General features: G+C 41.6%; 1 protein-coding gene, 2 long non-coding RNA genes and 2 other non-coding genes across 5 annotated transcripts in view; 4 read left to right on the top strand and 1 right to left on the bottom strand.

The window, feature by feature from the left end:
- The window catches only part of LOC120603679 (uncharacterized), a 314,182-nt gene extending 244,824 nt beyond the window's left edge, over nucleotides 1-69,358 (bottom strand). The window contains exons 1-2 of the long non-coding RNA XR_005653080.1: nucleotides 68,145-69,358; nucleotides 66,503-66,661 (exon numbers count right to left, since the gene is read on the bottom strand). This is a non-coding gene — a long non-coding RNA (uncharacterized LOC120603679). The remainder of the gene's footprint in view (nucleotides 1-66,502; nucleotides 66,662-68,144) is intronic.
- On the top strand, nucleotides 51,012-51,131 carry LOC120604242 (5S ribosomal RNA). Its single transcript, XR_005653277.1, has one exon. It is a non-coding gene; the product is annotated as a 5S ribosomal RNA (ribosomal RNA).
- Nucleotides 69,359-144,191: 74,833 nt separating the features above from the next.
- CHD6 (chromodomain helicase DNA binding protein 6) lies at nucleotides 144,192-287,637 on the top strand. Its single transcript, XM_039863719.1, has 39 exons — nucleotides 144,192-144,270; nucleotides 148,338-148,413; nucleotides 160,444-160,499; nucleotides 165,791-165,850; nucleotides 170,915-171,417; nucleotides 184,648-184,795; nucleotides 186,552-186,701; nucleotides 198,523-198,585; nucleotides 199,413-199,471; nucleotides 200,137-200,254; nucleotides 203,139-203,225; nucleotides 203,420-203,554; nucleotides 207,196-207,317; nucleotides 208,233-208,476; nucleotides 209,639-209,815; nucleotides 210,423-210,566; nucleotides 213,452-213,707; nucleotides 214,523-214,733; nucleotides 223,516-223,711; nucleotides 232,879-233,043; nucleotides 234,363-234,542; nucleotides 235,550-235,660; nucleotides 237,361-237,563; nucleotides 238,271-238,470; nucleotides 239,188-239,347; nucleotides 243,580-243,669; nucleotides 245,543-245,646; nucleotides 251,294-251,423; nucleotides 253,102-253,162; nucleotides 265,049-265,109; nucleotides 265,754-265,970; nucleotides 267,394-267,602; nucleotides 268,695-270,275; nucleotides 272,614-272,777; nucleotides 273,396-273,460; nucleotides 274,333-274,906; nucleotides 276,557-276,751; nucleotides 277,690-277,809; nucleotides 284,312-287,637. The coding sequence occupies exons 3-39, from the start codon at nucleotides 160,467-160,469 to the stop codon at nucleotides 285,206-285,208; spliced, it is 8,193 nt and encodes a 2,730-aa protein (XP_039719653.1). The 5' UTR covers nucleotides 144,192-144,270; nucleotides 148,338-148,413; nucleotides 160,444-160,466; the 3' UTR covers nucleotides 285,209-287,637.
- LOC120603676 (uncharacterized) lies at nucleotides 186,727-189,162 on the top strand. The gene is made up of 2 exons (XR_005653079.1): nucleotides 186,727-188,180; nucleotides 188,211-189,162. It is a non-coding gene; the product is annotated as an uncharacterized LOC120603676 (long non-coding RNA).
- On the top strand, nucleotides 283,829-283,933 carry LOC120604251 (U6 spliceosomal RNA). The gene has a single exon (XR_005653283.1). It is a non-coding gene; the product is annotated as a U6 spliceosomal RNA (small nuclear RNA).
- Nucleotides 287,638-288,358: the final 721 nt, after the last annotated feature.

Below are 288,358 nucleotides of genomic sequence, written 5' to 3'. Positions count from 1 at the left end.
TACTGACCAGGAATGGAGCCCAGCAAAAGACTGGAGGTACAGACACAAAGACTCTCCCCAAGAAGGGGCACTAACGAGGGCTAAGCGTCTGACCCCAACCATGTAGCTGAAGTTGAGAGAGACACTCAGATCCAGCAAAAAATTACAACACAGAAAACTGAGGCAGGTGCCCAGAGCGACACGTGAGGGAAGACTGCGCTGCGGAGATAACGGCAGTGTCTGGCTCGAAGTAAGTGACAATGTTGCCCCAGTCAGACTTTGCCACGTGTCACATTTTTAAAAATATTTTTATTAATATGTATATACAAAGGGCACAAATCTTAAGGGTCAATGAATTTTTGCCTAGTGCACACCCACGTAATCACCACTTAGTTCGAAATACGGCATCTGTCTAGATAGAGTACTCTACCCTAGGTTTCTCTTGCCCATTCCCAGCCACTATACTGACTTCCACACCACAGATTAATTTTCCCTCCTTGTTTTCAAACTTCAGTATGAGCTCTTTGGTACTAGCTTTTTTCATTCACTGTAACATGTGAAATCTATCCATGTCATTACATGTAGTGGTGGTTCACTCTTTTCCATTGCTCTGTAGTATTCCAATGCATGAGTACTCTACAGTCTTGATAGACATTTGGGTTGTTCTTTAGTTGCTGGCTATTGGGAATAACGCTGCTGTGAACATACTCAGTCGTCTTTGCCATTGGTGTATGGTGGACATCTGCATCCACTTCTCTCAGACATGTACCCAGGACTGGAATTGTTGCTCACAGGATAGGCATGTTTAGCCTTATTGAATAGTTTTGCTGTTGTACTTTATATCTTTATAGCCATGTGTATATAACGTGACTGTTCCCTATGTATTCCCAATGGATTCTTTTATTATTCTTTAATGTCCCTCTCTGTCTCTGGTAATTTTCTTTATTCTGAAGTCTACTTTATCTAATATTTATATAGCATTTCTCAAACTGGCAAAAAAAAAATCAAATTGTCATTGGTGACAATTATCAGGAAAAGGCACTCTCACACACTGTGGTGGAGACACATGATAATAAAGCTGTTTAGATAACAATTTGGCAAAATCTACTGAAAAAATGTGCATACATACCCATTGACCCAGTGATTTTAATTACAGGAATCTATCCCTCAAAAAAAAAAAAATAATTACACACATACAAAAAAAAAAGCTGAATGTACAAGGATGCTGATTGCAACATTGTTCACAACAGTGAAAAAAATAGAAACAACCTAAATGGCCATCAATAGGGAAATGACTCAATAGTCTATGTTTATTCATATTATGGAGAAGCAATAAAGCAAGTAAAAGAATGAGGCCAATCCTTGTTCATGACCATGATCAATGTCCAAGACCTTTTGAGAGGGGGGAAAAAAAAACCTGAAGAATGATAAGCATGGTACGATACTATTTATATTTTTAAACCACAAAACAGTATTGTGCTTTTGATGCTACCTGTGTTTGTGTATGTAGCGACTACATATAGAAAAGCCTTAAGGGATGGATACCAGAGCGAGAGAAGGAAATGTGGTCTGGACCCTGAGACTAGAATAGAAGGTCAAAGAGAACTTTAACCTCTACTGTTTTATCCTTATAAGAAGGTTTTTTATGCATCACTGGTATGATTAAAAATGAATAAACAGTACCAGTGTTGATTTCTTAGTTTGACAAATATACCACGGTAAGGTAAGCTATTAACGTTAGGGGAAACTGGTAACAAGTATATAGGAACTCCCTGTACTGTCTTTGTAACTTTTCTGTAAACATAAAATTTATGCCAAGATAAAAGTTTCTTTAGAAAAACTAGTGAAGGGAATTGACTGAAATGCAAAAAAAAAGGCATAAATAGATCACAAAGTATTTTTATTATAGATTATTATGTAGCCACAAAATATAAATAAAATGATATTCTGTCATGAAATAGTCCTCAAGACATATTTGAAAGAAAAAAAGTCAAGTCTCAGAACAATGCACATAGTACAATCTCAATTATGTGCAAAAATTAAATAAAGTTTATAAACATGCCTGGTATATAGATGAATAGAAAAAGGTATGAAAGTCCATATTTTAAAAGAGGGATCAGCAAAATTCTTCTGTAAGGGCCAGAGAGCAACTATTTTCAGCTTCATGAGCCATCTGGTCTTTGCACAACTATTCAACTCTGCCACTGTAGCACAAAAGCTGCTTTAGACAATATGTAACTGAAAGGATATGGCTTGTTTCAATAAAACTTTATTTGCAAAAACAATCTACAGGATAGATTTGTCCTATGGGTCACAGTTTGCCAACCCTTGTCCTAAATTAGTAGCAGAGTAGTGACTTGTTTATTGTTAATAGTTTACAAAATAGCTGATTAATATTATTTGTTTTAAAAATTAGTATTCTTTGTATTAAAGATAATATTAATAAACATGTCCTACTCCAGCATCTAGCATAAAGCAGTGTTCTCTGTCCACCACCATCTGCAGCTGAAATCACAGAATGTCTTCGAGGTTATTCTGCCAAACTGTTACAGTGATTCAATCCACACAATTCGAGATGTCATTCTATTTTGAGATTATGAACTACCACCCATTGAGGGAAACAAGAATACAGCAGGTGTCACAGCTCAGCACTGAAATGAGCTCTGACTCCCTTATCTGCTTCCCCTCCCACAGAAGATTCATGGGATGCCCAACCAAGTACAAGAATCTTCCAGAAATTTCCAGTCCCTCTTAGGGAGAAAGGCTGAGGAGTATGGTAATTGAAAACGAGGCTGAGTGACAGTTATGTTCAGGAATGATTTGCAAATCGCATTCTCCTGGAGATTATTAGGGGACTCATTAACAGTACAACAGTACATTACTTTCTGAAATTCTGATCTAAGCAGAAAATTAAAATTATTTGCTAAATGACCTCATAAAGTTGAATAAAATGTGCTGAGAAAATGAAAACCGCAATCGATCATACTGCAGAATTTGGCTAAAAATAATATCTATTTCCTTCCACTAAGAGTTAATGTTGGGCCCTTTGTGCAGACTTGGCTAGACCTGTTGCGTGAGCCTCACTAGGCAAAGAGGACTGGATGACGGCAGGGTGCTGAAGACACGGAGCTTGTATTCCAGGCTGAAAAAGCCCAGCACCACTTGCTACTTTTCACATGCCCACCCCTTAAACCCACCTAGTTCAGGCTTCACCCATAATCTGTTGCTTCAACTACGTCAGCTACCATCTTTCTCATCTCCTTGTTCCCTGACTACCCACTCCAACACAGTCTCCACAACTTGTCAGAATTCTCCTTCCAACATGCAAGTCTGACTCTGCCACACTCCTTAGAAATCTGCAGAAGTACCCGGATTGCTCTAAGATCCAAACTCCCTAGCAGTGATTCTCAAAGTGCGGCCCACCGACCAGCAGCATCCCCTGGGCACTTGTTAGAAATGTAAGTTTCCAGGCCCTACCCAGACCTACTAAATCAGAAACTCTCAGAGAGGGGCCCAGCAATCTGAGTTTCATAGCCTTCTAAGTGATTCTAATGCACACTCAAGTTTGAGAACCACTGTTCTATAACAAGAGAAATTTTGCAGTCTGGCCTTGATCTTCCTGATTTTCTACCCCACTCCCACTCATTCTGCCCTTCATTTGTACCCAACCATAGAGAATGCATGTTTGCTCGTACCACTCCCTCGACTGGAAAAAAAAAAAGCCTCCTCCTTCTGCTTGGTGAGCACCACATCCCTCAAAGATCCAGCAATAAAACGTCAATTTATTTTCCCATTTGAGGAGCTTACATCTGACTTTGCTCATTCTCCAAGTTAGCCATGCAGCTGGTCTCAAGAACAATCTTGCCCAAGAGCCCCAAAGAGGTCATTTTATTCATCTGCCCCCCCACTTAGGTTTCTGTTTCAATTAATGTCTGTCTAGAGACTGGCTGCCCTGCAAACTGGGGAAATAGGTGAGGTGGGGGTGGGGTACGTAAAACAGGATCTTCTCAGGACCTCGTATGGAGTCTGGGAGAAAGTTAGTGCTTAGAAAGCACTTGCATAGGAAAGAACTTATCAACTTGAGCATATGGGGAAAGCCTCTAAACATCAGTCCAATTCACAAACACATTTGGTTTTACCTGCCCCCAAAGAGACAAAGATATTCAAAACACCAAGCCCCCCTACTTCCAAGGAAAGGGTAGTAGGTCTGCTCCATGCATTGTATGCAGATGATCGAGTTTCACATGTGTTTCTTAGCATAAGTTAACAGTTCACTTAGCTGGAAAAGATGTGAGTACAGAGGTGCTGCTAAGCAGTGGGGGCAGGGTGTTAGCAGCACCAGCAGAGACCCAAACGTTCAGCAATCATCCCTTCCGGGTGTGTGAGGCACAGGTGACAGACTTATCAACATAAGACACATCTGCACCCGATCAGCGTAATGAACATCAAAATCAACTCCAAGCAGAAACATCTAAGCCCATTTAATTCATTAATCTCTTGAAAACTAACAGCTGTACTAGAACATGCCTGGGCCATGAACCTTAAAACCTAGGGATCAGCACCAGCCCCAACCTCTGAACTATGGGGCCCCATGAAGAGACCTGTGAGAGGCCATGGGACCTCAAACCTCAGTCTGAGAACTGAGGAAGAGGCTTTTGAAGCCACCCACCCAAACTTTCCGTTGATGCCTGAAAGCTCCCTGGCCACATCTTCAACAAGCCATGGGCCAGCAGAAGGAGCCAAGACTTACCACCTTCCCAAAAGGTAACTTGAGGTTTGGCACTATGTCCCAAATGTCCTAGAATGTCACATCTTTGAGCTATGAGGAAAACCTTGAATATCACTTAACTCAGCACCGATGGACCCAGAGATCCCTGAACTCCTGTCCAAAACCTACAATCCTTGATCAAAAAGACCAAAGAAAATCAGATATTTGCCAAAAATAAGGCTAACTAGGCTGTTATTTAATTGCACACTATATTTCTGGGGGGAAAATAATCTCTCAAAACATGGTGCCCACAAAAAAAGAAAAGTTGATTGAAGGAGGCCTATTGTATTGAAAATATGGACACCCATGATCTAATTTAACTTGTCTCCTTTTAGAGATGAGGAAAGTGAGGCCCAGAGAAAGTAGGTTACAAAGTAGGTTACAAAGACTCACAGCTGGGTGGAGTAGCAAGTAACAAGAAATCGGGGCTCCTATCTCCCAGCCTGGTGCTTTTTCAACAATACACCAGTTACCATTCATAAAATCAGGGAACCCATAAAACAGCAGTTCTCCAAGTGTGGTCTCTGGAAAAGCAGCATCAGCATCCCCTGGGAACTTGTTAGAAACTCAAGTTTTAAGACCCATCCCAGACTTGCTGAATCAGGAGCTCTGTGGATGTGACCCAGCAATCTGTGTTTTTAGTAAGTTCTCCAGGTGATTCTGATGCATGAAGACTTTGAGAACCACTGCCATAAGGAAACAATACCTTTACCCACCTGATGTTTTTCTCAGTCCTGCTTGAAGGAAGCACCTTGACCCAGCATTAGCTGAACAAATTATAGATCACAGCCTGCAAGCCGGAAGCCATCTTGGAAGATTAGTCCAAACTGCCCCCTGCACATAAGTCCCCTCTATTGCACCCCTGATAGATGGCTATCCATCCATCTTTGGCTGGATGCCTGCGGGATTGGAAACACACCACCCTCTGAGATGTCGTTGCCTGTATTGTAAAGCTCTTATGCTCAAAGATTCTTCCTTACGGTCGATAGAGATCAGCTCCCAACCTCCACTGTCCACCTACTATCTCAGCCACGCCACTTCTGGGTGGCCACGCCAGGCCTTCAAACATCACCTTCACTGAGGCCTCCACGATGACTGCTCTATGCCTGCCTCAGTCTCATGCAAGAGCAGTCACTGATAAAAGTTGTTGAGTCTGTACCCAAAGAATCTCCCTTTCTGGGGATTTATTTAAAAAAAAAAAAAAAGCGAGGTCACAGAAAAGAAAGGGAGAGAAGGGAGAAAGGAAAAAAGAAGTAAGGATAGAAGGAAAGAAAAAAGGAAGGAAGGTAGGAAGGGAAAGGAAAGGAAGATAGAAATGCTTTTCAAATACTCACGTAGTATTGGCATTTAATCCAGAGGACAACACTGTGAGATAGATATTATTCTCCACAACTTTACAGATTAATGAAGCCCAAGTTTCACGACATAAAGTAAACTGACGGTGGCCATCCTCAGTGCTGCCTCCCCTCGCAGGAGGTCCTTCCCTCGCCATGGCAAGACCACCAGCAGCCATTTCCCATTAACAACCTGGGGGTTTAACCGCCCCCTCAGAGGAAGAATACCACTTAATCAGTCTGTTCACCAAAGACCTAGGAATGGTTCTCATTGGTCTAGCTTAGGTCACATGCTCATCCCTGAACCAACCACTGTGGCCAGGCAAGTGTAATGTTTCGACTAGCGAGACCAGAACCATGTGCCTATTGCCTGTTCCAGAGGGTAGGAGCAGCCTCAGTTAAGGAAATCAGGATGCTGTTAGCAGTGGAGTAGAGAAACAGATCTGGAAAAACAGAAAAAAAAAAAAAAAAGATTTCCACTCCCCTTGGGTTGTGGAATAATGACCTGAACAGAAGGGATTCCCATAAACACAATGAATGTCTCCTTCTGCCTGGTTAAGCTATGTCTGTTTAAAAAGCCGTATCTATGAACACACTGAATTATGAGAGTATAATAATAACAGTTAAGAATGAGCCAGGAATGGAAGGTCTTGAATAGTGGGAAGTTCCAAACAGCATAAATTTATTCTTAGTACCCACGACCTGATCTCAGGTGCCAGGACCGCTCTGTTCTGTTCACGCAGGTGGGTTAGGACACATCTCCTTTCCCAGGAGAAAAGTCAGCCTTTGACGCTCTCTTATTTATTCTTCCCATGCACAGAATCACTCTTTGAAACTCTTTTTTTTTTTTAATTTCTCAAGTATTTCCAAGATGTTTCATTGGTTAAAGCTCAGTGATATCACGTGTTCCCAGTATGCTCAACATTGGCTCAGCTATGGCCTCCAGCCCAGCAATTATTTCACAGGAGGTGCTAGTACTGCACCTTTACAGATCAAATGCACAACCTAAAATCCATTTTGCTGAAACTGCCAATCCAAGTCCAATAACAATTAACCATATCTAGTTACTACATATTTAAAAAATAAACTAGAACATTTAAAACCACACAATTCTTATTATAATGAACATAGTTTTACTACCTTTCAACTATGAACAATGATGCTTAATCTGATCTTAAATTTCCTTCTGGGCTTAAATAAAAAACAACTTTATAATTCTGGATTCATTCTTAGATTTTTTTTAAAAAATTGCCATATTTGAACTCTAGGTCTAGCATTTTATAGTTTTATAAGAAATCGACAACTTAAACTCTTATAGGAGATTTCTATTTAATCTTTCCTTTCACTGAAATCAGAAGCTTTTTAAATTACTACTTAAAACGTAGAAAAGAGAAAGCACTGAATACCTCTGATTACTCCCTCTCCACTTTCTTGCCTCATATTTTCTTTGGATGAATTCAGAGAACAGAAAACAAAGGAGAATGAACCACGTTCATTCATTCAACAGATTTTATTTTGACTGGCCACTGTATCAGGCACTGTGCTGAGCGCTGACCGTATGCAGTGAGAAAACAGACTCCCTCTGCCCTCATGAGGTCTACGGTCTAGTCCAGGGGTCAGCACACAACAGCCTACAGACCGAAGCTGGCCTGCCACCCGTTTTTGAATAGCCTGCAAGCTAAGAATGGTTTTAACACTTTTAAATTGTCGGAAAAAATCTAAACGAGACTATTTTGTGACACGTGAAAATTATATGGAATCCAAATTTCCGTGTCCTTAACGTTTTGCTGGAACGCAGCCATGCCCATTTATTTATGTACTGACCATGTCTGCTTTCACACTGGGGCAGAATTGAAGAGTTACAGCAGAGACAATGTGGATGGCAAAGACTTAAACATCTACTGCCTGGCCCTTAACAGAAAACGTTTGCTGACCCCTGGTCTAGTGGCAAAAGAGAGAGGGGACGAGAAGGGCGTGGCTACCTCCTCACTGTGCAGTGGAATCCATCTCCCAACAGGTGGAGATGCCATCCTCTCCACTTGTTTTTGCAGTAAAAGGTCCCATAACACTCATTTTTCAGTCGAGGCTTTTTTACTGGCTGCTACTTCTCAGCTTTAACCTGACTTCACCATTTGATCAGATGTTTTGTTTTTGTTTGTTTTTTTGCTATTGACCTATATGATATTAACCCCTCATCAGATATATGATTTGAAAATATTTTCTCCCATTCCACAATCTGCCCTTTTATTTCATTGATTGTTTCTTTTGCTGTGCAGATGCTTTTAGTTTGATGTAGTCTCACTTATTAATTTTTACTTTTATTGCTTATGTTTTTGGTGTCATACCCAAAAAAAATTGTTGCCAAGACCAGTGTCAAGGAGCTTTTCCCCTGTGTTTTCTTCTAGGAGTTTTACAGTTTCTAGACTTATATTTAAGTCTTTAATCCATTTCAAGTTGATTTTTGCCTGACTTCACTATGTGAAAGCCATTCTCTTTTAGTCCAGTTGCTAATCCACAATCGACCTCCTTCTCTACCCACACATATCCCCGTTGTCCTTCCAGGCCTAACTAAGGGCCACCTATTTCTGGAGATATTTGATCAGGGTTTTAGTATTCTGCGGCACTTTGAACAACTCCAGAGAGCACAATTCATATACAGTCCAGGACACACTGATTCTTTCATCTCTGAAATCCTATGACATTGGTAATGATGACATTTAGCATTTAACTGCTATGTGTTTCCTGCCTTATCTTCTTATGAGAGTAAGTTCTGACAACTTATCTTACTTATTGGTATATCTTCCACAAAAATACAGAGTAGATGCAGTTTCTTGATTCATTAGTCGTATGAATGAGCCAGAATGAATTCTGGGGTAAATACTCATCCTCAGGATAGAATAATTCAGTCCATGCTCCAATCTTGCTACTGAATAGCTGTGCATCATTCTCTCAGCCTATTTCCATAGCTCTCAAATGCAAACAATGGCTCCAATTTTACTGGTTTATGTAAGAATTACTTAAGAGCAATGGTTCTCATTCTGGAGGGTGGGTCAAAACACAGATTGCTGGGCTCCAAGCCAAGAATTTCTGATTCAGTTATTCTGGGGTAAGGCCTGAGAATCTGTATTTGCTGATGCTGCAAGGGTCTCACTTTTAAAAAGCACTGTTTAGGACAATCTAGCGAGAACATGTAGGGGACACATTACGATCCCTCATAAAGAAATGATGGTGATAACAATGATGATGATGATGATGATGATAGTGATACGTGTTCCTAGAACTTAAATTTTACACCATATGCAAGTTTTCTATCAAAAGCTTCAAATTCATTCGGAAGACATTGGGAAGATGGTATGCTCTCTATATAACCACATGAAAAAAAAAATTTATGTACTTAATTCTGTCACATGTGTCAGGAACAATTTTACTAGCAGAAAATACGACTATATTAGATGTATGCATGTTTCTGCATCTCAAAAAATAGCAATACATAAAATGCTCCTTTAAAATATCACATTTTTAAATTTCTTATCAATATTTATTGTTCATTTTGAGCTCAGTTTAGAGAAAATTTATGAGAGGAAAAAACTTAAAACTGAGAAGGTTCTATCTTGAGACCTTGACGTTATTGATGAGTTTGGAAAAGGCCACTGTGATGTGATTTTTGTGGTGAAAGAATCTGGATAGCTCAGGGAGCTCGGGGTTCCCTGCGGCCATAGTTTGAGAACCACAAACACACTGCAGCTAGGCCAGGCCAGTACTGCAGATTAAACTCTGTGGAATATAGCACCTTGGCAGAGCCCTCCACGCAGAGAGCAGAAGCTGACTGTATTGCTTGGCCGAAGTTCATATCTATCTGCTCCCAATCCTGTCCCCATCTCTCTATACAGGTTGTGGTAACCAATCCCTCTCTCCCTTCTCCTCCAAACTCCCCAATGCATCTCCCCATTACTAACCCCAGAATTTTGCCTATTCCATGTCATTTCTCTACACCCTGCCCATGCCTTTGGAAAGAATTCTTTTCCTAAACTCTCTTCAAAACTCTTAACTCTCCAACGCTCTGCAAAACAACACTGTGAGATAGAGATTATTCTCTGCCACTTTACAGATTCCAGCAGCAAAAGTTCCACAAGTTAAAGCAAATTGACAGTGGCCAACCTCAGTGCTGCCTCCCTCCCCATCAAGAGGGCCTTCCCTCATCATCGCAAGGCCACCAGGTATGGTCATTGAGTGTGTCACTGGTTTTCCACTAGGACCTCACTGGCACATAACACAGACAATCCCAAACTTTTGTCTACAGAATCCTTAGTCACTCCATAATTTTTCCATGGAAGCAGCAAGCCAACAAAAATACCTAACAATTATATTTACTGAGTAGTTGGAGCCAAAGAATAAGATTCTATGCCCTAATATAACTAAGTTAGCAGCTGTGTTTTTTAAAATAATGCACATAAGTTGAAAGAAAAAGATAACATTTTATTTCATTCTCAGATAACTATAGTTACTTAGTGATGGATGCATGTACCTGTTGAGCACTGCACAACTTCTCAAACATGGAGTCAGACTGGATACCACCATCCTCACTGCCTGCTCCACGCTGAGTGATACACCCTATTTGATTATTATCACAGCAACGACTGAAAACCCAGCAAAGACATGATATCATCGGAAGGAATGTAGCACAATCCAATGTTGAAACCATGAATTATCATGAACTAGTAGTTAGCACGATGTCCAGAGGAAGTCAAGTTCCCTCAAAACATTTAAAATATCCCAGGGTGCCCCCTGGGTTTGCTGTAGTGCTCTGTGGCACCTTGACACACAGTTTGGGAACAACAGATATAGCATTGTTCTCACTCTCTTGGATTCTGGTATGTGTCTTTTAGTAGTAAAGAAAGAGGAAGAGTTGTGGCCAGCTTGACAAGAATCAAATTTGGGGATGGATGTGGCGTGGTGAGGGGGGAAAGAGTTGCAAAGGGTCATCAGTATAAAGGAGCTACTACTCCATGGCTGGCTGACCTCTTCCACTGAATCCTGCTTCTCATGATCCTCCTGCATCTGACCTTGGCCCCCAAACCTGGAAGGAAGTCTTTGCTCACATCTGGAGCCAGTAAGGCTCTCTTCTCTATCTGCAGAGAAGTCTGAAACGGCTGCTGCCATGTCCTTCCTCTATACGTCTTCTGTCTATGAGAGAAGCCAAGCAACGATTTGGCTCTCCTATTCACGGCTCTGAACCTTATTTTTCTCTTGGCCTCTTACCTCCTCTGTTCAAAGCCAATGTCTATTACCACTTTGCAGCCAACATGGCCAGAGATGAAAGATTCTGTCATTATTTTCCCTATACGACAAATCACGAAGCTGCTTTATCCCATTCCTTGATTGCCTCCGTTTCAAGACTCATTGTTTCTAACTATCAGAGGCACATATGAATTTTCTTGTTATGCCTTTTCTCTTCCATTCCCTGCAAACATTTAGCCATTTATTCATTTTTATCAACACAAACATCGGTAACGCTTCAGAATAATCGGTTCCGCTATGATAGCTCATTTATTATTCACTGCAATAACTTTCAACTCACTCCACATCAATAAAGTGGAGAGGGAACCAGCTCAGCCCTCCCATGTGTGGGCTAGGTGCATGCTCTCAGGGCTGCCATGGGAAGCCCTCTGCCCACAGCACAGGCCAGGATGCCTGGACCCTGCCTTGGATTTGCATACCACCAAGTTACTTTAAAAAGTGGCTGAAATCAATTGGGCCTATCATGCCAAACCTCCCCACAGATTCCCTGCTGTTTCTACTAACATGAGTCCAAAAAAAGAGGGGGCTTTTATGTCAGAGAGCCTGAGTTTGAAGCCCAGCTGTGCTGTTCACCAGCAGACGACTATGAACAAATGACAACCTCTCTGAGACTTAGTTTCTTCATCCGCAAAGTAAGGCTATTATTACCTACTTCCAAGCCTTGTAATAATGATTAAACAAACTATGTGAACTGCATGATGCTGGCACACAGTAGGTGCATGACTCTCATTAGAGCCCATGAGCCCATCACACACTGAATTTGGCTCTCAGGCTTCACAGTAATGCATAGATGCAGCATGGCAGTTGCACACGTGGATTTTCAAGCTAGACACTGGGTTTATTCAGACATTTCCTCACTTCTTGAGTCAGTGACCTTGTGCAAGCTACTTAAACCTCTCTAAGCCTCTATAAGAGGAGGCTGATAATAACCCTCCCCATAGAGCTGTTACGAGGATTAAACGTCTTAGAGCATAGGAAACAGTAACACATTGCCTGGGGCATGCTAAGTACGTAGCAAATGTTCGATGAGCTATTTTTACAACCATTATTAATATTTGCCAAACTTCCAGACCACACCAGTCTGGGAGTTAAACCTGGTAGCAATCCTACCATCTGGGATATTTCCCTTGCTCTGACTCTATGCACTACCGAAGGATATTCAGACCCTCAAAGTCTCCTCCGAGGTGTCCCTGGAAATCACACCCAGTCATCTCAGCTACCTCCTCCCTCAGCTCTGTCCCTAGGTGCAGGGTGGGGTCCACTGTAGGGACATCCAACGCTGGCAAAGCCACTGACACTGACTTCTGCCTCTGGCTTAGAAGCCATATTGTATTAGAGCCAGGGGCTGTGAAAGGTGTTGCGCAAGGCTAAAGCTACTTTCCACAGATGGAGAAGACTCCTGTACCCTGACCACTGGGCCGCACACCAACACACAGGCCCCTGAGGCTTCACCTCTTGCTCCCAGGGTTCAGAAGAGGCTTCCCCTTCAGACAGCTTGCCATGCTCTGTTTACTCCTCCACCCCTGCCTCTCTCAAGTCCTACTGACTCCCTGCCAATGTGCCACCAAAATAAAATGGGTAACAATGAGACAAGCCCAGCCAGCCAGGGTGAGGCATTGCAGAATGTGGAGGGAAATGAGAACTTGAGGCCAGGACTAGCACGGATCACCACAGAGAGTCAAGTGTTGACTCCCTTCCCAGGAGACCTCGACCCCTGCTCTGGCCAGCCAAGGTGGGCAAGGCAGAGGACACCCTGGAAGCCTCAGAGGCCACTCCCGTGATAAAGTTATTCAAGTCTAGAAGGTGTTTAGAAAAAAGGAAACTGCATTTTTCTCAATCCCATTAGGAAATTCGAAGGAAGGGGTGGGTATTGGTTATCTATTGCTGCATAATGAATTACCGAAGTGCTGGGGGTCAGGACTTCAACATAGGAACTTGAGGGAGACATTGTCCAGCCCATAACACTAGGCGAAGCTCTTCAATGTGTCCCTGGAGATCACAGCACTTCTTGCTGAACCCTGTGAAACGCTGCTGTGCCTGATTCTGTCACATGAGCGCAGAACATGTTCACCCTGCCACAGGGGTCTCGCCTCTCCCCTGCCGCCGAGGGAGGCCTGCCCTGTCGACAGCCCTGTCCTGTCTCTCACTTACACAGTCGGCACTCACATCACAACAGTGGGAGGAACGCCTGAAGAGCGTCACAGAGGGTTTCAAGAAAAACTGTCATCCCCTGACTGATGTGACACCTTGTCTACATTCCTCAGCACAGGCCCACCCAGGGGCAGAGAGCACTCTGGGGAGCAGCAGTTTTAGGACAGAGGTGGTATGAACAAAGGAGGCGCCTCTGAGGGTGCAGGTCGAGTCCCCAAGGCCACCGCCATCCCTGTGGGGGTGGCCTTGCTGCTCCCAGGGTGGAGGTGGGACGGACAGGCCTCACAGAACTGGGCCTCTCAGGCCAGTGACAGTGCTCGCACACTCCTCAGTGGGGGGCTAAGAAGTTGGACATGATTGCGGAGTGATTATAATTATGATGACCTTTGGAGAGAGAACTGGAAAAGAATGCCGTAATAAAGCACTGATGAGCCTGAATAAGGAGAGAGCCCTGGAGAGGGTGGGCAGGAGCGTGTGTGCCTGGGAGGTGGCATTAGCAGACCTGCTCCTTGCTCAAGGACGTTTCTCCTGCAGAGCCGGCCCTTCACAGAATAGGGGCGGGAGCTCACTGGGAGATGTAGTAGCCTGGAGCCACACAGCACTCCCTGACAAGAAACCGGATGCTGAGCATGGCTGGATGTGCTGGGAATGCCAGCCTCACATCAGGGCCTCCAGCCAGCTGAACTGAAAGGAAAGAAAAACACCAGCATCGTACTTACCGGGTAGTAGGCTCTACTGTGTTTTAACACACTCAAGCTCAGCTTGATCCTTATAACAACCTATGGTGTAGGTATGAGCCCATGAAGCACAGAGAGGATGCATTACTTGCCTGAAGCTATGCCACTAGTAAGAGGCAGTCCTGGGATCTGAACCCAAGCAGTGTGGCTTCGAAGGTCCACAGCACTTCTCAAGAATGAGTTAGGAAGCATGGTGTGTGGAGGTCAGGAAACCAGGTATCAAGACCCATGCTCGGTAAGGGGCCCACAATACCTCCAGCGCCACAAGGAGGGGCCTGGGGCAGAATTTCAAATTGCCAGAGGTTGCAGCTGCTGGAGGAGAGGGGCTGAGAAGGCTTGGAGGGTGAGCTAGAGTGAGGACTCCAGAGAGGCTCCCCAAGACCCGCTGTGGCCCATTCATAGTGTTTCCGTCTTCAGGTACATCCCCCTCCTCCACAATGCCCTGGCCCTGGCCTAGGCAGACTTACTTCCTCTACTCTCTGGGCGGTGCTGCTGGTTATAGCTCCATATTGTGCCAGTCAACTGTGCTCAGAAGAAGAAAGTAAAGCTCTTTATGAAGCATGGGGATGGAGAGGACCCCAGGAGAGGCCCACTGGCTTTTGCATCAGGGATTCATTTTACCTGTTACACCACTGGATAAAAATCAGAGAAATCAGGGGCTTGGTTGGCACCCTCCAATGTTGTATAAAGACAACATTCATTCACATATTCATTCACCCAACACATTTATCAAGCACCCACTATGTGCCGAGATACAATAGAGAACTAAACATCGCAATTCTTCCCCCCTAGAGTTTACTGTCTAACAGGTAAGACTGACATCAGGCAATCACATAAATAAATGCAGAATCATAACTGTAGTTGGGGGCAAATAAAGGAGGTTACACGATAGAATGAGAGCCTGGGAGAGGGAGCTCTGACCTAGTCAGGGGAGTAAGGGAAGACCTCTCTAAAGCAGTGACACATCAAGGCCCAAAGAAAAAAGAGTGGCCAAGGGAGAAAGATTTCACCAGGCAGAGGCAAAGTATACTCAAAGGTTCTATGGCCACAGGGATTGTATTAGTTAGCCACTACTGTGCAACAAACCACCCCAAAACACAGAAGTTGAAAAGCATAAACATTGATATTGCTCACAGGTCAATGGGTCAATTGGGCTTGCTTGCTCAAGTGTCTGATGTCAGCTGTGGGTCATGTAGGTGGCTCTTCTGATCTTGATTGGACTCTCTGACAAGTATGGAGTCAACTGTCTATAGACTGGTCTAGGATAACCTCAGACAGACAGCTGGGCTCTCTTCCACATGGTCTTGCATCCTGCAGCAAGCCGGCCCAGGATCCAGCAGGATCAGGATCAAAGGCAAGTTGAATGAGTCTTTCAAGAGCAGAGTTAGATTCCATTTTTATTTTTAAGTTTTGATATTTTGTTCAATATAGATTTATAGCATTCATTTTGATTTTTTCAAATATTCAAATATTCTCTATCTTGACTATTGAGTTTTTTTTGACACCTTTTAAATTTTGTCCTTGAAGCAAGCGCCTCACTCTCCTCACCCTAGCACCAGCCCTACAACAGGAGCACTGCCTACTCACTACAAGGAGGAAGGCAGTTATCTCTACCGGAATAGAACTGGGAACTTTAATTTCTAGGGAAGGTAAAGCTTGAGGTAGTTCCTGAAAGGTCGGTAGGACAGCATACCAAGCAATAGGAACAGCAAACGCTGAGACTCAGAGATATGGAATAGCCGAGTCATGAAATGTGGGGTGCAAAGGCACCGAGGGGTTGATTTTTAAAAGGGGGAGTGGAACCCTATTACCCAAGGTCTCAAGCACCAGACTGGCCAGCTCAGACACTTCCCTATGGGTGACTGGGAGGAATGGAGGCTTTGGAGCAAGGAGAAGATATCATCATCAGACCCAATTTACTTAACAAATTCATTAAGCACTCTGTGTCAGGTGATGTTCTAAGCACATTATAGACGTCGACTCATTTAATCATTGCACCGACCCTATGAGGTGGGTTCAGCCAGCAGATGAGGAAACTGAGGCACAGAGATGATAAGTGGCTCACCCAAGTTCCCATAGTTAATAAGTGGCTGATGCAGATTCTAAACCCTAACACCCTGTCTTTGGAGTCCCCGTCCTTAACCATTACACTCTGCTACTTCTCTACCCACTCATATTTTAGAGACATTTCTTTGGCCAAAGTACAGATGAGCAGGAAGGCAGAAATCGAGGTAAGGGAGGGAAGTGCAGGAGGAGGTGGTTACAGAGGCCGTTTGGGTTTCCTGGAGAGAGATGTCCGTGTGCTGAACTAGACAGGGACGTCAGTGCAAGAGCTCTGGGTGTGGAATTCATGAACTTCATACGCAAAGGAGAGGACAGCGTTATGTTTCTGCAAGGGAAGGTAGGCAGGGAGCCAGTTGTAGGTGGACGGAGCCTGGTGGGGGCTGAGGGGAGAGGACTGGTTAATGGAGTATGAGAACAAAGGCGGTGGCAGCGTGCCATGGATAGGGCTTCAAAGCAACAAGAGCATTTTACATAGAGTGGGAGAGCCTGGTTTGCAGGTGGCAGTGGAAAACAAATACATCATTGATGCTGTCTCCTTGTGACCCTGGGAAGCATGGTCTATGGGAGAAAGAGCAGCGTCCACTCAAGCAGACAGGAAGAGCTGCAGCACCCTGGGGAAGAGCCAGCGTTGAAAAGGACAAGAGACAGACAGAGCACCCTGCAAAGCAAAGAGGGTAGAGGTGGGTCATGATGTTTCACAAGAGGATGCGGGGGGAAATGCAAAAGCCTGTTATTCCCACCCTCAACCAGATTACTGACAAGCTTCCCTGTGCCAGGCAGTGCTGTGGGCATGGGTGACAAAAAGCAGAAGAACCCTTAAAGCTTTTCTAGTCAACACTGCTCACTGGAAAGATGGAAACTTTAGCTCATCCCTGCACGCCGAGGATGCTTCCTGCAAACATATAACTCCACCCAAAAGCTTTTCCCTGGCTGCAGGAGAGTCACTGCCCCTAGAAACACCCTCATCCTATGATGGTCTGGGAGTTGGGGAATAAATACCTCAGCTTCCTTGTCCCTCAGGTAACTCAAGTGTGTACCCCCCAAAGTTTCTCAGCAGGATAGTGCCCCAGTTTCTCTGAGCGTGACCTGCTTAAGAACACACTTCATTGCCTTCCTTTTTCTGTCTTACTTGCCCCTTCCTTACAGGAGGGGCTTCCTGGGATATCGCCTCTCAAATAACCTACTTGCACTCAAATATCTGTCTCTGGGTCTACTTCCAGGGGTATCTAACTAAGACGAGGACACTGGGGCCCAGAGAAGAGAAGAAAGTCACCTGCAAGTCGCACAGCTTCTCAGTGCAAAGCCACAACCCAGACTCAGGTCTCACAGCTCCAAATCCATGAAGGCAGAGATTAAAAGCACAAAATAAATAATCACAAAGTTCTGAGTTCAATCACTTGTGTAGATGATACAGCTGATCCTTCAACAACACAGGTTTGAACTGTGCAGGTCTACTTACATACAGATATTTTTCAATAAATACTGTAAATGTGTTTTTTCTTTCTTACGATTTTCTTAATAACATTTCTTTTCTCTAGCTTATTTTATTGTAAGAATACAGTGTATAATGCACAACATATGTGTTAAAAAGTATATAACATACAATATAAGTGTTCATTGGCAGTTTACGTTATCGGTAAGGTTTCTGGTCAACAGTAGACTATTAGTAGTTACGTTTTGGGGGAATCATGAATTTTTGACTACACGTTGCTCAAGGGTCAGCTATTATTCTCTACTTTCTGCCCTCCTCTTCCCATTATCATTAGTTATAGTAATTCCTCATGGGATGAATGAATTTCCTCGTCCCATTGAAAGAAGGCTTGGCCATGGACCTCCTTCAGCCACTGAAATGTGAGCAGAAGTGACATATGCCAATTCTGGGCAGAAATCTTAACAGCCATGGCCGGCTTTACCAGTTTTCTTGCTTTTCTTTTGCCATGACAATAGCATGTTCCAAATAAGGGCTACCCCTTCAGCCTGGATGCTGGACTGAAGACGGACGGAGTAGGACAGCTGGCTCATGAGTAGCATAAGACAGGAGTGAAACAAACCTTAATTACTTTAAACCACGGAAATTTCAGGCTCATTTGTTACCATAACATAACAAAAGATAACTAATACACTCCCCACGTATTGGCTATATTACTTAAAGCAAGTGACTAAGCCTCTGTGAGCCTTGGTTTCTTTCTCTATAAAAATAGGGCAAACAATAATAGCAGCTACTTAATGGGATTTTTGTGGGAATTACCTGAGATAATGCATGAGAAGACTTAGTACAGTGTCTGACACAGAGTAAGCACCCAATAATTGTTAGCTGTTATTGTTATTATGTTTTTCTCTACCCCACAAAGAGACTTCCTCAGAAAGCTAGTTCACCAGGGAAAATGTATTGTTCCTGCAGGGCTCACCCCCAGCTTGTTTGCTAGAGGTACTTACTTTCCCCTCCTAATGGCCCTGCTCAGAAGTGCGTTGTCCTCTCCCCACTGCCAAGAGAAGTGCCAAGCGAGGTACCCACGTCCCAGCAGGCCTGCATGCGGGAAACCCATAGCAGCTAATGAATCCCCACAGAGAGGTCCGGATTAGCCCTGGTTTAATACCCCAAAATGGCAGGGAGTCATTTATCCATGAGCTATGGCCTCTCCCCGGTGCCTGTGCATTACGAGTTATTTATGAGGCAATTTGCACAGTTTCACACTGGCTGGCCATTATGCTGCTGTTTGCTAACCACTGCTGAACCCGGAGACAGAGCGATCCTCCGCCTGCCTCCGCTTTGCCAGTGACAATGAGCCAGCGGTGCTCCCTCAGTGCAGCATGTTTGCTCTTTGGGAAAGAGAGCAGGGCCCAACACTGGAGGAAGAGAACACTCCATCTCCGGCTCAGCAACTCAGAATGTACCTCGGGGCTTGCGGTAAAAGGCCAGACTCTAGAAAAGACTGTTGGGGAAGCCACTGGTTGCAAAGAGAGGTTATTTGAATACGCACTAAGGAAGGAAAGGATGCAAGCTGTCACGGCAGAGACACCTCCTTCAATTCTTGGGATGGGGAAATGGCGTGATCTTGCAAAGTGTTTCGCAAATGGCTTGGTACACAGGAAATTCTTAATAAATGTTATCTGTTAATATCATGGTTCTGACCTACCTATATCCTAACCAGTCCCCGCCATCTTGGACGTCGTGCTCTAGTCCACTGGTCAGTTTGCTCCTTCTACAAGTTCATCCCATAGGTACAGACGCTTTTGATTTGAGCTACACGGGCATCAGCAACTGTACAGAAGATTTTTCTACAAACAAGCTAGGATCTGACAGACAGCTCAAGAGTCCGCATGTTTATACCAGCCCGAAGCAACGCTATACAGACAATGCTATCTGCTGCTGACAAATCATTATCTTTGAAGTTCAGCTTTATGTATTTGAAGTTCTTGAGTAGAATGGCTTCTGTGTTCCAATCGCTACTGAAAATTCTGTCCCTAATTACCACTGTAGCAACACAGGAGATTTAGGAGGGGGCCTTCTGCAATGGGACCTCACACTCCCTGTCAGCAGAAGAAGGTTTCTACATCTCCATTTTACACAGGAAAAAGAATATATTCAAGCTGAATGTGGCCTAACTCCAATGCCCTTTCTGCCATGGCTACTTTCTGTCTGCCATTCTCAAAACATCTCACTTTCTGCAATGAACGGCCCCCTAAGGCTTTATTTATTAATTATTTCGTCCTACATCACATCACAATCTTGGGTCGCTTTTTCTTGTCCCTTTTCTCCCATATCATCCTCTATGTCTAAATGTTCCCCATTCAATTTCCATAGAGTAAATAATATTAGTTATTAATAAAAATAGCTAAAATCTATTGAATGTTTGCCTCGTGCCAGGTAGCCTGTCAGTGTCTTGCATGCCTTATCTCTTTTAATCTTCACAATCACCTAGTAAGTTCTGTACCATCATATTTCTTATCCAGAGGATAAGACTGGAGAGGTTAAGTAACTTGCCCAAGGTCACACAGTAAATAGGAAGGAGAATCTGAGGTCTGCATCCAATTAGGTCTTTCAGAGCTGGAGCTTGTAGCAGATTCTGTAGGTGCCCCACCCATGTCTCGTCAAGCCTCACCCTGTCAGGGCACGTCAACTAACTTCTATCTGGGTGGACTTCCAGCAAAGCAAACTGAAAATGCCAGGCTTCAACTAGTGAGTACTGGGGGTTGGTATATAAACGCCCGACTCCCTCATCCATTGAGGGACAAAACTCTGCAGTGTGTGTTCTGTTCTGACTCCCCGAGTTTCCCAGTGGAATGAATCTTCGTTTGCCCACCCTGGCACTCTGCTTGCACACGCATCTTGTACTGACTGCCTTCCATTCCCTGTCCAGCTTTCCAGTGCTGCCCACCAGTGTTTCCTGGCCTGAGGTCCCCACAGAGCACTCGCTTTCCAGTCCGTGACTCTGCGTCTGCAACCAGGGAAACCCACGCTCAGACAACAATCTCTCCTTCAATCAACTCAACTCATTTCCCTTTTCCTAGAACCAAAGTTTTGTCCTCATTGAAGCTACAAAATTCCTGAGCAGTTTTTGGGAATTCTATTTGTTCTATCTATTATCGTCCTCATCATTAAGGGGGAGCTAGTGGGTAGAGGTGGCTTTATCTGCCCGGTGCAGGCAGAGTGGCCATTCAACATCTTCCTGCATAACCAAAATTAGCAGTGCCACAACTAGAAAAGTTTTCAAACATGCTGTCTGGTTCACATGTGGCTCAAACTCACTCAAATGGACCCAAACTACAAGTGATTCCCATAATTATGACTCCTATGTGTTCGCTTTTCTGAGGCAGCTAATCTTTGTTTTTCTTATGCACATCACCAAGATGATGGGTTTGCTGACAATTCCAGTCACTAGATAACGCAGGGGGAATTGAAAAGGATAGAATAGAGTCTGATTGAATTGTGGGATTTCCACCAAAGAGGAGAGGCTGAGAGGAAGCAATCTTCGCTACCTTCAGCGGAAGGTAACGAAAACCACCCCAAAGACCACAGGTCTTCCCGGGAGGAGACAAACCCTACCCCCGGCAGGGGAACACTGCCCTCCACAACCCTTCCCCATCATGCCTGTCCTGAACCCAGCACCGTCTACCGTCATAAACAGCCAAGCCCTCCGTTACTTCATTTCTCCGAGTCTCTATCTCCTCAACAGAGAAATGGGAATCACGATACCTACTTCATTCATTTGGCAACTTCTTACCGAATGTCTAGCATGTGCTAAACACTTGTAAGGATCAAAAGAAATAACGTCTGTCCACACACACTTGGCTCATAGTAAGCACTCAACAACCTTTAACTAAAGTCATTAATTATCATTGTTACTTTATTCGATCCTCAAAACAAAACTATATTGTGGCTGTTCTTGTCTCCATTTTATAGATCAATAAACTAAGGCTAAGAGAAGATTGATGACTTGACTAGGGTTGCACAGCCAGAATCTGTACTCAGATCTACTGATTTTAAGACCAGGAATCCTTCCACTCTCAGTGTCTTGGGGTCCCTGGACTATAAAAAAACACACGCACTCTAAGGGAGTAGAGTATAGACCAGGGCTCAGAAAATGTTTGTTGTAAAAGTACAGATAGCAAATTTTTTAGGCTTTGTGAGCCATATGGTCTCTGCTGTTCCTACTCACTTCTGCTACTATAGCACACAAGCAGCCATAATGTAACATAAACGGTGAGCATGGCTGCGTTCTAATAAAACTTTATTGACAAAAAGAGGCAGTGAGCAGGATTTTATCTGTAGTTTGCCAACCTCTGGTATGGATGAAAAAGCCTGAACTTTGGAACCAGACGATCCAATGTTTAAATCCCAGCTCAGACATCACTGTGTCCTCATGTCATCTACAATTCCTAAGCCTCAGTTCCCTCATTAGTCAAATGAGAATCTTATCTACTTTGTAGGGTTTGCCAGGGGTTCAGGGTAAGGCTGCGGTGCTTAGACCCTACCACTCATTCCTCTTCCCTCTCTGGATTTCTGCTGAGGAACCAATCACTTGAGGATCCACAGACAGATTAGAAACAGAGTCCTGGCTTTATTAATGGCTGGCACATAGACAATGTCCAAATGCAAAGAACTCTAGGAAAAGAGAGAGCAGAGATCACACACAAGTCCGAGGTCTGAGTGAGGCCTCTTACCTCCCCCCTTCCCCCGCCGAATCTAAATCTTGAGATGGGCATGCTCACTTACAGGAAGAAAGCTATGTGACCAGGTCTTCAGAGCACATGCGGACCCCATAGACCCCACAAATCCCACAGACTCCACAGGATACCCAGTCCCTGCTTCCCAGTGGCAGGCAGAGCAGAGACATGGCTCATTGACAAGCAGTGACCTCACTCACTAACAAGATGTGGCCCAGTTAACATTAAGCTCTGGCCAGTTGGGTTGCCAACCACTGAAGGGGTTCGGATGGGCCTGGAAGCCACCTCTGTGGCCAGGGGGCTAGTGTGGGCATTCCCTCCTCGGGGCTTGGTTGTGAGGACCTGACATGGCACCTGGCAAAGAGGAAGTGTCTTGGTGTGAGTCCCCTGGAAGCAGAGCCTAAGATAGGAATTCAGATATACGTGAAGCATTGAGGGAGAAACCTGTAAGGGAGGAAGGAAGGAGAAGAGGGAAGGAAAAGAGCCCAGGAAAGATGGGGTTTAGGGGGAAATCTAACCTAGTCCTGATCCATGGGGAGGCTCTGGAGTACAAATTACACTCACGCTGACCTGCCTTGGAGCAAGGGTCTGACATTTCCTACACCTGGGACATTTTATCAACAAAAGTTCTTACACCAGACGGGAGCTCTCCTCTCTTCCTCCCCACCTTCCTGCAACAGGTTTCAGGGAAGGATGACTGGATGACCTTTGTCATAAATAGAAGAGAAGATTTCTCAGATATGGTCTTGTCTTCACCCATGCATCACTGGTTGCCAGTCTGACAAGACTTTGAAGAAGGGAGATCAAAGTCTAGACTCACAGAGACAGAAACTCATCTCATCCTACCCTTACTCCAAACCCTCACATCCCCCTTGTAGAGGACCTGGTGAGCTGTTCTGTCAGCCTGAGGAAGTGCTGTCAGGCTCACCAGAGCTGGAGATGTTATGTTTCATAACCAGGTTTTAAAAGAAGGAAAGAAAGAAAAGGAAGAAAAGGAAGGAAGGAAGGAAGGAAGGAAGGAAGGAAGGAAGGAGAGAGAGAGAGAGAGAGAGAGAGAGAGAGAGAGAGAGAGAGAGAGAGAGAGAGAGAGAGAAAGAAAGAAAGAAGAAAGAAAGAAAGAAAGAAAGAAAGAAAGAAAGAAAGAAAGAAAGAAAGAAAGAAAGAAAGAAAAAGAAAGAAAACAGATTCTGCCTTTAACTGAGAAACATGAGTATTTATGAACAGACTAATTGAGATTGGCTCGATCCTCATATGCACACAGTTAAAGGGGCTGGTGTTCTAGACACCGAGACTAAGCACAAGCCACTTTCAAAATATGATGCATTATGCAGGCTCCTCACAGAATCAAATAATCATTTCTGGTGGTTTTATATTGAAATCAACTCCACAAACATTCTACGTGCCTAGCACTGTGCAATAGTCTACAATACAAAGACAGATGAGTGAGAAGTCGCAGGCTGCTGGAGGAAATCGATGCATAAAAAAGCAAACAGAATACAGCACGGCTGTATTCTCAGTGGCAGAGGCGGGGCGCAGGTAGAAGGGAACTGTTGTTTCTGGCAGCAGAGTCCATCTCCCTGGGGGATGCCGATCAGGAGCTTGGTCTAGAAACAGAAGCAGTTCACAGAAAGAGAAAGGTGCTCCAGAAGCATGGAGGCAGGAAGGTGTGTAGGATCGAGAGGGAAAGTAATCTGAGGTGGCCAAAGCATCCTCAAGGTGGGGACAGGGGAAGTAGATGTCAATCAGCCAAGCCCCAGCTCCAATGTCCCCTCCTCAAAGAGGCCCTTCCTGACCATCCCAACAGAACACTGTCATTTCCTATCATTTCACTCTGTTTTGTTTTCTTTGTAGCACTTAACATTGTCTAAAGTTATCTTAATTATCAGTTTGTTTGTTTGCGTTCTCCTCAACCAAAACACAAATTCCTTATAAGAGCAGGGCCCTCGTCTTGTTCACTGTCGTATCTCTAGCTCTTAGAACAAGGCTTCATAGGTACTCAGTAGATATTTGTCTTTAAAAATGAACGGATGGATAAATCAATGAATGGAAGATTTGCAACCTGGGTTTGTGGAGCATTTCAAATCAGTATACCATTTTACACATTACGGTTTTGTCCGTTAGACTAACATTAGCTGCTGTAACGAATAAACTCAATATTTTCACTATCTTTACTCAGGAGAAATTTCTCACTCACTTAAAAGACCAACGCAAGAGTTCCTGGTTGGCAAATGGCTTTCCTCCGCGTGTTGACTAGGGGCCCAGACACCTTCCATTCTGTGGCCCCACCATCCCCCTAGGCCTTGAAGTCCTTTGTTTTCAGCCAGTAGAAGCAGAAAGAGAGCCTTAGCTCAGAAGTGACACACATTACTTTTTCTCACATCCCTTTGGGAAGAACGAGTCATATGGCCACACTGCAATGCAAGTACAGCTGGGATAAGGAATTTCTGGCCAGACAGGCACCACCTCTCAGTAACAACACCACACTGTGGAAGGGGTAGGATGATTTTGTAGTGGACAAACAGCTGTCTCAGTCACAGCAGCCCTGGACTCAGAAAAGTTAAGCCATTTACCCAAGAACAAGCCACTCAGAAGTAGTGCAACTGTCCCTTCAATTTAAAAAGTGGCCAAGTCCTTCCTCTCCCCAGCTCTCATTTGTGCTAATTTTCCAAGCATTGAGGTAAAAAGGTAACATTTCCTGATCTTGCCCCAGATTCTGAAGAACTTTCCTATCAGAATCCTATAGTCCCTATAAGCAGAGGTTCTCTTCTTGTGGGAGAATAAAGCCAAGTTTTTGAACTGAAGGACCAAGAGAGGAATGTGCTAGAATTTTGACATGAATAAAGAGAGGGAGCCAACAGGCGCAGAGGACAATATCCCCAACGTATCCCCTTCTCCCAGAGGAGAAGGGGGAAGGGGACAGAAACACAACCAGGGAGGACCTAACAGATTTGCTTCCTCCCACAGCAACCCTCCAATAAGAGTAATGACAACTAATACTGATACAGCGTTTAGTGTAGGCCAGGCACTGAGCCAAGTGCTTTGTAATCATTCTCTCACTTAATCTTCAGAAAACCTGATAAAAGAGCTACTGTTATGCCCATTTTGCAGATAAAGGAACTGAGGCTCAGAGAGGCTAAACAACCAGCCTAGGGTGACCCAGTCAAGTCTACGAGAGAGATGGGATTTGAGGAGTTTGGTGCCAGAGCCAAAACTTTTCAGAATCACAGACCCAGCCCCACTAGGTCTCTGCACCTAGTGGGGCTGATGGCCAAGGCTTGAAAGTAGACAGTGTAAGAGGTGTGGTCTAGCAAAGGTCGTCATCTGATGGCCTAGCATCTTGTCTCTTGAAGGCCTTTACCTAGGGGAGGTGGAACTCTGTGGGCTCCTAGGAGTCGGTGCCCTCCTCTTTGTTCTACTTCTTTAAGCCTTGGGGTGCCTTCTGGATCACAACAGGGTTTGCCCCCACCTGCTGTAATATGCTATTCCTGCTTTGCATCTGATACATGAACATTTTTTTCTTTGCCCTCTTGCAACAAAATGTGCTGTACTTCTAAACCAAACAGTGTAACACACATTCAAATTGCAGTCCTCACTTATGATTATTCAAGCCTCTTGAGTAACCAATCACCGTGACTTCGAATGAGTTTAATTATCAGGGTACTTCAGTGCATAAATAACCATGTGCACTCTGTTAGCCAGGCTGACAGCTCGAATAGAATCTGGCGGTCTGGTCTCATCTAGTAGAAACCATTGGAATTTGGTCCTGACACTTTACACTGTGTTATCAGGATGACTAGAAGGGTCAGCCCACTGGAGCTACAAACCCCCAAAGCTATATCCTTTTGGAAAAACTCAAGTCTCTTCTCTTCAGAAAGCAACATGAGATTCAGGAATATAAAGGGATGGATAATTTAAAGGAAAAAAAAAGTTTCTTCAAGGAGAGCATCTATGTTCAGAGTGCTTTCAAACACAGTACCTCATTTAATTCATTCAATCACTATAGCAGGATCATCCTCCTCAGTGCTTGGAGTTTAATCAACAACATTAGTTGAATGAATGGTGATTCATAGATGAGGAAACTGAGTCTCAGAAGTTCCATGGCTGGTCCAAGCTCACGCAGTCAGTCTAGGGCAAAGCTTGTCTCTTGATCTCAGATCTGCCAACTCCACCAACTGTCAGATGGAGAATCTGGAACCAATGAGGCAGCCAGCATCCCCACCCCAGCTCATCCTCCCAGACCCATGTCTACCAGCCTTGCACTATAGCTCCTGCGATCCAAGTCCCCACATCCTTCCAGCTCCATCTTCTGCCATGGGGGCCAGGGCAGACCTGAAGACCACCCAGGAACAGACAGTAGCAGCAATGGGTGCTCAAATGTCTAGACACATGGGTCCTCGAAGCTCCCAGAGCATCCTCTCACTTTTCTCTTTGATCAGACCCTTCCTGTAGGCTCAGAGGGTAAGAGTCTCCCCAGCTACCTGCCTGCTTCCACCCTACCTCACCCAGAGTTTCTTCACTTTTTTGTCCAAGGACTACTTTGGCAATCTGTGGAAGCCTATGAATTGCTTCTCAGAATATTTTTAAATGCATAAAATAAAACACAATGGATTACAAAGAAAAGCAAAGATAATGAAATAGCTATCAAAGTAAGTGTTATTTAAAATGTGATATACATACATGTGCTTCTTTATTAATGCATTAAACAACGAGATCTATCGTAGGGTCTAACAACTTCCATAATTTCAAAGTCGTGGTGAGCATGAGTGATGTTTGGGAAAACTGCAATACTACAATGGGAAATAAAATAAAAATAATGGTAATTTCTATTGGTAACAAAGTCACTACTATGGCTTGTTGCCTACATTAAATAAGTGAAGGAAATGGTAAATTTCAATTAGATATTAGTGAAAATAAAAATATGGTAGCTTCCCATCTAAGTTCACAGACTCCCAGAAGTCTATCCAAGACCCTTCAGTGGACCCCAAGTTAAGAACCTGCTCTAATCCCAACCCGAATCAGTACTCATTCCTTCTGGCCTTGGGCAAGGAAGCAGATGAGAGCTTTCTAAGTCAGCATCCTTAACCCAGGCTGCCCCTGAACCCATGTCCACACAAGGTCCCTGGGCCTCATCATCCCAGTACCTTGCTCACGCTTGTCCACCCTAGGCTATTTTCTAGAACCTTGGCTTCCTACTTGCCATTAATTTTATTCTTTCTTCTATCATTTCCCTTTTTATCAACTTTTCTATTTGTTTGTGCACAAACCACATCCCACATTTCTTTCCAGCCTCTAGCTCACATCATACCTCTTTACAGTATCTTCACTTAGGGACTCACAGTGCATGTTACACTTTACGCAATTACAAAACACATTGGCAAGAGATCGTCAGTCCCCACTCATCATTTACAACAGACACCTCCAGTCCCAGGCTGCGGCAGCCTCTACTGCACGATCCATCCCTGCCCCAACTGAGGGATAACCAGTTTCTGCCTTTGAATTACACTGTAACATACTCCAAAGACCAGTGCCTTCTTCCTGAGATAGCCTTACACTGTGGTAAAAGCAGGACTCTGTCTTAACATCAACGTGATATTAATATGGACAGCGACAGATTCAGCTCTTTTAGGTACAAAGTATGTGTTCATGCACTGATTCAGGGACACTTTGAAATAAAAGGAAGCTGATGTGTTGGAGAATTAATTATTAAACAATCAACAGGCCAAGTGTACAGAAGAGGAAACAGAGACATTTCTAATCCCTAAAGACACACCTTCTCCACCACCCGCACCTGTAAAAAGGTACTTGCTCTCTGCAAACCTCTGTCACCTAGAATCTAGACTGAAAACAAACTTTAGAAATGATCTGAGCATATGCTTAAGGGTGTTCCAACTCAGCTTTTCAATTATCATTTGGGACTGACGAGGAGTGATATTGACTGGATCTGTCCATGAGTTCTCCTGACTTTCCCAATCTGTAGTCAAAGAAACAGCATCGATCCATCCATATCTCACTCCCAATCTTTCCAGATGGGCATGCGAAATAGCCAGTGTCTGTTGTTTGTTTTGAGGGTGTTTGAAGTTGTACAGTTGTTGATTTTTAATTAAGGAACTTCATAGAAATGGGCAAGAGGAATATAGGATCTCATGCTGCTGTTGTGCACTGTATCCAAAACCACATAATAAAAATAGCTAACACTTACATCATGTACGGGCAATGTCCTAAGTGCCTTACATGCAGCTTCTGCTCTAATTCTCACAACAACACTATGAGGTAAGTGTTATTTTGTCCTTATTGGACAGACAAGGAAATGGGGCTCAGGAAAAGGAAGTAACTTTAGTTCACACAGCTAGCAGGCAGCAGTTCTGGGATATGAACCCAGTCAGTCTTGTTCTCAGATGTGTGCTCATTACCACAAACATGTATAACATGGTAAAAGAAACCTCTGATTTAGGAGATGCCTCTGATTTAAGGCACCCAAGCCTTTTCCCTAGCCCTTCCAGGAGTTTAAGCATCTAAGCTGTATCTCTGGCTCTGCTGCACGCTTCCTGTGCGGCCATGGGTAAGTCACTTCCCCTCTCTGGGTGTCACAGTGGGACTCACAGTGCATGTTACACTTAGGGACTATTTTGAAGAATATAACAGTCCCCCAACGCCCCGCTATAGTCTGAGACAGGGAGATGGTGTTGTCGGGCTGCGTGAGCCTTGCTGGAGGTCAGGAAGAATGTGGGGAAAGAAGGGGATGCTGAGATCTACAGCATTATGAGAGGCAGAAAAAAATATTGGTCTGAAAATGAAACAAAAAAACAAGGTACTGACAAACCTCTCTGAAACTTACCCAATGAAAAACAAGTGACCCGAACCGCACCTCATCTTGATGCAAATGGAAAAGCAGGATGCTGATGGCTCCATTGCTACTTGTCCGCTGAAACCCAAGTGTCCTAGAGCAGTGGTCCCCAACCTTTTTGGTACCTGGGACCGATGCTCCTATGAGAATCTAATGCCTGATGATCTGAGGTGGAGCTGAGGCGGTGATGTTAGCGCTGGGGAGTGGCTACAAATACAGATGAAGCATCGCTCGCTCACCGGGCGCTCACCTCCTACTGTGCGGCCCAGTTCCTAACAGGCCACAGACTGCTACCTGTTCACAGCCCAAGGGTTGGGGACCCTGCCCTCATTGGAAAATGATACTGATTACCCAAGCAGAGAGCTAAGGGAGTGTGAAATTCTGATGCACATCAGTCTGCTAATACACGGTTCCTTAGGTCCCAGGAGGCAAGAAAGAGCACTCGGAAATGAGCTGAAGCAGCTACTATCATATGATCAAGATGCAAGAAAAGATGAAAAAAAAAAACAGCCTTGCTATATCTCTCCAACTGATGAGTCCTTCGGGGAAAAAATTAAACGGAATGCCTAGCTCACGCCTTATACCAAAATAGAACCCAGATGAATCACAGATGTTAACATAAAAAGGGTATGCAGAAGAATACCATAGGACACTTAGGTAAATAGTTTTATAATTCCAGGGTGGCGAGGTTTTTTTTTTAACATCAAGTCAAGAAGAGAAACCAAATAGGAAAGACAGAGAGACTATACTACCTAAAAATCTAAACCTTCTGTTTGACCAATAAATAAACATGGAAAAACACTTTCAACATATGTTACAGACAAAAGGTTACCATTATTCACAAAGACAGAAAACTCTTACCAAAAAGAAGCGGAAAAAAATGAACTTCACCCAAAGAAAAAGGAGTTACCATACGACCTAGCAATTCTATTTCTAGCTATATATCCAAGAGAAAAGAAAATATATGTCCATACAAAAACTTATACATGAATGCTCTAGCAGGATTATTTATAAAAGCCAGAAAGCAGAAACAAACCAAATGTCTATAAATAAAATGTGAAATATGCATACAACGGAATATTGTTCAACAGTTAAATGGAACGCATTATTGTTCCTTCATGGATATAACATAAGTGAACCTTGAAAACATCTTAAGTAAAAGAAGCTGGCCACAAAAGACCACATCTTACATCATTCCGTTTATATGAAATGTCCAGAACAAACAAATTTATAGAGACAGAAAGTAGATTAGTGATGGTGTAAGGCTCAGGGGATTTGAGAAAATGGAGAGCGACCGCTAACTAGGGTACAAGGTTTGTTGTTGGGGTGATAAAAATATTCTAAAATTGATTGTGGTGTTGGTTACACAACTCTGAATGTACCAAACCCCGTCAAAGTGCATGCTTTAAATGAGTGAATTATATGGTATGTGAATTATATCATGATAAAGCTATTATATAAAAAGACATGTTCCTCATAATGACATCAAAATTTAGTTCAAAGTAAAAGAATAGTAAACTGGAATGGGACCAATTATAATGAAAATTTTATTCCACAATGAAAATGGAGATACCTTGAACCTTTAAGTACTAAGCAGCATGTGTTGTCAAAATATGTAATATGAAAACTGTTGTAAATACAAGGAGAACTTTAAAAAAAACAAAACAAACACAAAAGGACTCACAGTTCTTATCCCATGACAAATCAAGGAAACTGAAAATAAGTAGGGCTATAAAGAACTTGATTAATAAAATTGATAAGATAGACAAAACTAGATAAATTTCTAATTCTACACTGTCAAAAAAAAAAAACATATTCTTTTTAAGTAACCATGGAGCATTTAGAGGTTAATGCTAAAGAAAACCTAAGTAAATTCACAAAACTAGAAACAGACAGCACATTTTTCAAATACAATACATAAAATCTAATAATAAAAACCTAACACAAAAGTTGACACAAACAAACGAAAAAGCCAAATTACTAAGAAACAGACTATCTCTTAAAGAAATCAAAACTGAAATTGTGCTAGACTATATGATTCACAAATTCTAAGAGAGACGTGGTTGCTCTTTTCAAGTGTTTTGCAAAAAGAACAATTGTTTTACAGAAGCATAACTAGGTAGAGGCCAGATTTCCTTCCTATGATATATCGCTGGCTCCACTTGGTGTTAAAACTAACCTGTGTCCTTTTATTTGTCCTTGTACATTTAATTGAGCTTTTTTGTTACTTTTTACTTATGTCCATTTATTCCTAAATCGCTGTGAAACCTATTTTTATATTTTATGTATTTATCCAGAAGGTCTTTTTTCTCTTTTCCTGTTTAGGAATTCTAGTCTTAAAGATAATGAATCTTCCACTGATAATAGTTTTGGTTGCATCCCACAAGACAAGTATTTAAAGCTTTTTCTCCTAATGATAAAAAGTACATATTATTTTTGTAAAAAAAAAAAAAAAAAAAAAGTAAGCATTTGGTATGACTTAGATAAGAAAGTTCTCTGTTTTCTGTAATTCTAGCCCCTACCACACCCCCAGATCTCTTTAACTAATGCTGCAGTTTGAATATTCCTTCAAATTTTTTCCAGGCTATTAACAAGAATGTATATGTATATATATATATGTGTGTATATATACATATATACATATATTCTCTTTTTAACTGAAATAGAATCATATTTTCATACTTTACATAAAATTAGTTCTTTTCACATAACTAAATAATGGCAACTTTCCATATTAGGACATATACTTTCCCGATGGTGACATGATATTTGGTTGTGTGGGTATAATCACATGTATTTAATAAGTCCACCCCTGACTGATGTTTTAGTCGTTTCCAATTTCGGACATTACACATACTGCTGCAATGAACCTTCTTACTCATGCGTCTCTGCACTTTGTACGTGCATTACTGCTACGGGATTGGTCATTTTCTCATTACTATTCCACAGGTACCAAACAAGGTTGTCTAGGACCACAAAGCCCATTTTAAAATAGCATGATAAAAGAAACCAGAAGTGCCTGCTTAATACAATTTCAGGATAGCTGGCAACAGAAACAAGCCCACTCCCCACTCCCGCCCCAAAAGAGATACAAACAGGAAACTCAGTGGAGAAAAAGTAAATAAATATGAGGATTTCAGGCTTTGCGAATGTTTGAAACCAAAGTGTAGGTTTCAAAAGTTTGGGGGCATTACAGACTGACTTCGTCTGCTGATTCTCAGCAGTCAATGCAGGTAAAAACTCACATACGCACGGCTCTGACCGTTCTACTGGTCGCTGTGGTAGATGTAGCCACGCACCAGAGAGGCAAATTCTAAGATCAAAACAAGCAAGGAAGACTTCTGCTCAGAGGCTCTTCCCACTCTCACTGTGGCTGAGAGAGACCTAGCCCACCTGGACCGGGGAGCAGAACGGCAAGCCAACGCAGACAGAAAGTTCCAACTGGAGTGGACAGGGGCAATAACTAAAGAGAACAGGGATTAATTCATTTGGAAACAGAAAAGGAGCTGAATGGGTTTTTTTTAAACCCATATTTCAAAAAAAAAAAATTAATAGTAAAATAGATCAACCAGGATACTATCAGGCTGAGCAGAGTCCACCCCCGCAGAGAAGAGGAAATACGGGCCAGGCACAAGGCAAGGTGTGATGAGAGGTAATGCTGAAAAGGGAGACGGGGGCCGGATCCCGGGGAGCCTTGTGTGTCACAGAAGAATGCGGACTCCACCCGGGGGGCATTTGGAACTGGTTTGCAACTTTTTAAATAGAGGAGTAGCATGACCGCTTTTTACTCTTAGAGCAATTGCTGATGGAGGGAAGGAAATCTGAGACAAAACAGAAGCTAAATCAGTGCTCCAAGTGAGAGGCACGGAGAACTACACAGACGACGTTGCTGGGAGTGGAGAATCTGGTTCTCAGTGAGAGAAGCAAAGAGGGGGAGAAATATATGGTCATTCCCAGTTTTACGGCTAGGTAAACGTTTCTGATGTACAAAATGAAGATAATATCGAATCAGGTTATTGTCAAGATTCTATAAGTGGGTTTGCTTTAAAGTTAACTTGCTCTCATCTTTGTTCCAGAGAAGATTTAATGCTGCTTAAATTAAGGCAACAGCTGTGGAAACACTGTAAAAGCACCCATGGGTGTGAAACATTACCATTTATTACTGGCACCGACACCTCCACGAACACCTGTGTGTTTAGAGGCTGAGTTTGCAGTGCTGTGCAGGACAGGCATAGGGGCAGCTGGGTGGACTCGGCACAGCAGGTGGTGACAAGTGTGACCTTGGGACCTGGAGGAAAGGCCAAGGTTTATGAAATAAATCTGGGCGTTGTGAGCTCATCTGGAATTGGGGCGCTTACTGCGAGCCAGACACTGCACCAGACGTGCTGTACCTGTTTGTCTCATTTAATCCTCAGAGCAAACTTGCAAGGAAATAGTTATTTAAAAAAAAAAAAAAAACTTTATAGATGAGAAAATTTGAGGCTTTCGGAGGTTAATTAGCCACCCCGGTGGGCATCGGACGGACCCCCGCTGACTCTGTCCTTTCTTGGTGATGCATAACACTCCGTGTCTGAAAGGGCAGAGCTGGGTTCAACAGAAATATGTCCACAGCAGCTCTGCCGGGCTGTGGCCCATGCAGGGGTGGAAGGCCACCTGCTGGGGGTGGGCTGGCTAGCAGGTGGCACTTCTAGGAAAAAAAGCAAGTCCTGTCTCCTCTCTGTCTCCTCTCCTCTGCAACAGGAAGCCCCTGTGTCCCTCCCTGCCCCTGGCAGCACCCTGACGGCAACTCTCATGCTGTCCTTGGTGGTCACCCCTGGTCTCACCTCAGTGTGATGCTGACCCCACTGCGTCTCCCCAGGCCTCACTCAGCTGCCGCATCACAGCTCAGTCTTGCAGCTGCCGTGGGACCTCTCTCCACTGAGGCTACAGCTCATCCTTAGACCGCAAAGCAGGGTTTTGAATCGTTATTTCCCTGCAGGCGCATTAGGAAGTCTTCGGTCAGCCCCATCCACGGTCCCTCCAGCAGCATCTCCAAAGAAATAGATGCTGTTGAACCAATGAAACAGGTGACAAAATTCTCTAGCGTCACTTTTAACAAGTCTCCACTCTCACCATTGACAGCCAATCCGCTCTCTGGTTCCCAACTTGGCTTTGCCCTAAACTTGGGGTTTCTGGCTGCCCCTGGAGTATGTCCTGTGAGGATCCCCCAGCTCCCAGCTCACCCCTGAGCTGACTCTCAGAGGTCAGAGACTGCTTGTTTCAAAGCCAGGACCCCTCATACTAACCCAACCTAACCTTGATTCCACTTCTACCAAGTGCTATGGTGCCCACGTACACACGCACACGCACGCGTGCACACACACACACACACACACACACACCTCGCATGAGGCTGGCTGTTCTGGGTGACCACTAGTCACCAGGAATGGGGATCTTTAGGGATAGATCTTGGGCAGCAAGTTCTACCCAAGACAGCAGGAGGAAAAAAGTCAGAATCTGTGAGTGTAACAGCTGGGGGTAGCAAGTGCAAACCCCTAGTCTGCACTGAAATCAGGGTCATGGAAACAAAGAGGAAGGAGAGGGGACAGAGCCAGGTCAGTGCAGGGAGGGACGCAGGGGAGGCTGAGCACAGGCCATGATACTTGCCAAAGCTTCAGGAACCAGCGGGTACAAGGTGCACAGGAGAGTCCTGCCAGCCTAAAGGGCAGAGCTGGGGTTTGGTACCAACAGCCAGGGGGCTCCAGGGACAAGGTACAAGCCCCTCGACCCTATCTGGAGTATTATGGTGTCTGAATGTACCCGTGCCCCTTCCCAGGGATGGGACTACCCTCCTCCCACCTCAGTCCCCAGGCCTGACCCCAGGAGCAATTCCTGGAGCATGGATCAGCATCAAGAACCTGGAAGAGCAGGACTAAGAAGCGAGCAGGGCTCTAGGGTCTCAGGAGCAAAGCTCAACAAGGCGCATGCTCAGAGCTCACCTGATGCAGAGAAACCCGAGTTCAGGGAGGCAAAGGAACCTGGCAATAATCTAGGTCACTCACTCAGCCTCCATCAGCCCTGCCCACGTGGTCCGATCTGCAGGCAGCCTCGGAGACCCACAGGACTAAGCCAGCATCTTACAGACCCACCTTGGACTGGCTCCATCAGAGATGAGGGCAACCTAGTCGCCCTGCCAGGGCTTTCAAACCCACCCCTAGACCTAAATGAGAATGTGCTCATAAATATCTGTTGAATAAATAAATGAGGTGAAGAGACAGAAGCTCTAAAGGAAAAAACTGCAACAATCCTAAGGAAAAGGAACATTTCTGAGTAGCTACTGTGTGACTGCCATATATTCACACAGCAGCTGGGGGTGAGTGGGGGGAGGGGAGTCTTTTTAAAACCCACACCTGATCAGGTCATGTCCCTGCTTAAAATTCTTCAATGTCTCACCTCTTGCCAGAGCCAGCCGTACAGCCCACCATCCCACCCCACCTGCCCTCTGCTCTGCCCTCTGCATTTCGGTCTATTGGGCATCAGACTTCCTTTCCCATATTATTCTGCATTCGCTTTTTCCACCTTTGACCTCACTGATATCTCACTATGCCCACATGTTTAGGTTCATTCATACCTGACACGTTACATGCACAGTCTCACTTAATCCTCTCAACAAATCTGTGAGACATGGATAACTATACCCATTTTATAACCAAAGAAACTGAAGATGAGGTTGAGTGACTTGTCCAAGGTGATTGCTCATTCTAAGCCGTGCTCCCCCCCACCAATCGGCTCCAAAGGTGACAGTGAGCAAGGACAGGCAGGGTCTATAACTAGCTCCTCGCCGTCTAGTAGCTGAGACCTCAGAAACGCTCAGTGATAGGAGGAAAAGGATATGTCAGGGATATGACTGGGGAGACTGGCCTGGGGTGACCGACTTGTCATGGTTTGCTCAGGACTTCTCAAGCTTTAGCACTGGAAGTCTCACATCCCAAGAAACCTGTCGATCCTTGTTGTATAACTGAAAAGGTCTACATCCTGGAAATACTACTCCTTCGGTGCCAAGCGAGTGGAGTCAGGTAGTCTCTCTAACTCAGGTCAGTTTCCTTGTTTATCAGACGAGGTGCCCAAGGATAGGCAGGCTCCTGGTGACTTGCTCAGAGGCAGCATTAAAGCTACAATTCTGATAAACTATGGAAGCCATCCTTTTGGGCCCAGCAAGACCTCAGCTAGAAGCTGGGACAGAAGGAGCCCCCACTATGGTCAAGGGCTGGCCAGATTTGGGCTGGATCAGGGCAGGGCAGAGGCCGCAGGGGGCACTTTAGTCCAAATCCCCGGCCGACTTACTTGCAGTTGTAACTCCCGTCGCTAGCACAGTACCTGGCACAGAGCAAGAGCTCGGTGCGTGTTGAATGAGTGGGCACGTGCACACCTGGGCCGTCACAATGACATTGCAGACTTCAGGCAGCTAGAACAGATCCTCGCACCGCCAACGGTACCTAGCTCACTGGTACAATTGCTAGGCCGCAGGCTGGATCCGTGGGAGAGGATTCAAGGGGCCAGGATGAACACACCCATCTGAGACAGGTGTGAGCTGGTGACAACAGCCAATGGGAGCCCCGCTGCTTGAGGGCTCATTGCTGCTGATGGTTCTAGGGAAAGAAGCTGTCCTTTTAGGATCCAGCCATTTATCCTTCTCCAAGGGGAGACCCAGGCAAACATAGCCAAGGAGACGAGCCTTTCGCTGAGGCCTTCTCCACGTCTTCACTGTGAAGAAGTCTCCACCATTAGCCAAAACTCAAGGCCAGTCGAGCGGGGTTTTCATTAAGCAACCACTTCTAAGTTGTAAGCGCTTTTTACAGTAATTATTGCGGTGGCTACTTGCCGGTCCCGATGCTCAGGCCTGGGAAGCAGCAGCAGCGCCATCTTGTGGCTCTCTTGAGAACATCACAGAGCTGTTTTCAGCTTTCACCTGTCTGGGTGTGTATAGCACACACTTTCTGAGAATTCACAACTTGGATATGTTAATAAGGACATCTGACCTACTATTTAACAACCCAATATACTGATCACCCTTTATAAAGATCAAAAAAACATACAGTCAATCCCCAAATCAGTGTGGATTCCATGATACGTAACCTTTGTGTTTTCAGAAAACTCAGCTTCCCACAGTCGCTGAGCTAACTGGTATGCAACACCCCAGTGCAAATCAGAGAAAGATTACACTTCCCAAGTCCTCCGTTCTCTACCTATGGAGGCACACCTTGCTTGCTCATAAAAGGAAATACAGTAGTTGTCCACCACATTCTGCCTGCACTTAGAGTCTAATGAAGATGTCAGACATAAGTCAATCATTACTGAAACAATACTGCCCTGAGGACCCTGTTATAAAGGAGGACGCGGGTGCTGCAAGCCGCTGTGACGAGGCAGAGAGTGGGATGTAGTCCAGGGGGTCAGATGAGGCTTCCCCTATGATGCCAACAAGTAAAACTCTGAATCGCCTTCCAGGAAATTCAGAGGGGACATGAGCTTTTAGCGCATTATATCCACAAACCTGGTGGGAGATGACTGCTGGGGACAATGAGATTTGAACTGGCCCCCAGCATTGGGGATGTTTTACCTGGTTCTAATTCCCTCCTCCTACCACCATCACACAATACACACACACACACACACACACACACACACACACACACACACACAAATGCACCTGCATGTGAACACACACATTCACACACATACACGCACACACAATTGATTTCTCATCTCTTTGTGTTGAAGAGGAATTAAATTAACGTGCCTACGAGAACTGCAGTCAGGTGGAGTCATGATCAAGTGGGGAAGAGCTGAAAAGCTCTTTAAAAGAAAACTTTATCTCTGAGGTACAAACAAGGTGAGTCTGTAGAACAGCCAGGGCAGTGAGTCTCCAGACTGAGTCCCCCATGGGGTTCCAACTAAATACAGCTTGAAAACTTCACAGGTGCAAAAATCCAGGGACCTCTAAGCTCACCTTCTTCTGATATTTGAAGGAGGATGGTGGAATGCACATGAGTTTTGGAATCAGACAGACACGGGTTCTAACCCAGCTCCAGCATGATTTGCCGAATTAAAGTCTCTGAGCCATTTCCTGTCCATCAAGTCCATCACCTGTAAAGTGAAATTTAGGATCTCTATGCTGCAAGGAGACTCAGGTTCTTTTCTGGTCCCCAAAGCTGAACTCTTACTCCCAAAAGCCCCTGCTCTCTCCTGCCCTACATGTTAGGGAATTGTTTTACTAAATATTATTGGTCCTTTCTTTCTGGGGGAAAAAAAAAACCCTTAAAATTCAAGATTTGTAATTTGTATTAATGTTGTAAAGAATCGATTTTTTAAACATTTTTATTCTCCATACTGGTATAAATAAATCGCTGAATAAATAAATAGACTAGGGGAAAGAGATTGCTCTCCCTTACAGACGAATACCAGTTAATAAATGGAGAAGGAATGATGTAAATAGAAAATCACCAACAGACAAACTCCATGGCAATAACTGTCACAAGCAAGTACCAGTGGAAGTACAATGAGAAATAAGATACTTGCACAACCTCGAAGTATCTCCTCTACCAGATACTTATTAAATGTAAGAGGAAAGGAGTAACTTTACAGTGAAGAAACCTAGCAGACACATGTTTATATAACAAGTGATAAGACGAATCAACATCGGTGACACGACACGCTGCCCAGAGAAGAGCAGCACATCATTTCTGCGGTATTCTTGCCACAAATGCGTAACCTCAATCGAAACCTGAGAAAACACCAGACGAACTCAAATTAAGGGTCTTTCTACAAAATAATTGGCCAGCACTCTTCAAGAGGATCAAGATTATGAAAGACAAAAAAAAAAATCGCTGAGAAACTGTCATAGATAAGAGTAAGAAAACTTGACAACTAAATGCAATGTGGAGTCCTAGATTGGGTCCCCTGGACCCGAAAAAGGACATTAGTGGAAAAACTGGCGACATTCAAATAAGGTCTGTAGAATAGTTAATATTTTATCAATGTTACTTCTATTGAGTTATTTAGTTCGGAAAGGAACTGATGGAAACAATTTAAATACAGAAGAGTGTATCTAGTTTGTGCCCTAACGTAACAATGCAAACATAAGTTAAGCCGAGGATGTGCTTCTGGGCCCATTATCTTCACTAAAATTGAAAATTTTTAAATAGAACTTTTTGACCTTGGGAAATATTTTTGTTTACTAAGATGAGGTTTCCTTTATTTCATTATTTCATCCTCATCAATGTATAAGCGGGCATTTTTTGAGAGTGGTGAATTTATTCACTGCAGCAAAACAAATATATTGCCCATGATACAAAATCTAAATAACTCCAGCCCTGCTTGTGACTACGGCATCTGTCATAGAGGGTGTAGCCTACTTTAGGCTAGCCTCTGCTTGCTTAGGCCTCTCGTTTGACATACTCAGTAATAGAATATTTTGATTTATTTGAAGTTCTTAATGCCAACAATTTTTGAAAAATCAAAACATTTAATGAACTGTAAAATAAAACAAGATCTTGGACATGCAAATATAAACCTATGGAGCATTCCCAACACATTTTATTTGTCATGGCTCGGCTGATTACAATTCCTTGTACAGCTTGTATTTTGATTTAGCTTATATTCTGCTTATTATCTATTCTGTGTTCTTATAGATGAGAAAGCACAAGTGGGAAAGAGGTCATATATATTCCAAACCTGTCACAGAAAGTAGCCTGCAGTGGTGTGAGTTACAGCATTTTGCTTAATGAAGGTCTCAGTTCCGAATATTGATATTAGTAGTTAAATGGAAACTGGGGCCATTTATGTGTTTATGTGTATTAAGTTTTTCTGATAATAAGAAACACTTAACTTAGACATATGTTAATCCTGTGAAAGCTTCTAGATATAGAAAAGAAAGACACTTTACCTTCAACAAATGTTATTTTTGGAAGCACAATTTTTCTCATTAATGTTATATTATTTTACATATATAAAGCCGATGTTATATAAGAATGTATATATCCATTTAGAGAGATTATCTAGATTCATTAATTTTTGTAGTGCCCTTTTCACATGAGTCAGCTGAAAAATCTGTAGTAATCAGTATTTGCTGTATGTTAAAAAAATAAAAAATAAACAATACAGATGAGTGTAAGATAGAAATGTGTCTCCCAAAGTCCTGCCTCCCACAGGCAACCACTATTAAAAGTTTGGTGTTTTTTCGATTTGTAGAATGCAATAAAAACAAATACGTAAATTTACATGTTTTATGTAAGTAAAATGGAATCCTAATATATATAATGTTCTATGACACGATATATTCACACAACAATATATCTTGGACTACATATCTGTCTTGTTTTCATGGCTGTATAATATTCCGTTATAATGATAAGTATTTATTTAGCCGTTCTCAGATTTTCTCTGATTTTTCCCTATTATAAATTATTATAAAAGCTTGTGTATGTGTTATATGTTTTTGGATGTGTGTGAATATACAGAGAATATAGATAATAAAATATATTTAAGAGTCTTAGAAGGAGGGTGGTTGAGTCAAAGTGTAAGAAAACTTTACATTTTGATCAGACTTCCAGCAACAGCAAATGAAAGTGACCATTTCCCCATATCCTGAAAAATAATAATTATCAGCATTTTTTTTTCAATAGAGTGGGGAAAACATAAATTATTGAATCATTAGCCTATCTGAATGCCACTCCCAGGCCTATGGCCTTACTGCAAATGAGCTGTGGGTACCTTGAATGAAGTTCAGTCCCTCTGTTTGATGGCCAAGTTACATAAGCTCCCTATGACAGCCAGTCTCCAGGATGGCCTCCAGTGATCCCTGTCTACTGGCATGTGTGTCTTTGTGGAGTCCCCTCCCTTGTTATATCATGGTCTGTGTGACTATGACCGACAGAATGAGACGGAAGTGATGGCATGTAGTTTCTGAGGCTAGTTCATGTAAAGGCACGTGGCTCTCCCTCTTTCTCCTGGCAGAAACTAACTGCCGTGTTAAACTGACCCTCAGGCGCCTGTGGAGGCCTCATCGGTGTTGCACAGCCGGGATCTGAGGCCTCCTGACAGTGGCCATGCGAGTGAGCCCTTTTTAAAGCAGATTATCCAGCCCTGGTCGAGCACCCAGATGACAGCAGCCCTAGCCAACATCTCAACTGCAGTCGTATGAGAGATCCTAAGTTAGGACCATCCAACTAAGCCAGTCCAGATTCCTGATGCTCAGAAGCTATACGGGATAACAAATGTTTGTTGTTTTAAGGCACTACGTTCTAATTAGTCGTGCAGCAATAGATAACTAATACACTCTCTGAGCCTTACTTTCCTCATCTGAAAGATGAGAATGATCATAATCGCAACACCCACTACACACAGAGAAAGTAGATGAAAACACCTGCCACCTACCTGGCCCATAAGCACTAGTGTCTGTTCCCTTCTCTCTTTGGGAAGCCCCTGTGACAGGCTGTCAGGCCTGATTAAACAGAAAGGAATGTTTTGAGTTGCAATGCCTTTGACCTTTTCATTTAAAATCCATGTCAAATCAGTTTCTAATTCATTTCCAGACACATTGTTCTGAGAACAAAACAGGGAGTGAACTTTGCTGCAATGTATTCCCTACCCTTTTATTTGATGAAATTCCAAAAACAAACAGTCCAGTTGCTCTGGCCTTCGGATTGCTGCCAAACCTTTTTCTGAGTGATCAGGGAGTGGCTGCTTGGGCCCCTGGCCAGTGACAAGCTAGTGTGGAGGGCTGAAGAGGGAGAGCCTGACCTGAGTGTGTCTGCACACCTTTGTTTCCAAGCAACATGGACACACATATACAAAAAATATATTGTTCCTCCATCCTCATCTGATGGAGGTTCTCAGTGGATGGAGCAAGCCCATTGGTGGTGGGGTGGGCAGAGGGAAGCCAAGAACCATGATATCCCCAGGCATGCTGGTTGCCCAGCATCCGCCCCAGTAAACTCTGAAGCCAGTCCAAGAGCTACAGGCATAGCAACAACTGACTGATCCTCGCCCCTTGAGCAGCTAACGCTCTTCCAGGACAGGCCAGCTTGGAGCCTCACTGGAGCATTCCTGGAAGCCCAAGGACCTCCTGCATCCCTGCCACAGTTCAAGTTCCACCCAAACTGTAACTAACGTTGCTCTTCACTCTGCCATCTGGTGGCCACAGTCAGCAATTGCAGCTTTCCCACAAGACAGCCACCTTCAGGGGAGTGGGGATGTCTCCCTCCATTTGTGTTAGCAACTATTTTTCCTCACCCAAAGGAGCGAGCAGGCTCTTTTCGGCTAAAGAACTTGAGTGGATTGCCAGGGAAGGAGTCAGAAGAAGGTTTTAAATAGACATCATTTTGAGTCCTTCTCAAAAGTATTCCTCAGTCCAGCAGCTAGCCGGAACCCAGGCTAAAAACTTTGTCTTGTCTCCGGTCGAGCTCCCTACTCCCTCAAAACTGTTTTCCTGGAGGATGGAGTGGTCTCTGTCCCTGTCTTTGTTAAACCAGTGTCCAAAGCCATTAATCTCAATAGTTTCTCCATCCCCAGGAGGCTCCTGGCTAAAATTCTCCAGGTGAGCATGAAGACTCAGCTGACCACATATCTTACCAATCAGGTGGCCAGATAGGGCCTGGTGGTAGAATCATGGTCCCCCAAAAGATGTCCAAGCCTAATCTCCAGGATCTGTGAATGTTATCTTATATGGCACAAGGTGAGTCCCACTATATTCCTCATTTTACAAAAGATGAAACTGAGACACAAAGAGTTAAGTGACTTGCCCAAGGTCTTGCAGCTAGGAACTTTATCATTTGCTGAGAGCCAGCCCTGGAAATGGCCCACCCTTATCTGAAGAAGGAGGAAGAGAAAGCAGGGGCTGAAATGGCAGGGTACGGGGGCAGAGGAGAAGAAAGACATTCCAATTTGAGATGGAAGAAACATTCTCATCAAGGAACCGTTGGCTTTAGGGTCTGAGGTCTGGGATTCTGGCTCTCACTCAACCCAGCTTCTTTCACCGAAGGTCAGAAAAACAAAGTAACACACCTAAGAGTGTGTAAATAGTAAATGCTGGGATCAGGCCCTAAATCCAGATCAACTAGCTCCCCTTGCTAGAGAAGACCTGACCCCTGAATCCTGGGAAGGAGCTGCAGTGGGGGTGGGGGCGGGCGAGCCACTGTGGAAGTGGTGTATGTGGCCAGCGCAGAAACTCGAAGTCACGTCCTAGAGAAAAGCTGGGTGAGCTCAAGCCAAGCATCAGGTAACTGGCCAAAGTTTGGGATGGGAACTGGGTGTGGAGCTAAAATGAGACCGCGGGGGGCTGAGGGCCTCTAAAACGGAGGACCAGAGCATGAGGCAAAGGCTGCAGCCTGGAGGAGGCTGGAGGCGCGCGATTGAGAGCAGCGGCGGATTACTTTACACAGGCTGGCTGAGAGGAGCCGCCCTCTCCACCCCACACAGAACACGTCGACCCTCAGCACACCCTGCCGGTCCCCGTGCACAGGAAGCCATAGGACCGGAATCGTTCTGGAAAGTGAGGAAACTCTTCTGTGGCTCCAAGACCTGGGAAGCACTCATTCCTTCCTTCATTCCTTGGCCCAATATTTTTTAGGTCAGCTATGCAGAGGCCTTTTGTTGGACACTGGGGCACCGAAAAGGTTGCGGAAAGCTTAGATGCCACGCCCCGAGGAAGGCGAGGAGGAAAGCGGTTGGGGCCCAGGGAGGTGTAGCGATGCCCAGCTGGGGTTTTCCTGAGCGCCTCGTTCACTATTGTCCCAGGAAGAGCCCAGCAGATGCAGATTTGCGATGTGGAATGGAACAGTACGCACCGCGCTCACCCTGCTGGGGGTTTTGGAACCATACGACATGCTTGATTGAAAGGCTCTTTTAGAAGCTTAATTTTTTAACATTAAAGAATTAAATCAATAATGTCCCCATTTCGGCTTCTCTGTGATTATGTCCTTTGTGTCCTATTTGCTATTTAGTAACAAGCTTTCTGAAAATTACAATCTATGTCATGCGTACCAAAGGAAATCAAGGGAAGCAGGAAGGAGGAAGAGAAATAAATTAGCATAAGATGAACCCCTACTAGGTGACAGGCAGTGTTCTAGGGGGGCTACATCCATTATCTTAGGTCACCCTCAACACGACCTCAAAATGAATTTGTGGCTGTAATCCTCATTCTGTGAATTAGGAATCTGAAGCTCAGAGATATAAAAGAGACTTGTCCAGGGTCGCACAAAAGAGACGAGGCTGTATAGGAACTCTCTGGGCTGCTAGATTCCAAACGCATCGTCTCCCACTGCCTGCTCTGTTCATTTCCTCCACGCAGAGCCCCCGCCCAATAAAAGGACCACGCGGTGCCCAGGATCTTCCTGCGGCAAACAGCTCCCATTTTCAGGCATGGTTCATGGAGCCAATGGAAAGGCTTTTCCTGTCTGCCTGGCTGAGCCCCTCAGGTGGTGCTGAGCCTCCTCACTGGCCCCCAAGATGGGAGGGGGAGCCCCAGATCTCCTATCTACAGAAGTCAGAGCATTAGCCTAAGCAGCAGGATTTTAATGTACAGGGTCCCCAGTTGGAGACCATGAGTGGGGTGGCTGTGACAGAGTTTAATCCTAGAAAAATTAAGTGGTGTCCCGGGACTGGCTAACTGGCCGTACCACTGGAGGCAGGAATCCTGGCTTCCAGATACACCTTTGCTGCCCTCTAGACGGGAGACTTCAGCGAGCCACCTTCTTTTTCTGAGCCAGTTTCCTCATCAATAAAATGAGACCAGTGTGCTCTTCCATGGGGGTTGGAGGAATTAAATTAGAGGATGTACAGAAAAGTTTCTGGAGCTTTTCCTGCACAGTGTCCACGGAAGGAAACGCTCTGTGAGGGGGGAGCAGAAGAGCAGCTCAAGGTCAGTGTCCTGGGAGAGCTTTCCCTGTGTCCTGTATGAAAATGTGTCCTTGAATCATAGCTCAATCAGAGTGGGGCTCAGAACCATCAAGCACCCTCACCCTCCATCCGGTCAGGATCAGGGGTCTGTTCCATCGTCTTTGGATGAACTATTCACCAAGTGTCAACCTGTGAGGGTCAGCCTCAAGGCTGTCTTGAATGGCAGGCCCCACCCCACCTCTCATCACACCCTAGGCAACCGCAGACATGGTGTCTGTGGCTCCCGTTCTCAGGAGACGTTACAGGACAATGCTGTCCTTTACAGGCTTAATACAAGGTCTATACGCAGAGGGAGATGTGATCAGGCTTGTAGACCCGACTGGTCCACCTCAAGCAAATCCTTCACTCCTCATTTATTCAGTCATTCTTTCGAGGGAGAAACATCTATTGAGACCACTATGTCTGGCTCCTGGAGACATGCAGTAGACAGGTAGACCCCTTTCCTTCCTACATTGTGTGACAGCCTCATCTCACTTCGGTTCACCCATCAGAAATCTGAGAATCAGGTTGCCTGCTTTGCAGTATTGTGGTGAGAATTTGGAGATGATGTGTGTGCTTCATAAACTTCAAATGTTCGTGGCAGGTTTATTCACAAGAGCCAAAAACTAGAAACAACCCAATGTCCACCAACAGGTAAATGGACAAAAGAACTGCCACACATCCTACAACGGAATACTACTCAGCAACAAAAAGAAACAAATGATCAACACCCACAGCAGGAATGAACCTTATAATAATTACCCTGAGTGGAAAAAGTCAGAAAAAACATGTTGTGTGACTTCATTTATATAAAATTCTACAACAAATGCAAACTGATCTATTGCGACAGAAAATAAATCAGGGCCTGCCTGGGGATAGGAGTGGTATGGGCAGGGGAGGAGAGATTATAGCATCAACAGGAAAATTTTGGAAGTGATAGATGGGTATAGGCTGAATTGTGTTCCCCCCCCCAGAATTCGTACGCTGAATTTCGTACCTAACTCCCAGTACTCAGCATGTAGCTGTATTTGGAGAAAGAGCCTTTAAAGATGTAATTAAGGTAAAATGAGGTCACATGGATGGGCCCTAATCTAATATGACTGGTGTCCGTGTAAGAGGAGATTAAGACAGACGTGCACGGAGAGAAAACCAGGGAGAAGATGGCCATATGCGAGCCAAAGAGAGGCCTCAGAGGAAACTACCCCTGCTAACACCTTGATCTTGGACTTCTGGCCTCCAGAACTGTGAGATAGTAAATCCTTGTGGTTTAGGCCACCCAGTCTGTGGTACTTTGTTGTGACAGCCCCAGGACACTAACACGTAGACGAGCTCATGGAGTTGGTTTTATGGGTACATACATGTCAAAACGCATCAAGTTGTACATTTTAAATACATAGTTTATTGTATGTCAATTATACCTCAATAAAGCTGTTTTTAAAACCCACTGATAAAATATTGTTTTAGTTTAATTAAGCATCCACACAGGTCCCAGGCCAAGTGATTGTTCCCCAGCAGGGAGGACCCAAGGCTGGAAGCCCAAAGAGAGGAAGAGACTTGCCCGACCCCATACAGAGAGCCACTGGCAGAGCCAGGGCAATACAGAGGCCTCCTGCCTCCAGCCCAAGCCAGGCCTCTCAACCTTGCCTGCACCTTCAAACCACGTGGGAAAGTTTTTAAACTCCCCATGCCCATACTGCCCTTTAGATCAATTAAATCAGAATACTTAAGGGTGGGACCCAGGCATGAGTATTTTGTAAAGCTCCCCAGGTGGTTGCAATGTGCGTCCAAGGCTAAGCAGCTGCTTTGCACCCTCCCTCCCGCCCCGGCCCCAGGCCTGCCTACCTTAGAGAAGCAGGCTCCTTCCAGCACCTAGCTGAGTCCAGCCAGGCACAATGATGCACTCACCTGCATTGACTGGGAAACCTAATTGCCTTAAGGTTCTGTGCAGAGCCAGCCCGGACCTAATCATTCCACTCACATCAAAATATTTACTCCAAATAGTCATTACCACCAGGAAGGGGCTTGCAGGTAGCTGGGGAGGAGGTGGGGGAGGCTCAGAGTTCAGCACACCCTGTAATGGACGCAAGCTGTTTGCAGAGGCTGCTGCCCAGTCATCCAATGCTCAACGATTCCCTCCACCCCCGACCCCTGAGAGATTTCTTAAGTGTTTGTACTTTTATACCCCAAGGCCCGAGAATCATCTGATTCCACCTGGTGCAGGTGCTGGGCTTGGGAACAGACAGTAAATGATTTGCATAAAGTGAGTGATTTGCATAGTATGGAAAATTTGCATGTGGTAAATAGCTAAGGGGAGGATAAAACTATGGCCCAGAAATGGCCTAAAATAACGTGTTCATCTGTAACCCCAGGGTAATCTGAATGAGCATCTGCCTTCAAAGAGAGATGTACCCAGTCCCTGACCATCACAGCTCATGTCCTGAAAGCCTGATGGGACTAAGAATGAAGGATACAGGATGCATGAGACCAGAGTGTCCCACAGGCTAGGCGCCTGACCATTCCGCACCTCCACTCCCTCCTGTCAATGCACTTTGTTATGACCAGATGCAGCTCCCAAGAGGTGCTCCTCCACTGCACCGTGAGCTCGCTGAGGGCAGGAACCATACCGATTCAGTTACACACCCCAGCATCCGGCTCAGGAACAGCACTGTGCCACTGGGGAATGTCTGCGGCTGCAGGGAGCAAAAACCTCAGCTAACAATGGCTTAAACCATAAGAGCATTTACCATTTACTTCCTAAGAAGTTCAGAAGTACTGGGGGAGAGGTGGCTCAACAACGTCATCAAGAGCTAGTTCCAGGAGTCCCTCCACACTACCATCCTCAATTCTGCTCTCGTGATGTTAAGATGGCTGCCTCAGCAACATGCCATCACATCCTCATCATCCTCATGGGACAATGCACAAAGCAGGAAGCAAAAGGACTTGCAGCTCATTGGCCGCTCTATCTTATCAGAGAGGTTGTTTCCCAGAAGCCGCAGCAGATATCCCAGAGCTGAGTCACATGTCCACTTCTAGACCAATCACTATCAAAAGGTAAGATGACTGGAGCTGGGCACATTGCTGCCTGAACTAAATCAAGATTCTGATAAGCAAAGAGGAATCAGAGAAAGGCTAATGGATAGAAAACAAATGATACCAACCAGCGACAATAAATGTCTGTTAATGAAGAGATCAAGCAGCTACTTATGAGACCTAAGTGGGGTCTTCTCTCTCTCTCCCCCTTGGCCCAAGTCCAAATACTGGGATCTTATCACTACGTGACACAGGTACACAACACAGTAAGAAGCAAGATGAAGCAAGCGTGAGGAAGGAAAGCTCATGGGGCTGAGTTCCATTGCTTACCCATCGGCAGCATGGGAGTCAGGAAATGGAAAGGCAGCTGCAGGAATTCAATCAGGAGACAGTGAGAGTCTGCTCTAGCATGAGGAGTGTTACCATTAACCAAGACAATCACGGTAATGCTGAAATCAGCATTTAGAGAGCACTTACTATGTGGCAAGCACTTCTTTCGGACCATCACTTTTCTTCTTTAATTTTCCTAGTTATCTTTAGTAGATTTCCTTTCAAACTACAAAAGCAATTCTGGTCATGATGACAAGCCAATTAATACAGAGGTGTACAAATAAATAGCCAACGATATTCCTCTCCCCATCAAAACAACCAATGTGAACAATTTAGCAGATCACTACGTTTTCACATATGTGAAAACACCCTGTCGACTCTGAGGGTCATGTCTTTACAGCTGGGTTATCTGTAGCCATCTGCCAGAATCTCGAGAAAACTCGACATTCTTGCAGAAGACTCACCGAACCCTCCAGGTTCTCCTTGATTTCAACATCTGCCCGTGTTCCTCTTTCTCACTCCACTCCTTTCTCCCGTGACACCTCCTCGGTTGTGACCTCACTGAGACTCCTTGGCTCCTGGGTCCTTCCTACCTTTCTCCAAGTTGGTACTACCGACTCACCACTTCGCCTTCTCCCCTCTTCATCCTGGACCGGATGGAGCATTCCTTCCTCCACTCTTGTCAGTGCTATAACATCTACCTCTTTGTTCTTCTACCCAGCGTATCCCCAACTTTTGATCAGTTCAACTACCATCTTTCTTCACTCATCGCTCAGACAGCCAAGTGCAACGGAAGGAAATTATACGTTCCACAGCTTGATGCCCCTGAGAACCAGATTCCCAGCATCCCTGGGGCCCTTGGCATTGCCTTTGCTGCCAGGACACATAAGACTGGAGACACTGCCAACACACTCCCAAGGTCGGGCCCTGACTTAAATAACAGCAAACAATTTTCAGATAACTAAAACATTAAAATAATTGGTAATTTCCATAGCTATGATTAAGAGCCATCAGTAACTCCTCATTCATGAGGATCGCAGCAAAAGGAAGATGGAAGCGAACTGTGCACAAAGCAAGCCAGAATTCCTGTAGTAACGTCACCTTTTCTCTCTCCCTCTTATAAAAGCATAGCGAGATCAAGTGAATGAGACATTATAGGAATAATCCTGAGTCTGATCTAATTTAAGTAAATAATTTAATATATTGACACTATAAACATGATTACTCAAACTCAAATGTTTCTGGGCCATTTTTCTAGTCTCAGGCCAGTGTCACATCAGAAAAAAATATGGTTCTGATTCCCAAAGCACTGAAAGACAAAAGAATCTTTCCTAAAGTTTTCTTGGAGAAGTACAAGTGGGAGTTTTACCCACATTACACAGAAAAGTTTCTTTAAATTCCCTATTTCCCCATTCAAGGTGGATGGAATATTTGCATATGTGACGGATTTATTCCTCACGATACCATTTCCTCTGCCTGGACACAAGGCAAGACTATTTCTCGATCTCCCTCCTATGCAGTTAGATTAAGGCCATATAACTGGTTTTGGTCAGTGTGATGTGAGCAATTGTGACCTGTGTCATTTCCGAGCCCACATAAGAGCCCGTGTGCCTCCTACACACTTTCTAGTTTTTTTCCCTGCTGCAGGGACCTTGAAAATCTTATGTGTTGAGATGGGATTATCGCAGAGAGCCTGGATCCCTGAATCTCCAGATGGAGGTTCCATCAGACTCTGTGAGAACAAGAAATAAAAAACTTTTGTCTTATTAAAACACTCAGATTTGAGGATTGATCTTACAGCAGCAAAACCTCTCTTATCCTGATTAACGCAGCTGTAAATGCATCTTATGTGATTCTGAGCAAAGAAGCTAGAACCCTTTCTAATATCTAGAAGTCTAGACTCCCTAGAATACTCAGGTTCTCAATACCATTTGCATCTCCACAGTGCTCAGCAGAGCTAGTTTTAATCCAATCCCACCAATAATTTATTGAACAAGTTACTTAGCCTATCTATATGTCTGTTTTTCTATATAGTAAATGGAAAAATAATAGTGCCTGCTTTCATAGGATTGCTGTGGGGACTAAAGAGATAAGAGTGAGCACTTTTAGGAATCTGTTCTACAGATAAATTCATGCCTGTATTCAAAGAAATACATAGAAGGATTTTCACTGCCCTGTTGGCTAAAAGAAGACTGGGAACAACCTAAATATCCCTCAATGAAAAAAAGTGGCTAAATATGTTATGACACATCTGTAAAATGGAATAGAATACCATGTAGCTGTAAAAATAAATAAATAAAATAAATCTACTTATGCTAAAATGGAAAAACTGCCGAGATGTATTGCTACATGTAAAAAGCAAGGAGCAGTATGAAATATATAAAATGCAACCATTCGTCTACGGCCATGCCACCCTGAACACGCCCGATGTCATCTGATCTCGGAAGCTAAGCAGGGTCGGGCCTGGTTTAGTACTTGGATGGGAGACCACCTAGGAAGACCAGGTGCTGTAGGCGTAAAAAGATATATAAATAAATAAAAATAAAATAAAATAAATAAAATGCAACCATTTGTTTTTTAAACGATCTGCCCAAATATGGTAATTCGTGGATTTAAGAAATTTTAGGACATGCAAAAAACAACGTTTGCTTCTAACGAAAGGAAACTAGGAGCCTGGGTTCAGAAGGGGATTTATATTTTACTGTCTATCTTCTTGTACTATTTTCATTTTACACTTATTACTTTTAATAAAATAATAATGTAAATAAAGTACTTAGCAGTCCATGCCAATGAGTGTTAAATATTACTGTTGTTGACGATGTTGTTATAATGAATTAATACTGATTTCTTTTGGTTAACATTACATTCCAAGGGCTCCTGCCCCTGGCTCCCTGCAAAGGCCTGTCTCCTGCCTCCTTGTTTTCTTCCCTTTTTTCTAAGGAAAATGAGAAACAGGAAACTGTGGAGACTAAATTCCTATTCTGGGTCTTCTCTGGAAGAAACAATTGCCACCTGGACATGTCTGCACGCCAGCCAACACAGCCCCGCTGCCTCTCGGAAAAGGTGTGAGGTTTCGCGCGAGGTGCTGGGCTGGTGGGGAGACCACTGCAGCAGATGGGATCCTGCCGCTGCGCCCCAGGAGGTGGCTCTCAGAGAAATGCCTGTCCTTGAACAGTCACCCTGACTTCAGAGTTTGTAGCGGAAGGTGACTGCCATCGCTGCTGCTGTGTGCCACCTGGGACTGGCATGTGGAGAGGAAGCTGGGTAAGAACATTTGCTCCAGAGTGGGGCTGCCCTGCCAGGCTGTCAGTGTGGCAGGCGGAATAACAGCCCCCTAAATATGTCCACATCTTAATCCCTGGAACCTATGAACGTTACCTTATAAGGCAAAAGGGATCTTTCTGATGTGATTAAGTGAAGTCTCAATGAGATGGGGAGATTATCCCGAGTTATCCGGGTGAGTCTGATACAATCACAGCAGCCTTTATAAAAGGGACATAGGAGGCTCAGAGTCAGAGGAGAAGGCCATGTGAGGATGAAAACAGAGAGATTTGAAGATGCTACACTGAGGCTTTGAAGACGGAAGAGAGAGCCGTGAACCAAGGAATGGAATCCTAGAAGCTAAAAAAGGCAAGGAAACGCATTCTCTCCGGGGCCTCATGAGGGAATATAATCCTTCCCATACCTCAATTTCAGCCCAGTGAAATCCATTTTGGACTTCTGACTTCCACAACTGTAAGATAATAAATCTGTGTTGTTTAAGGCTACTAAGCTTATGGTTAATTTGTTACAGCAGCCATCCAAAACTATACAGTCACAACCCGCTTCTCACTGTCTCTTTGCTCACCTCCGTTCACCTTCCCCTTTCAGCTGCCTTCCCAGGCAAATCTGACCCTCAAGATTCCAAATGGCTGCTGCACCTCCAAACCTCACATCCTCTCAGCTTCAAGTCCCCTGGAGAATTCTTCTTAGCTCATTTACATGGCCTGCCCACTCTCTGGCTCTATTGGGATGTGAGAGGAAGGATATGGCTGGAGGCACTATAAGAACTCTTCGATTTTATGGCAGGAAGAGCAACACAAGTCTGTATACCGTAGCAGTAAAGTAGTCATAAGGAGTGTGGATTCTGAAGCCATACTGCTGGTCACTACTATGTGAACCTGGGCAAGTTACTTGACCTACTGGTGCCTCTGTTGCTACACTTTAAGAGAGAGATAATAATAGCACTCGGCTCCAGGATTGTTATAAGAATTAAATGAGTTAATAAACATAAAGCACCTAGAAGCATAGCCTGGGATACAGAAAGAGTTATAAAAGAATTTTGCCATGATCTTCCCAGATTTTTTGAAGGAAAGGGAATAGATGCTGAAGTGGCTAAAAATCGATGACCTTCCACCATGGGGTGGGAGATTCTGGGTTAGGACGATGCGTATTTGTCTATTTCTAAAGCTTGAATGTAGGCTTTCTTAAGCCCAAAGCTTAGTACTAGGGGTGCAGTGAGAGGTTAGAGCTCCTGGCCCAGTATGGCTGCAAGTAACACAGGTGTGAGATAGAGGAGGGAGGAGGAGATGGTAAGAAAGACTGAGGCTGGAGAGGGGCAGTCCTGAGTTCTCAGTCAGAACCTTTGCACATTTATACGGCGCATATGACTAGATGCTGGGGACAGAGAGAGGAGGCACACACTGGCCCTGCCTCAAAGAGCACAGTGAGATGAAGGAGACGCAGAAATAAAACATGATAGTATAGCTGATCAGTGTGAGCACAAGTGTATTTACAAAGGGCTGGAACAGTTCAGAAGAGGGGCTGGTTCACTGCCCAGATAATCCTGGAAGGCTTTGGAGAAGAGGTGCTATGTGCTGGATGTTAAAAGGTGCCAGAACAATCTTTGGACAAAGAAGGTGAGGAGGGCAACCCAGGCAGAAAAAAACAGCTGTGCAAAGGTACGGTGGTATGTTACCACGAGAAAACAGACACTTTTAGATCCTGATCTCCCAGTGGGCTTGATATCAGAGCATCCTCGCCAGGGGCTGGAGTGAGTCAGCAGGCTGAACGAATAACATAGAGTTCTTCCCCCAGCCTGAAAGGTTTTGCAGGATCTCGCCTCCGCCTTCTCTGATCCCCGCTGGAAACACTTTCCTCTCGGGCCTTCTGCTCCTCCGGCTCACTGAGTTCAGACCTGCCTGATCAGACGATATCTTCTTGTGGCTGGTTCCTTCTCACCATTTAGATCCCCAGTCAGGTGTCACTGCCTGAGAAAAGCCTTCCCTGATTACTCGATAAAATAGCCACTCTCTGTCATAACGCTCGCCCCTTGTTAAAGTCTTGTTTGTTGAGTCAACTTTAGATCCATCCCGCCCTCCAAAATGTAAACTCCACAAGAGCAGGGCCTCTGCATGTTTTTTCACCACAGCGTCCTCGGCACCTTGAGATGTGCCTAGCACACGGTTGGTACCTGTGATGGCCGACTGTATGTGTCAGGTTGACTGAGGTGCCAGGCCATTTGGTCAAACATTATTGTGGCTGTGTCTGTGAGGGAGTTTCTGGATGAGATTAACACTTCAGTCAGTAGACTGGGCAAAGCAGATTGCCCTCCCCGGGGTGGGTGGGCCTCATCCAAGCAGTCGAAGGCCGGACTAGAACAAAAAGGCTGACCCTCCCCTGAGTAAGAAAGAATTTTTCCTGCTGACTGCCTTTGAATTGAGATTTTTTTTTTCCTGTCTTCAGATGCAAACTGAAACATCAGCTCTTCCTGGGTCTCAAGCCAGCGGCCTTCTGACTGGAACTGCACACTCGGCTCTCCTGGGTCTCTCTTACCAACTCACCCTGCAGATCTTGGGACTTCTCAGCCCCCTTAATCATGTAAGCCAGTTCCTTATAATTAATTGATTAATTAGTTAATTAATCAATCAACCTCCCCTATTGGTTCCATTTCTCTGGAGAAATCAGACTAATATAGTGCTCAATAAATGTTAGTAGAATGAATGAATGAACACCCCACTTACAAATCCTCTTTCTGAGGCAAAGTCTGTGTTAGACAGCCAAGCTCAAAATCAACAGTGTGGACCCCGGATGGGGGTGGGGTAGGGTTCCTGGAGTCACTGCCAGGAACCTATATGGGATCTTCCAGCTCTGGACAAAGGACAAAGGATGGTCCTCCCTGTAAAAGGAAGACTAGCTTCTAGTCATAGCTTGTGCCCAAATCCTTCATCAGACCTTCCCTCCTCTCCACCGAGGATGGCTTCCCTCAGCTGCCCAGCACTTGCCACCATGACTGGATGGCGCGCTGGACTATGGTGGGTCTTCCTTGATTCATCCTTCTGTGACATGGCAATTGCTCGCCGGCCCTGGGGTCAGCCAAACTTGGATCTGAGAACCAGCTCAGCCAGGATGTCGATAAACCTTTAAAAGCTGTCCTGTGAAGTCTGTGCCTTTCATATTTTTCCTTAAACACTGTTCTCAAGGTTGCAAAAGCACAAGTCTGACCCGCCTTCTTGAGCTGCATCTCCCATGAAGCTGTTTGTTATAACATACCCCTGAGCAGCATCCCCCACACAGCCTGTACTGTCCCCAGCAATGTCATATATTGTCCCTATGCAGTATCCCCATGCAGTGTCCTCCCAGTGACATGCGGTGACTTGGGCAGCATCCCCACACAATGTCCCTATGCAATATCGCCACTCAGTGTTCCTACAGTCTTTTTTCTAACTTACTTAAAAATTAATAATAACTACTTTTTCTTGCTATTGTTACAGGCCAGTGACAAAGATTCTGTTCTTGACCAAGCTCTAAGCCAAGCCCCAGGAGCTTGGCCTATAAAGACTTGAACAAATGCGTGATTTCTAACAGGTCAAGGCCACATCCCTAGGATGACCCTAGCCCCCCTTAAAGTGCCTGCCTGAGAAACTCAAGGCCAAAAGAACTGACTGTTCTACCTGAGGAGTGTCCCTGTCCCCCAACCTCTGTGGGAAGGGAGGAGCTACGCTTCGATAGGTGCCACTTAACAAACCCTAATGGGTTTGACATGGACCAGCCCCCACTTCCTGCTTTTGTAATTTTTCACTTCCCTGACTCTACTGAGTACCCCCTCCCTCCCCTCCCTATCCCCTCAGTCTCCCTTTAAAACACTCAGTCACTGCTGTACAAATCAAAGTTGAGTTCGCTCACTCTGGACTCTTTTCCCTATTGTGAGAAGATGCTACTGATTAAAATCTGTCCTTACCACCTCAACCAGTGCCCAGCTTTGTTTATCTGGGACACCAGGCACTGAGGAATGTGTTTCCCATTACGGTATCTCATTTGATCCTCAGAAGAACTCTACAATGTGGGGAAACTGAGGGTCTGAGAAGTCCCTTGCTGAAGACCATGGAGCTGGAGTGCAGTGGACCCTGCAGTCCTACCCACTACATACTTCCTACCACAGCCTTATTACAGAGAAGAAAGGGATCATTTGAATCAGAGAACAACATTCTAATCCCAAAGCCTACATGGCCACAGGTTCAAAGCAGACATCAATACTGTCCACCAGTGTGGCAGCTACAGGCCCACCCTCATGAGCAGTGGCAGATGGCTTTGGTGACTAAGGCTGAGGTTTGCAGGGAGCCAGGCTCTGGGCTTCAGCAATCACATCCCATTTTCCTGAGATCATCACAGAAGCTTTGCTCCTCTGCCTCTCAAGGAATCAATTCTGACCCTGGAGTCCAACTACCCAAATGAGTTTACAGCACGCTGGAGCTTTTGCATGGGACCTGGGGTAGAAGCAGGACAGACGAAGGGTTCCCCACCCTCTTGCAGGAAGGAATTTGCTTTGCTCCTTTTCCGTGAGATTAGAAATACATTCCAAAGCTCCTGTGAAATCTGGTGGGCAAAAGGTGAGTGTGAGCAGCGTTGGAGGTTCTGGTCTCTACTCTAAAGGGAATCACAGTCCCTTTGGAGGATCTGACTGTTTAAAACTAGTGTTGAGAAAGGAGTCCCACACTTAATATCTGAAGACTCAAGTTTGAGGCTTCAATATATCACATGATCCCTCTGGGATTCTGTTTCTGTAACTCAAAAACGGTAGCAATATCTCCAGCAGCACCTACCTTAACTGCTTGGTGTGTCCATGCCACAGGGAGACCAAAGTGATCAGTCCAAGGTCAAGAGTGTCTATCCTTAACAACCTAGTAGACCTTTCACAAGTCAAACAACCTAATTGCTGAAGGACAGCTAGCTCTCCACCAAAAAAAGCAGTAATGTGTTGTATTGAAAGCTCTCTTTTCTTTTTTTCTTTTTTTTTTTTTTTTAGTAGTTTGGTATCTATGCATTTTAGCTTTGGAGAATAAATTTCAAGTTGGGGAGATTCATTTTTTTTTTAATGCAAATTGGCTTTGATTTGGAAAGAGCTGTGACGGAGTTCTGGGGTGGGGCCTCTGATCTTAATGGCTACATTTGCATATCAATGGCCTCTCACTTCATTCGCTGCCTCGGCCACCCTCTGAGTTTAGATGGCTCAAGACATAATGGAAAGATGGGAGAAATGCTGGTTGTTCTTTTTTAAAACATTTAAATATAGAAACTGCTTTGAAATAAAAATTTCCCCAGGACTTTTGAAGTTGGACTGAGCAGATAAAATAGATAATCTCTTATCACGCTTACCAAGACTGTAAAATCTCTGAGGTACCTTTCAGATGAAAATGAGGACTTGGTTTGGGGAGGCTGTCTGGGCTGGAGATGGACATGTGAGAGCCCTCTAAGCCTTGCGTGGGGCTTGGATGAGATGATGTCAAGAGGAGGTGCAGGCGACTCCAGCATCCTGCTCTGTAAAACTGTCTCCACCAAATGCTTTGGGTCCTTGGCCGAAGCAGTTCTTCTACACGCCGTGTGTGGCATCTGGGTACCTCACTGCTGATGTGCTTTTCGCCCTTTCGTTAATACAATGGCTAGTTTGTATTCTTGCCAAGGATATAGGAGCTGAATCTAATCATGAGGAAACAATCAGACAAATTCAGATCACGGGTCAATATACAGAACCAGTAGCCTGGTTCTTTCAAAGGTGCCCATGTCGTGAAAGACAAGAAAATAAAATAAATCAAGGGGGCAATCCTAGAATCTAAATTAAAGGAGATGAGGAAAACATGACATTCAAACGCAGTGATTTATCCTTGATCAGAGCATAAATCTAAAAGAAAAAATATAAAGGATACTTTAAGGGGAAGAGGGAAAACTCAAATACGGTTAGAGAATATTTTTTATATCAATGCTAAATGTCTTGGCTGTGATCAGGATATTAGGGTTATGTAGGAGAATTTCCTGGATTTCAGGAAGTATATGCTGACATGTTTAAGGATATATGTCTGCCATTTTCAATAGGCTCAGGAAAAAAATTTTAAATACATAGAAAGAGAGAGAAATAAAGCAAATACTGGAATATGTTAACAAACCGGAGACTCTAAGTGAAGGTTATATGTGTATTCATTATACTACTCTAGGAAATTTTCTTTAAACTTTAAATTTCTCAAAATAAATGGGGAAATTGCAATGAAATCAACTTTTTTTTTTTTTTTTTGAGCTCAAACTTCTGAAACCAACTACTCAGAATCAGATCAAAGTTCACAAGTTAAGGGTACAGCCCTCCATAAGAATGCCTTTACTATAGACACCAGCCATAACTTTGGGGGTCGTCAGGCCACCCACACATCTGACCAGATGGCTATGAATTCAGGAGTTTCCATCACCCCTTCAGATTCTGTAATTCACTAGAATAAGTCAGAGAATTCAGGAAAGTGCTGTACTTACAATTACTGTTTTATATTGCAAAAGAATGCAAATCAGAACCAGCCACAGAGAGAAACACTCAGAGAAAAGTCTGAAAAGGTCCCAAATGCAAAACTTTCATTGTTCTCTCCACTTCAAATCATCATGTGTTACCGTCTAGTCATACCAATGTGTGATGATACAGAGTATTAAAACCAGGGAAGCTCACCCAAGCTTTGGTGTCCATAGTTTTTACTGGGGTCTCATTAATAAGCATGATTGATTGAATCATTGGCTACACTCCTCCTCTTCTCCCCAGAGGTCAAGTTGGTATCACATGGCTCAAAGCCCCAACCCTCTCATCACAAAATTGGTCTTTCTTTAAGTGGCCAGTCCCCATCCTGAGTCACCTAATTAGCATAAACATTCAGGGTCCACCATGAATAACAACAACATTCCTATCACTCATTATTTCAAGAATTTACAGGGTATCTTCCAAGAACCAGGGACCAAGGCCGCTCACATTCTTTATTACACAGAAATAAGACAAAATATTTTTTCGAACAAAATTTAAAAAAAACTTTCATCAAGAACCACAATAGGTAAGGCTACGGCATTTGAATGAAAAACTATCAGACTCCAGAGACACTGTCTCAGCTCCATGCAGCCTCCAACAGCACCATCTGTTTGCATCTTGAGTTTAAAGAGGCCACTTAGATCTCGCAACAGTTCCCATTTCAAAGGCATTAGGATAAGTCATTTCTCTTTTCTGCAGCAAGTCAGCTGCAAACAGTAAGTACACAGTTGTGTAGGAGTGACGAATGGAAGAAAATAATTTACATTTGTTGTTCAATACTTCTCAATTCAATTTAATATGCCAAATTCTTATGATAATCACAGCCTATACTACTTGAGTCAAATCAGATCCTTCTAACTCTCCAACTCAAACAGAAAAGAAGTCAGGATTCCACAAGCAATGCGAAAAAAATCACTGTATAATTATAAATTAGAACCGTAATCAGCCCTCTGGCCCCTGGGGCTTCTTCAACACTCGGCTGTGAACCAAAATGACTTACTGTGAATGTATCTGCAGGAGAAGAGCTCCAGGCACAGGACAGAGCTGAAAAACTGGAAAGAAGAAATATTCATGAAAAATTAAAAGAGGAGGCTTGTTATCTGGCAAATAGAGAATCTAGAAGCATCAGTATTCTCTCTGCAACTAGTTTGTTTTTAAATATGAGAGTGATACATACACATAGGAAAAAAGTATTGAACAGTGAAAGAGTATAATACCAGTTATATCTAAAATGTAACAACTCTGTCAAGAAGGGCACAGACCAATCGCAACAGATTCTAGCAACTGTATTAGAGAGGACCCGCTGAACAACAGTTTGGATACACAACGAAAAAGAGTTTTCTCACCCCAGACATCCTGCTGCACTCCCCACAGGTAACCTCTGTTAATTTCTTAGGACTTGGTCTAGAAATGTTTTATACATATATCAGCATATCTGTGTATTTATAGATCCCTTTCGTATAGATTTGTTTTTGAAAATACCACTGTTCTATTGCATACCTGTTTCTTTTAACAATATATCTTGGACATCTTTCTACATCTTCACACATAGAAGCTACTTCATTTTTGTGAAGCTCAAGCAATGCTACTCAAAAATATGATCTGTACACCAGTGTTAGTCCAGGAACTGACTCAAGTAAGACCAGTAAGAAACAGCAGACTATCTACTTCGAGCAGCACCACAATAGAATATGTTCACCATAAATTATTTAACCAATCTCCTCTTGATGGGCACTTAGGTTCCTACAGGTGAACATTCTTATATGCATACATTTTTATGTACTTGGGAGAGTACTTCTATGGGATAGATCCTCAGGAAAAGAATCAAAGATTGTATAATTGATGACAAAGCTGATCATGATGGCACCAGTGGTTAGAAGTCACCTCAGAGAGAACTAGTCCAACTCTTGCATTTCACTGATGAGAAACGTAAAACCAGAAAGGTACGAGCAAGGTCCAAAGCCAAGCAAGCCCATAGCCCATAGCAGAAGTAGGAATGGCCCTAAGTCCTCTGAAAGGCACTGGATGTCAATGAAGCAAAGGCCTTAGAGTCCACACCAAGAAGATGGATGGATACACTCACCCCACACAGTGACTCCATCTCTGATATCATGATAACTTGGAACAATTAAGGGCATCTAAGGTCGCCCTGGGCCTGATCTGCAGGTAATCCAGTCCTGTTTTCATAGGCTTTGCTAGGCCTCCTAGGAATACCAGTGAAGGGGACTATAGAACACAATGCTTGGACTGATTTAAGCCATCCCTTGGAGGAAGGAAGGAAAAGGTTGCATTAGACCAGGATATCCTAAGAAGGCAGATAATTCACCTGGAACTTAGAAGAGTTAAATGATAGTGGGCTTCGATCAGAGTAAGAAAAAGAAAGTGAAAAGGAATTAAGGCAAATGAAGGATTAAAAGGACAGAGAACAGAGCTGCATAAAACAAGGACAAACACAGAGGTTTAACAGAGGCTAGAAGAATTGTTCACAGAATTAGGAGAAACACAGCACTGGAATCTTGGAAGCCAAGAGAAGAAAGTTCTGAGAAGGAATAAGTGGACAGCAGTGTCAAATGCTGCAGAGGGCTCAAATGAGGTGAAGACTTTAAAATATCCATTGTATGTGGCAACATGGAAGCCACTGGTGAACTTACTGAGTCACTTCAGTAAGGCACTGCCAGCAGAATCCTGGTTGCAGTGACTTGAGGAGAGAATGAGAGAAAATGGAGCCATCAAGTGTAGATCATTACTGGGCAAACTGGTTGAGAAGGAGAGCGAGGGGGACGATGGCCGCTGGGGGTATACAGGAGCATGTCCTAGACCTTTACTCAAATTCAGCACACACAGGCAGGTCCCTCATTCTCAAGGCCAGAAGGGAAAAGGGAGTCTCAGCTTTCTGTACCAGCCTCTGCTGTACAGAATCATGGTTCCTGGGGAACCATGGATAATTTGTATAAATTATCCACAGTAACAGAACTCTGTGCCCATACTGTTTGCAAGATGTATGCATGGGGTATGATAATTGCAATAGCCACCATTTACTGAGAGCTTATTTAAGCAAAGCTAAGAGCTTTACATAAATTATCTCATTTAATCCTCACAACAACTCTGTGAGGTGGGCCTTATTATTTTCTTCAATTTGAAAATGATGAAACCTGAGACACAGAGAGTTTAATTAGCCTGCTCCAGGTTCTCCAGCCAACAAATGGCAGCATTGGGATTCAAACCCAGCCTCAGTCTACTCCAATGCTAGTTCTTCTAACTGTGAAGCCAGCCAGGGTCCCTCAAGCTGGACTCCAAATCACAGGCCTTGGGATCACCTGGGCAGCATTTGAAAAATGCAAATTCCCGGGTTCCACAAAAGATCTGACTCCAAATCTATAAAAGTGGAGCCCAGAATCTGTACTTCTATCAAGCGCCACAAACGATTCTTATGCTCACAAAGTCTTTTGTGAAATATTTACTTCCTTATTGTTTGAGCTGCCTGAAGTTGGTCTTCGCCCACATTGGGAGTCACAGTCTTCCCTGATGATAAGGATGGCCTGGACTGCTTGTCTGAGATAAAGCCACTTCTCAGGCCTTAACTTAGACCTGTTAAATAAGGATTTCCAGAGACAGGCCTAACAATCTGTACATTTAGCAAGTCCGCCCAGGCAATTCTTGTCTTCAGAGAAGGCCTAAAAACACTGTTCTGTGATTCGCAGTTGAAAGCATCCTTAGCACCACTCTGGGCTCTAATGTCGGTTCTAACACCTAATCATTCCAAGCTTCTTCATCTGTAAAATGTGTATAAATATGTCTGCCTGGTAGAGCCATTGTGAAGATCAGCACTGTGCCAATTAGAATTAGATTTACCTGCTTATAACAAAACTAAAGCAACAGTGGCTTAAACAAAAGGGTTTGTTTTTCTTCTAAAGTATGGAGCTAGGCAATACAGAGCTGGTATGAGGTCCCTAATCTTTACAGATGAAGACTCTTGCTATCTGTCTGCTCTTTCCTTATTAACATATTGCCTCTTGGCACAAAACAGCTGCTAAGGCTGCAGTCATTTTGTCTATAATCCTGCCAAATGGAAGGGAAAAGGTATGCACCTTCTAGCCAAATCAGATCCCCTTGAGGAACACTTCTGGAAGGTTCTTATAACACTTCTTTTTACATCGCATGACCAGAACCACATGATCGGTCATAGAACCACACCTAGTTGCAAGGAAGGCTGGGAACTGAAATCTTTCAGTTCAGCAACAGGCTTTTGCCATTCCAAATAAATGAGGCTTCTGTTACTTAAAAAGAAAAGCAAATAAATATTGGTGTAGCCGTCACAAAAATGTGCTCCCACGCCTTCCTGTTGCAGGGAGCTGAGACCCGCTACTGTCGTGCTTTGAAATCCATTGGCCATGCCTCCCATGGGCTGCACCTCACCAATGGCTGAGTGTGGTGGGGTACAAAGTCAGACCCAGTCCTGAGAGACAAGGGACTCCTTTGTTGGTTAACTCTGGCTCAAGAACTGCCTGACAGCTTTGCCAAACCTCCGTTAGACTGGATTTTCCCTAAACCGTTCGATCATCTGGGACACTTGCACCCATCCTTCTTTCCCTCTCTCCTTCAGTTGGGTTCTGATGGCCCTCCTGGCATTCTCTACCTCCCTCCCTATTCCCTTTCACAAGCGTACTTCCCCCGGTAAAATCCTTGCACTTTTAATCCCATCTTCTCGAAGGATATGGACTAACAAAATTGGCAAAGCAATTCACAGTCTCTAGCACAGATTCAATAATGCATGCAACGCTTGCATAACTCAGGGATGGATATGTAGTAGATACTCAACAAACAGCAGCTGTGTGGTGATAATGGCGGGGGGGAGGGGAAGTAGCGCAGAGCCAGCCACAGAGAAAGGCGTGTTCACAGATGGGGAGGGACGTCGGGTCTGAAGCAAATCACTCTGACTCTCCTTCACCTCCAGAATATTTCTATTAGAGTAAATCTGGTTAAAATTGGCACCAAAGTCAGTATGAAAGGGGGAAAATAGACTCTAGTTGTCATCAGAGGAAAATTGAACTGTTATTACTTACCATCAGCCATTTCAAGTCATTTTTCAACAAAAAGAAAGGAAAAAGATAAATAGGGCAGAGCTGAGACAAAATTGCACAAAATAAACCCAATGTCCTGGGCAACGCTGCTTCTCATGTTGGAAAAACGGTGACCAGAAATGACTTCTCACAATGACCTAAGAACACTATTACCATGAGAAAGTTTTCAGTACGGAAATTAAAGCGCATGCCAATATCTAGAAAAATAATAAAAGAATTCCAACGAGAAAACATAGCATGAGGGAAGGCACGATGGGGGTAAAAGGTGGATGTAACCTATATATGAAACAAAAGTTTCATGGAATTTAACCAACATCACATACTTCGCACATGGTAGGGGCTTAACGAATGATGGTCGCCCAGATAACTGAATCTCTCTCTCTCAAGGTTGTACTTCACCCTTCATTCATTCATTAAAGAAAACTTTGTAGAAAGTCTATTATGTGCCAGGCCCTGTGCTAGGCACTGAAGGTGCCACAGTGAACAAGACAGTTGATGTCCCTGCCCTCATCATCATTCTGCGGAGAAACCTCCTTTACAGACATTTTATGGGCCCCTCTTCCTCTGTGTTTCCATGGACACAGCCTGAATTAGCACTCTCATCTATCAGATTTAAAGCCCATACATTGCTTCTGAAATACCTTCTCAGTCTCCAAAACCAAGTTGATGCACCCATGTAAATTTATCCCTGATGCACTTTTGGATTTCCATTGGACTCTGTATTAGTTATCTATTGCTGCATAACAAATCACCCCTTCTCCAAACTTAGCAGCTTAACAAACATTGATGATCTCACAGAGCTAAGGAACGACTTGGCTGGATGGTCTAGGTCAGGGTCTCTCATAAGGTTTCAGCCAGGGTGTCAGTCGGGGCTACGGTTATCTGAAGGCTTGATGGGGGCTGGAGGATCTGCTTCTAAGGTGGCTCACACACTTGACTAGCAAGTTGATGCTGCCTGTTGCCAGGAGGCCTCCGTTCTTTGCCACATGGGTCTCTCCAGAGGGCTCCTCATGACATGGCAGCTCACTTTTCCCAGAGCACGCGATCTGATAGAAAGACCGAGAAACCAAGCGAGAAACTGCGATGTCTCTTATAACCTGATCTCAGCAGCGACACATCACCACGTCTCCTGTATTCTGTAGGTCACACAGACCTCCTCTTGACACAATGTGAGAGAGGCTCCACAAGGGTGTGAAAACCAGAAAGCGGGGTTCATTGGGGTCATCCTGGGGACTGGCCGGCACCAACTCCACCCAAAGCCTTGCAGGGAGACGGGGCGTGCGCAAATTTCTCTGTGTGAAAATACAGTAGTCGCCTCTTATCCACGGTTTCACTTTCTCCAGTTTCAGTTACCCACGGTCAACTGTAGCCCAACAATAGTAAATGGAAAATTCCAGAAATCAACAATTTATAAGTTTTAAATTGCATGCTATTCCGAGTAGCATGATGAAATCTCGTGGGGCCCCGCCCAGGGCATAAATCATCCCTTTGTCCAGTGTATCCACGCTGTACGTACAGTACAATAAAATCTTTTGAGAGCAAGAAGCACATTCACATAACTTTTATTACAGTATATTGTTATAATTGTTCCACTTCATTATTGTTGCTGATCTCTTGCAGTGCCTAATTTATAAATTAAACTTTATGACAGTTATGCAGGTATAGGGAGAAACATGGTATATATAGGGTTTGGTACTATCTGCAGTGTCAGGCATCCACTGGGGGTCTTGGAACATATCCTCCACAGATAAGCAGGGACGACTGTATACAAAGGCACACGGTAGTGAATTTACTGTCCTGGAACCCCAGTGTTTGAGCCCCATAAACCCACTTTTCCTCAGTTGCAGTTTAGCATCATGCCACAGGCCTGCATCGAAGGACTTCATAGAAACAGCTCCAATTAAGTCACTGGTATTTGTTTCACTGCTCAGTCAGTGTCCTCTCTGAAGACCCACAGGAAAAACATCTCTCTGGTCTCAGGATCAGGAAAAGTTGTGTTTCTCCTGAATAACGACTTTGTTTTCCTCCTATAAAACCTGGAATTTTATTGCCATTCATGTTTCCCTCTTTCCTCTGGCTGTTTAGAAGCTCAGAACCAACTGTGTGCTCGCATCCATCTGCTTGATATAACGTCATCCTGGAGTTATTTTTTCCACTTGTTCTCTATTCTGTCCAACTATCTCAACTTTCCATTTTATCCTTTTGTATATTTGTGCTTCTATCACTCATCTGAAAGCTTTTGTGGACTGGAGTACAAAAGCATAATAAAATTAAAGTTTTTGTGCAAAGACTGATGACTTGCACACATGTGCCATCTAGTGGTGAGAGTGATAACTACCAGAATAGAACCCTCTGATTTTTCAGGTTTGTCTTTGCAGGGAAGAAGAGTAGGAGGGATGGAAGGGGAAGGAGACTAAGACTTCTGTGTTTTGTCAAGGAAAAGAGACTGCTGGGGGTTAAAAAGACTCCACGCAGGGCAAAAAAAAGTAGGTGATTCGATGGCTGAAATCTAACATGACTTAGTGGAATGTGAAGCAGCAGCCAAAAAACAGTAAAGACCTTGCAAATGAGGAAGGCACTAGCGATGCAAGGGTTAAGTGAAAGGTGTTAGAAAAACTAAACAATGAAAATAGGCCAGATTCAAGCATATGATCACTTGAAAGGTACTTAATGTGGTTTGATTGCAGATGTGACCAGCCATTTTTTAAGCATTCACATTACCTTAGGAAGAAGCTTAGAGTCTAATGTTTTTGTTTTACTTATGAGAAAACTGGGGCCCAGAGGCACTGAGCACCTTGTCCAAGGTCTTATAGCCTGTTAGTCACAGGTCCAGGGTGACCCTGAGACCAGTCCTCTTTCCCCAGAACCACACTGCCTCTAATCATATGTAGCAGATGCTCATTTGGGTTTTCATTTTGCACACAGGATTTCAAAATAAAAATCCGATTATCACATAAAAGTGCTGGATACAGCATGTTTCCAAGGAATTATTACTCACTGGTTTTGCAGCTGTCCCTTGGCATACCCCAAAGGGTCAGGATGGAGGAGGAGGTTATGAAGCACTGGTTTCATTAATCTTCACTGGATGACAGAAGCCATTAGTCCATAATAAGGAGGGATTCTAGAAGCCAAACGCAGTAGCTGAGGAAGCCCTAGCCTAGGGAAGAGAAAGTAAATTCATTCATCCGCAGTGTTAACCTAGCACTTGCTCTTGGCCAGGATCCAGGGAGGATGCTGGGGTGGTAAGACAACAACACATTGGCCATATCCAGGAACCATATATGTTCCATCTGTCTGTGCTCTGATGTGTTCTCGGGCATAGCGTGAGCTACAGTTTAAGGTATAGCCTGGATCTGCAGGACCTTTGCAGACCTAACCCAGGGGTCTGTACTCTCAGGGAGAGCTGTCTTGGAAACAGCCTGGAGTCAGGGACCACTGGTGGGGGCAGAAGTGAGGGTGGGGGTGCTAGAGCTATTGCTTAAGTGGAACTTGAGACATTACCATATGGAACAGCGCAAATATAGAACTGTTTAATCACCTCAGAGTTCTGTTGGACAGCATTAGCCAAGAGTGCCCTTTCTTAAATTTTCTGCTTCTCTGAGTATTACCGGTTCTTCTAGGCCCTTCAAATTACTGATATAAGCAGAGACATAAAGAATCACTGGTTTCTGGAAGAGGCGGAGCCCCAGTATAATGGCTTTTCTGGATCAGATGTACAGAAATACAAATGACCTACCTAAGATAGAGGGGATTTGAAGTTCAGTTTAAAATTTTCAGGATTCTGTGCCAGGTCTAGGTCCCTATCCCAGGTTCCCCATTACCGGTTGGGTGATCTTTGGGGTAGCTTTTGGGCAGCAGCTTTCTTGCCAGCAAAAAAAAAGCTGAGATTCACAATGGTTATGAGGATTAGATGAGACAGTGGAAGAGACAGTGTCTGGCTCATGGTAAGTGTAGATTTCTTAATCAGCTCTTCTTGACCTTTTGGATGTTAATCTCTACTCTGCTGCGGGTAGAAGCCACAGGTCACCTTCACATCAGATAGCAGGTAGAGGCCAGTGATGGCTAGCTGTTCTACTCATTCTCTCATATTTGTTATGAACACACCAACTGCCTGGCCTCGTGTTCTGCAGTTCTGGATCATATGGAGCTAGAAAACAAATCTCTGAGAGGAGAAACTCACCGTCTCATGGGAGAGATCAGTAAGCAAATGAATAATTATACAGCCAGGAAACCAGAAGTTAACTGAGAGAGCACTGAGGGAAAATCACAGAGGAGGTGATATTGAGGCCAAGACAGGACAGGTGATAGACATTTGCCTGCTCAGCAAGAATATGGGAGAGGGCATACCAAGCAGAAGTAACAGCACGTCCGAAAAAAAAAAAAAGGAGACTGTAACTATAAAGCAAGATAAATCCAATTACGAAGGTCCTTAAGCACTAGGCCAAGGAATTTGCCTTGTAGGGGGCACAAAGCCTCTACAAGAGAGTAAAGTCATCATATTTGAGTTTTGAAAAGATTTCTATGTTGTCAGTGTGGATCAGTTTAGATGAGTTAAGACTGGAGAAAGGGAGGCCAGCCTCAATTTGCTCTACCTTCTCCCAACCTCACTCCAGCCCTTGAATAACAATAGAAGTTCTTACCTATCCCAGGGCCTTTGCACTTGATGTTCCCTCCTCCTAGATCACTCCACTTTGGCGGTTACAAAGCTTCATTTTTCTCAGCTTTCAGGTCTCAAATCAAGCATTCCTTCCTTTCCTTAATTTCCCAATCTAATTTATAGTTCCCTCCATTCTCTTTTGTAGCACCCTATTTTTTCTATTTACTACAGTTTTAAATTTTATTCTCATTTGTGTTATGTAATTAGTATGTCTTCTCTATTAGATTATAAACTCCGTAAGGGTAGGGTTGTGTCTGCCCCCATTCAATACCGTGCCCCAGCATGCAGCACAATGCCTGGCACTTAGCACACCCTCAATAAATACTGAATGGATGACACTGTTAGTGTAATGTCACCCTTAAACTAAGGCAGTAGCAGAAAAACTGAGAAAAGGAGACTAACACCACACGAAGTGGACATGACAGGTTAGAGACAGGAATCAGAATTAGTTCCGATTGTACTGAGTTCTGACTACACAACTAGCTGAAGACCTTTAGCAGGTCAACCCCTTTATCCACCACACCTTCAGTTTTCCTCTCCGTGAAATGAGAACGACACCACTGCAGCTGGACAGAACAAATGTCCTCCAAGGCAGAAATAAGGCTTGGGCTGGGACCGAGGGTCCTGGTGGCCCACTTCAGGGGAGTGAGCACCAGCGAGAACTCGACACTCTCTGCAGGCGGAAGTAACTGCCCGATAGAAGTCCTGACTTAAAATAGATCCCTCCCACCCCAACAGGCGCGGCGCCACGGTTCTTTGTACCCTCATAAAGCATCCGACGAGCAGCAGAAGGGTGGGGGGTAATTTAGGGCTGTTGTCATTTGTTTCTTTTAAAATATTTTCCCCATTTCTCAGATCTCTCTAAAAATTGCTTAATCGAAATCTAAACTTAAAGAAATCTCAAGACAATAGGGTAGAAGAGAGATTCCAGCATGGGATAAGCAAGAGGTAGATGGGTAGATGCTCGTGCGCAGCGCCACCCGATGGTCGGGGAGAAGCTAGTAGCCTCCTCTTCCCCATTGGTCCCGCCCCACGCGCGACCTTCACAGCCTGGGGAAACGCGAGAACCAGGAGGACTCGGAGACCTCGATGTTACTACATTTCCCAGAGGCCTCTGCGCAAAGGAAGGGACAGTGCCGCGGCTCGCTTCCTCCGCCTCCAGAGTGCAGATGTTTTAATCTTCACCAGCCAGTCAAGTTCTCCATGGACTTGGGGCAAACCCGACACCACCCTAGATATATAAACAGCCAGGAAGAATAAGCACTGCAAGGTCCTCTGGGAAATGTAGTTTCCAGGAAGGCTTCTGGGAAACAGAAAGGCAGCGAGCTTTTGCAGCCAATTAGAGCCTGGCTCGGTCACAGGATCTGAGCAATGTGGTCTTCTAGGGCTTTGCTTTTGCTTTTGCTGCTGCGAGAAGGGTTTCCCAGATATGGGCGGCAGTTCCCGCCACTGTGTGGACTCGACCTCTGGACTGGCTTCCTCAGTCTCTGAGCCGTTCCTGTTGACCAGCGCTGACCGTATATTGCATGTACTTAAACTTGCCATGACTTCTGTGACCTCGAGTTAACTTGCAGGCTTTTATAGGACCTGACCATGCTCTATTACCTTGGCCTGGGCAGCAGCCAAACAACCGGCCACTCGAGTTGCTTCAGAGCTTTACTGAAAAAGCTACTAATTAGTTCTTGGGTCGCCTCATCTTTGGGGACGTTTCCCGCTACTGTTCTCACTCCGCCACCTTGTCCTCACCCATGACTGTCTCCTCAGAAGCTTAAGTCACGGGACCCCTCTTTTTTCTCGCTATCAACCCCTTCCTAGTTACATTTCTTCCTCTACCTGTCTTGCTTCACTTCCTTCAGTAGCAACCCCAAACCGTAGATAAATATAATTACCTGCTTTGGTTTTGCTAGGTGCTCCTGGAGAGGGAAAACTATTATCACCTAACTTCACAGGTTGGTGCCGTTGGAATCAAGGTCTCAGACTTCAGCTAACCCAAAGCTCAGTGGATTAGGGCAGCGTTGGGGAAGATAAAAATTAGAGGCAGGGAGTCTGCTGCAGAGACCTCTGGAAGAAAGACAAGGCTTTAGAGGCTATCGTTGTTGCCCTACACCTCATGTTTGTCTTTTAGGAGGGTGAGAATGAAATACAGAGCAAGGCAAAATACTAGTTATGAGAATATTCTAGAATGGCACGTTAGTAAGAAAGAATTCTGTAAAGTCGCAAACAAGTGTTAAGTAACATAAACGATAAAATTAGAAAACTTATCAGAGACTAAACTGCTGTAAATTAAAAGCTAAATGAGGCCAGAGACAAAGTCCTTTAGACTTTTTGAATTGAAAGAGATTGGGTGTTTCTGATGGAAAGCCAGGCCGAGGCAATGTTTTATTACTTTTCAGAAAGATTAAGATTATAAAAAAATCTCTCGAGAAGTGGCAGGTGTAAGAGGACCGTGGAAATCAGTAACTAATCTGGCTTAAAAAAATAATTTTAAAAAACAAGTCTATCCTTGAGGAGAAAAGGAGATCTACAACAGATATGTTTGGACATTTCAGAGGCCCCTACTGTGTAGCCTGGGCTCCTGCTGTCACACAGGCCATTAAGCAAGCTTTAGAGTCCTCTGATGGAGACCACACACAGCCTGAAACTTCACAGGAGTGCTGCCAAGCACTGGAGAAGAGGTTGGGTTTTATTTTGTTCTCTTACAATAATAATGTTTTATTAATTTATATCTTTCATTCTATAGCATGAGGTCTATTTTTCATGCAAAAAGTCCATGAAGTAAATACTTTAAATCCTATCTATGGTGTTTTCACATATCAGGTGATATTAGGTATAATTAAGAAAAGCAACAAACTGGTAAGTTAACAGTTAACTTGAAAAGGTATTGCTTTGAAAGCAATCCAATTTATTACACTTCTACATACCAACCTTACCACCTGATTCTAAATTTAAAGGCTTGCTGTTTACCAACAGGAAATTACAGCTACATTTACATGTGTCTGAAGGAAATGCATGCAAAGAATAGCCACATCTTTATATGCAAGGCAAATATCTGGAATTAGATAAAACAATTCTGGAATCCCACACTGGACATTAATATTTTAGGAGCAGAACACAAGATCCCTAAGGAACAAGAAAACCTAAACATTGCAGGGGGGGAAATCATGAAGATAGCAGTTTTCATTAAGGTAGAGCAATGCATCTCAAATTATTTATGCAGGAGCAGTTTATTTGTTTTCAATTCATTGCACACCAATACTTATGTAAAATAAGAGTTTATTTCTAGGAAAAAAATAAAATAATGAATTATAAAATATAAAATACAAGACCGTATTTTTCTATTAGATTCAACATACATAAAATCACTCTAAAATTGCTATAAAAGTTCCCAAACACTTAGGCTCAATTCTTACATTTAGTCCATGCAGACCAAATCACCAACTCACACTTGTCTAAGGACCATATTTTGAATAGCACTGAGATAAAGCATCTAAAAGTAGAGATCTGCCAGAAGCACATCACATATTACTCCCTGGATCAAACTTCCATTATTTTTATAATAATTGACTTTTATTGAAGTTGTAATTCTGTATAGTTTAAAGGTCAGCCAGAAGTACAATTTTTTAAAAAACAAGAAATACAATTTTTTAAAAAACAAGAGTCCTCTGCACCTTCCTTCACCTCCCTACTCCCTTTCCTTTTCCTATTTCCTTCCATATTTCTGAGCAATAAATATATAATGCTGTCTAAGTGGCATAGTTCATTCTAAGATACAAATAATGAATATCCATCACCTATTAAGAAATAAAGCTTTACATTTATAGCTGAAGCTCTGTATTACTCTCCCTGATTTCATTCCCCCTGCCAAAAGTAAACCACATTTGGTTTCTATTCGTGTTTATTATTCCCATACACGACTTTTTATACTTTTACTAGATATGTCTATATTTCCAAACCAAATATATATTGTTTTTTGTGTTTTTAACTTTTAGAAAAATAGTATAATACTTTCTGAAAACTTTTCCCCTTACTGTTTTTGAGAATCATCCACAATGATATATATAATTTATCATTAATTTCCTCTGTTGTACAGTATCTCATCTCATTATATGAATATACCACAGTTTATTTACCCATTCTCTGTTGATGGACATTTGGATAGTTTCCCATTTTTTATTATTACAAACAATGTTGCAATGAACATTCTTGTAAATGCCTCCTCATGTACAAGTTCAAGAACCTAGGGTATATACCCATGCAATTCTATGTGATTTGTATACCCATGAGTGAAATAGGTTGAAGGATATATGCCTCTTCATACGTCTTCACCTTTAGATACTGCCTACTTGGTCTCTTAAATGCTTAAACCAATTTGCAGTTACTTTAGCATGTAAAGGAGTTCTCATTTCTCCCTGTGACCACAAACATTTGAAATTGTCAGACTTTTTAATTTTCCCAGGCTGATGGGTGTGAAATGGTACCTCACTGTGATTTAGTTTGCATTTCTCTGATAGAGCATATTTTCATGCATTTATTAGTGATTCTTACTCTGTAATTTATCTTTTACTCATTTTTCTGTTGAGTTTTTTTAAATTATTGATTTATGAGTTATTTATATATTCTGGATTTGAATCCTTTGTCAATTATGAATATTGCAAATTTTTTCCCAGTCTGTAGTTTGTCTTATCATCTTTTTAATGATGTCTTTTGATACTCAGGCATTTTTTTATTTTAATGATGTTGGCTTTATCAGCTTTTTTCTTTATAGGCTGTGCGTTTTATATTTTATTATATCTTTGCTCTAACCAAAGATCATATACATGCTCTCATATTTTCTTCTAGAAGTTGTCTTTTCTTACTAGGTTCTTGAATTCCACTTGGATTTTTGTATTTGGTCCGAATACGAGTCTCAATTTTATTTTATTATTTTTCCTATATGAATAACCAATTACTCATCATCATTTTCTCCGGCGATCTGCAGTGCCACTCTGTCATATATATTAAATGTCCATCTATGGGTGCGTTTCTGGGCTCTGTTTTCTGTTCTGGTAATCTAGTTATCTATCTCTGTTGCAACACCGCACTGTCTTAATTGTCATACTTTATAATAAGTCTTGTTGTGTGCTAGTGCGAGACCACCATTCTATCTTACCTGTTCTTGTACATTTCTGTTTACATTTTAGAATCAGCTTATCGAGTTCCTAAAGAAACATGTCAGGGTTTTGATTGAAATTACAATAAAATCTATATATTCCTGTGAAGAATTGACACCTTTATCATATTAAGTTTACTGTCCATGTTCATAATATGTTTTTCTATTTATGTCATCTTTAAGATTTTTCTATCATTTTTAAAATAATTTTTTCATAAAGGTTTTAAATATCTTTTGTTAAATTTATTGTGAAGCACTTCATAATTTCTTAATGTGGTGACATCTTTTTTTAAATTTTATTTTCCAACTCTTTCGTATCTGAATTATAGGAAAGTAATTGAATCACCTTGTTAAACTCTATTAATTCTAATCTATTTGTAAATTATCTTGGCTTTTTCTACATAAACAGTCATATAACCTGTGAGTGATTGATTGCATGGAAATGATTTATTGTAGACTAAATAATGGCCCCCCTCAAAGATGTCCATATCCCAATCCCCAAAACCTGTGAATATGTTACCTTACATAACAAAATGGACTTTGTAGATGTGACTAGATTAAGGGTTTTGAGATGGGGAGATTTTCGGGATTATCCAGATGGTCCCAGTACAATCACAAGAGGCTCCTTTTAAAAGAGAGACAGAAGGGTCAGAGACAGTGAAGGCTATATGATAATAGCAGAGAGAGACGATGTGACAATGGAAGCAGAGTTTGGAGTGATGTGCTTTGATTATGCAGGACAGGGCCACAAGCCAAGGACTGGGGGTGGCCTCCAGAAGCTAGAAAAGACAAGAAAACATTCTCCCCTAGATCCTCCAGAAGGAACACAGCCCTGCTAACACCTTGATTTTAGACTAGATTACTTTCAGATCTCCAGAACTATAAGAGAATAAATTTGTGTTGTTTTAAGCCACTGAATTTGTGGTAATTTTTATAGCAGCAATAAGAACCTAGTACAGGATGCATATAAGATAAACTTTTTGAGAACTATCTCGTCTGAACTTGTCTTAATTCTGTGCTCTCATTTCCAAGTGTCATAGCTCCAGAATTCTAGGCTGGAATATTATAAACAAGATAGACATTTTTTTCTCCTTTTACAATTTTTATATCATTTATTTATTATTCTTGTCTAACTATGCTGCCCAGACTCTCCAAGTACAACGTTGAGTAGAAAGATTTTAAAGGATACCCTTGACATCTTCCTGGTTTTAAAAGGAGTTTTTCTAATACTTCACCATTTAAGTATTCTATTTGCTATAAGTTATTGGTAGAGAGTTTTCATGAAGTTATTGAAGAAATTCCCTTATTCTCCTAGTTGGCTAAGATTATTTTTAACGTAAATGAGTGCTAATTTTTATCAAATGCTTTTTCTGTGCCTATCAAGATAATCATGTAGATTTTCTCCATTAATCTATAGTTGTGATGATTTATATTAATACTTTTTTAAAAGTTAGACCAACCTTATATTCTGCAATAAGACCAGCTTGGTTCTGCTGCATTCAGCTAGCTAACATTTTAATTAAAACTTTCACATCTATGCTTATGAGGGAAACTGGCTGTAACTTCTTTTCTGCTTTCCTCATCTAGTTTTGGTTCAGGGTTATATAGCCTCACAAATTGAGTTGGGGAGTGCGCCCTATCCTGCGGTTTTGCTTCTTTTCATTTTAGAACTTAAACATTTTCTTAAAGCTACAGCAAATACAGATTCAGTTCTCTTACATTTTACATACTCTGACCCACAAACACACCACTATAACTATATATTCTCCCTATATAGTTATACTTTTTGGTTCAGTCAATATTCAGCATTATCAGGATTAAGTAAATATTACATGCCAGTGAGCCACATAGTATATTACATTTACACATCCTTTTCAGTACAACTTTTCCCTGGAGTAAATAAATGGCCTCATTTTGTTTGTTTGTTCATTTGTTTGTTTGTTTTGGCGTAGTTTTCTATGTGTCAATGAGTAATTTTTCCTGAAACTGTTGCACACAACTGTAATTCAATTCACTTCAATATCAGACAGCTGATATTATTGTTTTTCATGGGGAATTCTCTCCTGGAGTTTTCTTGTTCTCTTGCTGCCAACTGAGTTGTGCTGTGCCTGCTTCCTGCTCTAACTGACAGCTGTTATATTCCTTTTGTCTCTTTTCTGTATTGAAATCCGTCTGTCCTTGTTTCCAGGGGTTCCTCTTTGTTGATTTGCTGGCTCATTTTGATGGAGCACATTCTCCCATTTTGAGAAGGGGCTGCATGGAAGATAACATTTGTGAGGCCTAATTTCTCTGAGTTTACCTTAATTCTGCTCTTTCATTTGCTGCTTCGATGGGTCTAAATAGGAATCTTGCTCTTTCAGAATATCAGCATATGTTATCTTCTACTTCCTATCGGACCAACACAGTTCTGATTCGCAGTTTTTATATGTGAGGTATTTTTATTGCTCTTTCATTGCTTCAATGATATATTTTTTTTAACCTCTGTTGTTCTGAAATTTCTTCAAGATATGTTCTGGTGTAGATTTTTTTCTTCTCATTGCATCAGACTGTTAAGCCCTTTTCATTTGGAAACTCACCTCCCCAATTTGGAGAAGTTTTCTTATATTATTCGTGTGTACGTGTCTGTGTATCTCTGTGTGTGTGTATGTGTGTGTGAGAAACATCTCACATATATAAAAGAATATGAGTAATATAAGTTAAGAAATGTAGTAAAACAAGCATAGTAAAAACACCTATGAACTTTCTACCCAATTTGGGAAACAGGGTGTTATCAATACCTTATGCTGTTTTCTGATCCCATTCTCTGCTCACCATGCACTCACCCTCCAGCAGCCACATAACCACTCTCATGCCTTTTTTTCTGAATTCTCTTGCTTTTCTTTATTGTCTTATTACGTATGCGTGTGTTGCTAAACTCTACTTTGTTTACTTGGGCTTGCTTTGAACATCATAAAAATGGCATCACACACAGAAATGGCATTCTTCTGTGGCATGCATTTCATTCAACGTTGTTCCTAGGAGTCGTCTATGCACATAGCTATAGTTCATCAACTTTTCATCACAGTAGAGCATTCTGTTGTGTGATGATACTACAATTTCTTTGAATTTGCCCAATGACAGGTATTAAGTTATTCCTTCTTTTTTTAATCATGTCTACTAGTGTGACCATTTCTTTCCCCCATTGTCTCTCATTTCTCTGAAACTTGTATTAGTCGGTTGTTGGATCTATGGGCTGAGCTTGAATTTTCTTACCTCTTCTCTCTTGTTTTCTGTTTCTTTGTATTTTTATTCTACTGTCTCAAAGAATTTCTCAAATTATACTCAATTCATCTATCGAACTTTTATTTCTGCTACATTTTGAAATTTTAAAAGCTCTTAGTCTCTACATGTTCCTTTTTTTAGCTTACTGTTCTGTTTTCATAGATACAAACAAGGTTGAGAATTTTCTTGCAATTTTCTTTGCTTTCTGCATTCTCTGCCTCCCCCTAGGATGGTTGGTGGGGTAGTTGGTGGATTTATGTCTGTCTTTATGTTTGTCTTTCATGTTAGAAGCTCCCTCTGATATCAAGGGATGTTCAGCTCTCTGCTCAGACTGATTTTGAGTCCTGGGTGCATAGGAGGGGGTCATCTGCCAGTGGGCTTCACAGTAACGTGATCAGGTGGGGACACAGCTCTTTCTTTGAGGGAACACCAAATGCCTGTAGGTCTTTTCTCTTGGCCTAGTCAGTTTCCCCAGAGAGGAATCTTCCATTCTTCCTCTCAGAAGATGTAAGCTTGTCTCCATCATTCTGCATCTGTCTCCATCATTCTTGCTGCTGCAAAGAAAAATTGAGTAGGGGGAGGAGGTTGCCATCCACAGGTAGACTTTCACTGAATGCCCCTTTCAGTACTGTTCCCTGTTTTTGTCTGATTGTGTAGGATGGGAGTAGAGATCTGGGTGTCTCACTGCTTCTCAAACAGACAGCCAAGATGCATCTCCTATTTTCAGCCCCACCTCTCTCCCCATCTCTAGTGGATATTTATTTCAATTAAAGTCCTACAGCAAGGAATCCACTTCTTATTATATACTACCTCCCTTTTCAGATCTAAATTTCGGCTTTCTCTGTTCTTCTAAATCAGTTATCACCAGCTTCCAAAATTTTCTGGACTTCTGTCATCTGTCCTGCATCCTCTCCAATTTGCTTTGTCCTTGTACTCATACCTTTTTGTTGTTCTTTGTAATTACTCTCATTTCGAGGCTTTGTGGAGGAAGTGGAAATAAATGCACATGTTTTTGATGTCATTACCCCACAGTGCAGAGGTGTTATAATGCGGAGAAGTATCTGAGGGAAGGAGCATTAGAAACTGCAGGAAGTCTGCAGAGCCTCCCTTGGATGTCTACAGCCACCTCTGGTTTTCAGAGGCCTCCATGTGCTGGCCCACTGCCTGGCACAGTATTCATTTATGTGGCGAGTAGAGAGGAATTTGTGTGTGTGTGTGTGTGTGTGTGTGTGTGTGTGTATTATTATTGTGCCTTGTATGATGTGCGTGTGCAGACCATTGACGCTTTTGCAAAGAGCAGCCAAAGAAAGTGCTATTTGAACTAAGGAAAGAGAGTCAAGCTCATTTGGAGCAAACAAAGTCAACCAGAAAAGCATTGACAGCCAACATCCAGATGGATCTCACCCACTCCATTCTCTCTGTCCAGGATACTGCAAAAACAGCAGTTTACTCTCTCCCAGTCAGAGGCCTCCCCCATAGACCAGGACTTGGTTAACAACACCGGCAACCTTGTTTCCAAGCATGGGCCAGATAGCCACAAACAGGAGAGCCACCTGTCTGGAACAGAATGCTGTCTTGCCTCTAGCATCTAGCAAACCAAAGTCTGATGGGGCAGGTTCTGCAAGAGCAGAGTGCAGTCACCACCTGTGCATCCAGGGCTCTGTAACCTGGAGTAGGGCATTGTCTCAGAAATAGCCTGAGGCACGCCCTGTGGCAGGGGGGGCTGTGGCGTTTCACCTGCAGTTGCTGAGGGGCAGATGTGAGTACTGTTGATGCGAGAAACATACAAACCTGTAGGTAATCTTTATGAGTTTATCTGTGCCCAAACTGATGATGGTTGCTGGGAAGCAAGATCTAAAATGTTCTGGAGAATAACAATGTGCAGTTTCTTTTATGCATTTGAAATTGAAGGAAGTAAAGAAGATTGTGCGACAGTAGGAGAAAGCAAGGTAAGGATTGGATTACAAAATTATGTGCTTTCTTAAGGGCGGTTATGCCTTTGAGGGGTATCACTCCTGGCATTTCAAAGGTATGTTAACCTAGATGTACAAAAACAATGGTCAAAGTTTGCTTACAAACTTTTCACTAAAGAAGTTATAGGCCTGGGGCATGACTACTCACCATGACCTGCCCTGGTAGGCATTTGTGATTTATTACAGCACCTGTTTTTCTTCCACTGTACTCACCCTTTTCTTCTGATTGCAAGTGCCCTGCAGTCATCCTAAGAAGCTAAGACAGGCCTGAGAGGGATGGGAAAATGGGAGAAGAGCCTGGAAGAACAGCTTCTGCGCTGGTGAGTAAGCATACTCTGGAGAGTTTTCAACAGTACAAAGCCATCCTCAGAGGATACTGACTGATATCTGATCTGATACAATTGAACTCAATTCTGATACTACCTACCCAGAGACAGTATCGGATCTCACAGGTTACTGGTTCAGTCCCACAATACTGCCCCCATTTCACAATACTGTCCCTTGTGCTTCTGATCCATAGGCTATAAATCGGAGGTTCCCATGACTTACCCCCAAGTTTTATCACTTGTTAGAACAGCTCGCAAAGCTCAGAGAAACATTTACCGGTTTATTATAATGGATATTATAAAGGATGCAGAGGGACAGCCAGATAGAAGTACATAGGGCGAGCTCAGGAAGGATCCTGAGCTCAGGAGCATTTGTTCCCATGAGTCTGGGGTGCACTACCCCTCCTGGCATATAGATGTGTTCACCAACTCGGCAGCTCCTCAAAACTCCTTGTTCAAGAGTTTTTGTAGAACATAAGCTGCAGCGCACTCACACCCTTTCTTTAGATCAGTGGGTGGGGCTGAAAATTCTAGTCTTGCAATCACTTGGAGTGACCAGTCCCGTCCATTGTGAGGCTTTGTAGAGGCCCCACCCTGAGTCACCTCATTAGCATAAACTCTGGTGTGACGGAAAGGGCTTGTTATAAATAACAAAAGATATTCCTATCATTTAGGAAATTACAGGGTTTTAGGAGCTCCCGTGCCAGGAACCAAAGATGGAATTCTTATACCACACGTGCCAGTACCACATCCTCAGTGATAGCTGCTTCTGCTTTTTCCAGGGTGGCGTTACTCACGTCAGTGAGGAAATTACTCTGCACGCAGCTCCCTTTCTCTCACGAGAGTGAGGTGGGATGGGGGAAGAGAAGACTGCAGCAGATGCTGTTGGTACTCTGCCCGTAGCCCCTAGGATCCCTGGACTGGTTTTGTGCGCGCTTGCTCTCGGCGTGATTTCACTCCCGGCAGCCTGCACCTGCATCTCTTGGTAGAGAGCCTGGGAATTTATGTCCCCCTAGGGCCAGCCCTTTAATAATGACTGACAAATACGGGGGTACAGCCCTCCAGCTCTCTTGCTTCCTTTGAAGGGCAGTTGTAAGGTATCTCCAGAGTTCGCATGAGTGACTGAGCCAGAGCCACCCTCTTTGGGACTCTACTTGGTGTCATATCTTTTGCTTGTCCTCTTTTTTATCCAGGTCCCACTTCCCCACCCACCCCACCCCACCTCCAACCAGTTTTTTCTGGGAACACTTCTGGAATAAGTAATTTTTACATGAATCCTCTTCTCCAAATGCTCCTGGAAACTCCGTCGAAGGCAGCCTCATATTTCAGAGTCTTTGCTGGTTCTTTGCTACTAAAAATGGAAAGACCGAATAGCCCTTTGTTTATAAAGCACAATAAGGGTGCTGCAGGGGTGAAAAGGGTAGACCCTGAGATGAGGAAAAGAGTGGAGACTTAATTGTTCTTTAAATCAAAGGGAGAGAATTGGGCTTCTGAAGGAAACCTGGAGTTTAGGTAAGAAGGAGAGAAGGCTGGGAGTTTGGGATGCAGAAGGGGCTGAGCGGCATAGCAGAATGAAGCTGCTCTATGGTGCCAAGCCTTCAGTAAAGACTGCTGTGTACACAAAGACTGCACGGGCGTGATGTTTGGGACAAGGGGAATCCAGTGAAAAGGTTGCTTGGGATGAGATGCTGCAGTGCAGACCAAATGAGCAGGATGGGAAGGCCAGGCGATCCTGGCACTGAACTCTTTCAGTGGAAGCAGGAAGTCCAAACCAGTTGTTCTTGTAAGAGTAAGGAAAACATAATCCAGCATGCATATGGGCACCACACACACACACGATATCGAAAGGGATAAAATAACTCCTCTGAGATCTGAGTTATACATGAAATGGCAAACTTCACATACTTGAAGGATAAATTCTAAAATCGGCCCAAGAATATCCAAAGGCATCTACAACATCAGAAACAGCATTTCTCAGTTAAAACCTAAATCGACTCCCACAGCAAACAGGACTTCACGGACGGTGGGGATACAATAAGAAAGGACAAGCTAAGGCAACGTCATCCAAACCCACACATGACCTGAGCCCTTTCCATGCTCCTCCCAGCCTGTGGCAGAGCCGGGAGAGCCCTGGCACTTCCTCCCTCTGCCCTGCTCCTCCAGGGGCTCAGCGGCCTGTGCTGATAGCGCTGCCCCTTCCCTGCCCTTCCTCTCCGCAGCCCTGCCGCCGGCCGCCTCCCTGTGTGCCAGCGTCCTCACGACGGTTTCTCCAGGGTGAATGAAGTCTAATTCTGTCAGGGGACTGGGGACCGGCCTCTCATTCCGTTCCTGTCTCTGCTCTCCTCTTTCATGTCTTTCTTCCACAAACATTTATTCAGCGTATGTGACTCACCGGGAACAGATATCTGTGTTCTGTCTCCATCCGTTTCTGTTTCTTTTTCGCTCTGCCCCTGACTCCATTCCTGCCTCCTTCCTCCTCCTTTCCCCTCTTTCCCTCTCAACCCTTCACCCTCTCCCTCTATCCCTTCTCCTGGTCTCCTTGAATTAAATTGGCCTATATTTCTGAAAACATGACACAGCAAATTTGACAGTGCCCACAGTAACTGATGTGTCACAAAGCGGTTTGTGCTAACAAGTCCTTTTTTTTTTTTGGTTATCAATAAGGGTGTAAACAACATGATTTTAGATCTTTTTCTACTTCTCTGATTAATTACTTCAGAAGAACTCTCTGGGTATGGTATTTTTAAGTCGAAGGGTATAGACATTTTTAAGACTTGCGATATATTTGGAAAATTATTTTTATAGCAATGTTGTGCATGTAACCAGACTTCTTTAAGTTCATACCAACCTCAGATTTAAGATGGGATCACACATGTTTCTCAGGAACATGGGTTCCTGAAAACACTCAGGTTATGGAATATCTCTGCAGATTGGTTGTTTTGTAGGGACATGCCAAGTCTCCTTTCTGCACATTTGTTTATTGATTCGTTTAACACACATCGATATCAAGCATGTGCCAAGTGCTAGTAATGACCCTGGACTAGACTCTGGTGATTGAGAGCCTTGCCAAAATCACAGGTGACTCCTTCCTTTAAATTAGGCTCGATTTTGGCATTTGGTATTTTAAAAATCAACAGGAAGATGAGAGTTTTCTTACAACATGAGACAGTATAATCAGAGATTATTCTACCACCCATTTATCTCTACCCAGATAATAGTAAACAACGTGCAGCTCTCACCCACACTGCCTTCAGTCTCTGTTGATCGAGACGCTTTTTCAAACATCTAAACAGCTTTGAATGTCCTATAATTTTTAATTACTGTTTGCTATAGATTAAATATTTGTGTTCCCCCCAAATTTGTATATTGAAACCTAATCCCCAATGTGATAGTATTTGGAGACGGAGCCTTTGGCAGGTGATTAGGTCATGAAGGTTAGAGCCCTCATAAGTGTGTGATTAGTGACTTTATAAAAGACCCCAGAGTCCTTTCACTTCTTTCACCCCTTTTTACTGTGAGGATACATTAAAAAGAAGCTTGTCTATGAACCAGGAAGCAGGCCGTACCCAGACACCAAATCAGCCAGCACCTTGATCTTGGACTTCCCCAAATCTAGAACTAGGAGAAATAAATTTATGTTGTTTATAAACCACCTAGTCTGTGGTAATTTGTTATGGCAGCCCAAACAGACTAAGACACTGCTTCAAAGGTAGAAGGTGTTTTGACCCCTTTTATTTCCTCGTATACCTCAGAATTTCTGGGCCATTGTGCCTGCGCATGTTCTGTTCCCTCATTTGAGATAGGTCCAATGGGCTGGTCTTTCTCTCTGTTCCCCAACAGGTACATGAAAATACCAAGCATTATATTTTCTACTTGTCACAATATATGCTCGCAGATCTTGGTATAACTTGCTTACTAATCAAAACTTTTAGCTATTAGGTGAATGTCACGAGGTGTTTTTAGGTCTCCAAAGAGGAATTTGACTAAAGGTCACCCAGAACATTTAGATACACTCAGAAGCTCACAACGCATGTTAATCAGATAATCACACACAATACAGCATGATAAAGTCTTCTCTGAAGTTGTACTGTATGGGAGGTAGGATTTGAGGGGGAACCCAGAGGGGAAGTCCATAACACAACAAGCAAGGGCAAGAGACCTTATTAATTGTGTATCAGTCAGCTACTACTGCATAACAAACACTGTAATAATCTCGGTGTCCAACAACAATGGATATTTTTAAATTTCTCATTCAGTTAATGGAGGTTTGCTGGGCATTGATCTTGATTTTGCACCAGCACCTACAAAAGACAGGCATGCAAGAGACCAAGCCTAACATGTAAGCACATTGTAAGCCTCTGTCACATCATGTGTATTACTATCCCACTGGTCAAAGTAGTCATATGAAAAAGCCCAAGGCCTAGATGCAAGGAAGTATATCCCTCCCATGGAAGTATAGTGAGAAGCAGTGAATATTTGTATTGAATAAGCATCTAATCTACCACAAGCTGGACCTCGAAGGACCAAGGAATGTTGTTCTAGGAAGCTGTGAGAGAAATGAGAGTTCTGTAGAAAGGAACCACATCAGGAAAGGCTGGGAGATTCAAGGATGTATGGCACATTTAGGGAATCGTGCATAGTTTGAGAAACAGAAGCCCAGGGCACTTCTGAGAGATGTAAAGTGCATGTAGGAAGCTGAATCAGAAGAGGGAGACAGGAGCCAGTGTCCTCCTCAGGGTTGGAGGATACCTAAGAGATCTGGACAGATTGGACCAAGTCAGAGGCCTGCTCTCCCTGTTGGATTTTCAGGGGCCTCCTGCTCTGTTTCTTGAAGTCTCTACTTCCTGGGGGAGAAAATAACCTTCCATCAACCTTTTGTGCTCTCTAGGCAACCAATCTTAACCTCTTCACTATCCAAGGAATAAACTATACTAATTCTCCTTTTCCTCAACACTGACCATGCCCAGCATTGTGTCTAGGAAATGTTTCTTGTGTATGACCCAGAATGTATAAACAACTTGGAATTCTTTATTCAAAATTATTTTTTTTCTGGTCAGGCATACTTATTGAAAAAATAACACAAAATAGTGAATATTAATAATGAACCAACTATCGCCAGAAATAACCACCCTTCACACTTTGATCAATAGCCTTTCAGAGTGCATGCAAGGTAATTATATAACTAGAATCATATATTCTGTTGTAGTTAACCAGCTTTTTTAATATCCACTCAAAACATAAACCTATCACATCCTTTTTAATGGCTGTATTCTAGTTTATTGTATGGCTATGCCATCATTTATTCACTAGTGAATAAGTAGTAAATCAAATGCATACATACTTAAATTTTTCATACATATTACCAAATTGCCTGCCAGAATGGTTGTATTCCTACAAATGGTGTCAGAAAGTGGCTTTTCCTCACACACTTGATATCAGTAGGTATTTTATATGTTGCTAACACAAACAATTTAACCTCTGTTATTATAATGGAACAATTATATTTTTATTTCTTTGTGAAAAAGATATTTTTTGAACTAGAATTGTCACAGCAGAGCTATCAATCAATGTGAAGGTAGAACACAGATATTTTAGGAGAGAGAAATTCTTAAAGACAGAAACAGAAATTAATAAATTAGAAAGCAAAAAAATAAATAACCCGATAAATCAAACTAAGACCTGGTTCTTTCATAAAGAATGTGGTAGGGGAATGGGGGTGAGTAGAAAAGAAAAAACTACTCTCAAGCACAAGCAAAAAATAGGTTAAACACACACACACATATCCCACAATATCAGGTATAAGGAGTAGGGTTTTTACTCCACATATAAAAAACTAAAAATTATTAGAAAAATTCTATGTTAAAGTTTATTAATATGCCTGAAATTGTCTTTGAAATGACTAGTTTTCCCGAAAATATGAGTTCTTAAAATTGATTTTACAGAACCTATATACCAGAATATACTAAAATTCATTGATAAAATGGAAAAGGTTGTAAATAATTTATGCCCCCAAGCGACAGCAGCCCAGATGGCTTTATGAATGAGTTCTAGGAAATATTTTAAATACCATTTCTATGTTATTTAAGCTAGATATTTAAACTAGCATGGGAAAAGATGTAATTTATAATAGAAAAATGCAATACATTTTATAATACAAAAGTCTAACTAGGCACTTACACATATGAAAGTCTTAAATAAAATATTAATAAGTTATGCCCAGCAGTGTATTAAAAGAATTGTGCACCCTGATCAAGTAGTGTTTATTCCAGGAAGAATAACTGGTTCAACATTAAGAAATTTGTGTCAAGCCAAGCATCCTGTAACACATTAGATGGTGAAAGAAAAAAGCATATGATCAGCTCAATATATGGTAAAAAGTGCATTAATTAAAGTATAGCATATATTTCAGATAATAACGATAACGACAGTGGTGACAACAGTGGTGATAAATACATTAGTAAGCAAATAACAGAAGGGCCAGGGATGCATTTTTTTTAAAAATCGGAAGCCACAAGCAGCAAACTTAATGATAAAACATTAAACATTGGAAGTGTTTCCATTAAATGAGACATTCGCTATTATTGCTGTTAATCAAAATGTCTCTGAAGTCTCAGAACAATGCCATTCATTTTTTAAAAAGAAATAAAAGGGATAGATATTAAAAAGAAACAGCAAGTTATCTTCATTTTCAGACTATATTATTTTCTTCCTAGAAAACCCATGAAAATCAACTGAAAATATTATCAAAACTATTAAGTGAGGTCAAAGAAGTGGTTCAATATGAGAAATACATAAATCTGTATGTATGACTTATTGCTTACACCACCAATGACCAGTTAGTAAATGTAATGAAAAAAGGGAGATTCTATTCACAATTGCAACAGTAACTGTAAAATACGTGTATGTGAATATGACCAAAAGTATATGACCTATATGAAGAAAACTGTAAAATATTCCTAAAGAAAAAAAAATTTTAAAGTTGGAGAGAGATACTATGTGTAATGATATAAAGATATTTGTTTTCCCTGACTTATTTTATGAATTTAATACAGAACTTGAAAGATTGATTCTAAAATTGTCTGGAAGGAGGTATGCATGAAGCCAAGAAATTTTGAATCAGCTCATAGCCACACAATATAAAGACTGTATTTCCCATTCTCCCTTGTAGCTAGCTATATGTGTTCATGTGACTAAGTTTTGACCAATGAAAGTGTTTTGTTGCTCCATCCAGAAACTTTTTTAAAAAAATGACTTACATGCATCATTTCCCTTCTCTAACACATTTTTCTATTTTGTTGCTTGGAATATGAAGTCTGAGCATGAGGATGTGTAGGCTGGACTCTAAGAAGGAAGGTCACGTTCTAGTAATGGCAGAGCAGAAAGCTGAAAGGAGCCTGGTTTCCAATCAATAAATATCTGGTGTCATGAAAGAGAGAAACTACATCAGCTCCAGATTGCCTATCTCTGGGCCTTAATATTTAAGCCACTAATATTTTAGGTTTTCTTCATTCACAGGTGAATCTAATCCTGTTATAATAACCTTTCATATGGTCCCCATGCTTATATAATTATATTCAGACCTATTTAACACACACAAGTTTTATATAGATTTTTGAACTTGAGGGAGGAAAAAAATTTTTCTTCACTTTGTTTTCCTCAGTCCATACAACCTTGTGAAAAATGTTATCCATATCAATTAGTAGAGCTCTAATTCATGTTTTTTGATGGCTTTTAAAAAGTCCCAAAATTTATTCCCTCATCATCCCATTATTAGGCATTTGCTTCATTTCCAATTTTTTTTCTCACTACTAACAATGAAGTAATAAACATATATTCTTGTATATATACTGGTGCCCTTGTTTCTAAGGGACAGAATCCTAGGAATAAGCTAGCTGGATGAAGGGCGTATGTATTTTAAATTTAATAGATGTTGCTAGATTGCTTTCCAGAAAGCCTGCAACACTTACATTTCTATCAGCAATGTCTGAGAGCACCATTTCTCCACATCCCCACCAGCAATAGCTCCTTGTTATTTTTTAGCAGTCTAGTGGATGTAAAATGTTCCCTTAGTTTGCTTTTCTGGGACTGTTAATCAATTTCTGCTAATATAAGACTCCTATCTCTTCACAGTTTTAAGGCATTTTTCATACTATGAGATCACTTTATTCAATTCAAAAAAACCCCTATATAATTGTAAATGGAATTATAATAAATCGATATATAAATGTTGAGAAAATCAAAATTTTTGTATTAAGCCCTCTCACCCAAGAACTTGGTAAACTTTATATTGGTTTAGTTCTTTTATGCCTTTCAATAAACCTTATAGTTTTTATATAGCTTTCCCTAAGCCTTTCCTGTTACATTTATTCTTAAACATTTTGTAGTTTTTTAATCTATTATAAATAGAATATTTTCTCATTTTTATTTCTAGGTATTTATTGACAAAATAGAGAAATGTTATGGATTCTTTGTGTATTTATCTTATAACAAGACACCTTATCAAATTATCTTATTCATAAACCAATGCCTATGTTAGTTATTTCATTTTCTTTTTTTTTTTTTTGGAATTTTCTAGAACCTCCAAGACCATGATAAATAATAACAGGCCCAGTTTCTTGGTTTCTAAATTCCTCTCCTTCAATTGCTGGTGTTCATCCACTTCTAATTTTGATTTAACCCCTTCACTTACTGAGGGCAAGAATAAAGTCTGATTTTTCCAACAATCTATCCCTAGCAACCTAGAATAGGGCTGAGCACATACTATGAAAATGAAAGTAAAAAAATCTATATACGTATGTGTGTGTATAAATATATATATATTTATATATTTATACTTCACGGAGGAGGAAGTGGCCCAATATTGAGTTCACTAAAATCAAATAAGAATTCAAAATGTATTTTAGATTTAACAACAGGAATGTTATTGATGAATTTGGTGATAGTATTTTAGTGGTGGGAGCAGAAGCTACAGAACAGAAATTTTGGACGTAAGGCGTACTAGGCATGACGGAACATTTGGGGGCCAGGGCTCCCCTAGTGCTAATGGGACACTGAAAAGACTTCAGGATAGTGGAGCTTGTGAACGTTGAGAGCTAAGAGATGAGCAAGAACCATGCTAAGGACTGAGGGTCATGCTTCAGCTTGGGAGCTGTGGGTAGCTATGGAAGAACTTTAAAGGGTCATACCTATAGAGTTGTTTTTTAGAAAGATCGCTCTAAAGAAAATGGAGTACCATTTTGTAAATTCGCCCATTTCTCTCCTCATTTGCATTGCCTTTCCTTGGATCACCCTACTCACCCCTCCCCACACGTGGATTGCTGCAATCACTTTCTGGTCTGTTTCTATCCATTCTTGCCCCTCATCAATTCATTCTTCACGCCAGCTTCCAAGGTAGTTCCTTTGTTTTATTTTTTTTCAGTGTAATCTTTTCTAGATTACAAGTCTAATTATGGAATTCTTCTGCTTGAAATAAATTATTGGGAGTTGAAAAGCACCACCCTGGTTTCTATAGGATCCAGCCTTCCCAGGTGAGATTCCCAGGGCAAGAACATTCATTTTGGGGTTGGTAGAATCTTTATCTGGGAAATGGCCTATTCTTGGAGTTCCTGCGGAGAAAATCAGTTCCCTCTCTAGGGAAACAGAACTCAGTGAGGATCTAGTGACCATCCTTTGAGGTGTCGGGGCACAAATTTCCTCAAAACTGTTTACTCTCCCTCCATAAAGTCAGTTAAAATTGTGCCGAAAACTGGTTATGGTTCTTATCCCATTTTTCTGCCGAATGTTGCCTATACAAGGTCCTGATGCTCTTATGTCTGCTGGGGTAGGAGGATGAGTTCCCTGAGAACAATCTTGTCTGTAGATATGCACCTGAGGAGGGAACCAGAGAGATTTGGGTTGGGTTTAGAGAAGAGTTCTTGGAAGACATTACATTCAAAACAGTTCAAGGCTAAGATGCAGTAATAATAATAGTGATGATCATGTGGCAGGATGGCTTATCTACTATACCTTCCCCACTTCTCCTCAAAGCCTAGCACCTCCTGAGGCCAGGATAGTAGAGGCAGTAACACTTGGCCAGATTCTGACTATAGAGCCTGTGGGATTTGCTGACAAGTGTAGTGTGAGAGGAAAAAGAAGAGGTGGATCAAGGATGACTCCAAGATTTTTCGCCTAGTCAATTGGAAGCATAGAGTTGCTACTTACTGACATGACGGAAGCCATAAGAAAGTTTTGAAGAGGTCTGGTTTTCATTTTGTACAGATTTATATAAGAGATGCTATTAAATACCTAAAGGAGGATATCAAGCAGGTAATTGAATATAGTTATGGAGAAGCCTAGCTTGGAGATATAAATTTGGGAGTGTTTAAAGCCATGAGACTGGATGAGGTCACCAGGAAGTAAGTGGAGATCAAGAAGAGGATCAAGGACTGAGCCTGGGGAAATCCAACATTTAGATGGAGTGATGAGGAAGAACCAACAGAGAAGACTAAGAAAAAGCAGTCACTGAAGTAGAAGGAAACTAGAAGAATGCAATGTCATGGAAGCTCAACACAGAAAGTATTTCCATGAGCAGAGATGTTTCCATCATCAACTATGCCAAATGCTGCAGACAGGTTGCATTGCCCAGTAGAACTAGCTGCTGTAATAGAGACATCCCCATGTCTCAGTGGCATAGACAATATAAGTTTATTTCTCACTCATTTGAAGTATATTCAGCGGCAGAGGGGAGGGATAAATGGAGGGGAGAAGCAGTTCTCTGTTTCATGATGATAATCAGGGTCCCATATTGACAGAGGCTGAGTCCTTTTCAATTCGTGGCTTCAAAAGTCACTCAAGGTGTCACTGTTCCCTGGAGGTGGGAGATGGGGATAGTGCATGAGAAATGTATTGGTAAGAGTCTAGCAGGAAATACACACTCAAATTGAATAATTTGAGAAAGGTTTAATGAAAAGACTATAAAGATGTGAGCAAGGGCAGGAAAACGATTGAAGGATTTCCATAATCTTGACATGGTTGATAGTAGGAGCCGTTACCACCCCTGATTTGTATAGACAAGAGGAAGTAATGGCCAGCGGAACTGAGAGAGAGAAAGAACCGTGTGGAGAAAGATGCCTGACTGAAGCTTTGGTAAGGGAAAACAGCCAACTCAAAGCAACCCCACAGGAGGGAGCCAGGGGAACAAATACCCGTCCCTCACTCTCTTCCCTCCCTCCAGTCTCCAGCAGGTACCTCCCACTGACTTAACCCAACCAGAATCCAGAGTCTCATTGAAAAAGTCTCAGTAGTTAGGCTGCTGAGGCACAGAGCAGGATGGAAAAAGGTGAAGAGTGGATCTGCAGGAGCAGATATCCGGCACAGGACATTTCTGTGAGTCAGCCTTGAAAGTTGCAAACATCCTTTCCACTCAATTCCACTGGCCAGGCCTCAGTTATACAGCCACATCAAACTACAGATAAATTTGGGAAATATGGTCCTGCCAGTGCCCAGGAGGAAGAAGGGAGAGATTGGGTGAACAACTAACCCCTCTCTACCTCATGGTCAAGCAAGATGATAACTGAGAATCGACCACTGGATTTAGCAATATGGAGGCAATTGATGATCATGATAATCCAGTCTTGGTAGTGGATGTGAAAGCCTTATTGGAGTGGACTCGAGAGATTGGGAGGAGGATAACTGGAAACAGCGGTTGTTAACAACTTCTTTCAGTAAGTTTGCTGTAAATGAAGGCCAAGCAATAAGACAGCAGTTGGAAGGGTTGTGAGACCTAGGGTTTTGCTTTGTTTTTTTTTTTTACAGTGAGGAAATAAAAGCATGTTTTTATGCTGATGGGAATGTTCCAGTAGAGGGAAAAAATTGATGATGCAGGAAAGGGAGAAAATTGCTGGAGCGATGTCCTTGAGTAAGCAAGAAAGGATGGAATCTAGAGATAAGCAAAAGATTGGCCTTGGAAAAGAGTGCAGGCAGTTCATCTATAGTAAGAGTGAAGAAAGCAGAATATATGGACAGAGCCCTGGTAGGCAGTAAATGCAGCGGGGGGAGCCTGTTAAAGGTCTTTTCCATTCACTTGTATTTCTTTAGTGACACAAGAAACAAAATTATCAGCTGCGAACGAGACTGGAGAAAATTGCTGGGGGTTTCAGCAGAAATGAGACAGTATGACATAGCTACCAAAGAGACTGTGAGAAATGACATCTTCCTGATGGAGATGGTCCAGTTGTCTCTGAGACAGTCTACTCTGAGTTCACACCCAGGTGGAAGCCTCTGGCCCTGCCTTTCTCCACTCTACCTGTAGACTTCTTGTCCTAATCCAGTATCGGGCCTGGATAATCTGAATAGGTAGCACTTTTCGAGCATTTACAAGGTCCAAGCACTGCTCTAAACACAGTGCATTTAGTCATGATAACTCTATGAAGTAGGTACTGCTATTATCAACCCCTTTTTATAATAAGGAAACTGAGGCACAAGGTAAGTGATATAGTAGATGCTCAAGCTGAATTCAAACTCAGGCAGTCTGGCTCCAACACCCTTGCTCTTGACTTCTCCGTGTCTGTCTATACATACTAGAAGTGTCGGAGTGATAAACACTGGAGGGTGCTGGGCTTGGGAAGAGTAAGTGAACATTTAAAAGGTTAAAAGCCTGCAGCTGGTTAGGCGGGGATGAGATGCTGTGCTTAGGAGAGGGTTGGTGGGGACTTGCTGCTGAGAGAGGGGTGGCCACATGCCAACCCAGAAAGCCTATGACCGAAAGGCAGAGCCAATGTCAGGATCCCAGGGACAAGTCGAGTAGACCGGAAGAGACCCTCATATCTTCTGCATCATGTGTAGGCTTTGCATCAATCACCATAAAATGCTTGGCTTAATCTTGATTTAACATGCTCCTGGCTTCTGGGCATGTTTCACTAGCTGATGGAAGCTGTTCTGTTTCCACGATAGGGATACATGGTGCTGTGATGGTAGCAATAATGAAGACGATATGGTAAAATGAACATTTCATAAGTGAACGATGAACTTCATGAAGAACTTTATCAATGGGAAAATGTATCCATAAGTGAATTTACATTATATCATTCAATGCTTATAATACTCCTGTGATGTATACACCATTATTCTCATTTGAAGATGAGGAAAGTGAGAAGTAAGACTCAAAGAGGTTGTATCACATGTCCAAGGTCAGTGGGTAATAGGTGGTGGAGCTAGGGCTCGAGCTTCAGCCTGTGAGCGTCATAAGCCTGTGCCGGCTGCACTGTACCAGCTGCCTCTCTATCTTGTGATGAAGCACCAGGAGCGCTAAGGAACCCTACATGGCCCTGAGGGCCTCTGGAGCAGGGCCCCTGGGTGAGAGGGACTCCCTTTAATGAAGGCAATTGAAAAACAATCCTCCTCTTTATTTGCCTGTAACAGGGGCTCAGAAAAGCTAATTATCTTCCTGTGAACCAGTTAACTATTCAATTTTCTCCATTTGGGTAATTAATTATCAGAGTCAAATGCAGGATCCAGCTAATTTTAGAAAGATGCAGCTGTAGGGTCATCTGGGGAACAAGCTCAGCTGAGAAAAGAGGAAGGGCAGGCACCAAGCTCTGCGGGGGCTTGGAGGGAGAGGGGGAGAGTTGAGGGACCTTGGGCTGGCTGGAGTGGAGGGCAGGGAGAAGCGTGCCCAAAGCAGGCTGGCTGGGATTCCCTCAGCACCAGAGCACGGCAGAGTCAGAGTCTTTGGCCCAGGAGGGCAAAGCTGCCATTGAAACTGCCAGCACCATTTCAGGGTAGAGACAAGGACACTTCAATTACCAGCTGCTTTAATTGCCTTTAACTCCTCTTTCCCTTTGAGGGATCGGTGAGACTCTGCCATCCCCTTGGTCATTACATTCTCACTGAGAGCCAGCTCATAAAAGTGTTAAGTCACAGAGAGAGAAAAATCTTAGGTCCTGTCTGGCTATCAACCCGTTAATGTTGTTAGCACTTACCAAGAGCCAGGCGTAGCTCACACCAGAGAGGTTAGGTACTATCTCTCCTGTATTGCAGAGGGGAAAACTGAGGCTCAGGGAGGTGATGTCACTTATTCAAGATCTCATGATTAAGACATGACAGAAGCTGGGATTTGAACTCGATTCCTGAACCCATGCTCTCACTACCTCTTGAAGAGGCATGCTGTGTGTACAATTTTCTGAGCAGCACCAAGGTGAAGAATTGGAATATTTGAGGCTGCAAGGATTGGAGGAGAACTTGGTTCACTAAACAGAGTCGACTGGTCCATGGTATTCAAATTTTTCAGCAAGCTTATCAGGGGGAGGAGGCATGCTCCTTCTATCTGCAAAGCAGAAAGGCTAGGATTTTTGCCGCTATCTACTCCCATGTGCTCTGGTGGCATCAAGAGAGACTGGAGAGAAGACCTGGCCATAGAGTCTATATCCTGGGCTAGATACTGGGAGTAAGGGTTCAGTGAGAATAACAATGACAGTAGTTTTGCTGAGCACTTACTATATGCCAGGAAGTGTGATAGTCACTTTTACGTTAACTCATTTAATACTTACAATGACCCATGAGGTGGTCATTCTTATCATTCTCATTGTACAGACAGAGAAACAAACACCAAGTTTAGTCTCCTGCCTTTGGGCCAGGAAGCTGAATTCAAATCTGAGCAGTTTAATTCCACAGCCTACCTCCCAATCAACAGGGCCCTGATAAAGGGTCAGAGAGAGAGAGAGCTGGTGTCCAAAACCATGGACAGCTCCTCGTGGCCCTTCCTTGGGCTACTCAGGGTCCTGAGGCTGGTTTGTTGTACCTCCTGACCACCACCAGTGTCCACCTATTGTGAAGAGCTCTGCTTTCTTGCAGAGAGGAATTCTCCTTGGACTGACTCCCAGGGACCAGATGCTCTGACTTGATTTAAATCCCTGAGAAGCCCTGCGGAGTTGGGTCCTGAGCCAGGACCCTCCTCTGGAGACCCATCTCTCTAGACTCTGGACTCTGACATGTAAGAGTTTTCTCTGGGGTGGTCAGAGAGAGAACTGCTATCCCCAACAGTCATTTCTCATGTCCAGCCCTGCTCTTCCTACATCTGCCATTACTTCCCACATCCTACTACTATGGGAAAACCAGTCCCCTCAGCCTCAGCTTCTCTATCTGTACTTTAACCATCCCTGCAAAAGGTCTTCGTCCTTTTGCTATCCCAGGTGGGAGTTTCCAAGTTCAAAGCCAGGCTCCCTAGCCCAAGCTGCCAGCCCCGAGCCCCAGCAGGTACAGCATAGTTGCTAAGCAACATCCCCAGATCTCTGTGTTTTCCTGTCACATGATTATTGTTGCTAAGGAAACAAGTCCTCTGGCATCCCAGGACACAGCAAGGCCTAGGTAGCAGTGTGTTACCTGAGGCCTAACAAAAATCTTCCTGTCCCATGTTCCTGACAGGTTGTGATAAGGGACTATCAGGCTGATCCTTCTCTTTGACCCAGGCGCTAGCTCTTAGAAAGTTGTGCCTGAAGACTTGGTCACTCACTGGGCTCTCATGGAGTCTAGTTCTCTGGGGGCAATCAGTAGTAAAAGTGGCTTAGGGGGATGTATTAATATGCCAGACTTCAGAGGATGATCCCTCCATTCTTTATCCATAGATTCATAGATTGGAGGATGGGGAAGCTGAAGAGGGGCTTTGGCAGGAGGGTCATAGCAAGGTCCCAGTACTACAGCAGCAAGAGAGCCAAAAAGAGATTTGCCCCCAATGTCACCTTCTACACCCTCAGCTCTAACACTGTCGGGGTGTCGGTTTCCCTGAAGGGCTGGCCTCCCTGGATTCTCCAATCCAGACTCCTTGGGGTTCCCTACTCAGGACTGGCCCAGAAATTATGTGGAAATCTCTCTGAAGGACGTTGAGAGAAGGGCGTATGAGGGAATTTGAGCACCAGGGAGGAGATACAATAACTGAATAATAGGAATTGCAAAAATAAAGAATGGAGAGAACTGATGGAAATAAATTATCAAAGAAGTAATAGAAATATATTGAAACAACTAAAGTATCCCAGAAAAGATTGGCGTGAGTTTCCCGATTCAAAGATTCCAAAGAACAAACACTGACAATAATTCTACCTGGGTCACACCTTTGGGAAGTATCAGATCGCTGAGGACAAAGAGAAAATCCTAAAACCTTCCAGAGAGAAAAACAATTTTCATGGAAAACATTAAAAGAATCTTAATGGCGTTAGACTTCCCAAGTAGAAGATGGAAAACCACATGGCAACATCTTCTTAATATCCAAGGAAAATGATTTTATTCTTTCTATTATTGCTGTTTTTATTTCCAAGATTTCTATTTTTATCTGATTGATGCTCTTTTTATAACGCTTTTTTTTTTTCTGGGAGCACTGTCTAATCTTTCTATGTCGTCTCAAATTCCTTCAAATCACACCCATTAGTTTGCATCTGTCTATCTTTCATATCGGAAGCTTTCTTGAAGATGTTTAGTGGTTGTTTGGATGATTAGATTAGATTTAGGTTTAGAAGTTTAGGTTGCCTGGTCATACTTAAGAGTAAAGTACCAAAAACTAATTAGAAGCTTTTTGCATTTGGCTTGGGCATGTGGTCTGAGAATTTCATGGCAAGACGATCCCCTAAGATCCATGTTAGATCCTTCTTCTTGGGCTGCTTAGATTTCCCAGAGAGAAGTGTTGCCTTCTCTCCTGCCTAGAGGGTATGATCCTGGCTACCAGCATCTTAACAGCGGTGAGGGAAGAAAAGGGTGGGAATTTCAACAGTCGGTATGCAGACTTACACCCAATTCCCCTATTTTTATTAAGGAACACCCCTGCCCTCAGTTGTACCCTGCATCCTCAAATCCAGAGATTTTCTTTTATCTTCCCCGGAGAATAAACCTGCAGTCATCTGCTGGGATTGTGGAGAACTGGGAGTCTACATCTTAGACTCTAAACCAGTCTTCCTATTTTAGCCCTATCTGGGGTGCTGACAATCCAAGAGCTTTGGGTGTTTCAGCTTTTTCCACAGTCAGTCTAGGATTCAGTGTTCTGGGTCTCCTAAGTCAGCTGCCATATTTATTCATCTAATATTCTTCTAATATTTTATTGCTACTTAGGGATATCGTCTCCTCTCCCACTGTCTTTGTCTTTGTAAATTAAACTTTTAAAAATTTCCTGAAGTATTCTTTTATTAAGATTTTGGGAAAGAAAATTAGTAATCAGTTGCACTTATCAGTCTTCCATCTTGAACTAGAAGTCCTCACGTTGAATAACAACCAGGACTGAAACATGTGCATCTTGACTGCCTGGGTTTGAATGCTGGCTTTAGCATCCTGGCCCTAGCATGTACTACCTGCTTAACCATGGGTAAGTTACAGAAACTCTCTATGCCTCAGTTTTCTCATCTATAAAATGGGGGTGATAGTACATACTTCACTTGACTGTTCTGAGCTCTTAGAATAGTGCCTAGGACATAGTAAACCATTCTATCACAGATTATTATTATTGTTATTGTTGTTGTTGTTGTTGTTGTTGTTATTTCATAGTGTTTACTATGTGCCAGCACCTATGGCAAGAACAGTGGGTGTCTGGGGAAACCAAGATGAACATTCCACTTGCACGTCCACTCTTCCCAGCCCCAAACTGGTAGGACCAGTTTTCCCACTCTAGTCTATACCATGTAAATACAATATGTACCCTACGTAAATTACGAGCAGGTGGAAGTTCTAGTTGTGCAAATATATCTGGTAACAATGTAAATAGAGTATTCAAATGACTGGAGGCTAATAACACAGGGCAGTTGTTTTCAAATATGGTTGAATTTCTTCTGTTTAAGTGTAATGTCGCAGGCATCATTTTCCAAATGACTGACTCACGCATTTATTTCTGAACATCCAAATCGTGTTGTCTGTTACTTGTTTTGCAGGGCAAATGACACCATCTGGACAATGGAAACAGCACATGCTTAGGGCAGTGTCCCTCTCCCACTCCAACGGCTTAAGCAAAGTCTCCTCCCCCTTTTAATAAGCTTCTCTCCCGTTTTCTTTCTTCTGGTCGGCTTGGCTTTTCATCTTTCTCCCTCTGTTCTCTGTCCCCGCTGAGCAGGCAGCAAACCTGCAGGTTCTGTGATCCTGCTGCTCAGCTTTAAAACAAAACAAAACAAACAAAAAAGAACTGTTACAATTTGTGAACTTTCCCTCCTGGAAGGCATAAGCCATCAGTTTTTGAAAAGTAGCTGCTGCAAGGTCTTGAAATTGTGGAAGAAAAGATCGAAGAGGGAAAGAAAGAAAGAGAGAGAGAAACAGAGGGAAGGAGAGAAGCCAGGAGAGAGGGTGGAAAGGAGGGGGAGAGGGAGGGAAGAAGGGAGGGAGGAAGGGAAAGAGGCTGGGAAGCCAGCCAGCACCCAGGTAGAACTGGGGGCTTCTCTAACATGAATGCACACACCAGCCCAGGCATTTCCACTGCAGATTCAGTTCCAAGCTGAAGATGACTAGACATTTTTCAAATGATAGCAACTGGGCCAGCCCTGGGAGATGCAGTGATTAAAGTTATTATTGTCTCCACGCCTCCAACTCCCTCTGCTTGGAACGGTCTTCATTCAGTAACCTGCGTTTCGGTGGTTCTCGCCCCCAGCTTCAAACACAAAACTTACACTTCCAGACAAGAATCTCACACCAGGTCATTCAGTGGCCCAGGACTGTCTTACGTGAATTTATGAGCCTGGGAGGTTATCCCGAGACATCTGCAGGTATATTCCTCTTTGACTCCTGCCACCCTCCAGAGCATCGCCAGACAGTGCTCTCCTCCTCCAGACATTGCCACTGATGCTGAGATGCTCTGGGGTGGCAAGACGTCACACATTGGGAACCTACAGAAGGCCAACAGCTGTACTGTGCTTGAGGATGGACAGGGATTTACAAAGTCTAGTGTAGCAGCCCTTCCAGTTTTCCCATTTACAGCCTGTTTTCACTGTGCAGTTTTCAGTTTTTCTCTCTGTTCCTCCCCTGCCCTATCTTAGGATTCAGATGTGCACCTATTGAATGCAAATCTAAGTGGAAACCGCCTCTCTGAACTCAGATTTGCCTGGGATGAGGGCCTCGTTCACTAGATCATCTGGTTCTCTGGTTCCTCTTTGTTCAGGATGAGTTTTCTCCCAGGAAGCCCCCCTCATACCCTCCTGCCAAGAGAGGTCTGGTTGGCAAGCTCAACAATTTTATGGAGACAACTTAGACCAAGCCAAGCTGGCTTCCCTGCTTCCCTGTTAATGCCAGTAAAATCTCCTTCAGGCGTTTTCATGAGCCTCTGCCTTCACCTACCAATAGCTCCTTAAAGAGTGAAGATATGATGATTCTTCTATTAACCAGGGCCCTTGGATGCTTATTTGGGCCTTGGCTTCCAGGGACAATGATGCCACATGTTAAATGACTCTGTGCTAAGCTCCGAGGACAGGCAATAGCTGTTCTAACATATCCTAGGAACAAAGTAAGTAGGCCCTATCCCTGCCCTACGCTGTGGCCTTCTGTCTGGGAATCTGCCTCTACCACATCTCATCCACCCCCAGGACTGATGGGATTGAGGATTACCCTTTCAGGCCCCGAGTTACACGGAAGTTGGCAGCTCTCTTTGGCTCAAAGGTGGAAGCAAATCCATATGGATCATCTGGTTCTGAATCAGTGTCTCCAGCTACAGCCACTTTATCCTCAGATTGGCCTCCATTTTGGTTCTTGGTCAGATTCTTGGCTGGTGAAGGAGATCCTGCTCTTGCCTTTTTGAGGCCACTTCTTCATGCTTTACTCTTTATTTTCACTGTGGGCCCAAGGTGCAAATAACACAGCTCTCCACCTGCTCTCTGTCTGCAGAGAAAACTTCTCTGTCTAAATTGCATCTGTCCTTGGGGTCCTGCTCTCATGCTGAGCCAATTGGACTCTTTTCCTCCCTTCCTAGATTTTGAATCATGAGCAGAATAATCCAAGGATGAAAGTGATTACTATGTAGTAGAGCTACTCCAACCAAACTTTCTAAAAAGATAACTAATTTCTGCTCCCTGGATCCCAGAACTGCCCTTGTTTTTTTTTTTTTTTTTTTTTTTTAATCTTTCCAAAAGCCAATTATTCTGTGACTTTTCGCATAGTCTTCCAATAAATTCCTGTTATCCTTAAGTTAGCCCAAATCTGGATCTGTTGCCTGATTCCATAGGGATGGTTCTCTTTCCCCATCGCCCACTGTTGCCTTGGTGCCCTTGCCCTGAACTCATTCATTTCAGGGCCAGAAAACCCCAAGCTCAGCCTCCTACCACATACCCACAACCCCCAGGCAAACTTCAGCTTCTGTTTCTTTGTTACCTTTTTTCAGAAAATGGCCATCCTCAGTTTAAAAAACAAAAATGTTCCCTCCATGGTCCCTCTCCATTAATATTACATTTGTCAGGCAGAATTCGACCAGGAAAACAGAAACATGCTAAGTATTAAAAAGAGAGGGAATCCAACTCAGAGAACTGGTTACATAAATGGAAGAACTGATAAACCAAACAGAGGATGAAGCCGCACCACAGAGCTTAGCAACAACAGGAAGGCATTGCCATGCCTAGGCTGGAGGAACAAAAGAAGGAGGTGGTGATACTGGAGTACAGGGTTCAAGGTCACTGCGGGAAGCTGGGACTGTGACAGGCATGTCCGATGAGAGCTGGGGCACAGAGGAGGCAAAGCTACTGCTGAAGATGCTGCTCATGGCAGAGAAGGAAAGAAACGCCTTGGAATGTCCTTTCCTGCTGCTCTCCAGTCTCCTGGCAGAGCTCTCCCTGCTCAACCTCTTGTAGCCCAGCTGACAGAGGAGCCGGAGAAAGGAGCCTGCGGGGTCAGCCCCACTGTGACACAGAGCAGAGCAGAGGAAGGACCGGGAAAGACTGAGAGCAAATAGACCTCAGATAGTAGTACATGATTCAATATTTAAATTACATTTGTTAGAGTGTTATTTAATTTTTAGAAGTAAATGAAATTAACATTTAAATAGCACTTAATAAGTATATATCAATGTTCAAAATGTATGCACTATTTTAATTCCTTATTAAATACAGTTATTATCCCACAAAACAAAATAGGAAAGTCTTCTTTACTAGAAAAAGCTCAGTATCTTGGCCGAGTTCTTGCCATAATCAATGGACCCTTTCCTTTCTTCTGTTCATATTGACAACACTTTCTTTAACTCATAAATTGGTAGGGTGAAGGGGTACACAGTAACCTCTCAACATCAGGTTCACTGGCAGAAGCAGTGCCCCAGTATCCCCACACCTCCAGGCTCTGGAGAAGCCAGAGAACAGAGCAGTCACCATTTGATGACTTAGTAACACCAATCACTCAATTCCTACCCCACCCCCCTCCTCCAGGCTGATTTCAGGCTGCTGATGACTGCAAGACAGGCCGGTCTCCCATCAGAGCCCGGAGAGATGGCAGTGGCACGACGACGTGACACCATCACAGCGACACACCAGAGTCATTTTTCTTATACACGTAAGGAATTGTTAGAATACGTATAAACATTTTATTAGGTGATTTGTTGTTAAGTTTACAGTTTTAGCTGTAAAAGCAATACAAGCACTATGTGATTTGAGCGCTCAAGTTTTATCAGTCTGTGCTGTATGCAGTCGATGCTCCAGCATTCTGTAGTAGCTTACGTAATTCTGAGACAGAGGTTCTGGTGCAGTGTTTAGGCTCAGTGTCCCTCAGAGCAGTGCTGAACATCCTCCCCGCACTTGTAACAAAACAGTGAGCCCAGAAATGGGAGAGGGAAGACATTAGGACAGGGCACACAGTAGGCCCTCAGTGTTTATTACATAAATGTCCAATAGCAGAGACAGGGCCAGAGTCTGGGCTGCGGGACTTCCCAGAGTCCCAGCGTCTTGGGCTCAGGTGTCCCAGCTGGCACAGACCCTAGAGAGGCTCTCCAGAGGAATTGCCAAATCTCCACCTGTAATCCATCTGGGTGTAGGTGTGTTCTCTTGTCATAAACTTCCCGGTGTGTTCTCTTGTCATAAACTTCCCGGTGGAAGTGTCCACCTGAATGGTCCATAGACACATAAAACAATGTGTCAGCACATGAATTTGTTCATCTACCCCAGACCTGTTCCTCCAGTGTTTCCTTTCACAGGTAATGGTACCCCTAGCCATTCATTTGTCTATGTAACCAACCAAGATGTTATCCTTGATACTTTGCACCCCCTACCATCTTCACTGCACCCTAAGCAGCATCTAATTTATTCTATCATAATTTATTCTATCTCCTAAACATCCCATGAATCTGGCCACTTCTGTCCATCCCCACAGCCATCACTATAATTCACTATAATTATTTAATATTTGGACTACATAGATATCTCTTAACTGATGATTTCCCAAAGAGTGGTCATTGATTTCACCATTGTGTACCAAGCACCTACTGTCTGTTAGGTGCTGGTGATACAGTGGTAAGCAAAACAAAATCCTTGTTCTCATGAAACTAACATTCTTACAGAAGTCAATTATCCTTCATAAAGCACAAATATCATCATGTCTGTCCCCAACTTCAGATCAGTGACATCCCTTTGCCCTCAGCATAAAATCCTCTCTAGCTCATCTCACCCCACCATCTCCTTTGCTTATCATCCCAGCCACATGGAATCAATTTCAGTTATTTAAATGCACCAAACCGTTGCATATCCTGGAACAAGCCTTTGCATATCCCTCCCCTCATCTTCTACTCACCCTTAGGGTCTCAGCTTAGAGCTGTCTTGGCCAGGATTGCCTACTGTGATGAGTTAAGTCACGTTGCGGATAACAGAATTCGGAGGATGCCCAGGATTAGGCGAGATCTGAGACCCATCTTCCCACAACGACCACTGCCCATTCCTTCTCCCCAGGTCTTTCGAAAGAAATAGGTGCCCAGAGAACAGGCCAGAAATCCCTTCTCTGAGGTTGTGGCCCCTCATTGTGTTGGACTGAACGATGTGAGGATTTCTTTGATCTGGGTTGGAGGGAGACTGAACTGACCTCAGAAGAGGACGTTCACCATTTTTGGCCGCTCAGCATCTGAGCGCTCCTTCTCTTTGTAGGAAACTAGAGCCCAGCACAATGGAGGCATTTTTCCAGGGGCAGCACAAGTGGCAGAAATGACCTCACTGGATGGTCCCTGTATTAATATCTTCGCTGGCTTTTCTGAAGCCAGTCTTCCAGCCTTCCTATCAGTTCAATGAGCTGCTTAAGATTCTTCCAGTAAATCTCTTTTCTCTTTAAGATGACTGGATATGGTCTCTGGTTAGAAACTAGAACCCCTGAATGGTTCAACATCATTTTTATCCTATCCCCACCCATGAGGCCCATCCTCACTATACTCACTCCACTGGTGCAAAAGGACACATACACTGAACAGGATAGAGTTTCTAACTTCCACAGCAGATTCTGACTTATCCACCCACCCTAAGCTTTCCCTGATGGGCTAGAAACACAGATCCTATGTGGGAACAGATCTAGGCCATTTCCCTTCTCAGCCACATAAGAGGAAGAAAGAGAGAATTAAAAAAAAAAAACAAAAAACAACTCATTGTAAAAAGGGGAGATTCACCCTTAGTCCTGTGGCCCCATTAGTACCCTGGCCCTTTGTCCATCCATATCAGCAGGCCTCCTGCTTGGAGGCAGAGCCAGGGAGAGAGGACCTGCACCTCTCCCTGGGGTCCAGTAGCTGTGGATGAACAGAAAATGTTTGTTGTCTTTCCAGGCATCCCGGGGTTCCCTGAGAAATGGGCACTATTGCTCCCCGCCTTTGTCACTTCACCATGCTCATGATTTAATGCCTTCCTGTCTCCACTTCTATCTCATGGCTTCTCTCTCTGGTGTGTGTCTTGATTTCTCTTACCTCTCCCAACTCTCTACTCTCACAGGGTCATAGCTGTTTGCCAGATTCCTGTGGTCTCTTCTGCCTGGTGACTTTGCTGCCTCACTCCTTCTGTTCGCTGCCTTTTCTCTATGTTTCTCAAAACTCGCAGACCACTCTGCTGTTTATCTCTTAGATCCCAACTTCCCCAAAGATGGTGTGATTAGATCTGTCGACCACCACTCAGACAGTCCTACACAAGGCCTACAATCTATGGCCACTTTGCTCTGAAAGGCTAATGATATGGCAAGCACACAGAGTTAGTGGATTTCATTCTAATCCAGCATTTCAGACTCAACTTAAACCTAGCATGTCATCTTCACTCCCAGGTCTGCTCCTTCTCCTGTGCTCCTAGACTCAGTGAATATTCTGCTGTTTTGCTATAGAGGTCTGGTCTTCAAAATGAAGTCCTCTTCTGTAATTTAACAATCCAGCGTCATCTCCCTTCATTCCCTCTGTACCACAGTCATCTGAACGTCTCAGTAAGTGATTCTTGAAGTGAAATTAACTCTCTCCATCTTCTGGACAAGGTCCCCTCCTTTCGACCACACTCTGCACAAGGGAGCTTTGTCTGGATTTCTTTGTCTCTGCTTATATTTTCTTTGTCTCTGCTTATATTTTCTTTTTCTTTTCCAGAGCCCAATCTGGAATGCTTTAACACCCTCATCTGCTGGACCATGAACCCTCTAGGGCAGGAATGACAACTTAGTAATCTTCAGGGCTGGTCCAAAGTGAGTATCAGTGAGTATTTAAAGACCAACTCAGCCTTGACTCTCAAACATCCTTTCTCTAGAGCTCAGAACACACATCCTCTGGTCTAGCAGCTTATCCTGGGGGGTGTGCAAAAATGAGGGTTCTGGAGACAGCGTGGTGAGGTCCAATGATCCGTCCCCCGGATCAGAGACTGCTGGAGCCTTGACCCTGAGAGCACTCTTCTCTAAAGAGTGGCAGTAGCTGAGAGGACGCAATTGTGATCTAGGTGGTCCTTTGCCTGATCCGCCTGGGGCTTTAAGCTGACTAGCTGGCTGCTCTAAGTGCCCTTCTATGGAATGAGCTAATTTCTTCTTGCTCTGTTGATGTCTCTTGTGATGGTGGTGCTGCAGGACTCCTGGCCCAGGAGCGGCCCACCTGATTTGCTTTGTGACATGCTCAAAGTGGTGTAGGAAGGGAACAGGATGGTAGGGGGTTGAGTTAGAATCAAAGTTTGAGTCTTATGTTCATGAGGATGCCTGGCCTCATGTCCATAAGACCACTGGGAGGGCCAGAAGGTTTAGGACCTGGTCCTGAACTTATCCAGGGAGTATGGCTCAGGTTGGGGAAATACTATTAGCTCAGGTAGGATTTAAGAAGTTGCAGGATTCTCAGTAAAGCTCAGACTCTGAGATTCTCCTACCAAACAGCCAGAATTAGTGGTGAGAATATAGCCTTACAGAAAGTTAGGAGGGGAAGCAATTTACTCCAGCGAATCAGAGTGAGATCTAACGCAGAAATCAGCCCTGTGAACATGGGCACAAACTGGGTGGGGAGGACAGACCTCAGGTTCAGAAGTACTGTCATCTGTTCATTAATTCATGCTGGGTACTGGAGATGCAGAGATATGACTGAGCGTGGTTTCCACCCTGGAAGAAACCTCTTTTTGAGTTTGGTGGGGAGCCCAGACATACAGTTTAAGCGGTTAGAGTCATCAGCGAATGTTTTTCTTTTTAGTTTGACAAAGAGGATAAAGTTTCACAATATACAGCATGGGAAGGCTTGGGGTAGCATGGACTGAAACCACCTTACATGTCTATCTTCTAAGTCTCACTGCTCTAAGTTTCTTATTATGTATCTTCCTATGAAGACTTAGCTTCCCACATAGGTGTGAGCCCAGGGGGAAAATGCACTGATCACATAGACCTGAGTATTCTAGTCCTTTCAAAAGCTGTATTTCTCATTGAAAATTAATTGACTGTGATCTGGTTTATACACTGGCCTAATGAGTTTGGTTAGTGTGAGTCTGCCCTAGAGGTGACTCTGTTCTCAATGCTGACAAAATTAGGTTCCTGAGTATAAGACTGAGAGGCAGACTCTGCGTTAAGTCATTCAGACTTTTTTTGGGAAATGTCAATCTTATCGCCTTTTCTGGGAGATAATCCTCAACATTTCCATGGCTATGCAAGAATCTTTCTCAATAATGAACGGTGGAGGTAAATGTACGAGAAACCCCATAACTAATAATAATTAATAATAATCATGCCTAACCCCTAAAGCAGCAATCTTTGGGAGCCTAGCACTGTTCTTGGCACATTTAATGGGCAATTAAATAGCCAAAACATTTCTATGTGAACAATATTAGTTTCTAATTTCAGATGGAGTAAAGGGGGCCCAGAGAGATGGAGTAACTTGACCAAAGTTATGAAGTCGGAAAGTGGTGCTGCCAGTATTTAAACCCTAGATCATCTGCTTTCCTCTGTACTTGTGTTTCTAATAGTTGATTATGACCCCATCTTGAAATCTCCCTGCAGCTTAGAGATCTTCATTTTTTTTTTTTTTTAGTTTTTCCACTAACTATTCCAAAAATAAGTTGATAACCCCTTTCCCATTAATTTCTTCATTTCTTTCTCAATGTTCAGGTCTTCATCATTTAATCATGCATGTGAGAACCCTGTGGGTATTTTGCAAGGACCTCTTGCTAAATTTCTCTTCCTAGAGAATGTAGCCCTCCATTCTACAACTAGAAACCCAATATAAAGGGTTTCTTATGCATTGTCGTCTAGCCAGAAGTGGCAGCAACAGGCTGATACACTCCATATGAGAGGCCTTAGACCTCGAAGAAAATATCTTTCTCTTATCACTTTCCAAAATATTGATTTAGCTCTTTATTTTCTGAATGTGAATATAGAACTTTATATACCAGTTTCAGGTGGTTTAGTAATGCTCAAATAACTAACACTGACCAGTCTATAATTGAATTGAGTTATCTGGAGGATATAAAAATGCCGTGCAATTTTGTTTTATGTAGTGCTATTTTTATGATGAGATCTAGAAAATGTTCTGTAGACAGAAAAGTGAAAAATAGAAAAGGAGACTGCATTGTGCTACAGGAAGAAACAAAAGAGAGAAACCTGGGGGGGAAAAAGGGGAAATTAATCATCGATTGTCACTTGCTATTGCCAGTCACCATGCTAGATGCTTCATTTATATCATCATGATTAATCGCCACAACCACCCTGGGACATATATTTATTGCATCCATTTCGTAGATTAGGAAACAGGCTCAGAAAGGTTAAATAACTTGCTCAAGGGCACACAGCTATTCATATAGAGCTGAGATTCGAGGGCAGTTCTCTCAGGTACGAAAAGGAAGAATAGATCACAAAACTCAAACTGAAGCCTAGTAGATGACTGAAAAGGTCAACGTGAAACTAACTGGAGATGAGAGAAGAGAAAGATGATCAGAGTGTCAGAAGAGGCTGTGCTAGGTATTGGTCAGAAGTGTGGTCTCTGAATCTGTCAACCTGGAGCAAGGCAGGGTCAGGTGGACATGCACTGATGGAGGTCAGGGTGGGAGATGGCTAGAGGGCCTCATCAAGTCGGAGAGGCTACTGGTTCCAGGATCACTGAGGGAGGAGGATCTGAGTTAAAACAAAGAGCTAGTTGACCTGGCCCAGAGACAAGGGCTCTGTTCCTGTCTAAGACAGAGAGGACTCTGAGCAGAGGGAGACTTGAACTCAGTGGATGGCTCTTCCCTTTTAGCAGAGCACTCTCCTTGTCAAAGTCTGCCATCAGTAAAGCCGGACTTAGTCACCAGGGTATCATCATGCCCCAGAAACTCATCAAGATCTTTCCTGATTATTTGAGTGGGTATGCCACAAGAAGGTTTCAATCCATTCAAAAAATACTTACCAAAAAAAAAAAAAAGAAATCACACTTCCTATGTGCCAGGCATGACTTAAGGGATGGGGATAAGATGGTATGCAAAAATACTTGGATCCCTGTCCTTGTGGAGCTACAGTCCAGTGGAAGAGACACATACTAATAACATGATTATACAAAAAAAAAAAAGTGATATTGAAATTTTAACAAGTCCTCCAAAGGAAAATTACACAATACTGTAAGCACATATTAAGGAAGGCTTCCCTGGGAAAGCAGTGCTTGTGCTGTGATGCAGGGAATGAGTAGAAATTAATTATTGAAAGAAAGAGTATTACATTCCAGATGGAGAAACTATCAAGTGCAGAGGTCTCTTGTTTTAAATGGTTCATCCTGGAGAATGGAGGCTTAGTGCAGGATCAGGGCTTTGTACTCATTTTACAGTCGCTCTGGATGTCTCCTTCCCTAACTAAAATGTCTCTACTGGCCAACAGTCCACATTTCAGGTCAAAGATAGTGCCTCTGTCTTTAAGCATAAGACATTTTTCATTTATGTATGCATACGTACATGCAAGTTACCCATCTATCCAATCAGATCTCCAACTAAGTATTCATTTATCTAGTCATTCATTACCCATTCATATATCCATTTAATCATCCATCATACCAATCATCTACCCATTAACCAGACAACCATTCATTTATCCATGTATCTATATACCCATTTTCTATCTCTCCATATGTTTATATATCCATTTATTTGTTCATTCACCTATTTATCCATTCATTTACTCATGTGTCCATCTATTCAGTTATCCATTCATGTATCATTTATTCATTTATCCCTCTGTGACATAATAAAAAATATATGTTTGGTCTCTACCCCCAGTTCCTGACACAATTCTTGGTCATCACTAAGACGTGCAAATTATATATAACGGGTTTATACTTTGATGTCCTGTGTATAAAATAGTAACACCTGAAATTCTCAACAATAATTCTCGGGTTTAGGCCAAAGCTCTTTCACATGCTGCATCTCATTTGACCCTTACAACAACCCTGAGACGTTGCCTAGACAGGGCATTATTCTATTTTACAACTGAAATGACTATATCTAGAAAGTCAATGTCCAGAGATGGCAAATAGGATTTCACACTGAAAGCCATTTCTAGTTGGCCCTTTTCAGTATAGGAGGGGACAATATAAGGGTTTGAATCTCAGTACATGGAGATCAGCGAGGACCACCTTGGAGGATGGCTACCATGCTTAACCTCAGGAAACACATGAAAACTAACTCATTTTTAAAACCGTAGTGCTTTATTCCTAGAATGTAAGACAGCATTGCTGCTTTTATTATCAATTTGCAAATGACGCCTCTAAATTGGTCAGTAATGCTGATGGTAGAATTATGTACGTAAGGGAAAAGGATTCCACAAAAACCTGAGGATTTGTAAAGGGCCTCAGCTTAAGCAAGTTTTTATGGCTAAAATTGTCTGACTATCGCTGCAGGAAAGTACACCGATGAGTGAGAGTGAAAGATTTATTGAGCTCTTTCAGAGTAGGGTGACCAGTGTTTTTTAAAAAATCCTGCCCGAGAACATTTGAGGTCTGAGTTTCCATAAATCATAGTTACTGAATGTAACTCTCATTTTAAAAAAAATCAAAATAGTAGTAATTCTATACATGGCGATAGAGCTCTGCAGGACATTAAGAGTTAAATCAATCAGATTAATATATGAGGGATGGATGGGGCTATACATCAGCAGAAAGCACTCTAAAAGACAGAAGGTCCCTCAGACCAAGGAAAGAAGAACAGAGATTAACTTCAGTCAAATCAGTGGACTTAATAGGCTTTAAAAAGAACAAATCAACAGAAGACAGAAGGGTCTACACAGAATACAAGAAAGTGGGGTCCAGGGGAAAGACCGTGATAATAATGTAGTAATTAACAATTTGTTGAGCAGTTACCATGTGCTAAGGAGTTTGTTTGACTCATTTGATCCACACAACAACCCTAATATCAGAATCAAAAAACTATAAGTTAAACGACTTTCTTAAGGTCACTCGTGGTAAAGCTGGGATTTGAACCAGAACGCTCAGGTTCCAAAGCCTGTGGGTTTAACCATTCTTATCCAGGTTTGTCTCAGGGGACGCTGCTTTTTGATAGGCCAGGACACTGCCACTGGCTCTACACATTCTTTTATTTCTTCTTTGGGAGTCACCTCCACATGCCAAAGGTCACTGTTTGGAATCTTCTCAGTGGCAGATCAAACACACATGACTTTTGAGCTGTAAGGAAGAATAGAGCTGATATTGTCTGCTCTCCTTCTTTTACATCTGTAAGTTTATTTTTGCAAACTGCCATGAACCCCTCTCCATCAGCTCTAGGGAATAAGGTCTGTGATCTAGCAGGGGAATTCCCTTTTTGGCAATAAGTGATATGTGATTCTAGAGGGATGCAGTTGATTTTCTTATGTGGCTTGTTATATGAGTCATGCTCTAATCAGAAAACAAAACACTCTGAGAGGTTAAAACACAAGGACTTTAACTGAGGTAAAACAGGTCCAGGACCAGCACCCCAATAAACTGGTTCAGAATTGTTTGCCAGGGCAGCATTATTGGAAATAAGTGTATGGCCTCGTAAGTTGTTACTTTAAAGGACAAAAGTCATTGGGGTGATATGAATTCATGTCACACTTCGGATCACAGCTCATGGTCAGCCTTCCTGTTCTCCTTGACTAAGGCAGATCCTTCCAGTGTAGGCTCTCACCACATAGCAGTCTATGGAGGAGACAGGCATTAGTTAAATACTCTTTAACTAATGCCTGTCTCCTCCATAGACTGCTAGCTCCACGAGGGCTGAGTTTGTGCTGAGTTTTATTTATCTTTGTATCCCTGATACCTAGTATAGTGCTTGTCAGTCCTAGGCATTCAATAAAAATCCTTTCCATGAATGCGTTTAATTTTAAACATCAATTTCTTTAGCTTTTTACCCAAGAGAAATGAAAACACATTGTCCACACAAAGACTTGTACGTGAAGGTTCACAGCAGCCTAATTCAAAATAGCGCCAAAGTGGAAACAATCCAATGTCCATCAGTTAGTGAGTGGATAGCCAAAAGGTGGCATAGCCATACCTGTGTGTAGGTGACTCCCAAAGAAGAAATAAAAGGGTGTACAGAGCCAATGGATATCCATACAATTCAGCAATAAAAAAAGAATAAACTGATAATATATTCTACAACATAGTTGAACCACAAAGATATGTTGAGTGAAATAAGCCAGACACAAATGACATATCGTACTGTTCTGTATATATGAAATTTCTAGAAAAGGCAAAACTATAGAGAAGAAAGCAGATCAATGGTTGCCTGAGCCTGGGGTGGAAGTGGGGATTGACTACAAATAGGAAGAGAACTTTTGGGGGTGATGGAAATGTTCTAAAGCTAAAACGTGATGACTATACAACTATATAAATTTACTAAAAATCATCAAACTGTACACTTGCAGTAGGCAAATTGTATGGCATGTGAATTATTCCTCAGTAAAGCTGATAAAACGTTTTTAAAAAAATCAGTCTCCTTACTTATCTCGACTTATGTTCTGTAGAACATTTTTTCTGTAGGACATTGTGCAAGAGACTGCTGGTTGAATCTCTAACTCTTTAGTGACCCAAACCTCAATTTTTAACTTGGCATGTAGCCAAGCAAAATAAAATAGCATATTTACCAGCTTCCTTCGCAGCTTGGTATGGTCATATAACCAATTTCTGGCCAATGAGACATAGGCAAAAGTGATGTATAGTAAAATGTAGGCTAATCTAACCCTAATACCAGTTTTAATTGGTATTAATGAAAACGGGGTTTTGTGGTCAAATAATTTTGAGAACTATTATGTTAATGTTTAACGGATTTCATTGAGAACTATTATGTTAAAGTTAACAGATTTTATTAATTCTCAGAGTTCTTAATATGCTACTGAGCAATGGGAAGGGACTAGAGTATATACAACTTGCCAAACCACTTGACCCCCAAACCTCTTTGTAATGGAGCATCTCATCAGATAAATGTTTTGGGGCAAAGGAAAATGTTGCTTTAAAAAATCCGCATTTTTGCTTCTTTCTAATCCATCCTCTTTCTAGGCTGCTAGAGAAATCTTTGTTAAACATGAACTTGATGATATCACATTCCTGTTTAAAATCCTTGACCGATTCCTTTTGGATGAAGGTCCACGCCTTTCACGTAATGAATAAGACCTTTTGTGATCTGGCCCTTGCCTTCCTGCTAGCCTCAGTCTAGCCATCTCCCTCTCACATCATCAACCATTTGCACCCAGTCTCCACTCTTCATATGCCGTACCTTGAGTACACCACTTTCTACCTACCACCTTGTCTGACATTCTGTCTCTGATCCTTTAAGACCAGGCTCATGTATCAGCTCATTCACACCCATTCATACTTTGAGCTAGTCCTACTCTGTGTCAGGCATCACACAAGTACTTGGATTACAAAGCCACATAAACATGATCCCTGCCCCAAGGACAAGTACTGTATTAGTCAGAGTGTGCTAACAGCTGTAGCAAACAACCTTCCTATTTCAGTGACTCGACACTGTAACACTTTATTTCTCCCTCACGGCACAGTCCACTGCAGGTAAGCACAGGGGTTCTGCGCTGTGCAGTGAGTCAGGGACCCAGGTTTACTCCATTGCCAGTTTCTGGGGCCTCTAGGTCCTCCCTGAATACTTTTGCATCTGGTCAGCAGATAAGAAATGAAGGAGAGTTTGGAGGATTGTACAGAAGGTTTTAGGGGATGCCCAGGAATGGGATATATCTATCACTCTGTCCAAATTTCATTACCCAGAGCTTAGTCACATGGGCCTACTGGACTACTGAGAAATGTAGTCTTGCTATGAGCCTAGAAAGAAAATGAAATGGGCTGATGAAAATAGCCTTTTCTCTGCCACAGATAAATACAAGAATAATAAAGAAGCTAACAGTCTAATGGAGGAAACAGACAACTGAGCAGAGGCAGGAAGGCAAGAGAGAAATGGTCAGAGAGGATGCAACTTGTGTTTATGGAGTTACAATCAGAAAGTTCTAGAACTGCTGGAAGCCCTTCTGTGGCTGCCCTTCAGAGCTCCTAAGGATTGCTCTTCTAGGGCCCTTCATAAACATGGACATGGTATATGGTACAGAAAGTCATATATCACTGGTATCACCTGCACAGCAGACTTTCAGAGCCTCTCAGGAGTCAACCATCTCTTGTTCCAGCAGCTATTGTGACATCTAGCTCTGCTTAGGCTCCATCTGACATTATACAGCTGCACCCTGATAATGCTTTACCTCATGGCCCTGCTACATGCCTCTCGACACTGGGTTCTGGGACAGCACAGAACCCCACTTGGCACCTATGCGTAAACAACTGGAATGAATCTTTAGCCAATGGAAAATGAGCTGGCGGATTAATTTCCTTCCCTTTCCTCTCCTGCAGGATATTCTGAGACTCATTTTATGTGGCTTCTCAGAGGATAATCCCTTGAGCAGAAGCAATCAGCCACAATTAGTGGAGGTCAGATGAATAACCATCCTGGCATCGACTCTCCCTCTTCTCTGCCTTACTCCTTTTGCCTCTCATGCCTGCCCTATAAGAATCAGGCTCTGCATTTCGGAGAAGCCAGGCTAAGACAACTCCATGAATGAGTAAGGCTAAAAGCCACTTAGCTGTCTCCATTTCCTTTCCAGTGTCTACCCACAAGTCCCTGGTAGCTGTGGAAGTATTTTAAAGGTCAGGTTCCACTAACCCCTCCTCAGTCCTGCAGACCTGACACTTTGAAGGTCAAGCCTACTGCTTCTCCTGAGTGCAACTTCCAGACCTTTCTTTTGCCTGTACCAGTACCACTCATTTGTGAATCAATTATGTACTCCTATTGATTTCTCGGTTACATAACATTTGTGTCTCTGTATTTAATTTCTTCCATGCTACTGACTTTTTTCAAGTCCAAAAGCAGAAATACTGACGAGTCTACCTTCCTTCTCCCTCCCGCACCCACACCTCCCAATGCTGTCTCTTGCTTCTGTGTCTTGGCATGTACATGCTGCTCCCAATCCTTCCCCACCTCCGTTATGTTATTTTATCTTTTGTGGGCAAGGGACTCGATTGTGCAAAGGGAGGGCCACTTGACTCCCATGTAGGACTCACCAAGTCTGCCTCTGACATAACTCTGTGCCCAGCCCCTTTCCAGAAATCAAAGTGCAAAGACCTGAGCCCTATGAGTACTCTTGAGAATTTTAGATCCCTTGATCCTGGTGTCAAACTGGAGAGGCTGCCTTAACCTCTGTAGCAGCTGGTTCAGGAGAGCACATTCATTGTCCCTGAGGAAGGGGTGGACAGGCAGCTCTCTGCATATTCATTCACCAATAACTTGGCAGAATTGGAGGTCGCCAGAATCCCTGTATAAATTTCCATCTTGTTTTCAACTAGACTGTGAGTTCCCTGAGGACAGGAATGTTTATCCTTGTGTCTAGAACAATGCTTGGAACGTGGCTGGTGCTTAATCAATATTTGTTGAAGGAAGAAAGAAGAAGAAGGACCATGGGGTTTCTTGGCCAGCCTTGAGTCAAATGAGAGACATGTGCACAGGTGAGGTAGACAGGTGGCAGGGGGCTGCTATCTCTGTATTTTCAAACTGGTGATATCTCTGGTGTCTGCCACATAAGTGGGCCTCAGAAGAGAGTTAGGGCCACAGGCTGAAAAACCACAGGAACCTTGGGGTTTCAAAGACATTAAAAATATCCTCTCTGAGGGTGCAGTAAGGCTCTGCTAAAGCATTACAACTGCCCCCAACAAAGGCGAACCATGTTCATTTTAAATGTATCTGACAAACTGCTCTTGGAATCATCAGGACTCTGATCATTCCTACTTTAATTAAGGTAAAATGAGCCTCTACATTCAGAATCCAACAGTTTTTTCAGTGGGTGCTAAGGAAACACTCATGATGGGGACAGGTAGGGAGTAAGGTGACCACCAAGGTCCCAGCAAGAGGGCGGTAATGGAGTGCCAGACACAGCATTCAGCAAGGCAGAGCAAACTCCCCATCCCCCCTGCCTCCATCTATTTTCTTTATAGCATGTATCACTGCCTGTCCTTTGTATTTACTGTGTTTCTTTCCCATTAGTTCGAGTATTCCATGAGGGCCAGGTCTTTGTCCTATTGACCGCTGGATCCCCTGTCTTAGATCAATGTCTAGCATTTAGTGGGCGCTCGAAAATTAGCTAACAAACGAATTAAAACATTTTAAACAATTACTTGAATCTCTGCCATATGCTGGGCCCTGTCCTTGAAGATGCTACAAGGATGATGCGAGAGAAAGGCCTGAAAATATATACACCACGGCTAAACACTTTCTTTAACAGAGGTATATCCAAGGCGCTGCAGGATCTTCGGGACTGGAAAACTCCCGGAGTGTGCAAGGGCCTTGGGATGAAGCCGGTTGTGTGATCGGAGTGCTAGAGAGCCAGGCGGAGCGGCAGGAGATGCGGCTGGAGACAGAATATAGGACTCCTTGGCTCTTCCTTTGGCTTCTCGGCACCTTCTTTTCCTGCTTTGCGCAATCCTCGCCTCTCTTCGATTCTGTCGGCGGGACCTCAGCCCCAGCGGAATCTTTCTGTCACGGGACCCCTGCTAAATCCTTTCTCATCCCCAGAGACAGCAGCCCCCGGTTTTCCAGATGGCTAGCTCGCTACCTGTGAGACCTCCACCTGCGGGCTGAAACCCTGCCCAGTTCACAGGCGCTCCAGGTCCCCGCCCCCTGCCTGCGGTCTGTAGCGTGCGGGACCCCGCCCCGCCCCCTCGGGCCGCAGGACCCCGGCCCCGCCCCGCCCCCGTGGCCCCGCCGCTTGGTCCCGGGGGGCGGGGCCGCGCGCAGCGGCGTCTCCAAGGCGGGGGGCGCGAGGCAGGGGGCGGGGCTGCCCCTGCGCCGGCCAATCAGCGCCGCGATCACATCCATGCAAATACGAGCACAATGGAGCGAGCCCATCACTCGCCCCTGCAAGCAAGCTTGAAATGGGTTTCTGCCTGAGCGGCAGCCAGGCTGACCAATGACTCTATGTTTTGGGCTGGCGAAGCCCAATGGCATGGCAAGAAAGGCGGGCCCGAGCCGTGTTAGGGTGTCCTTGCAGGGTGTCTGAGCTAAACTTCACCAAATAATAGCTGTTTGTATTTTGGCTGCTGCAGGAGCCATTTTAGGTAAGTTCTTCTCTTAACTTTTTATTTTCCTCCCCGGCCTTGGCGGGCCGGCCTTGTCCGGCGGCCCCCGGTCCCGCCCTGCCGGCCGGGCTGGGGTGCCCCTATGAATGGAGCCGGGATGAGGGGCTGCGGTGGCGCCGAGGCCCGGCCGGGCCGGGGTCCGAGCAGGGCCGGCGGCGGGCGGCCTGGTGCAGGGCAGGCGGCAGCCTGAGGCCTGAGGAGAAAGGCCGGCCTCCGCCGCGCCCCGCTCGCGCTCAGGCCGCGCTCGGGCCGGGCGGCCGTCCTTGGGAGTGCGCCTCTGCGGGCCGCGCGGAGGGGCGGGGGTCTGGGCAGCCCCCGACCCTAGGCCTGGCGGGCGGGGGCGGGGCGTGTGGAGGCACCCCACCCCCCTCCCCGGGCCGGGTCGAGGAGGGACCCTCGGTTCAGTCGCGCCGCGCCGTAACGGGGGTGACCGCTATTCCGCCTCCGCCCCCGCGGAGAAGTTGCTCTATTGGCGTCCTGCGTCTGTTTGCAGGGGTGGAGGAGGGTGGGCTGGTGCCAGGCTGCTGCTCCGGGAGGGGGCGGGGGCCCCGGCGCGTCCTCGGAGCGCGCACCCCTCCGCCCCCTTCTTACGCACTAGCGCGCACTCGCCCCGAAAATTGGAACCCTGGAGGTGCCCAGCAACCCCGCAGCCAAGTTTTGTGCATTATTAGATTGCATGTTTAAGCTGAAAAAAAAAAAGAAAAAGGAATGTGTCCCCTTCAGGGTTTTTATCCACTTGGCTGTTGAGAGGTAACGGAGTCTGTTGCTTCCAAATTTCCAGGGATCTGTCAGAGGTGCAGAGGGTTGGCAGCTACTTGGTTTTTAAAAAGACGCTATTAGGAAATCCCCTCACTAGTGAGATAATTGAAATTTGAGTTTGTTTGCAGCTTCAGTTTTATGTGATCCAATTAAAAATACATAAGCAGGCACTTATATTTGTGTACATAAAGTATTCCTAGTTCCAGTTATGACTGATGGGACTGTGGTTTCGGTAGTGTGGGATCTAATAAAGCAGCATAATTCAATTTTGAACTTGTAGGCCCGTGTTCTGCAAATTAGGGTTTATGGACCATTGGTAATCTGGCCAAGGTTTTTAGAGAATCCTTGACATCTCCACGCATCTTTGGGGGCTGCGTGCGTGCATTATTCCTCACCCCCTCAAAACTGCTCATTTTTGGTGTAGCAGATCTGTGAACAGAGAAAGAACACATTTAAAAATTTTTAGTTTTCAGAATATCTGCAGTATCGCCTGAGATTTGATTGTTTCTCAAATATCACATAGGAATAACATCCCAGTAGGTCCCAAATTTTGACATTTTCAGGGATACACTATGGCCCTTAGAAAAATTGGATCAGAGACCACTCTGCTGTAGTCCGAAGACTAATTGTGAGTTGTCTTTCTTGAGACAACTGTACTTACTGACGGTGTATGGCACAGTATAGTTTGTTGGTAAGCCAAATTGGAAGATCAGATTGGCAACCTCAGGGAGATAGTTTCTGTGAATTTTGTGGCTCTCTGGCAATAGAACGGCTTGAGATCCACGTACGATAAAATGATTAGGCATGAATCGTCAAGTAACATGGTTTATGCCAACCAGAACAGGTGGTTTCATATAAGCGATGCATGACTGTAACCAAAGGCCTGGGAAAATGTGGAGTGGTAAAATGATTAGTTTTGAACTTCTTTCTGTCCCAGGGCAGATTTCTTAGATGAATTATGATGAATTATTTAAACATTTTTCTTGATTAATGGACTATTAAAAGCTATCTTTTACAGATTTTTTTCCTCCCTTTTTGCTAACTTTAGACTTTCATAGTAACCAGACTATGATACTGTTCTGGCTGTCGTCTGGCCATGGGCAAAGTAAATCTAGATCTTTTGTGAAATTAGTTCTGTCTCATCATGGTTTCGCAGTCTGCCTGGAGTCTCATCTTTTATACTATAGTTATTTCTTTTTACATTTAACTCTTTTGTTGTTATAGCACTGCAAACTCTTTCAATATGATCACGTTGACCACAACTTTTTGATATTCTATATCTTTATAGTTATTTTTATAGTTTATTGTCAGTATAGTTGGAAGTTCTCTGAATTCATCAGTATGTTATTTCATGAGAACGACACAAGAAGTTAAAAGGCCAACAGCAGGTTAGGGAAGCCACAACTAACACGGCTGCATTCCTGGAAGATCCTGTGGCATTTAGTCTTTCATATTTATTGACGTACCTTTCTTACAACTATTTCGAATACCAAAGAAAATCTTAAGCAGAATTGTATCTTTTTAGAAACCAGATGCATTTGTGACTGTTGCCATCGTATTACAGGAAACCTATGGAAACAACAGGCCCTTAGGCTACAGTGTCTTGGCAATCTCTGATTTACAGAAGTTTCAAAGAAGTTTTTATGGTTTTCTTGGAAGTATGGCTTTGCCGCCAGTTTGTGGTTATGTCTTCCTGTGTTAAACCATGAGGGAAAGGGTTCCACATTCTCAGGCTTGATTCTCACTGTAGGTTCCTGTTTTCACCTTTCATGGAAAGACTTTGTATTGGTTATGACCAAATAGAGCCACACATGGACCACTCATACTCTAAACCCTTTCGAACAGGTTTTAGGATTTAAGGATTCTACCTGCAGAAATATCTTTAATCTGTGACATTGGTGGTATCTAAATCAACTGAGAAGATGATATTTTCACTCTCTTCCTTTTCCTCTTGTCCCCCCAGTATTGCAAGGTTTGAGATAGTTTTAGTTTTAGTAAATATTTAGTAGTTTAATTTGTGTTTCCATCCCTTATGCAAAGCTTTGGTTTAATTTAGGTGAATAGTTGCAGTGAATTCCGGGGGCCTGCCTGAACCCTCCTGTATCCCGGGGTATTACGAGAGTCCTCCCTTATCCACAGGGGTACATTTCAAGACCCCCAGTTGATGGGATACCTGAAACCACGGATAGTACCCAACCCTCTGTATATGGTTGACCTTTATACAACATGGGGGTTATGGGTGCTGACCCCCTATGCAGTTAAAAATCCACATTTAACTTGGCTCCCCAGAAACTTCTAATAGCCCTTTGTTGACTGGAAGCCTTACTGAGAACATAAACAGTTGATTAACACACATTTTGTATGTTATATATATTATCTATTGAATTCTTACAATACAGTAAGCTAGAGAAAGAAAATGTTATCAAGGGAATCATGAGGAAGAGAAAATACACTTACAGTATTTATTGAAAAAGATCCATGTATAAGTGGACCTGTATAGTTCAAACTCATGTTGTTCATTGGTCATCTGTGCTATTTTTCCCTATACATATATACCTATGATAAAATTTAATTTATAATTAGGCACAGTAAGAGATTAACAATAATAATAGGACAGTTATAACCATATAATAAAAAGTTATGTGAATGTGGTCTCTCAAAATATCTTATTGTACTGTACTCACCATTCTTATGATGATGTGAAATGATACAGTGCCTGTGTGATGAGATGAAATGAGGTGCCTGACATAGGCATTGTGACATAGTATTAGGCTACTATAAGGGTTACTAGAACACAAGCACTTGAGCGACAGTTGCAGACGGCTACTAAGTGACTAACAGGCAGGTAACATATGCAGTGTGGATACACTGGACAAAAGGATGATTCATGTCTTGGGTGGGACGGAGTGGGATGGCGCAAAATTATATCATGCTATTCAGAACGGTGCGCAATTTAAACTTATGAATTGTTTATTTCTGGAATTTTCCATTTGCTGTTTCGGATCGTGATTGACTGCAAGTAACTTGAAACTGTGGATAAGTGGGAACTGACTGCTATATACTGAAAACTCTTTGATATAATAAAATAATAGCTCGGGCTTAGATTAGCTGCTCTCTAGAGAACAGTTTTGTTTGCAATAGAATTTGACATACTTGTGAGAGAAACAAAAAGAACTAGCATAGAATGAATACTTGGTGCTACAGAAATGAAAAAATATTCCTGTTTTCATGGCCACTCTGTGAGGCTGGACTGCAGTTTGGAGAAATGAAGTCACTTATGCAAGGCCATAGAGCTAGTAAATGTTAAGTCAAAATTTGAACCCAGATCATCAGGATTCAAAGCAAGTATTCTTTTTACCAAAAGCTGTCTCTAAAGATTTCTTCCAAAGCTGAAGTGTGCTGCCATGTTTTAGTGGTATGGTGCTAGGTTAACTAATACACCCTGTCTAAGTGCTTCTACATATGCATCCATTTTTACTTCTCCGTTTCAAGAATTTATCACCGAAGAGGCATATTGGAGTACAGTGAGGGCACCCTTCTCCCTTGTCTCTGCGGTGTAGGAATAATCTTTAGGCACTTAAGAGTTTAGGTGTAGCTTGGTACAGTAATAACCATGAAGTGCGGAGGGAGCATGCAGTCACTTTTTCCTTGCCAGAGTGTTCTTTTCTTTAGTTCATTTTGTGGAGGCGTTGATGCCCTCATGAGAAGTTCTCTTACTTCCATAAAAGTCCTGAAGGTAGTAAAACAGTTATTTTAAAATATCCCTCCCTCCCTGTTCTCATTTCTAAACTAAATAATTGTCATAAAATCCAGAGGAATATATTTAGTTTTGCTCATAGTACCTGTATTAGTTGGGTTTTATAGTTTGTAATAGTCATTCTTTACATCCTCCTAAATTTCTTATGCCATTTGCCATCGAGACCTTTAGAATCTTTGATAATGTATATATATGACATAAATGACTCCTGTTTTGAGGAATTTGGGGGGGCTTTTAAAAATTTTTTTTTATCTTTTTTTAAACTTTTTAAGTTTATTGGGGGAACATTGGTTAATAAAATTATATAATTTTCAGGTGTACATTATCATATGACATCTGTATATTCTATTGTGTTTACTTCAGCTACCATATATATTTGATCCCGTTTACTCACTTCACCCTCCCCTAAACCCCTATATTTGACTCCTTTACCCAGTCTCCCTCTCCCCTCCTCCCCCCACCCCACTAGTAATCACTAATCTATAGTCTTCTGGTAACCACTAGCCTATAGTCCATGTCCATGAGTCTCTGTTTGTCCTGCTCATTTGTTGCTTTTAGGTTTATAGCCCACATGTAAGTGTTATCATGTGATTTCCAACTTTTTCTGTCTTGCTTATTTCGCTTAGCATGATTATCTTGAGGTCCATCCATGTTGTTGCAAGTGGCAGTATTTCATCTCTTATGGCTGAGTAATATTCCATTGTGTATATGTACCACAGCTTCTTTAGCCAGTCATCTATTGTAGGACACTTTGGATGCTTCCATGTCCTGGCCACTGTGAATAATGCTGCTATGAACATCAGTGAGGAATTTTTTTTAATTGATGAACCTTTTTTCTTTATAGTCATAATGAAGGTCAAAAATTTTTAGCAAGGAAAAAAACTGGTTTTTCAATAGATTTCTGTGGTGCTTTTATCTGCTAGGTATTTCAGAAGAACATACTAAGATAGAATTTGAAAGTTTCAAAAAAACTCAAAAGTAGAATTTTAAGATAACTTGACATGAATCCAAACATAAGTACAAAGTGATGGATATATATTTAAATTTTCTAAAAAAGATTTTTTTTTTTACTCTTAAAGATACTTCTAGGACATATTCCCTGGTCTAATTTTATGGGTCAAATATATTATTTTATCAGTAAATTTTTAGTATGTTAGGATTATCTTGCATACTATGTGACCAAGGTATTTTATTTTTTTGAATCTATAATTTTTGATTCTAAGATTCTTTATGTAAAAGGTCTGGCTTCAAGTTAAAAGAAGGTCTAACTGTCGTGGTGACATTGATCTTTAGTTCCTACCTATTTAGGTTGAGACTTTTTATCCTGGGATTCATGGATCCATAGGGAGTCTTTGGCTGGTCTGCGATCTCCCCAAAAATAGTATGCAAAGTTTTGTTTGTGCCGCCTTGCTTTTATGATTCTCAGAGGAATCTGTGACTCCCGCCCTCCCTTTTTCTCCCCGCCCCCATCTCTTCCCACCTGCATACAAAAACAATATTAAGGATCATTGATTCCCAAACAGTTGTTTTGTATGAGCAGAATCTTATGCCTGGAGGCTGACTTCTTTGGGCTTTTTTTTTCCCTCCCTTTTTAGGAGGTCCTGCAGTCTCAGTTCGGATCAGTTGGCCTGGGCTTGGGGAGGTACTTAGAAACCTCCTAGGCAGGATCCAGGCAAGGGTCATCCCCAGAATTCTTCTTGGCCTTGTTATTCTTGGGAAGCTTTTCCCCTGCCCTTGCCTATGCAGCCTGGTGAGTAAAGGTTGGAACAGGAGGCATGAGGGTAATTGCAAGACAGTCTTAAAGGGTCCTGGGCCTCAGTCTCAGCCATCTGCCTCTGCAGATGGGACTGAAGAGGTGGCCATGGCAAAAGCTCCTGACATTTTCTTGCTTTGAATACTACTACTTATTCATTCTGTTACTGCTTCATTCAATATGTTAGGAGGAAAAGGGTTTTCTTTCTTACATTGTAGGAGGAACAATTGAAAAGAATCCCTCCATTTTTATATTCTCTAGACTTTGTATGAAATACTTTCAACTTTTTGTTAATGTTGTGCATTTTAAGTAGAATTTTTCTTAGAATAATGTCTAGTTGAGTGTGTAACCTTATTTTTACAGAGATCATGCATATATATCAAGTTCTGTTAAAGCAGATGGTATAGGAAAAAGGATCACATATTACAATTCAAGAGTCTTATAAAGTACTTAAGTGTAAGTCAAGCAACTTGGTGGAACAAAATTCTAGAGTGACAAGAAAACTCTAAGTGTAGTCTCTAGAAGTGGCTGAATGAACTTGAAGTTATCCTGGAGATTTTCATAGAAGTCTCTTTGTTGGACCAGATCCGAAGTCGAATAGAAAAAAAAAATCTGTTTGGTTTGATATGTAATTTGGGGAAAATAACTAAGCTTTAGGCGGTTTGGTGCAGGGCATTGACTTTTATAGGAGGATTCTGTTTTATTTGTTCCTTCCCTAAGTGTACATAGTAAGGAAGTGTACCTAGACTGTTTACTTTGGGTTCATGGAAACCATCAGTATTCTGAGAAATCCTTTGCAAAATTATGTCTGGTAAGCTAGGTCCAGATCATAGATTTTATTTACTGAAAACAGTTTTATAATTTAACGCAGAGACTTTACCAATGATGTTCATCGTGTATTTTGGCATAACAACTCTGGCAATGTTAGCAGTCTAAATTCAACTGTGAGTTAGCGTGAAAAAGTCAAAGTGCCATCCTTATTGACCATGTGACAGTTGGATCACATTATAAATTACATCATCAAATTGCTTCTTTAAGCAAACCCTGTGTAGTGTCGTTTTAAGGGACTCAGGGATATTCTGCCTAATAGAATTAACAGTTTTGCCTTGAGTTGTAAAAATAACACTGAGGAAATGATAGAGGATATGAAAGAAAGACATCATTAATGACCAGCTCCAAAAAGATAATTATAAAAATGTAAAATAAGCTCCTCTTATCAGTGCTATTCACAGTGTGCGGATCTCTGCGAGTCTGGACTGTTGCCTATGTGATGAGTTAAGTCTAGAAGTTGAAGCATTCAGATGCTTTTTTAGAAAGATTGTCTGTTGAATTTAACAATTAAAAGTAAATATATAGCGTACTCTTTATTTTTTTTTTTAATTTATTCCTGGTAATTAATTTTTCTAGTATTTTTTTTCTAATTTTTTTTTTTTAAGTATTGATCTATGATGGATTGGGGAAAAACTAAAAGTAGTCCTTTGTCATAGAGGGCACTGTTCAGGATAATAGGCAACACCAGCATTATCTTGGAGCTTGTTAGAAATGCAAATTTTTGGGCCCCATTTTAGACTGATTGAGATGAACTACCTTGGGTGGGAGGCTCAGTAGTAATCTGTGTTATGTATAACAAGCTATCCTGTTGATTTTTTTGCACGTTTAAATTTGAGAAACAATGTTCTAGATCAGCACCGTCCAGCAGAGCTTTCTTTGTGCTATGATGGAAAATGTCCTATATGTGTGCAGGACCCACATGTGGCTTCTGAGCCCTTAACCCATTTCCCATTTAGGAAAAAAAAAAAGTGCAGCTCTCTGCCAGCATTAATTTAATTTTACATAAACATGTTCTCTTTGAGGCTGAAGCAAATGTGACTGGTTTTCAAGGTGAAAATAAAATATAAAAACTGTCCTTGGAGTTATTTCTAAACAGAACTTGTCGCTAATCCCAATGTAACAGGAATGTGTACATAAATCAGATTCCTCAGATGAATCCTTGGCTAACAACTGTTCGAGAACGATGTTAACATCACATGCAGGAGTGCTACGTTTTCTAGGATTTGACATTTTCAGTGATCTAGAATTACGATATTTTGTAATTGGAAATACCACCACTAAAAACAGAATGCTATAAATAGAATGATGTCATTTGTTTCCAAAGACTATTGATATACTAGAGTGATGCGAAAATAATAATAAAAGTGAAATATTTCGTGGCAGACTTTGAGGATAAAGTTAGGACTGTAATCCGTGAGTCTCGGGTAAATGCAGCCACAAGCGCTGCGGGCGAGTATTCTCAGGGCAAACGGGAAATGGGTTAAAAGGTGGCTAGTTGAGTGAGGAACAGAATTTCAAATTTTCTTTAATGTTAGCTAATTTAAATTTAAATAGCCACATTGGGCTTGTGGCTGCTGGTGTTTGACAGCAAAGTTCTAGACCTTTTAGGCTCCCCCTCACCTTTTTAGGGGAGGGGAGTTGATTTTTTTCTTTGTTTAGAAAGGAAAATAGAATATGAGACAAGACTACCATTTAGCCTGAAATGAGACTAAGCAATTCATATAATAAAATTTGGCACTATTTGCCCATTTATATTTACCTAATTTTATCTAAAAGTTAGTTTGATGTTAAGAAAATAGTAGGATCAGAAACAAATTTAGATGTGTGTTTAGTAAGGTTTTGCAAACAGCAAAGTAGCTGTTCCAGTGAGGCCTTGTGACTAACATGGATGTCTTTCAACATGACTTCTGAAGCTTTTTTAAAATTTTCATATAGATTTAAGACAGGCAACTTTTAAAAGTACAATACTGTAGTTTTCCAGTTCTCAATAAAATACTGGTTTTTGAGGATTCTCATTACTTTAGACTAGTTAATGGGGATTTTTCTGTGTAAAGTATTTCTGGTTTATCAGTTTACTTAGAAGATGGTTTTTCTATTTATAAAGATATCTTTGTTTTTAAATAATATTCACAAAGGTTCCCTCGAGAGATTGAGACTTATCCTCTGTCTTCAATATATTTAAAAATTAATTTGTCAAAAGAAAGGATTTCTTTTATTTATTCAGGGTTGTATATGCTTCCCTGCCTCCAGCCCCACATATTTGTACTTCAAATTTAAGCTCCTTAAAAAAAAAATAAAATAAAATCAAGCATGGCATTGATCAATATGTTGATCAATAGCCATTGCAGAATTGGAAATTATTTTCTGATTGACAAGTGTAAGGAACCATGGCTATAGAAGTAAATGAAGATCCACCTGTAGAATCATAGCTTTTCAAACTGCTGTCCAGACATAATAAAATGAATCTTTCTAACCATACTATCGTTTTGTTAAATATACTTGCCAGGTTTTAGGTTTTCAAGCAGGAGATTATTAGTCATTTAGGCAGTGATTCTTGAAGCATGAGTCAGTAAGGGGGTCCCGTGTGCTTTATATTTTCATGGAATTTTAGAATTGGAAGGCTTCTTAAAGATCACGGACAGGACTGCAAGAATAGCAAAGTTATTAATGTACCAGTGCCTGTTGCTTTGTTTATGGCGTGAATTAATGCTGTATTGTCTTCCATTGGTGTTCATTAAAACAGCAGTGTTTTTAATTCTGTTGTAGAAGCTGTCATATACTCTCAGACAGAGTGAATGAAGATGTCATGGTAGGTTGTTTGACCAGGGGCTTCTGTTCAGCTGAAAGTGTCCCAAATATCACTGATTGGGGATAATGGGAAGGCTTAACATTTTGTGACATGCTTTGGGTTCCAGAGGGTTTTAAATTCTTGATTTCTAGGCATTTTTATATTTAGATTACCGCTTTGGGTTCTTAAGGAATTGGAAAACCCAGTCTGTTGGAATCAAGTTCTGTTTGTTGACAGATCCCAAGTTTAAAAGGTTTGGAGGTTCCTTGCTTCAAATTTGTACCCATCACTGCCACTGGTTCCCAGAGCTGTAATTGGAATGTTGTATGAGATGTTACTAAAAGGCTGATTTCATAAGTTATGCCCCAATACCAGTCTCCTCTTATTTACACATAATAGTCATACTCTGTCTGCCCCGATCCCCCTCTTACTGCAGCATTTCCTGCCGTCAGGCTCTCCCTGGGTTCTCCTGACATTCTTTCATGTTCACTCTTGAACTAAGCTTTGTTGCCGTTATAGCTGTGGTCATGGCAGTTATTTCTAGTTTAAGATTTAAGCATTATCAGGTTTCACACAATGAGCGTCTTAACTAGGTTCTTCTAAACCAAAGCCTCTTTTTTTGGGTTCTCAGACTGCAGAAGAATAGAATTGGAAGGGACTTCAGAGGCCATTTAGTCCAATTTCGTCATTTATGGATGATGGAATAATCCTGGTCACGTAAATATTTTTCGAGATTGTCTATGATCAAGTAGGAATAGAATTAAGTTCTCATTTTACTAAATGGGACTCTTTCCCTAACTCCAATGGTTGGGGTCCCGAAAACCCACTTAGTGGAATTTCGCTTAAGAACTTTTGGGAGAAATATGGAGGAGGTGTGCTTTGAGATTAGAAATGAATTCCTGAAAGGCTGCATAATCTTTTTTATGTTCTCCAAAATAAAGATATTATCAGTGAAATTTCATGTGTCATAAATGAGTGGGAATGAGTGGTATTATTTTGGTAACTCTTGTTTACTATGTCTTATTTACTAGAAACATTTTGGCATGTCCTTTATATCATGGTAGAAGGCTTGTGGTACTATTTTGGTAACTCTTGTTTACTACTTTTTGCTTACTAGAAACTTTTTGGCATGTCCCTCTTACATCATGGCGAAATGCTTGTAAATTCACCTTTGCTTTATTTCAAATAACATGCATAATAGATTTTTTTCACATCTGCATGTTCATTTAGCTTTATGACTTGGTTATTAGAATAGGTTTTTCCCAGACCCCTAATAATCATGAAAACAGTAATAGCAGCAACCCAATCATTGAGTGCTTACTATGTGCCAAATATGGTGCTAGACTCTTTCATGCCGTGGTGGTCGTTAGGGCTGTTTACCAGTATCTGGTTCTCAAGTCTCTTAACAGATACATGGTAGGATTGCCCTTCTCCATCACCTTGTAGCTGTATGACTTGCTTTGGATATTGGAATTTGAGTGAAAGTGATAGGAGACACTTCTAGGCAGATAACCTTTGTCTCTGAAAGAAATCTCTGATGGTTGTGTAGTGTAAACAAGTAAGGCTATGCTTTAAACCAGAGTTTTTAAAAATGCAGTTTTAACTGTAGAATACCCAAGCCTACCCTGATAAATATACATTATTATTGTTGATCCTCATGGTTAAATGCTGACATTAAGCCCATGTTACAGTTGAGGAAATGGAGACAAAGGAATTAAGTAACTTGTCTATAGTTGCAGAACTAGTAACCCAGGCAGTTTGAGCCCTACACTCTTAAGCACTACAATTGGCCGCCATTCTCTGTGCTGTGTGATCTCAGTGTCCACTATTAGAGATAGACTCCGGGCTCTGAAGTTCATGCCAAAGCTTATGTTTACCTCTCTGTTCCATCCCTTCTTACAGATGCTCCTGAAGTTCTAGGTCCAAGGATGATTGTCTGTTACCAGCATTTGTCCTTCCCAATGTATTGTAAAAACCTCTATTCCTTTTCTGTCACTTATCGACTTTCATTGCCCTCTGGAATTCCATCTTTCATGTAACAAGGATAGTTTCTTGCCTTAAATATCTTCACAACTCTTAAATATGTTTGAGGTCAGTTTCTCAGAAAGCCACATTGAGTTTTATGACTAGGAGGCTGCCCAGCAATCTTAAAGGTTAAGTGCATGGATTCTGCAGCCAGACCATACCTGGGTTTGAGTCCTAGCTCTGCTACTTACTACTGGCTGTGTAAGCTCTCTATGCCTCAGTTTCCTCATCTGTAAAATGGGGATAAGTAATGATACCCATCTCATACAGTGGTTTTGAGGCTTAAATGAGTTAATTTATGTAAAGCCTTGGGGTCATACCTGGCACATTATAAGCATTGTATAAGTTGGATATTTTAAAGAATCATGTACCATAGAGCCAAGATGACTGGAGATGGGTCATTACTCATCTTGATTTTTCTGATGTTAATGTTAAAATATTTATAGTTTGATGCCACCTTTAATTTTTTCTTTATTCAGTGGGGAATACTGAGCAACTCTACGTGGCACTGTGCTCTGAAAGTGGGAGGTTGACCTAGAGCTTGCCTTCAAAAAATTTACAGTATAAAGGGGGGATAAGATAGACACAAATATTATACCTAGATAATCGTACTATTATAACATAGCCTGTAAAAAATGTCATAAGACAAGAAGGATAAAGGCCTTTAAGAGTTCAGAAAAGAGAGAGCTAGGGAGTCAGAAGGCTTTGAGTTTAGACAGGACATTTTTTTAGAGCTTGGAAGGATAGGCAGGATTTGGATGTGTGGAGATGGGGTGAAGTTGGGAGGATACCTCTAGGTGAGAGGAAGCTCATAATAAATGTTCATTTACCCATTCAGCAAATAATATATTGGACATTTACTATGTGCTTGGCACTGATATAAGCCCCGGAGATGCAGCAGTAAACAAAAGGAAGTTCCTGCTCTTGTGGAGCTTAGGTTCCAGTGAGTATTTGACTGTGTAGAACCATAGTATATCAAGCGGTGATAAAGACTTAGGAGAAAAATAAAGCAGAATAACGGGACAGAGAATAGGTTTATATAACTAAGATAAGCACGATTAATTTCTAAAGTGTTATTTTAGGGTACCTTTTGAGGTAACCCAAGGCAGAGCTAAAGGACTTTTTTCCTGAGCAAGGGGTTACACTTGTGCTGCTAGCTAAGCTCATGCATATAGTTCTCTGCCCCTAACTCTTGGCCTATGTAGATCTTTTCCTTTCATTGAAACTTGAGAACAAGTTCGAGTGTCTTCATGGGGTTTTCCTCTGTTTATCTGCCAGAAGCACTCTCTTCCCCCTCTGTACTTCTGGAGTCAGATTTTGCCTATATAATTAATTTGGCATTTCATATTGAACTGCTTTGCGGTCTTTTCTCATGTTTATTCCACAGTATATGATAGCCACTTATTTAATATATAATTGTTGAACTTTCATTTTGTTTCAGCCATTACTGGGCACTGGGAACTTGAAGATAAATGCACATGGTCTCTGTCCTTGAGGAATGCACAGTTTATTAGAAGAGATAGAAATGTAAACTGCTACTACAAACATCATGATAAATGTCACTTTAGAGCTATGTCCAAAGTCGTGTTCGAATGCAAGAAGAGAGAACAACCACCTACCCAGGGGAGTTGGTTAAGGCTTTTGAAAGGAAGAAACGTAAATAGTTTCTTGAAAGTTGATTTAGAGTTTAATAACTAGAGACTGGGATTGGTGTCTGTGAGTTTGGAGAGCCTTTTATGCATAGAAAGTATCCTGCAAGGAGACGGGGGCAGATGGTAAATTCCTTGTGGCTGGAGTGTGATGGAGAGAGAGCTGTGTAGTCATGGTGGGCAGTGTGGCTGGAGGAGCAGGGTGGAGATGGTGGAAGGCTTTGAAGATCAAGGTAAGGATTTTAGATTTGCGTTGGCAGTGAGGAATCATCAGGCGTTTTAATGCAGGATAGTAGATTGTACTCTACCCTTGGCCAGCAGAGGTGGTTGTTGAACTGGTGCTCAAACTTTGCTGTGTATTAGAACCACCTGGAGAGCTTTGAAAAATGCCAGTGTCCAGGCTGCACATAATAAAAATCGGATTCTCTGGAGGAGAGACCCAGGTACTGGAATTTTGCTAACTTCCTAGATGATTCCCGTATGTACTCAAGTTTGAGAACTAGTGCTTTAGAGAGGCCGGATGATAGATTAATGAATTCAAAGGTTACTGCAGTGGCCTGGCTCAGAACTGAGTCTTTGAATTGAGGCATTGGGAGTGGGAACAAGGGAAGAGGGAGCCAACCATTATTTTTTTTTTCTTTAATTTTCTGTATGTTTGTCTTCTCCAACAAAGTTGTGACCCCCCATGGCTGTAAGGCCCAGTCTTTGTATTTTGAATGCCACATAGAGATTTGTACATAGTACATTTTCAATAAATATCTGCCTTGATTAAAGTCAGTTTTCTTTTGTTCAAGTACTCATAGTTGCAAACTTAGGGCATTTTTATTTCATTTACTTTTTACTATTAAATCGAAATTCCTTTAGGGATGAATGTGGATAGAGGTGAAACTTTTTGGTCAGTTTTACTTCATAATTCTGATTAAAGATTTAGGAAAGTAAAATTCAGTAATTAAAACAGTCTGCATATGAACTTGGTTTATCCATACTGTCACTGTCCTTGCTGGCAAAAATAAGTTTACCCTTACTGTTTGCGTAAAACCCATTAATGCTAATATACTCTTTAGAGAATCCAGATAAAGTATCTAGATTCTTAAAGTATTTTTAAGGTTTATCTTCCACAACAACATGTGGAAAGTAAACCTTAAAAATAACACCTTGTCTAACTACTGTGCTGTACATTTGAAACTAATATTGTATTGAATGTCAACTGTAATTGAAAAATAAAACCTTTATTCTGTTAATCTATGTAATAACTCGGAAATTTGCCATCATGGTGTAGAGACTGACTTGGTTTGTGCGCTTGAAATAATTTCTCTTTGCCAAATAAATTTATTTATTTGTGAGTAGGGATAGTATTTAAAAATGCTGTGAAGGTATTTTTGTGTCAGCTTTTCATATTCTGTCCTAATAAAGGAGAGAAGTTGGAACATAGAGAAATTAAAAACTTTTTTTATACTTGAAGGCATTTATATTCCCACAGCCATTTTATGTTTTAAAAAACGTCAAGCCTATAGAAAAATAGTACCATAATACCCATCTCCCCTTTACCTAGATTCACCAATTATTAACATTTTGCCAGATTTGCTTTATATCTTTTTCTCTGTCTATATACATACACTCTTGTTTTTAGCCATATCCTTTGAGCGTTACTTTCAGATATTGCTACACTTCGCCCCTAAATACCTTCATAGTTTTATCCTGAGAGAAAAGGTACATAACTGTAACATAGTTTATACGCTAAGGAAACCTGACATGAAACGAGGTGAAATAATGTATTCCATATTTAAATCTTCACATTTACATCTTCTGTAACTTTTTTATTTTTCCTGATCTAGAACACAGTCAAGCATCATGCAGTTTTATGTTGTCATGTGTCCTTACCTTTCAATATTTAAATTAAAAAAAAATTTTTTTGAATTACAATTGACATTCAGTATTATATTAATTTCAAGTGTACAGCATAGTGGTTAGACATTTATATAACTTACAAAGTGATCCCCCCAGTAAGTCTAGTACCCACCTGGCACCATACATAGCTATTACAATATTATTGACCATATTCCCTATGCTGTACTTGACATCCTCGTGACTATTTTGTAACTACCAATTTGTATTTCTTAACCCCTTCACATTTTTCACTCAGCCCTTCAAACCCTTACCTTTCAATGCTTATTAGTGTGACCTGGTAGTCACAGGATTTCAGGAATGGAAATGAAAACCCTCCTCTAACAGGCAGTGTGGCCCAGCTTCTCATTTTTACCTGCCTGCCTCCTTCCGTGCCTCACACCATTCCTGGGAGTTGTCCTTAGTCTGACGGCAAAGCTTCGAAGTGGAACCTAGCACCCTGTGCAGACCTGCTCATGAACATCTTCCTGAGGCTGGAGAGGTTTTGTCTCGGACAAAGCGTTCTTTCCTATTTTAGGATTAAAGCCATGCAGGTCACCCAAGTGCTTAAGAAAATGTCAGTGTCAGTGAAACTTTGAGAAAAGATTTTCATAGTTGACTCTAAATCATCTGTTAAGAATCATCTGCTATTTCTTGAAGACCACGGGTTATCATTACCATGTCTTTAAATAGTTCATAGGGTTTTACACACACACACACACACACACACACACACACACACACACACACACACACACACACACACACACACACACACAGGACCTCCATACCCCTACCCCTCTTTAAATATTCCAGTGGTTTTTTGGCCCTTTGGCCCTTCTTGCTTTACACTCCTTCCTGGGTAGACTTCTTTCCTATTATTTCACCTCTTAATGAAGCTAAAATCTGTTTCTATTCGCACCGTCTTCTGTGCTCCAAACCCATTTTCCAACTACGTGCTTAGCAGCTTCACTTGCCTGTCCCACATGCAAAACTGAACTCAGATCTTTTCATGTAAACCTGAGCATTGGTTTTAACATTGGGCGGGGTGAGAATGAGATGGTTTTTGAGTAGGAACGTGGGGCACCTGTCTCTTATCAGCCCCTGCCCTCCTTAACGCAGCCCCACCCCCTTTTCAGGGAAAAAAGGTGAACCAAAGGCTGTAAGGCCTTGCTGACACCACCATTTCTGGCTGAATGTGGAGTTTTGGAAGTTAGGCTTCATGAAATGAGTTATTTTTAACCCAGTGTTTCTCAACTTCTTTTTTTTCATAATTGGTCCCCTAAGGAGCTTTTTTAGACCTTTTTTTTTTTTTTTTAGCCTTATTGCTCTTCTACCTGTGAAACTTATTTACTACCACAAATATACTGTATCTGTTTATGGGTGTATGCTTCATACATAAATAAGTAAAATATTTTAACCCCCAAGAACCAATTTTTGTCTCCTTGGGGTGATAATGCCTCATTGAGAATGCATGTTTTAACCTAAGCGGGAAGGCAGTCTAATGCCTGGAGAGAAAGCGGGCCAATATCTGCTTGCTATCTCTCCTACCCACAAAGAATTTACCTTAGGCTCGCATCCGACTGCTGAAACTGGAGTTCTGTAATCTTGTTGTGACCATAACTCATAGCAATAACAACACTATATTGTGCCCACGATACACACACATGTAATTCAAAGGTTTTAATACTCAATATTTATTCTACTTGTAATGCACTCTTTTTATTCTGTATTTTTTAAAAAATAGCTGTTGAGATAATTTATACCATAAAATTCACCCGTTTTATTGTAAGTACTTTTTAATTGAAAAAGAAATGCTGGTTGTGAATAACTGACTTGCAGAAGCATGTCTGCCAGCAAGAAGAGCAATGCCTAGGCATAGGTGGGAATACCCACCGTCCACCAGAGAGGCGAGAACAAAGAGGCAGGCAGAATCTCAACCTTAAACCACTGTGCTCACTGTAATCATTGGACTTTGTTTCAATAAATGCCCTTGAACTTGAGCACTTTTACTCCTTGGTATGGGATGAAGGCTGGGGAGCTCATGGCAGAGAAGGTCTACAGTGAGCTTTTTAAGCCCACAGGTAAAACTGCTCTGGTGGCAGCAAAAGGGCTTGGCTGTCAGGAAGATGGAATGGGTATCTTCCTTCTGTGATTTATGGTGCCAGTACCACCTCTCCCTTTTGAAAGAAGAAAGAGATTTGGGGCAGGGTTGGGGGGAGATGAAGGGAGGGAAGATTGATCTAATGTTACATAGTAGAGCCTTACATCGTTGAAATACACGATATTAAACTGGGTTTATCCATAAGAATATTTGAGAGAGTGACTATAGAGATCTGTGTATTTGATTTACTGTAATCTGTTGAAAGGGGTAGAGCACTGAGGAAATGAAATAGGAATCTACTAAGTTTTCATTAGGAAAATGGAAAGGGAGAGGGTCTAAAAAAATGAGGCGTGGCTTTGCTTTGTTGGGTTGTATTCATGGTGAGAGGGAGACCCTGTATTACATAGCTAGGGAGAATCAGCCTTGTAAAAATGGGAGCGAGTGGTGGAAAGGCCCGGATAGTACATCAGGCCCCAGTGCCAGGCAGGGCAGGAATATGATTGGACCAAATAAAACCCAGGGATCCCTATTCTGTCGCAGAGCAGCAGAGTAGTTAGAGCCAACATTAACTGAGTGCTTACTGTGAGCTGGGTACCAAGCATTTTATATTTAAACTGACGAGGAAACAAACTGAGGCACAGAGAGGTAAAGAAACTTGTTCAGGGTCCCACAGTTACTTGTCCCTACATGTAATATAAATGCAGGACCTTGGGGACCCTGCCTGGAAGTGAATGAACCTCTGCTTCTGGGAGCATGTCGGCTGCACTGTACCTCTCTGTTCAGGAGCGTAGCCTACCTGGCAGATCCCATGTTCTTCGTTTAAGTCATTTAGACTCCAGGTTGCTCTCTGAACTTCACTCTGAGAGACCGGTGACCACAATACTAAAAATAACAGTGTCCTAGAGAATATTTATAGTTTTTTTTCACTCCCTCTTCTTGAGTACAGACTGTGCCTTATCTGGGAAATACCACTTATTTTAGGACTCTAGGGTTGGACATTTAGATGTTAGGGCTTGTCCAGTGGTAGTCATATTTCAAGTCAATTCAACAGACACTTGTATGTCTCTGAAGTGCCCTGCCATGCGCTTGGTGCCAGGGCGACAAATGTGAGTACGTCTAGTAGGGGAAACGGACATGACCATTATTTAAATTGCAATGAAACAAGTAAGTAGAATAGTAAAAGGAGCATAGAGGAGGGTAGGAAGGTTAGGAAGAACTTCCCGGAAGAGTTACTATCTGAGTTGGGTTTTGAAGGATGAATAGGAGTTACCCAGGCAGAGAGTTGCAGAATAATTCAGCGAAAATTGCTAGAGAAATGGACAGATCTCATTGCCAGTGTGTCTAGATTTTTATTATATATAGTATAATATATAATAAAAATTCTGATCTCATTGCCAGTGTGTCTAGATTTTTATTATATATAGTAGAAAGAGTTTGCAGTTGTAAAATTCTTTTTTCTCTTAGTGTCTTGAAATGCTGCTAGGATTCTGTGCCTCAACAGTAGGGCTGGTCACCTGGGGATTATGCTTTAGGCCAGTTGTAGGAGGGGAAAATTGTTCCCAAGTAGCTCCTGCAGGCACACTGCATCTCAGGGCAGAAGCGAATTTCTCCTGCTTGTGTGAGAGGGTAATGGTGCTGTTCCCTGTAGCCTAGCTCCAACTTAAGAGTTTGACTGCAGTTTTTTGGTGAGATTTTTCTTCTCTTATATGAAAATTGTTAATTGATTAAGTATTTAGGCATTCAGCCACAAACATTAATGAGCACTGACTATTTTGGACGGAGGGTAGATAAGGACCATACATAGAAATTGGGTTTTTGAAGTATAACGTGCATTCGGTGAAGTGTACAGGTTTCAAGTATACTGCTCGATGGATTTTTACATGTTGTATGTACCTGTGTAACGACCTCTTGAGATCAAGATGGAACGTTGCCGGCACCCTAGAAGGTTCTCTCGTGCCTCTTCTCTGACAATACCTGTAACCCACACCTCCTTTAGCACCGTTCTGATTTCTGTCACCAAAGATTAGTTTTACCTGTTTTTGAACTTAATTTCAGTGGAATTATATCAATGTATGTTTTTTATGTGGCTTCATCAATGTATGTTTTGTATCTGGCTTCTTTTACTCGATTTTATAATTGTGAGATTCATCTAATTTGCTGGGGAGCTCTAATTACCAGTCACATTGTTAGGAAGAGACCCAGAATGATCATATATGATTGATGACAGTGAAAGTGGGTATGAATTTATGGGTGGCATTCATTTATTCTACACACATTTCAGAGTGGCACACACTGGGTGCTTTGCAAGGGCCTGGGTCAAAGATGAGCATGGTGCCGCCATGAGGAAGCTTTCCGGCTACTGAAGGAGACAGACCCTTAACACCCATTGTTATGACAGCGGAGACTTGGTCAACTTTTAGGGGTGAAAATGGTTTTTGACACATTTTATAGAGGAGGTGAAATTTCTTCTGATCGTCAAAGGACTATTAGAAGTTTTCTGATGGTCAGAGTTGACGGGTGGTATAGGTATGGAAGTAGGCAGCGTGGTGTCTTCAGAGACCTGCGGTAGTGATGTTTTGATTTTAAATTAAGAAATGGAAGAATACCAAAAATACCACGTTAGGAAGAACTTTTGAGGAAAACATTGACATATAAATTTGACTTCCATTTTGGGCTGGAGCCATGGGAGATGACAGCTTTAGCGAAGGGTTGTGAGAAGGCAAGGAATGGAAGTGAATTTTGGTGGCTGTATAGCTTAGGAAAAAGTACCCGGCAGTGCTTTGCTGTCGATGTTGTGTAAGACTTTTATAAGGTTAGATAAAACTACAGATATGCTTGTTACGAAAGTGGTGTTTTTTCAATAATTGAGATGACTTGAGAGGTTTCATTGAGTGGGCAAAAATTCCCTAAGGCTGGTTTTAGGTGCAGCATCTCTTTCTCAGTCAAGGGATATCGTAGCAAAATGTGTTCCCTGTCTCATCGGTGTGCTGAGGCTACTATAACAGATACCAGGCTCTGGGTGGCTTACACAGAAATCTATTTTCTCACAGCACAGGAGGCTAGAAGACCGAGATCAAGGTGGCAAGTTTGGTTTCTTCTGAAGCCTTTCTCCTTGGCTTGCAGTACTTCTCACCGCATCCTCACCTGGCCCTTCTACGTGTTGTCTGTGTCATCAACTCTTCTTTTAAGGACACCAGCCATGTTGGATTAGGGCCCACCTCCAGTGACCCCATTTTAACTTAATTACCCTCTTTAAATGCCCTATCCCCAAATACAGTCACATTCTGAATTACTGGGGTTTGAGGCTTTGCTTCAGCATATGAATTTTGAGTTCAGTTCATAACCCCTATGTTTCAGTACCTGCCATAACATTGTTGGCTGTCTGAGGGTTGTCACATGAGAGAAACGGCCCAGAACAGGGCTAGCACAAGCAGGTAGCAGTGTTGTAGACCAAAGTCTGGTGTGACCCTTGCGGGGGGCAGGGGGCTGGGCTTGCTCTTAAAATGCCATCTCTGAGTTCTTAATGGCTCCGTCTGTCTACGCACAAACCCCTGAGCCTTGAGTAAGATGTCTAACACTGTTAAGACTATGGTGTTTAACAGTTAATAAAGACTGAAAATAGGGACTAAGAAGAAAAGAATAAAGCATAAAGGCCAGGTGGAGGTCAAAAAGAAAAATAATTGTATAACGTTCATAACTCTTAGTAATCTGTTCCAGTGCTGAACAAACCATCTCCCTCGAGGTCTCTTGCCATTTAGCCCTTTTCTTTGGGCCAGAGTTAAACAGCCTTGGCATTTTCCTTATCAAAACATTTGGATACCAAAGATCTGTTTCTAAATCAGATCACCTCAACCTTCCTCCATGATCACAGGAAACAGTTTTCTGTAGAAGGATTTTATTTTGAATTTTCTTTTGCAATGGCCACCAAGAAGTTAGAGGGTGGGATTTTTCTTTTTAAGGAAGGGATTTTAGATAGTCACATCTTAAACTTGTTTCACGGGAGACAGAGAAATCTTGTTATGATGAATTTTGGAGCGACTGCCTCTGTTTCAATCTGCATTGGAATTCTCTGGTCACAGATGAGGCCTGTTTTAGGTACCTGGGAATGGGAAATCTTTAGTTTTCAGTGTATTGGTGCTTATATAATGGTGTGTGTCCTAGAGTTACTGTACGACCCTTTTCCAGAATTGATCTTGAAAGCTCCTAGGCTGTTATGAGAACTCAGGCAGAGTTGGACGAGGTGCCTTAGTACACACCCACTCGTACTAGACCCAGCCCGGGGTGAACTGGGAGATCTTGGGAAGTCTCGACATGCCCACGTGTTTTCATGGTGCATCTGTACGTTGATGCCGATGCAGTTCTGTTGCCTTTTTGTTTCTTCTCTTAGTTGTGGCCTGGTTGACCATGAATTGATTTTGCCAAGATAGTCCGAGTCAGAAGTAAGCACTTAAAAATCTTTGAACAGCAGTCAAAGGTAGTGTGTGTTGTGGCTCTAATTTCTGTTTATATTAATATAATACTTGTGTTATCTTTGACTTGCTTGGTTGTTTACTGAGGAATGAGGTTCTTTTAACAGATATTACTGAGACATTGTTAATTCTTTTAATAAGTAAGTTCATTGTTTGAAGTGGGTCAGTTCAAAAGTGTACCCAGAATTTTACTTAATTTTTGAAGAAAGTAAACTGTCTTTTTCAAAACTTTAAGACGAAGAACAATATTTCTTATATCTCCAGCAAATTAAATGTTTAACTTCTCAAATATTTCTATTTTATTTCCATTCTGTTTTCTACCATTTTGTTCCACTCTACTTTTTCTTTTTTACAAACTGGGTAGATAGTACCATTTTAGGTAAGTGTTTTTTAACCGTAAAGGTGCTGACAGAGTTCAAAAGCATTGGATATAGGAACCTGTGACCTTTGCACCCACAGCACACTGGTTTGAAAGTCTGCCTTGGTTGAGTGGTCTGCCTGTTTTATTGGCACCTTCTGTCTGTGGAAATCTTTGAGTAGTTACTGCTACATTTTCTAGACATGTCTGCTGACTTTAAAGTTTTTCATTAGTTTCAACAAACTAATTTAGATGGTTCTACTTCTTAAGGGGAGAAGGGAGACATGCGGTTCATAAGTAACACTGCATTGGAGAGTGTTTTAGTTAGATTCTTCTAGTTGAAAGGAACAGAAATTTAAGCCAAGTTAGTTTAGGAAAGCAGTGTAGAGAGGTATAGACGGAATCATTGGCCCTAATTTTTCACTCTCCTATAGTAGCGTTTTACATTCATACCCCTGCCATAACCTCATGGTAGATGGAATTATGTCCCTACCCCTTAATTTTGGGCTCGGCTGTATGACTTGCTTTGGCCCAATGGGAGATTAGTGGACACGAAGAAAGCAGAGGTTTGCATACGCTTGTGCTGATGGGCTTGTCCTCTTGTTCCTTTGCCATCGCCATGAGAAGAAGAACTCTTGAGTAGTTGCTGCCTCTTCAGCAGGGAGCAGAGCCAGTCCAACTAGATGCTTGAGGGGAAATTAAATACTCACTGTCGTATGCCCCTGAGACTTCCTGGCCTGTTGTGTAGTGTCATTGTGGTAATAGGTGACCAACACAGTCAGCCTGCTGGGTCCAGGACAGCTCCAGGGCCTTTAGGAGTAGGCTTTCTTGGCTTTCTTGGATGGTCTCTCACCATACTTTGCCATTACATGATGCCCAGTGGGTCTGCCCACCTTTCTCTTACCCACTGGCTTCCTCATCCTAGCGTATGGCTCTCTACTTTATAGCTTCTGCCTACTTGTATACTATGTTCTGTCTTAACTTTTCCATGTCCAAGCCACTTACAGCTCCTCCAGACTCTCAGCTTATGACTTCTCAGCTTCTACGCCTGTGGCTTAATGCTGCTTATTGTTTTGGTACTTTTCATTTCAGATTTCTGAGAGAAAATCATTTTCGTCCAGCAGGTTTATTTATTTTTTTTCACCCCAGAAATGTCATACCCTCTGTGTTTGGCCTGTTTAGGCATTGGTTGCCCTTGGATTAGGAGCCATCCTCTGTTCCAATTAGATGTGTCTGGGGATGTGTTGGGAGGAGGGACATCTCTTGAAATACATGGTGCCTCGTATTGCCTTATTAATAGAGGCCACGAATGAAATAAGACAAGTTTTTTGCACAGTGTTGTGTTTCATCTGGGGTTTTTACTATTAAGGCTTGTCAGTTTCTGGGGTAATCAATTCACCAGAGGGGAAGCTTTTAACTTTGCTTTTGCAAACTTTTAATTTTCTGGGGCTGCATTCAATTCTTTTGTTTCTTGGTTCCAAGATACCAGCCTCATAGTACGAACTCTCAGGATGACTCTGTTATAAGGGAAAATGTGAGAGAAAGGACCATCTACGGGGAAGAAAGCTTACTCATGCAAAACCATCCAAGAGTCGAAAAGACAATAAGTCAAACTTTGAAGTTTTAGGCTAGGTAGATTTTCTTATAGCTTTTCTGTACAGGGAAGAGACTGCTCACATTAAAGCTGGTTTGTAATAATTAGAAGGTTGTGTTTAATTTAGATTTACTTCTAAGTATTTCATGTTTTGGGGTGCTGTTGTAAGTGGTACTTTAAATGTTAATTTACAGTTGTTCCTTGCTAGAATATAGAAATATTATTAACTTTTGTATATTGATTTTACATCCTATGACCTCATTAAACTAAGTCACTGGTTCTAGAAGCTTTTTTGGTAGATTCTTTGGGGTTTTCTACATGGATAGTTATGTCAAGTGCAAATAAAGACAGTTTTATTTCTTCCTGTTTAATCTGTATGTCTTCTATTTTTCTTGTCTTACTGCATTAAGACCCCCGCATGATGTTGAATAGATGTGATGAGATTAGACATGCTTGCCTTGTTTCTGAGTTTAGGGGAAAATAATGCAGTCCCATTAACTGTAATTTTTTTCATCAGTGCTTTTTATCAGGTTGAGAAAATTCTCTTTTATTCTTAGTTTGCTGAAAGTTTTTATCATAACTGGATATTGGCTTTTGTCAGATACTTTTTGTGTATCTATTGAAATGATTATGTGGGGTTTTTTTTCCCCTTAGTCTGTTGAATTACATTAATTGATTTTTGAATGTTGAATCCCTTTTGCGTACCCAGGATAAATCCCACTTGGTCTTGATGTATTATCCTTTCTGTATGTTGCTGGATTCAATGTGATAGTACAGTTGATCCTTGAACAACACAGGTTTGAACTGCCCGGTTCCACTTACAGGCACGTTTTTTTTTTTCCTCCAACAAATACATTAGCCCTTTGTGTCTGAGTTTTGCATCTACAGATTCAACCAGCCACAGATCAGAAACAGCATTCTCGATCTGCAGTTGGGAATCCACAGATGTCCAGGGGCGACAGTATCCACGTAAGGGACTTGAGCATCTGCAGCTTTTGGTATCCATGGGGGTCCTGGAGCCAATTCCCCACAGATGCTGAGGGCCAACTGTAGTTAAGTTTTGGGGGAGTCAAAAGTTATATGCAGATTTTTGACTGTGTGAGGTTGGCACCACTAATCCCTGCGTTGTTCAAGGGTCAGCAGTATTTTGTTCAGGATTTTAGTGTCTTTGCTTTGATCTTTGTCTTTAAACTATGGTTTCTTGTGTTGCCGTTGCTGTTGCTGGATTTGGTGTTAGGGTAATAGTGGCCTCATAAAATATGACGGGAAGAGTTTCTCCCTCTTCTGTTTAATGGAAGAATATATGTGAGATTGGTATGATTTTTGTTTCCATAAAAATTTGGTAAAATTTGCCACTGAAACTGTCTTGACCTGAAGTTTTCTTCGTTGAAGGATTCTTAACTATATATCTACCATCTTTAATAGATGAAGGGCTGTTGAGATTCTTTTTCTTCTTAAGTAAGCTTTGCTACTTTGTGTCCTTTGAGGAACTTACCCAATTTATTTAAGTTGTCCAAATTTACAGGCATAAAGTTAGTGTTATTATCCTTTTAATGTGTGTAGGATCTCTAGAAATGTCTCTTTTTTTTGAGTCTCAGTATTTGTAATTTGTGTCTTCTTTTTTTCTTGATCATTCTGGCTAGAGGTTTGTCAGTTTTATTGATCTTCTCAAACAACTGGTTTTTAGTTTTATTTTTGTCATTTTTCTGTTTTCAATTTCATTGATTTTTGTTCTTTATGATTTCTTTCCTTCTTGCTTTGGGTTTAATTTGGTCTCTCATTTTAGTGTCTTAAGGTAGAAGCTTAATTCATCTGAAGACTTTTTCTTATTTTCTAAAAATAAGCTTTTAATACTATAAACATTTCTCTAAGCACTGCTTAAGCTGCATTCCATAAATTTTCATATGTTGTTATTTTGATGTTCATTCAGTTAAAAATATTTTCTAATTTTTCTTGTTACTTCCTTTTTGCCTCAAGGTTGTTAAGTGTATTTTATTTTCAAATATTTGTGACTTTCTATATACTTGTTAATGATTTCAGTTTTACTTTATGGTCAGAGAATATACTTTGGGATAATTTCAGTTCTTTTAAATTTGCTGAGATTTGTTTTATGGCCAAGGATATAGGCTATATTGGTCAATGCCCCATGTGCCCTTGAAAATAATTTATATTCTGCTCTTGCAGGGTGGAATGTTGTATAAATGTTAATTAGGTCAAGGTGATTGATAGTTATTCATATCTTTTCTATCTAATAGGTTTTTATCTACTCTTTTATTGATTACTGAAAAAGAAGTGTTGAATCTCCAACTATAATATATATAATTATATATTTTGTTATATATATGCAAAAGTATACATATTCTTTGACTTCTATAAGATTTTGGTTCATTTACTTTGAAGCTCTGTTGTCAGATATATACATATTAAGGATTATTATATCTTCTTGGTGAATTAACCCCTTTATCATTTATATGAATGGCTATCTTTATCTCTTTTACTATTCCTTCTACTGACATCTACCTTGTCTGATATTAACGTAGCCTCTCTGGCTTTCTTTTGATTGATATTTGTATGGTATATCTTTCCCATCATTTTACTTTTAATCTGTATCTTTAAAGTGGATTTCTTATGGAATATATAACTGAGTCTTGTGATAATCTCTGCCTTTTAATTGGGATATTTAGGCCATTTTCACTTAATGGATATGGTTGGATTTAAATCTTTTATCTTGCTAGTCGATTTCTATTTGTATCATTTGGTGTGTTCTCCCTTTACTCTTTTTATTCTTTCTTTTATATTGAGGGTTTTTAAAATTCCATTTTATCTTTACTATTGGTATATTAGTTATACCTCTTTAACAAAATTTAGTGGTAGCCTTAGGATTTACAATGTACATTACAGTCAACCTTCACATATTATATTGCTTCATATTTCACATACAGTATAAGATTCTAACATAGTATATATACGTCTAGTTTTTTCCCTTTCATCTTGTGTGATATCATTGTCATACATTTTACTTTTACATATTTTATAATCTTCACAATACACTGTTAGTATTTTTGCTTTTGACAGTTATCTTTTAGAATATAGAAATATAAAAATATAGAAAAAAGCTCTTGTACATTTACTTTCTTTTTTATTTTGGAGCTATTCTTTGTGTAGATCTTCATTTTTGTCATGTCATAAGAACTTGCTTTACCATTTCTCGTAGGATAGGTGTGCTGACATTGAAGTACCTCAACTTTTGTTTGAAAAGGCATTATTTTGCCTTTTACCTTCATTTTTTGAAGAATATTTTTGCTAGCTATAGAATTTTGGATTGCCAGTCGGCCTCCTCACCCTTTCAATTAAAAGATATTACTCTATTATCTTTTGTATTGCATAAATTCTGCAGACATTTTTATTTTTTGCCTCAGAAGGTAATGTCTTTTTCCTCCAACTGTATTTAGGATTTTTTTTTTCTTTAAGTTTTAGCAATTTACTATGAAGTATGTAGGTATATGTTCTCTTGTATTTATTTGTTTATATTCTGTAGCATTCTCTGAGCTGCTTATATCTGTAGTTTGAAGACTTTATTTTTGAAAAGTTCTCAGCCATTTTTTCCCCAAGTACTGTTTCTGCCTTGTTCTCTTCCTTTCTTTTCTGGGACTCCAGTTACATATATATGATATCATTTGATCATATCCCACAGCTTTCAAGGTTCTTTCTGTTGTGTGTCTCCCTGCTAACCCCCCCTCCCCCTTTATGTTTCAGTGATCTCTCTTCAAGTTCATTGATTCTTTCCTTGATTATGTTGAGTGTTCTGGTGAGCCCATCAAAGGATTTTTTTTTTTTAATCTCTAATACTGTAAAAAAAGATAGCATTTCTGTTTGACTCTTACATTTTCTTTCTGTTGAAATTTACCATCTGTTCATGCATATTGCCTATACATTCTTTAACCTATTAATCACTGTTATTTTTAATTCCCTATCTGATAGTTACAGCATCTGTATCATCTCTCAGTCTGGTTCTCTTGATTGCTTTGTCTCCTTCTACGCCTTTACTTTTTTGTATGTCTTGTAATTTTTGATGGACTGTTGGACATTATTGTAGGGCAGTAGAGTCTGAGGTGGACATTAAATATTGATGTCGAGACTTACATTAAGGGTAGGTTTTGGGGGCAGGCACGTTGTCACATTTGTGCATATAGAGTATTCAGAACCTATTATAGGACTAGGAGCATAATTTCATTATATTCAGTTATTATAAAATTCCACATTTTTATATCTTTTCTTTTTATACCATCCCTGGGACTCACCTTATTAGGACTTCCTCTCGTAGTTGCTTCCTCCTTTGTTTCTGTTGTATCCGAAACTCTTCCTTAGTTCTGTTGTCACACCAAGTGACATTTGTTAGCAGGTTTGTCTTTTCTCACTAGGCTGTGATTTCTTATAAGTAGGTAGAGTGTCTTGTGGATCTCTATGGTCTTTTAACTACATTTTAGATATGTCTTTTTCTGGCTAGAATTGAATTGAGATTATTGAATGATTCTCTTTTCTTAGCCAGAAATCTACAGTGCCTCTTTACCTGCTTCACCAGTTAGTGGGAAGATTGTCTGTTTGAAATTCCACCGTGAAGTATCTAAAAAAAAGGCACTAAAAAAAAAAAAAAAGGTTGAGAAGTGAGGGCAGGCCATGGATGAATTTATGAAGACACTACACAGGGAAGACACTCATTTTCTTTACCAGTTTTACGTGTACGTTTTGTCTCCCTACCTTGACATTAATGTTTTGAGAAGGAATAACTTTTTCCTGCTTCTCCAGTGTCCTTTAGTAATTATTAGTAGTGTTGAGCACACAGTAGATGCTCAGCAGATATTTCTTCATGAGATTTAAAGATACTTAATGGATTTTGGAATAAGTTACTGATAGCTTTACTTTTTCTGTTTATCTTTAAAAAACTTTGCGTACTTATCATGGTGATAGTATTCCAGTACTTACTAGCTCCATTTTCTTTGGTAAGTTACTTAACACCTTTGTGCTTTGGTTGCTTCATCTATACAATGGGAATAATAATAGTATGTCTCACATGAGTTGATTACGATGATTAAGGAAAATAGTGCAATAAATGTTAGTCGCTGCATTTCAGTTTCCTAATTATTTAACAGCGCATGTTAGAAAGGTAAATCCAATTATAAGTTTTTAGAAGCTAAGTTCTTTCAGTAGAAAAACATTTAATGTCCAAAAACCATCTATCTCAGTATTGATAAATATGACTATTTCTGTATTAATTAAGGAAGTAATCTTTGCTCGGAATATGAACAACAGAAAGAGAGCAGAGCTAATTAATTTCTACCTTGCTAGCAATAACGTAATGTACCTTCTCTCCTACCCTAGGAACAATGTGCCCTATTCCCAGGGGACTAAGATCAATACAGAAATAGAGTTCCCAGATCAGCTTTCTCTAGGACCAAAGGTACTTAATCTTACAGTTCATTTTCAATTATATGTTAAAACTATATTCATCCTTCCTTTTAGGCATCATTTATTGTTGTGTGTTTTTATAGCTTCTCTTCCTTTTTACCACCATTATTGACCAAATCATGTTCAAAAGAATATAAAGCCCAGAGGGGGTTATAAAGGAAGGTGACGATAGTCTGGTGAGAGTTATTCAAAACATTTGGCAGACAGCTGTCGGGAAAATACTGGTAAGGCTGGTAAGGTGCAATATTTGGGACTCACTGTTTTCCTTACCTAACAAGGAGGAGAGGTACAAAACAGTTGAAGATCAGAGAGAATTATTCCTTGCATAACTGTGGTTGCCTGTATTCCTGAACCCATTTATTAGATTAGCAAATATAGCATTTGAAAAGTACCCTCTTCTGTAAGTGCAGACAAGTAAGTGTAAGTCCATTACTATTATATGTGGGACAACGAATATTATTCATATGTTTTTTAAGTTTGGAAAGGAACGGGTGATGTAGTTGACCTGTAAATCTGGCATAGTCAGTTAATGTTTTATCTACTCTGATACCAAATATGAGATGATAACATAGCTTGAATTATGTTTAGGAGCAGTGAGAATGTAGAAGGAAAGGATTAGAAGAAGGGGAGTTTAAATAAACTTTTTTAATTACAGCATTTTTTTTTTAACTGCTAAAGATTATTTCTTGAACTTGTACAAAAATATTTATTTATATGAATGCTGGAGACACAAAAAAAGTATAAAGAGCCACATTGCCAAAGACTTAGAAATATATACAACCCGTTAAAAAAAATAGATGTTTTGGTAGTTAAGTTTCCTTGAATAACTTTTCTCAGGGTAAAGAAGCTGGAAGAGTTCAGTTTTGTATCAAGACATCTCGTTTACACCTCGGTAACAGAACAGTGGCTAGTGGAAGACACATTTCCACAGGAATGTTGTAGAGAGAATTTCTGCTGACAAAAGAAATCTGCTCAAAGTATCTCACATGCAGCCTTTAGGGGCCACTGTTGTCGTGTGTGTGTGTGTGTGTGTGTGTGTGTGTGTGTGTGTGTGTGTGTGTGTGTGTGTGTGTGTGTGTGTGTGTGTGTGTGTTTTACATAGAGGTTTTCTGCAGTTTTTGATGAATGTTGGCCAAACTTAGATTTGGCTATGAATTTCTGTCTCTCCCTTAACATAAAAAAAAATTTCTGTTATAGAAAATTTCAAACATACATAGAGTAGATAGAATAATATGAGTCCTCATGCCATTCTTGTTTTATATATCCTTTTCCACTTTCTTTTTGACCTGGAGTATTTTAAAGAAAACCCCAACAACCTATCATTTCACTTATAAATATTTTAATGTACATATCTGTCAGATATGGACTTTATAGGAAAGCACATCATACCCTATAAATTTCTTATTACCTCATTTTTTGATTTTATTTAATATTGACTCTCTTGATTTTCTCAAAAAATGACTTTTTACAGTTAACTCTTTGAATCAGGTCCAAATAAGGTCCATCTAATGCATTTGGATTTATATATCTCTTTAATCTCTTTTAATCTGTAATAAATCACCCTCTTTCTTTTTGGTCATGTCACCTGTTTCTTGATGAAACTAGGTCAATCCCCGTCCTCACTTTATTAATTTTGATGGTTGTATCCTTGTATAATGTTATTTTTTCATATACTTGTAAACAGGTAGTTAGAGCTTAACTATTTTTGTAATCATTCATATTTTTAATTACTCATTGGCGGTATATTGTACTTCCTGTTCATATTAGAAGACCAGAAGGCTTGATTATCTCACTCTGTATACTGAGATTGATTGGTAGGTTAATTTTGGCATAGCCCTTTGTTGTCAAGGTTTTGACCAACAAAATCCATGGGTTGACATTCTGGCAACCTGCAGATTTTCAGGTCATATTTTCATTTAATGGTCTTAATTTAACATTCACTGATGATTGTTACCTGAATCATTTATTTCACTATTGTTGCATTTTAAGAAGACTGTAGAAAATGAAATGAAAATTTTTTATTACGAACTTTGAAAACTGCATGTAAACTCTGAGGTGTCTGGAAAATTTATGCGAAGTATTTTTTTTCTCATTACGTCTAGTAAAAGAAGTGTTGTATAGAAAAGAATGTTTAAAAGTTGTGTGTTTAGCTAAATTAAATGCCTCTCTATTGACTTTGAACGAGTTGTCTTTAAAAGGTTTTATGGGAACAGATTTGGAGCTAGACTCCTGCTTTGTGATTATTATGCATTCATGAAATATTTTTACCTACATTGGGGCTTGCTATAAGCATAGTAAAGTTCTAAATTTACTTTGATTGGGGATTATGGATCATGAATTCATATAGGTCACTCAAATCCATGTAGGTTATTTATTTGCACTGCTGTGGTCACATTTTTCCTATAATCCTGTCTAGGCGGGATTATATAATTGTATAAATATCACTACTAATATTTGATATATAGTAGTTCCTATATGCCAGACACTGTACTTTATAATTTGCTTGTATTAATTTATTTAATCCTCACATGATTATCATTCCTGTTTTACATATGAGGAAACTGAGGCAGAGAGATGAAGTGATTTGCCTTGGTCACACAGCTAATAAATGGCAGGGGCTTGGATTTGGACCCAGTTTGCTGAATTTGTGCTCTAGCAGGACAGAGTGGATTATGTAGTCTTTGTACTACTAGAAAAATACAAGAATACTGTCTTAGTCCTGGAGGATAATCTATTTATATTCATATGTAAATAGTCTGTGCATATATGTATTTTGTTTGCTTGTGCAGGTGTATATATAGAGAGAGACACACACATACAAACATAACATGCCCACATGGAGGGGCAAATATGTAGGGTTTTCCCTTTAGGAGGGTCCTTCTTACTCTAAAACCTTTTAAAAAATCTGTTAACTTGACTTTAGATGGAGGCAGAAACAGCCCTCAAGCTCTGGTAATATCATCTGGTGTAGAGGGACTTACGAGGTCAGAATAGATGGAAAGGTCACAAGGGAAGCATAGCAGACAGCTTGAGGTCACAGTCAAATTCACACAGGGTACGACTCTGGCCTGTGGACCCTTTTTGCCTTGAAGTTCAGGCTGCTTGCTCTCTAAACAGCCACTCAGATCTTAGCTATACAATTGCAGGTTATTTGTGGGGGCAGAAAGCCATATAGCTAGTGTCTAATACCATAAAAACAATTTTTTCAGATTTGTCAGATTATAATAAATAGCAGCCATAGGTCTTGATTATAGAACCAAGAGTCAGGAGGCACTATAGATGACCTTGTCCTGTTTATCTCTGCTGTCTTGCTAAGTGATTTTTTTTTTTTAAAGTTGAGGTAATGTGTCTCATTTTAACAAACTGTTAAATTCCCTTCCTCTTTTTTTCCCATCATTCTGTTTTTACTTTAGCAAGTGAATGTATTACTTACACCAAATGTCAGTTCAGGTGGGAATAATTTGAGCAGTCATGTTCTTTCATTAAAAAGTCTCTATGTTTTTCTATGTTTTTATATTTGAATTGTGACTGTTTTATACTGGTCTAATAAGAGGTTAATCTGTGTGGATAAGAAAATGACTCGAGGCCTTTTGAGCCATGCTTCTCTTGCCCAGGCCCGCTTCCACGTCTGAAAGTGTGCTTTCCCTTCTAATAAAACTTTTCTACTGTAAAAAAAAAAAGAAGAATAAAAGAAAATGACTCGATCCTCCTGAATGTCGTAACAATCCCAGGGTTGAACAATAGAATATCATTGGTAGGGATAAGAGGAAGCTTCCTTGGGTCAGGGGTGAATGAGATGGACTTATTTAGTTGTCTTTTAGTCTGTGAGGCTTCAAGCAATTGTGCACCAGTGGTAAAATTTCACAGGAAGCTCTTTAGGTTATAAGAGTGAGGATGGATTTAAAGATAGCATGTTGCTTAATTTTATTTATTCTACTTACAGATTCAAATATTGATACTATATAATTTTGATAATCATTGCATGGTTAATTTTCTCCCAAATTTAGAGAATTTCTTGAAGTATTTAACAAGTTTTTTTGTTTGTGTTTGTTTTTTTAGTAAAGATGTTCATGCCTTCTAACAGAAACAGATTTCCTGAATCATCTTCCTGACTTCTGTACAGCCTTTCCTTTTAGTAAGTTTTTTGAAGACAAAAATGAATTTATTAACACTATATATATATATATATATATTTTTTTTTTTCCCCCCAAAAAACCCAGTGAGAGAATGGAGATCTTCAGTAAAGCAGGGAACATATTAATGTTGCAGGATTTGTTTCTCAGTCTTTTTCTCTTGGTATGTAGTTATGTAGTTACTTTATGTACCGGGGTCCTAGAATTACAGGATTTTAGGGCATAGAATCCTTAGGAAAGGAGTTTTAAAATCTTATGTCAAACATCCTAATTTTGTACTTGAAGAAACAGTTGGTTCTTTTAGTTTCATTGGTGACTGTGCTGCATATCTTCTCTTGTTGATTGCTGAGTGAGGTGCCCAGCTCCTTAGAGATAGGATAAACCATAAAATGAGAGGGAGAAATTTGAGAAATGCATGAATTTGGTGTAATAGAAATTCAAGATGAATATTATGTTGGGCATATATTAACACAATTCTAAAATTGTGTTAATAAAGAAAGCTAAACGTGAGTTGCGTTTTTGTGGGCTTTTGGCTGATTGGGTCAGTTTTACTATACAGCGGGTTGACCTCTCATGTCTGGCCTAGATAAGTGTGGGCCTTTGCCTCGGCACCAGGCCCTTGAGTAGGTAGTCATAGCCAGAGTGGTAGAGTTGGTTTCACTTGGTACACATGATGTGAACAGCAGCAACTGTGTACTTGAAGAAAGCTTGAGATTTTTTTTCAACAGTTATTGATGTTTACATAAATATATTTTTTTTACTGACCATCTTATAAACTCTTTTTCTTGGTTCTCATAGTTTCTTAAGCATTTAGAAGAGTAACAGTCACATCATATATAAATAATTTTTTGTCTTTCCGGGTTATACATGTCATAATTTTCCCCATATTTTCTAGAATGTCCAGAGCAGTGCTTGATAGATGGTGTCTTTGTCTTTCCCAACTTCTTTAATAGGAGTGCAGTCAGCATCTCACCCTAAAATTTATCTTGGTTTCAGTTCATATTTATAAGAGTTGATAGTACTTTAACCAGATAAAGTATTTTAGTTCGGCTTTTGACTTTGCGAATTAATAAGGATACAGAACATAGAAGGTTCAGAAGAGAGCATAAAATATGTGAGGTGTTTAATAATAATATTAACTGTCTGAAAATATTTATCCTAGAGAAGAATAAACTATGGGATGATTTCATTATACTCAAGTATAGGTAGGACCTATGCTGGCAAATTAAAGCTTCTAGATTGTCTTTGAGAATGAGAAAACAGTTTGATGTTCTGGGCATGCAGTTGAGCCAGAGCACCCCCAGATAGATGTCCCTACATGCTTTCACTGGTGACCATGGAGCAGGAGCAAGAACAAAAAGCCTTGAACCCTTGAACCTGGGAGATAAGCTCCCTTCCTCTTGCAGTATCCCTCCAGTGCCCTCTACTGGCCAAGCTTAACATTATGGTCTCTGTGAAGGAGAAATGCTTAGAGTCCAGTGCTTATCACGGAGCAGGTACTGAAGGGTGAATTTGAAGTCAAGAGGCAATAAATTGATAACTGGCACAGAAGCCAGACACAAGAAAGAGTACATACTATATAATTTCACTTTTATGAGATACAGAAACAAGCAAAATGAATCTCTGTACTCTTAGAAGTCAGGCTAGTGGTCACCTTTGGAGAAATGTGGTAGTGACCAAAAAGGAACATGGATAGGGCTCCTGTCACACTAGTAACGTTCTGTTTCTGGATGTGGTTGCTGGTCATACATGGGTGTATTCAGGTTTGAAGAGCTATACTATACTCTTTTTAAAATGCACATTATACTTCAATAAAAGTTAAAATGTGGTACAGTTTGATTCTAAAAGTAAAACAAAACCAAAATTTAGGCTAGAATAGGCTAAAAAATCTGTTTGAGGGTTGTCCAACTTAATGTTAACAAACAAATATCTAATTCATTCAGCAAAATATTAATTGCCAGACTACCTTGCTTCTCATTTGGGATAAAATCGTCACTACTGAAGCAACTTACTAGGCACATTTACTTCCGTAGAGCAGTTTATTCCTTTTATTGCCATTCTTCTTACCACATCTTTGAATGGCAGCTTAGAAGTTTGTTTTTATGGCCTTCCAGATGCCACTGTTCTTAGTCTAAATAAAATAGCACAGCTGTTCTCTGTAAGCATTATCTTTGCTTTTATCTTTGTCATGATATACTCTTCTTGTAGCAGCTGATAAATCACCAGATCCTTTTTTTACTGGCTCAGAGATTTGGGATCCCACAATGCAGGGGTTAATCGTAATGGGAACCATGGCTTTGTTTCAGGAATTGGTGGTGTTAAGAGAGACTCAGTGTGTGGCTTTAAAAAGCTGCAGGCAGAAACAGCTCAGTGCTGTCGTTTGTTCAGGGGTAGGTAACTCTGGGTGCAGAATCTAAGGAATCTACCAAGTTGAGAGTTGAACCTGTATCTGGGAGATGGATATGGAATCTAGATAGGAGTTACATTCCCAGAAAGCAAAGATTGCTAAGAAACTGGCATTACACTGTGGATAGAAGTTAAGGTGAATTTTAAAGTGGAGCCAGCTTTTTAAAGTCCAGTCGTTGTTAAATCTGAGTAAAGTGAATAACAGTAATAGACTTGGAATTCCCTACTTTTGTCTACAGAGCTTGATATCTCCACATATATAGGATATGAGATTGCTCTTGCTCTTCGAGTGTCTAGTGGCACTCTTGTGTCTAGAGTAGAGAGAAGACAACAGTGAGTAGTAAAACTAGCAGGGGAATCTTTTCATTTATAAATTCAGCCGATGTACTCACTCAACCAATGTACAGGTATTTACTATTTTGTAGACCCTGTCCTATGATATAGGGGGCCCAGAGGTGAATCTGATGCAGTCTTTTGGTCTTCCAGAAGGTTATTATTTTGCATTCTTCTGTTTGAAGGCTGCCTTTATTTTACTTTTCTATGACATTGCAGCTCTGTCACCACCTCCTTTATGATTCTATTGAGCCTTTAAGAACTGATACTTGGATTCATATCCAGGCTAAGGAGAGTTTCCTGACTTTTATTTATTTCATATTATTACCAACCTGGGCTTATACCGTGCCACCAATAAAAAGCTTCATTTGTAAATTAGCACGGGGAAGCGTGCCTGTGATTGAAGGTATGACTCTCCTTCTGCGTATGTATTCCAGAGTGGCAGTTTGGAAATTTGCTGTCCTCCACACTGGTCATCTTTATCTAGAACAATCTTAAACCACATCACTACGGCTGGTTCTTAGTGCTTGTGGTGATGATGGAAGGGACCGTTGGAACAGGTAATATAAATATAATGTGATAGAAGTGGGAGATTATGACTGTTAAGAAGTTAAGTTTATATTTCAAAATGGTTGTCTTTTGATCTGGGAGTTGATACTACTTACCAGGGAAACTAGCAGGTTCTGTGATTCTCTTGCTCCTTCTGGGCATGAGTTGTATCAGCTGTCACGTCACCCCAGTTCTTCTAAAATAGCACCACATGCCAATCTGAAAACTTGCTGAGTTCTACTTGTAGTTAAGTAATCATTTAGATGTTAGAAGTCAATAGTTTTAACAATACGTCGTTTGCTAATAATCTAAAATAGGTGACATCTATACCAATTTGTAGGCACATTTGACTGTATAGAATGTAGATGATATTAACAGATTTCAGTCACTTGGCTCAAATTTGCCTAAGGGTGGTCTCTTGAGTATTTTGCTTATTGCCTACAGTTTCTACTCTTAGTGTAGTAAACCAGTTTTGGAGAACCAGGGCATTTTAGTGGCAAGAGGTTCCTGTTGCCAGCCACCCACCTCACCATTCAGCCAGTGCGGTCTGGACTTGCTTTTGCCGGGAGGACGTCTTACATACGTCTCATTCACAGCCTACAGCATCTTGCTTTATTTCCCCCACAGACTTGTTCTGCATTTTTCACAGTACTTCCTTTTAGGTTTTGGGGAAGGGGAATTGAGTGTGGGAGAGGATTAAGAACTATTTCATCTTTTAAAAACCTAGAGCTTATAAAGCTCTTCTCAACTTCTATTAAACAAAAATTCCTGGGCCCAGGGAAGGCGCAGGATTGAACAGCTTTTAGAACAGTGAGATGACTGTGGTCTCCATCAGGCCGCAGCATCCGCCCGGATTTGAGCCCGCGATTCCATGTAAGATGTGGAAGTTAGGATCCGGATTTCACCTTAAAACGTGAATGGAAGGAAGTTTGTGTCAGATTCAGAATCCATTATTTGTCTTGTCTTTAAACAATAGAGAAAAAACACTTTGGAAAAATATTGGGTTTTCTTTTACTTTAAGAATACCGAGTTGTAGAAATAGGGGGAAATCCCATCTTTTTTGTGCTAGGAATTCCACAAATTTAATTGATAAGATGTTTTCAAATTGCACTTGGGCTGGCTCTTCTGTTTCCTGTAGAATAAAGAGTGTGGAGCCTGGATAACCATAAATATGTGTTTTTTCTTTTATTATCCCAAAGTAAAAACTCTGCTGAGTATTGTCTGTATTATGATTCTGGTAATGTGTTTACTTTGTTCCTGCTGTCTTGGATAGCTAACAGATAGACTTCGTTCCTTACTATAAATTGCTCCAAAATAATTTTGTTTAACAATTCAGCATGCAAATGGAAGGCTTTATGAAAGTAATAAAGAATTTAGATTTACTTGCAGTTATATTCTTATATTTATGATATGAATAATATGTATATTTTGTTCTCTTATTTGTAATATTTTCTGAAGGGTCCATCCATTGTGTCTAAAATGTGCTTAAAAGGTCCATATGAATGATAGTTTTATCAAGCTGTTTTAGTTGCTTTCTGTTCACCCCATGGATAGACGAAAACCATCCTTTGCTCCAGCCTACTTTCTTTGGACCCTCTCCTTTTTTTTGGCCTCATGGGCTTTCTTTTTCTTTTTTTAGACTGTTGTAATTTATCTACAGAATATCTTTCTAACCTCTGCCCACTCCCTGAGTGTCCCAAATAGAACATGTCTAAATCCTGAGCTCTCACTTGTGCTATTTTCGTTTGCCTACGCGGCAGCTTCATGTAGTACTAAGGGGGCTGAACTGGAACCCAGTTCTTGAACTTCTGAACGATTGTGAGCCTTTGAGAATCGGGGCAGCTCGGACTCTTAGTTTCGCTATCTCAGGATAAAAGGATTGCATTGCCTGAGCTTCACATTCCCTCCCTTCACTATATTTGTCTTGACTGTTCCTTCAAACAGCCTGTCTGAAATAGAACTCATCCATTTCCTCTCCCTAAAGATGGTTTCTGTCCCTACTCTACAAAGGAAACTGAGACCCAAGGAGATTGAATAAATTGTACAAATCATACTACCATGTGTATTCGGCACCTAGATATGTTCACTCCCAAGTCCACAGGTATTACTCTTCTTCACAAAAGGCATTAAAGTGTTAACAAGTCAGAAGGTCTTGCATTACTGGTGCAACTTCTTGAGACTGAATATGGAATGTCATTTGTAAAACCCTTTGTCTTCCCATATAAGGGCATAGCTTGAATTTTCAAGGCTCTGAACCTCAGGTGGGCTTGGCTCTCAGGAGATTGGTTTCTTTAGTCCTGTGTTCACAAATGCGATCATTCCTTATCTGGGTCAGTTGACATTATGGTGTAGGGTCTAATGACAATACAAAACAGTATAGTCACGTTTTACAGTGTGATATTTGATAGCTATGGTAGTGTCTGGCCACTTGCTTCTACTACTATCCTAATAGTGATTCTTATCAAGCAACTTGATTTTTATCACCAAATTAGGAGTTTAATTGATTTTCGCAGATCAAAAAGATGAACTGGGATTTGGAGTTGACCTTTCTCCTCCTGTATTATGCAGATGTGTCACATTCATTGTTAAAATCAAAGTGTTTGGCTAGGTTATCTCAAAGATCCCATTCAGTCCTGATTCTGTGTCCTGAATGCAGCTCTGTTGAAATGTTTCTAGTCAAAAAGAGAGAGCTTCCTTCCTTTACACCTTGACAACCATCACGGGCACAACAGATTATAGTAAGGAATTACAGCAACATGACACTGGTTGAAGTCAGTAGTAATTAGTTTATTTAACTAGAGGAGATTCATTCAGTTAGTAAAAGCCCTGTTATTATGCAGTCGACCAATAGGAAGCCTCTCGGAATGGACTTTTCCGAAACTCTGGATCAAGTAACAACAGTTTACTAGAAGGCTATTGTTACTCTTACTGCTAATTATGTCTTTTCACTGACAAAGATCAAAATCACTATTCTTGGTTTGCCTTTTGGCCTGCACTACTTATGTACAGGGTAACCAGCTTTTACTATAACATATTAAATGTTTAAAACACTTTTTTTTTAGAAACAAAAGTATCTTAAGTTAATGTTAGCAGTGGTAGTGTATGTTCCAACCAGCAAAACAAAAAGCCGCCTCAGTTTGGAAGTTGATGGTACTGTGCCTTTTCTATAATAATGTTTGGCAGTTATTTCAGTTTAGGCATCTATATTTTTGAAGAGAAAGGTTTTTAGTCCACGCCTGATAAATTTCCCTTACACTTAGTATGATCCTTCTCTTTTGTCCTCCTATCAATAAAATCATGTGTAATCTTAATATGTTGAATTCATTCATTCATCAGATACTTGCTAAGAATTAGATATATAGTAGAGATCAAAATCCCTGTCTTCATGGCCCTCTTTTAGTCTTACAGATGTGAATGCTTCCAACACGTAGTCATGACATTAAGGTGATATGTTTTCTCTAGCCTGTAGTAAAGAACATCATAGATGAACCTATGCAGATTTTGCTCTAGCCTAAAAACTATACACAAAAGTTATAGAAGTAGATCTTATTTACAAATGTTCTGCGTTCCAAAGAAAACTTGCAGGCACCGAGAAGAATCGATTCGCGTGAGCGCATGCATGTCTGTCCTCAGTGTATTTTGGTACTGTGCTACCTTTAATGGAAAGTAAAACTTCTCATCTAGAGCCTTGAAAATATAAGAAGCCCTTAAAATTATTGCAGAAGCATTTTATCACCCAGTTTGAATATTTTAGTTGTGTAGATGTGTCCACTAGATTATAGGGTCTTTAAAAGGAAAGAGTGACCATTTGTCACTTGAATGCCCTTCCATTGTTGGTTAGTTGGTATGAGCATGGACTGAAAAATTAAAACATTAGAGTACAAAAAAAAATTATTGAATGTTCAAAGTATTAGTCATAAAAATAAAGAAGAGCTTGAAGATAAAGTTTGGGAAGCCTCCCAGAAAATAGAACAGGAAGAGATATAAACATTTTTTAAAATGAGTGCAAATTAGAGGTACAGCCCAGAAGGTCCATCATTTAAATTTAATAATAAGAGTTCCATTGAAAGAATACAATAGGGAGGGAATTATGAAGAAATAATACAGGATTTCTGAGTACTGGAACAAGAGTTTCCAGATTGTAAAAGAAGCCACAACATTTCCAGTCTCATGGATGAAAACAGCCTCAAGGTATATCATTGCGAAAATATGATCCTAAAAGCTTTCTGAGAAGGAAGAGAGGTTATATACAAATGATGAGAGATCAGAATGGTCAGTTTCCTGAACAGAGGTGGTAGAAGGAACTGGACAGTGGTGCAGTGCTCTCAAAATTCTGATGAGAAAATGATCTCCAACCTGTGATTTGGTACGCACCAAACCATCAAGGTGAATGGAAACAGTGAGTTCTCAAAACTTTACCCCTCATTCATAAATTTCTTAGAGAGTTTATTGACATTGTGATTGACCTAGAGAGAAGCAGCATAGGAGTCTACTCTCGAGAGGGACAAAGGGAACAAATCCTCAAGAGGATGGTGGTAAGAAGCCCCAGGAAGGTAGCTTTGAATTAGGTTGGAGAGAATGGTAAGACTCCAGGTTCACTGACCCAAGGAAGACAACTGAACTTAGATTGAGAGGAGTTTTAAGGTTTGGCGGGGAACATTTTGAGATAAGTTCGTGGTTCACAGAAAACAAAGCAAATTTTAAAATGAGGTCCTTAGTCTTTTTAGGGGAACAATTAAAAAAAAATTTAGCTTAGCTGTGAATTGAATATTGATTTAATAAATAATGGTGATAATAACTGTATTGGGATGATAACACTTATCCTGCATAGCAGAGGCTACCTGTTTTGTAAAAAAAGACTTATTGGGATGCAGCCAGGCTCATTCATTTGTATATTGTCTGTGGCTGTTTTCATACTGCAATGACAGAATTAAATAGTTGCAACAGAGACCATGTGACCTGCAAAGCCTAAAACGTTTATTATCTGGCTTTTAATAAAAATATTTGCCAACTCCTGTTTCATAGGAAGAAACCAATCGATTAATGTTTAAAATGGGAAAAAAATTTAATAGTAGCATTAAGATGTTTTCTTTAGAAATATTCTGGAAACTAGCAGAAGGAACAGCTAAAGATCAGGTTATTACCTTGGAGAAGAGTGAAATCAGGAATGGGGATGAGTACAGTAAGGGAAATACTATTTTTTGTTTTAAGCTTTACGTTATTGAATTTCAGGTATTACTTTCAAAAAGTATGAATGAAGAATGCTGAGAAATGTCATTGGACTGAGAGAACAGAATGAACAGGAAAGTAAAAAAAGAAACCACCAATTATGACCAAGAAAGCAGGAACTCAAAGCCTTTTCTATAAACATAGCTTTCTCACTTACTCACTTGCTCATTCCACAGCTAATCATGTAAGAGTCCAAATGGGAGGCATTGAGCGCCATACTGCAGAACAGAGTTCCTTCCCAGAGGATGCTTAGGTACATAACAGCAGATGGCATACACAGGACAAAGATGGTGTGTCATAGTGGTATAGCTACTGTAGTGCTTTTCAAGATGCTTTCACGGTTTAGGGAAGTCGAGTAAGGCATTCTGGAGAACATGACACCAGAGCTGAGTGTCAAAGGATGAGAGACCAGAGAGGAAGGGCAGTAGGATTTCCCAGGTGGAGGCATAGCCTGAGTGAACAGAGCTGGTTTCAGTGCTTGTCAGTGTTCGGTATAGTTGAATGAATAGTGGAAGGTAATGTCAGAGCTGTAGACGAGGACCAGAGACCAGACCACTTATGCAGGACTCTGTACTATGAGGCATTTGTATTTTTTTCTGAAGACTGTAGATAGTCTCTGTGAATGAATGGCGGAATGAATGGTGTGTACCTGATGTTTTATTTTTAAGTGTTCGTAACAGCACTGAGGAACTTAGAAATGACACAGGCACTATTGTAGAAATTTTGAACCAGAGGGAGAGATAGTAATAAAATAAGTTTAAAAATGTTCTTATTGAATTCTGCCACCCTGTTTCTGTAACAGAAGCATCATTAGGTGGGTGAGTGTCAGAAGGAATGGGAATTTTTGTATTGTTTGCTCTTTAAATTATTAAAGAGCAACTTATCTTCTTGTAAAAGATAATTAAATGCTGCATTCATACATAAGCACTGAAATACAGTGAAGAGAGCAGGAGTCCTACCAGTTTTCATATAATTCCGAAGTTATACACATTTTTTCCCCTGCTGACAAATTTCCTGATTTGCCCACACAGTTAGGAGTTTCAGAATATGTCTATATTATGTTTCTAATTCAGTTGTGGGATGCTGAAATTACTGTTTAATTTGTTCTTTATTGAACCAAAAAGATTTAATCACAACTTTTGAGCGCAGCATCAGAGGCTGTAAAACGATTTGCAGTATTGTACAGAGGAGTACATGCTTTAGGGTGTATCTATTCATCCATTTCTGCTACATAAAATTTAGCCTTACAAAAAGATTATGTGGTTTTTTGTTTAAAAAAACAAAAGTTGTCATAAAAGGCTAAAAAAAAAGTAGAGGTAATGTAAGAGAGAGTGCTTTGTAGATTATTTGGTACTATTTGGAGAAATAGAAGTCAGTGATTGCTTATAGAACACCTCTTTGATGACATCCGTTATCCTGTGGGGTGGCAGCATACTGGTGTGTGACAATTCATCGGAGTGCTGTAAATGATTTCACAATAACATGAGGTTTGCCAGAGATTGCTTTTAGTGAACTAGAACAGTTTATTCTTATAGCAGCATCACTCCCACTGACTCAGAATACACACCGTCCCCCCTCCCCCACCTCAGAGAATGGGATGAGGTTACCTGTGCAGCATGAGTATTGCAGAAAGTACAGGTGGCATATCTTGCATGAGAACCAATTGCAAGGGAAGGATTTGGTTTCACATATCTCTCTTCCTCCAGACAGAGCTCTCTGCAAAGTAATCAAATTCAAGCCATACTTGAGTCAGCCCCACCTCTTCCACAGCCTTCCCAGCCTGTGTTCAGCCGCCTTCTCTGATTTTCTTGGGCCCTGTGATGACACAGGCCCAAGGAGTGGTGGGCCTGTGTGAGCTCCATGGCTGGCTCCAGTGGCCATGCTCTGCAGTAATAGGCATTTTCACACTTCATCTTCACCCTCCCTCATCCCTGAGCTTCCTCTAAGGCCCAGGTTTATTTCCTCCTGGCTCGTTTCTGTGAGATATATTCTTTAAAGTAGAATTGGCAGATAAAAAGACTGTAACAGTTTACAGATCTAGTGGCACATTTCCTGAGTGCTCTTCAGAAAGCTCAAAACAATTAAAAGTGCTATTAGCAGTGATAAGTTGGCCTTGTTTTTCTTACATTCCTGGTAGTGTTGTGGCCTTGCTTATTTTGTGATACTTAATTGGGAATCGTTTGTGATATTTAATTGGAAAGTGTATTTTTCGATGTCTCTACTGCATTATGCATGTTCTTTATATATTAAAAAGTAATTTTTATTGGCACCGGTGGAATTTTTCTGTATTTTTTAAATTATTTCATTTTCTTGGGGAGAATTTTATTTGAGTACTTAATAATATCCCTTAGTACTTAATAATATTTGAGTACTTAATAATATCCCTTAGTACATTGTAATATTCCTTTTTATTAGCTGGATTTATTTTCCAAACTTTTCAGAATTTGTGACAGTTTGGAATGGCTGAGAATGTTGATTCTCTGGGGTCTGATCATTTAAAGTTGAGAGATAAAGGAGATAGACTTATACTAACATAATTCATCTAGAACTGACTCTACTCTAATGAAGACGGGAGGTAAAATTATTTTAACTGCCCTGATTCAGAGCACTTATTATTTCTCTGGAATTTAGAGTTTTCCTGAGGTGAATAATTGTTCTAACTAGTTGGTGATTCACATGGCCCCCAGTTCCAGGTTTCTTGGACCAGCGTTCCTTCTGTTCCCCAGGTTCCCCAGTGCTCTTCTGAGACCTCTAAAGCCAGTTGTTGGGCTTTTATCGCTATGGTGCTCCACAGTCATTTATGAAGAAAAGTTCAGTGTCATCAAGGGCATTGTGGTTGGGTTGGAAATGGGCTTAAGTCCCGGGTACCATAAAATCAACGATTTAAAAAGTCATGAAATATGAGAATGAATTTGTTATGTCAAGTAATATATGCACATGGTTGAAAACATTACACAATATAGGAGAGCATATGATGAAATATAAGAGTGACCTGTCCTACCTCACACCAACTCCTCTCTCTTTTTCAAGAGAACTACTTTTAACTCCTTTAGCTCTCTTTTTTGTGTATGTTTCTTTTTCTTGATTTATCAATTACAGATATTATTTATTGGTTTTCTTCCAAAAGAAATGAGGGCTTAGCTTATTTCTACCCCCTTTCCTCCACTTCTCTTAATATAGTCACATCTATTATTTTTGGTTCCTCTTGTAGTTGGCTTTGTAATTTATATGCCAGCATCTTTTATAACTTATCTACAAAGACAGTATCTTTTTGATTCTACCCCATCTGGAGCAATGAATTAGGGTTTGGGATAGGGTTAGGTAGGGTCCAGGCTATATATATTTAGGGCTCCAGCAGGTCCGTGGATTAGAACACTACTGTTTTTAAATGTTCTGTAGAAGTCATCCTGTATTGTGTTTTCTTCATGTGTCACAGTTAATGCCAAGATAATGTAAAATATTTTATTTTGGATGTTACCATAATCTTTGCCTTTTTTTTTTTTCCTGCTTTACAGAAATAAATATCCTCCTTCAATAAATGATAATGAAAATACAGAAGAAAGAGAAGCAGGTAAGTGATCACCTATCTTTTAAGTGAATGCACCCAGCATATACTGGTGCTTTTTTAACAAGAGGAGACGCTGGCAGTTTTTGCTCATCTCTTAGCCTCTGCTAATTACTGTGCTGCCTCTGTTTTCCATTCTTCAAGTGGTAACTGAGAGCTCTGTTCTAAATGACTTTAACGTATGGATTTTTACTTATGCTCACGATAGCCCATTAGCCCCATGTAGAAATTACATATGGGAATAATGTAATTAAAACTGTAAGTCAGACTATTACTAAACATGAGCTGGACAGAGGAGAAATTTTTCCTCCCCTGGAACAGCTTTCTAAGTTTTTATGAAGAGAGGTATGATCAGCTTTTTATAGTTTATATATTTAGCATTTTGGATATTTGGTTAAATGAAAAGCATTCTCATTTATAAAATTCTTGTTTATATGAACTTCAGAAGTTTCTTCCTAGAGAAAATAGTGAACTCATTGGAAGCATGTTTGGCATTTGGTTTCTTGAAGGAGAGGAGAGTTGGTAAAAATCTTTTGGCTTGTGTGGCCCATTCTGCCAAGATCTTTTTTCTTCGTTGGTACTTCTGTGGTCCAGGTGGTTACATATTCAAAGGAACCCAGAGACCCCAATCAGCGTGGCTCAGGGAGGTGAGATGAGACCCGCCTCTTTCTCTTGGAAATAAGCTATCTCCGATGGGCTGGTTTTCCTTTTACAGAATTGAATGATAACCTGGTAACCAAGGAGATCTGAATCCTTGCCTTTCACTGGGCCCCTCTGTAAATAGGTTAGGTGGGACCAGCCACTTCTCCAGAATGCTCCTAGGGAGCACTGACCAGTCAGATAAAGGGCAACTTACAGATTTAGCTACAAAGACTACTCTCTGGTCTGTCCCAAATGGATGTGTTCTTTTGAAACCCAAACAAAACAACCTGTTTGGGGAAATTAATTGACTTATCTGCTGCCAGTTCTTAACAGAAAGAGCAGTGATTGCGTACTTTCTACACACTGATTTATTCCTGTCCTGGCTCTGTAGAGTCATTAGCTGGTAGACAAACACTGTGGAGAATGCAGTTCCATCTGTCAGGAATTTATCCTGTGGATATACCTAGAAAGATGTGCAAAACTGCATGTAAAGAACTTTCGTTACTGCTTTATTTATAATAGCAAAAATAGAAAAAAATCAATATATCCCATCAAAAAGGGGACAATTTAAATCAGCACTTCCACCCAGTGGAATATTATGCTGCTGTTAAGAAGAACACATTACTAAAGAGAACCCCAAACTCTCAAAACTATTGTCATTTACGATAATGGAGCAGGTTTATGTTTCTTAAAACAATCTGCATATTTATTTTTAAGATATTCTTCAAAGTAAGCATTTATTTCAATAAAAACATTCTTTACCAAAAGTAACCCAAAATGCATTCAAGTTCCTTCTGAGATTTTACTGGTATGTCAGCTAGCTATTATGTAGCCTCAGTGTGAGGGGTTTTCATTTTACCCCTCACGATATATTGATGAACAGAGCAGGATTTTTACTTAAAAGTTAATATTTGCTTTGGTAGAGGAACAAGTTAAGTGGAGACATTTTCAGGAGTTGATCTTGCTCCTCTTATAGTGCTGGCGATAGACCATGCTGATGACTGGACCACAAGAAGTTCCAGCGCATGTAAGCAGATAATTGCGGTCATGCTAAAGCAGGCCCCAGGCTTCAGGGCTGAGCATGTGGGTGAAGAGTTCAGTGTCTGACAGAGAAGAGCCCATGTTCTGGAATGAACTTGGGCTTTGATTTGCAGAAGAATTGGATTAAAACTCTTAACTCTGCCACTTAGCTTTGTAACTTTGGACAAGTTTAGCCTTATTTTTTATCACTTAAATGGGAGCAGTCATACATGCCAGTAAGGCATTGACAAAGATTAAATAAGGTAATTCAGCAAATACTTGGCATTTCGTTTGTCAGTGGCAAGGAAACCTTTTAGTATAACAATAAAATTAACTGTCAAACTTACCATGATTCTAAGATTAACCATCTTACCACGATCTTAGGTGTTAAAAATAGCAGCATACAAAATGTCCACTCTTAAAAAACCCTCATTCCTATTAATTCATTTTTTCTTTTCTTTGGAGAAAATGACATGTAAATGCATTCTGATCTTGAAAATTCATTCTTTCCTCGTCCAGAATTTTACCAAGGTAAATTAAACTAAGATGACAGATTTTGCAAGTTAATCAAAACTCAGCAATAAATAATCATGCGTCTTATCCACCAGAAAGAGCACAATAGGAGTAAGTGTGCCAAGAACAAAGAATTCAGAGTTGTCTTTGTATTGTCTAAAGAAATGTTGCAAGAAAAATAGACTTTAACAAAACTTTTCAAAATGAATCACCAGCAGGCTGGGGTGGGGAGGTGCTATAGTCTTTTATCTATATTAAAAAATAAACTGCTTCTAAGAAATATATATATTTTAATCTCTAAGATGACCAAGCAGTATTAGGCAGAAAACAATTAACTAGAGAAATAAAATGTGAACTGTAATCATCGGAAACCCATGTAGCACTACCGATGAATAGAGCAGCTGAACATGCTTCTTTGTAACGGGACACATCAGATGTTAGCGATGACAAACCTATGACATGGAAATATTAATTTTTGTTCATCTTAGCTCCTTGCTTGGTAGTGAGAGAAGTACAAAATATGATAACTTTTGTGTGATGTATGATAGGTGCTATGATCTTCAGGCACTTGCCATCGTAAGGGGTAAGAGAGTTTCAGGTGCACAGTTCCAGTGTCAAGAACAGTTAATTAGCATGAATGCAATGGAAGTAGGTCATGTAAATAGAATTAGAACTTGGAGCTATGAGCAGGAGGTCAACCTAGACTTGCAGTAATTAGAGAAAGACCGAATAGCACTGCCTCCTCCGTCCTGACCAGCGGAGTCTGGGAAGCTCTGATGACTAGGCCTTTGGAGCAGCATCAAAGTGACAATGAAAGACCTAGGATCTGCGACATGTTTAGCTCACATACAAGCGTCAATGTGACTGTGGAGAATTGTCTTCTTTTACCTTTGATTCACCCTTGGGAAAACTAGCCCAAATCTAGTATTGGGAGTTCTATGAAAAAAGCGGAAGTGCAACAGGGACCTTGTTTCCCATTTTAATATGATTTATAGTTTTCTCATTAACTCACTGGCACCTCAGCCCATTCCTTTACTAATAGTATGGTTTTGAATATATTTTGCAAGTTTTTGGAAATTATGTAATACTTAGTGATCAAGGATCAAAAGTTCTCATTTCATAAAGATAAATGAAATATAGTGTCCACTGCTAACAAAATAGGTTCTTAGGGTGGTGGTTGAAGGTTGTCTGGTAGTTGCCAAGTTCACGTTCAGTTTTCATTAATCCTTGGGACTCTTCTGGGTGAAGTTGAAAAGTCTTAGAAATTACTTATTTAATCTGATATGTTCTGCTAAATTGTTTATGCTTTGTAAATTCTCTCATTCTGATCTGGGTAACAAACGGATAGAAGAGGAATAGTTAATGATTGAAAGTTGTCTGGGGAATGGTCAGAGAGAGACAACGGTTTTGGGGAATGGATGATGGAAATACAGTAGAGGTGATTGTAAATAAAGTAGAGGTGATTAGAGAGTCTTGCTAATTCTTATATCTACGTTTGATATATCTAGAAACACAAGGTAGTATCATGAAGTGGTCAAGAGCAGAGGCTCTTGAACCAGGAGTCAAACCTGAGTTAACATCTTAGCTCTATTGCTTACTAGCTGTGTGACTTTGGATGAGTTATTTAACATCTCTGAGCTTCTACTCTATAACATGGAGTCTTAATTGGAAACATAATATACCTACCTTCTCTTATAGTTGTTTTGATGATATAATTCATTTAAAAAACTCAGTACACTGCCTAATACTTAGTCCTTAATAAAATCATCTATTATTATTATTATTATTACTGACATCTATTTTGTCTTTAAAAATATCAAAACAATTTTGAGTACTTAGAGTAGTTGTGACTGAAAGGTTGAGATCCATAAAGAAAACCATTCCATATCCATGTATATAGTATTTCTAACTCCAGGCCAGGGTCTTGATGGGCCTTTATATGTGGCAGTGGCATGGGCTAGGGCTGGCATAAGTTCTGGGCTCAGGGGCTCTGGTGTCTCAAGAATACAGTAAAATTACAGGTGGGCCAGGAATGAAGAGGTAGGAAAATAGTATTATCTAGTATATAAGTACTATGAGTGTTGAATATCTACTTGTCCTAGAAGATGTCACAAAAAATTGTGGACGCGGTCTCTCCTGGCCTTGGTTGGTGGAACAAACATTATTCCACTTAGGCAGGTTAAGAAATTAAATCACTTTGAAGTTTGGGTTTGTCCAAAGCCATAGTTGTTTGGAAATAAAACTCATAGTTTCTAAAAACAACACAGGCACTTATTAAATATTATTTTTCCTCTGTCCTCCTAACTCTTCCGTGTCTGCATCTAAATTATATAATCTGCCTTCCTCGAGTTTTTGTTACTGCCTAGAATTAACAAAACTTTGCTTACAGATTTAGAAGTCAAATTTCTAAGACTTATCTTAGGAGAAAAATACAACCAGTACTCTACCCCCAACCCACCCTTACCCCACAACCCCATTTTCAATGAGAGAATAGAGGTGGACACTAGAAACAACAGATTCAAGGACTTTGGAGTGGATGGGTTTTTCAAAAATTACATTGCCAAATCTGCGGATTACTCTTCAGTCCCTAACTTGCCTGCTTCTCAGTGGCCTTGACACCTGTGATCATTCTGTCTGAAAATGCTCAGGCTTCTGTGACACCACACTTTCTTAAATTTTTTCCCACCTGTATCACTGGCGTGACTGCTCCTTCTCACTCTCTCTAGGTTCTTCTTTGTCTTAGGGACCCTTAAATGATTAGTGTTCCTCAGGTTTTGGTCCCGTTTTCTCTTCTCTCTTTATCCGTTCTTCCTGGGCAGTTTAATTCATTCTTGGAGAAACTTCTCTTAGAAAGTATATCCAAGAACCTACTGGACACCTCTACTTGACTTGACTTTAGGGACTTGAAACTGAACTTCTCCTTCCCCTGGTTCTAACCTGCTATAACTCAGTAAGGATCCACATCAGGATCAAAATACCTGCTTTATCACCCAAAACCCAAAGCATGGGACTCCTTGGTGAAGAAGGATTAGATATACTAAATGCAGAGAAAGGAAAAACCAGGGAGGGGGACACCCAGAGAGTTGTACGATATTCATTGTTTCTGCCCTTCTCCCACTCAGCACAAGTCTCTTTGCCAGTTGAACCTGCCTCCGTCCAGCTGTAGCGTGATCAAGGCAAGGGTATGTGGGGTTTTCTGCCTTCAGTCTGTTCCTCAGTCAGGTGACTATAAGAAACATTCTTTCAGAAGGAAGCGAAGGTGAAAAAATAAGACAGTCCTATATTTAGTTGGAAAATAACTTTCGCCACCTGAAATATTGTCCACAAACTGACTTCTTAATAGTAGCAATTAAGTTCTTATTTTGTATTTTCATTTAAAAAAAAAGACTGAGGGTCTCAAATTTGGATTAACTTTTCTTCTCATTTTTGTGTTTAGCTAATACCTTGATTTCAAGTAAGGCCAAACGTTTACTGTTTTCATATCCCTGCGGGAGGAGGTAGAAGACAAGCAGATCCATGGTAGGAGTTGGCTGGGCCCACTTACTCTTTGGCTGAAGGTGCCAGGAGGCACTTAGATGAGGAGTGTGTGGGTGGGGGTGGGCCTTTCCAGCCCAAGTGCAAAGTATACTCTTTGTCCTTCGCTCAGTCAAATGGGATTGCACTGCTGGTGCCTCACATATTCTGCCTTGATTGCGAATCGTGATGATTTGGAGGAACATGAATTTTCTGGCAAAACCGTTTTTGCTGCTTGTTATAATCTTAGAATTTTTTTCTATGACATACATGTGAAATTTATTACAAATACATGAAAGTAGTATGTTTCCATCATTAAAAATGTTGATGTCTCTTTTAAAAAAATCCAGCCACCAAATCTGCACAGCCTCAAATGATTACTATTAATGTTTTGTTCATTTTCTTCCGTTCCATTTTCTATGCACAAATATTTGTCATTTTTGTTTGCATGTACAATTTTATAGACTTTTTTCTTTTTCAAATAGAATATACTCATTTCATACAACAACCAGATGACTGAGTTTTACCATAACCCACAGAGACATTGGGGAATACCACGAAGTCACTGCCTCATGAAGCTTACGGTCTAGTCATGGGACACAGGTGAAAACAAGTAAATGATAACTTTCAGAAAGTTACAAAAAAAGTGACATTTACTTACAGTCCTTTCACTCAGACATAATGACGATTACTATCTGGAATGTGTCCTGAATTTATTTTAAAAAACTAGTATTGATAAACATTTTTAAAAAATGGAATTACATCATAGGTTTTCTCTTTTTACTTTCCAACATGTTGTAGACATTTTTTTTTAATGTCAGCTAAAACTTTGTATAATAATGGCTGCATTGTATTATTCTGTAGGATGGATATGCTATTTAAGCATTTTCCTAAATAGGTTTATAGTATTTTTTTCTATTAAAAATCCTGTATTGGATATGTTTATGCATAAACCTTTGGAGTACCTAAATGTTTTCTTAATTTATATTCTGAAAGAGAAATTGTTCCATCTAAAAAGCATATTGACAGTTAAAATCTCAGTATTACTGCTACACGCCTCTGCAAAAAGGCTTTTCGTAGTTGACTCTTCTGCCAGCAACATAGGAGAGGACCATTTTTAGTATATCCTTATATTGGATTTTTAAAAGTTGAGACATAATTCACAGACCATAAAATCCACACTTTTAAAGTGAGCAATTCAGTAGTTTTAGTATATTCACAAGATTGTGTAAAGACCTCCACTGTCTGAGTGCAGGACATTTTCATCACCCCCAAAAGAAACCTGACTCCCGTTAGCAGACACGCTCCTTTTCTTCCTCCCTCAGCCCCTGACAACCACTATTCTCCTTCTCGTCTCTTCGGATTTGATTATTCTGGACGGTTCATATAAATAGAATTATACAGTATGTGGTCTTTTGTGCCTGGCTTCCTTCACTTAGCATAATGTTTTCAGGGTCTATCCATGTTTTAGCATTTCTTAATTAGAGTAGATTTTCTTAATTAGAGTCTATTTTGACTTTCAAGTAAATGAGTGATTCTTAGGGAAATGACCCAGGTTTGTCCTTGGACCTCTGTTTGAAAACCATTGACCCTAGGACATAATCTTTCCATTTGTTCTTAAATCCTTTACAACTGACCTGAATCCAGTTTCTCTAGATTCCAATCTTTAAGAGTCTTTTTCAGGAATATTGTAGGTGGAAAATTTTGAATCGAAGAAACGGGTTTTCTTACTAACAGTACAGTTTATGATCTAAACATTGTTGTATGTTTATCAATCAGCCTCTCTGTTTCATCCTTGTATTCCTAGATAATCATCTCTATTTAAATTGTCAACGTAAAGGAAAATCTTGTTGGGCCATCATCTCCAATCTATTCCTTTTAGGGCCATTTTCAAAGTGGTGATTTAATGTCCTTGGTAGAAATTTAAACAGACTTTATCTAGGCTCTTTGCTTCTTCTACCACTGACTTTGAGATATATGGAAGAAATATTTTTTGTCTTAGAGTTTTTAATCCTCAGCAGCTTTCTTTTCCAAGCTCCCAGTGAGGTGCCTTAAAAAACATTTCTCCTGGATTATTGACATTCAAGATTATAATTTAACATTTTTTACTAGCTAATATCTGCCCTTGGGGATACTTCTCCCTTTTCAACATTGATTAATTTTGCCACATTTCTTGTGTTTCCCTTCTGCCTCTAGGATGTCCCAGCTCTGCCACTCCCTAGGAATCTAACTGACAAGTTGCTTCATCTCTCTGAACCGATGACCCTATCTGTACGACGAGGGGGTAGACCACACGACTGACTCCTGGGAGTGGGATTGCTGGGACATAAGGTAGCTTATATGTTTAGTTTTAGAAAGAACTACCTGACCTTTTCCCACAATGGCTGTATGTGCCATCACATTCAGCATTTCTACCAGGTCTATTTATGCTGGTCTTTTAGTGGCCTAATCGTTATGGTTCCCTGGTTCGTCATAAAATGTTCAATGAAAAGAGCATTAGCTTTTGGCCAGAGGGTTCAGGCCCAGGCCTCACTCACTGGCTGTTTGGCCTTGGGTGTGTTACTTAACATCAGTAATCTTCCATTTCTCTTTATACAAAATAGGCATCTGTCTTTACACTAATCTTGCAGGATTGTTGTAAAGATTGGAGAAACTATGAAACATGCTTCGAATAATTCTGAGTATATTTCTATGATATGTGTCCAATAAATATTAGCTGCTGCTATTGTTATTGCCTAATGATTGGATATCCAGTTACCTCCACCTGCCTTAGCTTCTTTGGTGAGCCCCTCTCCTTCAGACACAAGAGAGACCTTGACGTGAGGAATGAGTTGAAGAGAGGGTCCCACTTCACCTACATTTCACCTCGTTGGAATTAAGTCTTTAATGTGTTGTCTTTGAAAGCCTCTTTAACAAACACACCTGCATCTCTTGCTTTTTTATTGTGTTCACCCTTATATGCTAAGCAGATCTTCTTCCCTGAGGGCCAAGAGTCCCTGACACAGAATTTAGTAATACACCAGGGACAGTAATACACCAGGGACGGCTATGCACTCACAGGATCCGAGCTGTAAGTGGTTACATAACTTTTGGGTTTCTTGTTGCCTTGTATTTTCTCTTTATTGTGGTAAAAAACACATAACATGAAATTTACCATCTTAAGCATTTTCTTGTATTCGATTTTAAATTCCTTTCAGGTTTACTTAAGCTCTTTCTTTTCCTAAGCCATCTCAAGTACTGAATCAGCAATGAGGCAGTGAAACTGAATTGTTTTCCTCTTTTTTTAAGTAGTTAGTCCTGCCTGAATGACTAGCTTCCTCTGGATTTAGACTTGTTTTTTGAGGCTGGACTTTAGTTATAAGAAAGATCCAAAAAAATTTCTTTTCTTTCATCTTTTTCTCCTGGGATTCTCAGTATTATGTTTGAGAGTATCATACAAGGGAGGGGAACTGGAAGAAACAGAAGGGGAAATATGCAGCTGAATTGGTCCTCTCCCTCACTCTCAGGGTGGGCCAGGAAGGCTGAGCACAGCCTGGGTAACCAGAAACTGGAGGCAGACCACACCACCTGGGCGAGTGTCTGTGCCCTTTTGCACAAGCCAGGCTCTTGTTAGGAGAGCAGGCTACTCACAAATGGTGCTCTTCCTAAGCCATCACCCAAAGATGATTGTAACCATCTTCCCGGAAAGCCTGTTTCTTCTTAAGTTATTTCTTTGTTCTCGACCCAAAATAAGTGACTTATTTTGGTTATTACAGAAGAGTGTGCTGTTCCCTGAAATTAGCATCCACATTATTATCAGATTATTGCCAACCTTAACTTCGTTATGAAATGACAAATGTACTTTTTCACACCAGACCTGAAAGTATGAGGTGTGACTTATGCTGTTTCCTTAAGGGTGGTGACTTTAGGAGGCTGTATCTTTATTGAAAGGTGCTCAAAAACAGCTTGGGAGCTCCCCTGTTTGGGTTGCCTTTAGCACCTGTGACAATCTTTCTAATGACTTCAATCACAATAAAGCTTCCTCCTATACCAGGAGTTAACTGATTTTTGCAAGCAGCCAAAGGTGGTTTGGTGCTGAGTCTGGTGAATAAGTTAATTAATCATATAGAAGAACACTATTATTAGTTAAAAATCAAAGGCATAGTTTTGAATTGTCCAGATTTTCTTGTTGAAAATCAAATCAGCTGAATGTTGATGCTGCTTGATGATATGTGAGAGCAAAGATTTGGAGAAATAAAGAAACATACGGGGTTTGTTTGACCCTGCATCCTTATCACCCCAGTGATATTACTTTTATTCATGAACACATTTGAACGGGACTTTTGTGAGCTAACATGATAAATGCTATTCTAGGCCAGAACTGTGCTTAGAAGTTTGTGTCAGCTAGTGGCATCTAAAGGTATTTTGTGGGAGATAGTTGTTTTACGTGTTTTAGACATGGAGCTTAGAAGGTACTTCAGATTCCTGCACATAAAATGGAAAATTCTTCAGGTCATTACATGCAGATTTCCTACATAATATGCTAACAGCAACTTGATATAGCTCTACCTGAGCCAAGGCAAACAGTATGTGTCCTATTTGCCACCATTTTCCCAAGGCCTAGCCCAGCAGGAACTAACACATAGTAGGAACTCAGTAAATGTTGAACCAATCTATGTATTCAAACTTAATAATGCTCTTTGTATGAAGCATGCAGGGGAAGAGTAATATTCTTGTTTCTCTCTTTTTTACAGTTGTCGCACTTAAAAGTTTTGAATCACTCCCCAATGTCTGATGCCTCTGTCAATTTTGACTACAAATCCCCTTCCCCGTTTGACCGCAGCACCGATCAGGAAGAGAAAATTGATGATGTTGCCAGTCACTGTCTGCCCCAGAAGGACCTGTATGCTGCTGAAGAGGAAGCTGAGACACTTTTTCCTAGGAAAATGACATCCCATAATGGGATGGAGGACAGTGGAGGAGGAGGCACTGGAGTGAAGAAGAAACGGAAGAAAAAGGATCCAGGAGAGCAGGAGGGGGCAGCAAAGGGAAACAAGGACAGGGAACCCAAGCCAAAGAGGAAGCGAGAACCTAGGGAGCCAAAGCCACCCAGGGAGCCCAGGAGGGCCAAGGAGCCCAAGCAGAAGGACGGAGCAAAGAAGGCGCGGAAGCCCCGCGAGGCCTCGGGCACCAAGGAGGCCAAGGAGAAGAGGGGCGGCGCTGAGTCCGCCTCCAGGACGAAGTCCAAGAAGGCCAGGTGCGTCCCTTTCTTCCTGCTCTGAGGGCTTGGCTCTGTCTCCACCCAGCGGTTTGCCTTCGGCTTACTCCAGCCCCTGGACACAACTTTGCTACTTTCAGCCAAAGTGAACGACTTTCTCACCTCCTAACGAGAGAAAGATAACCTTAGTGCTAGTCTTGCAATTTCTTCCCATTCCTTTTGGATTAAAAATTAAGATGTGTTAGCATGCTTGGGGTGTAAGGGAAGGGGCATCGCAAGCGTGATACAGGGAGGGCAGTGGTGTTTGGAACAGCAGCCGTGTGGGGTGGCAGAGGAGGGTGCACACTCAGGAATCCGTGGAGGTGGGGTCTGGGAGAGCCGGGGGTGTGCGCAGAGTCCAGACAGGAGGAGGACTGCCTAGCTCCCCTGGGCTGTGAGCACAGTGCGGACCATTCCTGGCCTTGTCTTTCTCAGTAATTAACCCAGTGCCCAACACATCAGCAGGTGCTCAGGAAATGCTGAGCAGATGAGACCAGGGGAGACCACAGTGCTCGTAGAGGGAGATTAGAGGACACGGGTACAGAGTCCGTGTGGAGTGGGCAGTGCCAAAAGTTCTGGCTGTAGGTCCGGTCAGGATCCAAGCGCACTCTCGGTGAATTCAGCATTTGTCATTTGTACACAAATGGAATGTTTTACATTTTGTTTCTTTCTGAATTCTTTGTACAGAACATATTTAAGCTTTTCGAGGACATACAAACCAAAAACTATATAACTTCTATGTATCTAAGAGGAATTTAAGTTTCTAAAATCTGAGCGCAGAGGCAGAATGTAGACCAAGGCCAGCCATACAAATGCAGAGGCTGATGTGAATGTAGCAACATAAAGCAATGAAGCCGTCAGATCTGCGTGGGGTCAGGATGGTTGAAGTAGGTTTTGAAGAGAGAAAGCACTTTGGGTGGTGTCTGCTGTGACTTGGAATTTAGTATATGGTTCAGTTAATTTTCAGGATGGTTGGGAGCAGATGGATAATTTCATAATCCAAGTTAAAACTCCTTTATAATATTTACTCCTTTTTGCCTGGCAGGAGATTTTATCTTTTGTCTATCTTAGAGGCTTGGGTGGGATCCTAGGAATGTGGGACCTAAAATACCTTACAGAAGGTCAAGAGAGAGAGGTAAAATCAAGATTCTGAGAAACTTATGGGCTTTGTTTCTCAGCGAGTACACTGATCTCCGATTGTATAGGGGTGTGGCAGAGTGATTGTCTTCTACCAATAACTTTGATCTTCAAATTACTTTGGAGAAGCTGAAATGGTTCTTCAGGGTGATAGCATATGCGAGGAGGGAGAATCAGACATGAGAATGAGACAAAACAAAGGGGAATCCTTGAGAATAATGTTTTAGGGTAGAGGAGAGTTTCACAGCTCTTAGGTGTTTGGTTTGTGTGTAGAAGGCAGTAGAAAGCCATAGATATCTGAGCTCACTTTATTTTATTTATTAATTTATTTATAATTCTTTAATATCACCACATATTTGACCCTTTTACCCTACCTACCCTCTTCCCCACCCCCTACCCTCTGGTAACCACTAGTCTGTTGTCCATGTTCATGAGTCTCTGTTTGTTTGTCCTGTTCATTTGTTGCTTATAGGTTTATATCTCACATGTAAGTGATATTGTGGTTTTCAATTTTTTTTTTCTGGCTTATTTCACTTAGCATGATTATCTTGAGGTCCATCTATGCTGTCGCAAATGGCAGTATTTCAGGCTGAGTAATATTCCATTGTATATATGTACCACAGCTTCATTATCGTAGGGACACTTCAGTTGCTCCTATGTCCTGGCCACTGTGAATAATGCTGCTATGAACATCGGTGTGCAAATATCTTTTTGGATATGAGTTTTCAATTCTTTGGGGTAAATACCCAGTAGAGGGACTGCTGGATCATATGGTAGATCCATTCTTAGTTTTTTGAGAAACCTCCATACTGTTTTCTGAGCTCACTTTAGCCACTGGTCTCTGGTGCTTGCAGTTGTCTTCTCTTTCTTAAAGGAATTCACATTTGCTTTGTGTGGGATATGAAACAAGGTGATGAGTATACAGACATTGCCATAAAGTCACATTTGGGGGCAGTGAAGAAGCATTTCGCAAAACAAGGTTGGGTGCCAAATGTATGCGTAGCAATACTGAGGGAACCTGATTTTGATCGAATTAGTCTGTACACAATATAAGTGAGTTGAGAAGTGCTTGGTAGTGTTTTCTAGGGCTGCTAACTTAGAAAACAGTAGAATCTCTTGAGGTTTAGAAATCCGGAAGACACTCTTTGAGGGGATGCTGACAGATAGGGCTGGTTATCTCTTCAGATATGTAAGCAAGTTACAAAAGGCTTTCTCTCTCTCTCTCAATCTTAGGGCTATGAAAGGTTGACTTGTAATGTAATAGATTTCTTCAATGTAGCCCAGGTAGTGTTAGGAACTGGCAAGCTTTCCATTTCTTGTCCTTTATATATTTATAAAATTTATTTGGTTCCTTTAATTAATACCCCACTGGTCAACAGAAGCAATTTTAGTTATGACAGGATGACCTTAATTGATAGAAAAATATATGTTGGTAACTAAGTCTCAGTTTTTGGTGTTCTTTGATTTACTCTCTTGCAGATTGGCTCAAGTACATGTTTTGATGGGAGCAGTTTATTGATTAGCCCCTGGATAATACTGGATGATTACAGATGATTTACTGAATGCTCGAGTTATTCTAGGAGCTCCACAAATGATTTAAGGGCTTCCATTCTTTTCCTCCTTCAGTCCATCTTGCCAGCTGCCACCTGGCTAATCTTCCTGAAACACGGCTGTTACTGATGTTTGTAGTTGGTGGTGGTGGTAAATCAAACCCTTTCTTCCTCTCTCTTCATTCAGATCAATTGGGGATTAGTCAGCAGAGATGGAGATGCAGTTATCAGCTTTATTATTGATAAACTGGATGGAAGAACTTCCATTGGCTTGTAGCCAGAATCAGGCTTCTTGTTCGTTACTCCCTCAGTCGAGTTTTTCCACTAGAACTGCAGGCATGTCCCTGAGCAAAGGGAGGACACTGGGCCATGTATGATCTGTTCCTTTTCCCAGTCTCACCAGTCCTGTAGGTCCCTAGTCAGAGAAATGAAAGGAGTTTGAAGAAGTAAGTGCAAAAAATATCTTTCCAGTATCGTTCCCTCCTTGGGAGTAAAACACGACTTTCCTCATGAAAACGTGGGTATGGGGAAATGTGATTCTCTCTTATAGCGTATACTTGCTTAGAAGCTTCTGATTGTTCCCACTGCCTCCAGGACAAAATCTAGACTTCTTTCTCTGTTATTTAATCCCTTTGGGGTCTGACCTCTCCCTGCCTTCTTGCCTCTGACAACAGGCCTCGCCCCCTAGATGATCCCAGTCATTCTTACAGGTACTTGACTTATTTCTCCTTTGGATGCTCTTGCTCTTTCTCTCAGCGTTGAGTCCTTTGTCCTTCTCCCAGTATCCCAGGTCTTATCCATTCTTCAGGTCCAGTTCCTCCACAGAGCTTCCCCAAACCAGTGTGCTAGCATCGTGGTCTCCAGCCTTTTTGGCACCAGACACCAGTGCTCCTATGAGAATCTAATGCCTGATGGTCTGAGGTGGAGCTGAGGCGGTGATGTTGGCGTTGGGGAGCGGCTGCAAATACAGACGAAGCTTTGCTCACTCACCAGCCAGCCACTTAGCTCCTGCTGTGCGGCCCAGTTCCTAACCAGCCACAGACCAGTACCGGTCTGCGGCCCAGGTGTTTGGGACTCCTGTGTTAGCGCATCCCCTCTGATCTCCCATGGCACTTGGAGCCTCACATGTATCATAAATCTGATACTTCTGCACCTGGGAAGACTAAAGGAGATTTAGTCCAGTTCTAGAGAAGTGGAGACCCCCTTTGCAGTGGCTTATTTACAGGTCATAAACTCAGACCTCCCGATTCTCAGTCTTGCACACTTCCCTCTGCAGTAGGCTGACTCTCAAACACATACCGTTGTTTTCATGTATGTATGACATGTCTCCTCAGCAAAAAGTACAAGTGCCTGAGATCAGAAACTGCATGCTTTTGTCTGTTATGTCCCTGGGGGTCGGTTGCCAGAGGTTTGTTAGGTTATTGGATACATAGGAGGCACATATATATCTGTAATATATATTAACATATATAATTTATCTTATATAAATAATATGTAATTCATATGCAACATAAAATTTAATTTATATGTATAAAAAAGTATTTATATATTATATGATTTGTGTATTATTAAAATACATATTATATATATATCTATAATTTATTTTCCTAGAACAGATGGATAGAGCTCTTCTTGAAAATAAGACCCATATAACGTACTATATAATAACTCCCATCGTTAAGTAACAGTAGGTGGTTTCTACATTTCGTAATTAAAGAAGGGAAAATCTTAAAAGTAACTTGTCCAGGGCACAAAGCTTAATGAGCTGCACTGTCAAGATTTGACTCCAGACTCACCTGACTGTAGAACCCACTTTTTTCTCCCACAACTTTGTGCTGTTTTGTACCAGGCTAGGGAAGGTCAGGAATGGAAGATGGGCAGGGGGTGGGGTGGGGGGGCGAGGCAGGGGGTGCAGATTCCGGTGTAAGAGAATTTGGGTTTTTATTGGTCCGGAATGGCCTCTCTTCTAGTGCACACTCCACAGCATCCTCTTAAGAACTGAGGTGGCTCCAACTTTTTCCCGTGCTGTTTCTCTTTGCGTTTGAGGCAGCAGATGAACATGTCTCCTCTCCTAAATAGATAAGAGTCTAGCACATTGTCCTTCTCAAGGATGATATTAATAGTTCGTTTACTACTTAGGGGATAAAAGTCCAAAATGCCCGAGTGGGAGAAGGCTTTATTTGAAAACGACCCTCTCTTCCTTTTCTTTCAGATTATCTTGGAATATGAACTTTGTTCACTCTTTTGTTGTATTAAACTTAAGTAAGGAATCTCCAAGAAGCCAAGTTGGATTCTCATTTCCCTGTCTCTGAAATTTAAAGTCCACTTAGCATAGTTTATTTGCTTTTACTGTTTTTTACCTTTTCTCAAAGAGGATGGGGCCACTGACATAAGAAGACATACACAGGTGTATATACATATACACTGACCAACACATATGTAGACACACATGCCTGTATAGCTTCAGCAAAGGGATCAGAATGGTAGGCAGGTGTCAAATTGTGTGGGGTCGTGTGATGTTGATAAGGGCTTTGGGAAAATGCTTTGATATTAGACACTGTGCCAGTTCCTCAGGGAAGCCAAATTTTTACCAGTAGAGAAAAAAATTTCTCGCTGGGGAGCATTAAGTGATCTAATAAATATTGTCCTCAGCAACAGTTTTTGGATAAGTGCCTATGAATTTCTTATTTCTCTCCTGAAATAGCCTTTAGTAGAAATGAACTTCATAGAATTACAGTGTGGCTCGGTGAGCAGGCAGGACGACCCCCACCCCCCCGCCCGCCCAGTGTGTGTGAGGCCTCCCGGTGCTCGCCCAGTACTGGGGTGTAGACAGAGGGATAGGTTCAAAGCTCCTTAGATTGCACTCCCTTAAATTGGGAGCTGAGCATTTGACGGAGCTGGAAGTTGCTTTTGTGAGCTAAGGTCTTGAGTATTGGTGTTCGTGTTGTTGGTTGAGGGCAGAGCGTAAGCTTTGGAATTTGCACATGTGTCAGAATGGTTTATATTCTCTCTCGAAAGTCAAGAAATTAATCAGTGTGCTGGCCCAAGTAGAGGCCTGTATACCTGGATCTCTGGTTCTCGGACTTGGCTGTGACTAAGGAATCACCTGGACAGCTTGTTAGAAAAATAGATTCCCTGACCACATGCCCAGAGAAAATGATTTAGTAAGTCTGGGGTAGAGCCCAGGAATCTGCCCTTCAGAGGTCTGCCAGCTATTTAGAGTGTAGCTGGTTCTCGGGCCATCCTTTGAGAAACAGATGAAAGACCACTGGGAAAATGGGGCATATTTACGTTTTTATATTTAACATCTGCTAGGAATGAAAAACCAAAAAGAAAAATGAATGGTGTGATTAGCCCTCTGAAATAATTAGAAATATATGACTTGGTCTCAGCCCCGTGTTACTGGCACAAAACTCCTGAAACCTTGTAAATGCCTAAGTGATAAGGATAGTAGGAGAATCTCTTATTCAGATGTTTGGTCTTTGACACAAGGCTCCTAATACCCTTGTAATTTCCAAGTGATAAGAGCACTAGGAGCATCTTCTGTTCTAATGAAGCGACTCTGGATGGGCTCCTGGCTGGGGGCTGGTCACAGAATAAACCAAGCCATAGCTAGAAGCTTGGCATTCCCACCCCTTATCCTGCAGAGAAAGGCTAGAAACAGCGTTCATAATCGATCATGCCTGCATGAGGAAGGCTCTGCGAAAACCCAGTAGTAGGGGGTTTGGAGAGCTTGCAAGTTGGTGAACGTGTCCACATGCCGGGAGGGTGACGTGCCCCAGCTCCACAGGGGCAGAGGCTCCTGTGCTCGGGACCCTCTCAGACGTTCCCCTATGTATCTCTTCATCTGGCTGTTCATCTGTATCCTTTATCATATCCTTTAACAAACTGTTGAATGGAAGTAAATGATTCCCTGAGTTGTGTGAGCTGCTTTAGCAAATTAATTAATTGAACTCAAGGAGGGGATGGTTGGAACCTCCGATTGATGGCTAGTAGGTCAGAAGCATGGATGACAACCTAGGCTGGTGACTAGCATTTGAAATGGGGTTTGGCAAGCAGTCTTGTGGGACTGAGCCCCTAACCTGTGGAATCTGATGCTATCTCTGAATAGATAGTGTCAGAATGGAGTTAAATGCTGGTGTCCAAGAATTGCTTGTTGGTGTGGGGAAGAACCTCCACACATTTGGTGACCAGAGTGTCAGAAGTCAGGTATTTTGTGCAAATAGCAAAAAGAGTCACAAGAGAGAACGATATAGGAGGGGAAAAACTCTAGGTTTTTTCCCCTACACAGGAAGATGTGGGACACGTTGTTGTTGTTTTTTTTTTTAGTACAAGCCCCAGTTTCTGTGCCTCAGAATTTTGCCCCCGTTTGTTTTTGTTTGTCAACCCAGAGCAAACTTTTCTCCTAAATTCAATAAGTTTAGTAACATCTTAGAAAAACGGTTTTACCTTTTCTTATTTTCTTTGATGGTTGTTTCTGGAAAGTTAAGCCAAGCCCCAAAGCTTCTGATTGTATAACCATATGAGCTGTGATGACTGTGATGCAGGCAGAGTAAAAGTCAGTCCACTAGCTCTGCCTCCCTATTTGAAGGTCAACACCCGTCTTTGTTTAGAGTGCAGCTCTTTACCGAGACTGGGCTGAGGCTCTAGAGGGTCCATTGACCAGATTCTGTTGGGGGACTTATTTTTATATTTGGATTTTTTTATTAGAAGAAAGAAGACAATGAGTAGAGACCTTGTGCTTTGAACCCATTGGGCTTTATGTTAGTAGAGAAGGAATCGAAATGATCATGGCAGAGACCCACCTCTGAAGCTTTGGGCTAGGTCTCCATTCCCATTTTTCTAAGAGCACCTGGAGTGCTTACTCTGTGACCCCTAGGGCTTTCTAAGTTAGAGTCTGGTGCGTAGTGGACCTTTACTTAATCTGTAAGGAACAGTTACTAAGCCATAATGCTTCATTTATTTATCTAGTGTATTTTCAGTGCCTCCTGTATCTTGCTTTGTTTGTGAATAGTTTTGTTAGGAATAGGATAATCGAGGAAGGAAGGTGTCACAGAAGTATCCTTTATGAGGAACTTTAATGAGTTAGAGAAACAGCCTTGCAATCATTCAAAAAACAGGCAAAAATGCAAATAAGTGAAAGAACCTAGTATAACTGTATACAGAATAGCTGAAAAGATTTAGAGGATTAAGAATGCTTCAGTTCTAATCTAGGGAATCCTTTAGAAGAAGTAAGTATTGAGCCAGGTATTAAAGGAATTAATAGATAAGGAATGACTAAAAGCAGAAAGACCCAAAGGCAGTTAAATAAATGTCCTTTGAGGGGCATTTTTTGTTTTACGGTGGTAGACTGAACATATTTTTATTTTCCTTTCTTCACCAAATCTTAGTGAAATGACTGGAAGAACAGAGGGGAATACATTCTTCAGAGATAAGCGATGTTAAGAATTTCTGGATGTGGAAAGCCGGTGGTATCGTACTGATGGGTAACTGCTGTGGAGGGAGTCCCAACTCAGAGCACATACGGGAGCTAAGTTGGTAGCAGAGGTAGAAGTGTTTCCTCCACACAGTGGACCTGGCAGCCCTGGAGAAGGGATGGGAGGCATGTCAGAAGTGGAGATGGCTGATTAATGGACTGTCTGCAGAGTGGATTCATAGTTTGTCAGCGCCAGGCTGAAGTCAGGCAGTTACTCTCGAGATACTGAGCAGTTTGTTCTGGGGGAGGGCCTAGGGCTCCAAATGGAGACTTGACATCCCCAAGAAGGAGCCTAGGGGCACTAGCTTCTCTGCCTTTCCCTGCCCATACCCTAAAAGGGGGAAAGAGGGGCAGCCGCCCATGTATGCAGAGTCCCAGGCCAGGCCTCTCATTTATGAGTGAGGCTTCTTGGAGAATGTGACTTATTCGGCAGTATATCGCCTAGGTAGCCACCTGCGTTATCAGCCTCGTTCATTTTAAATAGAAACACTCCACCAAAGATCACGAGACTGTGGAGGAAAACAAACAGCAAAGAAGAGGAAAAAGGAATGAACAGAACAACTGTCCTCAGAAGAAACAAGCCAAGGAAAAGAACTTGTAAAAGATTTTAAGTTTAACATCCTCAGATTCTGGTCAGAAAACGAGAAAAATTAATGCAAATTTAAAACATGGTTTGCTTAGACTGAAAATTCGACAAAAACATTGAGTAGAGGAAGGAGCGGGGAGATATGTAAGATCTAAAAAAGTTATCAGTTTTCATAACAGGATGTCAGTAGCTATTGCTTAATGTGGATAAAGAACTAGAGATATGAACATATTTAGAGTCGGAGGTATTAGTCAAACGCGATTCTGGAAAGTGGGATTTGGTACAAGCAGGGATGACGTACATTGCATTTGAAATCTTTCTACATTTAAAAAATTTCTATTTTCATTTGCTTTTATCACTGTTAATAAGGTTTGTTAAAACTCTGTTTTTCATCCTATAAGTCCATAATGTTTTTGTTTCATTTTTTACTAGGATAATATCACAAACTTATATAATCTTTTTTTTTGATGGTGCTAACAATACAGTTAAAGGGGCTAAGGACAGGGTAGATTTAGTTCTTATTTTGTCTGTAGCTGACTCCATAAACACCAAAACAATTAGGTGTTCTGCATTTTTTTCTTTTAACTAGTCTTTAAAAGCTATGCCCAGCTCAGTTCTCTAGATATAGGCTGAACTAATATGGGCATTAAGTAAAAGTTGAATTAAGTGTGCAAATGATCTCTTTGGGGCCAATACCATATTTTCGGTATTAGACTACTGGGAGGAGGGTCAGTAGTCTAATACCGAAAATATGGTAAGGCCCGGACTGGAAGCTTCTCTGAAAGGGCTGTTCCCTGGAGTGTGGTAGTGGTTCCTGGGCTGGACACCCCGCACGCCTGCACGTCTGGGAAGGCAGGAATTGGCATCATGAGCTGTTTTTAGTCATTCTGAATTTGGAGATTATGGCAACTCACTGTGGCAGTAACTGATTCTGTTCTGCTAAGGCTTGGATGGACATTTTATAAGATTTAATTTTAAAGTGGAAAGATGAGCCATTTTGAAGGATGCTTTTTTTTTTTTTTTTTTTGGGTAGATAAAAAATGTCAATACCTGGGGTCCATGGAGGGATAGTAATAAAAAAAAAGTCATTGTCATCCAGTGTTGTATCACATACCTGGACCTTTTTCCTCGTATTCAGGTCTGGCACTCAGTTTCTAACTCTCAGTTCTAGCAGAGAAACCTGGAGGTGGGAACTGGAGATAAGGCTGGGAGGAGAGTTGGAGAGTGTCTGTCTGGTGCTTTAATACTATAATGTAATTTCCTATTTGGAGTTAAAAAAAAATAATAAAAACAAAATAACCCCTTATTTTCCTAATACAAACTGCAGAAAGTAAAGATGCGTAGAATCTTCCTGGCTGGTGAAGCTGTGTGGAAGACGGAGAGAGATTTGGGGGGAGGCCTACTTATAAACCATCGTTCGTCTTTCTCGACAGTCGTCCTGCATGGGTAGTATACGTTATATATCAGAAGTTTCTTGCTTTCATGAATAAATGTGTGGTAGATGCTTGTTTTAGAAAAGTGGATATATGTTTTATTTTAAAATCAAGTTTGATTTTGTTACTAAAAATAGGTACTTCAAGCCTAAAAAGTCATGTCTGCTACATTTTTCTGTCTTGTAAGTTGGTTCTAACTCTGAAAGCTAGAAAAGAGGATTATAAAAATAAGATTGCTTTGATCCAGCCTCAAGTACCATTAAATGGTGAGGGTATTAGGTCTTTGAATTATTTAGAACTCTCTCGGTTACAAGTGACATAAACCCAGCTTGAGTTAACCTAAGTTAAAAAAAAATAAATAAAAAAGTGTTCATTGGCTTAGGGACTCAGAACCAGGAGGTAGAGTGGAGGATCCCACAGGGCTTTGTGTGCAGCCCTTCTCTGCACCTCCCTGGTCGTCAGCTCCTTCCTTTGCAGTTGCTTTTATTCTCAAGCTTGAATTGTGGCTATCTCCAACAGTGGGCTCATAGCTTAACAGCCTTACGACCTAAGAGGTACGACATGTATTTCCCTACCCACTCCGGCCCAAAATTAATATTTTTGTTTTTGTTGTTTAAAGGACGGACTCCCAAATTATCCTGGCTGAGTCATTTGTCCATCCCCGGACCAGTCACTGTAGTAAAGGAATAGGATACCATAGTCCAGCCTGACCCCCTGCCCACCCCTGGAGTCTGGGGGATCAGGATCGGTACACGGTGTGAAAAGCAGCAGGCTGTGAGTCAGGTGAACTGAGTGCGGCCTCTGCTCTGCTGCTGACTTTGGGGCCTATGGTTTCTTCATCTGGAATCTGAGGCTCATCTGCCCTGGCTCCCTCATGGAATTGTGATTTTAACAGTTAAATGAGACTCAGAACGCACAAGTACTTTGTAGAATATAAATAGCTATACAGTTTTCTTAGTGAGAAGCCATATAACAGATAAATATCCCTATGAAAATTTTCCATCTTTTTAAACTGTTTCACCAAAGTCTCCTGTCCTGACCTGATAAGAAATAGAAGAATTTTTGCTTTTTTCCCCCCTGCTTGAGAGTACAGGCCTCTTGTTAAAATGTATAATCCTCTAAAATGGCAGGACCCCTTGAGTTTCATTTCCTCAGGTTAGAACAAAATAATTTCCATAGAGAACTTTCCTGATAGGTAGCCAGCCAGTCTTCATCCTCAGGAATCGGGGATGGGTTAAGTTTGTGCTGACATGATTTGGGGATCCGTGAGTGGTCAAGGTGTTCAAGAGAGAGGCAGTCTGAATCAGCAGTCAACTCTGGTTGGTCTTTCTACCACAGGTTCATCGTGCTGGGTGTCCGTCCCTTCTCTAAACAAGGCGCTCGGTTCCCATCTCTTCCTTCACACCTTTCAGTAACTCACCTGATGGAAAATATCAATAATTTTATCTCTTTTCTCATCTTTCATATCTGTAATTTGCCAAGACTTAATGGCTCTACTTTTGCTGGATCTTTCGAATCATTTTCACCTTTGAGTTTTCATTGATTATGTCTGGCCTAGGTCTTTATTCCCTCTTGCCTGGGCTTGCTTGCCACCATGGCCCTTTCACACAGAATGAAGTGCAAACTCTCGAGGCTGGTGTATCACTGACTTTTTCCAGCTCTGTCACTTAGTACTTGTTCACTTGCCCTGGCTGTTCATCCAGCCACACAGACTATCTTTTACAAAATATGCCCTTAAGACCTTCCATTTCCCAAGAATGCTGTGGTGGTTAAAAGCATGCCGGAGTTCAGATCCTTTCTCTGCCATTTACTAGCCATGTTACCCTGGACATCAAACTGAACTTCACTGTGCCTCTTGAAAAAATGAGGATAATACACTCAGCCTTGTAAGGTTCTTATGAAGAATAAAGGAGATAATCCATGTAAAGGATTTAGAGAACCGTGCCTACATGTAATGTTACTTATTAGCTATAATAAATTATTATTATTATTATTCCTATTTTCCGTCTGTCAAAATTCTGTGTATATCCTCACTCAGATGCATTTTCACAAATCACCTCAACGATAAGTCATCTAATCCATCCATCGATGCATCCATCTATCCATCTATATCTTCAGTATATATTTATTGAATACTTACTATGTATAAGGCGTAAGCCTACTCATTGTGAGGAATATAAAACTTAAAATCAAGTACATATTGTCCTCTAGGAACTTAGAGTCTGGTGGGAGATCAGAGAAGTATAAAATATTCATCCATTCAGCAAACGTTTATCAAGATACGGCAGAGGGTCCACGCACTGTATGGTTCTGAGCCTGGTATCATGGTTAAAGATGACCTTTGGTAGAAGATGAGAGTTTGTGTATCTTAAGCAAAGAACAGTTTGAAGAGTTTGGGGAGTATAAGGAAGAGATTCTATCAGCCAGAGGCTTTTTAGAGGAGATGTGGCCATCTTAGCAGGGCCTGGCAGGATAGATGGACTCCGCCCATCTCTGCCTCTCTCAGGGAGCATTCATCTGCTGCTTTGGATTGTGGCTCCAGGTGGTCTATAGAGTTTTTATCATTGTAACCTCTTCAAGAACAAGGACAGTGCTGTCTTCATTTTTGAGTTTCTAGAACTTTAGGTCTTACACATAGAAAGAACATTCTCAATAGAGGGTGATGACAGATTAGGAAAATGTCTCTTCCCATATAACTAAAAGAGAGATTGAAATTTGGTGGTTCTCAATATCTGCAAAGCAATTAGACTTCCTAGAGAAGACATTTATATAAACCGAAAGTGAGGTTTTTGGAGATGTTTATATTATTTTATTATCACATTGATCATCGCTATAGTAGTCGTGAGGGGTGTACAAAAGTGAATGAATTCTGTATCAATTCATGTCGATATTTCTTCTCATATTTATATGGGAAGAAACTCATAGATTCTCCATTAAAGCCTACCCTGGTTCAAGATTCCCAAAATATGATATTATAACTTCGATCACATGAGAAATCTTAGTTTTAAAAGCTGCCCCACAGTTTTAATTCTGAATTTCTCCTTGTAGCAAGGAGCAAGGACCAACCCCAGTAGAGAAGAAGAAGAAAGGAAAAAGGAAAAGCGAAACCACAGTGGAGAGTTTAGAGCTGGATCAGGGCCTGCCGAACCCATCCCTGCGGAGTCCGGAGGAGTCCACCGAGTCTGCAGACAGCCAGGTACAGCCGTGCCCGGGCGCCCTGGTGGAGGCTGCAGCTGCCAGGTGGGGTCTCGCTGATGCTGATCCGGTTGCTCCTCTCTCCCCCTCTCAGGTCGACATCCCCTGTGCACAGACCTGGACTGGGCTTTCACGGTTTTGGTGGGTGAGCACCAAAAGACCACAGGCCTTTTCCTTAGCATCCTGATCTTTCATACTAATAATCTCCCAGTTTTTTAGTGGTGTTTGCTTCCGTCTTGGAAAGTAGCATATTCGGAGGCACAGAGCGAATGTGGAAAATGGAGTTGCGAGCCAAGCTAGGTACAGCTCGGGCCTGTTTTTGCATGTAGGTGATGCATTTAGGGCCCAGGGAGCTGGGGCAGTCTGCACCAGGATGTTTTTATCATCCCAGTGCTGGAAAAGTTAGGAATGTAGTCATTATGCAAAATAGTAAGGAACGTTTGGTCAAACATAAAAACAAGCAGTTTCCCACCTAAATGGGATTCCTGAAAATACGCCCGTGTTCTCATGATATTGGCAAGAATTTTCTCCCTGAGTTGAGGCAACCTCTCTTGGACCTGAGTTCTAATGTTTAAAAGTACTCTTTCCTCTGATATCCACAGCCGGTTATGTGTGTCGCAAGGGGACGTTTAGAATAAGACCGGCTTACTTCACCTTCAGGTATCATCTGGACCCTCAAGATTTTTAGGGTGATCTTCATTGTAGGAAGGTGTCAGCTCCTAAAGTCACAGTAGTAGTGAGTAGTAGTGTCTGGAGTGTCAGAGCTGAAACTCTGCCTCCCCCCGCGCCCCCGCCCCCACACACACACTGCTTATAAACTCAGGAACAAGCACGTCAGGTTGATGGGAGTTGGTTGAGGGTGTTTCCAGGACGGTGATCTGTATGTGAGATTGAAGGGGGAGGTTTTTATGTGGAATTCCTCACATAAAATTAAATGTCACAGAGGTGACATAGTGAAGAAATGATGGGAACACACAGAGAGAGAGACCCAGGAGATATCTTTTAGAAAATAAGGGAGGCGGGGTTTCACTTTTGTTTTTTAAGGTGTAAGTTTTTGAGAAAGAGCTAGCAGGTGAATGGTTCCCAGAAGTGTTTCTCTTGCTTGGTTGTGATGTGTACATAGAGATGAGCCGTGTGTTTTTCTGTTGGAGCAAGGCCACTCGGCTGCTTTGTTGCAGAATGCTGTCTGTCTAAAAGGTCACAAGCTACTTAATTATAGACGAGTCCTCAGATGGTGACTCACGAGTCTTGTTTTGTCACACTTAAGATGTGTCCCTGCATTTCGTGAGGTATTAACGAGATTCTAATAAAGTCGATATTATTTAGTTTTTTAGAAGTCCCATGGTAAGTATGGTGAATTCAAACAAAAACAATTATATCATTGTCATAAAATCAGAGTTTCCAGCCACACTGGAAAAGACCTCAAAAATGATGGAGTTTACCTCCCTCCTCTGTTTTGCTGGAATAGAAGCCAATTCCAGAAAGGAGGGAAAAGTCACTGCCATTGATGAAGAAAATACATCCCACTGGATTCTGAGACTACACCTTCTCAGTGGTCCTGGCATTTTGGGTCCCCTCCCTCAGTTAGATCCTTTTCTGAGTGAATTCAGTTTTTAAAAGTTGTGTTTAAAGAAGATCCCTTTCGTATAGTCAGAGAGCTCTCCTTTGCACATCCACGAGTATAGTTGGAGGTATTCTTGTGCAAGCTTTAGCCTTTGACTCACAGTCTGTCTCTGACGGGTGTGTTTGCCCTGCAGAAACGACGCTCAGGACGACAAGTGAAGCGCAGAAAATACAACGAGGACCTGGACTTCAAAGTGGTGGATGATGACGGAGAAACGATCGCTGTTCTCGGCGCCGGCAGAACGTCCGCCCTCTCAGCCTCTACCCTGGCGTGGCAGGCAGAGGTACGGCCTTTGGATCGGGTGCTGACCTTGGTGAAACAGTCATTTTGTCCTTCTTGACTGAGTTGTCCCGTGGTTCTTTGCTCAAGCTAAGTTAGATCATTTTAACTGCTGTTTTTAACCTGGCTTCCTGTTGCAGTTAGAATAAAATTCAGACCCCTGACAGTGCCAAGCAGGACCCCCTACCATTACGCTCTCTCTTTCACCAAATTTTTCAAATAAATGACTTCCTGTCTCTTTCATTACTCTTCAGCCAAAAGACTTGCCATCTTTTAATGCCCGAACTAGCAGTTCTTTCCCACCTATTGGCCTTTGCCTATGTTGTCCCTTCTGCCTGGACTGCTCGTCACCGCATGCTTTACATGGCTGGTTCGCTGTCTTTTAAGTTAAAGCAGGTCCCTGCCCCTCACCCTAATCATTCTCTATTTCACTCTGTTTCCTTCATAGAACTTACCACAGCTTCAGCTTGTGATCGTGTTCGGATTTCTGCTTTCATTTTAATTTTTGTCTCATTAGAATATAAAAGTCTGATACAGAGTAAATACTTGCCCAGTGAATAAAATCACATGAACTAGTAATTACAGTGGATTCAGCAAATATGTATTGAGAGTCCACGGCAAGGCCAAGTCCTGGAATACAAGGATGAGTATCAGGGATGGCCCCTGCCTCCAAGGAGCGTCATCTAAGAGAAGGAGCGTGTGGCTATACTGTCACCATGATAAGTGCAGCACTGGGAGTCTCTGCTGGATGTAATGGCTACACAGGCAGGGTGGACAGAAACGGGAGGTGGTCAGGGTTTTAGGAGGGATAATTTCCGGCATGAACTAAAGCCTCAGAGCCTGAATGGTCCTGCAGGTTGCAGTATGATGGGGACGAGCTTGGCTGGACTTCAGGGTCTGACTTGAGGAGTGGTAGGTAGGACATGAGCCCTGAGTGGTCAGTAAAGTCACATAATACAGGTCCTTGGAAGTCAGCTAAGGCGTTTGGCCTTTATACTGTAGAGCAGAGAGAGGCGGGAGGCATTGTTGGGCTCAAGCAGGGAAGCAGGATGGCCGGCCATATTTGCATTTTAGGACTTTTCCACTGGCAGCCGAATCAAGGAAGAAGAGGACAGCATTAGGACCCAACACCCAGATGCTCAAAAGAAAGAGGGATATATGTTGAAAAGGAGGAGGTCTATGCCAAGGAGCTTACGGAAAAGAAATTAGAAGCAAAACGAGGAGCAGACTGAGCATGTGGGAGGAGCATCGTTGCCAGCAGCACATTCAGGGACACAGGCCGTCTGTTGTTTCGGAGTCGTCGTCGCTGACTTGGCAGAATCACATTCTGTGTGTGCAGCAGCAGCGTGAATACCTGTCCTTTCTCCTGGGTGCCAGTGTGGTTTACTGAAGCGATAATACTTTTATCTAGTTAAACCACCTGGCCTCCAACTTGAAACATTTTTACATAATTCCTGCATTTCATTCTGTGTTGGCATGGAAGGTAGCGTTTCATTCTGTGTTGGCATGGAAGGTAGCTAGGAGCAGGGGTCATTGTCCCTCTTTTAAGTCAAGAAACAGTCTGAGAATGATCCAGGTCATAGAGTTATATAGTAGCGGTTGATCAGTGACTAGCACATTAAGAGTTGATTTCATGTCTCTCTGCTGAGGATTATCCAGCTAATACCTATAAAACACTTAATAGGAATAATAATTGATGTATCGTCATTGCAGTATTTTTCAAGCAAATAGTTAAAAGTAGCCCAGACTGCCTGGAGATGATAGGATTATGTTGCTTTATGATGGGTTTTCCTGCCTTGGAGATTTTATGGTTGGTTTGGTATTTAAAACCCTGTAAGGGATTTTATTTTCTCTTAGTAGCCATTTAGCCTAAGTCATTAACCATATTTCAGTTGTCATTATGACTTCTGCCCTGGTACCTGAAGGGTAGAATTAGCCGATCTGACAGAAACAATTAAGGAAATTTTATTTTTTTAAGGCTATTTTTATCCTCTTAAGGATACAGCAAAGAGAGGGTTTTTATATATGGTGAAATATAAGATAGAAATCTGAATTTTTGAGGCATTAATCGTGTCTCAAAAATTGTTATAAATTTAAGCAAGGAGGAGGCCTGATAATGTGGTTTTGTTGCCGACATTCATGAAGGCAGCCGTGTGGATCCGGCCTCAGCGCCCCAGGCCTGGCCCGGCACGGAGGGCAGACTGGAGAGCCTGTGAGGGGACGGAGGGGGTCTCCAACCCAGAGCTCCACAGAGCCCCAGCTGCTGCAGAACCGAAGCAGCTTCGCTTCCATCTGTTCTACATGTTGGGCTTCCTGGGGAGGCATGAACAAAGACTTGCAAAGCTTGAAAGCCAGGATCTTCATCTTGAATTCCAGGCAATCCTCAAAGCATCCATGGCACAGAAAATCAGTCGAAGATGAGGCTATTTTTTCATCTTTCTCTTTCTCTCCAGGCCCTTTGGATGGGTGGCTGCCTGCTTGCTAGCTTTAGCTTGGGGCAGAGAAGGGTGTGGAATCGGCATAAAAAAGGCTCCCCTGGCACTTCTTTGCATTTCTGTGCAGTGTCTTATCAGCATGCTCAGCCCATTTCTGTGGCTTTTGGACCCGGTCCCAGCCCCAAATTGCAACCTCAGCATTGGTTACCTAGTGGTGAGTTGCTGAAAACATCTTTACACATGATTCATTCTAACTCAGGACAGCCCTGCTTCAGAGTCCAGAGCACAGTCCCCTGACTGGGATCCAGGATTTGGGAGGCTGGAGATAAAGGTCCATCCTGACTCTGACACCTTGCTTCCTTATTCTTTGTCAAACTGCTTTGGTGCCTGGAACGAGGCTACTTCCACAGTCGTGGTACATTTACAATGTATAGATTTTTACAAGGTTGTCTCAGTTTTTGCCTCCTACAACTTGTGTGGTTTATATGATTTTGCCTTTTGGAACAAAAAGACTTAATGAGGCTTCAACTCATAGTGCTCTCCTGTGCCTCATCAGCTGTGTCTTTGCAGGCAGGACCCTCCGCTTTGTCCAGCTTTGTCCAACCTTTTCCCGTGCCTGGCGAGCTGAGCTCAGTTTTTCCTCCCCCAGGAAGCTCCCTACTCCCCCTGAGCTGGGGATTAGTGCCCCTCCTGGGCTCCCACAGCACTTAATATGATCAACTCTGTCACTGTCCCTTAAACACCTGCCAGATTTTTGTTTCCTTCTTTTTGTATTTTTTTCCCCTGTGTATCTCTCAGGTCTGAAAGAGTTTCAATAAAGAAAGATTTCCATGAACTCCCAGGAACTTTTCAGATAAAAACTCACTATGGCACTTGCTATCCTCTGTTTTGCTGTGTTCTAACTGTTGTATTTATTATTCCCAAAGTCAAGAGTCAGCCGGAACCTTTGCCCCACTGGTTCTGTGACTATTCTGATTTGTCGGTGCCTCTGTCATGCTGTTCTGAATATCACTCCCCATTGTTCCCTCGATCAGATTGTAAACTTTTGTAAAGTGGTGTCACTTTTTAGTTTATTATAATGTTCACCCAACTTAGGTAGTACTTTATGTAGGTCATAGCTAACATAAAGACTTGCAATCAGTTGTATTTATAGATTTATTTAATAGGTGAATAATGAATAAATATGCTTAAAACGCATCATGTAAATGAGTATGATTTTTAACTCCTCCATTAGAAAGATAAGAATGCAATAGTTTTTCTTTTCTCTCAGGCTCTTGTTTTCTCCATTTTTTGATACTGGCATTTTTTCCCCACTGTTCAATTCATTTACTTCTCACTGCTTACAGGCACTTCAGCCTGCACACAGACTCCCTTGGCCAGAGTTACTTGGTGGTGTTTGGCATATGGCATCGCTCCAGCTTTGTGCCAGTTCATTGATACAGTGTTAAGTTCTCATCTACTTGGCCTGGGTGGATGTGTTCTTCCCATTTCTTCATTGGCTACAATGTATCTTGCTTCAGACTGTCTCCTGTATTTGCTTCCTCTTAGTTTCTGCTGCCACCCATTGTGCTGAGCCAGTGTTCAGGTTATTGCGGCGTGCACTTTTGTGGTTCCCCACTGCAGCCTTTACTTCCTAATCCATTACCAGACTAATTTTTCCATAATACCAGAGAAATTTGTGATATTTCTCAGTGTCTTGCTCAAGAATCAAGGTGGTTACTTCTTAACTCCTATATTAGATCAAAACTCCTGCCTGATTTCTTAAAAAATGTGGCTACCTGTTAACCCTCAATTATTTCCATTCCTCATTGAGTTCATTTCAGCTTTCCTTCCTGTTTTCTGCCTTCTTGTGACCCATCATTCTTTCAGGCCCAACCAAAACCACCTGTTCTATGACATCCAAGCTCTTCTTGCCTTCTCCATTCTGGTTGGAACTTACGGTTACTGTCACACCAATTAGCTTTACCCTAGGACATTTCTAATTAAAATATGGTTTATATTGCTTTCCCCAAATGAGCATAAGCCCCTGAGACTGGGCATCTTGTTTGATGCTGCTTTCGAGCCTCCCATGGCACTCAGGAGATATAATTTGAAAAGCGATTTACTTCTTGCTAGAGCCTCTCCTTACGGTTGGCCAAATGGAAGCAAGTCAGGTGGTTGGTTGAGTTTTAGGCAACTTGGGTTCAAAATTTTTGAAATTTTCTCTAAGAAAAAAAATGTTTAATTATGAGTCTCTGACATGAAAGTGAACGAATGAAAATGGTCTTTGAAGGATAATTTGAGAAAATTCCAAGCAGTCGAGAACAGATGGTTGTTATGGAATTGTGTTTGGCAAGCAGATTTAGTTTATATCTGTGTGTATCTGTATACACTGAGTGTTTATATACACACATGATCATGCTTTTATGCACAGCTCTGTTTAGGAAAAAAATCCCGATTTTCCAGTTTCCTTCCTACTTTGTTGTGTATTTTGGAAATGCTACTCTCCTTTCCTTTTATGAGGCTAGAGGAAAACCTGTTCTCAGTATTTTGATGATAACCATTAATTTTAACACTAGTGTTCATCTTCCATTCTTTGATCAGTGCCAAAAAAATGAATTGAAATTTTATTTCGTTTCTTAATTTTTCTTTAAAAGTTTTTATAACAGCATGTTTTAAGCCCTCTCCTTTTAATACTCAGAGTGAAGTATTGTACTTTCTTCATCCATGTGTTAATATTTCCTCGGATTTGGTCCTAGTTAAAAACTCTGAATAGCAATCAAGATCTTATCATCAGAAACCATCTTTTTCTGCTCTTCATGGTAGGTGGTAAAGAATAAGAAAATACTTGAAGCAATCTGGTAGTGAGGAAGAGACGATTGTTCTTTCAGCATGTGTGTACTTTATGAAAGCTTGCTTGCTAGTCTGGGTTACAGTCTTGGGAGTAGGTAGGAAAGGTAGCCAGCACTTATAAAAGTTTAATCCTGGCTAACAGAGATCCAACTCAGGTGTCATGTCATGTCTAAAACCTCCCTTAATTTGCCACATGCTCTGGCTTCTGTGGTCCCTTAGCACTTGCATTGTACTATTACTATGTTGCATTGCAAAATCTCTAAACATTATTTATTCAGAAACATTTATGGAGCACCTGCTACATGCAAGGACTATTCTGAGTGCTGGAGAAGACATCAAGAAACAAAAGAGACAAACATTTCCGCCCTCATGGAGGGAGCCTACAAATGGGGAAGAGACCTACAGCCAACCTCTCGCTCCAGATAATTGCCAGGTTTTGAATATACGTGGCATGAGAGGCCAAAGGAATAAGCTGAGAACTTCCAAAGGGTAGAAATAGCGAGAGAGAGGCTGGTGATAAAACTAAAACTAAGAAAATTTCGTAGTACGTCAATGGCGATCAGTGCTATAGGGAAAAAAATCAGAATAAGAATGATATGGAATTCAGGAATGAGGATTGCCATTTTAAATAAGATAGTGTTGACCTCACAAAGATAACATTTGAGCAAAGAATTGGAGGATGTTAAGGAGCAAGGGAGTCATGTAAGGGAGAAGAGCATTCTAGGCAGAGGGAACAGCCTGTGCCAAGTCCCTGGGGTGGAAGCATGCCTGGTACGTATGTGGAGCAGGCAGAGAGACCCGAACGTAACAGATGCAACAGGAGACTGGGTACTGACACTGTAGGTTTTCGTAGACCTTTGGGAAAGTCTTTGGCTTAAATTCTGAGTTAAAAGGTAAACCTTTTAAGTAGTTCAAGCAAAAGGTGACAGAATAAAAAGGACCATTCTGAATGTTGTTTTGAAAACCGAGTAGCAGGGCAAGAGTAGAAGTGGGGAGACTGGCAAGGAGGCTCTTGGGGATGATCTGGGTGAGAAACGAAGATGGTTTGGATTCGGGTAGAAGCAGTGGACGTGGTGAGAAATGGCTGGATTCTGGGCATATCTGAAGATAGAACCAACAAGATTTCTTCATGAATTAGATATGGTGTGTGGAGAGAAGAGAGTGAGGTGAAGGATTACAGCACGATTTCTGGTCTGAACCCTTCGAAGGATCGTTTCTTTTAATTCAAATAGAGGGAAACTGTAGCTAGAACGGGTAGGGTTGGGCAGTTGGCTAGGAGGCCAGGAGTTTAGTTTGTAGACAGTTTAAGTGAAATATCTCTCGAGTTACTCAAGTAGAGAAAGCAGGTAACGATTAGATATATGAATCTGTAATCAGGGGAGAGGTTCTGAGCTGGATATATAAATTTAGCAGGCATCACAATGTAGCCAATATTTATAATCATGAAACTGGACAAGATAATCAAGAGAATAAGTATGGATAGAAAAGAGAGGAAAAAAAAACAAAACCTAGGCTCTAGGAAACTCCAGAAATAAACATTAAAATTGGAGGATTTCCACTTCCAGATAAGGTATAATAGGTCATGGCAGGCCAGCACTCGCTACAAAGAAACAAATAAACAAAAAGACAAATAACAAAGATCATATGTTTAAAAAACAGAGATAGCCACGGAAGCAACAAGAATTGGATAAATTAAAATTCCAGACAGTGAAGAGCTATTTGTGGATGAGCTGACAGTTGCTGGCTGTTTCTCCTCTGGAGACATTCCACAGTCCTGGACATGGATTGAGGATCAGGCTTGGCCCAAATGGAGTCTATTCTGGGTTGAAGAAGAATCATCTGACTCTGTTGGTGATTGATTATACAGGGCTGGTGAAATGATTGGAAACTAAAGGATTCTGCAAAGCAAGGAGATTTTCCTCAAAAGACTTGCTGAATTCTGGGGTAGCCCAAGAAGCTAGAGGCTCAGACATAAGGCAGGTTGAAATCTCAGTCTCATGGTACTTAGGAGACAGAATCTTAGTAAACAGATGAAAACACACACACACACACACACACACACTCCCCCACACACCCCTCGATTCTCCCTAAGGAAAGATTTTAACCTCCTTGGGATTGGAGACTTCAGATCTCAGGAGTAAAAAGACCTTGCAGACCCTGTCAGTGACCTTGGACATTCATGCTCGAGGAACAGGGTAAAACAAGAGATGGACTGAATCTTCACAGAACAGTAAACCAGTCTTGACCCAGATCAATCCCTGATTGTGCCAAATGGACTACCCACTCTTCCTGTTGGTCTAAGACAAAATAGAGAACACTTGTGGTGGAAGATATTGTTTGGAGCTGCTGTGATTCTTTTATCTACAATATCCTACACATAGTAAAAAATTACTAGACATTTGAAGAGACTGGAAAATATGACTGAAAATAAAGAAAATAAACATATAATAGAAGCAGATCGAGATGATCCAGATAGTAAAGTTAGCAGAAAAGAACTTTAAAATAACTATGATCGATATGTGAAAGACAGTAGAAGAAAAGATGGGCAAAATAAAGTGAAGAATTCCAACAGAATTAAATCAGTAAAGAGAAATCAAGTCCTGAACTGAATATTTCGATTTATAAAATTCAGAACACAATGTGGATGTGTTTAAAGTAGAAGATAAGATTAATGACTTTGAAAACATAGCAATAGAAGAATTTTAAACTGAAGCACAAAGAAAAAAAGAATGGCTAGCACAAAGCAAAACATAAAAGCGTTAGAGGCAGTTTGGATGCAATTAAAATGTCTAATCTATATCTGATTAGAATTCTAGATACGAAAGAGAGATTGGAGCACAGAGGAGTGTTTGAAGATAAAATTAATGGTCAAAAATTCCTGCAAACTAATGCAAGATATCAACCAGTAAATTCAACATCAGTTGACCCCCAAGCAGGAAAAATACAAAAAAAGAAAACCATACCTAGCCATATCTTAAACTGTAGGAAACCAAAGACGGAAAGAACATCTTAAAAGCCTCTAGATAAAAACTGACAGCTGATATTATATTAAGTGGTGCAATATTGAATACTTTCTCTCTGAATTTGGAAAGAAGAAAGAGATTCCACTATGGTCATTTATATTCAGAAATATACTTACTGGAGGTTTTGTCTACTAGCAACATGAAATCAGGAAAGGAAAATTGTAAAAGTCATGTATAATAGCATCAAAGTATTAGATATTCTGGAATAACTCTCAAAAAGATATACAAGCCTTCTGTACGAAAAACGTTGCCAAACAAAACTTAAAAAGGTATAAATAAATGGAGCAGTGTATGACATACATGTATTCAATATTGTTAAGGTGTCTGTAATTCAGTTCTGGTCAAAATCTAAGCAGGGTGTTTTGGGGTGGAAATTGATAATGGAAGTGTGAAAGACCTAGAAGACCCAAGGCAATCTTGAAGAAAGAACAACTAAGTTGGAAGACTTACCACAATCCAGGCTTTGTAATCAAGCTATAGTGATGAAGTCAGGATAGTGTTTCCATAGTCTGAAGTGAGATGCGCTGTTTACTGTAAAGTACACATTGGATTTTAAAGACAGTATGAAAAAAAAGAATATCAACTACTTTATTAATACTTATATTGAAATGATAATATTTTGGATATATTGGTTTAAATAAAATGTATTATTAAAGTCAGTTTCATCTGTTTATTTTTACTTTTTAATGTGGCTACAAGAAAATTTTAAATTAACATGTGAGTTAATGAATGACCGTGGAGGCAGCAAATACTCCTTAAACAGGACACAAAAATACATAAGAGAAAAAAATTGATGAGCTGGATTATAAAGAACTTCTGTTCATCAAAAGACACATTGAAAAAACAACCCATAGATTGGTAGGAAATGTTTGTAATATACGTATTTGACAGAGAACTCATTTAGAAATACATAAAGAACTCTTGGCAAATAAAAAAAAAGACAATTTTAAAAATAGGCAAATAACTTGAATAAGAACTTCACAAGGAGAATATCCACGTGGCCAGTAAGCACATGAAAAGTATTCTCAGTTATCAGGGAAATGAGAGTTGAAGAGAGACTATTGCACATCTACTAGATGGCTCACATTTTAAAGACTGACAATATCAAGTCAGCTGGAACACTTACACATTGCTGGTGGGTATAAAAATCGTTACAATCACTTTGGGAAAAAATTGACACTATCCATTAAAACCAAACATATAACCCACCTCATAAGCAATTCTACGTATTATATATCCAAGATAATTGAGTGCCTCAGTCCAACAAAAGACATAGAATTTAAAGAAACATTAGAAGCAGCCAAATATTCCTCAACAGTAAATAGATAAATGGAAGTGTGTTTATACAACAAAATATTACACAGTAATACAGAAAAATGAACTACATACTATATGATTCCATTTACATGAAGCTTAATAATAGGCAAAACTAAATAGCTGTAGAAGTCTGAATAGTGGTTACTTCCACTGGGGGCATGAGAGTCTTCCAGAATGTTGTAAATATTATATAACTTTGATCTAGGTGCTACTTATACAGTTGTGTATGTGTATATATAAAAATTCATCAGCTGTACACTTGAGGTCTCTGCATACTTTATATATGCCATATCTCAATAACTTCTAAAGCATTATGTTACATGTTTAATAGTTCCTTCATGATGAATTCAATATTGTGGAAGAAATTTAGGGAGGAAATAAAGTAGGAAGGCTCATTTAGTTTCTCTTCACCTAGCCCCTATTTTTTTTGCTCACTGCCCACTCGCCATGATCACAGTTCTGTTTGTTGTCTGCAAGGTCTGGGTAACCATCTTTACTACTCAAGAAAGTACACCTAGCTTTGGCTCTTTGCCCTTAGCCATCCTGACAGTATAAGGTAGGTCCAAGTATATGGAGACGGGGGGGATTTTAAATACATGATATAGACTAAGATTAATAACTGTCTCCAGTCTCCGGCCCTGGTTAGTCTGGTGTTCTATTTCCTCCTCCTCTTTTCTTCTTGTTATTTGTCGATCACCCCGTTGCCTGGTGTTTTTGAGGCATCTAGCTCCATCAGTGAATAAAACAAGGATGTCTGCCCTCAGAAGATTTATATCAAATGGAGGAAGATAGGCAGTAAACAGTAACCTGCCCGCTTCTTCTTTCCTAGCTTGTGCTTAAGAATCAAGCAAGACAAATACTTAAACAAAAACAAAAGCTTAGACTGTATTCCCACTCCTTCCTTCTGTTGTTTGGTAGGTACAGTCCACTTGTCTTCTTGTTGGGTAGTAGGAAAAGACTTGTCATTTTGGATTAACTTTTGTATAGCACCTAGCACAATGCCATGTGTCCAACGGAACATGATAAATATTTGTAACCTCTGGAAGCATCTGTCAGTGCCTGCTGATTTCCATACTTTTCGACCATCTGCCCTCCTCACTTTTTTTTTAACTATCACTTTTCTGGGAAAAGCTTGATTTAAGATCTTATAAAATACATTTTCTTAGTGGTATGTGGCTTTAGGACAGTTGAGCCCTAATATGGGTAGACTAACAACAGTGATGTGCCACATAAATCATCCTTCTGGGAAGTTCTAATCAGGCGCCCAAATAGTTAACAGTGAGAGTTAGGGTTGTTGTGACAAGTGATCTTTTTACATACAGTTCTAAGTCTCATGTTGTGATAAATACTAGATCCGGATCCATCATACAATGTGTAGGAAACCACTGAAATAAAACTGCTTAAATAAATTCCTAGAAAGAACGTTAAAATGCAAGAGGTTCTGACTCAATGCATCCTTTTTAAGTTTGTCATTTTGAATGCAGATTTTTAAAAATCGAGTACTCTGTACAAAGATTTCATGGAGATTAGGAGCCTAGAAATGTTTATGTGTATCTAGAGAGTAGGAAGGAAGGAATGAGTTTGTTTTTATTTGAGATTTGTAGTCAAAGAACGATCAGTAAAAGAAAGCCATTTCCAGGAACAGAGGGGAAAGATGGTGTGACTTAGGAGGGGGAAATTACCCCTTGCATTTGCATTGTTTTACTGTCCAAAAAAGTGTTTTCACATGCTATTTTATCCTCCCAGTGACTCAGTGAGATGGATATGTATTTTTAACTCCTATTTTAATAGATTTGAAAACTGAGAGGTGTTGATCAACTTACCCAAAGTCAACAGCTAGTGTAGGTGTTAGAATTAGGACTTTCTGATTCTAAAGCCCCCCGACTTTTCCATTACGCCTTTCTGAAAATTATATTGGCAGAGAAGGGAAGTCCTAGGACAAAGTGTAGCAATGCTAAAGGCAGACTTGAAATTAAGAATCTGAAAAGCAGAATAATTTCTCTGCTCATGTAAGAGGGAAAGGTGATGATCGGGTTGGTCCCAGAGGCTAGAATGTTTTGGATCTTTTGATCACCCTGTGGGCTGATAGGAGAGAGGCCTTTGCTACTCCAAGGTGAACTTTTCCATGCAGTAGTACCTATTGCGATATTTCTTACAGAATTATTTCTTGGATTCTGTGGTGCCAGTGATTCTCTTTCTTTTTAACCCCTGTTTCCAGGAGCCTCCAGAAGATGATGCAAACATTATTGAGAAGATCCTGGCGTCTAAGACCGTCCAGGAGGTCAGTGACTGATGCGTCTGGCTTTTATATCACTAGCACAGATTACAGCCTCTGTAAAGAGATATTTGGCTGGAGAACCTGGAATGCTCATTCCTGGCTGGAATGAGAGCTAGGCATGAACATTGGCTTGTCAGCACTTATTTTTACCCCCATGGAATATTTAGGACATAAAATTCTTAAATATTTGAGGATGACCCAAACTGAATTTTTTCTCTTTTGTGATCCTAGCAGTGTTGCTGTAGCCCAATGACAGTCAGCAGAGGGTCAAGAAAAAGAGATGGCAAAAGAGTCCTAATGAAAACATTGTGGGATTTTTTTTTCTTTAGATAGCTCAGCGTCATTGTAGGGAGCCTCTAGAGAAAATTCCTGGAGTGAAAGAGGATGTTGGTGCCAGTGAGAGCATAGTTTCACCTCTTCTTCAAGTCTCTACAAACATGAACTTTAATTTGAGCCTGAATACCACTGGGGTTTTGGGGTGACAGGAGGGACTCGAGATGCATGTTCTTACTTCTCTACCTAGTTCTGGTGCTGATAGCACTCACAGCCCTGGGCCAGCCTGGGTTTATCAGCTGAACACTGTCCCAGCCTGGACCTCAGAAGGCCACCAGGAGGATCTTTTTTTTTTTTAAACCTTACAGCTAGCTGTGTAGTCAGCCTTTGAAAAACCTGCTCAATAGCTGTCAGAAAAAAAAGACCTGGGAAAATGAAAATATCCTTGAGAAGTCTGTACTAAAACCAGGCAGAGGTGTTGATTTACCTGTTTTCTTTTGGCACATAAAGGTGATCGGCAGGGATCTGGGCTGATAACTGCTTGCCCTTGGTTACAGGTTCACCCAGGAGAACCCCCATTTGACTTGGAGCTATTCTACGTTAAGTATAGAAATTTGTACGTCTATTTAATGTATTATTCATATTTGAATTTTACATCAATAAAACTCCCTTTTCTTTATCACATTATCTGTATTTTCCGAGAATGGCCCCTAAGGCTTGACCCACACATGTTAGTTGACTGAAGTCCACCCCAGACAGTAGTGCTCAGCTTTGGCTGTGCGTAAAATCACCTGGAGAGCTTTAAAACTACTGAAGCCCTTGCATCACTCAAGACCTGTTGGCTTACGCTCTGGGAGTAGGTCCCCAGGGATTGGTGTTCCTTTTAAAAACTTCTTTTGCCATTCTTATTTACACCCAGGGTAGAGAACCACTGTCCTTTATAGCCTATACTTTTTTTTCCTCTTGCATTTTTCTTTCTTTGTCTGCTACCTGCCACCTTTCACTAACATGTATGAATGATAGCCTGCCTACCTCTGCCCTCCCTCCACTCTGAGCCAGTTTCTGTGTGTAGAAGCTGCAGAGTGATCCACTGCTTAGAATTGCTGCATTATTTTGTTTTCTGTTTTTGCCCTTAAGGGCAAATTGTCACTTTAAGCCCTGTCTCCAGCAGTTTCACAGCAAACCACCCCATTGCTTCTGTGTTAGTTGGTCACCCTGTTTATTGAAACACTTGAAAGCTCAATGATTTGCTTGTCTCACAATTCACATGTCGTTGGATAGTTCCTACTTACACTGTAAATGGGCCACAATGGAAGAGCTCGAAAAGGATCCTCGCATCGCACAGAAGATCAAGCGATTTAGGAATAAACAAGCCCAGATGAAGCACATTTTTACTGAGGTAAAGCGATATTTACTGACTGATTTGACCACTGCTTTTCTTGCAATATTAAATACTGGGTGTGAGTTTCTTAAAGTTGAAGTCCAGATCTATTGCTCAAGTCAAATTGCTAAGTGTGCACTGATTTGCAACAAAATAGTCCAGATTTAAAACAAAACAAATTGTCCACCAAGGCCTGAGGATCAGACTTTACAAACTGGGAGCTCTTAATAAGAGCCTGCATCTTGGTCAGAATACTGATAAAAAGCCAGGGCAAGGGGAAAGTGCACACGATTCTTTCATTCCCATCTCCACCCCGCCAAAGGGCAGTTCCTAAAAGAACTAAATTTTGAATGTAAAACAATAAAAACAAAACTAAAATGTAAGAAAATAAATAAATTTATACAAACTTGGGAATTTCTAAGTATGGTACCTACAGCAAGAGGAAGAATTGATGGATTTGAATATTAAACAGATCTATAGTATGTATACATTAGAAAAATACCACAAACAAATCTTAAAGTAAATAATTAGGAAATAGGTATATACATTATGTACATATACATATTTTTAAATTATGCACACATACATACATGGCGTATATTTTTCCTACCTAGTATGAGAACCTTCCTGTTTATATTTATACATATACATGTACATTATACACACCCATTTGGCAAAGTTTAACAAATGCTCTTATAACTCAAAAAGAAAAATATAAAACCCCAAATAGAAAAAAATGGACAGATTAACATGGGATTTAGAAAAGAAGAAAAATTTGTCATTAACCATATAAAAATGTAGAAAATTTCACTAGTAATCAAAGAAACGTAAATTAAAATGAGAATCTTCTAGTTTTTACTTATCAGATATTTGAAGGTTTTAAAAATAATTATTACTCATTGCTAGTGAGGGTGTAGGGAACAGGTAGTCGTACATCACTGGGTGGGAACATAGCTTAGTTTGACCTGTAGGAAAAGCAGTATGACAACAGATATCAGCTGTCAAAAAATTTGTATGTCCTTTGTCCCAGCAATTCTAATTCTGTCATTTATTTTAAGGCAATTGTCAAGTCTTTGTGCAAAGAATTAAACAAAGGTGAACCATTATTTATATTGGTGAAAAATTGAGGAAAAAAAACCAAAGTGCTAAATAATAGACATTTATTAAATTATGATAAATCCCACAGAATGGAATACAGTACAGCTAGTAAAAATGATATTGGAGAACAATTATTAATGACAGAAAGTCTCTGGTTGATGGGGTTGTGGTGATTTTTATTTCTTAATTTTTTTAACATTGTTTTAAAATTTTATTTAGGTAACTTGAAGAAAAGAAGCAATAATAATTATTCTTAAAATGTAGTCACGAATACTAGACCTTGCGAGTGTACTCAGGTGCCGTGAAATCATAGGAAAGGAAAGGGGTGACTAGAATTGGAAAAACCATCCTGAAGCCCTGATGAATACTCTCCCTCCATTCTGGGAACGTTTTTTTTCACAGCTCTATTTTAGCAAGTATTTGCAGGATAGCAACTTGTTTACATGTCTGTATCTTCCATTTTGAGCTCTGTGAGACAGACAGGGCCCATGTTTGTCTGCCTCATATTTCTATCCCTGGTATTAGGCACAGGGTCAGTGCTCAGTAATTATTTGGCCGTTCCCAGGTAAGGGGGGGAGAGTTTGCTTATGCCATTGTCCTGCTCCAGAACTTTTAATATTTCCCATTTTCTTGTAATAAAATCCAAACTCCTTAATATAGCTAACAAAACCCCATGTGTCTATTTTCTGGTGTATTCCCAAGGGAGTGATTTTTCCTTGGTTGAGAATAGAGGAAATTGTGTTAGGCTGTACAGAAATAATGTGATGGGACTTCCTACTCTTGCAGGGAGGAAAGGCTCTTGAGAAGATTGGAGGACCTTGTGAAATTAAGGAGGAGTAGTGGGGAGTGGTTCCTATACCACTGTTTTTGGTTTTGACCTCTTTAACATTTTTATTAATAACTTGGATAAATGATATTTTAGGAATAAACAATAACTTATTTTTTAAAAGAGAGCTTCTTCATGTCCATTATTTCCAGGTGCTTCGTGAGGTAGCCTGGGAAAAGGGTAGCCATTTGAGGGACACTCAGGCTGAGGGGGTGTGAGTTCCCACACTCCACAGAGGTGGAGGCCATCTGTCTGAACCTTGATTCTTTCTGAAAACCAGACCCAGTGATGGGAGAATAAATGGCAAAATAAAGTTCAGGCTTACCTGGACAGGCCAAGATGAATGAAATACAATGACAGTAAATAAATGTAATGTCATACTTTTGTATTTTTAAAGATTTTTACAGCTTCGGAGTGGGGAAAATGACTAGATAGCAGTTCTGGAGAGAAAGGATATTGCCAATTTAATTTCAAGCTTACTGTGAGCCGGTAGTAGGGGTACAGCTCAGTGAAAATAAACATACCTGTGTAACCAAGATCGGGAAATAGAGTTATCAATACTCTAGAAGCTCCCCTCATGCCTTCTTTCAGTGTTAACTGTTATCGTTGTTGATATTAAGAAAAAGAAACTAATTCTGAGTTTCCAAGGGTTATTTTTGATACAGGGAGCAGTAAGAAAATGGGAATCTTCCCTGTGCTGAGTTTTGCAGAGTGTTGTATGACCAACAGAGAAGTTTTACGCTGGCCATGGTGCAGCGTATAGGTGTGGTTGATTCCTTTAAACTTAGTTGTGGAGAGCAGGACTCGGTGACAGTGAAGAGATAGATGTCTGTGAGGTGGCTTTTATTCTCAAGTAAACCTTTTGTCTTGTGTTTCCTGTTAGGGCCCAGAGTAGGGGGTCACTTAAAGATAAAACAGGGGAAGTCGAATTGGAGGGAAGGGGGCACTTTTTAAACTATTCTCTTCCGTTTGCATTAGCCTGATGAAGACTTGTTCAACCCAGACTACATAGAAGTTGATCGCATCTTGGAGGTGGCCCACACCAAGGATGCAGAAACGGGAGAGGTGGGTTTTTCTCTCTGTCGACTCTCCTAAAGTACCTTCCCTTCTGATCTCATAATTTCTTTGTTTTGTGAACTTGTGGTCTTTGTTTTACTGGCATTCATGCATTGTATGTGGTTTTCTGTAGGTCAGCCAGAGTATGATCTACTTCTTTAACCGAGTAGAAAGAACATAAATTTCTCTCCTCTTTCTCATAGGAAGTGACGCATTACCTGGTAAAGTGGTGCTCACTGCCTTACGAAGAAAGCACATGGGAGTTAGAGGAAGATGTGGATCCTGCAAAAGTTAGAGAGTTCGAATCTCTTCAAGTTCTCCCTGAAATTAAGCATGTGGTAACGTATCCATATCTCTCATGGGCGCCTCTTGTAACATGTAGGTTTTTGAACTTAGCAATCCTGGATGTCTACTGGGCTGTGCACCTCAGTGGTTTCTGTGGTCTCTTACCGTTGGCTACTCCCCCAGTGAACGGGCATTTCAGGTGTTTTTCTCCCCAAACTAGATTTTGCTAGCATTTCAGGTCAACTTAAGGTCTCGGCTCTACTTTGATGTATGGGGCATTTAAGAAGCTTGGATAAGAGCTTCAATTTCTTGGTGTACGGTTGTTGTATGGAGTCCGTAGGTAGAAGGTGTAAGAAATGCCTGGCTTGGGAAAGAAGCTCAGTAAATTATCAGTAGCTCAGTATCTTTTCTTGTTTCCTATTTCTTATCCCTTGCTTTATTAGTGATCTCTTTTCTTTGGATTTATCCTTTACTCAACTGGAATATTCTTAAGGGTGAGAACTGTCCTTCATCTATAGATCCCTGGGACTTCTCAGAGAGAATGTAGGTTTTCAATATACAGTTATTGAATTGGTTTGTTTTTCTGATTCTGGGTTATTACCACTGAACTGCAAAATGTTCCAGAGTACCTGACAAATAGTATACAGAATATCTACAGTCAAAAAGAGATAGAACTGGGATGGTGCCTGGTTGAGATGTAACATGGGAAGAGAATTGGAGTTGTTCAAGAATTAGCTATAGGTTAAATGATCAGTTTTTATTTTAAAAAATCACCATTTTAATATGAAAAATTTTATCCAGTTTCCTATTAGTATTTTTATTGTTTTTACATCACTGCAGAGTTAAGATTCAGAAGACCTCACATGGAACTTAGATCACTGTCAGAATCCATCCAAAAGCAGTGTTTTCTTTTTGTTTTTTTGCTTTTTGGCATACGAAGTATGTAAAGGTATCATCAGATGCAGAATGGTGATTAGAAACCTACGTATTTTATAGTGTTTCGTCTACGTGATTGATTAATAAATTTCTCTTTCAACCCTCTCCTATATAACTTGTCCGTTTTTTATTCAACTTGTCATGTATTAAGCATCTGCTGCAGGTTGATTCTTGTGTGAGATACAATAAGCAAAAAGGTACAGGCCTTACTCTTAGGAGCTCATGGTCTAATAGGAGAAGCATATGTGTACGTGGACGAATGGGGCAGCAGGCTAATTGGGGTATATGGCACAATGCAGAGACGAACAAGTGTGGAAGCAGAGAGTGGAGAGAATTTCATTCTAAAGCTAATTATAAATTACCATTCAGAAATAATCTGGATTCTTACTCAGCCCGAGTCCCACTTATTTCTTCAGACTACATGACTTTGGCAAGAATATGAATTCTTAAGTGTTTTTAGTCAATTTCTCTTTTCCTTTACCCCTTTGCTCTTGTGATGCTGCTGTCCTCAGCTCTCAATGAACCACGGTATCATTTTATACTTGGCTCTTTTTGTTTCTAAAATTTTCTCTCATGTAAAGTGCACCTTTTGGAAATTTTATCTCAAAAGTTCTAAATTGGAATGATAGCAAAAACTATAATTAAAGTTGTCTTTTTATGTTAAGGGCAGGCTCCAAATGATACTTTACCTGAATAATAATTTTTAAAGGGATTTTATTCTGGGCTTTGAAGTTTAGAGATTGACCTTACCAGTCTTGATGAACAGGACATTCTATACCTAAAAGCTTTTTGGTAAAAATTGGTTACATATAGGTAAAATGTGGAATTTTGAGAAAGCAAGAAATAAGAATGTCAGTAATGATTGTGCAGAGAAGACAAGCAGTGTTTTAATAGCCAAGACCCACCTTGGAGACCAAAAATCAATTCTGTTCTTTCGATTTTAGCTAAGTAGCCACAGAAGGTTGTGGAACCCTGGGCTAAGTTGTTTCCTGTAGCCCATACCACTTACGAGGCAGCCAGATTAAGCACCAGAAACTTGTAGCTGATTTCAGGTCTTATGCTTTTAGATGGCTGAAATTTCTGGCCAGTAGGCGATGTTAAGCTAGAACTGTTAGCACTGGGGAATGAGGTGAAAACTTAGAGGAACGACTGGATTATATCTATCTAGAGCACTACCAAGGCAGCAGAGTAGAAATCTGCAGTAAAATTCTTCCCTACAATATCTACAATGCTGAGAGTGAGCCATTTAAGTCACAAGAGATAAGGGACATTCCAGAAGTCTCCCCATAGTATCTAGTAGAGTAAGGAAGAATGCCCAATTCAGTGGGTTGCCATGGACTCAAAGGATCCAGGCTGAATGGTTCCTGTAGGTTAAGAAGAATGTAATTTCTGTAAGCAAATAGAACAGCAGATTTTATATAGAAATATTGTTCCTTAAAAGCTTTTTCCTTAAAATTAATTTTTTTTGACGTAATAAGTTATTTTCTCCTTTCTAAAAACACCTATACCTTTGTGCTGGTAATAATATCCAGCAGAGTCCTATTTCAGACAGCTTAGCCTAACTACAGTTGGAGTAATTTTGTAGGTCAGTTGTGATACATGTTTTTATAAAAGACCATGGGCAGATTACACTTATCTCCAAATATCAGTGATATATTTGGGAATATTCAATTAAATTTCACATGCACGTGGCTGAGTTTTAGTTAATCACGTGTTTCAGGTGTACATTTTAACCCGATCCCTTAAAGTAGAACTACCAAAGACAAATTACTGTTTAGAAAAGCTACAGTTCAAAACTATCATTTATAACTACAGGGATAGCTAAGAATTTTTTTATTTTTACCACCTAACATGTCAGTTTAGGGGCTCAGTTTATCTATAAGCAAAATAACCAAGTCTGTGTCCAAATAATATGATACCTAAGTGAGTAGAATTTTCAGATGGGAGGGCTCAATACCTAAAGATTTACATTTTCTCTAGATTAATTGAAATATCAATGGGATTTTAAGAGAATTCAAAAAATTGATTCTAAAGTTACACAGAATAGTAAGATAGAAAAGCTAAGACATTCAAAAAATAATTTCTCATCAGCTGTAAAGCTATAGTAATTAAAATGTGCTTTTATTGCAGTAATAGTTCAGTGAAACAAAATGAGGAATCTAGATATAGCTTCATTGATATATCGGAACTTAGTATATGATAAATATGGCATTTCATATCAGTAGAAAAAAGATCAATTATATTTAGAAATTGATATTTCATATAGAAAAAGAAACTAACAAGAATGTTCTTGTATTTATGGAGAATTTAAGGAATTTGCAGTTTTGATTATCCAGGCTTTTTCCCTGATGTACTGACTCTAGAACCTAATCAACAAAACATTTAACCCACTGTACTTTTCCTGAGCTGATAGCAATAGGCACAAAGAAATTAAAAAGAAATTCTGTCTGTAGAAACCAAAAAACCTGACTAATATTGCCTTGCAGGGAAATTAAAAGTATAAATGGGAATGACATCTAAGAGTCTAAGTAAAACAATATAGCATGGACCACCATTTTAGGTGGGTCTGTTTCTCTTCTTCATTAATTACTTGCAAATTTTATAGAAGTACTCTTAATCTGATGAAATCTAGGAAATATAGGACCTGCACATTAGAAAATAGTAACTGCAGTTTAAAGCCAGCTTTAGGGCAATATTTTGAGATTTACCACTTTCCCCATTATCATTCTCTTTGTATTTTGCTTCTTTCTTCCACTAGGAGCGGCCTGCTTCAGACGCGTGGCAGAAACTTGAGAAGTCTCGCGAGTACAAGAACAGTAACCAGCTCCGGGAGTACCAGCTGGAGGGAATGAACTGGCTTCTTTTTAACTGGTATAACAGGTGAGGAATCAGAACTGTTCCCGTGTTCTTGCATGATTGTTTTTTACCAAATGTTCGTACCTGGGGGTGGATTGCTGCCTTCGCCCGCTTGGAGTAGCAGTAGCAGGTGGTGAGAGAGGGCATCACGGCCATTGACTTAGGCTGGTAGTCTTTGCACATTAGTCATACCAGAACTTTATTTTTTTGTTAGGTATTTCTCCAACCAAAAGGAACGTTCTTTAGATATCCCCGACTTTGTGCGTTTTAATGGAGAACACACCAAGATGTGACTCTAGAGATTTATCTGTATTCTAGCATCTCTGGCACTTAACAGTGCCACTCAGAGCATAGCTCAGAGCTTGGCTTTCTAGGCCTTGGGGTGCCCATCTGTATAGTGAGGGGTGAGACCGGATGAGGGCCACTCCGCTTCACGTGTCACAGCTCTGTGCAGTCTGTGATTCTGGATCACCGAAAGAGACCAACATTTTTACTATGATAAGGAGTTTATTATGCGGGTTAAAAGTTTGTTCTTCAATAACACAAAAATGATAGATAATGAGAATCATGTAACTTATTTTATTTTTGCTTTTATTCCGTGAAGTTTGTCAGGTACAGAAACTGGCTTCAGTATGAGGCATATTTGGTTTTTTCTTCTTGTGTCATGATGATTTTAACTTTTAATGTTTTTAGTTTATATTTAAATGGACCTATTTTATGTATTTTCTTGCAAGTTGCAGTAGTTCCTTCTTGGAAGTAGGCAAGGTATGAATAATAATAATAACTCGCCTCAGTAGCATCTGTGGAAAATGCTGATAATATCTTTACTCATGACCTTACAGGTCAAGGTGTGCTTCTGAAGTATCTTTTTAGTTAAAACCAACTTCTTCCTCTTTCCTACATTGATGATGAATTATCTGTATTTCTTACTCTCTTCAGAAAAAACTGTATTTTGGCTGATGAGATGGGCCTAGGGAAAACCATCCAGTCCATCACATTCCTTTCAGAAATATTCTTCAGGGGAATCCACGGCCCTTTCCTCATCATTGCTCCTCTCTCCACCATCACGAATTGGGAGCGGGAGTTCCGGACGTGGACAGAGATGAATGCCATTGTGTACCACGGGAGCCAGATCAGCAGGCAGATGATCCAGCAGTATGAAATGGTGTACAGAGATGCACAGGTGAGCCTTGACACGAATCACAGAGGCCCAGTGACAGCCTGATGTCATAGCTCAAACCAGCCATTCTGTCTCTCGTCTTTGGGAGTTTTAATGCCCTGTACCTCGGGTTACTGTTGCCTGACCTCGTAGAGTCTTATATTCATTGAGGCAGACTTCTTGCTCTTCCATGGTAGTTTAATTTACAATAAAACAGAAATTGTAGGGCAAGCTTTCCACTCTCTGAGATACACCAGAGGCTCTTTTTAGGACACTGAAAGTTTGGCTTCTTGGTTGGCTTCTGTAGTTGCTTTTACATGCAGAAGATTTTTTCTGAATTGTTATGTGCTCAGTGAAGAAAGTGAGAAGAATTAGTGTACAGAGGATGGACTCCAAGCCAGGGAGTTTGGAGAGGAGATTAACAGATCTGACAGGGAAAGATTCAGATTGTTAAAAGCACAATAGAATTTTCTTAAAGCTTTTGTTAAATATAATCACTTTGCTGAGTATGCTTGTCCTGGGCACTGGGTGTTATAATTAAGCAAGGTGAAAATTAAATGAATCCAGACGAAAGCCAGTGCTCTCTCCCCAGGAGCTTCATAGACAGCAGGAGACACTTGGAAGAAATTTAAGATGTGCTCCAGCATGATGCAGCTCTGCTCTAAATGCGATGGCAACACTGAGACAGGCTAAAAGACAAAGATGTGTCCTTGCCTGGTAGCACTTGTCCCAGGTGACTCAGGATCATTACTTTGAATCTGTGCTAGAACTCAGGTTACAACTTGAAATTAATTATACCTGAGAAGTAGCAACGAAGGTTTCCTTGGTCCCTCAAGCTGTACATGCTTCAGACCGACTTGTGGCTGGAAATGTGTAAATCAACACCCAATGTGTGAATCTGCTTTGCTTATCATGGAAATTAATAAATAAAACACTTCCTCGCTGTGCCTCCCGTATTTCTCATCGCTCTCACCTTTGTGAGGGCATGTATTCTTGCTTCTGTTTCTCGTCTAAATAGCTGGTTCACTCTTTTATCCTCTTTTTTCGCAAGTGAGAAAGAGCATTGCTCACTGGCTTCTCACCTAGGGCCCAGCATTTATAGTGCTCTCTCCCCTAATCCAGTGATAACCTATTAGCTGAATACTATAGCCACGGCCCAGAGCTTTGCCTTCTGTGTCATCCTCAGGGAAACCCCCTTTCGGGAGTCTTCAAGTTCCATGTTGTCATCACAACATTTGAGATGATCCTGGCAGACTGCCCGGAGCTAAAGAAGATTCACTGGAGCTGTGTGATAATTGATGAAGCTCACAGATTGAAGAATAGGAACTGCAAACTTCTGGAGGGTCTCAAGCTCATGGCCCTGGTGAGAGCTGCAAGCTTTTTATGTAAACAAGGTTCCTTCCATTCACTATGGAGGAAGCATTCTTCAGCCATTGTGCATGTCGGGTATCGTGCATAGTCTGTTTGTTCTAGATTTTCCTCTAGAGCTGTGATAGTGTAGGAATCAAATGTTTTTTTCGTTATGAACTGGGTTAACAATTTAACCTTTGCCACAGATCAATTCCCAAAGGGACTCAGAGGAATCTTAAATACCATGAAATTTGTGACCTAGAAATGTAAGGTATTTTGGTTTGTTTCCAGGACCCTGAATGATCTGGTACCAAAGATGATGGCCTTTTAACATTATTGTCTTGGCCCAGTGCCCAGTATGTGGTGGGTAGGCACTCAATAATGAATGACTGAATGGTTGCTTTAATTAATATGAAATTGCTGCTGGAATCAGTGATATAAAAGGAATCTTGATCTGTTTATTGATTGTACTCCTATGAAATGTTGGCACCTTATCTTTTCATAAAAGCAAAACAGAATTGCTCCAAATTGAGCACAGAATGCCCTGGCTTCATTTTCCCACCAAAACATACTGTTGGGGGGCTCAAACACTGTTTATCGTGTAGTGTTAATTCGTGCAGGAACACAAAGTGCTGCTCACTGGGACGCCCTTGCAGAACTCTGTGGAGGAGCTCTTCAGTTTGCTAAATTTCCTGGAGCCATCACAATTTCCTTCAGAGACTGCTTTCTTGGAGGAGTTTGGAGATCTGAAAACAGAGGAACAGGTAACTAGGGGCCTGAAGGATTGAGGAGACAATGTGATGATTCCGTCAGTGAGGAAAGAAGCCATTGAGGGGACAGGAGTTAGCAAGTCTAACGTCCTTTATTTAACTTATATTTTGTTTATATTAAAAAGGGTAAGCTGATTATTGCCAGCTTGTATTACCCCAAAGAATAAATGAATCAACATCGAAAATATCTTACGTTAACGTATCAGGCCTCTTGCCTTCACTGATCTCACATGTAAGTTTGGTGATTTTGCTCATAGCTCGGGCCTCAGAATCGTGGTGCTTTCTTCTGCTTCCCTCATCCTTCATCCTTCCTCCTGCATAATTTGCAACATATTCCCAGGCTCATCTTTTTGAGTACAACAAATACTGAGGAATAGTGAGGAAAAGAAGGCAGTCATATACTAGAGTACTTGGGAAGTCCAGTTTTGTTTCATATCAACTAAATTTCCTCACTTTTCAAAGATCTAGTCCTAAGTCTAGTTTATCAGATTCAAAGCTGATTCAAACCAACCAACATTAATAAGTAGCTATTACTGTGGGTAGACATCTCCACTAGAGTTTACAGAAATAAGCCACACAAGTTTAAATGCCACAAGAGGAACAAATAACAGAAGACTTGAGACTTGAAAGAAAGGTCATATTTGTGTGGGAATCAGGATCGATTTTGTGGACAGATTACAATTTGAAAATGGTCTTTGAAGAATGGATAAGTTTTCAGTAGGTAGAAAGAGAAATAATTATATAGAGAAAAAATGGAATTTATTTATTAAGTGGAATTTATTCAGTATTATGGAATTATCTGGTTGAGCTGGAAACTGGAAGGATGATTGTGAAGTATGAGGTCAGAGGAGTTTAGGCTTATATTTTGGGAAGATCTTGAAAGGCAGGTTTAAGACTTTGTAGATATTAGAGAAGCAATGCAAAGCTTCGATTGCAGGAATGACATAATAGTTCTGTTAGATTAATCTAGCAATGGTGAATCGTGGGTTGGGGCAGAGAATTTGGGGACTGAGAAAGATTGGGAATTTCACTAACAGATGTCAAGAGTACACTCTGTGGTTCCAGTCTGTTTGTTTCTATTTCTGTGGCAAGTCAGACTTTGAGAGCAGTGAATAATCAAACTGCATTCCACTTCTCTACATTTGCAGTTATCTGTTGAGCCTTCAAAAGCCAGCTCCATCCCTCTCTCCATTTTTGGATCGTTAGAAATGCATCCGCTTCTCCCATTACACTTATTTTGTGGTATGCATTTTTTTCTTCTTCCTAGACAGTGACCTTCTTGAGGAAAAGGCCCACATCTTCTCCAAAGTTGTGTTTGTTGTATTAACCAGCACATTGTCTGGCACATAGTATACTGTAAATGATTCAAGGTATGAACCAAGCGAAGGGCAAAAGCTGAACCCAGCATGTGGCAGATTGGCATTTGTGCCTGTCTTTAATAATTATCTAGCTGTATTTTTTCTCTTTGGGTTCCTAAATAGTATTTCCTTATCCATTTTGGGGATGAGATTCCTAAATATCGTAGTTGGTAAAATAAAAGCCTCAAAAATGGGTTAGATTTAATATTGGGGTTACTTAGGAGAAATCCACAAAAATGGCATCAAATGTCTATATTTTAAATGACAGTAAATAAAAGTTCTAGAAAGCATCTGCTTTCAAGGTAAAGTTTATTCATCATTGTTTAAAGCCTGCTGCAGTAAGTGACTCTTCCAAGCCACTCTTTGTAAGTCTCTTTGTATTTCTCCAGGAAGCATCGGCACAATACACAACTTATTTATTCAGAATCTACCTGTTTAAAAGTTTCGGAATCATGCCTTATGACTTGATCTTTTGCACTTACAGTTTCCTTTATTTTCCCACCAGGATTAATCTTACTGATATCATGTTTTAGCTCAGGGTTAACTCAGGTGCCTTGACTTTGAATCCCTTCTCTGTCATTGTCTTCTTGGGAGAGAGAGCAAGTCACCTTGTCAGTGCAGGCAAGTGAGTCGAGAGAGATCTGTGTTGTCCGGGCCTGGGCTGTTAGAAGAACAGACAAATCATAGCAAAGAATACTGTCAGGCTCCAAGTGCCCCTGATGCGACAGCTTACGTGATGAAATGGGAGGGATCGCCTTACAGCATTCGCTTTCTGCATGCTGCTGCACCAAACATGTTTGCTGCTGTTGTTATTTACAAGATGTAGGAAGACTCTGTTCCAGATTGCCTCTACTTATTTTAAATTGAGATATAATTGATATATATTAGTTTCAGATGTATATCATGATTTAACAACTATATATTATGAATTGATAACTATGGTAAATCTATTTTAGTTAACATCTATCACCACACAGTTACAAATTTTTTTCCTAGTGATGCAAACTTTTAAGATCTCTCAGCAACTTTCATTTATGTAATACAGCATTATTAACTATCGTCACCATGCTGTACGCTACATCCCCAGAACTTAACTTATTTTATAACCAGAAGTTTGTACCTTTTCTCCGCCTTCATCCATTTCTCCCATTCCAGATTGCCTGGAGTTCTTTCTTTGCTCGGCATCTAAGTTTTCCCTTTATATGTCACTTGTACCTCCTAACATGACTTAAGTAGTCCAGGTAGTTACTGCACTGTGTGCACGTGAGAGAGGTTTGTTTTCTTTATTTTAGAGAATAAGTAATGCCTTTTATTTCTTTTTTCACATCTTATAAGGTTGCCACATAGTTTCTCAATAACTACTTGTGAATTAGAACCAAATCCCTTTTCTTCTTTCAGTCCTTGTGTTCAGGAATCAATCATGAGCTTTCATTTAGTCTCCTCCCCCAGTACTGTGCTCAAGAGATTGTGGTGAAGGATGGAATACTCCAGTAATCATTAAAGCAGGATTTCCCTGGACAGGTGAAGAAACTGCAGTCTATCCTGAAACCAATGATGCTTCGGCGTCTGAAAGATGATGTGGAAAAGAACCTTGCTCCCAAACAAGAGACGATCATTGAAGTAGAGCTGACTAATATCCAGAAAAAGTACTACCGTGCTATCCTGGAGAAGAACTTTTCCTTCCTGACCAAGGGGGCAAATCAGCACAACATGCCCAACCTCATCAACACCATGATGGAGCTGAGAAAGTGCTGTAACCATCCCTACCTGATCAATGGTAAATGGAGGAAGCAGGGAGCAACTCAGGCCTGGGGTGGGCCTCTGCCGCAAGCTACTGATAACCAGCCATCTTACATATTGAATTCCCATTAAGTGCCAGGATGTATGTATTCTCACCTTTTTACAGAGTATTAAACTGAGATTCAGAGAGGTTGCTGGATCTATTTAAGCAGTCTACCTAGTGAGCACAGAGAATCACGTTTTGAGGCTACCTCTGCTAGCTTTCTGCCTGTCAGAAGATGGGCTATTAACTCATCAGTCTGCTGTCCTTCGTCTACTTGCAGTTCGGCCCACGCTTTCCACTTTGGGATAGGGAAGAGTGTTACTTGGTTGAGTAAATGATCATGATGCAGTGAGATTAAAACTCTCTGCAGATGAATGAACAGTTAACTGTATTAATTAGAGAACATGTGGGAAGCTTTTTTTACTATAAAACTTTTTGATAAAACTTTAAATCAAAATGTTGCTCGGATGTGCTAATAGCTAGTTTTTATAGCATTAAAAGATACATACATCTTTAAGCTTTCTGAGAAGATTTGTTTACTTGCATGAGTCAGCTTGATATCTCAGATCCTTTCTCTACTTAGTGAGACTTCCCAGGAGAGCTAAGTACCCGTGTTCTCTGCACCTGCCACCACTGCAGAGCCCTCTGCTTGATGGCACAGATAAGGGTTACACACACAGCATTGCCTTACTGGACTGTTGGTCCACAACCTAAGAATTCACTTTGTTTCTCTGAGGATCTGTAAAGCAGAGAGCTGCTTTTATCCTTACGGTTTGTTCAAGGAATAGTTCTGTTCCATTTCTTTTTAGGGGCAGAGGAGAAAATTCTGGAAGATTTCCGAAAAACCCACAGCTCTGACGCCCCCGACTTTCAGCTGCAAGCCATGATTCATGCAGCAGGGAAGCTGGTGCTGATTGATAAACTGCTCCCTAAGCTGATTGCAGGTGGCCACAAAGTGCTCATCTTCTCCCAGATGGTGCGCTGTCTCGATATCCTGGAAGATTATCTCATCCAGAGAAGGTGAGTGTGTGTCAAAGCTGTGCATCAGATGCTGAAGCAGTGCCTTTTCTTTGATACCTTTTTGATTCATTCAAAAGTTATGCTTTAATAACAAAGCATTCAGAAATGGAGAAGAGGAATCTCCTCTTAAAGATTTACTAAAATTCAGAGTTAAAGCTTATGACCAAGTATACCCAAGTTTAACTCTCTAGAGTGAATTTCATAGCCTATAATGTAAAGAGAACCATTGATTTGTTTAAAAAAGAAATTCTACATGTTTATTATGTTCTTCTTAGTTGGAAAAAACAATTCAAATAGCATTGGAAAAGGTTAAGAAAATAATGTTATTTGCTTTTTTTTGGCCTAATAATTAATGATGAGACATATACATCCCGGGGAGCATAACTATGTATCAGTTGCTAAGAGCATAATCTGATAACTCGTAGAGAAATGATTTGGGAATATTTTTTGACCTTTTTCAGCAAACCTTCTAAGGGTTTATGATACCCTTGTTTATGATACACTAGTCTGTGGCATCCCAGTTTATTTTCCTGTCCATACTCCTGTACTTTCTTGAACCTTGAGTAAATTTTATTACTTATGCAGGTAAACAGTCTACAGTGTTATGTGGGTTATTTGGATTCCGTGTAGGTACTACATTTGTTACATTATGCACTGTACATTATATTTCTGGTCATTGGGATACATTAATGATCTGAAGATGATAAATGAACTTTTAAAAATTTACTCTTATTGGTAAAAGAATTTTCAAGATCATAGAAACTGTTAGCCTAGGCATTGCTTTGTTTTCTTAAAGTAAAATCATAGTGAATCTCAGTCGTCTTAAATATTCTTGTCCTTGAAGAATCTGTTTGCCCTTATCACATATAGAAAGAGTATTAAATGACAAATTTAACTATGAGATATGTTGACATTTAATGTTATATAAGTAATTCTCTGAAATTGGATTAGACAATAAAATAATTTCTTTGAGCTCTATAGTGGAGGTTTTTAGAAGTCTTAAGACTTTTATGATTTTTTTCTTTGAGGCAGTCATAATGAATAAATCAAAACTGGTAAAGCAGTTTCATATTTTAAAAATTCACTGTAGATTAGGAACCCATTACCAGAACACTTCTCAGAAATATACTATCTCAAAATGAGTACCAGTGTAACAAACACACTTTTGTTAAGTATAAGTATCTTTATTTAGTGCCCTTTATATTATTTTTCCTTATCATTTATTGATCATTTTGTTTTCAAATTACTTAAGTACTATAGTATCTCTTGCAAATATCGGCACATAAAACGACACCACCTGCTCAAAGCCCCCATTCACACTTGGGCATTTATTTTTTTAGTCTTTTTTTTCTTTACACATACATATATTTAGTTTTGTTGTTTGTTTGCATATTCTACATTCTCCTTTGTAACTCACATTTTTATGTAATACATTTTGAAATTTTTCTTTAATTATTTTTCTGCAACATAATTTTGATGACCTGCATGATATTCTGTTTTTTAAGTCGTTTTCAGTTTTTCAACATTTAAGGAACTCTGAATATCCTTTTGCATTCTTTGTGAACATTTCCAGTTATTTCCCTAGGATAAATTCTGATGTACATTTTAAAAGCATTTGGTAAATATTTCCAAAACATCTTTTAGAAAAATATTTAAATTATGTTCTCTCTCTTTAGTTTGTATTTCTGATTATTAATGATGGTAAATATTTTTTCGTATATAATAGCTACTTATAGTTCTTTTTTTGTGAATTGTTTATTCATGTTCTTTCTCCATTTTCTGTTGCTCTTTGCCTTTTTATTAATTTATAGGAATTGTTTATTTACTTAAGAATATGGTACAAATACTTCCCCATTGTCATTTTTGACTTTTAGTGTATGGGTATGGATTTTTTTTATAATAGTCAAATCTCTGTCTTCATACAGCTTTAAATAATTTTAAATGTTTAAATATGCTTTAAAAGGCTTCTCCATCTCTCAACCATTGCAATCATAATAAATATTCTGAAGTATTTTCTTTTATGGTTTCTTTACCCCAGTACCATCTAACAGCTTCTTCTGGGCTTAATATCATCATTACTTTTCTCTTTTTAATTTGTTTTTTATCTTTATTAAAGTTATAAATGCACAAAACTTAAAGAGCTAAATTATTCTATTAGATTTATGAAAAAATGCATTTCCTAATTTATTCCCCCCTCCCTCTCAAGTTTTCCCACCTCTAGAACCAGTTACTTTACACTCTTATGCTGTTTCTTTTGGTATTTATAGCTATATATACAAAATGTTAGTAATTAAAATGTCTTGATTTTTTTCAGTTTTAGATTTTATCTGTTCTCACTATGGAAGTGAGTATTTGTTTTCTTTCACTGCCCCTCAAACACCACGTATACAACTTCTTGTCTTCCCATCTTCCTGGTATGCCATGTAATACTTTGAGTTAGATTTTTATTCAGTGTTTATTAGAACTTATGTAAAAGCTAAATTATAGCTTAGTCATGTAGTATCCTGTTTATTATTTCTTTATTGCATGATAGTTATTTTCCCTGAAGCTAAAATTACCTATCTATTTAATTGCTTAGTTTCCTATATGTTACGTATAATTCAGCTCCAGAATTTACCCTGGCAGTCTGAATCTCCTCTTGTGTTCAAGCACAGCAGTTTCATCTTCTTAGAGCCATTGAATTGAATACTGAGTAATTTTTTCCCATATGAAATCTAAGTTCTTTCAGGTCTGGGGAATTTTCTTGAATTTTATCTTTCATTATTTTGTTTTGTTTTGTTTTATATTTGTGGAACTCCTGTTATTTGTATGCCAGATCACCTGATTTTCTCTTTACTCTCCATCTCGTTATATTTTACTATATATTCTGAGAGAATTCCCTTAATTTCATCTTCCAGCTTTAACCCTAGGTTTTCTTTGTATAATTATATTTTTAATTTCCTAGAACATTTTTTCTCTAATTTTTCAATTTTTAAAGCATTCAACTGGTTATTTCATTGGTGCAATGTGTTCTTTTGTCTTTCTGAAATTAATCATGATAGAAGTTTTTTTTTTAATCTCCCTACAATGTTTGTTTTCTCCAACTCATAATTTTCTTTTTGTTTATATCTCTGTCTTTCATATTAGAATTCTTAGTTGGCTTTCTTTTTTTTTTTTTTTTTTTAGCACTTTAAAGTGTTATTCAAGTGTGTTCTGGCCCCCATGGTTTCTGATAAGAAATTTTGCAGTCTTTAAGTCGCTATTCCCCTGTGTGTGATGTGTTGTTTTCACTCAGTCTAGTGAGATTTTTCTTTTGAATTTTTAGCAGTTTGACTGTGATGGGTGGAATTCATCCAGTACAGAGTTCACTGGGCTTCTTGAATATGTAAATATGTATCATCAAATGTGGGAGGATTTTGGTCAGTATTTCTTCAATTTCTTTTTTCCTTTTGCCCCTTTCTCTTGATTCTTTTACGGTTCCAATTACCTGTATTTTTGACCTTTTAATATTTTCATAGAGGTCCTTAGGCTCTGTTTTTAAATTTGTTTTTCAGTCCTTTCTCTTTTTAATTTCTCTGTCTTCAGGTTTTCTGACTCTTTTCTCTCTTGTTTCCAACATGTTTATTACACCTATCTAATGCTTTATTTTAGAGATTGTATTTTAGTTCTGCGATTTCCATTTGATTCTTAGTTTGATGTTTCTGTGCTGTGATTTGCTATCTTTTCATTCTTTGCATACATTACTTCATTGAGCATAATTATAATAGCCTTTGGAAAGTTCTTGTTTGATAATCATAACATTTTGAATCTGACATCTATTTTTTCCCTTGAGAACGGGTCACATTCTTCCTATTTATTCATGTTACATAATTTTGAGTTTTTCCCTCGACATTATAGATTTTGTTTTGGAGATTCAAGATCCTGTTAATTGCCATGAAGATGTTGATGGGTTTTATTTGGAGGTATCTAGCTAGCTAGGTGAGATTGAAAATACAAATTCTGGCAATCTCTAATAGGTAGCAGCTCCAGTCTTAGCTCAGACATCTTCTAGGAAGCATGTGGGAGTCATAGGTCAACCAGAGACTTAGATAGTTTATACCCAGAGACCGGGGTATACCTCTCTGTCTTTCTACTTTCTGAAGATCGCCTCTCACCCTCTGATAGTCCTGGTTGCTCCGACTCCTTCTCCTTGTGCTTCTGGTTAGAAAGACAGTGGCTTTTTATCAGCTTTGTAGCTGACTTGCACCTCTACCGCTGTGGCTTCCCCTCTGGCCAAACCACAAGTTTCTGTTCCTCTCTAAATCCACCTGCTTTCCCTAACTGTCCAGTGCCCACAGAGAGGTTTTCCTGTTCATTTGTTTTTTTGTATGTTGTCCTGATTTTGTAGTGGTTATTTGCTGAGGGTTGGCGTATTCGGACCTTGACCCTCCGTGTCAGAAGCAGAGCCTGTGTTTCAAATCAGAGGCTTTCCTGCAGCATCTGGTCTTAGGCATCAGATAGTGGGCACTGTTGGGCTGATTGAAAGCTCTGTGTGTGTGAACTAGGCTTGTTGGCTTGGACTTCACTCACCATATGTGAACACTAGTCATCTTGCTGGACTATTTCATTGGGGAACCTACAGTGTCAGTATTTTGGGGTGTTTCTCTATCTCTCTCAGGCCTAGAAGATGGAACTTGATTGTACCAGGAGCTGATTATGGGGAAGGGGGGTAGAGAGAAGTAGGCAGGTACTATACCATTTTTCAGTATAGTACTTCTTTCTATCTTTCGTTGTGATTGGTTATCTCCTAGGATAAAGATGGGTACAGGTCTTCTATTTTACCTTCTCAAGGCTGGGGTGGGCGATCTATAGGCTGATGCTAGTTTTTAGTTCCTCTAGTTTTCAGATTATTTGCATCCCCGTTTTCAGGGGTACCTGTTGCCACCAGTGCCTGATCCCTTTGTGTATTCTGTAGTATCGAATTAGGTTATTTCTCACCTAGGATTCTGCTTTCTTCAAATTAAATTCCACTTGGCTGACTTGCTAGCTTCCAGAATTTTTGTGACTTCTCCCGTTTGTGCAGGTATTTGGGGCATTATTATGCATTTAAAAAAAATCCTTTTACTATCATTTTACTAGAAGTTTGGAAGATAAAAGAATTAAATATGCATGTTGATTCATACTCTTTAACTGATTTTCCTTTTTTTTTTTTTTTTATAATTCAGTCTTCAATCCTGTAATTTTGGTAAATAGTATATAATGGGCGTCTAATTTAGTTTATTTCCAGAGACATCTAATTTTCTATTTGTTAAATAGTTCATCTTTTCCCCCATTCATCTAAAACACTTCATAATATATAATGAGATATTATATATACTAGGTATATCTCTAACCTTTCTAATTCTTCTGATCTATTTCTATTTCTTCACTCATATGTGATTGTAGATGACCTTCAGAATTATTATAGTTTAATCTATCCCTATTTCAGCCCCTCACTATAAAAAAAAATTATGTGTATGTAAGTACATCTGTATTTAGATATACATATGTCCATTTGTTGGGATTTTGATTGGGTTTTACACATTTAGTAGGGTAGGATTGACATCTTTGCAAAACCGAAGAACCTGATATTTACTGTACTTATTCAGGTTTTTTATATACACTATTGATGTAGTAAATGTTTATAAAGTGCCAACCTTGTGCTAGAACCTCCGTAGGTGTTAGGGAGATGGTGGATAAACCAGCATGGCCCCTAGTGTCACATTGCCAAGTCCTTCATATTTCTTAGTGAGTTTAATCCCATGTATTTTATGTTTATGGCTATTGTGAATGGGAATTTTTTCACTCTTTATGTTTTCCAGCTGGTTATTGCTAGGAGATGAGAAAGTTGTTCATTTTTCTTTAGTCCTTCTGAGAACAACATTTCCTGTTATGCCAAAAACATGTCACTCCACCACTCCCTCCCCCCAAGCAAAGCACACAGAGGTTTTCCAGAACCACCTGCTTCTCATTGATATTTGACAGTGACTCAGAATTACAGTGTGATGAGCCCCATCAGCTCCTAGGGATTTTGTCCAAAATATAGTTGAGGGTTAATTGCTGCACTGATGTTTGGCGTGGAGAATTTTATGATGTCTGATTTCTTCATTCAGACTTATTAGCCCTCAAGATTTTCTTTGTTCTTGAGCCTCGTTGCCTCTCCAGCTGTCAGTTCTGTTTTGTTCCTGTTTAATTTCATTCCATGCTCTCATACAGGGGTGAGGACATAGAAGTAAGGGAGGTATGAAATAGTTTAAAAGAACTCAAATAATTGGGTTTATATTTTAGTTTTGTGTTCTTTGAGAGCACTTCCTCAAAACTGAACAAGTGATGGAAATGAGAATGAATGTTCTAGTCATCCTTCACAATTTCTAAAACCATTATTACATCATAGCTGGCAAAACACGGTCTAATTTTATGGAAATTTTTTTCCATAGGTGATGGCCAAGCTATATCGTTACTATTCATTGATTTCTCCTCCTCCTAAGGCTGTGCTGGTTCCCTGCCTCACTCAAAGCCATGGGAATCTAGCTCATCTCTGATGGCTGGGGTTGTCTTGTCAAAGAACATCGAGTCCTCTGTGCCCATACCTATAAGCAATCGTTCGCCTGTGTGATGGTGGCGTGGTAGCAGCTATTGTTTAATTGAATCTCAGCCCTGTCTTCTTACTCCAAACCCTGTGGTTCTTGCACTGCATCACAGACATGGCCAAACTTTCGTGAGAACCCACTGCACATGCTTGGCACATTGATTTATCAAAATCATTTTGATATCTAGTTTCTACTTTGACCTTCCACTAGAGTTATGTTTCCTAAGTGTCTCTTATTTATCTTTAACTTTCTCTTTTAAGTTCTTAGGGGAATCTTTCTTTTCTACTTCTTTGAAACATAGGGTACAATATGAAGGCCACACAGTAAACTGGTTAAGAGTATGGACTTAAAGTCAGATGGATCCGAGTTCAACTCACTTACCAGTTAGGTGACTGAGCAAGTTACTTTGCTTGTGTGGGGTTTTTTTTTGTTTTGTTTTTATTTTTGTTTGAAGTTTCCGCAAGGGTAAAATGGGATGATAATAGTAAAACTACCTCATAGGATTATCACAAGAGTTAAATGTGATGATGCATATAAAGCATGTATCACGGTGCCTGGCACAGAGCTTGGCACTTAATATTGTTGCTGTGGCTGTTATTAGTAATAATGACAATTATACCTAATTGCTTCATAGTTTTGTAGAATTCAGAAGGTTAACCTTAGCTTTTCTCTTATGACACAAGATCTTCTTAGTCTGCCTTCATGACAATCCTGTCATCACCACTTGTTTTATTTGCTGCTATAGTCTCATGTATTATTCTTAAGTTTGTTACATTAGGTTTTATCTGTAGTTCCAGGTATGAATGCACTGCAGCTTCGTAAAAGGCAGACAGACAGTATTTTCAGACTTGGTGCTGTGTTACGTGCCCCTTATGAGTCTGAGTTGGCCTGGTTTCCTTACCAAGTGGTTTCTTTACATGGATTTTCCTTTTCCTCAAGGAGTCAGGATTATATTGCCAAATTTAGTTTCCCAGAGCCATCCCCACACAGTCATCTACCCCTAACCTGTTCATTCTTATTTTCCTACCAGTTATTTATCTGAACTTTTAGAGAGCCCATTTCCCAAATTCTGGGCTACTGATAAGATTTTCTTTAGAATTCGTGTTCTTGGCTGTTGTCTGGTCTAGGATGACATGATCTTTTTCTCACAAGTTTCCTATTACTCCCACTTTACCAAACAGTTCTTGCTTGTTGGTCAGGCGGGCCCAGGGTAATGTCCCCTTGTTAATTCATTTATTGTCAGGGGGTAAATAAGAATAAGACTCAGCAGCTGTCCAGATTGCTACAATATTTTAATTTTGTGTTAGTTACATGATCTCCATCATAAAAGCACCTTCTGTGTTTTCTAATTGGATGGACGAATGGTAGTATGCTCCTAAAACAGATTCATTTATTCTTTCCTTTTCCCCTCCTCCACCATGCTTTCCACCTTCGTTTCTTAACTTTCCACACAGATATATGCCTTCTTAAAGATATTCAGCTTTACTTCCTTACTTTATTTTCCTTTAAAAATTCTTTAGCCACCCCACCACCCCTCACACAGCACAAAAACATTTCCTATGATTTATCCCCACTTTGCTTGGCAGTAAACTGCCCAGAAGACCTTGGTTTTGGCTCTAAACTTGGAGGTTTTGCTGTGCACCTCTAAAGCTTTGAGGAACTGTTAGACTAGGAATGACCAGCCCAGACATAAAAGAACTGCCCATCGGTATAGTCTTCCAGTTTTCAGTTTACCAGAAAGCATCTCGAGACTGATTCGAACTCTGAGTCCTTGCTGTGAGCATTACTGAAAGTAGACAGTTGAGATTTTTATTTGCTTTTCCTGGCCTTATGATTAGATTCAGTGCAAGTAAAATCTGGGAAATAACTTGAGGATAAGTTGCTTGGGCGCTGGGGGATTGATATTTTTTACGTTTACAGTTTTTCTAGTCCTCTTTAGTTTGTGGTTCGTTTTTTGTTTTGGTTTGGGTTTTGTTTGTTTTGAGAGATGGGGACATTTTGCAATGCAGTTTTAGGTGTCCGCCCTGCTGCATATGTGGGGGGGAGGGGGAATTCTTCTAGACTACTGACATTTGAGGTCCAAAGTTAGAAGTGAGGGTTTTAAGGCCATCAGTCAACAGCTTCCTGCGTTGTTTGCTGTTCTCCATTGAAGTCATGATTAACGCCTGGGCTTTCGTTCGTTTGGGTCCCCTCAGATACACCTATGAGCGAATTGATGGGCGAGTACGGGGAAACCTGCGCCAGGCAGCCATCGACCGGTTCTGTAAGCCAGACTCAGACCGCTTTGTCTTTCTTCTGTGCACCAGAGCGGGAGGCCTGGGGATCAATCTCACAGCTGCCGATACCTGCATCATATTTGATTCAGACTGGAACCCACAAAATGACTTGCAGGTAACCATTAGGATGATTGCTGTTGCCTTAGCTGCCCCTGAATCCAAGAACATCATGACAGGGCCTGGCTTGGCTATGGAGTGTCACCCGACATGCTCCATGCTGTGGTGTCAGCCAGATGGCAGGCGTAGGGCCTCCGTCAGGTTGTACAACTGAATGAAAAGTAAATGTCGATCCTACCCACTAATCAAAGAGTGCTTCTTTACTTTTACTTTAAATCAAATGGTATTTTACAGTGGGAGCCTCCAAAAATAGAACTACTATATTGTCATCATTGTCATCAGACAAGGAGAGTTAATAAGCTTGACTAATCCTCTGGTTCGTGATATATAGAGTGAGTCTGGCATTTGCACTCAGCTCGTTTGTTAAATGGTCATATGTCACATACAGTTAGTGAGATAACCCGAAGGGGCGGGAAAGTTCCATGGTGTGGCTGGGGTGACAGAGCCATCCTCACTAGTTCATTTGCTCTCTCCTTAATTTATATATGCCAAGTTAAGTGGATTTGCAGATTATATTTTTCTAGTTTTAACCAAACCAAATATTGGTGGCTTTAAAAGATTATTGCAGAGATTATTGGAGTTAATATGTTTAAAAAGCAAGCATAAACAAACAAGAAAATGGTAGAGCTAACACTTCTGGTTCAGATTTCTTCATCAACCCTGTTTGAAAGTAAAAACGATGACATTCTAGCCAGATTGGACAATATCTCAGCCAAAAAGATTCTAACTTGTCAAGAAGACCATTTGGAATATAGATTTACATCCATTATCATTAACAATGCATTTCATCCTAAGTGTATATTGTATCTTGGGATATTTACTAATACTCAGAATGTGAGAATAGTGGGTGCCTCAACCTTTTTTATAATACAGGTGATTGGTAGAAGAAGTTTGAAGGCTGCTATTTAACAAAACTGAAGGGGTACCTAGCGGGTACCACAGGGAAAGGGGGCAGGAAATGGGAGCCAAGCTGATGAGTAGTGTCTGGGCTGCTTCCTTGGCCACCACCTCACACCGAGTCATTCTGCTTTGTCTTTTTTATTTAATGAGTTTCCAAATAACACTTTATTTGAAGAAAGCAGTCTACTAGTTGAAAAGCCAGTTCTTTAAATTATTAAATTGGTGACAGTTGGCTAAAACTGGGGGAGGGGGACAGGAAGTCATTGTAAAACAGATTGTGAGGCACTGTGTTCAGTAAACAAAGAAAATTAAATGAGATTTGCAGATAGCAGTATTTCTCACAAAGAAATGAAACAGAATAAGAGGATAAGATTGATGGGGGTTGGGTACCTGCATTAGAGTGGTCAAGGAAATCTTCTCTAGGAAGGTGACATCTGAGCAGAGACCTAAATGGTGGAGAAGGATTTTAAGTTATGAGGTCAAAAGGAAGAATGTTCCAGACAGAGGGAATAAAAAGTGACCACCTCAAGTGGAGTGAGCATAGATCGCACCCCTGAAGCAGTTGGGACAGGCACTTACTGTACAGTATCAGTCCCACAGAAAGCGAGTCAAGGTTGTTTTGAGGACTCTCCTGCCTCTTTTCAATGTCCTTTCATTCTCACTCCGTGTTCCTTTTCTCTGCTGCCCCAAAGCATTCTTTTTCTTTTCCCATGCTATCAACTCCTCTCTCCTTCCTGTTCTCAGCCAGCTCTTGACTGACTTACTGACACGCTTATTGAGCCTTAGGCACCAGGCCAGGCCCTGGGGAGACAAAGGTACACAGACTTTGGTCTGAGGTGATTAAACTGAATCGCAGAGTAGAAACAGAGTGTGATGGGCACATATCTCTGCTATTTCCCAGAGACTTTTACATTTAAGAAGGGATGATACCTTTTCCCAAGGGATAAATCTGGAGGTGGAAATTTCAGATTCCAAACATAGGTCTTCAAAAGGGAGGGCTGCTTCCCAATGCTCCCTGATCGCTATTGCCTAGAGGGCCCCTATTTCCTCTTCTGCATGAATAGGTGACCCCTGGACGCAGACTTCTAGAGGTCCAGGAGAAATGTAAAATTGCTGGGGCTGAAATAAAACACTTAAGCATAGAAGCTGTACTAGCGTGCTTAAAGTGTTTGGGTTCAGGTGGGAGTTCAGTAATTTTTTAACCTCTCTGATTATGCAGATTTTCGAGGAACAAGTAGTACTTTAAATTGTTAAAGAAAACGTACTTTTTAAATAGAGCTAATGATTTGAAAAAGTAGTATAAAGGTCAAGAGAGGGATTAGCACTATGCTTGGTTCTTTATACCAGCTGTTTAATTCTCACATGATTGTAAAGACATGGTATAGGTTTTGCCAAATTCTGGACTTGAAAGTGACAATTTTAAATTGGAGGCCAGAATCAATTTGAAATCTTTCACTGTTTGGGCAACTAAACCCCTCTCTGTTTCTTCCCTTTGAAGTCTCTGGGATCTGTACCTGTTTTGTTTTTGTTTTTTTTTCCCTGAACATCACTACTTGTTTCTCGTAGGCCTTTATTCTCCTCAGTGTATTAAAAAATAAAGAACAAACTATAAGCCTGCAAATCATGCAGGAGAGCGTTAGAGCTCTTCGATTTTTCCAGGGTGGGGTGGGGGCGTGGGGTAGCACCACTGGCCCTTACTTGTGGCCTACTCCAGAGGTTCTGTGTTTACACCTTTACTCTGATGTATCTTATTTGGACTTCATCTCATTTGCTGCCCTACTTCTGAATGTTTCTCTCTCTGCCACATTTTTGTGTGTGAGTTCTGATTAGGAAAATAAGGAATGTATGATTAACTGCTTAAGATTTGACTGTAAAATGACAAGTCTCTTAAATTGGACATCTTGTTATCTTTCAGGTAAGTCATCTTGGCAGAGCGTGCGTTTATCACCTCTTATCATTTAGCTGCTTGTGACAGTGGCCCCAGAACAGAGATTTGGTTTTTCTCAGTTAACAGTAAGTCCAGAGATGGGTAGTCCAGGATGAGTGAGGTGGCTTCATAGTGTCGTCAGAGTCCCAGCTTCCGTCTTTCTGCTCCACCATCCTCAGTGAGGGTGGTTCACATCCTCTTGGTTCCAAGATAGATATCCCTCAAGCCCTGGCAACAACAATAAGGAAGGGGAAGGCATGATGCTTTTCTCCGGAGAGCAGAACTTTTCCAGATATCCTCAGTAGACTTCTGCTACATCTCGTCCAGAAGTGTATGAGCTCGCCATCCCTGGGAGTCTCGACACAGTTGGACATGTTGCTGCCCTTTGCAAGAGTCAGGGTTCTGCTAGTGAGGAAGAAATTCTCTCTTAATTTACTCTCAAAACTAGATGAGTCAAAAAAGAAAATCAGTGTCAGTATTTATGACCACATATCGTTACTGCTTTATACGTTCCATAAACCATATTACTTACCTCGACCCCTTCCTTTATTTACCAGACTTGTCCATCAAATCTTCTAACAGTAAAGATTTACTACCACTAAAGATACAGAAACTAATTGTAATAGCCAAAGACTAAACAACTTAGTTGTCCAGCAATAGAAGATTGATTGACTAAACCATAGTACATTCAGCTTTGATTAAAGAATGAGAACTATTTCTGTAGATTGCTATGGTGTCATCTCCTGAATATAATGTTGAGTGAGAAACAAAAATAAGGTGGAAAAATATGTATAGTATGCTTGCATTTATCTGCCTATCTCTTCCTCTCCCTGCTCCACCATGGAATGATAAACAAAACTGCGTTTTTAAATGACTAACTGTAGGAGGAGTGAGGGAACAGGACAGAAGTGGAAAGGGGTAGAAACCCATTTTTCCAAGTATGGCTTTTTGTATGTTTGACTTTGGAACCATCCTAAGTATTTTATAGCATTACGAAACAAAATTAATTTTTAAAAACATTTTATTCTGAAATTATTTCAAACTTTAAAAATGTTGTAAAAAAGTGCTGAGTTCTAGGACCCTTCACCCAGCCTACCTTCATGTTAATATTTTATATAACTATATTATAATTATTGAAACTAGGAAATTATCATTAATACAATAGTCTATGGACTTAATTCATGTTTTTTCATTTTCCTACAAATGTTCTTTTTCTGGTCCAGGATCCAATCTAGGATCTCATATTTCCTTTAGAGGTCATGACTCCTTAGCCTACTCTAATTTGTAACAGCTCTTGTCTCATCTTTCATGACCTTGACACTTTTGAAGGGTACTGACCAGCTGTTTTGTAGAATGTCTCTCAGTTTGTATTTGCTTGATGTTTTCTCATCAGATTTTGAAGTTATGCATTTTAGGCAAGAATGTCATAGAAGTGATGTTATGGCCTTTACAGTGTATCCTGTCAGGGTACATGATGTCACTACGTCTTATCACTTACGATGTTAACCTTAATTACTTGGTTGAGGTGGTGTCTGTTAGGTTTCTCCACTGTAAAGTAACTATTTTTACATTTAAAATTAATCAGTGTCTTGGGAAGAGATATTTTGAGACTGATAATATCCTATTTCTCATTATACTTTTGCCTGTTAATTTTAGCATCCATCAGTGGTTCTTGCCTTCAGTAATATGGCGTTTGGCTAATGGTAATTTTCTGTTTTACTCATTTCTTCTACAATTATTAAATGGAATTGTGCTGTAAAGAACAGTTGACTTTTGTACCCCATTTATTTATTTATATCAGCGTGGATTCAGATATTTATTTTTATTTTACGGGTTGTAATTCATTACTCTCATTTTGCTCTTCTGATTTGGACATTTGGAGGTCCTTTAGGTTGGCTCTGTGTCCTTTTGACATGCTCTCATCAGTTTTTGAGTACTTTCTTATACCCTAGCACCACAAGATCAGGTTCATGTTCCATTTTTCTTGCCATAGCCATGGAATTGACTTTCTCCAAGGATCCTTGATTCCTTTTATTCAAGATTGGCATTTAGAAACTAAGATTTGGCTAGTAGGTGTGCCCATTGTTGCTGAAATATTGCTTCTAGGCTCTGAGCAGACAGAGCTAGGAAGTGTATGTGTGTATGTGTGTGTACGTGTACGTGTACGTGTACATACACACACAAACACTCTTACTACACATCTATATTTATTCTGTATCTATCCATCCATAGTGAAATTTCTGATTCCAGTCCAACAACACAGAATTCCTTCTAGCTTTCCCTTCTTCCTATTTGTAACTCCTTCCCTTGGCTGTTAGACACCTGGATCTCATTATCATAACACAGTATATTTACTCATTTGTTCAGTCCTAGTATACATGTAAATAGTTTCAGAATTCCTAACCTGTATTCTGTGAAAGGAAATTTATCAGCACGTAATGTAGGGCTATAGTGTTCTTTAAGTCATTAGTCTTAAAATTCAAAATATCATTTTCTACAGGTTCTGGTTTTAATTTTTTTCTTTCCCACACCCTTCATTGTGGTTAAATTAATAAAGGGAAAAATTAATTCCTAAACTTCTAAAGCAAAATGAAGCAGTTGAATCAAGCTGTATATCAAGTGGACAGCAGAATCCCAAGAGCAAAAGTACTTCAAATGTCTGTATTTAATAGTTTTTACATTGTCATTTTGATATAATTTCAGATTGCAAATCCTGTATATACATAACCATTATCCAGATTCACACACTGTTTACATTTTGCCCCATTTATAATTTTTGCTCTTTCTAACTCCTTTGTCTCTTTTGAGTGCATACATGTACATACACACATCATTTTTTCTCTGAACCATTTCAGAGTGAGTTGCACCCTAAGTTTTTTAGTGTGTATTTCTTAAGTGCGAGGACATTCTCTTACATACTCACAGTTTAGTTCTCAGAATCAGGAAATGAGTATACTATCTCCAATCCATGGTCTGTATTCAAATTTTATCATTTCTTTCAACATCTTTATAGCTATTATTCCCCAGTCTAACTAAGATCCAATCCAGGATCACCCATTACCTAAAGCTCTCATATCTCTTTCGTCGCCTTTAATCTAGTTCCTCCATTTTTCTTTTTCTTTCACGACCTGATGTTCTTGAAGATTACAGACCAGTTGTTTTCTAGATCGTCCCTCAGTTTGTGTTTGTATCTCCTTGGGATTGGATTCAGGACATAACCGAGGTGTTATGTCCTTGTCAGTATATCACATCAAGAGGAACATGATGTCTGTTTGGTAATACAGACTTTTGTCTCTTAATTGAGTCTGCCAGATTTCTCCACTAAAAGTTGATATTTTTCCACTAAAAGTCGATATTTTTCCTTTGACATTAATAAACTATTTTGGAGAGATACTTAGAGACTATGTAAATGTCCTGTTCCTCATCAGAGTTTCACACACTGATTTTAGTTTCCATTGATTATTTTTGCCTGAATCATTCATCACTATGATGGTTGCAAAGTGGTGATTTTTCTGTCACCCTACATTTTTTGGTTACATTATACTATAAGGAAGAGTTTTCCCTTTTCTTCCATTTGTTTATTTATGTCAGTATGTACTCATGGTTCTTTTTTTATTCAGTGGGTGATAGTCCGTCACTATCTTTATTTATTTTGTTGTTCGAATAGTCCTAGACTTAGCCAGTGGAAGCCTCCTCAAGTTTCAAGCGTTACTTTGATCTGTCTCCATCATCCTTGAGTACTTCCTTACATCCCGGCACAGTAATATGTTCCAGGCTCATCCTATACTTTGTCTACGCCAGCCTTGGAATTAACCATTTCTCCAACATGCCTTGGTTCTGTCTTATGGAGAATGGTATTTAGAAACCAAGATCTGAGAGTTAGTTTTATTCTTTGCCACTGGGATGACCTTGGTTCTCGACTCTCTCAGTGAACATAGCTAGAATACGTATACACACAATATAAATATACATAATAACATGCATGTATCTGTATATAAACATGCGTATACATAAACTAACAGGACTACACACATCCATGTCTATTTCTGTTTGTATTTATGCACTTCGCATACACGCATGCACACACCTAATCATGAGTGAATACCGATACCTCCAAATCCATTCTAACACCACAGAGTTATTCTAGTTTTTCTTCTTTCCATATTTGTAACTTTCTTTTCTAATAGTCAAAACACTGACTTGTTATCCTCAGTATATGCACCTATTTGCTCAATCCTAGATTACACAGAAAGTAGTTTCAAAATTGCTAATCTTACCACTGTGAAAAAGAAACCCACCTGCAAGTATGTGTTTAAAACACTATAATTTGACTGAACATATTTACTGAGATATAACTCCGAGCAGGAGAAAACAAAAAGCTTACATGGTTTTCAGTAATTGTATTTTGGGGAGATTATAATGGTACTCTTTTTCTGAGACTTGCATATATTGTGGGATAAATCAAATGAGTAATGATATTGTTGTGGTTGAGAACTGAGCTTTTAAACATGGTTAAAAAGAAATACAGAAATGTGGTTAAATCTCATAGTCCTAAATTTGAATTTTAAATATCGATATGATCTCATGATGTGTTCTGTGTTACCTGTGCTAATGGTCGTATCTACTGTACACTCACAAACACTTCTAGTTTCGCCCACTGAATGGGCCCAGACTCAGGGATCAGCCTAGTGGCAGTGAGCATCCCCAGGACATCTAGATTGTTGTCTCTAATTATTGGTTCCCAGTAAAAGGAACTAGGCTCCTTGGAAAAAAAGGCTGAATCCAGGTTTGGGCAGGAAACATAACAATAGGATCATGAAACATGTTATACCAGAAAGCAGGGGAGCTGTCAGAGGCTACTGGTCTTTGATGTAACATAAAAACTTAAATACAGACATTGCCATATCTGTTCCTTTATCTGTATGTGTATGTATGCGCGCACAGACACACACACACACAACCTCTAACTGAGCTCACAGGGTACCTCCAAATCCATTATAACACCAGAGTTTATTCTCATTTTCCTCCTTTCCATATATGTATGGATCATGTCAAAAGAACTCAGGAGCCTACTTGAAGAGATTCTCACAGGCCATATTTGAGCAACAATAAGAATAATAAGAGCAGTGCAATGAAACATATTTAAATGTGTAATTTCATTATGTTCCTTAAAAATCTGATAATAAAAATCTTCATAGGTCACTTTTAGAGGGTGTTATTTTTGGAAACTGATTAAATAAAGAGAAAGGATTAAACATTTAGCTTGTCTCTTTTATATAAAGTGTACATCAGGGTAACCAAAAAATTAGTGAGGGGAATTGTAACCCCTAATGAAATAATCATTCTAGGCAATGATTATCAATTCAAAAGAAAGACAGCCAGACATCATGGACCTCTTGATAGAAATTCAATACCACCTATGAAATACGCTTGCCAAAAATGAAATCTTAGCCTGATTAAGTCTCAAAATATAATTCCTAGTAGAGGAAATAGAGGGAACAGAGAGACCTATTCAGTGACACAGCCAGAATACAGGTGCCCAAATGTGGACTGTGAGAAACTAGGATATCTGGTCTCTTCCAGAAAATAAATTGCATTTGACAAAGGAGCTCAAAGTCAGGGAGTATCTATAGATTAAAAGAGACTTGAGGCATGTCGACCAATGAGTGGGCCTTGTTTGGATCTTGATCCAAACAAGCGAACTTTAGAAAATATATATGAGATTAGCAGGGAAATTGAAACACTGACTAGATTGTATTAAGTATTCATTTTTTGAAGTATGGCAACAGTAATATGTTTTACAAGAGTCTTTAGAAATACATGTTGAAACATGTAAGGATGAAACATTATGGTGCCAAGGGTTTGCTTCATCATAATCTTGGAGGGTAGAGTCACGATAGAGATAAAACAAGGTTGTCCATAAAGAGGCTGTTATACTTTTCTCTACTTTGGTCCATGTGTGAAATATTCTATAGTAAAATGGAAAGATTAAAAAGTGGTGCTGCCAGCTCTGAGTTATTTCCCAAAAGAGCAGGGCAGCGACCTGAGAAGGAGTGCCTTCGCTAAGATCACAGCCTAGAGAGGGTAGTGTAGGCCATGGTCTTCTCGTCTCTTTATCCCAGCACATGGTGGTCACTCAATAAATAATAGACAATGAAATGAGGGGCCTTGAAGGGGCAGCTGACATTCGGGTGAATTCTGTTCCTAAATCAGTCCCATGACTCATAACCGTGAGACCTGGCCCCTCACACCGTATGGAATTTAAGCATTTCCCTATTCCTTGGGCTGCTGCTTTTGTATCTGGTGACATGATGTATATGACCCTCCTTCCTTCCCAGGCTCAGGCCCGATGTCACCGGATAGGCCAAAGTAAAGCAGTGAAGGTGTATCGCCTCATTACTCGGAACTCCTATGAGCGGGAGATGTTCGACAAGGCCAGCCTAAAGCTGGGTCTGGACAAGGCTGTTCTCCAGGACATCAACCGCAAGGGCAGCACCAACGGAGTGAGTATCACAACCCCTGCCCTGGAGGCTAAGCATTTGCCACACTACTGGGGCCTCTCTGGGTTTTTCCTTCCCGCGGCTATTTTAAGATTTACTTTACTAAATTGAGTCATGCCACAGAACTTTGTTGGGTAATTCCCTGCAGTAGAGAATAATTCAGGGGCGGGTCTCTGCATTTCGTAGATGGATAAAGGAAACTTGTAGACGCAGTTATATGGTAGGATGTCGGGCAACATGCAGTAACATTTCAGTAAACAGTTTCTAACAGTGCCCACTAGAAGTCAGTAGATCTTAACATTCCTAACCCTAAATTACCTATTGTCCCCATGCTTTATCTCATAGTCCAGGCTTTGAGCTCCCTAAGGGTATGGGACCTACGTTACCTGCATCCCCCAAGGCCCCTGACAGTACTTGGCATATTAAAGATGTTCAACGCATGATGGTCAGTGAATAAATGAATGACTAGATTAGCAGCTTGAAATATGACAGTTAGTATATCTTTTTCTCCCTGTAGAGGGGATAAAAGTACAGCTAAGATTCCCAAATTGTATTAAAGTTTAGGCAAACAAAGCAGAATATCTCCTTAATCTCTGGGCTCAGGGCATCAAAGGTTGGGAATTAAAACCTTCTAAATGAGTTGTCTTTAGTCCAGATGTTCTTTATCCTCTTAGCTATGCATATGTTGCTAAGTATAATACTTCAAGTTACCAGTGCTGCGAGTCATGGAATTCCCTCTTGTGATTGATATAAAGAGAACCAGATTCTTAATTAGAACCAGGAAAGGGTGTTTTGAACTCCCATTTCCTGTTTTCAGCAAGCAATTGAGAAGATCACACTTGGCACAGGATCCTTTCTTTAGTTAAGAAATGACGTCATTTCCAATACTAAATGTATTTATTTAATAATGAAGAAATCATTATTCTTTAGCTCATTTGGTACATCTGGAGGTTTTTAAAGATACAGACTCAAACTAAAATATAAAATAAACATTAAATATGTCCTCTTTAGTGGTGCATAGTTTTAATGGCTTGTGACATTTGATAATAACCAAAGTTACGAAGAATGCTAGAGGCCTTTGGGTCATGTGCTGGGTTGTATTCCAGAGCTCCTATAGAGGACTGTCTGCCTGCCCTCCCCGTAGTTCTCTTGAGTGCCTTTATTTGGATTTTCATTTTCTAAATCTTGTTGTCCATGTCTTTATCCTTCTGCCGTGTTGAGTTGGTGGAGGAACTGTGTGCTGAATCATGATGGCCAGATTTGAGGCTGTTTTTCTCATGTGCATTTTCCACTTTATGAGTAGCTTTTGGTGACCTGTCCAGGTACAGCAGCTTTCGAAAATGGAGGTAGAGGATTTGCTCCGGAAAGGTGCTTATGGAGCCTTAATGGATGAGGAAGATGAAGGCTCCAAGTTCTGCGAAGAGGACATAGACCAGATTCTGCAGAGGAGAACCCACACCATCACCATCCAGTCTGAAGGGAAGGGGTCCACTTTTGCCAAGGTATAGCACCTCCTCTCCAGGGTCCGTGTTGGGGGGCAGTGAGAAGAAAATTGTTCATTCTTCAGGCTTCTGTTTCTCTAAACGCGAACTGTTGAGATTGTCTGGCTGCATATTTATTCTCTGTGACACTCCGAAGGTACAGGTTCTTAGAGTGGGTGTCAGTAATGAGTCAGAAGCTACAGAAAGAGAACAGCAGTCCCAGCCTTTGGGAGCTGATCTTCACCAGGCAGGGTAGACACCTCAGTCTACAGTTTGCACTATTCGCTGTTGGCAAAGAGTGCTCTGAAACTTGCTTGAGCGGTCGCCTGGATTCCATTGTAGAGCACTCCTTGATCAGCAGTCCCGTGAACACTCCATTCTTCACATTCAAGCAAGTGTTTTGTTCATTTCATGAGAAAAGAGATTTTACTCAAGCTTCCCAGCTTCTAGTCTAGGCGCCTCTTTCCTCTGCCCTTCAGGTCACTGAATTTCAAATTCAGCTGATAGGACCACTTATCAGATCACTCTCAGGTTTCCCTGACCACAGGCTCTGTGAGCTTTGCGACCTGTCTGGTTAGATCTCCTGTTTGGTGACTATGTAGAAAATTTTCAGTAGGACATTTTGTGCTTTATAGATGTTGATTACCTCTGCGCACTTCATACTGCCCAGCCCAGTGCCTTTCACATGGCAGACATTTGATTACTGGTGAAGCGAAAGAAAAGTCATATCTAGGGGAGTTTTAAGAATTAACCCTTTCACAGGGAACTAGACATCTGGTAATACATTGCCATTGTCTTCCGGGGTCGTCTTCCAGCTTCCGTGTTTAAGTTCCAAAAAATGATCCTGTAGGTTGAAACTGTAATTTCCTCACCCAGTCTTTAAAGTAAAATTTAAAAAAGAATAACTTTGAGATTTTCGCATTCATTTTGGAGGCTCTATTCAAGTGTCTGGTAGAGTTAAAATAACACAGGCGTGATTTTTTGTGCTGTGCTCGAGCACAGTTCATTGACTCCTGTCTTCTTCACAGGCAAGCTTTGTGGCTTCAGGAAACAGAACAGATATTTCCTTAGATGACCCGAATTTTTGGCAAAAATGGGCTAAAATAGCTGAACTGGACACCGAAGCAAAGAATGAAAAGGTACAGCATTGAGAATATTTTATTCCATTGAACATTTCACTGGTGTCTTACAGGAACATAAATTCCCAATCAGCTCAAGTCATTATTTACTACTGAGGCTTAATTCTTAAATGCAATGCTAAACGTAATAATGCACTTAAAACATGCCTAGCATATAGACAGAGCTTGATCAATGTCAACTGTTGGAGTTTAAAAATGCCCTAACGGGACATACACAGTCTGATGGGCACCTGGGAAATCACACAAGGGTAGTTAGAACTGGAAATTGCCAGACAGGTCAAGTTCACCCCTCTGACCCAAGCCAGTATCCCATCTTTGGCATGTGACTATTTTACCTCTGTTAAAACACTTCCTATGAAAGAAGCTTCACCTCTGATGAATACTGGGAAGAGTGAAAAAAGCATGATGAGAAAAAGATTGTTGGCTTCACTTCCATTCTTTCAGTATCTTGAATTTTCCCATTTCTGTTCATGAGAAAGAGAATGGTCTTGGAATAAAACCAGAGTGTGAATACTGGCTCTGCCCCTGACTAGTGTACACCTTTGGGCAAGGTACTTGGCCTCACTGAGACAAGTGATAAAAGTCATGTGAAAAAAGGAGGTAGTGATGCCCACTTAGCAGAGTCGCAGATAACAATTGTGAATATAACTGCCTAGCCCTTTGTGAGGCACTCCTTAAATGTTCATTTCCCTTCTCTCCATCTCTGACCCTATCGCCTTACTTCAAGATGAGCATATATCACTTATTAGTGTGTCTTCTCAGGTGAGGATTGAACTCTCATAGACCACAAACCCCAGAGACAGTCCCTGCTTACCTCTAGCTTATTCAGTAACCAGCGCCCCCAGCCTTAGCTCTTGTTCTATAGGATCGCCAGAGGTTTCCTAATCCAACCTCTTCTCCAAATAGGTTTTACAATGTCAAAATCGAGAAGTTGCTCTGTATGTAGGACAGTGGGCAAAAGGAGGAAGAAAAAGCTCTCGCCCTATAGACAAGTAAGCAGTTGGAGCGTTCCAAGGTGGGAAGCGAGGTGATCGAAGCAGGGATGACGCCAGAAATTTCTCTGGGCTCCAGAGAGAGGCATTTATCCTAGCTTTGGGAGGAGGAACAGGAGGAAGGAGAGAGAAGCATGAAGTGATGGAGACTAGAGAAGCAGTGCTGGTGGCCACGGGAGCCACCAGAATAAGTGAGGTTCCGGAGCCAGGAATGACGTTCCCGGTGAAAGATAAAAGGCTAGTAGTCAGCACTAGTGGAAGGCAGAACATGGAACAGCAGGAATACGTGTGTCTTCAGAAAGTTGCTGAGCAGATGCAGTCCTCTGACTCGTCCTGTCTCCAGAGCGCAGACTGCCTCTGCGTGCTGGGCAGAGCGGCCGCGGTGCACCACTGCATCTTTCCTGGCAAGAGTAGACTGCCACTCCGGGCACGGTGGGGGGCCTTGCCTGCCCATCCCCGTCAGAACGACTGCAGAGACAGCAAGTGGTGACGGACAGCACTGGGGCCGGGGGAACACGTCAACTTCAGCGAGTCCCAGAGAATCTCCCTGTGCTCGTGATGGACACAGTCTTTCCCGCTGAAGGATGAGACCAGGGTGGTTCTTTCCCAAATGTGTTCTGAGGCGCACGTCAGCAGGATATGCTCGTGCGTTGCGATGGGGACAGAGAGAAGCAGGGCTTTCTCTCTAACAGTCCTCTCTGCTTCTAGGAAAGCCTAGTGATCGACCGGCCTCGCGTGAGAAAGCAGACCAAACACTACAACTCCTTTGAGGAGGATGAGCTCATGGAGTTTTCAGAGTTAGACAGTGACTCTGACGAAAGGCCCACGAGGTCCAGGCGCCTCAATGACAAAACCAGGCGCTACCTCCGAGCCGAGTGCTTCCGGGTAGAGAAGAATCTACTCATCTTCGGGTGGGTATTGGCATTGGCTTTGCCTATTTAATTTTGGGTTTTTTCCCTCAGTTTTTCAGTCCCTGAGATTTGTCCGGTGGGTCTCTCCAGTCACCTCTGAAGTTACGGGCTGATGGAGGCTCTATTAGAGCAAGAAGGAACTGTGCTTTCTGCCCATGACCCACGACCCCCAGTCATTGTCTGCTCTGCTGCCATATTGTAGACGTGCCGTGATTTTCTCATATGCTCGTCACAGCAAATCTCTGTTACTAATTTACTGCCTGGTACTGATTTCCTCCTTTTTTTCCCCCAAGGATATATAAGGAATCAGTGCAACAGATGTTGCCATTAAGGCATGATTCGTGCAGGCCTCTGGCTCTGGTAGAAATAGAAGGTTTAGCTTCTGGGAGCCCACCATTGCTTTTGAATACTGCAGCTGGACTCTGTTCTAATTCCAAATTATTATTCCCCACTCCAAATATTTTCATCCCTTCCTTCTTAACATTTAGTGACCATATGAAGCTCTCAGTGTCCAAAGTGTAGGTTACCTTCGTGACATCGGCACGGTGTGCTACAGCATGCAGTCCTCAAAGGCCTTTCAGGGCAAAGCCCTCGGGGCGATTAACAGACCCAACAGAGGACGAGAAGCCCTCTTGGCTCTTGTTTGTCCTGTGGTGTTGAGGGCATGCTTGGCCCTTCCTCTCTCCAACTGTATTTCCACTCTTCAGCTGGGGCCGATGGAAGGACATCTTGACTCATGGGCGATTCAAGTGGCATCTGAATGAGAAGGACATGGAGATGATTTGTCGTGCCCTGCTGGTATACTGTGTCAAGCATTACAAGGGGGACGAGAAGATCAAGAGTTTCATTTGGGAACTTATCACACCTACCAAAGACGGGCAGGCCCAGACCCTCCAGAACCACTCAGGTGAGAGGCGGCAGGGCTGTGCCTGCTAAGGTGAACTCTTGCACTTCCATCCCTTGTCCTGTGTTGGTCCATGTTGCTGTGCTTTGGGGGGCTTCTCTTTCTCAGATATATTTCAGAATGTTGCTTGTAGGAAAGCATCATGATTCATTTGAGTCTCCCTCAGAATCATCCAGTGTTAACCTGTGATATTTTAAGTACAATGGGCCCTTTTGAAGTTTCCTACCGGCCAGTCCTGCCCACTAACCTGAGTGTCACAGGGCTTCCTCCTCCGAACGGGGGACTGACACCGCATGCTTGGCGGTTTGTCTTCTGCATCTTACTGTTCTGTCCCAGTTCCACCTCTGCCTGTGCCTTTTCTTGTACTGTGCTTCTCCTTCCCTGTGCTTGGCCGTAGCTCACCTGCCAGTTCAGATCAAGTGATCCTCTTTTGCTGGCTGGGTTATAAGTTCCCAAAGGGCACAGTTATGGCACACCTTTCTCAAGCCTCACAGGGTGCTAAGTAAGTACTTGCTGCCTGACTGATGGTCCTGGGGTTGACTAAGTTGGGGGCCAGGCACGTCTCCTCACCACCATCCCTGCTTGGTGGATGGAGGAGTGGGGTCTGTCGTCCAGGACCACCATGCACAGCCTGGCTGCCATTTTGCAAGCCCAGCCCAGCTCTGGTTTAACATCCATGTTTAGGCTGCCTCTTCTCATCTACCGCCTTTCTGTTTTCAGGGTTGTCTGCTCCAGTTCCCAGAGGGAGGAAGGGGAAGAAGACGAAGAACCAGCTGCTGCTCCCAGAGCTAAAGAATGCAGACTGGCTGGCCACCTGCAACCCCGAGGTGGTCTTGCATGACGATGGCTACAAGAAACACCTGAAACAACACTGCAACAAGTGAGCGTGCCCCCTGCCCATCCGCCGGTGGCAGTTCCACTCACTGTCCAGATTCCTGGGGCCCCTGCAGGACCACTGGATGCTCCTGTACTGTCCTGCAGGGTCTGGAAAAGCAAGATATGTGGTCTTAGCTGGGTGGTGGTTCATTCACATTACAGCCTTTGTAACTCCTTTAACAATATCTCTTCTCCCCCAGAACCTAACCTTTCTACCAATGCCATTTGTACCCTGAGGGTTTTTCTGACCTGACTTGCAGGATATAGTTAAGACACTGTGCTGATTTCACTCTTTTCTCTCCTTTTCCTTCCCCTCCCTCTGCCCCTGAGGTCACATTAGCAAGAGCACAAGACTGGCCTCAGTGGCCAGTACTCTCAGCCTCCCCATGCCAAGTTGCTTCCTCTTCTCATTTGTGGCTGCCATTCATGGCCTCCAGGTATTTAAAGGACCTGCCTTTGAGAGAATATCCTTATATCCCTAGGCTGACAGCTCAGGTAAGGCAGGGAGAGACAGGGAAAAGTGATAGAAAATGAAACTGTTATTGTGAAGTTTAGTTTTGGGGAGTTAGAGTGCTCATCCACAAGACCATGAGAAGCTTGCACGTGGATATTTGCATCACTATACCAATGCCATTGTATAGATACACTATACAGTGTATCTATTAGAATTAAAAAGACCCTTTGGAAACCATCTAATTCAGCTTGCTAGGTCAGGCAAGAGTTGTATCCCTGGCTTTCCTGGTAGGCAGCAAGAAGGCCTCTGCTTGCAAATCCTCTGTTTATAAAGAATTTCTTACCTTATAAATTAGATTGTTTTTTTGGTAGGTTTTTCCTCTCTCCATGTAACATCGACATAATGGTTCTATCCTGTTGGGTTGTGTTTTTGTTTGTTTTTTCTTTAACAGATGAAGTCTCATCCTTCCAAATATTTGAAGATAGATCTCATGCCCAATACTGTTGTAAAAACTGCAGTACACCTAAATACAAGCTCTTTGGGGACAGTAGATCTCAATCTGAGACTTAAGGGTCTCGTACTGTTGATAGTAGAGCCTGACTAGGGCAGGACCCACTAGCATGTTCAGTGTGACTGAATCAGAGTCACTGTGTGGGAGACAGAAAGAGGAGGCTAGCTAGGCATGAGGACTCCTTGATGGAAGACCTCGTGTGACAGACTGTTGAGGACTCTATTGTAAATAGTACACAACCATATTTCTTGCACAAGTGATATTTAGGGAGAAAAATTAATCTGGCAATGAGTTCACAAGATGAAGTAGGTAAACCTAGAGCTGAATGGCCAACTGGGAGAGTTAAGTCATAATGTAAGTATTGGTTGTGAAGACCTAGATTAGGGCGCTGACTGGAATTGGGAAGAAAGGGTCAAATTTGAGAGGCATGACTAAGGAAGAATTCATAACATGATAAAAAAAAGTACAAAAAAATAGCTAACTTAATGCTTATAAGCCTTATAGGTTTAGAGACTGGAAATGCTTGTAGCCATGACAATCAGAATTGTTATATTCAGTAATAGATAAGAGAAAAATGAAAAACTTGGGTTTTGCCTTGTTAAGTTACAACAGCATTTGGCTGTCCCATTCACAGCTGCAGATGTGGGCCTGGAACGCTGAAAATAGGCTGAGCTGGAGAGGTTGACATATAACTTCCATCTGCACCTGCAGAGATGGTCACAGATGGTGACCGGAACCATCTTTGACCTTTGAGGAATGCTGTAACATTTCTAACCATCGCCTCCTCCCCCACCCCCAACACCTTTCCTGAGTGCGTGCCTTACCCTAGGACCAAAGAATAATGCAGTAAAGCACTTCTCTGAGTTAAGGTGCCTACTGTTTATTATTTTCTTTGGCATAAGTTAAACTGTGGCTGCTAGATTGTGGGCTCTCTTAGCAAATTTACTGCCACCCCACTATCAGATAAGGGTTAAGACAGGCTCTGGGGTGAGGACTCAGATTTAAATCCTGGCCCCATTGCAAGTGAATTCCTTAACCTCTATGTGCCTTCTTTCCTTCACCTAGAAAACGAGGATGATAATAGTTCTTACTACTTAGCATGGGTACGAGGATTAAGTGAGCTAATACATACTGGTACATAGTAAATACTCAGAGAATTGCTTGTTATTCATATATAGAATTTAGGGACGTGAAATTGTCATCTAAAGAACTTAAAAAAATTAAAAAGCAGCTGCTTCAGATCTAAGCTATAAGAAGTCAGGACGGTGATTATCTGTTCGAGGGGGATGGTGACTGGACAGGGCACCAGGGAGTCTTCTGGGGAAATGAGCTGCTTCCTAATCTGGATACTGCATGCACATGTGTCTTCATTTTATGGAAGTTCATCAAGCTTTACATTTATGCAGAACGCACTTACTGGAAGTATATTTTATAACAAAATGTTTAAAAAAAAGAAAGATGTAAGGAAAAGCAAAACTGCCATCCAAAATATTAATGGGTTTTGTTTGGCTAAACTCAGGGTGTTACAGACCCACTCCAGCTCTCCCTCCCTTAGAGATCAGATGCCAGCTGGGACTATCATCTCACTCGGAGGGAGGTGGCTCTCCAGGCAGAGTTGTCCATCTGTCCTCTGAATTGATTTGCTTCTCATACTCTTATCTTTAAATTCTCTTCTCTCTGGCTATAGATACCACCAAATATTAACACCTTGGCTTCTCTGTCTTAAATCTTCAAGAAAGCCTCACTCTGACTGAACTAGATCTAAGCAGGCAAGAATTCCGTTTGTTTGTAAGATATCCTCATTCTGGTTCTTACTAAAGGATCCATCAACGATGGCTATAAATTCTTAGAGTTCTTATTCTCTGAGCTTTAAAAAAAAAAACAAAAAACTCAAAATCGAGTCAATTGACAGCTAAGGTAAGGAATGGTGTACCAGAAAAATAAGGGTTCTTTCCAGCCTAAAAGTTCTAACTTTGTGTGTTGCCACCTACAGCTCGAGCCCGCAGTGGCACTTTTTACCTGCATCTAAAAAAGTAGGCTTTTATAGAGGCCTCGACTCTTCATTATCGACATCTTTTGAATGGGTAATACATACATGTGTTAAAAAATTTTTGTCAAAAATAAAGTTTCTTCCCACCTCCAATTCCCCTATTTCCCTCTCCAGAGGCAACCACTGTTAACCTGACTCTTCAGAGATGCTCTGTGCATGGACCAGCATGGGAGAATCTATGGAATTTTGCCTTTATCTCCTTCCCAAAAGTGATACATATGTACATACTTCATGGTTTACTATTTGTGTTTTCTTTCTCTTTTTTTTTTTTTTGAACAACTTATGTGATTGGTTTCTAAGAAGTAAAAAAAACTATAAGTATATGTAATCAGGCTTTTACTTTTAATAGCCAGCCTTTTTACTCCTTCCTGGTATTGAGCAAGTTACAAGCGCTCTTCTAAACCACCTTGCAGCGTGGACGTGAATATGAAACGTCTCCGTAAATGCTTTCCCTGAGCCTACCCTTACTTCAACCCTGTTTTTGCATCATTGAGCTTTCTCCTACCTCGACCCCCTCTGTCATCCTTTGTGCTCTGTTCTTTCTTGGTTGGTGTCATTTCACAATTAGATTGCTGTGGACTCCTCAAGAACAGGGTTAAGCCGTTTACTTTTGTTATGTACCTCACAGCACCCAGCATGGTGCAGGGCACACAGTAGTTGCTCAACAGATACTTCCTTCAGACACGTTCGTGCATCCCCATGGGGCCTGAGTGTGGGCCATGCAGAATCACAGGAGTCGAGCAGCTTAGGAGAAAAGACATGGCTACCCTCCAGCAGTATTGCCATGGGAAGGACTTGAAATATTCCTTTAACTATGTGCAAGTGGAACTGAAGGCAATATCATTGAATGTGACTTACTACTCTTCAGTAAACTAGTAAACTGGTAACCAGCCTCTTATAGGGCAGCTCTGCCTCAGAGGTCATGTGGCTACCAGAAGGGGCGAGTACCAGCAGGAAAACTGTTTCTGTCGCCCCCACATGGCTCACAGGGTGACCTACCAGATGGCCGATGGTACAGTTTCTTGTGTAAAATGGGGATGATTACAGTAACGTCTGTCATTGGTACCTGGAGTTTTATTTTTCTAGTACTTTCTCATAAGTTACTTCATATCACCAGCGACATGGGAATGCCCAGAATTCCTCTGTGTCAGCTGGGGCACGGCAGTTCACAGGCAGCTCCTGGGTTCTGATGTGTTGCATTAATGTGCTCACCTCTCACAGGGTACTTCTACGAGTCCGGATGCTCTACTACCTGAAAGCTGAGATTCTGGGAGAAGCAGCTGATAAAGCATTTGAAGGAACTCCCGCCAGGTAAAAAAAAAAAAAAAAAATCAACCTTAGCTCTCAGTGTTAAAGAGTTGCCATAACATGCCTGCTCCTGGGGGTGGACACGCCTGCCTGTCATCCAGAAGGCCCCTGGGTCTCCAGAAGGTTTTGCCATCCCACCCATCAGTTACCTAGAGCAGGTAGGCAGGGTAAGTACCGTTTGTCAGGTCATCTACAAGGAAGTAAAGGAGAAAGCACAGCTTTTAGTGAGGTTTTAAGTTAGTTTTTTGTCCTGATAGTGTTATAAAATCACTTTTAAAACAGTCATTTCTCTACCGTAACTGAACACTGTAGAATGAGTATAGATTAATACACTTGATCCAGTAGGTATACGTGAGAAGTTTTACTCAGAATCTCGTTCTTCTGCATTTGTTGGTTCTCCTTTGTTTTTTTAGTCCTCTGACCTGTGACCTGTTTGATTTGTTGAACCTCAGTTTTGTAAATTACTGTTTCTGAATCTGTAGAGTCCTGTGGGACTCTCCCATGGTTTCAGGGAATGGATTAGCAAGCTCCTAGCTGCCACTTGATAAAGCTGTCAGATAGTCATAATTTATGACTGGGGTTACCAGGCAGCCTCCTTCACCTGTCCCAGATCTATGGCTTGCTGCAGCCCTGTACAGTGCCTGTTATTCCCAGAGGACACCAGAAGTGTTGAGGTTGGAACTTTGCTATGAGATTACCTGGGGCCATGGTTTCTTTCTCTTTCTTCCCACTGAGCAGTGCCGATGGCTTCAGTGGTCATAGGAGTACTAAAAAAGGAGAGAGACAGTTCTGTTCATGGGGCAGTTTGTAATCAGGAGCAATCATCATCCCAGAAAAGCCATCAGTCCATGGCACCATGCAAGCAGCACAGTTGGCCCTGCCTTTGGAGCCGGGTAGGGAGCACTGCCTGGAAAGGTGGGAGCCAGGGAGCATCATCCCCACAGAGGGAGCTGGGCCCGGCAAGGGGCAAGTCAGCCCTTTGTCACAGTAAGAAGAGCCTGGTGGAAGAAGCAGCTCCAGATGCTGCAGAGGAGCCATCCCAGGCAGCTGGGATGGGGAGGGAAGAGCCGTACAGGCAGGCATGCTCCCTCAGACCCCAAAGCCTTCAGAGAGTAAGGACTGTGCTCAGACAAATGAAAACAGTGAGCTGAGGGTCCATGTGCAGTCTAAGATCATGGACAGAAACTCAGAGACGGGCCGATGGTGCAGGCCTGCTGATCCCTGCGTGTCTGCCCACCAGGGCACATTATAGTCATCGCTTTGGCCAGGAGCAATGCAGCTTGTGATCACTTTTGACCAACAGACCATTAACAGACCACTGCCAGGAGGTGCCACATTTTATGGTACTAATCCTCGGAAAGGGTCTCTTTGAATCCCTGCGTGAACCAACACAGACTGTTCTTAAATAATGCTTGTGATCTCTATAAGCTGAACCAAGATGATTTGGACACTTAAATCTTCAGCATTTGATCATGTGTGAATTCAACCATCAGAAGGTTGTTCTACCATCAGATGAATAATATGTTGCTGTGGTTCTCAACTGAAGGGCCCCTCAGAACTACCTTATACACATAGGTCTCAAGGCCCCGCCCCAGACCAGCTGACAATGATTCTCCAGTAGGTGCGTCAAGATTCTGTGTCAGTCACAGGTGGAACCTGGAAATCGAGTACATATGCAGAAATAGTTCACTGGATGAGCCTGATGAAGAGCCCTGGTTAAGAAACCTTGACCCACAGCCTTCTGCATCCTTGTGGCTTCAGTGTCTGAGCCTGCAACTTGGGATGTGGCTTAACCAGTGTTCGGCCGGCCAGTAGCTCTTGTGTTGTTTTCTGTCTGTGTTGAAGGAATTATGAGTCCATGCCCTTCCTTCCACAGGGAGCTGGAAGTGCCTCTGCCTGACATCGACTACGTGGAGATCCCAGTGGATTGGTGGGATGCCGAGGCCGATAAGTCCCTTCTGATTGGCGTATTCAAACATGGTGTGTATTTCAGTGAATGTTCCCCTTTCCTGAAAACTCCATAGTACTATCACGTGTCTCCTAGAAAGCAGAGCCTCACTCCTGACCTCTTAATTTCAGCCAGTTGGATGTGTGGGTCATGAAATATGGTGAATGTTAGTATCAGCAAGGAACTTCAGGAGGGGGGCTGTGGCCAGAAAGAGCTTGTTCAGTGTGTGTCTTTCTCACACTAGCCTGTGTCTGCACTCTTCAGGCCTGGGACTGCCTCACTCCCATTCACTCCTGTCGTCCCAATGTCTGGCCTAGTGTGTGGCACGTGGTGGGCACCTAGTGTTTCTTGAGTGAAGGAATAAAACGGGAAAATGTTAGGTAGGTTTTAGCATATGATATTTATGCAGAATTCTAAGGTCATTCTAGATCATCTATTTTTAGTGTATATCTTTTGCCCTACTGGGTATAAAAATTTTAGAATTTTTTTTTTTAATGTAGTAACCAAGAGACTAAATGGGACTGAGAGGTTTTTGAGTAGCTTGGAAAAACTGAAAGTGTCCCCTTTCTTCATTTCTGGCACTGTTCAGAGCTCCTGCCCTTATTTCATCCAGTGCTTAAAATGAATGATGAAAGTGCCAGATGACAATCGCTGTAATGTGCCTGGTACACACCTTCCCTGCAAGGTGAATTAACAGATTTAAAACTGGAGAGCAGGGTTTAAAGTGGGACTAGTTAGTTATGCTTGGCCTTTGCTGTCAGCTCTGTCGCTTAGTAAACATTTGACCTTGGGCAGGTCATTAACTTCTGATCTGTTTCCTCACCTGTACAGTGGGAAAACTATCAAAACCGCCTCTGGAGGGTGGTTTGAAGATTGAGACAATGTGTATAGACTCCCTAGAACAGTACTTGGTACATAAAAGATTGAGACAATGTGTATAGACTCCCTAGAACAGTACTTGGTACATAATAGATGCTTGGTGCCCTTCCAGGGTTGCTTGTTACTCTGCCTCTGGAAGGTGAACTTTCTAACAAACATCCTATGAGTAGAATTCTTCCACATTTACAGGCCAACGTCACATTTCCTTCAGATCTGGAGGTTTCACATTCGTAGATTCAACCAAATGTGGATTAAAAATATTCTTAAAAAAAAAAAAAAGTCCCATAAAGCTCCAAAAAGCAACACTTGAATTTGCCACACACCAAGCATCCATGCAAACAAAAGTGATGTGTAGGCATACCCTGCTGTAGCCTATATGCAAATATAGGTTGTATGTAAATACCATGCCATTTTACGTAAGGGGCTTGAGCATCTGTGGATTTTGTTATCCTCAGGGGCATCCTAGAACCAATCCTCCGTGGATACTGAGAGCCAACTACATATTGTAATGAGGCACATCCCCTCAAAACTTGGATTCTGGTGTTACAGCTTCGGGAGGTCCAGTGCTGCTGAGAGCCCTTTATCAAATCACTGTAGTTAAACTAGAGCAATGCTCTCCGTAGAACTGCCTGTGATTGTGGAAATGTCCTATTTCTTCACTATCTCCATGGAAGCCACTAGCCACATGTGGCTCCTCTGTTGGACAGTACAGGGCTAGAACTCAGCTCTGAAGTGGGAAGAAGAAGCATGTGACCTCCCCGTTAACACAAGGAGCCACAGTGCAACCGAAACTTGGTTTGCTCTAATTTTGGAAAGAACCCAGAAGTAGACAGGCTGCTGGAGGCAGCCACATTCCAGAGCATCTGAACTTGGTGTACGCAGGAAAGTCCATTGACCCCGTGTCTCATTTCAGTGGTGGCCTTAGGGCATGTTGCCAAATCCCTGATGGAGACAGTGTGGCGTCAAAAGAGGACACAACCCGGTGTCCCAGCAGTACGGCAGACAGAATTTATATGCTTCCTCTCCCTCCCCATCCCAGCACACACACCACAGATTGAACAGTATGCAGACAGAATTATGTGCTTTCCTCCTCCCTCCCCTATACACCAGGACACACACAGAAATGCAGACAGAAATTTATATGCTTCCCTCTCCCCCCCCATCCCAACACACACACCACAGACATAGTAATGCAGACAGACAGAATTTATATGCTTCCTCTCCCTCCCCCATCCCAACACACACACCACAGACATACAGAAAGCCTAGATGAGTTGTGACAAAAGTGTTAAACTGCCTAGCTGAATTCAAAAGAAAGGAAGGAAGTCCCCCAATGAAGAGGTCACGTAAAGCCAGGGCTGAAGGCTCAGGGGTTGATAGGACAGCAGGCCAGAGGGACTGGGTTTTTAATACCCACACAGAAACGAGAAACAAGCCCCCAGGAAAGGAGGTCAAAAAAGACTCTCTGACCAACCCAGGGAAGCAGACCTGGAAAAACATATTTCTGAGAGAGAAAGAAATGGAGACATGAAAGAGAAGATGCGCTAGAGGACAGAGTGAAGTTGACATCCAAGTGATAAAACAAGATATGCCTGGCAAATACAACCAGAACAGAGCAAAAACCTCGTGTGGCAACATCACTATCATACAAAAAGTCTTTAAGGAAGGAAACGAAATTTGGGATTAAAAAGGGGCATTACACAGTGATGATAGGTACAATTCAGCAGGAAGGTAGGGCCAGCAGTATAGCCTCAGAATGTGTGAAAGAGGACAGGACTCTGAGACGCAGGACCCGTTCTCTCCTAGGAAAGACAGGTTAATATTGGCACCATACCTACTAGTTTTGTAATCCCTGATTATGAAGTAGGGTAGTGAGGTTAATCAATTCATCTCTCTTAGTCTCATATTAGAAATGGTGAAGGATCAACCAGATGAGGTCCAAGGCCACTTCTAAATCTAAACTCTTCTTCACGAAGCAGTTTTTGGGGGGTATAAGTTAATTCCTAAGTGTTTCCCGAGCACACCTATGAGACCTTAAGATGATGCAACACCCATTCCATTCAGATTCTCCCAGACCGCTGGTTGAGGTGAACTCGGTATTTAAATTCAGGGCTTAGTGACAGGTGCCAGGAAGGTGAGGTATGCAGTGCGTGCAGCACCTCGTGGTATGTGACGAATTTAGCAGACGCACTGAAAGATGTGGAAAACCCAGTGCTAGGGGACTGATCCTGAGCCTCACGTGCATACTGGCTCACCCTTGGGTGGGATCAGACGCATTTAGTTAGACAGCAACATTGAGTCACCTGAAGCTGTGTTGGACAGATGCCCGTCGTTGGCTTCACGGGCCCATCCTCCTTGATTTTTCCAGAGTCCAAATCAGGTCTAGGTGTTGCCCATCAGGCATTCCGTGAGCATAGGCCTAGACCTGTCCTCACTTGGGTGACACACCCGACCACCCCTATGTAACTTAGCTCTCACCACAGTATAACCAAGCCCACACAGTGTGTCTCACCATGTCACAGTCAGACTCCCGGATACCTAGCAGCTGGTGGAGATGTGGCATTTTCTGAAAGCCAGGATGTCTGCTGTCCGCTTTTAAGAATCTCCATCAGGAAGCCCGCTGCTTCAGCTCCGTGCCTTGGAGGCATAGGTGTCAGGCTGCAACGCTGCAGCCATTTTCTTTGTCAAGAAACACACAGCTGTTTACTATCTGAGGCTTGTGGATCTTTAGTCCTCCCCGCCACCCCCAGACGTAGCTTGCTGCAGTCCTGCTCAGATTAGCAGAGTATAGTCATGGTTCCAGGCTGACCCCTGGGGAAGAATCAGCCGAGTCTTTGGCTGCTTTGGCAGCAAGGAGGGCCCTGCAGCAGGCCTGTTCTGAGTGACCCTCTTGACAGCTCTCAGTTACGTTAAGTGACTTCTGCCCCTCCAGGGAAGCCTGGGTTTTTGAAATTTTCATCACGTTAGAGTTTAGTATTTCTGTTCATATTCTTAGAGAGGGGCTGTTTTAGACTGTGGTAAGAGGCAAACAGCCTACGCCTCCTCGAAGGCTTGTCGTTTTACTGCTGCTTTGCATTGCCGTTGCAGCTCCTGCTGCTCTCTTCAGGGCAGTTCTTGGGGTTTTCTAGGAAACTAAGTCACGCTTCTTCACCTCCCGCTTCCTAGAGATTGAGAAATAGAAATGCAGGATCCGTCTAGACGGCAGGCCCACACGTGACGAGAAGAAGTCTGCAGAGTAGAAACTTACCCAGGTAGGCCTAGCCTGAAAGAACCTGGCCTGCCCCGGGCCCTGTCAGACACAGAGTTCATAAAGGCAGGGCACTCACGGGCCTTTAGCCTCCTTCAGTGATAAAGGGTCTGTGGAGGAAGCTTTCAGCTTCTCGCCGTCAGGTAAAGCACCCCTCCTTTCGTGGGAGGAGCAGGTGGGGAGAGTGGCAGGGGTTTCCTCGAGCCGGTGGGCGTGTCAAGGGCATTTCCATTTTGATAGCAGCCGAGGTGGAACATGGGAAGAGGGTGAGAATAGTTCTTCCTACAGCGATGATTGGAAGAGAATCTGGGCAGAACCAACTCATCCAGTAAATCATTCGTCAAGTGTGTTTGTCAGACCCTGTGGCAGGTACTGAATATATAATGATAAGTAAAATCTCACACAGATTCTTAGGAGCCCACAATCTCATGAGAGGGAGACTTACACTAACCAGATAATCATCCTAAGGAATAAGTGACAACATAAGGCACCCCAGTTTCTCCTGCAATATGCCTCATGCAGGCAGCAGCTGTCATTGAGGTGGAAGGGTCATTTTGGATTAAGTGGTAAAGTACCCACAGCTGCTCAGAGAAAAAGTACGAGGTGCTGCCTACCCTACTAGGTGAAGGTCAGAACTGCATCAACGGTGATATGAGATAAAAACCAGTGTGGAAATATCCAACAAAATGAAATCAAGTCTGTTATTAGTGCCCAAACTGGTTCTTGTGTTAGGTGCAGCATTTTCCATCACCTGTAATGGGGTCTCTCATACTCCCGAGCTAGAAATCGACTTTGCTAGGAGCAACATGGAAAGGGTTGTTCGGGGGTTTTTTGTTTGTTTGTTTTGGGGGGTTTTTTGATGGTCATGAAGGCATTTTCTCCAAGGTAGCTGGATAAAATAGATTTGAATCTCGTACATGACCAAATCCTGTCTTGTTATAAGATTACATTAGATTCAGTAAAATAATTACCAGTTTTCATGCATGGGCTTTATCAAAGTATAAGTGATATATTTTTTATTGTTTTGCCTCCCGTTTGAGGTCTTTCCTCAAAATGCTCCATCTGTTTTTGACTTTGGTGATGTGATGAGGGGCAGTTTCAAAGCCCTGGCCAGTGGATTTGGGATTTTGTACTGAGTTTGAAGACAGAGGCAACAGATCCGTCTTAACCCAATTAGTCTTCTCTATATTTCATCCTTTGCATTTATCACTTTGTTCAACTCCCTTTTCTAACACACAAGATAAAATTGAACTCTAAGAAGAGGCCCATTCAGAAGGTAACCAGGTGTCCAGAGTTGAGGACCGAGGGGACCAACTTGCCTGATTCCCTTAGCTGTCCCAAAGAAGCAAGCGCATGAGAATTGTATGTGTACCTGTGTCTCAGACACAGAACATTGATAGAAGCTTTCATTTTTGGTCAAGTGCTACTCGAAGGTAGTTTAACTTAAAGATCTTTCCCTGGTAGGAAATCTTAAGGGATCCAATTAACCTTTAAGTAAGTGTGTTTTGTGAGTTCTGACGATAACTTTGACATTTCTCATTACTCTCAATCAGGGTACGAGCGGTACAATGCCATGCGAGCAGACCCAGCCCTTTGCTTCCTGGAGAAAGTCGGGATGCCAGACGAGAAGTCCCTTTCTGCAGAACAGGGTGTTACGGATGGGACTGCAGACATTCCCGAAAGGTGAGAAGCTGCATAAGCCAACTGTGATGTGACGAGTCATGCCGCGGATCTGTGACCCCTTCCACACATGTCCAGCACACTCACAGCTTCTTCTCACAGTCTGGCGTCTCCCTTTAATTGTGCCGTGCTGGAACGGTCTTCCAGAGTTGCTTTGTTTACATCCTGTGACACCTCAGACCTTTCCTTTGACCTCTAAGCACTTGGAACCAAATACTAATTCCTGTTCTTCATGGGTTCTCCAAGCTGCTCATCCCCTTCATCTCTTCTCTGGTCAGAGGGTTCTTGAGGAAGAACTCAGACCTCTCATACCTGGCAGAAAGCTGAGAAGGTACAGCAGGTACAGGCTTCCCGACTTTGGAATTCCAGTTTCTCAGATGGAATTCCAGCATTATTTAAGGATCGCGGGTCCGTGAGTAAGGTGGATGTAGGAGCCACTGCTGGACAGCCATGGCATTTAGGCCTTGTCCCTGGGTTTTATGCCAAAAAAAAAAAAATGGAAGCATCCTCTTTGGCTGAATTTTATTTTCTCTTTCATAACTTCCAAATGTGTGAATTCATAGGAAAGCTAAATAAACAGCCAAAAACTGGTTCTCCAAAATAAATAGATAGATGACAGATAGAGACAGACAGACAGATGGAAAACATAACATGTATCTCTTAGCTTGTGTTCGATAAGCTTTTGACCTGATCTCCCCAAAAGTAGTAGATACTGCCTTGCATTGCCGAGGGCTGTGGCCAGGCCTGGATGTGAGGGCGTGGCACTGCCAGGAGCTCCTGACCACCTGCTAAGGCTGAGAAGGGAGTGAAATGTACTTTCCATCTGTCCTTAACCCCTGATGAACACTTTAGCTACCATAACATTCTCTGCCCCGAAGGTGTTTCCTATGAGCCCATAATACTCATTCAGAGAGATGTGAACAAATGCCCAAGTGACTAGTGTCACTACTGTTAGATTCACTGGGTCAAGGAAAACATTACCTGGGTGAGGTACCTGAAAATAGTATAGAGTTTATTTTTGTGGGGTGGCTTTTCTTTCAGTAAGATGAGAAGTTCTCCTTCCTCCAGGATCTGAGAAGCAAAGATAATATTTGAGACGGGAATGTTTCAGAGTCACTTTTAAAAGGAGTCATGAAAAACAGATGGACATCAGCAATAGTTAATCTCACAAGAGAGAAGACACTAGGCAGCTAACCTAGAGGCAAGTGATTGATGGGAAAGAGGGCAAATGTCCTTTTCTCTTGGCAATTTCAGCAGAGCTCCCTGTCAAAGAAGTGACTGCTGCCAAGTGTGACTGTTTGAAGAGTCATTTGATTCTTCACACACAGTCACACTTGGCAGCAGTCACTTCCTTGGGGTCAGCACGCTTGGTGTGCACAGCCGTCAGTCTCTGGAGTCTTTTATCAGAGCCACATATTCAGATAGCTCTCGATGTGTAAGAATTAGCATTTGTTGAATAGCTGGCCTCTCCACTGAGTAGATGCTGAAGTCTCATTTCAGTGAAGGACCTTGCCCATAGAAGTTACGACACTGGAAAAAACAAAATTTTGAGTCCTGTAGGGAAAGGATCTACTAATATTCTCTTTGCTTTGCAATTTAGGGGGTTTTCTTACGATCATCCTGGTTGTCACATGGCTGCTGGGTGGTGTGTGATGCTTTTTTACTTTTTACTTTTATTTAGAGGCAACACAGATAAAGAAGACAATACTGAAGACAAAGTAGATGGCCTCCAGAAAGCAATGGTGAGTCATTAATGCGCTGCACTGGTCATCTTTAATACGGAGAGAGAAATCCATCTTAGTACTGGTCTTGGGGAACTTGATCGCATTGCTGCAATTGCATTGCATTTTCCCCGACGTTTTGTTAGAAAAATTGTCAACAGACAGACAGTGTTGCACTTTTATTCTAATGAAAACTTTTGATTTTGAGATAACTATAGATTTTAGGTACATTTGTACAGAGAGATCCTGTGTACCTTTTATCCAGTTTCCCACCATGCGAACATCTTGTAAAAGTACAGTATCTCAGCCAGGATGCCGGCATTGACAGAGCCCAGGTGCGGGACATCTCCGTGACCACAGAAATCCGTCCTGTTGCCCTTTCACAGCCACCTCCCCTTCCCTTCTGTCTTCACCTCCTTTTTAATCCCGCTAACCTGTTCTTCATTTCTATTATTTTGTCATTTCTAAGAATATCATACAAATGGAGTCATACAATGTATAACCTTTGGGAACTGGCTTTTGTCACTCAGCGTAATTCCCTGTGAGCTGGTCCAGATTGCTCTCTGTAGCAGTAAGTCATCCCTTTTTATTGCCGAGTAGTAGCCCATGGCGGGGATGCACCAGTTTGTTTCATCATTCATCCACTGAAGGACATCCAGATTGTTTCCAGTTTTTGACAATGACGGACACCTCTGCAGACATTTGCATACAGATTTTGTGTGAACATACATTTCCATTTCTCTGGGATAAATGTCCAGGAGTATAATTGCTGAGTCATGTGTTAGTTACGTGTTTAGTTTTTTTAAGAAACTGCCAAACTGTTTCCCAGAGTGGCTGTACCATTTTACATTCCCACCAGCGATGCATGAGCGATCTGCTTTCTCCTCCTCCTCACCAGCTTTGGTGGTGTCACTCTTTTTTAATCAAGCCACTCTGATAGGTGTGTAGTGATATTTCATGGTTTTAATTTGCATTCCCCTAATGGCTAATGATGTTTTAGTATCTTTTTATATGCTTAACTGCCATGTATATAACTCTTCAGTGAAGCAAAAATTGTTTATATCGCTGAAGTTAACTTATGAATTTTTCCTTATGAATTTTTTCCTTTTAACTTATGAATTTTATGGATCATGTTTTTGGTGTCAGATCTCAGAACTCTGCCTACCTGTAGATCCTGGATATTTTCTTCTGTTTTTTCCTAAAAGTTTTTTACTTTTATGTTTATGTCTGTAATCCATTTTAAGTTAATTTTCATATAATGGAGAGAATTAGATTGAGGTTCATTTTCTTACCTGTTGATGTCCAATTGCTCTGGAACCATTTGTTTAAAAAAAAACACAAAACCTATTTCCATTGAACTGCATTTGCACCTTTATCAGAAAATCGGTTGAGCATATTTGTGTGACTCTGTTTCTGGGTTCTCGTTCTGTTCCATCGATCTATTTGTATATTCCTCTGCCAATAGCATATGTATTGATTACTGTAACTGTATAGTAAGTTTTAAAATTGAGTAAACTGATTACTCTCATATTTCTTTTTAAAAATTGTTTTAGCTTGTCGTATTTCTTTGCCTTTCCTTATAAATTTTAGAATAATCTTATCTATATCTACAAAAATTCTTGCTGGGATTTTGACAGGAATTATATTAAACCCATATGTCACTTTGAGGGGAATTGACATCTTTACTATATTGATTTTTTGTTATATTGAAGCTTGCTATCTCCATTTATTTTGATCTTTGATTTCTTTGCATCACTGTTTTGTAGTTTTTCAGCAAACAGGTCCTGTGTATGTTTGTAGATTTACATCTAAATATTTCATTTTCTTTGGAGTGATTACAGATGATGTTATATATATTATTTTGTATCCTACAACCTTGCTGAACTCAGTTATGACTTAGTTCGTTCTAGGAGGTTTTTGTGCATTTCTTGAGTTTTTCTACATCAACAAATGTCATCTGCAAATAGGGATAGTTTTTTCTTTCTTTTCTGATCTAAATGCCATGTATGTCCTCTCCTTGCTTAATTGCACAGTCTAAAACTTTCAGCATTGTGTTGAATAAGAGTGATGAGAGCAGACATCCTTGCCTTGTTCTTGATATTAGCTGAAAGGCATTCAGTTTTTTCATTAATTATAATGTTAGCTCTTGGTTTTTTGTAGGTGCTCTTAATTGAAGATGAGGATATTCCCCTGTACTCCTAGTTTTTTGAGAATTTTTATCAGGAACACATGTCAAATGCATTTTTGTACCTGTTAATGTGATCATGTGATTGTTTTTCTTAACCTATTAATTTTGTAGATTTCATTGATTGATTTTCAAATATTGAACCAGCCTTACATACCTGGGTAAACTGGGATAAACTTCAGTTTGTCATGGTGTATAACTCTTATTGTTCAATTCTACTTAAGGATTTTTTTTATCTGTATTCATGAGGAATATAGGTCTGTAGTTGTCTTTTGGTTCTGTCTTTTTCTGGTTTTGATACTTGGGTAATGTTAGCTTCATAAAATGAATTGGATGTTCTTTTTTCTCATATTTTCTGACAGAGATTGTCTAGACTTGATATTAATTCTTTAAATGTTTAGTAAAATTCTCCAGTGAAGCCATTTGGACCTGGAGATTCCCTTTTTGAGGAATTTTTAAATTATGAATCCAGTTGTCTATTTTATATTGGATAAGTTGTGGTAGTTTGTATTTTTCAAGACATTTGTCTGTTTCATCTGAGTTGTCAAATGTATGTGTGTTGAGTTGTTCGTTAATAATAGTCTCATCCTTTTGATGTCTGCAGAATTTGTCGTGAAATTCCGTTTGATTCATGCTTTGGTAATTTCTGTCTTTTTTCTTCTATTCATCTTGCTAGAGATTTGTCTGCTTTATCTTTTTAAGGAATCAGCTCTTTGTTTCACTGATTTTCTCTACTGTTTTTCTATTTTAAATGTCATTGATTTCTGTTCATTAGTATCCTCTTCTGCTTGCTTTGGTTTTATTTTCCTCTTCTTTTTCTAGATTTTTGGGGTGGGAGCTTAAATGACCAATTTGGAACTTTCCTTCTTGTTTGATGTAGGCATTAAATTTCCCTCTAATCATTGTTTCAGTTATGTCCCACAAATTTTGCTATGTATATGTGCTGTTGTTGGGTGAGTGTTGTATAAATGTCACTTGGATTCTCTCGGTTGATAACATTGTTGAGTTCTTCTGTATCCTTGCTGATTTTCTGTCTAGTTTCATCAGTTTTTGAGTGAGGGGTATTGAACTCTCCAACTGTAATTATTTGTCTGTTTCTCCTTTCAATTCTAGCAATTTTTGCTTCACATATTTTGTAGCTCTGTTGTTTAGTATATATACATTTAGAATTGTGTCTTCCAGGTGGATTGACTCTGTTGTCATTCTGTAATGTCCCTCTCTATCTTTGGTAGTTTTCTTTGCTTCCAAGTATACTTTATCTGATGTTATTATAGCTACCCCTAGTTTCCTTTGATTAATGTTTGCATGATATAACTTTTTCTTTCCTTTTACTTTCATCTTGCCTTTATTATTGTATTTGAAATGAGTTTTATATAAACAGCATATAGTTGGATCATATTTTTTAATGCACTACAATCTCTGTCTTCTAGTTGGTGTATTAGATCATTTACATTTAATGTAATTATCGATACATAAAGGCTTAAGTCTGACATTTTACTGTTTTCTGTGCTTTTTGATTCTGTTTTCTTTCCTGCCTTCCTCTGAGTTCCTTGAATATTTTTTATTCTCTGTTAATTTATATTGTAGCTTTTTAGTGGTTATTCTAGATGTATCATTATGTATATGTATGATATATCTCAGTCCACTGATATCATCATTTTACTAGTTCAAGTAAAGTGTAGAAACCAAACTTCTTTGTTCGTCCCTTTACCCTTCCCCATATATAATTGTGTTAAGTATTTTTTCTACATACTTTAGGACCATATTAGACAAGTTATAATTTTTGCTATGACTGTTAAATATAATTTAGAAAATTCAAGAGGAGAGGCTACTGTATTTACCCATATTTTTTACCATGTTCTTCCTGTTTTCCAAAGTTTCTTCTTTCTATTTTGAGAAATTCCTTTAGCCTTTCTTTTAGAGTAGGTCTGCTAGTAGCAGTTCTCTTAGTTTTTCTTCATCCAAGAATGTTTTAACATCCCCTTCATTCCTGAAGGATATTTTCACTAGATATATAGGATTCTGGGTTGACAGTTCTTTTCTCTTAGCTCTTGAAAAATGTTGTGTCACTCCTTTCTGGCTTCCATGGTTTCTGATGAGAAATCTGTCATTCAAGTTGTTTTTCCCGTATAGGTGGGATGTCTTTTCTCTCTTGCTGCTTTCAAGATTTTTTTTTTTTTTTTGTCTTTAGTTTTCAAGAAGTTGAACTGAGGTAGTTTTTTGTGTGGATTTCTTTGAGTTCATCCTGTTTGGGTTTGCTCAGCTTCCTGAATCTGTAGGTTTATGTCTTCTGCCAAGTACGGGAGGTTTTCAGCCATTATTTCTTCAAGCCCTTTTCTTCTTCTCCCAGGATTCTGATGATGTGAATGTTAGATCTTTTGTTATAATCCCACAGGTCCCTAAGGCTCTGTTAAATTTTTTCTCTTTCTCCTCCATTCTGCTGTTGAGCCTGTCCATTGAGAGGTTTTTTGTTTTGTTTTTTTGGTTATTGTATTTTTCAAATCTAAAATTTCACTTTGACTCCTTTAAATTCTTATGTCAGATAATTCTAAGATCTCTGTCATTTCAGCGTTTGCATCTGTTGGTTGTCTTTTTTCATTCATTTTGAGATCTTCCTGGTTCTTGGTATAATAAGCGATATTTGAGTGAAACCTGGACTTTTTGGTTATTATATTGTGAGACTCTGGATCTTTTTTAAAACTTGTTTTAGCTGATTATCTCTGACACACCTGTCTTGCCGGAGAGCAGTGAGTGAGGACTGCACCACCTTGTTACTGTTCTTAGAAATGCATGTGCCCAGTCAGCCCCTGATGATCCTCGAGGCGGGTGTTTCTCATTACTGTTGGTTGGGAATAGAAGGTCCGCTCTCCACGTGGTCTTTGCTAACACCATGAGTGGGAGTGGGCACCTCTTTACTATCAGGGATGAAAGTCCCAGCTCCCTATTGGCTTTTTGACACTACCCTAGTGGGAGAATGGGATGCCCTGTTACAGCCTCGTGAAGATAGAAGTCTAGATTCCCCACTCGGCCTTTGCTAGTATGGGTGTCATGAGTCACAGTTTCTATGTCATTGCACTAGAGTATTATAGGTATTATCATAATATGTTGTGTGTTTCTAACTTGCCCTATTCCTGGTCCTTTACTAGAGCAGGCTTTTATTGTGGCTTTTTCTTCATCTGCACCATTTGGCATTTCCAAGGAAGTAGCGAGCTTTTTTTCCCTCCAAGTCTAGGATATATAAGGTAATAAAGCCCAGGGAACTCACCATTGTTTCATTCCTTGGGTCCCAAGACCCCTAATTGGTCTGCTTTCTTCCCTTCACCTTTCAGAGTTTTCTTGTGTTTACTTTATTTAAATGTCCAGGGGTTTGAGTTGTACTTAGAGTGAGGAATGGGGAAAATGTACATCCTCCCAGAAGCAGAAGTCTGCACTGTATTTTTCATATAAGTTTCCGAGACTGCATAAGCAACCTAAAACATTACTAGGACCTAAGCACTGTATTTTCTCTGGCTTTGAGGAGTGGAGTGAATCTGTTAGAATTTCATGGATTCTGGGTCCCGGAGGTTACTGTAGCATTGTCCCCAGCTGATTCCATTGATAGGATAATCTCTCCCCTTCTCCTAATCACCACCTAAAGTTGTCAGTTCTTTTGGTTCTAGTTTAGAGAATGTGTTGTATTTACTTTGGCTTCCATCAGTCCTGATTCCTTTAACAGCAACAGTGACATCACTTTTCCAACATAGGAAATAATTATTTTACAAAGATATGTTTCCATATATCCACCCAGGGTTTGAGAAGCAGTAGATTCGTCATGAAGCTTTAGACCGTAGACCTGAAGGAAGTTGGGTTCTGGTCTTGACAATTAACATCCCAAGTGCTGCCATTCCGGTTCCTTGCTTATACTGTTACTTCTTTTGTGTGGAATTTGGGATGTGTTTTCCTACAGAACTCAAGTACCAAAGAAATGAACATAATACCTTAGACTGATGTGGAACTTTACTCTTTCCAGAGCAGTTTTTCCATTCATTTCAGTCAGTCGTCACCTCAGTCATGCGTAGGAAACACCCCGACGTTACTGCCCTCATCTGAGAGCTGAGAGAATTTAGGGCCAGAAGTTAAAGAGCTTTGCCAAGTTCTCACAGCTACTAGATTAAATGGAGTTTAGACTAGATATTCTCTAGGTATTCTGGTATTCTTTTTTACAATAAAGTATTCTTCTCATAGTCAATAAAGTAAAAAGTATCTTATTTGTACATATATATGCCTTCCTCCCAGCAGGAGCTTCTGTGAAAAGGCAACCACCAGGTCATCTGCAGGCCAGGCGGGCTGAAAGCTGTTCGCAGTAAAGTTTAGATGCTTAGCCGGTTGGTCTTTGATCTTGGAGGGCTCTGGGCTCTGAAGGGGTTGTGGCAGGATTGATAAAATAACTTAAGTTTCCTTATAGTAGGTAAAAACTCCTCTGGAACTACATTTTTATACACTAATAAAATTAATATGTGTTATTTATATTGCTCTTCAAATCCCTAAAACCTGGGCTATAAGATATAATCAAAAGCAGATGGAATGGAGAGGCTTCCCCAGATTTTTGGTGGACAGATTACATAACACATTAAGCTTGACTTCCAGTCCATGTGCTAAAATAACGAATGCAGAACAGCCAGCATCTGTACCAGGCCTGCGGCCGCATCCCTCCCACCCCACACTTCTGTGCCGAAGACGCTGGTTGGGTGTTTCCTTCTCCCAGTTCTGTTCTCAGGTAGATCAACAAGCAGGGTTAAAGAATCCCAAGGAGCCTAGTGACATCTGTAACTAGGGTAATTTCTCTGGATTAAACAGACCTGGGCATAAAAAGATTGGCAGAATCTTAGCATTGCAAGGAGCCGTAGCACATGTCTTGAGTGATCTCTGAGTGTTCCATCGCCTCTACAGCTTCACTGTCAGGGGATCATTCCAGGTAGGCTTAGGTACTTCAGAAGTCCGTGGGAAAAAGAGAAGGAATGCACTGCTTCCAAGGAAGCCCATTTCCTTGTTGGGCGATACTTCCTTTTATTGACCCAGAAATCTGGCTTCCATTTGGTTCCATAGATTCTGTCTAGTTTTCTGGTACTGCAAAGAAAAACTATTCTTTCTTTCCTCTCAAACAGATTTTAAATTCTTGAGGCCACCTAGCTACGTTAATGTATTTAAGTCTCATTTCAGGTGCAGTGTCCATAGTTTCTCTGCCTTTCTTCATATCACATCTCCAGAGCCCTCGCTACTCTGGTGACTTCCAGAGCACACTGTAGCAGTTGTCATCTTAAAACGTGGCAGGCAGTGAATCCTAGAATGTTAGAGTTAAAAGGGACGTTTGAGATGAACTAGTTTACTCCCTTCCCCCCCCTTCTCTCTGTTTTAATACCAATAGAACTTTGATTGATAATCAGATTTCAGATGCAGCAGGAGTCAGTGAACCCACAGAGGCCTTCTGAAGCAGTTAGTCTGAAAGTTTACTTGTGTTTGGAATGGTCTGGAGCCTAGAATTATGTATGAAATCTCTATCAAACCTAGTATATCAGAAGATCGACATTTCTTTTAACAAAGAGATGTAAGTAATGGCGCAACTGTCACTCGCATGGTCATGTTGTAATCAGCACGTCTCGTCCTTGCTCTGTAGCAGCCCCTACTCTGCTGCAGGTGCCTCTGAAACAAGGTCTGTATAAAAGGAGGATGAAGTCATATCCACAGTGAGCAGTGGGAGAAGTTCTTACAGGGAAATTTAATGCCTAAAATGGTCTTTTCCCATTGTAAGAACAGGGCAGTTAAAAACTGAAAAATCATCCTTTTCTTGTGAGTTAAGAGATTGAGGGTTGTCTGAACTCAAGTAGTGACGTTTGAATGTTGAGTATACTCCCAAGCTTACAAAGCACGCTTCCCCATCAGGCCTTATTCTTATCCCCGGTCTAGAGAGAAGGCAGCTCAGATAGTTTTAGTCAGCTGTCATACTAGCCAGAGGACACAGGAACAGTGTTACACTGCTCACATCTTTTTCTAAATCCTGTGATCTTTATATAATAATATCTTTGAGTTTTATTTACTTTCCATGTGAAGTTTATGCAAGAGGGGGAGGATGCTTGATTTTCCTGCGAAATGAAAACCTCCGTGGCATCTTTTTAACTCCGCCTCGGTACCTCCTGTTTCCTCTACACGGAGAGCTCTTATATTCTCTTCCTGGCAAACTCCTGTGCGTCTGTCCTTCGATATGAAGCTCAAAAGTCCCCTCTTGGATGTCTTTCCCCCTCCCCAGTTTGGGTCTGGTAGAGTTGGTGACACTTTCTTGTTTCCCACTGTGTTCAGGAGCACTCATCATACTGCATAGCCAGTGATTATTAATGTGTCTTTCATAACCACCAGACCGTGGACTCTAGAAAGATGAGGGTTCCATCCTTTGCACTGTCATAGGCCCTGAGCCTGGCACAGTTCCTGTCACTCCAGAGACACTCATTGTTTGTAAATGTGAGAAGAGAGCTCTCCACTGTTGTGTTGGCCCTAGGGTTTCATAAGAGCGTAGAGGAAATTCCCTCACTCTGAGGTCCCACAAGGGTCTGTGCTGCTGTGGTCACCACCTTCACCTATGCCCAGACCAAATAGGGGAAGCAGTCCAGCCTGGAGGAGCAGCCATAAGCCGGGGATGCTGGACTGCATGTGTTCAGATAAGGAAACAGAGCCCTATGTCTCCCAGTGGGGAAGCGATGTGCATGCAGTTGTTATTCACAGTGCTGACTGTGCTTTAGATTCAGCCCAGTGTGTGTTCCACCCACTAGAGGCAGGTAATACAGCACAGCAGTTAGAGCTCATCCACTGGAGTCAGACCTTCTGGGTTTGAATTCCATCTTTACCACTTAATAACTACGCGTAATATTAGACAAGATTATTCAGAAATTTTCTCTTGTCTAAAATCCTCATTATAAAAGAATAAGTGAAAAATGCACAAGTGAAAAATGCACATAAAGTATTCAGTATAGTAGCTGGCATCTCATTTACCTGGGTCTCAGTAGACCTTTGTGGCTAATATTGTTGCTGTTTTATCATGTTATGAAGCCTTCCTTGGAGTATAGATTTTAGTTGAAAGAAATACTGAGTGATTGATTAATTGTCAGGACTGCTTACAAGTATTTCCTCAGTCTCAGCTATTATTTTGGGGGCATTTGCTTTGTACCAGCATTTGATTAAACACTTCACATAATTGACTCATCTGTGTCACACAGTCACCTGTTAAGTATTCTTACCTCCATTTTGCAAATGAAAAAATGAGCGTGAGAGAGATTGAAACAGCTTGCCTAAGGCCAGAGAGCAGTGGACTGTCATACTCCAAACCATATACCTTCTCAAGGTGGTGGCATTGCATGTCATCACCAGTTTCCTTTGACTTCCTGATGTCAGCACTCTCTAAGACCCTTCACTCTGAAATGATTGATTCATACCTCTTCTAAGGTGAACATTTCTTTCAGATTACTTCATGTCGGCAGAACTTGAGATACAAAATGTTCAACTACATACATCACATGCTGGGCTTTCTGTGTGCTTCCTGTGACCCCAGTCTCTCTGCTGTAGCATACCACACACTCATGTTAAGTGGTCATGAACTAAGATTATGACAAGTGGGCTCCAGGTCTTCTCCATTCTGTCATTTCTAGAGAGAGGAAATGCCTCCGAGAGAGAGCAAGATTCAGAAAAAGGCACCAGAATCTTTCTTTACTTGAGAGTTTGCCTTAGGCTGTTCATGTTTACTAACTGCACTAACAGAAACTGTTAGATGCACTGGAAAGGAAACCTGGGTGCCACCCTTGTGGATGTGGGGTATGGTGATACCCCCAGCAGCCACTCATATGTCACAATGAGGAGCGTGGTAGCTCCGGCACCTGCCTCCCACATTTTATAGGCTGTAGGACATTCCTGTCTGGAAGAGTCTTTAATTATAAACTTCAGCATTCAAAGGATCTCTGTGGATACTGTGAGGCTACTCAAAAATGTTCTTTGTGGCGGGAAAGGATATAAAGTATGGTTGATTATTTTTTTAACTACCTAAACAATGGGAGACAATGAGGTGGCATATTTAAGTGCCACTTCAGAATGGCACAGTGGATCAGCCTACGGTTTCCACTCTTCACTGACGTTAGGATGGCAGGAAACACTTTGGCCGAGGAAGAGAGATTAAACTACTGTTCTCCGATTCTAAATGTTTCACTCTTTAAAACAAATGTTTAACCTAGACTCTCTTTTTGCTCTTTTTTTGTAACTTAGTGGTTGAAAGTGTAGGCGCTCATCAGACAACTGTGTTTGAAACCCAGCTCTGCCACTTGCTGGCTGTGTGACTTTGCAAGTCACAACAGCTTTCTATGGCTTGTTTTCTGCATCTGCAAAATGAGGGTAGTAATAGTTCTACCTCATGATGCAGATCTGAGAATTAAATAAGATGTCATGTGAAGGGTTTTGCACGGCACTTAAGTAACGCATTTGGTCATATTACACATTCTTACTATTCTGGTGAGAAAGAAATACGCTCGGAAAATGCACCCCTGCTTCTCTTCGCCTGTTCAGAGTTTTCTCATTCAGGTCCTTCCATGGGGCCCAAAAGAGTGGTTGGTTTGAATTTTAACTATTGTCAGTTGTATGTGCCTGTTCATTCCCGCCGTAACTAGGTTACCAGTCTCCTGTGCTGTGTGTGCTCGTCCAGGGGGCAGCAGCCATAACAGACCAAATAGTAAATACCTTGGGCCTGGGGCCGTGTGCAGTCTTTCACATGTTCTTCTCCCCCCCTCCCTCTTCCTTCTCTCCTTTCCCTTTTTCTTTTTCTTCTTTCCTATAAAAGTGAAAAACCTATTACGTTGAGGGCCACACAAAGCAATCTGCAGGCCACAATTTGCTGACCTGTGCTATAACATGGCCAAAATCTTGAATCCTGGGGTTATTCTCTCATCATTCAGGTCAAAAGATACTAGTCAAAAAAAACAAGAAGTTTTCATCTCAAAAATAGAGTCCAGTTGAAAAATAACACTATCTCCTCTCTCATTCCCAAACTCCCACGCGCCTTATGTATAAGGAGCTTATAAGACAGGGTTCATGAAGGAATGAATCCATTAGAGCGAGTCTGACAAACGTTGCAACTTAGAAAAGCTCTGGGTCTATGATATTACTCCACATTCACTTGGAGCCTCAGATCGTGATTTTAATTTTAGATTCCTGAGATTTTTGCACCATCGGGTCTCATGCCTGGAGCAGTCATGTTTTAGGGAAATAGCGTCTGTTGCTGTGAAGTAAGCAAACCATAATGAACACAAGCGTGATATTTTTTCACAACAAAAATGCAAGCAAAACCTTTGTGAAATGACAAATTGCAAGTGATGATGGTAAAGCAAATGTTTAAATTCACGGCTAAAATTGTGCTTGTAAAATATCATCGCCAGGGAGAACATTCAAGTTCGTCATTCTTTAAGCTACAATTCTCTGTAGCGGCATCATTCCACACAGTTCCGGAATGCAGGGAGGGAATGCTCGTTTTAAATAAACTGCTTTCTGGCGCTTTTAAAACTGTGCACAAGCAAGCTTTTCAGGGCCCATTCCGGTCTTTGAGGTGTTCGTGGGCAGGAGGTGTCTCTTGTGCGTGGTTACTCTTCATGGGGCTGTCTGAGGGGTTTTCTTCCGAGTTGCAGTTTTGCTGATGGCATGGCTTCATTTATCCCTAGGAGAGTTCCAGTGATGGAGGCGATGGCATTTTTAGTGAAAAGAAGGATGACAGCCGGGCAGGTGAGACTTGGGTCTTTCTGAAAGCGAAGCAAAGTAAGACCTCAGTTTATAGTTATTGTGGAGTTCGTGTGTAATAAAAATGCTGTTTTTTAAGGAGGCTCTTTTAAAAAGCCAAGTAAGTTGACCTTCATCAATCTCTTCTGGTGTCATACGTGGACTTTAATATGGCTCTGTCAAGCTTCCTCCACCTGCATTGAAATGCAAATGCAAAATCAATGATAATACAATAATGCGTGAAATCAGGATGGAGTATGAGAAGGAAAAAAAAGAATTGTGGTTTCATTGATTTTTTTCTTGGTTTAGTTTTATTTGTGCGGGAGGGGTTAGGGGCGTTTGGTTTAGTTTGGGGTTTTTGGTTTGTTTTCCTGAATTTACACGTAATAGAATCTTTGGCAATTGGAAGGCTCAGCTGCACAAAAGCCCATAGTTCTCTGTGGAGAAGGCCATAGAAGGCGTGCTTGTTACCTGTCCTGGAGCAGCGTCCTCAAATAAGTTCTGCCCCCATAGACAGACACATTCGTATTTGAGAGACAGCTGCCAGCCACAGCCTCAAGCTACGCCCAGCTCCTGAGCCGATTAAGTTATTGAGTCATCTTCGTTTTGGTTCTGTTTGTAAATACTAATGTCCTCACTGATGTTTGAAGCCCAGGATGGCTCCGACCCAGACAAATCGCCCTGGCCAGTTTCTTCTGCACTCACAGCTCGTCTCAGACGGCTGGTCACTATTTACCAGCGCTGCAACCGCAAGGAAGTCTGCCGACCTGAAATTCTGGGACCAGGTAACCAAGGATACTGGGTCCAGGAAGAGATGTTCAGGAGAACCTCCGAAATGGACCTCATCAGCAAGGAAGCCCAAAAGAGGTAAAAGCCAAGGTGACAAAAGGGGACGCTGATAGCCGCAGGGCAAGTGTATTTAATGTTCTCATCTGAAGTTAGATGGTCTCCAGAATTAATTAAATCCAGCCTCCAACTGTGATGGTGTTGTCTCCCTGACTGGGGAGTCTGATGAGATCTAGGACACCGTCTGTTTACAGTTCCTACTTTTATGATTTTCTAGCTTGACCCTCTTTCCTAAGTTGGACCCCAGTCCCTGGGGATGTGGTTTAAAAACATCACACTGGGTAAAGGTGACAAAAGGCAGATATCAGACCATGTTCTTTTAGCAGCAGAGTGAATAGTGTGCATTGAAGCTGTCTTATTATAGCTACCAGCCTCTGAGAACAATAAGTACCATAACACGCCAGTCTAGAGGGAAGATATAAATTGCCAGGAGTTACTTGCCCATCTGAGGATTAAGCTAAAAACGTCTACAGTAGGCCAGCACAGGCTGGGAATGATGTCACCAGAAAAATGAATGAAGCTGCAGTTCTTTGAGTCTTTTTATCCGTCCTTCTGATATAACTAACACCCAGTGAATTAAAAGAACACCACATAACAAATTCAGTTATTTCTTTGCACTCCTTCTGGCTTTATGAAATTGGGTGATTCAAGGGAAGTAGTTCTCCCGTCTTTCTTTCACAGTTCCAAAGAGAACCAGAACCGCTTATTCCCTAGTTCTCACTCTTCCACTGCCCCCTTCACCCTACTCCTTATCTCATTCCCTCTGGGGGTAGAGTGTTCAGCGCTCCTCATAAAGACTATGGTGGAATGTAATAGTTCAACTCCCTTAAGTCATTATCTTAATCCTATAGGATATAAAGACTTGAGAACCTTTGTGTCCTAGAGATTATAACTGAAATGGGCGACCGGCGTATATAACTAGGGAAAAAGCTGATGTGTGCTGGGGTCAGAGGAGGCGTGTGGCTGCAGGAGGCACTTCCCTTCTTGTCTGTAAAATGAAGAAGGTGAATTTGATGGTCTGGAAGGCCCCTCCAGGAGTCTGTGATTCTAAGTTGTCATACAGAAGGGAAAAATAAGGCAAAATATTTAAGCATAAATGGGATTTTAAAAACTTTTATTTCTCATAGAAGAAATTAACTAGGTAATTTCTAAAATTGATGAATCAAGAGATCACAGGTTTGCACACATGATTTAGAAATTGACAGGTAAATATCAAGAAAGAGCTAGAAGGTTTGGAGGTACTGGTAGGATGATAGGCTGTTTGCATTATTAACCTCTCAGCCCAGTTTAACTTAAATGAAAATAACCAATAAAATAGACACACCAGCTCAACCTGCTTTCTTGACTTCATAGGCTCTTCTAGTAGGCGTTCAGAAATTTACTTTGTTGGTTTTTTTAACAAAAAAAGGGAAAACAGGTCACTCCCTTTCTGATTAAATCTCAGGTGGACAAGGAGAGAACAAGCAGACTTCTACAGAACAGTGTCATCCTTTGGTGTTGTTTATGATCAAGAAAAGAAAACTTTTGACTGGACGCAGTTCCGCATCATTTCTCGTTTGGACAAGAAGTCGGATGAGAGCCTGGAACACTATTTTTATAGTTTTGTGGCCATGTGCCGGAACGTCTGTCGTCTGCCCGCATGGAAAGATGGTGGTAAGAAAACTCTCTGTCATTATATTCTAGACGAGACAAGGAAAAAACATGTTTATTTTCAAGGTTCAGAATTACTCCAGGTGTAATTAGGAGAGCAGAGTCTACCTAAAGATTTCAGGTAAAGACAAGTGGGTTTTCACAAATTTATGAACTTCAAATTGGGTCCACCCTCATAAAACCTCTCCCCCAAAATGGTGTAACTGCAACAAAGATTGAAATTCAGATCAAAACCTCACAGAAATATTAAGACTACTATTAATTTCCTTTTCCAAAAGATAGTTTTATTTCTTTTAAGTCTCAGAGATTTATCTTACGACGAACTTTGCACCTTCTTTAGATTAAATTGTAACTGTTTTCTCATGTGTTGACTTGTAGCTAGAGAAAAGAACTGGCTCTCATTTAAACATCCCCTAATTGGATAGAGACCTTTTCTGAGAAATTTCTTCCTGGTTGGAATTATTTGCAGCAGCTTCTCTGAGTCCTTTCTCAGCCTCATACTTACAAATAAACTTACTACGGACTGTATTTCTGTATTTTAGGAAAGCTGAAAAGTACAGTGAGCCTACCCAGCTCAGGGTTCTGGGCTGGTGGCAGCATGTACAGACATCTCAACTTTTTTGCCATGTGGCTTGCTTAGGGTGTTGTCCTTAAAGCCAGGGAGCTAGATAGATTGGAAAGATCTGGAACCAAATCCTGCCTGGTTCTGCCACCTTGAGCAGGTGAGCTTATTGAGCCTATTTCCTCATCTTTAAAACAAGGATGACGTTCGTATATCATAGAATTTTGTGAGAACTCTATACATGGGTAACATACCTGGCTCAGAGGGCACGTAGTGCATGCTTACCGAATGGGAACTAATCTTATTCCCAGAACTGACATTTTCATGCTCTTTTTTCACCCTCGCTGGGTCTGTCCCTGTTTCATAAGAACCTTCCATTCTCTTGTAGCGTTCCGTTTAGCGGGGGTCCACACACCGGAGGCTGCCGTGCTGCGGACCAGGGAGTTAAACTGTACGACCAAAGAGCAGGGCCTCAGAAGGGCAGCGAGTGCCCGACGGCATCCTGAGTGATCGGCCCTGTGTTTACCTTCCAGGTCCCCCGGATCCCACCATCTACGTTGAACCCATCACTGAGGAACGGGCAGCAAGGACTCTGTACCGCATTGAACTGTTACGGAAGGTCCGAGAGCAAGTGCTCACGTGTCCCCATCTGCACGAGCGCCTCCAGCTCTGCAGGCCCAGCCTCTACCTCCCAGTGTGGTGGGAGTGTGGGAAGCACGACCGAGACCTGCTCATCGGCACCGCCAAACATGGGCTGAACCGCACTGATTATTACATCATGACCGACCCCCAGCTGTCCTTCCTGGACGCCTACAGAAACTATGCCCAGCATAAAAGACCTGACACCCAGGCACCGGAAAGTCTCTGTTGCCTTTACCAGACCAGCTCCAAACTGTATGAATCTCTTACATACACTCAAATGAGCAGGACTTCAGAGTCCCTTGAAAATGAACCTGATAATCTAGGGAAAATAGAAGGTCGAAATGATCATCTTGGTCCACCTAGGGGCAGCTTATCTGACATGACTTGTGAAAACTTTATTTCTAAAGTTCAGGATGTCATTTCCATCACCCGTGATGAAAGTCTGCTGCCTGAGTCCTTGGAGAGCATGATGTATGGTAAGAAGGTGCTCAGCCGAGAGCCAGGCTCTCTTCAGGAGAGCCCAAGTACCAGTATAGGATCTAGAAAAGACGCTGTTGCCATCTCAGCAAGCAGAGACAGGGACTGCCAGCCCGGTGGCCATGAGGCAGAAATAGCGTCAAGCCCCTCTTTTATGGATAGTTTAGAAGCAGGAGTAGCTCAAATGAACATTAAAAATGAAAAACATTTGTTGATGTCTCTTTCAAGGGAAGGGGACCTCTGCTGCAGTGAGGCAGGGCAGAGACCCGAAAGCATCGGGCAGTTAGAAGCCAAGTGCTTGGCGTCCCCTTCCTTGGATCAAGGAAATGAAAGTGGATTTGTAGATATGTGTAATCTTAGTGTCTGTGACTCCAAAAGAAACCTGTCATCAGAGCAGCAATTAATTGATTTATTAGAAAATAAAAGTTTAGAAAGTAACTTGATTTTGAGCCAGAACCACAGTGACGAGGAGGAGGAAGAGGAGGAAAACGAGGAGGAGAGCCTAGACATGGCAGCAGGCCTGAGGGGAGGGCCGGAGGTTCTGCCTCTCACAGAGCCCACTGCTCATATCCCGAGGGAAAAGAGCCGAGGCTTCCACATAGAAGCCAGGAAGGGCAGCCTGGAGGCTGTGAGCCAGAATCCCAGACTTCAGGGGCCTTTTCCTCAAGCTGCCTGTCAGTGTCACTGCAAACACGTGGAGAGGTGGACGCGTGGCCTTGAGAGTGATGAATTTGAAGTGGAGAAGCCCAAGGGTTATAACCCAGACCTGTACAAGAGCAAAACTAATAATATCACAGTGGAGGGGGAGCTCACTGCTATCCCGTCAGAGCCATTTCCGGTGAAGCATGAACTTCTGAAGGAACCTTGGAGAGACAGTGCAGAGGGGAAAAAAGGCTTCCCTGTGTATCCCCCTGAAGGAAGTGAGCTCAAATCAGAAGACGTGGATTTTGAGAGCAAAGACGATTATGATAGAGATGGAAACTGCCATAGTCAAGGTAAGTATGTGAGACCTTGCGGTACTTTGGATAATCAGTTCTCACATGGCAGGGTGTGGGAGTGAGCGGGGAGGGCTAAGAGATTTACGGCTTCTGAAAGGGACCTGCTTACACTTAACCATGTGTTTAAAACCGAAGGTCCCAGGCCTTGGTGTGAAAATAAGACAGCTTAACCCTGGTCATTCCAGAAAACAGGATGATTGTAGACAGTCGAAGCACCTTGGCTGCATCAGCCGTGTGATTGGGACAGAGGCCGTGTACTTCTTACGCGATAGATGCTGGAGGTGGGATCAAGGAGAACGGGTTTGTTCTACCAGATTAGGTGCTTTAAACTAAGAAGAGCAGGACAACCAGGGAATCTCAGGAGCCTGCAACTTAACGTAGGTGTAATTTCTCAGGAACGCCACAAAAATACAAACAAATGTAATCTTGGTTAAGGCGAACAAAAATAGTACCATTTATTTGTGTCATTGCCAAACTCTGTGATTTAATGTTGGTGCATTTGGTTTAGATTCCTTTTAGTAACTCAGCAGAAATTAAAATAAAAGTAACTCAACAAAAGTACACATAGATTCGATCTTTTTTAAATAGGGAAACCTTAGATAAGGGTTCAAGTTAGAAGGAATTTTAAAATGTTAAGAATCTAGATGACCCTGAGATTTTTTTATCTGCTTTGCAGGAATAGAAATACCGTGATTACCCAACCTTTGGTTTAAGTCACTGTGACGAGTGATTATCTTGGGAAGTCTTCCGAACCCAAATTTAACTTGACACACGAGCTAGGATAAGGACAGAGAAGCTGAACTGAAAGTAGCTTATAGCCCCAGCTAACCCAGGAGGAGCTAGTTTACGTCCATGCCCATCCTCCTCACCCCAGGCCATGAAGGGTGCTTGCCATGTGCTGAATTATAAAACTCACTTTGCTTTTTGAACCCTTGGGTAGAGAAAATCCCCATATAGTCCTTGGAAACTCAGTCCAGTGAGCATGGTATAGAGGAGTGTGCTTTAGGGAGAAACTATTCGCACACCGATGTCCTTTGGGGCCATTGTCAGCCCTGCGAAATTTGGGGTATAAGGGGTTTTCTCACATCATTTTGCTTTTTCTTAAAACATAAATCCAGCTCTTCTGCTTAAAACCTTTCAGTGGTGCTCCCCATTGGGTCCAGAGTAAAATCCATATTTTCTTTTGTGGCCTACAGGACTCAGCGTGATCTAGAAGGTTCTGCCCCTCCAGCCTCATGTCTGTGCTGCTTCCCTGGACGTGTCTTAATCCCTCAGCATGTCCAGGATGCCCGTCCCCGTTGCTTTCTCATCTTCCTGGGCGCTCGCTCTCCTCCGGGAGGCCCTCTCCCCCAGCCCACCCATACTCTGGCCCAGCACCTTGTCTCTCCCTCTGTAGCACTCACCATGGTTTCTGATTTCAGATACTCATTTGTTATTGCCGTTTTCCTGTATTCCCTATTTTCCTGACTGTCTTTCCCCGATGGAACTGTAAAATTTTGTGGGCCAAGGCCACACCTGTCTTTGTCCTTGAATCCACTGACCTAGCAAGGCCTCATTCGTGGCGAGGGGTCTCTAGCTCCCTAAGAGACTTGCTGTCCAGTCAGAAGTGAAATCTCCACCTGTCAGAGGGTACACATGCCTGGTCGTTCCACCTAGAAAAAAAGTTCCTGCCCTGGGCATTTTGCTGCTCTCTGTCCACTCCCTGTTATTGCTGGTCAGTGGATCTTTGAAGATCCATTTCACATTGATGATAAACTTTCACCACTGAAGCTGGAGAGAATGAGTTACATTGTCATTTCTTTCCATCAATGAAATAATTTAAATGTTTTAGGTTCATTTGCATCTTTTTTTTTTTTTACATGAATCAGGTTTGTTTTGCTTTTGTTGTAAATTTCATGAGTTTTCATCCTTTTCATAAATATCAGTCTCTTGCTGTTGTACATTTCATAAACTGTCCCTTCAGATGTATCAAAGTATTATAATGTTTAATTTCGTCTTCGCCACTACACCGCATGTGAAAGCCTCTTTGTGGTCGTTCATCTCCTCACTCTTGAATACACAGAAAAACATCCTTTCTCTTTTGTTGTTGTTGTTTTTGTTGGGATGTGGACGCAGACTCTTATCAGATGGTTTATATTGGTAGCTGTAGAGCAGCCTCTACCTTTATGGCTTAACTGATGTGGTTCTTCTGGAAAGAGAAGGCCTGGTAATTAATATTCAGTTTAAAATAAATTAGCACAGAATGGGCTAATTACAAAAGAAAAGATCATATGTCCTGATTTGTCAGATCACTACTCTCTCCCAAGTATCTAATTTTTTTAACATTTCTTCCCAGATTATCCAGGGAAATACTCCGAGGAGGAGAGCAAGAGCTCGACATCGGGCATCACAGGAGACATCGGGGAGGACCTGCAGGAGGCTCGGGCCCCCACCATCGCTCAGCTCCTCCAGGAGAAAACCCTATACTCCTTCTCTGAGTGGCCAAAGGTATCTCCCAGAGTTTGAAGTGGCATTCACACCTCTTTTGCCACATGTGTGTTCATAGGCAAAAGCATTCTCAGCTTTGATTTAAAGCATCCTCAGCTTTGAATCATTTATTTTTACTTTGCAGAGTATTTCCCAGTAACAGATTCAGAGAAATGTTTAATATCTTTTAAAGGTATTAGTATTGTAGCATTTGAACATTAAAGGTATATGCACTTGATTACTTAGACCATAAGACAAGTGTCAAATTGTCTTTGTATTTACCACACTGTGGCTTTAATTTTCATTGTTCAGACTATGAAGTTTAGATTAAGGCTTATGTAAGTGCGTACATTTGAATGTGCTCTTTTCTATCAGCTCATTCTGGTTAGAAAACTTGACCCTTGATCTTAAGGGACTTTGTGAATTTGGGTAACCTGGTACTTTTGATACTTTTTCTGAGCTTTTGTCCTTTTTTTTTTTTTTTTTTTTAACGGAATTAGTGCATACGATAATCAACCGCCTAAATAATAATATCTGCCGCCGTATGTAAGTGTATTGAAGTGGCCCTCAGCCAACAGTATAGATATCAATTTTTACCACCCCCTCTGTTAGCTCCAACGGTCCCCGAGATTCAAGTAACCTCTCCGTGAGCCAGGAAACTCCAGGCTGGCGCGCCAGCAGCAGTTGTTGCAGCGGCTGGTGGCCAGATCCGAAGGGTGAGAGATACCGCCGTGGTTATTTGACCATGAAACAAAAAGAATGAGGGGACACTGCGCTTCTCGAAAGCTAAGGTCCATTTCAAAATGTTACTGAACAGATAGAGTTTTTTTTTTTTTTTTTTTGGTAGAGCCATTAGTATTAATTGAATTTGGATTTTATCCTGTAGGCAGCAGAGAGCTTTGAAAAGTTTCAGAGCAGGGAACTGTGATGAAAGCAAGGTTCTGCAGCTCGGCTGGAGTGGTATGCAGTTTCGTGGGGTACGAGGGTCAGGAAGGAGGAGTGCCTCAGAAGCTGGGAGGCCACGTGCGGACCCGAGAAAGAGAGAAGGTTCTCGACTATACACTAGTGGCAGAGTGGATCCAAAGAAGCGGGGAAAACTAGCAGGCACGATTCGGTGCCTGATAAATACATAAAGAAAGACAGGCACGAATGGATCTGTGTGCTCAGGACTTGGAGGACTGAGGAAACGATGGCAGCTGATAGAAATTAGGGAAATCAAAGCCAGGAGTGAGTTTTATAAATTCAGAAGTCAAGATTAATTTGAGATACGTCGTTGGCACACTGGGCCTCAGTTATGATTGCACATTGAAATACACTGGGGATCCTGAAAAGCCACTGATTCTGATTTAATTGATCTGGGGTGTGGACCGAATATTAGACTTTTTAAAAAATTGATTCTGATGTATAGCTGAAGTTGAGATTCCCTATATTATAATCTTACAACTCTAAGTTTAGTTCGTGGAATAGCAGTGTTAGCAGCATCTGGAAACCTGTTAGAAATGCAGAAGTTCAGGCCCATTGAAGTAGAATCTGCATCTTAAGCTATCTAGGTGATTTGGTGTTAAAGTTTGAGAAGATTTTGACTTAGAACAAATCGTAAGAAGATGATTAGAAATCATAGTAGGCCCAAGGAAATTGGGGCTGGAGAAAGAGCTGGCATTCAGCCACAGAAGTGGCATTCAAACCTCTTTTGCCACCTGTGTTCACAGGAGAGCTTCTTGGCTCCAGTATTCACAAAGGATGAGCAAAAGCACAGACGTCCTTACGAGTTTGAGGTGGAGAGGGATGCAAAAGTTCGGAGCCTGGAACAGTTCTCTGCCACCCATGGGCACCCCCCCATCGTCCTCAATGGCTGGCATGGGGAGTCAGCAATAGATCTCTCCTGCACGTCTGAGGGGTCCCCAGGAGCCACATCTCCTTTCCCAGTGAGTGCCAGCACCCCTAAGATTGGGGCTATCGGTTCACTTCAAGGAGCCCTTGGCATGGACTTGTCTGGGATTCTGCAAGCTGGCCTGATCCATCCAGTGACCGGACAGATTGTCAATGGAAGCCTGAGAAGAGATGATGCTGCCACAAGGAGGCGGAGAGGGAGACGGAAACATGTTGAGGGAGGGATGGACCTCATCTTTCTGAAGGATCAAACTCTTCAGGCAGGAATCTTGGTAGGTGTACGAGGCCATTAAGTGAAAACATTGACCTTTCTGCACTGAGCACCAAACACTTCTTCCTCAGACAGAAAATTTTTTGATTTGTGGATCTTTTATCCCTATTTTAGTTGTCCTACTTATTTTCGTTATGTCCTCGTTATAAGTTACCCTCAATCTTTTCTAGAAATAGATAGGGATTAACCCATTCAGGGCCCTTCATTTGCATGCAACTTGGAGAAATGACCCAGGAGGAGGCCTTGCCATTTCAAATAGAAACAACCCACATCCTCCATTGTTTCAGAAGAATTGCTGGAGACTGAATTAACAAACCAAGACAGCAGGGTTGAATTTAGGGCAGGGTTGCCTCGGGGTAGCAGGCTTTCTAGAGCGACTTTGGGATGTTGGCCCTGGCTCTACAGCTTGACTCACTGGGAGACACTGGGCCCACTGCCGAGTCTCACATCGCTCCTCCGTAAAGGGGGGGCCCCAGCATCTGCTGCAGAGGGTTGCTGTGAGGTTTCACCAAGACCTGCTACACTCAGAGATTGTTGTAAACAACAGAAAAGGAACACCCGGCCGAGAGAGATCCCTGTAGACTTTGCTTAATGTGTCAGAGACCACCATTTCTCTATTTTGTTTTTTTCCCATTTATTGATTTTTCAGCTCCAAAACAGGAATCACATTTCATGTTTTCATAATTTGAAAGGAATAGTAATAGCCAGTATTTATTGAGTGTTTACTCTGTGCCAGGCACTGTGTTCAGGGTTTTATGTGATTGTCCTACGTAATCCTCACAATATCCCTGTGAAGGTGTTAATGTTATTCCCATTTTATAGATGAGGAAACTGAGGCTTAGCAGCATTAAATGATTTGTCTAAGATTATCCAGCTAGTAAGTGGCAGATCAGGGAAGCAAACCAAGGACTTTGTTCTCTAGAGCTTGAGAGCTCTATTATTAGGCTCTGTTGTTTGGGATGTGTCTTTCTGTTAGACTTTCTGTATAATTTGGGAAGCCAAAGTGGCAGGTTCTTTCTCTGCCCAATTCCACAAGCTTTTCAGAAGGTTGTCTCATTTTTTAGAGGTGCAAAGCTCCAGTTTCTCTGTAATGATCGTAGAGTTCCAGTGGAATGACTGAAAATTTTTCCTTGGCCTCAGAGTATCTTTAAAAATTTGTTATGCAAACATTTATTTAGCATGGACATTGTACTTTATCTGTAGACCTGATCATAGCCATTGGAAATACAGATGAGTAAGACAGGCATTCGAACTATAGAGCAAGAAATAGGTAAGCAAATGGCAGTGAGGCATTTTTTGTCACGTGAACAAACCTGTGAAGCGTGCTGGGGGGAACAGGTTATGGAGTGGACAGTGTTGCCTGGGACTGTCACTGACAGTGACAAAGGAGGTACCACTGAACCTGGGTGCACAGGATGGAATTGAAGTTCACCAAGTCGACACGAAGTGGAGAGAGGAGCGTTCAGGTGGAGGGGACGCCCAGCACGTGCAAGAGCTCCCGTGGGGGTCAGCAGGGTGGACAGCACCCGGCAGAGTAACAGTCACATGGCAATAGACGGGAGGATTTGAAGAACGCCTTGTATGTTTTCCTCTTAGAAACTAGTTTTCCTCTGTCATGATTGACTGCACGTACTGTTTTCCCTTCGTCCAGGAAGTCCATGAAGACCCAGGCCAGGCCCCCCTGAGCACCTCACACCCCGAAGGGCCAGTGCCTGCCCCCGCGGCCCCCGAGCCGGCCCCCGCAGCTGGCAGCCAGGCTGAGAAGGCCATTCCCAGCAAGAGTCTGCTTGACTGGCTGAGGCAGCAGGCTGATGACTACTCCTTAGACGTTCCTGGCTTCGGAGCAGTAAGTGTGTGTTGGTGCCACCTGACATTACTGTCTGCTTCTGCGAACTTGGTGCCATTCTTGAAATGGAGTATGTTGAGGGAGACCAGGAAGACCAGGGAGTCTGGGAGAGATCTGTGTCAACTGAGAACATCATTTGAGAGTTAAAAAAAGAAAAAGAAAAATTACAGCTCATGTCAGAACACTGTGCCAAGAAGTAGACATGCAAAACCTAATGAGGACAGAACTGGCCTAAGCTCAGCCCCCCAAACCCCCCAGAATTATCCACAATGTTGTAAACTCACAAAGAGATCTTCAGGTTGCATAAACGGAAGTGTTCCTGTGTATTCTTTTCAGGTTAATATGTTTCCGCATTGCAGGGAGGGATGTCGTCTTAGTTTTACGGGTACTGCATTGGGACTTTTCCTCGAGTCCTCTTACCTTTGCCCTAAGTCCTTCAGATGAGAAATCTGTAGGAGAGGGCTCCTGAGCACAGGTGTTTTTTCTTGGGTTTCCTTTCCTCATTTGCACCTCTACCCACCACCATCCTTGTCCTGGGTACATGTAATTTATAGTAAACGGAAGGAGAGAGCTCACAAGGAGAGGAGGGGGATGCATTCACAGACGCACACCTTCCAGAGACAGAGCCCGCCACATAGGTTGCAGCGGGGACAGAATCTGAGAAAATAATGAAGAGGAAAGGGCCAGGGATTAAGCAGTGCCCAGGCATCCTCGTCGGGAGGGCCAGGGACCGCACACAGCCTGGGCCCCAGAAGTGCTGTCGCTTCAAGAGGAGAGCCTAGGTGAGCGCCGAGGCGCCATCTCCTTCACAGGAACCTGGCCGGGGCCTGTGCAGAGAGCCGCCAATGAGAAGAATACAAAACCAGCTGAAAAGCGCCACCCTCATCAGAAGACGGTAACAGAACGTTTTGTAACATTGGTTTCCATTTGCCTCCTAGAATTTTTCAGACAAACCAAAGCAGAGGAGGCCACGCTGTAAGGAACCTGGAAAATTAGATGTCAGCTCTCTGAGCGGGGAAGAGAGGGTTCCTGCTGTCCCCAAGGAGCCAGGACTGAGGGTAAGAAAGAGGGACGTGTTCTGGTGGAGCCCAGCCTTGCCAACGTGGGGAGAAAGCTCTGCTGGGAAGTGGGTTTCCCTGCCATTTTCCAAGCGGATGGGACCGTCACAGGAAGTCGGTAGTGGTGATAAGCGGTGCTGGGCTGTCTTGAGCAGCAGTGTGACCGCCCATGGTCATTTGTTTTCAACCTCTACCTCCAAAACGTTTGGTTTAAGTTTGTACTTAAAACATTCCCAAAGCTTGATGTTTTGTAGAGAGTTCAGAGGAAAAAATACCTTAACTCATCAGGAGTCTGTTTCCAGTGTTAACAAACTTCATAATTGGAAATTTTCATTTTCTAATCTAAGCTTTTCTGGCTACCATTTAAGACGTTTCTTCCTAGTCCGGCCTCACTGGCAATGAAAAACAGCTGACTCCAAGCATGGCCCTTTTCCTATTATAGAATCATGAGTCTGGAAGAAACTTCAAAGACATCTGCAAAATACTTCTAGTGTAACAAATATGAGTTAATTATAGTTTACAGATGAGTACAAATTTGGAATAGAAAATTCACAACCTCTAGGGGGCGGTAATAACATTTCAACGTGAAAATGTGTTGAACTTGGGAAAATTATACATGTGTTTTTAACCTCCTGAAAGTACGTTCTGCCCAAATGGGGAGTCTCTGAAGACCCTCTTGGGGATCCGCGCTTCCTGGGTCGCCCCCTAAACTCGCAGGCTTTCCTGGATGCCTTCTCAGTGCTCTGCCCGCTGGGCTTTCCTGGGGTCGGACCTCCCTTCTTAGCGAAATTGGATGTGTGATTTCTTTTTTTAGCTCCGAAAGACCACCCACTCTAGTCATTTCCTCCTCCTCCTCCTGCAGAAGGAAATTGTTACTTAATGTCCTCAAGGAACTTGTTCCTGATTTTTGTCACCTGGATGATGAGTCTTCTTTCTAGCAGCTCTGCAAACACAACTGCTCCCACTCATCTGTGGCCACTGTGAGGAGAGGCCTGGCCGGGGGTCTCCAAGGGGCTGCCTGTTAGAAAGTTTGTCACATTGCAAAAGCTGCCCTTTTCCCCTCTCTTGCTTTATTCTTGGAAAATGTCCCTCCCACCCCTTTTCTTAGACCTGCCTGTGCTGTACGACCTGATTCAGCTTCGTTTTTATCCCATCTGTCTTTCTCAACCCCTCACGCTACCTCCCCACATTCTGCTCGTATCATTCAGCGTCGTTCTGTGGAGACCTCCAGTTCTTGCTTTGTTGTAGGCTCTGAGCTATTGGTTTAGAGACTTGTCAGAAAAACCATGTGGTTTCCCCCTTGGCTTTCTCATGTCTTTCTACATGTCTAACAATTTCCCTCATGTTCTCTGGAAATTAATGTTCATAACTCCCAGCAGACGCTGACCCCTTGCCAGAAAACCCATTTCTAAGCTGTTCTTGCAAGTCAGCCTCTTACCAGAGATGCACTTTCCCTTCGTTGTTAGATAAACACAGTCCCTGCCTCGGAGGCCCTTTTCCTGCAGGAAGGCAAGAACAGGAAGCACTTGTCCTCTTGGTCCTCAGGGCGGCTTGGCCTTCCCCCGGGGCAGAGCCAGCATAGCCCTGACTGCACCGCTCAGCTTGGCTCCAGCTCCCTGAAGGCTCGATCCTAACCCTGTCACCATGTCTCCCACGGCCCCTCCTGGGGCAGGAGCCTTCCAGGGTGTGCTACGCTCTCTCTCCCATAGAGACCCTACCCCCTTCTTCTAAAACAGACTCAAACCCCACAAGGAACTTCAGCCTCCCTTCAACCCCTTCTGCTGTGTGTGCTGCAGCTCAGCTGGATGTCACAGACTTAGTATCACACACACTGCAGAGGGATTCAGCTTTCCGAAGGCCCAGTGCATAGTGGTTGCTCATCAAATGTATGTACGCACACATATGTACTGTGTGTGTGTAGTTTTTTGTTTGTTTCTCGCTAAGCCGTTTGACAGTAAATTGCAGGCATGATACGTCACCCCTGAATACTTCGGAATGCGTTTTCCTATGTAACTATTATCATGATTGCACAGTTTAATATTAATAATATCTGAATCTATAGTCAGATTTCCCCAGTTGTCCCCAAAATATTTTTAGAGCTAGTTTTTGTATTTTTGTTGTTGTTATCGTTGTTAGGATTTTTAAAATCAGGATCTACATACTGCATTTGGTTAAGTTCCACTCAGTGGATGTTTGTTGGCCGAACTTCCTGGGAAGAGTAGGGGATGTTTTGGTTTCCACCTTCTCCACCTCTGCTCATGCATTAAGTTTTAGAGTTGGTATCTGCAGGCTTTGGAATAAATGCCCAAGTCATCCTGTGGAAAAGCAGCTTTGCCTCCAGTGTCGCTGAATGTCGGCCTCTCCTCTTCCTCGCTCTCCTTGCCCTCTCCCCAGGCCTCCCCTGGAAGAGGAAGCAGGTTTGCTCCCAGGGTATAATTACCAGGAGGGAGAGCTGCCAAAGCCCGCAGTGAGACTGGGCCGCTGTGTGTGGTCGCAGAGCTGCTGGGAGGGGCATCTGACTGGGGTGGGCAGCAGCTGGGTGGCTAGAGTAACTCACCCTCCCTCCTCCCACAGGAAGTGGTGAGAGCCGACTTCCTCTGCCAGCGCGCTTCTTGAAGAGCACTGCGCTCTTCACGCCTGGGGCCTCTCTGCTGCTGCTCTCCCACTCTGAGGGGAGAAGGCGGCCAGCATATGCCTTCTTGGCAAGTTCCCAGTTCCGAAAGGGCCCAGCATTCTCTCTGCGTCGGTGGTTCTCAGTGCAGGGAAGGGACATTTTGGACATCCTGATGCCTGATGAGTGCGACTCGAATTTAGCAGGCAGGGCCAGAGAGACCCTGCAGGATGCACGCTGTCTTACTCAAGTCTGCCATTCGGTCCTAAACGCCCTGATGAGCTCAAAATAAAGTCTGTTGAAGAATGTCTGATTTATAGCAGACTGTTTGAAAGTAAGATGGAGGCGTTATTCTTAAAGCTCTGGGTTTTTCTTCCCCAGAGAAAGACTTCTAAGATCGCACATGCCCTTCCACCGGAGAGTTGTGAGGAGAGTTATAAGGGAACATTTGTGGGCATAAAGGAAAAGCACACACCCCAGCACCTTTCCCTGGCTCTTGCTGTGGGTGGGCTGCAGGCAAGAGGGCTTGGCAAAGCTTTGTGGTCGAGCTGCGGTTACCCCGGCTGGGGCCCCGGGCTGAAGGCTATGCCCAGCAGGGGCCTGAGATTGTGCTGCGCTGTGGTCCACATTGAGGTGATTTTCTTTAATGGGCTCAAGATAGACTGGTGAGAAATGATGCTTGTAGCCTGGCCCCAGTCCATCAAGTCCTACTGCCTGTGTTCAGAAACAGGAACCAGGCAGGAAGTGCTCCCCAAGCTGTCATCCCCAGTCCAGAGTGAGCAGCCAGCCCAGCACACTCCAGGACAAAGTGGCCATGCAGGTCACAGGCGGCTAGGCACTAGTGGGAACAAAAGGGGGGTGTGACGTGGTGGGTCGCATGCAAGGAGCCCTGGGCTGGGGCCACAGAGCCGGACCAACTGTGCCCTCGGGCAGATTCCTGCTCCGCAATTTGTGAGAAAGGAGGACAAAACATGACAATATCAGAGGTTCCTCCCTCTCCTGCTCTCCTAAAACAAGGCCTTTGAGAAGCGTGTCTCCTCAGGCAAACATAGTTGGCCATCATAATGCTTTTTGCCCATGAGGACCTGGTTTTTCTCTAATATTCTTTAGGAAACAAGTAGAACTTCAAAAATAGCATTTCTGGAGACTCGGAAACGTCCAGGTGCACCCGCCGCTTTTCACTTGTCTGTGGCTCCATAAAGTCCTTACAACATGGCTGCGATAGCACAGTGCAGCCCGGTGGGGTCTGTGTGATGGTTAATGGCAGCTTAGAGCCCTCGGCACGGTGCCTGTCTCATGCTCGGTTGGCGCTCCCACTGCTCTTCCTGTGATCGCCGCCCCCTGCGGGCGCAGCGCTCTTAGCCAGTTCGCCTTGCCGCTGGCAGCCTCACTACCCTGGGAACCCGTGCATCTCAGCTGCTTCTCATTTTGGAGCCCGTCACACACGTGTGTACTCACAGCTCATTGAGAACCTAAGCCGGTGTCACTAACTAACCCTGTCTCTGTGACTGACGACCCCTTAAGCAAAAATCTTTTGGATTTTCTAAGGATTTGACTTAACAGTTAAAGGAGAAGAGAGGTGGTGAACCAAATGGAAACACCAGAGCAACTGGATTAAAGTTGAAAGTAAGCGTCCTTGGGAAGGTTGTAAAGAGATTTCTTAACTGCTCTCAGGCCTGGTCACCAGTCTCAGCCCTAAGATATCCTAAGCTTCCCTGACTTCTTTCTGCATATGATCTAGGACTCCTGGCCCTAATAAAAGGGTTTTTCTGGCCCCTCTGGTATCTCTGGGTGAGATCTTTAACTCTTTTCTTGCTCTCAATATGCTCTGCAGAGGAGCACAGCTGGCTCTGCCTCTGAGCCTCAAAGACAAGGAGGCCGTGTGCTGGTGAGGTCTCCGCCGCTTCTCGCCAGGTCCCTGCTCCCTCGCTTGCTCCAGACTCGCAGGAAGGGAAGGTTTTATGCAAACGCCTAAGAATTTTGAAAAAACAGAGGCAGCCATAGAGAAGCATGGGGTCTTCCAGCCTCCCTGCCAAGCCCTCCCACCTCCCGCCCTGTCTCCACATTTCAGCCCTAATGGTGCCCTGTGTCCCCGAGGCGAATCTAGGGTTATGGATCCCTTGAGGCCACTCTGAATGTTTTTAGCCTCCACGTTGCTGTGATCAAAGAGGAGGTGATGGAAGAGCACCAGCTTTGTGACGGGAACCGCCGGGAGGAACGGGCACAGTTAGAACCGCTCCCCTTCAGTGTGGCTCAGCAAGGGGAAGTGGCTCCCCAGGGACCCCCCGGGAAGGGCTTTTTCTTTATGCCCCTTATACAGAGAAGACTGAGACTGCCTAACCACGGAGGTACCATTGCCCTCACACTGTGGACGTGTATCCCCTTGGGAAGCTAAATGACAGCAGCGCCTGGTGGGGAAATGCAGGCGCTTCAGACGCTGAGTTCTGAAGAAATCTCTCCCTTTCCATGGGGAACCATGTCTTTGTTTACGTGGGGATTATCGTCGCCATTTTTGAAACACAGTCAGAGTTAGATGCATCATACTTGCAATGGTTCCTTTAATTATCTCTGCATCCAGACTGTGAGCCCCGGGAGTGCAGGTTCAAGGGCAGGTTCTTGCTGCATCCTTATTGCCCGGCTGAGCTCCTGAGTGACAGTCACAGGAAGGAGCGTGCGTGGCTGCTGCAAGCCCACTCCCAGGCAGGCACTTTTTTCCTGCCACGCTGCCCGCCATCACTGATACATTAAAGCAGTAGGTTCTCCTTTGTGGTTCTCTGTAGCAAAGTCATCCAGATGTGTCATGATGAAGTATTCAGATGTGTGGTGCCAGGTGACCTGTGTGCAAGCGTAGCCGTAAGTCCCAGGCACGATTAGTTCAACCCACATGGAGCTTAATTCTGGATCTCTCTCCTAAGAAAACTAGAAAGTAAACCTCTAAACAGAGGAAAAATAGATTGTCTCCCTTAAGAGAAACCATATCATCACTTACTTTGATGCATTTTCCCAATGGTAGTCAAGAATGCTTTCATTTCCTCAACAAACTCGTAGACTGTCAGTGCCATTGCCCTCCAGGAGCTCGGGGTCCAGGGGGAGTGGGGCATGTACACAGTTAATATTGTCTCTTTAGTGGGACTACTTCCTGTGGGTCAAGTAATGTGTTAAACACTTCACTTTCAGTAACCCTACAAGATAGGTGTCATTGTCCTTTCTCCCCGGGATTGTGATGTTAACTGACTTGGCCCGAGTCCCACACCTAGAGGGTCACAGAGTCAGGTTGGAGGATCAGGTCTGTCTGCTGCAAAACTCTTACCTACTCTGCTTTGTGGCTGTAATGGAAACCTTCCTGTGTCATGGGGAGGATGAATGTTGGGTTGTGGTCAAGGGGTTGCAGCCACAGGAGTCTCGACTGTGCTCGCTTCGGAGCAGGTACACTGAAATCGAACAACTCCAAGAAGGTTAGCACGGCCCCCGCTCAAGGATGACTCGCAAATTCATGAAGCGCTCCATATGGGTTTTCCTTTGTACAATTGAAACTAATATTCTGTTATGTCAATTATGCTTCAATAAAATCTTTTTATAAAGAGTTGACTAAGACCTGGGCGTCTTCAGTGCCGGTCTCTAGTTCCCATCCCAGCCCCGACAGTTGCAGGGCAACGCTCCTTGTGCGCGGTGAGCATGTTGGAGCCACTGCTTGGTGGCGACAGGCTCCCCGGCCTCTGAAGAGGGAAACCCTTAGGCAAGAGAGCGGTCCGACCCCCGGCAGGCAGGCAGCAGGTGCCGCCATGCGGGGATCCTTTGCGGAGCGGGGACGGGCTAGCCGGTGCAGGAACCCCAACTGGTCACCTGCCGCCCGGTAACCTTCAACATCTTATGTTTCTTTGTCCTTTTCAGGGGTTTCTCCCAGAAAACAAGTTTGGTCCCACCCTGACTGAGCCCGTTCTTCGAGACGCGGGCCCCCGCAGGAGGGGGCGGCGGCCTCGGAGCGAGCTGCTGAAGGCTCCGGCCATCGTGGCGGACTCGCCCTCTGGAATGGGGCCACTGTTCATGAACGGACTGATTGCCGGGATGGACCTGGTAGGGCTGCAGAACATGAGAAATATGCCAGGCATCCCCCTCACGGGGCTGGTGGGGTTCCCGGCCAGCTTTGCCACAATGCCCACAGGGGAGGAGGTCAAAAGCACCTTAAGCATGCTGCCCATGATGCTGCCGGGAATGGCCACTGTGCCCCAGATGTTTGGTGTCGGGGGACTCCTCAATGCCCCCATGGCAACTACCTGCACTTCGACCGCTCCAGCGCCTCTGTCAAGCACAACAAAAAGTGGTACTTCCGTGACCGAAAAGACTGCAGAAGACAAGCCAAGTAGCCATGATGTAAAAACGGACACTTTAGCTGAAGACAAGCCTGCGCCTAGTCCGTATTCCGATCAGTCCGAACCTGCAATAACTACGAGTAGTCCTGTGGCTTTTAACCCATTTCTTATCCCAGGAGTGTCTCCCGGACTCCTTTACCCATCCATGTTTCTCTCTCCTGGCATGGGCATGGCACTGCCCGCCATGCAGCAGGCCAGACACTCTGAAATAGCAGGGCTGGAGAACCAGAAGAGGAAGAAGAAGAAAACAAAAGGGGACAGCCTGAACCCCAACCCAGAGCCTGCTCCCGGCTCGGAAAGGGAGCCAGGCAGCGAGCAGAACTGCCCCGAGTCCAGGGCACCTGTGCCCTCAGATAGAGAACATGCGGCACAGGCCGGGGACGGGGGCCTCAAAGACTCCAACAGTGACACCAATTAGAACATTTTCATTTAAGAAATGATGTGACTTGTAAGTTTCTTATCCCATAAAAGTTTGTTACTTCCCTCACTTCACCTTCATAAGAACCTGTGTTTCCATAAGTAATATTACCTACCTGATTTCCTGTCTGAGAACTATGGTGACAGATGTTAATAGTCGCAGGGTCTTGCCACTTCATTAGATAAGTGTCGTCGACCTAGTCTAGGAGGCACAGAATTCTCATTCTGTTATCCAGTTGTTCATTCCAGCAATCGTAGTTAATACAGTACTTGGTGACACGCCCTACCCCCTTCTCTTCCAAGTTTCCCACTTATTTGAGGAGGAAAAATGGCATAAGAAAGCTGTCTGGGGATTTACCATCGAAGGGCCCGAGGACAGACACAGAGTAGCTCTTTTTTTTTCCATGAGCCGTGTTGAATGGGAAGAATGTAATGGGGAACCAAAAAGCACAGAAAAAGGAAGCGCTGGTGCATATTTTTAGTTAAAATATTTCCCTATTTTATCATGATTACTAAATGAGTAGTGTAGACAGAAGTATTATAACTAATGGTTGAAACTGCATATATTCATTTCTTTATAAAACAGAAACCCTACTGTTAGTAACGTGACTTCCCCCTTCATGGTTTTTCAGACTCTTGCAGCAAGAATACTGACTAGGCATTATTTTATACACGCGTATTCTCTGTCTCCCAGGTCAAAAGATGATTCTCAGTATGAGGAAGCTTTGCACACCTTGAGCGATTGCCGGCAACGGGCGGGCGAGCGGCACGCGCTGCTCACAAGCACACACGACTAGCACTCCGCTCACCTCAGTCTCCTAAGGATTGCTCTAGCCACTGCCAGGGCCCGAGGGGTTTTTATTTTGTGCTTTCCTTCACCAAGAATCAGGCTCTTTCTGGAGCCTGCGAGAAAATAGTCATTCAACACTTTTTACACTTACGAGGTCCTTTTGTCCGAGTTATTTGAGGTTGTCAAAACGTGTGTGCCACCTTTTATACTATGACTGTGAAAAGCGTTTTGCTTCTATTTTTTTCTCCATTCAGTTTATATTTTACAGTTGGACGCAGATCCCAAATCGTCACGTGAGTCGAGACTGTTGCAAATTAACATTATGTTCCCTTCTTCCTCAGCTTCCCAAGCTGGGAAGAGCCTGCGTGAGCAGCACTTAAACCCGTTTCCTTTCGCCTTCCCACTCATGTTCCATCCCTTCTGATGATCTCTCTTCACTGACAGTTCACACTCTGAGACTTGAAATAAGCCCAAGGTTCAGTACTCTGGGGGCACAGGGCTGTGCAGGACCGTTGGAAATGTTGGAAGTGTTACTAGTACCAGTTTCACTTTTTGTTGTCACAATTTACTGTATTTTTTACTTTTTCTGTTACAGTTTTGCTAATTTATCAGAAGGTCCAAATGTTTGACATAACTATTTCAGTTCGCATTATTTATTTATGATGCTTTTGTCATTGTCTTTTATACATTTGGGATTATAAATTATGTAAATGTTAAAATGAGCATCTCAAAGAAGTCTGTTAAATCGTGACCGAAAAATCAATCAGATGTATTTTCAAAAAGTGGAGTCCCAGTTTTATGAATCAGAGATATAAATCAGAAATCCTTTAACTGATCGTATAAGAAGAAAGAATCCAGTAATTGAACAGATCCTATTCGATGACATCTTTGTAGCATAGATGGTCTATAATGCTGACAACAGATTTCTTAGAAATGCTGCTCTCTATTTAACTAACATTTTGTTCAGTTTTGCCTCCAGTGGAAGCAGAAAGGGTTTTTTCAGCTGTTAAATCCTAAAAAAATCAATATAATTTATTTATGTAAAAAAAAAAAATCACTCAATCGATATATTTTTGAACCTTTTAAGTACTAATTTTCTTTTTATCAAGTAGAAAAAAAAAATGTATTTGCCCTAAATCCTTAAAATACAAATGCTATAAAAATTCATGTATCTTGAAAGCCTTACTGCAAATGAGTATTATAGACATCCAGCAGAGCCTGGGTTTTCTTTGTCGTCGTTGTCCTTGTTTTGTATGGAAAAGCTGCTTTCCCCAGGTTCCACTTAGAACCTCCAGTAGGTCACAGGGTTCAAAATGGATTTGATTTAAAAACCCACCAGCATGCTAACTCCCTTGTTACAGCTTATCGAACCTGTATGTTAACTCTGGGTATTTAGGCTTATATATTTGACTGCTATTGTGTCCCTGTTTGCAAAATGAAAATGACACTTTGTGGATTATTTGCTCTGTAAGGCATAAGTGCTTCTTATCATTATTTTGACATTTCCAAGAGCAAAAGCCAAATTTAAACTCGTCAACAAACTTGAGCCTTTTCATCGAATTCCGTGTCACTCACAGCCATAATTTCCCTCTATCATTCTTCACCCCATGTCGTACATAATAAATTGTCTGTGGTCTTGATCCTGGATTTAAAAAAAAAAAAAAGGTTGAAAAGTCAAATTTGTATGTGAGGACTTGAGTGGCACTTGAGTGTCTCTAGCTGCCTGGGCACTTTCTGAATGAATCATTTGCTCATAGGAAGCCAGTCTTTCCTAGGTATACCCTACCCTGTTGGGGGCTTGTTAAATATTCATTCAGGAGGATGTACTTGACCTACGTCTCAACCTACCAGAGCATCTGATTAAAGAGAAGGGGCTGCAGTACAACTTCCCACACTTGGGGCCCAAATGCCTCGACAATGCCACTTCCCTAAGCCCCAGTCCAGAAGTCCACCAGTCACCTGAGACTTCAGGGGGCCACTAGACCTCTATGGGTTGGAGCAGGTCTCTAAAACACAGGGATGCCTCCCTAGCTGACAGTCTTAAGACTTGTTAAGAACCTCATGTGGTTCTTAGCTTTGGAAAGCATTGCTTCTCAGGCCCCAGAAGGGCTGTGTGAGAAAGTATCGATGAGGCTGGCCTTAAAGTACTGAAGTCTCAGTGAGACAGAGCAGTTGTCCTCCCTCCCTTGCTGAATCCTTGCTAGGTGCCAATAGATGGCAGAGAAATAACCTGTAGGAGGGGTGGGACATCGTTCTATAAGGCCTGAGAATCCTCTGCTACAGATTTTTCAATTAAGGTTGTATTATAGGTTTGGCAGAGCTCTTGTCAAATCTTGAGAGAGTCCTGCCAGGTAGAGGAGG

The sequence above is a fragment of the Pteropus medius genome, unplaced genomic scaffold, assembly GCF_902729225.1.
Source record: "Pteropus medius unplaced genomic scaffold, Ma_sr-lr_union100, whole genome shotgun sequence".
In the NCBI taxonomy this organism is placed as follows: domain Eukaryota; kingdom Metazoa; phylum Chordata; class Mammalia; order Chiroptera; family Pteropodidae; genus Pteropus; species Pteropus medius.
This window is presented reverse-complemented; position numbering and strand designations above follow the sequence as displayed.

What these genes read in the sequence shown, in the direction of transcription:
- CHD6 (XM_039863719.1), top strand. Translation starts at nt 160,467, where the DNA reads ATGATAATGAAAATACAGAAGAAAGAGAAGCAG. An exon ending in CTTTTTAACTGGTATAACAG is followed by an intron (nt 207,318 to 208,232) that starts GTGAGGAATCAG and finishes TACTCTCTTCAG; the next exon opens with AAAAAACTGTATTTTGGCTG. An exon ending in CTGAAACAACACTGCAACAA is followed by an intron (nt 239,348 to 243,579) that starts GTGAGCGTGCCC and finishes CACCTCTCACAG; the next exon opens with GGTACTTCTACGAGTCCGGA.